The sequence below is a fragment of the Motacilla alba genome, chromosome 6 (genome assembly GCF_015832195.1).
Source record: "Motacilla alba alba isolate MOTALB_02 chromosome 6, Motacilla_alba_V1.0_pri, whole genome shotgun sequence".
NCBI classification, from domain to species: Eukaryota; Metazoa; Chordata; class Aves; order Passeriformes; family Motacillidae; genus Motacilla; species Motacilla alba.
Window position 1 is genome coordinate 13,008,400 of NC_052021.1, and position 216,386 is coordinate 13,224,785.

Consider the following 216,386-nt stretch of genomic DNA (forward strand, 5'->3'; position numbering starts at 1 on the left):
AGATACAAACCTCAGAGAAGAATGCCGCTAGGTAGGCAGCCAGTTACGGGAACAGCTGAGCTGTGAGACTAAAAGGGTACAAAATTATGTTTATCTATCATCCCTGACAAGACTTAATCCCCACACAGTTAAGTCTGGAATGTTCCAGTGCTCCCACTTCACACACAAAGCACAGAAGAATAAAGTGGAAGATATTTTTTTAAGTGCCTCTCTGTTTTAAAGGCATAAGTGCAAATATACTTCTGTAAAAATACATAGAATAGACTATTTCAGTTGGAAGGGAATTACAATTATCATCTTGTCCAATGATCTGACTGACTCAAGGCTGACCTTAAAGCAGATATGAAGGGCACTGTCCTGGGAATTGTAAGGTGGTCCAATGACATCCTGCCAGGTCTGCAGGAGCGCCTCACTTGTCTTCAGCAGGACAGGTTTCACTAAGGAGGCTCCCCTAGGTCTGTCTGTGCAGCACACCACGTTAAAGCTTCTGTAAAAGTATTTTTTAGTCCTACACTGAGGCTTTCACCCAGGTCATCAGACACTTCATACCAACCAAGTATTGCCAGGAGCCAAAACACTGTTGAACCAAAATGAAGTATTCACCTTGCTGAGGGGAGATTTATTTTTTTCAAAAGCACAAGTCAGAGTCACAAAAGGCAATTAACAGATATCAACACAAATGAAGATTTTAATGTTTAATAAAAATGAAAAAAAATATGCATATTGCACCTAGTGTTTAATGACAGATATTTATTTTTCAGCATTTCTTTGACTCTAGACAATTCAATTTCACTGTTTTCTGTGGTTTATGCATGAGTATAGTCCTTCAGTGCTTGTTTTTACAAGCACCATGCAGTTCAATGCTAGGAATAATATATTCTCAGTTTAATTAATTCTTCAAAAACATACAAGTTTAGTATTAGTGTGTGAATAGAAGCAGGATCTCCCAGTCCTAGGTCCTTACATTATTCTTTCCTTTTGTAAAGCCCTGAAATAGGGCCTAAATCAACCTCTTTACAATAACCAGAATTGATCAATTAAAATAAATACTTAAAACATAAAATCTCTCAGTTCTCGTATTTTGCATATTTTCTGATATCATTCTACTTGCCTAAAAAAAAAAAAAAAAAAAAACCAAAAAAAAACCAAAAACAAAAAAACAAAACCCAAAAGCTTAATTTCACCTCTTGTCTGTGGCAGGATCCATCACAGTATGAAGAGAACAGGGAAACAAGCTATGCAAGAACTATTGACCGACATTTTAAGAATTCAACTGTTCCCACTCTTTTAATTTAAAAATATTAAGCTGTTTTTATTGTAATTTTTACATTGACTGTTAAACCAGACCAAAAAAAAACACTGAAAAAGCAAAATGTCAGTCCCAATTTTCTACTTACAGCCAACACTGTGCAGGAGATATGGATCTGAGGTCATCTGTCACAGAAAAGTTTTATTATCAGTGATTGAAACCTGTTATCAAATCAACACAAATGATGCCTGGCTTAACAAACAGGCTAGCAAAAATTGACAGAAAATGATAGCAGGGTAGCAGCTTCAGTACAATCAAATCAGATCATCATGAAAGGCAGCGAAGCATGTTTCTCCTAATGGGGGTCAGTGTGCAGCCTGGCCAGCTTCATTAAATAACAGCTGTATTTTAACCCAATGAACACAAGTACAAACTGTTATCATCCACCCCAGTGAAGCATTGCACTCATCGTTTTTGCTGGTTGTGCAACATCCACTATGTTAAGAGAAGGCACAGGTGCTCTGAATCCTCTGCCCCAGCACATTGCTTGACTTTACCTAAGATCTCTGTGTATGAACAGCAGCCACAGAGAGAAGATGGAGCTTTGTCAGCAGCACTGGCTGCCAATGGCCTGCCCTTGGAAATGACAGTTACCTTCTACCACAGAGGATGTCTTTTAGCCACTTCTGCAGCTCTTTCATTAGCCACAGCCTTTACAGAGAAGAATAAATAAGGAGCAAATTTACGGAATTCGAGATGTGGGCAAAATTTCCCAGGGAATGTTTTCAAGACATAACTAGAATTCAAAAATGTTAGCAACAAACTCAAGTTTCCACTTAATCCCGTTATAATGAAGGTGTCCGAAGACATTAATGTACTTGGATGTGCCTACTCCTGACACTGATTTGTTACTCAAACCTTTCCCTTTTACATCTTAGATGCATTACAACAAATAAGTTCATGGAAATAATTTAATCTTATTGCTATCCTGTTAGAGACATTAATGAACACAAGAAATTTTTGCCACCTTTGGAAAATTTACCTGCTCCAATGAAATTTTACCAGTATTCATAGAAAAAATAATTAACTACTTTTAGATCATCTCTTAGCAGTACCAAAAACCCCATCCAAAAAAAGGTTCACTAGATCTTGTTTTGCTCAAATAGAAGCACATGAGCAGGAAGCATTCACAACAGGTATTTCAAACTTATTATATGAATCTAGTATCACCAACAGCTGTTCCCGGACAACATTCTATTTCCTCTGTGTAAGAAACCAATGACATTAAAACTCTTTTTTTAATAGGAAGTGACTAAAATAATATGAACAAGTTAATTTCTTCTGACTGTTGCAAGCAGATTTGATAGTGACCTACATACTTCAGTCCTTAAATGACACATTTTCTATCAATAGAACTCACATAGCCCAAAGACTGTTGGCTGTTGGTACTGCAGTCTTCTCAAAGCATACTATGCCTCATTTATTTCAAGCCACTGTTGGTCAGCTTCATTTCTTCCCCTCAATAGTTTGCATCAAACTTGTTACTAGCTGTTCCTTAGACAGAACCACCTCATTGCACCCAGGTGGTGCCAAACTTTGCCATCTTTCATCTTTATGAAAACTCTCTTTTTCTGTGCAGCCAGAACAGTAATCTCTGCTTTTACTAGGCCTGCTATACAATTTTGAGTCCTTCCTACAGGAAAACACCAAGATTTTTTGTGTGTGCAACTTCAACAAGCCCTAGCCATTGTAAACAGTGATTAATACAAGTCTTTCCACATATATAAATTTGAGACTGCTCACCACCAGATTAATTCAGAAATTGTTCTCCAAAATTCCTTCATCTTCTAATCCAGATTCCAGACTGTTGTTAAATAGATAAAATTACTGAGATGCTGAAATATGAGAGCCAGGGCAAGCAGGCAACAGTGACAAAGCTACTATCTCTAAATGATGGGATGTGCCAAGTTCAGCAGGAAATAAAAGGGTTCCTTCAGCACACAGTAGGGAAAAAAGTGAAGATTCCAGTTCCACTTAATTGTCTTACCTCCCACAGGAAAGGGGATTAACCTAGAGTGTTCACAGCATGACATGTGCATTAAACCTCTGAATTACAGAAAACATGCTACACCTTGCTTAGACTGGAGTGCAGAGGCAAACACTGGCAGAGCAAACCTACATGAAGATGTGCGTACAAATCCCGACTGCTGAAGCACAAAGATTCCAGTAATATGGCACCAAGCTGTAACTATTTCAATCCATCTGCTTTGCAGTGTTACTGTACTACCCACATAAACAAATCTGTATCAAATAAAATGTAAGACACGACAAAGCTGAAGAAGGAAACCTTCAGTACTCAGATTCCAGAAAGAATTTCTTCTGGAGGCAGACCCCCATGGAACAGTACTGTTTACTACGAAAACACCAATCCTACACAAGGAACTATGCCACATACCTTTATGCAAGCACTTATTTTTAGATCCTTTCTTGATTGCATAGAACTAAAGTTAGGAGGCTTCTGAAAAGAGCAACTAGAATTTGTGCCAGCTTTCAAGTAGTAAACATTTGGAAAACACGAACTCTATGGTCTTCACTGAAACAGATGGTTTCCATTGAATTCAAACCAAGAGTGAAACAAGCATATCACTTCATGTCTCAGCTCCTTCACACAACTATTTTTAATGCAGGTTTTCAAAGAAATTGACCCCTTTGGCAGGGGACAATTCGGCCTCCTTTCAGCCTATTCTATGAAAAATTGCTGTGCATCTTCCTTGTATTTGTATTGCTGTGTTCACACCACCCCCTAGTGATTGTTCAATTACACTAAATAGTGTCACTCTCCTTTCATGCTGAACATTATATATGGGAAAGGTTTACTGCAGCACCACAGCTATGCGAGCTGTACAGCTAACAGCGTGATGCTGCTGAACACAAGCAACCCCACTAGTTCAAGACTTGAACTCAAGGCATTAAGTGCTTCATCTATACTTTGCAGATCTTGTACATCCCCCTTCAAACCCTTTAACAACTCAGCTGTGGTAGTGCTGGTGTTCTCCCTCAAACACTAAAAGCACTTGACCTGTCTTACAATGTGCTGCCCAGTACAAAGGCAGTGCAATTCAAAAATACCACATTTAGGTAAAAAAGTCAGAGTCTTATTCAACACAGTTGCTAGAGGTGCCCAGTCTGTTTCACTCCTATTTCAAGTACAGAATTTCTGCTTTCCATACTCCTCAAAACACCTGCAGCGGGCACCTGCCCACACGTCTATCTTAAATGGCTCCTGTAACACTACCAGATGAAAAACTAGGGGTTATTAGGGGAATTAAGCTGCCACACAGCTTGCAGGCCAGAGACAGACCTAGAGCCTGTCCTGATAACTCAGGAAGACAAGACAAATCCTTCCTAATGCTTTCAATAGCCAAAACTATAACTGTGGAAGTAGAAAGCTCTGAGCGTCTCTGTCTGCATGTTTGGTTCTCTCTTCCTCTATGTTCTAGGGGGCTATATAAAACAGGCAGCCAAACAAAAGGACTTTCTAAACACAGTTTGAACAGGAGCATGCCTACCTCCAACACTGCCTGCCCGGAATTAGCTCCTACTACTACCTGTAGGAAGCTGTGGATCACTTCAGATTGATACTCAAAACAAGACTTGGTTAATTATGAAAAGATTTTAATCCAGTGCAAATAGTACACCTATACTGAATTTCTCAAACTTTACAGAACGGTAGCTTTTCAATCAAAATTAAAAGGCAAACCAGTATTTGATTGACAGAATTTATTTGATGTTAAAGTCAGATGAGCAGCTTCTGCTTTCCAGAGTAATTCATTCTATACTTCTTCATAGAATGATGCTGCCTGTAAAGGAAAAAATAGATCAGTGACACACAATTAAAACAATTTTTACACTTGTGCTTTTATAAAGCCTCAAAAACTGGTTCTCAAACAAGTAAGGTGAACCACACTGCTCTTCTTGTAAGAGCATAAAGCTCAAAATTTCCCAGCACTGCCATGGGAATAAATGAGCCTAAATTATAGCAATTCTGCAGAAGAGATCAACAAGCTACAACTGCTTTGACAGCTTTCTGTTTGAGACATTACACTCCCTATATCAGCTCCTAGACAGACTGTTTAAGTTCCTTCCAACTGAGTCACTCAGACCATTTGTAATAAAACCAGTTTTTTTCTGGAGCAGTTACTGACCACAGCACTTAGGTTCCTGCAGCAAAGATATAAAAATGTAGTCTGACTTGTCTGTAAGAGCATCCTGTAAGTATTTTACTTGAAATGAGTACCTGTAAGAAAATAACATACATCCATTCCAAAAATAGCTATCATGCTACTTAAATCTATTTTAGACAAACTCAAATGTCTATCCTCTTTAGCATACCTACAAATGAAAAATATAAGCCTTGTTCACAGTAAGACTGAACAATCAGCAGCTTTGGTAACAGTAAATCTTAAGTACCTAATGTAATACTATACAAGTATTTCATGCAAGTCAAAGTCACATAAGCTACCAACTCAGTAATAAGTGCAAAAGCAATTTGTAAATATCCTTAGACTTAAACTCTTGCACTGGGTTCTGTGTCTGCGCAGGTACCACAGTCTTTGCTCAAATGAACCTCAGGCTTGTTATTGTAATGCCTGCACTGCTGAATGCCTGCCCTTACAAAGCATTCTCAAGGCATACCTGTTATCTGTTTTCCACCTGAAGAATGTTCATTTACTGAAAAAGAAAAAGCATCAATTAGTAAGAATTTTATCTAAATTCTACTACTGTAGAAAATTGAGCTTTGAGGGTTTTTACTGACACTCGTGTGCTTTTTTCAATTAACCACATTGCAATGTGATAGGAAACCCTCAAAGTTTTGACTACTGCAGAGACTTAGATTTCACTTACTCCCTTAAACCCAACAGCTATTTAGAGCTTAACTAATGCTCAGAATGCAACTGCCTGCTCAATTACACCACACCTACAGGCTACAATGGCTTCCAAGTGCTTATCCATCCACACTTCTGTTTGACAGCCCCACCTGTCACAGGCTGTCACAGCTACAGCTGTGACATTAAAAGGGAGGGAGGGAGGGAGGGGATTTTTTTGCATTTCAGTATCACTATTTTGAATGCAAATACCAGGTGAGGCACATCCACATATTCTTGTTCCAAATTTTAGCAAGCTCAGCAAGCTCTAGAGCCACAGAATATATTAAATAACAGAAAATATTTGAAAATACTTCTCTTGAAACTGCAGGGAAAACAGAATGGGAAAAGTGAAAGGAAGCATCAAAGAAAACTTAACAAGACATCAGCATAGTTCTGTCTTAGTTTTTCATGTCTACGTCATATGTAATTGCCAAAACATTTCTCAGAATCAAGTACTGATACATTTACGAGGTAAAATAATTCTCACAGATTCTGTAGGTGGACTCAAAAATGTGTTCCAGGGCTCCTATTAAAAATTCCTCCACACAGCTGTGATAAGGATGATGAACCATACCACATCATAATCTCTAAACATGCATTTCTGAAGACAAAGCTTAGTGTGTTTCACAAATGTTTTTCTATAATGCAGCACAGAATTTTTCTCAAGTAAGTTGTTCAGGAAGTGCACAAAATAATTTATCTAAAGTGACAACACAAAGATTTAACAAATCTGATAACAAGTCACATCTAACCCATGCATGCTTATCAGCTGAAAGATTATTTTAAAAGACATCAAAGTATCTCCAATCAAAAGCACAGTTTACCTACTACTAAGACTACACATTAGTTTGACAAGCACTTGATACAGAAGTCACATCTCCTATGTAATCAGCACAGGGCATGATCCTTGCCTTTAATTTCTGAACTGCTGATATGCTTTAAGAGCTTCTATGAACTGGACACCATTAATAATTCAAGTGAGTCATTTGATCACTTTTCATTAACACTCAAAACCAGCTACCTTCAGGTGCAAAAGTCTTAAAAGGAAGAAGTTCCTTAATACTACTGGGATTGGTGCAACACGAAATGACTCCTCTGCCACTGACAGAAGTGTGTACATTAGGTGTTACTACTATACCAAATGCTAATTTTGTGCCATAAACCATTGTAGGTCCATGACTAAAACAGCATTAAAGCACAAAGGAAGAAGGCTCCTAATGTTTTCTAGTAGAGTAGTTCCCTGATCTAGGAACTGTCAGTAACACTGGTTCCTTTCCATCCAGGGATAACAAGAACTTCACCTCCACACTAACTACAAAATGTAATTTCACCGAGATTTCCAATTCCACTGTAATTTGTGTCTTAACTTGGGATACTGCAGGGCAATAGTTAAAAACCGTTTAATATTGACAAATGTGCCATTTCCAAGCAGCATCTCAAATGCACCAAGTGTGATGTGACTTAGCTTTCATGTACACCACTACTTTCACACAACAGTCAAGTTACACATGCAGTTGCACTGTACTACTTGGAATCAGATCCTTCGGTGGCTGAACCAATGCCTCGAGTCAACAACATTGGGTTTCTTAGATTTCTTCTCACTGGGAAATATTTTAAAGTTGATTTACTAGTTTCAAAAAGTCTGGTTTGCTACTAGCCAAATTTTACTTCCAAGTGACATGAATAAAATTCATTATGTAATTAAGTGAACCCTCACATGACAGATCTAAGTTTAAATCAAAACATGCATACAAGGCAGTACAGTGCTTCAATTTAAAGGATAGACACATTTCAGTGATGTATAATTCAGGCACCAAATCCATGCTCATTTCCAGTACCTGCAGATACTTCATTTCTGATGGAGAGTTCCAAGAAAGTAGGAAAAAAGCAAAAGTGAAGATTACTAAAGTTCAAGATATCAATGAATTTTCACAGCTACAGAACTAAGCATAAAAACCCATTACCCTCTCTCCCCTTGCTAAAACACCTGAAAAAAACCCCACTTGCCTGAGTAGTTTATTTAATTTTTATCATAAGATGGACCACTGTGCAGGAAAGTGACTGGCTTCCCACCCAACCTAGTTCTCAGCTTTGGTTGTTTCGTGATAGAAGAAATCTGTTTCCCTCTAACCTGCCTGTACCAGGTTGTAGCCACAGCCCAGGAGAGCTCCATCAGTCCAGCCTCACCAGAGGAAGACTTGACTACCTTGGGCATCAGTCCCTCAAACCCCAAGGCTAATTTTTATTATATCTACCTAATTTTTATTTACACACTGTCCTCACTGCCTACGCCACACATCCTTAACAAACTTACCTCGGTAAGGAACACCATACCAACAGTGACTTGGTGCAGTGAGCATTAGGGGTTTAGGCAGCCTGAGTAACAAGTGTTAAGATCATCTAATGCGTGTATTGCGAGACTGAGTTATGTGATTAGAGCAACACTGTTAGATTTATGAAATTTAACGGTGACATAGTAAACAGTAATTTAGGAAGCATTGTTTTATGTCATATCAGCTAGGCTGGCAGCAGTGAGGAGCAAAACTAAGCTACTGAGCTGATGACAAGCTATACAACACACAGTTTACCTTCTGTTATCCAGTAGAACAGGTGAAAAAATGGAAGAAAAAGAATGTTATTCTGTTGAAGAATTCATAATCAACATTTCAAAGGCATATGCTCACTCTAGCTTAAAAGATATTCTCATCCTACCTTCTTGCCAGCACCGACATTTGCCTTGGCTGTGCCCCTGACTTTCTTCATTCTGTTCTTACGCTCTTTGCGCTGCTTCCTGGAAGTCTTTTTCTTTTCATACAAGCCGTGCTATTAAAAACAGTGGAAAATTCTTTTAACATTGTTTCTCTACTAACAACTCTACAAAAAAGTTCTATTATTTCTGAAATGTTCAAATACAGCTTAAATTTGAAATATGAACTAAACAGCAAGATCATTAACGAATGATTCAACACAGAACACTGAAGAGGGACATGGATCTGCCCCATTTCTTATGCTTATTTTAGACCTCTGGTAGTGTTTTGCTAAAAGTTACTGCTAAACACCTCTGGTAATATCAGTTTTGCCTTCCCAATTCCCTAGTAATATAGAATAAAAACACACTTAGCCTATTTTTCAAATGCAGAAGTTAACACGTGCTATTTCAGGAGCTCTCATTCAACTGTACTTGCACAAAACCTGAGTTTTTACACATGCAAATCCTGTTTTCAAGATACCAGAAAACAACATACCCTGGCAAGCCTGTGCTTTGGTTCGTTTTTCTTTGCATAGTCCAGGGAATCATAGATCATGCCAAAGCCAGTTGTCTTGCCACCACCAAAGTGAGTTCTGAAGCCAAAGACGAAAATTACATCAGGGGTTGTCTTGTACATTTTTGCCAGCTTTTCCCTGATTTCTGTTTTGGGGACTGTGGCCTTCCCAGGATGAAGAACATCAATCACCTAAGACAGAATTTAAACAAGCAGGTAAAAGGTCAATATCCAGAACACAGCCTCACCAGCTGCTTCAGTCCCACCATGAGCCCAACACTTAAAAGTAGCCCACCTTAGAAGCACTAACTATTATTCATTTGACACAAAAGCGTTCAGAAGTTTCTGGCTTCAGTGAGTAATTTAGACTGAAAAATACCTTTAAAATCATTAAATCCAATAGTAGATCCAAACCTGTCAAGTGTCTCAATGGCGCTAAGCCGTGTTCTCAAGTGCTACACCTACATGTCTTTAAATACCTCCAGGGAAGATGACTTAGCCCCTTCCCAGGGCAGCCAGCTCCAATGCTTAATAATCCCCTAGGTGTAGAAATTTTCCTCAACATCCAGTCTCAAGCTGGTACAACTTCACCATCAAGATTTACCTTGAGCATATATCAACATACTTCAACCCACATGCTCTTACAATTCCTTAATGGAGAACCCTGGAGATTTTAAGGGCCCCATATTTAGAGCAGGTAAACCTTGTTCCAGCTCAGGACCACCAAACAAACAAAGGCAATTTTCTGTAGTCTTTTACCATCTGCTTGCGCTGCAGAAGTCTGTTGGTCATGAACTTCCTGGTTCTGATGGTCACTGTGTCATTCTGCAAAAGAAAACATTAAATAAAACAAAACAATAGCTACAAATGCAACAGGAACTGAATATGAGCATAAATAATGCATGGTACCACAACGGTCAGGAGTCTGAGACACTGACAGTGAGCTCACAACCCAAGTGGGCTGGCCTTGGGCTACAGAAAACACCTTTAAGAAATACAGTGAGAAACTGACAAAGTCATCCTCAGTTTCCAAACACCACAGCAACATACACGCCTTCACCACCATGAAAAGCTGAAGCAGCTTTTACTAAAAGACACGGATCTCAATCCCAAGTACTCTAACAATACAAGACAAGTTTCCTTCTAAGCCCAAATGTTACTGCTGCTATGGCTTCCCACCCCTAAGGACAAGGGAGCACCCAAGATTCTTGGATGCTCCTGGCTGAAAGGAAAAACAGGTCACTGGGTCCTGAAAAGCTTAGCCAGTTTTTTCAGTAAATGACACACTTAGCATGGCACTTGGTGTGCTAGTACCTGACCTCAGAGTAAGGACTTGGCAGTGGGTGGGGGTAAAGGGCAGGGTGAAAGAGAAGTGAGGATAGAGAACAGAGTGACTGAGCATACATGAGAACAGTAAAGAAGCTCTTCCTGATGTTCAGGTGAAATTTCCTGGGCTCGAGTACCATTGCCTGGCACGACCAAGCAGAGCCTGGCTGCATCCTCTGCTACCCCCCTTCAAACACTGATAGACATTGATAAGGTCGCCATTCTGCCACCTCTTCTTGACCTGAAAACATTCAGCTCTCTCAGCCTTTCCTCATAAGAGAAGTGCTCCAGTCCCCCAACCATCCCCACTGCCCTCCACTGGAACCGCTCCAGGAGCCCCATATCTGTCCTGGACTGAGGAGTCCAACCAAACCTGGACACTGCGCTCCAGATACAGCCTCACCACGGCTGAGAAAAGCGCAGATCAGCTCTCTCGAGCTGCTGGCCACACTCTCCCTAACGCAAAGTTTCTCTGAAAGCCCAGCACGCCACTGCTTCCACAGGGCTTTCAGACAGGAGCAGCCGCGATTAAGGCGGGTATGACCCACGGCAGCCCCCGCAGAGCGGCAGCGGCACACCGCTGTCACACCATCAGAGCGCGGGGCTGCTCTGACCGAGCACGGGCACGGCGCGGCCGAACGCACGGCGCGGCCGAACGCACGGCGCGGCCCTCACCCCGCGGCTCGCTGCTACCAGCGGGCACGGACGCGCGGCGGTCCGGCCGCAGGAGCCCGAGCTCAGTGTCCGCCATTCCTCGGCGGGCGGATGCGGCCGGGCCGGGCCGGCGGGGCACGGCGGTGCGGGGGCGCGGCGGGGCCCGGATGGCGGCGGCGCGGGGCGGATGGCGCGGCTCGGCCCGGGCACTCACCATGGCTGCGACCGCGGCTCCTGCGACCGGAAGAGAAAAGGATCGGCGCCACCCCGCGGCCAATCATAAGGCGGCGCGGGGTCCTTCCGCCAGGGGTGGTGTTGTGCGTGGGGCTGTCTCTTTCAGAGCCGGTTCTAGCAGGAGACAGTAGCGGGCGCGGCTTTGGTGCGCCTGATGAGAGCGGGGGCGGAGGCAGCTCCGTGTCCCGGGCCGGGCGCCGCTCCGTGACCGCCGGGGGCGGCCTCAGCCGAGCTCAGCCCCGCCCTGTGCTCGCTGTGCCGCGGGGCCGTGCGCCCGGGGGGTCTCGCCGCTGGTGACCCCGGGCTGCTGTGGGGACACGCAGAGCCACGGACCGAACGTGGCGGCGCAGCCTGGCTGAGGAGTTGCTTGGGGCTCCGGGAGTTGGGCCTCTTCAGCCTCGGGGCAGACGACTGAGAGGGAGCCTCATTCATGTTCATAGACAAGGAGGGGAGTGAGAGAGCGGAGCCGGGCTCGGCTCCGTGGTGCCGGGTAATAGGCAAAGGGGCGGTGATGCTCGGGAAGCTCCCCCGGAACACGAGGAGCCGTTTCTTCGCTGTGCGCTGAGCGCGGCTGCGGGGGCTCTCTCCGCGGCGCTGTCCCCGCAGCGGCGGTGCCGGCAGGGGGCGCTGCGGGCGGAGGCCGCGCTGAGCGCCCCGGCCCAGGCTCCGCGTGCAGCCGCGCGGGCCGCGCCGCCGCCGCGATGGTGAAGGAGCAGTTCAGGGAGACCGATGTGGCCAAGAAAATGTGAGTGGGGGCCGTGCGCTGCCCGCGGGCTGAGGCGGGGAGCAGCAGAACTGAGGGGGACAGAACCCCTGTAGCCGGAGCCGGGAGAGTGTTGGCGTGGAAGGCCGCGGTGGACGGCTCATGGCACCGCTGCTCCGCTTCTAGGAGCGCTAGCACAGGCTGGGGTCTCCCACGCGCGTGGCTGTGCCTGTGTCCAGCTGTGGGCATGCCCAGGAAGGTCGATAAATCCCTCAGTTAAAAAACACCAACTCACAGTAAAGTAGCTTTATGTTTTATAGTTATCTGCAAAGAGCCTGTTTTAGCAATGTTGTGAATCAACCTAGCCACTTCAGCATTGTTTTCGAGTACTTTGGGGTCCTGAGAAGTGCAGCGAAGCTGCTGAAGGAACACCAGCCCTAGTGGGGGAAGTGTCTGAGGGAGCTGGAGTGTTCAGCTTGGAGGAGAGATAAGGTCTCTGATAAGGTCTCCTTCTCTCTCAGCGGACCTTATCACTTTGCTAAAACTACCTGAAAGGTGGCTGTAGCCAGCTAGGAATTGCTTTCTTCTCCCAGGCAACCAGTGGCTGGATGAGAGGGCACAGCCTTAAGTTGCACTAGGGATCCTTTAGACTGGACATCAGGGAGAACTTCTTCACAGAAGGGGTGGTTAGGCATTGAATGGTCTGCCCAGGGAGGTGATGGAGTCACGGTCCCTGGAGGTGTTTAAGGAAAGCTCCTGAAGTTTAAGGTTGTGGCACTCAATGCTGTGGTCTAATTGCCAAGGTGGTGTTTGGTCATAGGTTGAGTTCAGTGATCTCTGAGGTCTTTTTTAACCTAATTGTTTCTGTGATACTTGCATGTAGGTGTACTTGTCATTATAAGTGGATTTGCATATATATATATATATATGTGTGTGTGTATGTGTATATATATATATATATACACGTATACACACACTACATGTATATATGTATATACATACATCTGAAATTTCCTGTCCTAGAAGCCACATCTGTTTTGGCATGAAATCTCCAGAAGAGATGCGTCAGCAAGCTCACATTCAAGTGGTCAGCAAGAATTTGTATAGTCAAGACAACCATCACTCTCCGCTGCAGTATGGAGTGCTGGACCATCGCATGGTGAGAACCTTTATTTTATTTTCCAAACTCTTTCTGGGGAATTGTTGAAGTGGTTAAAAAAAAGTTGGCGTCATGGAAACCTGCTGTTTATCCACAGTAAGTTCAAAGGAGTCTTTACTTTCACAGACTCTTAGCTGCAATGCCAGCTACTTTTTTCACACTTTCGGTGGGCAGGAATGCATTTTCGCATTTTCTTGAGGCAGTAAGTTACTTTTCTGCCAGACTGCTGGCACACCCAGAGACATGTGTCACCAAAATGCCGCAGCATAGATTAATGGTCTGTAAGTCATTTGCAAGAGCTGCCTGAGTCCAGGTTGTTGGTGTCAGCCGGGGCTGTGTGTAAAAGCCATTTTTCTTAAGGGTCAGAGTGACTGTAATGCTGTTGATGTGCTTCTGGTACTGGGGAAAAAGAGTGGCTCTGCACTAGGGTTCCTGACCAGCTCATAAACTGTTGTGTTCTGTATCTATCCCATCAGTTACAGCTAACTTTTTCTCTGCATGTGTTTTCTCTTTCTCCCAAAGGGAACCAGTGAAAAAGACCGTCCCTGTGAAACCTGTGGGAAAAGTCTGGCTGACTGTTTAGGGCATTATGGGTACATTGACTTAGAACTGCCATGCTTTCACGTTGGGTACTTCAAAGCTGTGATAGGCATCTTACAGGTAAACATGATCATGATTTGTTGTCAGTTTCTCGTCTAAAAAAGGAAATTTTCAGAAAAAAATATGTTTGAAAGTAATTGAAAAGGCCAAAATAAGATTCCATTATTAATCTATCTTTGTATACATTTTCTTTTGTAAAATACATGTATTTGAACAGTCTTAGTTGTGTTCTATGTAATCTCAGACTGAAAAATTCCATCTTCCAGTTTGAATTAAATATATGCAGGATAATTTGCCTCTCAGAACATCCAAGTAAATCAAAGCTCTGTTGAGTTTTTAAGGCCCTGAAGAGCTTAGCTCAAGATTTGCCTCATTGACTGTATTTTTCTCATTTTCTTGTTAATGTATATCCCAATATGTGATTTGGTTTTCCAATCAAGACAGTGGTATCTCTTTCAAATAAAATGCACTGTGTTGGAGAACTTAAGCTGTAGTTCAAGAGGTTGCATCTCTGAATGTGTCTCTCAAACAACTGTGTTTGTACCTTTAAGATGATCTGCAAAACCTGTTGCCGCATCATGCTGTCAGTGGAAGAAAAAAAGCAGTTTTTAGATTACCTAAAACGACCTGGCCTTACATACCTTCAGAAGAGAGGGCTAAAAAAGAAAGTGTCTGAGAAGTGCCGAAAGAAAAACACTTGTCCTTACTGTGGGGCCTTTAATGGTGAGTATTGTCATGAGCAGTTCGGGAGGTTATCTGCTCTGATGGTTTTCACCTTGATGGCTGTGATACGATCCAAATCGTGAATATGCTCATTCATTGCACAGCCACTGGGTGTACTCTCTGTCCTTCATTAAGAAACAGGTAATTGGATTTTTAGGGCCAGACACATGCTTGTTCACCTCTCATTTGTGTGGATACAGACATTTTTCCAGTTGCTTGTATTATTTCATGTTTCATGGTAGTAACCAATATTTGATACTTGAATAATGACCAGAAAAAAACCCTTTTAATGTGTTTTTAAAAATACTTGGAGCTATTGGCAGTGATCAATACTGGCAGTTCACATAGAAGCATGGATAGCATTTGTAATTTTGACTGAGCATCACTGAATTAAATTATCTTTCTTAAGATTATTCCTTCTTCAAGGCAGAGTATTTTTGTAAGAGTTTGTTTGGGGTTTTCGAAATCTGGTCTTGTTTTTTTTCACTTACTCTGGTCACACACTACTGCTGTTTAAGGACTTGGTGTATTACAGATTCATAGTAGATGGTTAATCTGTAATTTAAAACTTCTAAGTCATGAAAATTGTGAGTTCTTTGTTGAAATGTTCAACAACTCAATTAAAGAGAGCTGCTTTATCATACATGCCCTGTCTACACATAGGGGCCATGAACAGTAGGCATTTAGAAAAGTTACGTGATGGGTTAGAATACTTCAGTGAAACAAATTTGGACTTGTCTGTGGAAGTTTTATGAATCATGTTACCTGCATGACATGAAAATATTTGTCAGATTTTTCTGATAATTCACTTCCAAAATCACTTCAGAAGATACTGGTAAGATACATAAATGACACTTCTTAGTCCTGTTTTTAGTGTGGGAACTTCTGCTTTAGAAATATCTGCCATGAATGAGGTGAAGCTGAAGTAAAGGTGTGGGCTAAACCACCTACTTTGAGCCTCAGAGGCTGCACCATCATGTACATACACCAAGCCATCCATATAAAAAGGTATAACTTGATTGTCCTTTTGTTGTTCTGTGAGTTTAGGAAGCTGGTTAATAAAGCTGACGAAGTTTTAATTTGTTCTTGTGTTCACTGAAGGTTTAGCTTGTTTTGGAACTGTAACTTACTTAAGTTTTGGTGGTATTTTGTGTTTTTGTTATTTTGAAATCATATCCCAAGACAAGCCGTATTTAATTCCTTGCAGGAACTGTGAAGAAGTGTGGTTTGTTGAAGATAATACATGAAAAGTACAAGACAAATAAGAAAGTCGTAGATCCAATAGTATCTACTTTTCTCCAGTCCTTTGAAACTGCCATTGAATATAACAAAGAAGTAGAACCCTTACTGGGAAGAGCTCAGGTGAATTTTATTATAACCTACATTTTTTGCTAATTTTTTTGTGCATGAAATAAAACTCCTTAAAGGCTTGCAATGTATCAGCCAAATTCTTGTGATGATACAAGAATTTTGTATATCAAAAGATACATGAAGAAGTTTTGTATCCAGTGCAATAATGTTAACTTTCCTAAAGTGAAAAATTTAGTATATTAGCATGTTCTGGTACACCATTACCTGCCTATAAAGAAAGGGGTGTTCTTAATGTGTTGTGCTTCTATAAACTAGACCAGGAAGAAGAAACACAGCTCCATATAAAGTTTCCATGTATATATAGGTTCACTGTAATACCGGTATTAATTCCAATGGACACATTTTTTTCTTCAGAAGTTCTTAATATTGAGAAAGAAAGAGCAGACTTAATTTGCTAACTTTTTGTTTCATTAGCTTTTCATTGTATGCAGATTAGTTTCCTTTGGCTCTTAGCAAGCTGGAAAAATCTCCAGGTACATACTGGGATAGAAAAAGTAGTGAATGCAGCAGTAGCTTTACTAAGATGAGGGAAATATCTAGGTAGTACTGTAATAATGTGATTTTATACTAATGAAATGAATACAATGTACTGTAAGTTTGTTGTAGGATATTGAGTTGCTTTCTCTATTGACAGTGAAATACTCTCCATTAACTCTTGAGACAAGGGAACAACACACTAGGAAGTAAACATGTGTATATAGGGAAAAAATGGAAGGAGAGAATATATAGCAAGTTAACATTTGAGATGCTAAAAGCATTGGTTCAGAATAAATAAACCAAAACATAGTTTTGTTTGCATGAATAGTTCTGTATTTGCCTTTGAAAAAGGCTATTTCTGAACATGAATAAAATAAGGGGAGGAGGGAAGCATTGAAACTTGGCGTGATGGCTTCTTCTTCCCATTTTCCCAATGGATTTTGTAGGAAAACCTGAATCCTTTGGTAGTATTGAACCTCTTTAAAAGAATCCCAGTGGAAGACATCCCTCTACTTCTAATGAACCCACAAGCAGGTAAACCTTCGGATTTGATTCTCACGCGACTCCTGGTGCCTCCACTGTGTATCAGACCCTCTGTTGTGAGCGATTTGAAGTCTGGCACCAATGAGGATGATTTGACAATGAAACTGACAGAGATCATTTTCCTCAATGATGTGATAAAAAAGGTGAGTCAGCCTTCACCCTCTGAGTTTGTTGCCTTCAGAAAGATTTGTGTGGGATTGAATATAGCAAGTGGGTTTAGTCCTTACAGTCTGGTGCTGTATGTCTATGTCATTGGGCATATTACTGAAAGATAGGAGAAGCTTACTTCAGATGGAACTGGCTGACTGGCTGTTTGCAGTGTAGGATCTGCTGAAGGTCTGCTGGAATTCTTTAGGGAAATGTTTTTTCATTTCAGATCTGGTCTGTTAACTCTTTTTTTTTCTTCTCCCATGACTGTCACACTTTTTGCACAGTTACTTACAAAGAAAATATTACACCTATTGATTTGTGTTGTTTGTTTTTTTTTCTGTAGGCCTTCCTCTTTTCTTACCTCTTTGTGCTTTATTTATTCCACCATATGTTCTTAAGAAATCATGTTTCATTTAGCATAGCCATCAAATTGAGACTAAAAGATGATTTGACATTTTATCATTTGCTTAGAAGAGCACTTATACCAGAATAATTCTTTTCACACTTTTCAAAACTGTTCCTTTGTCAGGCAGACAAAATGAGTTGAGTACTAACTCTTCCATGATTGAAAAACTATTAACTACTGATTTTCCTGTCAGTTAAGTTATATTAGCGTAAGTGGATTGGGGAAAAGGTAATTTAAAGAAACACCTAATTTTGTGAGCATTTGTTCAAAGCCCATATTCAAAAGATTTTTTTTTTTTTTGCTGGGTTCCCTTGTGATATGCCTTATGCTATAGTAATACACATCATCTCACAGTTTTCCCTTTTTCATTCCAATTGATGGAAATTTCATTATATTATTTGTAAAGGAAGAGTTGTACTCATAATAGAAAAATTCTTGGCTAGTTTAATATATGTTGTTATATTTATTTTCTGAATTGAAATACTATTTTGTTTAGCATAGGATATCAGGAGCCAAAACACAGATGATTATGGAAGACTGGGATTTTCTTCAACTGCAGTGTGCCCTGTACATTAATAGTGAGCTCTCTGGCATACCCCTCAACATGGCGCCTAAAAAATGGACCAGAGGTTTTGTTCAGAGACTTAAGGGAAAGCAAGGTTTGTCTAAAAAATTTATTCTAATTACCTTTTTTTGTAATTGAACCACAAATCTTTGCTATTGCTGAGTCTCCTTCTGGTACTGCTGTGTTGCGCTTCAGTGCTGTAGCTTAAAAGTTGTTCTAATGTACTGTCTTTAAACATAAAATTTTAAAAACTATTTTTATCTAAAGAATTTTAACTGTTTTGTTTTGTTAGGTCGGTTTAGAGGCAATCTGTCTGGAAAGAGAGTGGATTTTTCTGGTAGAACAGTCATTTCACCTGATCCTAATTTGAGAATAGATGAGGTAGCAGTGCCTATTCATGTTGCTAAAATATTGACCTTTCCTGAAAAGGTAAGTAGTGTAGGACTCAATAACTTTTTCTATTCCTTTTTTTTTCCCAAGTCAGACCTCAGTGTTGTTTCTTTACTCACTCTAAAAGGGAATGAATGTACTGCGTTATGTTTGAAATGCCATTCATTGATGCTTTGCCAGTTCTCTTACTGCTGGCAAGTAAAGATCTGTAGTATTGGATATAGGCAAGGGCTGGCAAGATGTGGTGTAAGGAGTGACATCTCTAGAACTAAGTGTTTTGCTTCATATTCTTTCAATTCATTCCTAGATTTGTATAAAGGAGTGGTTGGGTACTTTTATTTCTAAGTTTCCCTCCCAGCTTTTTTTATTGAATTTCCCTCTGATATTCTGCTTGAAGATAGGCTGATGTTTCCTTCTATTCCTTCCTGCAAGTTCCCCTCAGCAGCTGGAGGCTGTGTAAGGGGAATGTCGGTTGAGCCTAAAATTTGACAACACAAAAGCCATCAGTAAAAACAAGATCCTGAAACACGTTCTGCTTGTTTCTGATTGAAGTCTTTGTGCAACAGGTGAACAAAGCAAATATTAATTTTATGAGGAAACTTGTCTGTAATGGTCCTGATGTTCATCCTGGAGCCAATTTCATACAGCAAAGGCACACTCAAATGAAAAGGTATCATGATTATCTGTAATGATTCACTTTTTATTTCTCCCCATCAACTTGTTCCTGTTGGTGTGTGAAGGCAATTATATCTGCAGGGATTAAAATTTATTTTTAGAATCTTACGTAAAGGGCAGTAGAAAAAGAATTGTCTTTATATTCTCAGGTTTAGTGTACAACTTTTTAAGTAGTCTCCTGCATTTAAACTAAAGTGCACTTAATAATGGTGTTGAACTGCAGTTAGATTTATATTCTTGTATGACTGACTGTCTTAGTTGAAATGGAGGATGTAGTGCAGACACAAGTGAAAACAGGTGGTTTTGGGCAAGTCATACTAGCTGTTTCATGTGAGAGCTAATCTAAAGTCAGTTTATATGTGGGAAGGAGGGGTAATACATGAGTGAAGCTTCCTATACTCTCATACAATTGAAATAAATTCTGTGTATTTACAAATGGACTTTTTTCTTACTTAATGTTTAATCACTGTGGCTTTGTTGGATAATGTCAAAATACATTCATTGCTTAAAATAGCAGCAACTGAGGTTCAGTCCACACCAGTTTCATCTTCTAGTTATTGTAATACAACTACTCCAGCATTTAATGGAAAAGTTGGCATTATTACACAGAATTAATTTTTAGTTGTCTTTCTGTTTAGTGTCTGTCTATCTTCTGACTGCATTATTATTTCTTCCTATGAAGATTTTTGAAATACGGGAACCGAGAGAAGATGGCCCAGGAGCTGAAGTTCGGTGACATTGTGGAGCGACATCTGATAGATGGTGACATTGTCCTGTTCAACCGGCAGCCCTCTCTGCACAAGCTGAGCATCATGGCTCACATTGTGAGTACACACAGGCTGGCACAGACAGTGCAGCCTGCAATATCAGGCACTTGGCCTTTATGCTGTTTCTGTCTTACACAAGCAAAAATAAACAGCTCCTGCTGAAGCAGTGTGTGGAGCAAGGGTGAATGCAGTGCAGTTGTGCCTGTGCATGGGAATTGATGTGTACCCAGGCAGAATGCTGTATGCACGCATCTTCCGAGAGCCATAACTGACCTCGCTATCTCTTCTTGTGTGAGCATTTCATTTTTGTGGAGTTGATGTGATCTCTACAATGTTATCTTTTGTGCTTTTTATAAATACTTAATAATGAAAATTATTAGCTACATTTCTATAATACAATGTGAATACAATTCCTGTCAGTTCCCGTTGAGTTAAATCTTATAATCAGGAATTTTGATTCATGTTTGTAGTATAAAAAGGAAGCACTTGACTGTGGCTTTTTTTTTAGCCATGCTTGACTGTGTGTGCATAATTTTTTTTCCTTTTCCAGGCTAGAGTAAAACCACATAGGACATTCAGGTTCAATGAATGTGTCTGTACACCATACAATGCAGACTTTGATGGCGATGAGATGAACCTTCACCTTCCTCAGACAGAAGAAGCAAAAGCAGAAGCACTTGTTTTAATGGGGGTGGGTAGATATAATGCTCATGTTGGGATTTTGCTGGTGATGGATGGGCTGAGCCCTTTAGTTCTTAACTTGCATGTGAAATCGGAAATACTATCGAGATGATTTGGTGTGGATAATTTACAACTTTGAAGCTGCCTGAAAACTCTGCAAAAACGACTTCAGAATAAATTAGGCCTGTTACACCCTGGTAATCTAATAGCTGTAGGTTTAACACCTGGGGAAAATGCAGTGTAGGTAGGTGTCATCAGTATGCTTATGCCTGACTGTCCTTAGAGATTGCTACCAGGGTGGCTCTGTTACCAGCAGATCCATCATTTGCTTCTGGTCTGACAGCCTGGGAATTGCAGATGGACCAGCTGGAAATAGTGATACTGGGCTTGTGCTGGAAAATACAGCTTTCCAGAAAAGGCAGGAAGGAGTAAGCTCACAGGGCAGGGTCAAAAAAGGAGGAGGAAGGGAAGATGAATAAGGATCTGATGGTTGCAAGCTTTGATCTGTGGTGTGAGTCAGTAGCACCGAGCCGAGGATTTACCCATCCATTGCTCCTTCAAGGTTACTGAATGCTATTCCTACTTCAGATGTACCCATACCCATAATTGTTGGCTGCAGCCTGTTGGAGCTCACTGAACTGACTTGTGAGCTTAAAAAGAACACTCCCAGTGTGTGATTCAGGTCTATGTGGGAATGGGTTCAGGCAAAACTGCTCCATGGGTGGGGGTGATTAACTGGAGCAGTAGTTTGGGTAAAACATGAGATGATGGGTCTAGAGGTAGCTTGATTGTTACCCATCAGTGGGGATTACACAACTTGCAGTATTCCAGTTGATCCCTGTAAGTGGATCCTGTAAGTGGATGTAACAGTTGATCCTGTAAGTGGATGTAACACCTCTTGACCTTTCCCCTCTTCTCAAAGCTTGCCTTCCCTTCCCTGTCCTACCAAAACACATCAAGTTGTTTGCCACTTCTGCTTTGGAGACAGAATATTTAATTTCCAGTAACTTTTCTCAGACTATTTCTTAGCTGTCAGTAGATGTGCATGGATGGAAGTGAACTGAAACTTCTGACTTCTTTTTTCCATCTTTTTGAAGAAAGCTGTAGTTCGATTTAGAATAAGCTTTGACCATTTCACCATAAAATAAATGTCTTAAATAGTAGGTTCCGTTTTGAATAGTCAAGGGAATATCAGTGTCTTCAAATGCATAGTATCTTTTTGTGTCATGCAGACTAAAGCAAACTTGGTAACACCTAGAAATGGAGAGCCTCTTATTGCTGCTATTCAAGATTTCCTCACAGGTGTGTATGAGCTTATTTCAGAGCTGTGTGATCTAACAGTTGTTCCTTCAGAATCACTTCCCTTTTTCAGATTTTTTTAATATTAATTAAAAATGTTCTCCTTTCACAAGTCAAGTGACATTATTAAATAAGGCCTGTGTTTTCCTGAAATATAATTATGCCTTCAGAGTAATTTCGGATGCTGTCTACCTTTGTAGCTGCAATTATTACTACCTTTGAGTGTATTTTGCTGTGTTTTTCTGCAAATGAGTGTTTGAGATCTTCGTCTGCATTCAGTAGATAATGTATCCTGCTTATGATTATGGTAGAGGAGTTGATTTCACTCAGTAACTCTTAGCTTTAACCTACAGTATGCACCTTCAATGTCTTTAATTATTTGGGAAATGTTCCATGAATATTTTCAATGAACATAAGGAAGAAAGTGTACAAAAATAAATGCCAAGGCCTTATTTCACTTATGAAATAGAGAGAGCAAGTAGGTTATAGAAATAGACTGTTCCTAATTTTCAGATATTTAGTGTGGAGCAATTAAAACAAAATTCTGGAAAGGATTTACAACTGAAGCTGTCTAAACTGTTGTTGTTTTGCATAGTAAGGAGCTGATTAGTATTGGAATGAAATAATTGATGCTGAGCATGCAATGGCTTTTAAATTGAATCTGTCATAATACTTTTTTCATTCCAGGTGCTTATCTTCTTACATTGAAAGATACCTTTTTTGATCGAGCCAAAGCCTGTCAAATTATTGCATCTATCCTGGTTGGCAAGGATGAGAAGATCAAAGTTCGTCTTCCACCCCCAGCAATTCTGAAGGTGTGTCAAACTATTTTTTGCATGTTACTCCGTTGTGTGTTCTTGACCCATAGTGATTTTACATGAATCTTTAAACTCCTAAAGTTTTAAATCAAAGATACTTTATAAAGAAGTAATTATCAATGTTGCAACCTCTTTCAGAGGTTTTCTCTTTCAGAAATGAAATGCCAGCAGCATCTTTGATGTTTTTTGCCTTTTCTAGTCAGAAAGGGGAACATGACAGTAAGAGGGAGCAGTAGTGCACGTTACTCTGAGTGCATGCACATACCCTGTTGTAAAGGATAACCATTCAGCACCCAGGGGGTTCAAATCTATGAAAGAGGATGTTTTTCAAAGGAATGCTACTATGCATTTCTACAAGTATGATTCTCTGTAGACATGTTCCATATATCAAGCAATTTTACAATTAAATTCTTGCTTGCTCTTTTTCTGTAGTTGTAGCATAAACTTGTAATCTTCATTCTTCTGTTTCTCTCAGCCTGTAACACTCTGGACAGGAAAACAGGTTTTCAGCCTCATTCTCAAACCCAGTGATGATTGTCCTGTAAAAGCCAACCTACGAACAAAGGGCAAACAGTATTGTGGCAAAGGGGAGGACCTGTGCTACAATGATTCTTGTGAGTGACACTTCTAAAGCCATGTTTTGGAAGTCTTCAAAGAAATCATGGAAATTAATGAGCTTACTGTGGGCATTGAAGCTGTACTTCACTATACTATAAGTGATACTTTTATATTATACTATACTTCACTATATATATACTTCATATATATATACTATTCTTCACTACACTTTAAGTGTTCTTAAAGTGAAAAATAAAATTTTGCCAGTTTTCTCAAGAGTTGAAGTCTGTTTTCTTAAACTAAAATGTGTTTCGTTTGATGCTCAGCTTGTCATGATGCTAACTTACTGTTTGAAGGTGAGAGAGGCGAAAGCAAAGCTTAGGAAGTGGTTGTTCAGAGGCAAGTGAAAGAATTTAGTCTCTTGATGAGGGGTACTAATGCAGGGATTAGAAGTCAAACACTGTAAAGAGTTAGAATATGCAGGGAAGATAAATCTCTGAGATATCAAACCATCCAGTTAGGGATGTCCTTCCAGTTAGGGATGTCAGTGGCAGATGGAATGCAGAGCACCATGGTTGAAAAGGCTATAGGAGATGAGGAAGACTTTTCACAGAATTTAACATTCATGTGGTGACTATTGGAAAGGAACTTGAGCAGGCAGGCTTAGGCTGGTTCCTTGCTGCTCACAAGTGTGAGTTGAGGAACCATTGATTTACACCAATTCTGTCATGCAGTGTTGCCTCAAGAAAGAATTTCCCAGTTAGCACTCAAGTCCTCTCTACAGATGACTGAGTGGTTTCTGTAGATGAAAGGAAAACTCTGTGCTATGAAGTTCATTGTAAATATGGTGGAACAATTTTTTTAAGCCTGTAAATTTTGTAGGGCAAAAGGCCACAAAGCAATCCTGCTCACATTCCTGTGAACATAAGATATTGTCTTTATTTCACAGTCTATTAATTTTAGAAAACATGGGAAGAGCACGTGATGTTGAAAACTTGTAGATTTCATTGTTGGCTGTGTTCAGTTCATTGAAAAAAATGCATTTCTGCAGACATAGTAAATGTCCTCAGAAAGTTCTGTGCAAATTCTCATAAGTCTCAAGAATACCTGGATCATGTTTTGATTTGATGTAATAAGTGATAGAGCAGTCACTTGTGCTTCAAGAAGATGATACCTAAATTCACATTGAAAATACTGAGCATGGACAGAGCTTTTATTTAAAAATTCTCTCTGTAAGTGATCACTATTAGGTAGTGAATGTTATAGAAAACTGGTGAGTTCTTTTTTTCCTTTTCATTTCTAGATGTCACAATTCAAAACAGTGAGTTAATGAGTGGCAGTATGGACAAAGGAACACTGGGGTCAGGATCCAAGAACAACATCTTCTACATCTTGCTGAGAGACTGGGGCCAGGTAGAAGCTGCAGATGCCATGTCCCGTCTGGCCAGACTTGCTCCAGTCTATCTTTGTAAGTACATTTCCTTGTAAAATACTACTTTAATGCAGAAATAGACAGCAAGCAAGATTTTTGCTTCAAATATGACATGCTGTGCTTTTAAAAAAATAAGCTTGCTTCGAAGGTGGGAGACAGTGAAACCATTATTGTTATTATTGTGGTTATGAAGTGCTTGTGATGGTCACATGAAGGGAGGCAAAATAGGAAGTTGCCAATACTATTTCCTGGGTTTAATTTGTTTTCTCTATATGAGATTGAACTATCAAAATTTATTTTCTTTTTAATAATAGCTAATCGTGGCTTTTCAATTGGAATTGGTGATGTAACCCCTGGACAGGGCCTGCTAAAAGCTAAGTATGAGCTCCTGAATGCTGGCTATAAGAAATGTGACGAGTATATTGAAGCTCTGAACACTGGCAAGCTACAGCAGCAGCCTGGTTGTACTGCGGAAGAGACATTAGAGGTAAAATTTTTAATTGAATTCACTCTCCATTTGGAGTAGAGGCTTCACAAATACATTCTTGTACATGGCAAAGTCTACACTTACCTTCTGAAACCTAAAAATACAAGCAAATACAGTCCCTAGGCATGTAACTGGAGCTGAGTCTGTACAGGCTTCAGATGTTTGTATGCATCTAAAAATGTTAGCTTAATACAGAACAACTGCAATCCTCCAGGGTATATTGGGGTGATACAAGAGAATAAAATTACACAGGTATTTGGAATGGAGTTGATTACATTGATCGATATGTTCGTGGTTATCTTCCATGCAGCACTGTGTGACTTAGAGCTCAGTGCAATGCTCAATTTAGCTGGTGTTTTTTATGCTGATAAGAGGTTGTCATATTCTTGGATAACCCTGGTCTTATGCCAACAAAGACATTTTCCTCAGCAAACTGGAAGTTAGGCAAGTTGAAATTTAAAATTGTTTTACCTGAAGCAACAACTCAGTTTCTTTGTCTTCACTATGTTTTGAATTCCCTTTTACTACTGAAGGTGTTGCTGGGACTGATAGAGTTCTGTTTGTGTAAGTGTTTTTTAGCAAATTCTGAACCTCTGAAATACTGTATTTCAGGCTTTAATCCTTAAAGAACTGTCTGTTATCAGAGATCATGCTGGCAGTGCCTGTCTCAGAGAACTGGACAAGAGCAACAGTCCCCTGATCATGGCTCTCTGTGGTTCTAAAGGTAGGGACAGCTGAACTTGGCATGTAGGTTGCTCACTCCTTCACTTATGTGAAACTTAATTGTTCCATCTTGATAGGTTGTTTTATACTGTCAGTTGTGCAAGTTCATGTCATAGCTATTTCAAGTGGCTCAGTAAGTACAGGTTGGGTATGGTTAGTTAAAATCAAGCAGATGTTCTGATATTCTTGTGTCTTGATTTTTAGTACAAGTTGCAAAACATCTTGTTCTTAAGATTTTAATTAATCTGTAAAAACTTTTCAGTTCTGTTTCTACTTATTTATATCACATAGAAGAATCAATGGTAAATGATGCATTCAGAATTGGAACTAACATTTCGTAGAATCATGGAATTATTTGGGAGGGACTTTAAAGATGATCTAGTTCCAACTGCCCTGCCGTGGGTTGGGACATCTTCTACCTGACCAGGATGGAGCAACCTGTTCTAGTGCCTCACCAACCTCATTATAAAGAGTTTCTTCCTGATGTCTAATCTAAACCTGCCCTCTGACAGTTTAAAGTCATTCCCCCTGTTCTGTCCCTACATGCTCTTGTGTAAGGTTTCTCTCTGTCCTTCTTGGGATACTCTTTAGGTACTGGAAGGTGCTATAAGGTCTCAAATTCTTGTGTGAGTTTTCATCTGTTTCCTTTAAGAATTTGAAGAAGTCACTTTTGCCTTTTTTTTGCTGTCTAATAATTTGTGGAAAGCCTCATACTGATATGTGTTCTAAAGAAATGCTGAAATCTAAGATGAATAATATTTTAAAGTGCATAATTTTTGTGGGGGTGATGGGGAGGCATTGTTTGCAAACATATTCAGCAAATAAAACTTCTGAGTTAACTTAATTCTCTGGGATTTAATTTGTTCTAGGAGTCCTGGTAGACACTGAACCCTTTATGAAAAATACTGAAGTATGCTTATTGAAGAAATTGTGATGCAAAATATGTAGGTTAGGATCATGGGCTGTGTAAAACACGATCTGTAATGCAACCCAGGATAATATAAGGATGGGAGCCAAATAATGGCATCTATGTCTATGACCCAAAGGAAAAAAAAGGAAAAATTGTTGGCTGTATCATAGACTTAAATGCCAGCCTTTGCAGAAATGCTTAAATTAATAGGATGAGTAACAGAAAAGTTCCTCTAACTTTTTGTAGTTCTGTTTTGCTGAGCAGTTATGAGGCTAAATAATTCACCTTCATGGAAGTGAAGGTAGCTCATTAGGGAAGCAGTATATTCCTCATTTGTGAGTGAGGGCCTTTCTTTTCCTTTGTCTTTTCAGGCTCCTTCATTAACATATCCCAGATGATTGCTTGTGTAGGGCAGCAGGCGATCAGTGGGTCCCGTGTTCCTGACGGGTTTGAGAACAGGTCCTTGCCTCACTTTGAGAAGCATTCTAAGGTAATTCTGGGTGTTTACAATGGACTGTGAAGGAAAGTGAAACAAGTTTCCTTAAGCCATTTTGAGGAGAATGCATGATGCAATGCTGAAGGGAAAGGATCATATCTGGTCAATGTCAAGTGTTTTGTGTGATTTGGGAGTTAACAATGGTGTTCTGAATTGCCATAAGATGTCTAGTTAGCTTGACTCTTTACATCTAAACCTTGCTTTGGCCTTTATAATTTAGTAAAATTAAAGTGAGGTGATGGTACATTTTTGGTTCTCTTCAGAGTCCTAAAAATAATTTGTTAAAGTAAAGTTTCCCACTGGTGTTATGTTTGACTGCACTAATACTTCCCAGGAAAACTGCTGAATGTGTGTTGGTGTCTTTATAAACAGGTGAGAACATGCCAGATAAATCATTCTGCTTTTACTCTTTTTCCACCAGGATAGGTACCATGGGTTACTTTGTGTTTCATGTTTCGGTCCTACATGAAGCAATAATGACTCTCATGCACTTGTTAATATATAATCCAGTGAGATTAATTTCTTTTAAAGTGCTGTTTGAAATGTAATGAATGCTAGCAAAGGTTCTAGGTATGAGCCCATAGTCTAGTTTGTGTGTTAGCTAAGTGTTAAATGGTGGCTATGACACTTGCATATGTGATTAAGTGTCCAAATTTCAGCTTCTGAGTTCTGTAACATACTGAATAAGTAGAAAAAGAAACAATAAGTTGTGATTTAGATGGGAAGATAAAATCTAGCTCTAGCTTTTTTCTGACTGAGAAAGCATTAGCTGTTGTTGAATAACCACAAAAAGTGATATTTGACTTGAAGGGATGCCTGTGTAAATTTCATTGGCAAGAACTTTCCTCAGGGGTGAGGACAAACCATTCAAAAAAATTAATTATATCCATATCTCCAGTTGTATTTTTCCTAGCTTCTTTAGTCTTTAGCAAATACTTTTGCACTACTATAGCAAAATGAACATTCTTAATTGCAGTTTCAATTTTTGGAAGTTTAATGGTGTAGCATTGGGAAGGAATAGCTGGACATGTGGCAAGGAGGAAGGAGAAACACTGGTAAATTAGTTCGGAAGAACTAGGCAAGGGTTTCTGAAACCTTTATTCAGATCTAAAATACAAATATGGAACTTGAGCTAAGCAGAGCTGAGTTCATTGTCCTGTGTTGGTGGGGGTATTGGCTAACTTTGAGAAAGCATTTCAATGACATGCACCATGTCTTTCTGTAACATGCAGAACATACATTGCATTTTAACTGTGTTTTTCCCACTCTTCCCTGCAGCTCCCTGCAGCAAAAGGCTTTGTTGCGAACAGCTTCTATTCTGGGTTGACTCCCACTGAATTTTTTTTCCACACAATGGCTGGTCGAGAAGGTCTGGTTGATACAGCTGTAAAAACAGCTGAAACTGGGTATATGCAGGTAACTGTCAGCAGAGTGAGGGTTTTATCAGTCTTGAAAGATGTGGATATTTCTCATGTGCATGTCGAGGTGCTGGATCAGGGAGAAGTGCAAACGTTGTGGGTTTTCAATGTAACAGACTAATTTATAGTGTGAAATACATGGCTTGGTCTGTTCTCTGGGAGGTGTGGGGTTTGTAAATGAGATCTCAGCCTGTGGTACAATAACATGCTTCTGTTAAGCTGTTTGCTCCTGAATATGGGTAAAAGTCCTTGTTCTGTGCAATTCTGAGTAGTGTGTTCTTAAACCTGATGTGAATGATGACAGAAATGCAGCTAAAGCTCCCTTTGAGTGTCTGCTCTCTAGGCAAGAGGGACCTTGCCATGTAGACTTAGACTGGTTCTGTAAGATTTTCATGTCTTTGGCTGTAAATAAATGTCCCTCCAACAAAGCTTCTTGCTGTTATGTGCAGTCTTAAGATTTCTGTTCCAACATTTAAGTAGTATGTGAATTATAGCCCTCTTCCCAGTGTAACAGCAGAAAAGCCAAGATAAATTTGGGCTGGGAGCACATTCCAAGATAGACAACTAACAAAGACAGAAAAAAACCCACCTTTTGGGGTGGGTGACTAATTAGACCATTTGTCTCCAAAACTAATGGAATAATCTTGGCATGTGTGCAAGTATTTACACACTCATGTATATATAAAATATGCAGTCTGCAAAATACTTTTCCTCTTTAATTTTCTTCCTATATCAATGAATTGTAGCACTTGGACTTGGAAATATAAAAAAAAATCTTAACATTTATTTTATCTTACCTTTTTTCTCACCAGTGAGAAAAAAAAAAATAGCAATTCATAGTCTAGTTTAGGTGATCTAATTTGGTTTCATGGAACAGTGAAGTCCATCTTTCAAGTAAAAATATTTTTAACCTAAAATGTTTGATAGCATACTTTCTCTTTAGGAATGCAAAGGAATATGGTAGTTAAGGGATTTCCCAATACAAGGAGTTAATGTAGGAGAAGCAGATAACCCAGACAGAAAAATGGCTTTGGCAGGTGACCTCTTTGTGTTTTCTCAGTGAAAACAATCATTGAGTGGTTCTACTTTCATATACAAAAAGCATTGTAGCCCTTGAGAAATAAATCTTCTTGGAAGAATATGAGTGTTATGTCAAAAAAACCCACCCAAATAAATCTCTCCAACTACAGTAGTTTTTTGCAGCTTAGCCTTAAGTCATTAGCTTTTCTATACAATGGAATTCTAAATGTGGAGTATTGTGTTGTTGCATGAAATTTTATTGACTTTCCTGTTCTGTGGAATGTGCAGAAAGGTCTGAGGGGTAATATATGATTTTAAGTAGGTTTTCATGCCTGCTCATCACTGTGTCAGATTTATTTCCCAAGTCTGGTTTCTATACTTCTTGTATTGTGTATCAACAGCTATTTTTAAAAAGATCCATTTTACTTTCCTTGATTTTTTTTTTTTTCCTTCAGAGACGTCTGGTAAAATCCCTTGAAGATCTTTGCTCACAGTATGATTTAACAGTCAGAAGTTCTACTGGTGACATTATACAGTTTATTTATGGAGGAGATGGCTTGGATCCTGCGGCTATGGAAGGGAAGGATGAACCGCTGGAATTCAAGAGAGTTCTAGACAATATAAGGGTAAGGATTGCTGAAGTCCTTATTGAAAGTGTGAAAATACTGTTAAGCATGGAGAAGAAAGTAGTAAATAATGGGGAAAAATGTTTCACTGGAAGTATTTATTTTCTATCTGCCTTTTTTGAATGGTCCTGGTCAGTCTTTCAGGATGTGTATTCTAAGAGTAATAGATATTTTTTTCCAGTGGAACAGAGCAATTTGTGTACAGAGACCAAACCATGTATAACTGTGAAAAGTAAAATTTCTTTCTGTGCTTGAACATAGTTTTATGGCCTGATATCCAGCTCACTAGATAAATTACTACAGGCTTTTTTGGGTACTGGTTTGGTACAATGCACAGATTAATTCTCTATTAAATCAAGACGTGGATGTTCCTTGAGTTCCACTGGCTGGTGTTTGTTCAATAATATTGTCATGTTTGAAGACTTGTATTGTTCGTTTTTGTGGTTGGTTGGTGTGTCGTGACCCCCTTCCCCCAGGAAAAAGCCTTTTGCTGAAGTAACTGTTTAGATTTCTGTAATATGGGTGTAAAAAATGGGTAGAACTAGAAATGTCTGGGTATATACCTTCAGATTTGCAGAAATAAGTAGGAGTGGATGTGGCCCTTCTTTCCACAGTAGTCTAATATATAGTATAGTAAACCAAACCCAACCGAAAAAAACCCCATTCAACAAACTACAAAAAGACACAACCAGAAATAAAGAATGCTGTTATTCAGTTCTACATTTGTGTTCTGTGTCTTTGCAATGGAGTTTTTGTGCATGTGCTCTCTGTGGATAAGTCATGTTTTTTTCCTGTGAAGGCTGTCTATCCGTGCCGGAGTGAACCAGCCCTTAGCAAAAATGAATTGGTGTTAACGTCCGAGTCCATCATGAAGAAGAATGAATTTCTTTGCTGCCAAGACAGTTTTCTGCAGGTAATTATCTCACTTCCTTATCACAGTGTGATTAACTTTTCCCTGTTATTTAAGGACAGGACTTTAGCCTGTCTGGAGACTACTTAGATGGCTTTTAAGGGTGAGCGAAGGTTCGCAGGACTGCTTGTACTTTGAATTGTAAAATTCAATTCGTTTGAAAGAGCACTGGGCAGTTTTAATATTTACGAGAGCAGCCACTCTCAAGACTTCCTTGAGAATCACTGATCAAAACTGTAGAATTAACCTGCCTATAGACTTAACCTTACATCCATATAAAGCTGTTACCCTGATGAACCTTCTGATTACTGGCAGTGATGAGAACAAGGTTTATTTCATGACCTGTTGTTTGTAGTGTTTCTTCTTAATAGAACAGAGTGTTTCAGAGCACAAGGTAAACCTGAATTGCACTTCCATTGAGAGAGTGGAGCTGAAAAAATAGTTATATCCATATTTGCTGTAAATCTTAACTGCAAGTCTGAAGGAAAGGAAATCAAATTATTTAATATCAGAGTGTGGGGATAAAGCTGTTATTTAAGCATACATGTTTTAAATCATATAATGAAAGTTTAATTGTTATTAATTTCAGAACCACAGATATGGCTACATCACCTTAGTGATAATTAGCTTAAGGTTTTTAAGTTTTAGATAGTCACATTTTCTTCTTTCCTTTTTTTTTCTGTTCCTCCTTGAAGACATTAACTGAGACAGGTTATGAAAAATATAATGAGGTAATCGTAGCATGTGTGTGCACTGTGTGAGCATTAATGTTAGTGCTTTTTAGCTAAAGATGTGTGTATAGTGCTAAAGTAATTGATTAGCATATATATATTACTGCTTGTTAAATTATGATATAGGTGTTCATCACAATTATTTAACTTTCTTAATGTGAAAACTGTGACATGTTAATTAATATTCATTGCTAGATTCAAGGATTTTGAGGAAGCTTTCTTTCAAAACTTGACTTTTCTTCCTAAAAGTCATTTTTTCAGTCTCTAGGGACATGAGCATGTTTTTCTGGTGTTTTCCTTTCCCTTCCTCCACTTTCCCATTCCAGAACAGAGATGCTTCTTAGTGTGGTTGTTTTAGCTAGAGGTTCCTGTAATGGGCTTATCCACTCCAGTCCAGAACACAGGGTGTCTAAATAGCCAAAAAAAAGTCATTTTGCTGTGCTTGTTTGAGATGATGGAATAGGAGTGCTGGGAATGTGGTGCAAGCACAGAAGAAGGTCAGTCCACAGCCACTCAGTGCCGCTATATGCAGAGTTGGCCTACTGGGTCTGCCTCAAGTGGAGCAGATTTTGGCTGCATCTCATGGCATTGCCTGTGCCACTGTGCATTCCAGTGGCTTCTTCGCTGCAAGGACTGCCATGCAAGCAGTGCTTCTGGTGTGTAGATGATGCCACTAACCTGGCTGCTGTGACACCTGATGCAAACCCTGGGAGAGCGTGGTTTGCACCCTGAAATTTTGGCTGAACAGCAGCTCTACAGGAGCTGGCAAGGCCTGTGTTGAGCCACATCTTACTGAGCCCATTTGGTGCCTTTTTGTTAATCTGGTCCAGACTAAGACTTCATGGATTTAGAAGTTATGAAAAAAAAAATCAATGTTTTTTTGAGTCCACTCTGGAAGTTATCTAGCTGTGCTCACAGAGCACAGTGTTGCACTAAAGATTATAAATCCGGAGAGAGAGAGAGAGAGGCTCATAAAGAGTGAGCTACATTTTCATTCTATTTGTAGTAAAAATTAATCCATAGTTTGGATAAAATGCCAACAGATATGTGAAAGCTGAGAAGAATAAGTAATTTCCTCTTTTAGGTCTTCTGCATGAGTAAAAGTTTGACAATGAAAAATAAGTTTTCAGAGATTTATCTTCCACCTTTTTTGACTCTGGTGTATGGAAGTAACATATAATTTGAGTACCTTATTCAGAATTATATATAATAATTGATTTATTGCATTGGGGTTGTTTGTATTTTTTTCAAGTACTCTGGAACTCAGGCACTGTCCAAGAGGAAAAGTCTTGTGCAAGTCCTTCAGCATTGCTTTTTTTATGCATGTGCAATGAAAAGATTAACTTCTCTGATTCCATATTATTGCCGAAACACTTGCAAAAAATTTATAATATATTTGTTAAAGTAAGTATGTTGGGGTCAAAAGCCTTTAAAATGTCCAAGTATATTATTTGTGAATAATGCTACTTACTGCAGGGCAGAAAAAAGGGGCAAAAACATGAGAATACATCCTTTCATCCAAGTGGGGAAGCAACTTCGAAGCATCCATTCCAGCAGCACTTCTGTTGTCTGTTCTTCCTTTTGAACTCGGTTCTGGTACTCACAGAAAATAATGTACTTTCTGGAAATACCTTGAATGCCAGTAAAAATGTTGTTATTTTGAGAGAGAATTCTGTTAGAATGCAATAAAGTGTTTTCATGTTTCTATGAAGTCAGCTGTGAAAAAAAGGCAGTCCCTCAGATACTTAGTCATTTTTGCAAGCAATTGTCAGTGCTCAGCTGACTGTGGTGGTCACAAGGAGTCCAGTACCTAATGCAGAAGAGGTGATGCTGTGTAACCATCACTCTGTTTGTTAGGTAGGACTAATGGGGTAGAAAAGGCTTAAAAGGACTTTAAAAAATTGAAGTATTTGCTTCTCTGTGGGGGCTTTCCTGAATCATGGTTGAAACCGATAGGAAGGATTTCCTCTTGCTTTTTGTTTATATTTAGGTTTTGATAACTTTGTGTTATGGTAATGACTTGCACCAAGTCCACGTTTGTGGAAGAGTTTAATCACGGATCTCATATTTCATGACTTCTAGTGTACACGTGTATGTCCAATATGTAATGACCAAATGATCTTTTCTAGAATAAATGGTGGATGTTTTTCTAATGGTATTGTTTCAGTTTATGTTCCAGTAAAGACTATTAGAACTTGTTTTGGGTAAGCCTGGTAAGAGAGTGAAAGGTCTATGTAGTATGACCTGTTAAATGCAATTATCTTCAAGACCTCTCCACAGCTTAGAGAAGTTACTTGGGTCATATTAGGTAAACACTGACATGTATATAATAGTTTTGAGGTTTTTTCTGACAAATGAAGTGCACATCAAATCTCTGAAATCTCTCCAGCAGATACACTTCATATACTTCCTCTCTTGCCAGAGGCTTTCCATTTTGACTGTTTTGAATATTGAGGATTGAGAGAGAATGTATTTGTGTCAGTATCGCCAAAAAATAAGAGTTTTGAGTTACTGGTTTTTTTTAGTTTTTAAATCACTTTCTACTGAAAGTGATTTAAAGTGGTGGGTAGGAAGAAAGCTGACTTGGGTTGATCCTATCTTCACCTGTCAGTGTGTGCTCAAGAAGGATGCTTTTATTCAGCATGGACCATAGTCCTTATGTACTGCTACTGACTAGTGGCTACACCGAAGTGGATCTCGATTGCTAGACTCTAATGTATGTGTTTGTCTAAATTTTTGTGTTCCTCTCTTTATGTTGTGCATGATTAATTTATTGTAACTATTTGGAGACCACATTTTCACTTACTGTGGTTTTAATGTGATTTCAGGAAATTAAAAAATTCATCAAGGGTGTTTCTGAGAAGATAAAAAAAACTAGGGACAAGTATGGAATTAATGACAACGGCACAACAGAGGTAAATAATTTCAATGGGATAATGATGTAGTTCTTTTCCATCTTCATGAGTTGTTGCTTTTCCAACTATGCCATTCTCTTTTCAGCCAAGAGTTTTGTATCAGTTGGATAGGATTACTCCAACACAACTAGAGAAGTTTCTAGAGACTTGTAGAGACAAGTACATGAGGTGAGTGTTTACCCTGCTGTGTTCTCAGTGCTGCTGCTTTGTTGGTAATGTTGGGGTGTATTTTGCTGTTTTTACTGTATGAATATTGGTTCTGTTGTGAATGCAGTACAAAGAATTAGAAAAAATTGGCTCCAATGACATAAACATTACAAGACCAAGGTAGGATGCAAAAAAAAAAAAAAAAAGCATCACTGTCTACAGGTGGGCTTGTTAAGGCAGTCTTGCACAAAAGTTCTAGAGATCTAACCAGTGAGGTATTTATGTTTGTCTTGAGTCAAAAGCAGATCCTTTCATTAACAAAATTTGGTATCCTTTTACATTGTAAAAAAATGCTTTATGTTTCATTTTGTATTTTTTGAGCATGCAAAGCTATCTGCTTCCGTTTAAGCACCTTACTTCTGAAGTAATAGTAATCATACCAACAAGCAGTTTTAGCATTTAGCTTCTCATTACTTAAACCCACAGACTGTGTTTTGACAGCAGATTCTGGTAAAAGCCAAAAGTGATAGGATTCAGAGTAAGGGAGGACATTGTTTAAACACTTCACATTCTTACACCCACTGCCAGACATGTTTCCTTCCTCCCCCTCTTGTAGGACTTTTTTGGAAACCTTCAATGGCTCCATGCAGAACAAAGTCTAAATAGATGAGTTTCAAATTCATATGAATCTTGATAGCTATTCTTGATCTACACAGTCTGAGGAGTTATATCACACTTTGGTCTAAAATGTTCTTTGATCTCTCATGCATTCATTGGATCCTTTTGTTTGTTATTTTTGGTATTCTACCACGATAGTGCTAGTGTGGATGTTCTAATCTCTCTATCCATTGAGATTTATTTCATTTGCTTAGTTTTGTTCGATTTGGACATTCACATGCAGCCATGGGTGATCTCTCCTTTGTGGCCTACCTGCATCGTTTCCTAGGGTTTTATTCTTCTAGAAAATTAATGTATATGTTATGTTCTTAACTATTTTAAAGCAATTCCCAGTTTTTTTGCTTTCCCTTATTAGGAGTGCTTGTTTACATTTGTCTTAAGTGTTTTTAGATGTGAATTACCACTTTTACTGTAATAAGTAAATGTTAGCATATGGAATTTCCCTGAAGGGAGAATGCTGGATCTAGTGCTTGATGCTTAGGAGGAAGAAGACAATCTGTAATGGAAGTTATACTGAGTCTGTGGAATGCTTGTATGACAGGGCATCTTCTTGCTTTGTATGAGATCAGTCTTAAAGTATTGGTGATGTCTCGACCTCCTTCTTGGTTTTTTTACTAAAATAACATATTAACAAACTTCTCATATATCTACCAGAATAGTTTCTGTTGTTGTTTGCTTAGGGTCTTATACCTTACTCAGTTCCATATCTCTTTCTATATATTTTTTATCAGGGCACAGATGGAGCCTGGTTCTGCAGTAGGAGCTCTTTGTGCACAGAGCATTGGTGAGCCTGGCACACAGATGACTCTGAAAACTTTCCATTTTGCTGGTGTTGCTTCAATGAACATTACTTTGGGTGTGCCAAGAATCAAAGAAATCATTAATGCTTCAAAGGCTATTAGGTACAAGTATTGTTTTGATCTGTTGAGGTTTTTTTCCTTTGCCCAAGGGAAGCCTGATGGGTACATTTGCAACACATGATAGCATTTCCCTGTCTTGAGCAATATACTGGACACCATTCAATGCAAATATTCAAACAACAAAAATCTGGTGTCTGCCCAACTGTGATACTTAAGAGAAAATCAAATAAAGAAAAGTGATTATTTGTTAAGTATAATATTTTCTTAGACTTCTCACCTATTGTGAAGTACTCTGGTGCTTAGCAGTACTTGAAGCATACCTATTTCTAGGTATGCATGAAGCCATGCTTAAATAATCCTAGAATAACATATGCCATGAAAAGTCACTAGTACTTGTGTGTTCGCTTGTTTTTACCAGCCTGAAGTACCTGAACAGTAATGTTTCTTAGATACACCTGAGGAAGCTGAAGATATCTTCATCTTACTAAATACTGCTCTAGATAAGAGATAAATTCCATAAGGCAGGCTGTAATTCAAGTTGCCATCTGTACGTAGCTGAGCAATTTCCTACCTGGGTTTTCATGTGTGTGTGTACGTGTTTTCTTGTAGCACCCCTATTATAACCGCACAGTTGGACAAAGATGATGATCCTGATTTTGCCCGTCTGGTTAAAGGAAGAATTGAGAAAACTTTGTTAGGGGAGGTAAGAAAACTATATTATTGCTAATGCTTTGAATGTATGCATTAGCCAATTTGCAATGGGGCATTTTAGCCATTTATGCATACTAATTGTTATATTCTTGTCTCTTAAAGATTTCTGAATATATTGAGGAAGTGTTTCTTCCAGATGACTGTTTCATCCTAGTGAAGCTGTCTTTAGAGCGCATTAGACTTCTGAGATTAGAGGTGAGTTCAGTTCTTGGCACAGATTATACCTTGTTACAAAGGATATGTTACAAAGGGTCTCTTGATCCTGTGTCAGTAATCATACCAGGGGAAGTTAAAAAAAGGGAAGTGGATGATTGATGTTGTGTGGCTACATTACATCTGGAAGGGTCTATTTTATTTTTTTTCTTGCAAAGTGGATAATTCCCCCTTTATTTGGAAGTGAGAGAACATACATTTGTGTTTTGCTAAACACAGGGATGCCATTTCTGTCCATTGGTTAATGTACAGGCTGGTACCCTCAGCATAGGATACTATTTCATGCAATTTATAAGACAAATTTAGAAGAGAATATTTGGGTTTCTTTTTTCTTACATTTTTCCTTTTTATCATCTGTTGAAAGATAGCTCCATTTATTTGAGCACGTTGATACCTGCTGCGATAACCCTGATGTTTGCTGCTTGCCTTTTGGCACAGGTGAATGCCGAGACTGTGCGCTACTCGATTTGTGTCTCTAAACTCAGAGTGAAGCCTGGGGATGTTGCTGTCCATGGAGAAGCAGTTGTCTGTGTGACCCCTCGTGAAAATAGCAAGAGTTCCATGTATTATGTATTGCAGTCCCTCAAGGAAGAGCTACCAAAGGTAAAAGCCAAGGCTGTCGCATGCTTTTGTGGGAGCTAATCAGTAGTAATAATTTGTTTGATGGTGGCAAGATGAAATAATTCTTGTCGGTATTGACAGTGACGATAGGCTGTGTGAGTAACTCTTAGATGGTGATGGTACTGCCTCACTGTTGAAACTAAGCCATCCTTTACTAATATTTGTCAATAGGATGGAAGCTTTGATATTTCCTTTACAACATTAATTGAAGCATTCCAAGTGCAGCAGTTGTATGAGATAGTTACATCTGCTTTCAGTTGTATCTAAAATTGAACCACATGACAGTATTTGGCATTTTTTCAGCTTTCTGTGAGGAGACTCACTACTCTGGATTTTAAAAACATAGATACGTGAACCTTTATTGTTAGCTGCTTGCCCTTTTATTTGTATGGGTCTGCCACCATTCAGACATCCAAACCAGAGTGTGGGAATATGTGACATAAAATAGAAAATGTAGGTAGTGAGTAAGGTTTATTGTACAGTGTCAGTGTCAGTTTTGCACTAGTGTATTTAAGAGCAAGAAATCTTACTCTTACGTGTTTTGAGTGGGACTTTACTCCATGTACTAGATCTTTTCAATGGGTTTGAATGCTGGTGTTACCCTTTTATACTGTGTTACTGTGTACATCAAAGTTACTAGGGCTTTTGTTTTGTGAAGGTTGTAGTGCAAGGCATACCAGAGGTTTCCCGAGCTGTCATTCATGTTGATGAACAAAGTGGAAAGGAAAAATACAAACTTCTGGTTGAAGGTGATAATCTACGAGCTGTTATGGCTACTCATGGAGTGAAAGGAACAAAAACATCCTCTAACAACACTTATGAGGTAATGTCTAAATGGATGCTGTGGGGTTTTCCCCATAGCATCTTTATTACAAGTGCTTGTTTGTGCTGAGATGCAGCAGTTGATATGGAATGAAGCCTGATTCCACTAATAGGTGTCAGAATGCATTAATACAAGAGAATAATTCACTGGCAGCACTGTTCACCACAAATAAGCTGTTTCTATAAATATTATTCAAATGGAGAAGTTTAAAGGGGTCGTCATAGAAATGGAATATCACTATACTATCAGATGGTATTTATTCCAGGAGTATACTTGCTCCAAGCACTTGCTTCTTCATGCATGTAACATGCAACAATCTCTTGTGTAGGTAGAGAAAACTTTGGGAATTGAAGCTGCTCGGACAACCATTATCAACGAGATTCAATACACGATGGTGAACCATGGCATGAGCATTGACAGGAGACACGTCATGTTATTGTCTGATCTAATGACTTACAAGGTTTGTACTATGGTTTTTCTAAATGTTACATTGGCCTGTTCAAACAAATTAATTTTATCATGTTTGAGAAGGGTGGGTGAGCTCAGGAGATGGAAATTAATTCTGGGCTTAAGGAATTGAAAGTTGTACTGACCTAATACTGTTATTTATATTTTACACAAAATGCTTAATTACTCTAGTTCTAGATCTAATTTGACTGAAAACAAATTGATATTATGAGTAGGGAATGATAATTTCATAATTGAAAATAGGAATCCCCAAAATGATGGTGTGAAAAAAAACTGTTTGGGTAGCCATGCATGCAGTTTAATGCTTGCTGTGCAGAAAACCCCATGGGGAGTGGTTTGTAGCAGCTGCACCATATGTGAGGGGCAAAGGATATATACATTACTCATCAGCTGACATGAGCAGTCTTACACAACGTGTTAGTACAAAATCATCTGCTCTTTACTGACTGATTTTCTTTCTTTCACATCCGGTATGGTTTTTACAGTTGAGTACACTAAGTGAAGTAAGATTTTGCAATTTGCCTGCCAGAGTGCAAGGGTTTAATTTGAGTGAAATGGATGGAGTTCTGATTTGTTCCCAAACTGCAGAGCTTTGTTGCACTGAGCAGCAGCAGTCCCCAGGGCTGTGACCCTGTGAAGCTGCAGCACAGCAGCAGAAAAGGGCATCAGAGTGCTATGTTTTAAACTTGGTGGGCTCCTACCATGCATTCTTTTGCCTGTACTTCTGATTTCGGCTTCTATGTGCAATCTGATATAATCAGGATGTTTCTAAGAAATATTAGCACAAACAAGTCAAGTTAGTTTAAAAATCTATTTACCTTTTTCTTCTAGAGAGTGAAAAAATGAAGATTTAGCATCTTCTGTAGTCTCCTGGCAGCTGAGGTCAGGTTTATTATCTGTAGATAACAGGCATTAGATTCAGTGTAGTGCTCTCACACCCCACTGAATTTTGTAGCTCAGCAGCCAGTTTATAATTGTGGGGTTTTTTTCTCATGGCCATGTTTCTTTCAATTTTTTCAATACTCAAGATCTGTGCAAGAGCTATTAACCATTTATAGCAGCTTATATTGTATATGAAGTATGACTTTTGTTTTATGTAAATATTCATTACTACCAAACTATTAACCTTAAGGATGTTCAACTGTGAATCAGTGTGTTATGACAGTACTATATTGTAGATAGTCTATTTATTTATTTATTTATTTACTCGGGCTTACTCTTTGGGTTTTTCCATCAATCAAGGGTGAAGTTCTGGGCATTACCAGGTTTGGACTGGCAAAAATGAAGGAAAGTGTGTTGATGCTGGCTTCTTTTGAAAAGACTGCAGACCATCTCTTTGATGCTGCCTACTTTGGACAGAAGGATTCTGTTTGTGGTAGGTATTGCAAAGTCTGTTACAGTTTGTGGTCCTTACCCAGCAGCTGTAAAACCTCTTCAAAGCATTGGAGTTTTGTCTTTGTTAAGCTTCCTGTTCAGCTGGTATGTCAAAAACTTCAGGCTAGGTTCAGGCTTGAGGCTAATTAATTCTAGAAGTCCTAGAAGTTTGTTGTGTTTCTCTGCTTCTCATATCAGACTGAGATCTTGAAGTCAGTTGGATATTTGTTGGATGTTTCCTAAAGTAGACTTTGAGTAATTTGGTTTTACTTCTCACCCTAGATCTCAGTGAAATACTAGGAAATTTGTCCCACTCTCAAGAGTTCTGGTTTTTCAATTGTGAAAGTTTATCTTCAACACCTAGAGCTGTTGAATAAATCTAGTACCTCACTCAGTATTTAGGTTTCATTTTCATTTTTGCTGAGAAGTAGGAAGACAGGTAGATGTCAGCCTAGCTGAAGATTACACTCTTACCTGATTGCTTAGGTCATTTAGCACTTGTACCTAGAAATAAGCAGAAAGGCCAAGTTGTTCACATCTTCATTTAGTTCTAATCTAAATAGATGAAAATTGTGGGTCTTTGTTTTTTAATCAGAAGTCTTGTTTATCAGTATTCACTTCATTAACAGCAGACAAGATACTTGTTGTCAGAAATTTGTTTTTAAATGTATCTGTTCCTGAGTTTTAAATTTAAGTACATTAGCAGCCACTTAATCATCTTAGTGAGTTGATGAAAGGATCTGGTAAAATTTGAAAATACATGGCTACATATGCACAAGTGTATGCATGCCCACATATATACAGCAAACAGAAAACCCAGTCAATGAGTTCTGGCATTCTGTTTGTCTCTTTATTTTGTATTTTTGCCATGTGCTCTAATATTTGGAATTGAAATAATTTGGGGGTTTTTGTAATGCCTTTGCCCCTGTTGTTGTCAGATGTTCTTCTCCTTTAAGCTACATGTATTTTGGGACTGAGTTGTTAAAAAATCTGTCTTAATAGGTTGAATGGAGAAAAGAAGTAAAGCAGGTTTCACTCTTTTCAAGAACTGTTTATGCAATACCCTCCTGGAGCTGGAATTGGGAGTTTCTGGGTACTAATGAAATACAGAAATATGCATGTGTTATGCAAAAGTTAACTAGTTACCTAGGTATACTTGTGTGTATGTCTAGGTGGTCCTAGTGTAGCCAGTTTCAAACAGTGCTTTGTGCACAATATTTTCTGAATCTTCATTTGTGTACATTCAAATTGTGAATCAAGTCAGAATTTTAAGCAAATTTATTTCATCCTTCCTGCATTCAAATGTACAGCTATTTATTGTTACCTTATTAAACATTTATGTGAAGGACCATTGAGTTATACTCCTGAGAATGTGCAAAAATGTCATTTAGATCATGACAGCCTGCTGTTATATACACTGTTAGATACACTGGTATCTGAGAGCTTGCTTTGAGTGTGGAACGTTCTGTGGAAAAGTCGTGCACATTGGTAGATCTGGAATATAAATGTGTCAGCACATTGCAGTGGAAATGTTATAACCATCAAAAATCATTGGGACAGACTCAATCTTTCACTTCAAAACAAGCACTTTTTGAGTGGTGAAAATGCCAGGAGCGTTACAGCTCAAGTAGTTCTGTGCCTTTCTCACTGGGAACTTGGGGAGGTTTCAAGGGAACCCTGCCAGGTTTGACTGAAGCCTTAGCACTGAGTCAGAGAAGGAACATGAAGTAAGTTTGCCTTGCATCTTCTGCTATGAGCGCTGCATGGGCCATGTCTTCTCTAAAAACAAACCTTCTGAAGGGCTTTCGTTACTGGGGAAGATGTTTAGGTTAGGTTGAGTTTTTCCTGTAGAATTTAACACTGTTTAAGTAACATACTGGTCTGATGACCATAACATTTAACTTTCTCTAGGGAAGAGGCCTAGGTCTCTCATTGAACATGAGAAGTTCAATGTTTTCTAGGTAACACAAAACAGAATGGACAATTGAAAGTAGTTTTGTAAATCCTTACTGTTCACATATTCACTGTGTTTGTTTGGTTTTTCCTAGGTGTTTCTGAGTGCATCATCATGGGAATTCCAATGAATATTGGAACAGGTCTCTTTAAACTGTTACACAAAGCGGACAAAGAATCAACCCCTCCCAGGCGGCCTCTGATATTTGATCATAATGAATTTCATATTCCCATTGTTACATAGCACTTGGACATAAAACAAGATAGCAAACCAAGAAATAGTAAGCAAACATAATTTAAATTAAGCCAAGTGTATTACTGGTTCTATGTGTCTCAGTAGAAGTGAATTGGTAAGTGAAATTATATCAAAAGAATTGCCCAATTGCTCACCACCTGTGGTTAGTACAGACCCTGAAATGAGAGAGTGCACCAGAGAGTGGAAACAATTTTGAAGTGGATTTCACCTGATAACGTTTTCTTTTTCATTGTCTTTTTCAAGTGTTAGCTTTTTCTATTACCCTTAGTGGGTGCAAACTGTTATTAACTCAGTATTTATTTCACATGTATTCAGATTTTATTAAAAAATAAAAATAAATTGGCAATAGAGTTTTGTGAGCTTTCCCAGAATGCTTTTGGAAATGTTCTGCCAGCAGGAGCTGCAGAGGTCAGTCTACAGCTTTTAAGAACAGGAATTTCAGAAAGCTGAAACTGAGTCTGTGGTTAATTCATCGTGAGTTCAGGAACACCATTCAAAGTATTTGAAATATTTCTCTTTGCTTTTGGTAGCTTTAATGGGTTTTTCTTTATCCCAAATTATTGTCCAGTAAATTATTTTCCTCCCCAGGATTCTGTTTTGGGACCATATCTACAAGAAGCTGTACTTTGTGGTTGCTACTAAATTCTGAGAAGACTGTTGTAAGAATATTGCAAATTATAGATAGCTTTTCATATGACAGCCACTGTCTTGACTGCTGGAATCAGTAACTTAGAGCAGTCCTAGTTTTGGGAAGGTTTCCTAATTGAGCAGAATGTTCTTTGATTTTATTATTATAAAGTAAAAATTGAGGGATGCTGTTTTTATGCATTGCCATGAAATAATTTGAAAGTATATTTGCTGTAGTCCACTGAAGCAGTTATCAGATAGATCTCAATCATTTCAGTTTTCTATGTTTACATTTACAGTGGTGCTATGGAGGGAAAGTATCTTAGTGTTTTCTCAGCAGTGTTTGGATACTCAGTGTGCTCGTGATATGAGTCAAGGCTGGAGAGAAATGAAGTAGAGAAAAAAGCTGAAGTTGTCCCCTCATGAAGAAAAAGCAGGCTGCTGAGTATTCTAGCATTTGAAAATAAACAAGTTTGTGCTGCAGTTTGTCTTTATGTCCACCAAAAGTGTAAGGCTACGTTCAGAGACTGTAAATCTATTGGTTTTAGTCTTCAGGTGCCACTGGGTCTGTCGTTTAATTCATCCTCCTTGCAGACAAGATCTCATATGAAATTCAACGCAGCTATTCTCAGATTATTTTGTGTTTTCGGTGAGATGCTAAGATCTACATTTGCCTACATTTTGGCAGGGTGAAAATGGAGAATGTAGTGCATTTATCATGTGCTCTAAAAGTTACATATATTTCGCTATCTTTGTTTTAGCAATAGAAGTTTCAGAATAAATTAAACTTTTCTTTGTGATCTCAGTGAGATTGCCACTTAGTCATTTGTCTATTTCTTTGTCAAGATGTAAATTTAACATGGGTAAGGGCTTCATGGAGAGAAAGCCCATAAACCTTTCCTGTGATTAAGTACTTTGTTTTATCATGGGAAGTTCTACTGATAGTGCTTGACATTTTTGTGAATAAAGATTATTTTCAAGGTCTAAATGGGTGGAATTTGTACTGGAACAAATAACCGCATCTCTCCTTTTTCTGTTTTTTTGGTTGGTTGGGTTTTTTATTTGGTTGGTTTTGGTTTTTGGGTTTGGTTGGTTGGTTGGGGCCAGGGGGGGTTTGTTTGGTTTGGTTTTGGGTTTTTGTAAATATAGAAAAATGAGCTATTTAAATGCTGGGTTCACCCTCTTGTATGTTTTAAAATTAAGACTAAAGTTATGTCTTTTATCATTGTCTTGAATATGATAATAAAAAAAAGCAGAAGTAAAGAATGTGTGAACCTTGTGTTTATTTATGGGTGAATTATATTTCTGCATAATTTATGGATGAGCTGACCTCCATTTCTTTGTGTAGTTAATAAGACAGTAGAGAATTATTAAGCTTAAATCTCAGGTATTTACAACATAAATGAATAAGTAATATAAAACCTATCTTGCTTAAAGCCACTATGTCTTGTCCTTAGAGCATGCTCTGAGCCTCACAAGTGTTTCAACCAAAAATAGATTGTTTACAAGAGCACTCTGAATTAGTAATTATTGTTTGAGCTCTCTGTACAGTCAGTAAACAAATTAGCTTTTGGATTTTACTTGTAAGCAGCTTTTTTTAAGCATCAGTCAGAACAGTCAAGAAATGAAACGTCGGAATAGTAAAATATGCATTTTGATTAAAATTTGTAGCTTTAGTTTGGGTTTAATTTTTTAAAAATAAATATTATTTTTTCACATATTCCTTTATTTTTCAATTTATATGCTAATTGAAAATAGTTAAGTGGAAATTTTCAAGAAATAAATTTGGTTTTGAATATCCATATCCTGCTTTCTCATCTTCTTCATTTTTCCCATCTGTTTTCAAACAAATTTAAACTTCTTAATAAATGAAGCACTTTCTTGGTGTGTTTATCAGGAAACTACTTCACACATGTCTCTTATCTGCAGAGAGAGAAGAAAACAGCTGCCGTGTGCTAAATAGGTTGTTATGACTATGGAAAGTTGGAAGTAAATCCAGAACTGTGCTGCTTTGGTCCATAACTTGAAGAAATTTGGTATAGAGGGCTATTCCCTTTTTTGCTTATTTATGCTTAAAGAAAAAAAGCAAAGGCAAGCATATGAATGCTGTGTTTTGTAAATTAACTACACGTAGGAAAAAAATTGTCTGTTTCAGGACAGATGATGTCAGAGCATTTGTCACTGTTTCAGTAGAAGTTGCAGGAATCACTGCAACAGGAATTCCTTAATTTTTCTATCACTGTGCCTTTAGACAGGAATGTCTTTAGAAACCCATAGCAAACAGCATACAGATTTTCATAGTATTTGCATATTTGCCTAAATTATTCTGTGCAGGTAACTGTCTTCAAAGTGGTTGGCTAAGCTTTGTATTCAGACCTAGGAAAGTCTTTTGGTAATTCAATATATTCAGAAAAAACCAAAACCAATTGGCTTATTATATTGTCTGAGAACAGAAAAACTAAAAGGGACCAGATTAAAAGATAGGTTAATATTTTAATGCACCAATACTTGGCAGGTTATTTGGATGTGATTATGGTACTGATACAAATGCATAGCAAGTTTATCTTGAAGAATGAATACCAAAGTCTCACAGGTATCACAAAGTCTCACAAACAAGCCCTGCTACTTTTGTGTTCCAGTGCTTGTGAAAATGAATTAAAGTTTCTTGTGACTGATAAAATGAAAATTGTATAACATCCCTGCTAATGGAATTAGATCATACTGTCATCTTCCACTAGAGAGCAGCGTTTTCTTTTGAGGAAAGGGGTAATGGGTAGCTTTGTTAATTTTTTCTATTAAAAACGGGGGTTTTTTGCAATATAAGGACTATGAGAGGGAAAGCTACCTGTTAAAATCATGTATGTTAGGAAGGAGATGAAGGGACTATATTTTCTTAAGAAGGAGAGAGCAGAGTCCACATATGCTTTTTCATTAATTAGTAAAAATTTCACTTTCATATCATTTGTCTATCTGGCTTAAAAAACAAACAACCAAAAAGCAGTACTTCAGTAAAGGCTATAGTCATTCCCGAAAGAGTGTCGTGAGTTGCTCCTGGCAAGTGATAGAACAGCAATCTGCAGTGAGTGGGGACTTGTCTTTTGCAGCAGCATTTTCCATGCAGCCGAGATTGTTCCAGTCTGCATTCAGTCTCTCCAGCAGGCACTGGAGAGCTCCCAGAGTCGCTCTGAAGCGTGAAGTTCTGGCAGCTGCCTCAGGAGTGTCTCACATCCTTCAGCTGCTGCACAACTCCAAGGCAGGGCTGCATTAAAAACATTTGAAGGTGATGCTGATCAGTGCAGGAGACCAATGGTTAGGACTGGAAATAATATGAAACAGGTGGTCTTTGGGTTCAGACAGCTGCAACCAGCAAGATTTATGGAAGATGACTTCCACTTGAATGTCTGAAAGCTGCAAGGGTGCCTGTAGTTTGTTAGTTCCTGTTGGATTTGCGAGAACCTGGCATTGGCTGGCTGTGCTTAGGAGCTCTGTGGGCCTTGAGCTGCTCTGATACTGCATGGCTTTAACCACCACCGTTACTTCTGTGTGCATCAGATGGTAAAAGGTGTTTCTTCATCCAAAGGTCTTCATTCACAGGTCTGTCCTGTGAGTCCAAGCCTTCAGGACCAGGAATAATTGGAAGCAAGGACAGTAGATAGAACTGATTTGTTAAGGAATATGGTGGTTTCTGATGGTGTTGAGGATAGAGGGAAGAAAGCTGAAAAGACAGGAAATACAGAAATAAGCAAGTGTGTATGGAAGCAGAGTAGAAATTCAGGTCTGCTTGGGGAACAAACAGAGATGGCAGCTGGGTAAAGTGACACACAGATACTCATAATGTCTTTAAGGAGTCCTAGTGAAGTAATGGAAATAGCTGGGAAAAGGACAAGTATTCATTCATTCATTCCTGAGAACTAAGATTTTGTCATTTGTCCTGGGGATTGCTCTTAATGGCTGTGACAAATGATAGGTTTAATCATCATTAATTTTGTAGATGGCTGTTAACAATGAGCAGTAACCCTGAATTAATTCCTTCAGGTATTGTATCTGTTTAGTTATAAAGCTCTTTCAACCGACTGTGCATAATACTGCTGCTGAACTACAGTGATTGCTACTATTAAGTGTAAAAACTGCTGTTCCTGATGGGTTCTGGTTCAGCTCATGTGGAAGACTGTAACTATAATAAGCAGGCAAATAGGAATCTTTTAAAATGTGTTAATACGTGCAGTTAGATGAGAAATATTCCTAGAAAATCCTTAGCTGAGGTGTTTTTAATAATATGTAAGTTGTACTGGGACAGGAGACAGAAATTACATCAATTACTTTCAATTACAAGTTACATCAGTTCCTTTCGTGTGTCTCTTCCTAGACGAGAGGTGACAACACCTATGAAGAGCAGACATGTAATTCAAGGAAGTCTGGGAAGGAAAGCTATTCTATGTATGCTGTGTTGCTGTTGATCATAGCCCTGTGGTGGCAGACACTCATTGCAAACTGTCTTAATTTTTATGTTGGTTTCAGAACCAGATAGTGCGGAGGCATCTTAGTCCATGGGTAAAAGAGGACATGCAGGTGCCTTTCTCACTGTGGCTTTCAGGGTCTACAGAAAGCTGGGGTACCCCTCCAGATTTCATACCAACTTCTCTCTCTTCCACGACAGAGGTGTTTTGTCAGGTGGAGACAGTGTTGGCCTGAAATGAAACTGTTGCAAAAGCAGCAAGTATCTGGATTACTAACCACGGGCATATTTTTCTCCTTTCACTTTTGTGAAAGTGTAGGTTGCTTGCCTAATCTTTTGATACATATGACAATTTTCTTAGTGAGCATCCCTTTTATATGTTAAATTGTATAGATTTTTAGAAGCAAAATAAAGAAAATTGATTTCCAAGAAATGCAAAAGCAATAGTGAAATTATGCTGGTAAACTTCATGAGTCCCAGAAAATGCCAGAATTAGTTGTGAGACTTGGAAATTACTTTTCTTGATTTATGATTCCAGGGTTTGTTGGTTTCTGGGAATTAATTAGTGCGCTGTGATTCATCCTGATGTGTCACAGGGAGGGGATTCTTTGGCTCAGGTTGATTGACAGCATCCCCATGGTAAAGTGCTGATGGTGTTAGGAGTGATGAGGATGGCTCTGGCCATGTCATGGTGCAGGCTTGAAGCAGGGACAGTGTGTGACTCATTTCTGTAGGGCACAGTGGGTAGGGGATCTCTTTCACGGGAAGGAAGGACAAACCTCACCCCTTACTCTGCCCTGATCCCTGCACTTTTCCAATTCAGTGATGCTAAAATGTCTGCTGTATGTGTAGGTACCTTGACAAGCCCACACAGTAACTTGCTCCCTTTCCCATATGCCATTCTTCCAGATTTTCTACTCATGCAAATATTTTCCAGTTACGTCGGAGACTTTCTTTAAACTTTTATTTTTCAGGAGATACATAGTTCTTCTGACTTATGCTACTGCTGTGCATTTTCTAGTTCCCTTTGCATTTATTTCTGTCTCCTTGTCCTTGTTTCTCCTACAGATTCCTCCCTTCTGGACCCACAGTGACTGTCACTGCTGGTGACACTGCTTCCCTGCAGCAGTGCTATGTCAACCATACTGTGCCACTGGCTGGATTCAGCTCAGCCATGCAAGGTTACTGTGAACACTTGCCTGGAGGATAATTAAACCACTCAAGGAAGAAACATCTCCTCAGCACATCTGGATGTGGAAATCTACTGCCATCAAAATTACAGCTATGGTCAAATAACTTCTGAAAAAAAGAAAAAGACCTTATTATATAAGGTAATATATTTGTACTTTAAACTGAAATGAAAGGCATCCCTGCTTCATGTGGCTCTTCGTAAGCACTGAAAAGTATATTCAGGCCTTTAGATCTCGACTTACTTTTGTCTTTAGCCTGTTCCTGCTTTCTTCTTCAGCCTTCCTACTTAGCTGGCACAAATATCTTCTGCCTTGCTTGTGTTTGTATGTATTCTGTTGAAAATAAGTGTGGGGAAGAATGAGCAGCACAGCAGCTTGGGAAGTAGCTGGCAAATGTAGAATCAGTGAACTGTTGCTGCCACAGACTTATAAGACCTGGGGAAATCTTTAGACTCTGTACTTTAGATTCAGTCTGTTAAAGACTGTTAAATTAGAATAGTCTCGCCTGAGCAATATGGTTGTGAGAGGAGATTACAGAATCATCAAGGTGAGTGAAGGGACTATGCTTGTGAAATCATACATGTTACAAGGAGTACTTAGTGAATAACACTGACAGGATGTGGGGATTAAAGAATGTGATTAGCATCTGCTGTGTATAGTTCTTCTCATTCTTTCATCTTCCAAAGAAAGTCAAAAAGGCTAATAGTTGGTGCTGTTGAAGTCAGCTGCAAGGCAGACACTGACTTGAGCTGGAAAAGGAGAGGGCAAAGCAGTGAAGCTCTAGGCTGCCATTAATGATCTTGGAAGGGGAGGGTGGCAGCTCTGAAGGTGAGTTAAGGGGAAAAAATTCTAGAAGTACAAATAGCCCATGGTAAAAAGGATAATATTTGGCTTGCCTTGCTGATGAAGTGTATTTATCCTTTATGGAATATCCCTAGCAGATTTGGAGACTTCTTATTTTGGTTATTCTTTTGCATAGTCTTTTTATTACCAAACTGGGGCTTAATCCAAGTCCCCTGGAAACCAATTACAGAACTCAGCAGAACTGGATGAGCTTTGATATATGCATTATATTAAATATTTCTATCCATCAAACTCCCACCAGTAAATCCATCTTTATAAGTTTCAAACAGTTGAACAACACTTCTCTAAATATCATTGCTGCAGACTTGATTCAAAAAGAATAATTTTAACCTAAATTCCTTTTAAGGCTTCTGTGCCACTCAGGACTTTGTCTCAGATGTTCCTCCTTATTCTGGGCTGTGCTGGATATGCTCTTTTCCATTTAGTATGGAGGTGGGGATTTTCTATTTGTTTGGGGAGTTGTTTTTTTGTTGTTCAATTCTGACAAATCTTGGTATTTATAAAAAATTAAGTTCTAAATTATTTTTGTGCTATTTTTCTTTTAAAAATACTAACTTGAACTGTTGAATGTTTAATTTTAAGTTTGTGTTATGTGTGGGAAAAATACAAGATAGGTTGAAGATCTGTAGTTCATTTTAAACTGGACGACCAAACCTTGTGGAAGCTGGTAATGCAGCTGCCACTGTGCCAAGCTGAGACATTATTTCATTCTGGAACTCTCTGATGGCTTTCCCATCCCTCCAAGGCACATAGGCTGAAGCAGAGACTCCAGTACTTTTGCCTTTCAAATGAGAGTGTAATTTAGGAGTTGCTTCATTTCACGTTTCTTACTGCTTTCAGAACTGATTTTGGTTAAGTCCAGTATTTTTTGTCATTGTAACCACCATTCTGTCTTAAGTTTCATCTTGGTCCATGGTCTGCTTGGTCCGAGCAAATTGACTACAGCAAGTTGTACAAGGGTTTCTCTTTGACTTTATTCTCACTGTCATCCCAGTGTTGTGTTTTCTTCCTACAAAAATCATTTCTCTCTCCTGCCAAGGAATATCCTGCAATATTAAAAGTAAAAATTTCTCCTCAAATTAGAAGCATATCGAATTTATGCAGTCTTCCTGTAAGCAGAAATCCATGTATCACTGTCAAGTAGCAGTTCAGGTCTTAGCCATGAGTATGACACACGACTTGCTGCAAGTCCAGCATATTTTTCAATGCTCTCACCATCTACCTTTGTCTGGTTTTCACAAGCATTTGTAAAACTCTGCAAAATTCATGAAAGTACACTAGAAATGCTTCTCCTGTATCATAAACCAGATGAATTCAGAATGTTAGAGCATTTATTATGAAGCAATAGCAATAATAATCCCCTCCAGCTCCCTACAATCCTGTTTATCTTTTTTCATGCATGAGGAAATTTTGCAGTTCAACCACATCTGAGTATTGGTTTGTTCCCAAATGTGGATGTGCTGGGTTCTGGAGTTTTTTTAGGAAATGGGCTGCCACCTCTGTTATCCCCTTGGCTTAAGCACTGCAAAATAGATGAGCTGTGGGATGAGCTCTTCAGGCACGTGTGGAAAGACAGGTGTTGCACAGTATCGAGAGAAACAGAGAGAACCACACTTGCATGCACACCTGTCTCCATTTCCTCAGGGAGCCCTTTGGGCTTGGACTAGACAAACTTGGACTACCCTGGAATTTTGAGGACTATTGACTTTCCTGGAGCCATCATCTTTGAGTTCAGTTGTGCCATCATCAAAGCACAATGCCCCTGGAGTCCCTGGAAAACTTACCTTGTAATTGACATGGAGTCAACTCTTAAACCCTTGTATGTCAGTGAGCAGGGCAACTACTTGCTGTGAATAGTGCATATGTCATTCTTAGCAGAGCTAAGAGATGGAACATAAGGAAATGCTTTTGCTTCTTCAAGGGCCTTTAGATTCAAATCACATTTGAAAATACTCATTGCTGACAAAACCAGTGAAGATGGTGAAAATGTGCTGAGGCATTCTCTGGAATCTCTACTATTATATTTGACTACCTTCTTCAACTGCAGTTTGGGTTTTCTTCCTAAAAGCTCCCAGTTTTTGCATGGCTTGTTTTTAGAAGTTGCCCGTGGACGTTTAGGGCACCCATTTATTTTTATCTCCCTGTTAGTGCTAAAAGAAGTAAAAGCAAATGATTGGTATAAATAATCTTTTGCCTTGACTTGAAAAGTGACCTAGAAACGGAAACAATAACAAACTGCAAGCAACAGCTTTCAAAGGAGCTGTTTAACATCTGCTTGCTTATAGAAGTTAACCACATCACAAGCCAGCCCAGTCTCCCAAAGAAAATTAAATCATGCCCCTGGTCTGTTCTAAGCAGATGGGTACTGGGGATTTGCTTGCAGAGTGTCTTCCCTACAAAAGCTGCAATTCTTACGCCCCTGCAGGACTGCCACCAATGTGCCTCCATAGGCTTTCTGGTTTTCTTTTGCTGCCTGTTTTTGGAAGCAGTTGTCTGAGAAACAGAAGTGATTGTGCGTATTCACAGCTCCAGGAGGAGACCCTTTTCTTCTCCCCCTCCTCACCCCAAACAAACAAACAGCCTTCCTGCCAGCTATTCTGCCCTTGAGGAAGGCCTTGTCTTTCTCTTTTAACATGTTGATTAAGTAAAACAAGTTTTTTTATTTGCTTTTTGAACAGCCCAGGGGGGAATCTAAAACCTTCAGCAAACAAATTTTGCTTTCTGTTGAAGCTTGTTGAAAATGACTGAAGTAACTCTCTCATCTTCATTTTAATTTGCCCAGAGTGGGAAAAGACCATAATAATTTTTATCTAAAAACTGCCTAGTGCAGTGCAAGATTAAGTGACTGGTGGGTTTTATGGCTACAGAAAAAAAACAAAAAAAGGGCAAAAAGTGGCAATATAATCCTCTAGTCTGCCTTCCTTCATATGGTATGTCACAGCAGTTCAGTGAAGAAAGAGCTAAACCATTTCCTGAAGTTCACAGTTACACATTTTTGGGAAGATAAATGATCCTTGTGCTTCCGTGAGTGTCCAACAGCAGCTCCCTCAGTCTGCAGCTGCAGCAGGAGCTCTGAGGATCTCAGAATTTATGGGCATAGCCCATTCCTGGATACGATACTGCCAGGTGAAATATTTTCCCTGGGCACTGCTCAGACTGCTCATATTATGGTTTGGGGTTTTTTAATGGCCAAATGACATCCTTTGATCTGCTGGCACATTAAAACAGCACCTTCCTATCCTGCAAGTGCTAATTAATTGTCTATCAGTTACATTAATATGAAAAAATAATCTGCTGTTGAGAGCTGCTCAGCTGCTAGTGCTTTGTGTTACACTCATGACAAAGTCTCTGTGGTGTTCACGTTGTACCTTAAGAGCTCTAATCTTTACTTGGTGATTTCTTGTATTTTTCATGTGCCTGTCTTGGAGATTGCATAACCTTCCTTCCATTAACTTATGGTAAATCTCTCAATATTTTTCTCTAAATCATGGTTTGAATCATATGATTACATGAGAAGCGTAGCTTTTGTTACAAAGCTGTTTCTAGGACACACGACTGCCACTGGAGCCTGAAGACCTGTTTCCTAAGGGCTCCAATACCAAAAAGCAATAGAAATGTCTCCCATGTATTTAAAATTAATTTTAAAATCCTCTAATCTTAAAGAAAACCCTCTGGATTTGGCCATTAGAATATGTGATTGGTTCAAACTAAGGATTTTGAGGAGGGGATTTACCAGGAAACCTACAGCAGCAGAGCTGCTGCTGCTGCAACTTGGGCAGCAGTAAGCAGGCAGGTGCAGAGGAGGGAATGTTTGAGGAGTGACAACTAATTCTGCACAGAAGACTATTGTCCAATGAAAAGTTCCATTAGAATGAGTATAAGAAGCCTCTTTTAAAGCCCAGATATGTCTAAGGGGTGTCCTATCAGAAAATATCAGCATTCTGGGATACTGTAGTGATCTGAATTTGGGTCACTGTATAAACTTTTGGCATAATAAATTAGCATCCATTTCATAATTTGAGTCTTCAAAGTATACCCACGTCTTATGAAAAATTTCCCTGCACTTGCTAGAGAAGGTCTACACTGAGTGAAGTACAGAGGTAACAGCAAGGTCCCTCTCTTATACAGGCAAGGGTCTGACAGCTGGACCCATGGAAGAGACATTTGTGCAATGAGAAATTTGTCTGAATTGTTCTGAGAGCTAACTTGCCATTTGCAAGACAAATGGAGTGTTAGAGACTCAGATATGACAAAAATGTAGAAACTGCATTTCCAGAAAGAAAGAAAGAAACCTGGTACAACAGAGATTGATCTGCTCCCTGGCACTGTCTGAGAAGGGCAACAGGCAGTGTGGATCTGCAGGCAAAAGGTGGGGCAGGCAAGGCATGATGAGAAGATGAATGTTTTATTTTGAAGAGAAGGCAAAGGACTAAGACACACCTCTGGGAAAGGCAGGAGTAGCAGTACCCAGAGCCACCACTTCCCTCTAGGTTTTGAAATGAGCCTCAAGATAGCCAAGTTATGCCCTGCCTGAATGCTGCCTTTGCTGTGTTACTGCAACCCCTGGTGAAAGGTGCACTTGAGTGCCCAGTCAGGAAGAGGATGGAACTCGAGATTGTCTTTATTATTTCAAGTAGCAGAGAACTGCTGCTTTGACCTAAAGCAGGGCTCTTAACATAATGCCTCATAATGAAATTTGATGGCATGTTTCCTTTCCTTTACAGGAAACTGTTTCGGCACATACACAATAAAATAATATTGTTAAAGGAGATTAGCTGAGATTAGAAAGCCTTTTTAAAAAGGACATATTTGAATAACTTGTGCAATCTTTCTTCAGTCTTCCTGTGCATGTGCCTTCCAAAAGCTTCCCATTGCACGGTGTCCTGTGGCAGGCACAGAGGGCCCGGCAGTGGCACTGGCCAAGGGAGGTCTGCTCCAGTGGGTGACACCAGGCAGCTTTCACTTCCCACCCCTGCTGTGAGGCCAGCAATGAATGCACACTGGTTAGCTAGCACTTGTGGAATCTGCAATTACTGGACCTGCAAAACTGTTCAACTTTAACTAGAGAGAAATAGGCAGATTTTCTGATAAAAGGTCATCTCTCTGCATTTTGTATAGCAAAGAAAGTTGTTGAAAAAACCATGGATGCAAAATTAGAATTAGTCTACAAGAGCATTAAATAAAAATTAATGGACCAAACATAAAAACACTTGTTTCAAAATCACCCCATAGTTTCAAGTATTGTTGTAAATAATGACTTAAGGTTGAGAACAATTCCTAACTCCTCTTATTCTCTGTCTGCCTTTGCCTGAAGTAGAATGCATAGCACAATTGCATGTAACCCAAGATGTTTTCACATGAGAGAAATCATCATCTACTGAGCTACATAAAGTGGCTTGAAACTCAGTTCAGGACCTGAATTCTCCCAATGGGTATGTTAAGAGGAAATTTTAGGGAACAAAGACTTTCCCTTGTACCTCACTAAGTCCAGGTCTCTGGATACTAAATCAACCACGGGGTTGGTTGGACTGGAGACTGTCAGATGATTGCGGCTCCTTCTTGATATAATTGGGTTAGTACCACTACCAGTAAAGCCCTTTCAGTGTAACTGAAACGTATGAAATGTGTATTTAAGATGAGAACTGCTTGTGGTCATTCTGCAGTCTGTTTGTAAATTGAGCTAACGTTTGGTGCAAGTGATGTTGGCAGCCCGTTTACTTTCAGACAGAAAAGTTGTTACTCTCCTATTTCTTTGCTAAACAATTGCATCCCCCTGCTACAGCTGACTACGGACACATCTGTACCCTATCTGTAAATGACCGGGTCTCTGGTCATTCATGAAGAAATTTACAAGGAAGATGAGCCAGCAGCTATTACTAGTGTTTAGATCTCCTATGCAAACTTTTGTTTTTGCAAATTGCAATGGACAAAGCCCGTAAGCAGTCTGTTACTGTTTTGACGTTTAGCTTTTCCCGGTTTAGGACGAAATAAATCTCGATGTCTGAAACTGCCGCCCGGTGCCGACTCCGGCAGCCTCAACAGGCGGCCGCTCCTGCCTTCGGGAGAGGGCAGCGGCACGGCCCGCCCGGCCCGGCCCGTCACCAACGCGGCAGCGCCGCCTTTGTCTCGCCGCCGAGACACCCGGGCTGGGCACCCCGTCCTGGCCCGGCGGAGCCCGGGAGGGAGGAGCGGCGGAACCTCCGGCAGGCCGCGCCGCGGGTCCCTCCCCGGCCCGCCCCGCTCGGCGCCGCACGGGGGCCGGGGGCGCCCCTGACTGACGGCCGGGGGGCGGGCGGCGGCCGGGCCGGGCCAGAGCGGGCCGGGAGAGCGGCGGCCGCTACGGCGGGCGGGCGGCGCGGAGCGGGGCAGGCGATGCGATGCCGCAGCCTCGTCTCGGCGCAGGCGGCAGCTTTGTGTAGCCAATATGGCTGCGTGCGCCCGCCGATGAAAGGAGGCGCCTGGAGCTGAGCCCGTCTCCCCGCACCCCCTCCCGGCCGTGTGGCTGCGGCGAGCGGCGGAGAGAAGTTATCCCGACTGCCCCGCGGGGGTGCGGGGTGCCGGGAAGCGGCGGCGCTCCCCGCGGCTCCTGCTCCCGGCGGTCGCCTCCTGCGGGCAGGCGAGAGGAGGAGGAGGAGAAGTTGTTTCGCCGCCCGGGGGGGCGGAAAGGAGGGGAGCGGGGCGCCAGACGGAGGAGGAAGAGAAGCAGCAGCCCCTGACGGCGGCTCGCCCCGCGCCTGCTGGAGGAGGAGGAAGAGGAGAAGGAAAAGCCGCCCTCGGCCCAGGTCCTGTCCCAGCTCCGCTCCTCCTCTCCGGACGAAGTTTCGCCGGGGGCCGCTGCGGGGGCGCCGGGTGCCGGAGGAGGGCGGCCGGCGGCGCCCGCCCCGCCTCGGCCCGCGCCTCCCCGGGGGCGGCGGTGGCGGAGCGGCGGGGCCGGGGGCGGGCGAAGTTTGGCCGGCGGCGGCCCTGCAGCGGCCATGGAGCCCAAGCACAAGGAGCTGCTCGCCCAGTGCCGGCAGAGCCTGGCGCAGGCCATGACCGAGGTGGACAAGGTGGTGGAGCTGCTGGAGGCCGCCGGCGCCCTCGGCCCCCGCGACCTGCGCGACCTGGAGGCGGCGGGCGGCGGGAAGGCCGAGCTGCTCATCGCCCTGCTGCTGGGCAAGGAACGGGACCACTTCCAGGACCTGCGGGTGGCCCTGGAGAAGACTCAGCCCCACCTGCTCTCCATCCTCTACCTGAACGGCGTGGCGGGGACGCCGGCCGCGGCCGAGACGGCCGGTGAGTGGGGCCGGGGGCGCGGGGCGGGAGCGGGAGGAGGCAGCGGCTGCCCCCGCCCACCCCACCGGGGCAGCGCGGGCCCCTCGGGGCCCCCCGCCCGAAGGTGGGAAGGGAGCGGGCGGGGGTCCTCCTTTTCCGGTGGAGAATGAAACTCTCTCGTGTTTGCTCTTGGGCTCTCGATGCTTGTTTTCTGCTTCCGACCCTTTCGCTTTTTCTCCTGGCGGGAGCGCTGGTACTGTCCCCGAGACGTGCCGCGGATGCTGCGCCTTGCCCATTGGAGAGGCCAGCCTAGCCTGGTTCTTGCGGCTGCTCCCCTTCCACAAAGTCGGCTGTCGTCTGGGGACTCGGGAAAACCGAGCCCGAAGGGGCTTTTTCTCCCCTGAGTACCAGCGCCGGTGGTGTTACACGGGCGCTTCTTGACGGGGCAGCACTGAAACTCCCCCGTGCAGCCGCTCTGGCGGAGTTGGCCGGCAGGCAGGACTCCAGCAGATGTGCCTTTGAGTAAATATTGTAACTCTTTTTCTCTGGACAGCCATGTGTTTGTTCGAGGCTATATTGTTGTAATTCTTCTTGGTGGTTAGAACAGGGAAGAACATTGATTATGACGGATTAGAACATTGAGTTAACTGCAAATCCAGACGAGAAGCTTTTGGGTGTAAAACACCTCCTTAATTAAGATAGGCTTTGATCCACAGGTCTTTTGCCTATTCTCCTCCCTCCAAACCGAGTCACAGCCTACTTTCATGTGTACAAACCAAAGCTTTAAAATTACAGTAGGTGACAGTACATAACGTCTTGCAAGTGCAGCTCTGTTTCTAAATGAACAATTGGAGTAAATGGTAATTCTGTATTAAAGTGATGTGTAGGTATTGTTATCCAGCGTGACTAAGTTGACTGACTTAGAAATGTGGGGTCTCTCTTTGCTGTTGTTACTGGATTCAGGATTTACAGTGTCACTACCTATTTACATAAGGAAATGCTTTGGAAGGGCTTCCTGACTCTTACAAATAATACAATTTCTTTAAGAAAATAAAGCTATTTAAGAGCTGCTTCTGTCTGAAAAATCGTCCTTGCATGTGTGGTTGCACTGTGTGCTCTGCCCTTACTTGAATTATGCTGAGGATGGTAAGAGTTCCGTAAATGCAAATGCTTGGGGGTCTTAGGTTTTGTTTTATTTCAGTGTAGAGTAGTGTATAGCCTTTTCTAATGAATATATGGCAGGACCTCACAAGATGGGGGAGAAATGGACTGAACAATAGACCTCAATACTTGAAACATTATGTGGTCTGACATCAATGGGAGATGAGGGCACTCACTGCCTTCCAGAATGGTACCCATGATGGCTTTGTATGGTCAGAGTACAGCTCATTCTTGTCTTGTTGAGAAGATGGATTGATGGAACTGTGTTACCAGCACTCCCCAGGCTTCAAATTAAAGGTGTAAAATATGAAAAGTAGAAAAAAAAATAAAGTATATGTTAGATGTAGTAATAGTCTTCATTTTTAAAATGAAAATTGGAATTGAAGAATGTCTCACAGCACTGAGTTCTTAAGGGATAAGTAGTTTGATTGTCAAAGTGAGCTGTATCCTGTTTGACTGTGTTCAGGAGGCTTAATCTGAGTTAAACGAACATGTGTGGGACAAGGGTGTTTCTCTGATGTGATGAGTTTTAAAATGCTATTACTTTCAATTATCAGTGGTAATAAAAGGTAACTTTGAGAGTTATGGATTTGTTTTCCTTGTAATAAACATGTTTAAAAAATACTTCACAGGAGATTGCTGACAGCGAGCTTAATTAATAATAAACCATAGAAAGGTGGTGGACCTGAGCCTTCTAATATTGGTGTATATATTCCAGCACCCCTCTGAAGAGGTTTTATGGTAATTAGTCATGAGACTGCTTGTGTGTCCACTGAAAGTCTCTGGTAATTCCTGGTCTTTTTGCGAGTTTGTCCTGGATGTGTTTGACAAAGAGTTAATGTTTGAGGGTAACTGTGATAGAAAGGTTCTTGTTGAACATGTAATCAGTTTTATTCCAATATCTCCCTGTAGGAAGTTTGACCACCCCTCTGCTCTTCTCGTGCCATTTGGGAGTTTTGCTCCTTTTCACTGGAGATATTGTAGGTGGATGAGTCAAGTCACTTTTTGTTTCTTGGCAAGAAGTAAGATGTACATGTGGCTGTGAGAAGTGTTGGATTTTGTATTTAAAATACCAAAGTAAAACAGTCCAAGTCACCTAAAATGCCTTTATTCTTAAAAGTAAGAAATATATATCTCAAACATCCCTTTGATTAAACCTTTGAGTTTGAGTTGGATAAGTTTTTTACATACATTAGTGTATGTAAAAATGATAGCTTACAGTGGTACACATAATTTTGTTACTGTTTTGAAGAGGAGGCTAATAAAGTGCATATCACCTGAATGCTTGCTGGAGATGAAAACTATTTGTAATCAATAATGTCTTGTAGTGGTGTTTGCTAATTTCTTTTTTCCAGTATGCTGCTATTGTGAGGAAAGTGAGAAGGTAATTTAGCAGCATAATTTTGTTCCAAGTATCAGAAATCAGCATACACACCACTCACTACAGTAGGATCAGTGTTTCTTCATCTGTTTTGATTTGTGCCATGCTTGCCATTACTTTGTGTTTTCTTCCTTCTCAGTTCAAATATTGCCTCTTTTTGTACTTTAAAGGTGATGTGTGAACTCTGATGGGAACTCTGGTTGCTATTTACACCGGCAGTTCTTGTGACTGGCTGGACAATGTAGAGCTGACACTTTTATAAGTATTTATCTGTGCCACACAGAGGGAGGTAAACAGCTGGGCAGACTGCTCATGGGAAATAACTGGGGTTCTGGTAGCTGCTGCAAGATTTTTTCACTCTCTCTCTACTTTACAAAGAGCTTTTTTATCTTTATAGAGTTTCCCCCTGTTCAGTCACCATTTAAAGACATTTGTCTTCTATGGGGACTTCTAATTGCTGATATTAAACCTTAAACTGTATAGTTTCTCCAATAAAATGTATGTTTTTTAAGTTTTCTCAAATTTGAAATAAAGCACAATATGCCCAACAGTGTTAGATAAGAGTGCAAAATCAAACAGGAAATTACCTTCTGTAAAGCAGAAGCTACAACCAAGTGGGATTTTCTGTTTCATTTAATCATGTTTGGAGACTTCAGTTCTTCCTTGAGTAAAAACTTTGATTACTACATTGCACTTCTTTGTAAACATGAGAGAAATTGGCTCTGCCCATGCGAGAGTGGTTGCTTGGCTGATGTAAAATCTAGTATTTTACACATGGATGAATTCTTTAAGTAGTGTGCTAAGTTCTTTGTTTATTTATTTGGGAGTGAACTTATAGATTACCATTAAATACTTGATTTGGCAAATGACCTTCATCATGCATCTGGGAAATCCTTATCCTGATAGAAGTACGTATCCTTTCTAATATGAAAATAAATGATTTCTGAGCATTCAGTTGTCTCTTAGATATGTTGCTTACCAGAAAATGTTTCATTCTTACTATTGCTATAGGTGAATTTTGTGTCATATAAAGAGTCCATGACAATAATGCAATGGAAGATACTTCATTGTGACAAGTGCTGTGAAGATGTGTTTTCTTTACATGTAATTAAATGACCAGAATGCAAATCTAAGGAGCCCGTGTAATCTTCGAATTGCTTCAGATAACATAGAGCTTTGTACTTACATTTTTGTGATACTACAAAGACTGGAATAGGCAGGTTTGGTTGTTGAGCTTGCATTTGTTTTCAAGATGAACATGTGGGGCTACAGAGACACACTTTGTCTTGAAACTGAGTAGATTGATGAACTCAAAAGCTTCATTATGGCTTGCACAGTTAATAAAATTTTAGGTTCACATTTTTCTTTTGTATTAGCAGTTGGTCTTCTGTATTCCTCCAGCTGCAGTCAGTGAGCATGTGTTAGGCTTTAAAGGTGTTTTCTTTAACAGTTTCAAGATGAGAATTTAAGTTTTAGAACTCAAAATTGATTGCATATTTTAAAAGATCTTTAAAGGGGCAAGAAAGAAAGAAAGAAGATGGTTGTAGATTGAATTTGAATATGTTTCTTCTATTATTTATTAATACTTATTTTTCTAATTGTGTTTGGTCAGACATAAAGTGTTAATTCCCAGTCAGAAAGTAAATGTGGACATGTTTAAGAGTAGTGAAAAAAGGAGGAATAATTTCAATTTTCTCTGTCTGCTTTATATATAAAAAAAAGAACTAAGTAGTTTTGGACAATATGGGATTTGAAATCACAAAGTTTTAAATATTTCAAAGTCTTTCAGCATATATAAAACCCAACACAAAAGGCAAGCTCTTTAAGTATAAATTTAGGAGATAAGCAGCTGGAACCCACTTCTCTAACAGCGTCATAGAAGACCCACAGGAAATGCAGTAATTTCAGGGTTGACCTTGAAGAACTGGAATCATTACTACTTGGACCTGGTGCTGGGACATCCACATTTTGTTTCTTCTTTCCCACCTCTCGCAAAGTCTTGAGTGATCCCCACAAAGCATTGGCTGGTGACTGGCTAAAGGAGCAGGATTGAGAATTTATGGTAGTGAGGAGCTGAGATACTCTGGAGGAAGAGTGTGAGATGGGGAGGCAGGATGTGCTCTCCGTGTGGGCACACAGTTTGTGGTAATTGGGGTGGGGCTGTGGCCATCCCCAGTGGGCACAGCTGTGAGCAGCAGGTGAGCAGCACTGACAGCAATGAGCCATGGAGTGCCCAGGGACACTGACCAACCACCAAAGGGAACAGAGGGCACACAGGGGCAGTGCATCAACATGAGGGGGATAAAAGGTTGGGCTGAAGAACAAGAAGGGCAGAAGCTTAAAGCCTTCTGAAGTGGTCTGGTGATACTTGGTGTGTTGTGGCTGTCTTGACTGTGGCATGTGCTGTGACATATGCTGTGACATTCCTGTAGGAGGAAGGTGGAAGAAAGGGGAGAAGACAGCCTTCTCCAGGAGATGAGAATTAGTGCTGTAAGTGTGCATTCCCAGAGAGAGGGGAGAATGAGGAGAAAATTTAAAAACATGATTTACTGACTCAAGGACTGAACTGACAATTTTGTAATTAAGTACAATTTATACTCCCTTCTGTCACTGAAAATTGGAGAGTGGGAGAAGTAGAGCAGTATGTTTGGGTTTTTCCAGACCTGTTATTAGTTCCCAGGGTAGCTATGCAAGCCTTGTTGCAGGATTTCTTAAATCGTGTTGATGAAAAAGCAGGCAGCATTCAGAAGTCACCTTTGGAGGAGTACAGCTCCTCAGCAGCACTGAGCAGTAATTACCCACGATAAAATACCTGGCAGTAGTTTACCAGTACCTGTGTGTCTTCTGATGATCTCAGAATTTTGGTATCTCGTGGAATTGCCAGGCCGAAAAAAATGCGGGGAGATTCTGGCAAGTGTCCGGATGGGTATTCCCAATGAACGTCTAATAGTAGTAAGTTCATGGAAGTAGGCTTTCAATTCCAAAGAAGGAAATGCATGTTTTAGTAGTTCATAAATCCCAAGGGTGGTAGTTCTCAATTACATTTTTGCTGTGCTCAGGGAGGGAATGGAAAGAGAGCTGCCCACAGTAAACTCCCAGGGACATTGTTTTCAGCAGAGTAAAGGGAATAAGAACCATTTTTGTGGTGTTGGTGCATCCAACTATCAAGTTGCTTTGGACACATACAGGACTTGGTGTCTTACAAAATCAGACATGATCACTAAGGAAAGCCAACATGTTTCTCTATCTTGCTCCTTACTTACTTGTTAAAGCTTAGAGATTGCCTGTTTCAGATCTTTAGCTTGTTTTAACTACCGTACCCAGTCTTACTGTTCTCTTGCAGCTGTAACAAGTCCTAGTTTTTTTGGACCAGATTTTTTTGGACCCCTTGTCTAGCTAGTGAAAACCAATCTACCACATGGATATTGACTTTGCACTTTCCAGTTCTCTCAGCGGTCTCTAATATGAACTAAGTATTTTTTCTCCCATTCACTACTTGCTTTTGCTCTTTTCTTTTTTTTAACCTTAATTTCTTTATTTTTGCTTCTTAGTTTTCCTAGCTATTAATTGCTACCTTAATTATTATTTTCTAGCATTAAAATTCCTTATTCAAAACTCCAGTTGTTAGAAAGATATCAATAGGTGTTGATAAATTGCTGTAAGGATTCCTTACTCAGTAAAATCCCAAGGACAGAGGCATCTTTCAGAGCCGTTCCGTGCTGTCCTGGTTTTGGCTGGGGTTAAACTGTGTTAAAGCACCAGCGCATATTGGGTGTTGGTGTAAAGCAATTAGCTCCTGTTGTGGATTCTTTTCATAAGAAGAATTGTAAAATGCTGTAGGTATAGTAATGCTAAAATATTTCTTTGTGTAAACTGGTCTTTGTGTTGATGGAGACAGAAAAACATGTTGTTAGTGGATGTAACTTTTTGTGAAAAGAGCTGTAGTTAGGTAGGTGAGACATCTAGGTTATGGAACTATATTGAGTAGTTCCTGGTGAGGCATTATTTGTGACCTTCAAGATGCAAGTCGTTGGCTGCTTTTTTGTGAACAGTGGCAATTTAGAACTGAGTCATTCTGATGGAGGAGCTGGCAAGTTTGCAGTGGCTGAGCTTTGGCTTGAGGCTAACAATGTTTTACTAATAGAAGCAGACAAGAAGGATGCTGTCCTCTGAAGAGACCGGTGTTGTTAGTCTGTCTCAAGTGTGGGATCCTGGCTCTTCCATAAGGGCTGTTTTTCTGAGTTCTCACTGATACTCTGGTATATTAATTCTTGTCAATGGGAGACAGAGTAACTAAAATATTGAAGGAGGTCCATAGTGCTATTCCTTAGGAACTAATTCAAAATAGCCAGTGCGCAGTGTGATGTGCAACCCTGTCATGGATTGTGGTGCACTGGTAGGTGTTTTGATGCTGATGGGGTAATACCAGCATCCACTCCTGTTGTAGCTAACAAAGAAGAAACTCTGGGAACTCCTGTTGCCAGCTGTTGTGCAAGGGTGTGATCTCCATGGGACACCCTTTCCAGGCTTCAGAAGCTGGTGATAGCGAGAACTGATGGTCCTTGAAGCTGATGGAAGTACTTGGCCACTTGGGGTGAACACTGAATGATATTTTTCTAGACGGTCTATGATTACTGTGTATACAGAATAACATACTAGAACTGGAAAGCCCTTCTTACCCAAACTGGTGTCAGAGGAAGTTAAAGGCAGCCTATTTTGTATATATAACACGACCTTCTTCTTCCTCACAGCTTCCAAAACCTCTAATTTCACAGTTCATGGGTTGAGCTGCTCAGCAGTTTGCTTGTTCACAGCATTAATATGTGTGTTCTGGAGAGCTGCTCTTTGTGTTTTTGAAAATTATAAATTTTTTTCTAGCTGACGGATGGAGGCATTTTATTTAAATAGCCTGTATCACCCTGATTAAGATTTGCTGACCTGCAGCTGGAGACGAGAAGCAAGTGCGAATGTAAAACCATTAGGTGTTTGAACTGGAGAGTTGAGAGGTTGGTTTTTTGCAGACTTTTTATGTAATTGACAATTTATTATGTATCAGATGATAAACCAAAAAACTTCTTCCCCACCTCAAAACCCTCAAAGCCAATGTTCTTTAAACTTTTTTCAAAATTAGTTTTCCTGAAAATCTCCTTTCGCTCCAGATTTTATTCTACCTGCACATAATTGCTGATTCACAAATATGTTTATTATTCATGTACTTACCTTCCAGCATGTGAGTCATCCCCATTTATATGTATCAGGTTGGGCATGTGCAAATGTTGGCAGAATCCAGGCCTTGCATACTAAACTCTCTGGATGGAACAATGTCATCAGTAAAGTACCTCTTGTACCTCAGAAAGTGAGGCTGATGGTTGTTTGCTGCTCAGTCGTGCTCAAAATGGAGTTTGTGTGGGAAGAGATGGCTGTGGTGTAGGTAGGAAGGTATTTTCCTTGAGGATGGATGTAAAATGTAGTGGGAATTGTGAACTCGCTTCTGGTATAAGTGAGCTGTGATCTTTTCATGTTGGTGCACCAAAATCCCTTTTCAACTCTGTTCTCTTTTTCTGAGACTGACCAGCTGACAGGTAGAAGTATGGTTGTCTGTAGAAGAATCAGAATTTTAGGGTTGGGGAAATCAAGCTGGTGTAAACAATTACCAGTCTGTCTGAATTATTACATAGATGTTCATGGGGTTTTTTAATAAGCACAAAACTATATTTATCATCTTTATTGTTTATTTTTCTTGTTTGTGTTTGGTTTTCTTGTGGCTAGCTTTGCTCTGTGGCATGCTTTTGTGGAAAAATCACCGTATGGGGAAATTGTGAGACTTGGGTAACCATGTGATCTAGCTCTTTTTGGAGCACTTATATAACCTGAGTTTGCCTTCCACAGTTATGATCCTCTTGCAGAGAGTGGTTGATTGAGTTGTTGGGAGTTCTTCAACTAGAAAGTGACAGAAGATTGACAGATGTTGTTTTAATAACTTCTTTCAGGGAATCTTGATACTTAGCTTTGAAGTTCTCTTAAATACTTCATGCATAATCTTGTGCACAGTTGCAGTGATTTTTAAGAAGGTCTAATTCACACTCAGGTCATGATGATGTGTTTTTCAGATGGTGAGCAAGTGCGTGTGTTTATTGGTGGTGAAATGAGGTTATCTCAAGGCTTTATTTGAGGCTAAATGCATCAGCACAACAAAAATACCCAGTTAGTAACTTCACTTCTCTACATTTAAAGTAGTTCATGAATTTCCAGTCTGGTTTTTCTTTCTGAACACTTTGATGAGAGAGTAATATTATTTGAGAGCTTGCTTAGCTTTAATTGAATGTAGCATGTGTTATTACTCTTTCAGTTTAAAGGCCATTTGACTTAAGTAGGTGTGGTTAAAAATAATATGAAATGCTGAGGTCTTAAAGAAAAACAAAACAAACAAAAAACTCCCCAACAAACAAAAAGTCATAACAGTAGGGTTTCCTTTGATTAACTGGTTTGTTCTTGTTATCAGTTGTTCCATCATGTACTTCTGATGGAAGGCTGGACTCTGAAGAAACTCTGTAAGTGTACCTGACTTTTAGTAATACTGAAAGCACAAGAAGCAGTGCTAAACCCTCTCAAGATCACAAAAGAGGTATTCTCAAGAGGGCATTCACTTTCAATTATATTATTTTCACCTTGAGGTATTGGTGTTTTTCCCTTCTTTTAGTGAAGGATGTACTGGGAATCTGACTTGTTCAATCCCTTTTCTGCTTTCTGTGGCAATCAACCTTAGGATGCTCAGGCTGCCTATTTTCCCCTCTCTATTTAGATATGCTGCCACAGCTTTCTTTTGCTGCTCTGACAGTGCACAAGCAATCCTTGTTTTTTTTTGATGGGGAAATTTGAAGTTGTGAGGCTTCTAGTTACCTTCAGGGCATATTGGGAAGGGACACTTTCTGTAAGGTGCATGGACTATTTTTGGTTAAGGGTCTGATTAGTTTGCCTCAAGGGGCTAACCCTGCTTCCCTCCCTACTGAATAACCCAAGGCTGACTTAGGTATAGACTGCAGACATGAACTTTAGAGACATGTAGTGAGATGTTTTTCTAAACTGCTGCCCTTGAAAATGTGTAGGCCAGCACTTTTACAGATGTTATATTCCAGATATATTCATTTGTTATTCTGGTTCATGAACCTTTCCTATTTTTCTGGCACCTTTGAGGTAATCAGGAATATTTCAGGGGCTGCACTGCTACAAGTGTCAGAGCAGTGTTTTGGCTGGGCAGAATGTTCCTTGATAACACAGAGTAGTGGTTTCAGATCCTAAGTTCAGAGATATTTTCTGCCTCAGTTTTAGGACCTGGTAGGATGTCAGGAGCATGGGTATTAATATGAAAATCAGTAAAAACATACAAGAAAAACTTGTCTGTCAAGGCTGGTGGCAATCCTGTTCTGTACAACAATGGCTGTGTGAAACCTGTGTGTAGTGTGTGCTGGGCTGGAAGAAAACATAGTGTAAATGCTGAGCTGGTTTTCTATCCCTGGCTGAGTTGATCTTCAGTGATATGCTGTGCATACATGACTTGCATAAAATTTCGTTTGTCAGGGAGTACCTCATTATATTGTCTAGAATGTCAAATCTCAATTTAATTTTAGAGCAAATCATAGCAAATTTCTTCAGTGCTGCAAAATGCCAGGTTGTTAGTGTGGTTTTGATACTGAGCTTGTCTTTTGAGGCCCGTGATTTCCTCTATACCAGTGATAAGCAGAAGGTGAAGGCAGACTGGTGGAACTGGAAGGATTGCAGTGGCTATTGCCTGGCTACAATAATGAGCACTTTGTTGTACTGTGCTCTCTTGTAAGGAGTTTCAGGGTGCTACTCTGAAAAGTTCTTCTTCTGCAGCTCTGCATTGCAACAATACAGTGTGGAATTGATTTGTTTTGCTCTGTGTCTGTTTAGCTTTCTTGTGGGCATGTGAGCCAGATCCTTTCTGAGGGTTGTAGAAGCTGATGGAGGAAATCCACATAAAAAGTTCTATGCATTCATCTCATCAATTGCATTGTATGTGTACATTTGTGCATGGAAATTTTTAATACATGCTTCTTCTTTAATGAGAAATACTTTAAAAAAATATGTATTGAAAGTAGATAAAATTTTTGAAGACTAGTTTTCCCCTATCAAAATATGTTGACTTGTTCCTACAGCACGTCTCTAAATTAAGGCTTTGCTGAAGTGTGGTTGCATACATTTTTGTTACTGTGCAAGACGCAAATGCACAGCAATAGCAAAAACCATTTTATTGCACATTGTGGTGAAATAATAGCTTTTGAGAGATAATAAATGTTCAGAATAATTCCTTGGTCTTATGACAGTAAGAGGAGGTGAATTTGGATCACTGAGGTTGTAGGGTTTTTGACCTTATGGATTAGATTGTGAGGCCTGGGCCTTGATTTAATTGGAAGTAGTGCCTAATGTAGAAAGTATCTGCATTTTATGTGATCTGTTTCAGAAAATAACTGAAAGTGTGCTTCATTTGCTTAATTTCAACAGAACATTGTTAGCTTATGGAGTGGAATCTCATTTGGCCGGCTCTTCTCTGTTCTCTGTTTTCTGCTGTCCTCATGTGTTTTTCAGTTCACATGTGGTGTGTTAGAAGACAGGCTTCTCGGTTTTCCCACTGAGTACTCACTGTCTGTTCATGATGGTTGTGGTAGAGGACCTGTTTTCTCTGTTACCTATATGCTTTGTGGAAGATAAACATATAAGAAAGAGCCAAATAGGACAAAAAAGTCTTAAGAGAGCTCCTTATGTTAAGTATACCTTCTTCAGTGACACTCAGAAGTTATAATTACCTAAACCACAAATTTCTGATGTTCGTGTTACAAAGTCATTTTGGTTAACAAAGTTGTTCTGAACATTTATAAATAAAGCTAATACATGGTGTGGCATGTTGGAAAGGGGAAACAAATCTTCTGTGTCTGATGACTGGATTGCAGGGTACACCAGGGGCTAGGCACTTCCTGAAAGGTTTTTTAATAAATAAATAAAATTTCTCTTGAGTTCTCTTATCAGAGTACAGAAGTGAATTATGGAAGTTGGTCTTTCTGCTCCAACAGTTCTTTCATGTTGTGTGGGTGTTTTAATAAGTGCATCTTAAATATGTATATCTGCAGCATTCTGAATGTAAAATTTGGGTTTGCCAAACTGTTTATTCCTATCACAGATCTTGCTGAACTTACAGGGCTTTTTTCCTTCTTTTTTAAAACACTTCAAAGAAAAGGTTTTGTGGTGCTTTTTTTGTCTTAATTTTATGTCAGCTTTGAGAAATTTACAGACTTCTTTCTAAACAGGAATTACCCGAAGGCTAGTTTTCAATAAGCATAGACTAGTTATCATAATGAAAACAATGAAATATATATAATTCTCCCTGTCATTTTTTTTCATATCAAGATTAGGATTTAAATAAAGTAACATGGAGTCTTAAAAAGTTTCATTCTGTACATACTACAAGATAAAGTATGTATCTGCATTTTTGTCTGGAAGTGGCATCATGGGGCAACGATGCCCTTCTGAGTCTTCCACACAGGTCTAGGGCTGTGTTCATTAAGAGTGAACCTGCCAATGCTTAAGCTAAAAATGCTCATTTTATCTCAGTGTAAAAACCAATTTCAACTTCAAGTAATGCTCTTTAAAAATGTCACTTCAGAGAGAAGCTTTCTTTGCCAGCTGCCTTCTGATGGTTTTTTCAGCCATTTTCTGGATGTCTAAGTTGAACATCCAGCATTACTGATTGTAATTGCTCTGCGTTAGTTTCCTAGTGCAAAACTAAGGAATGAACAGCATGGCGGTAAGTGTGAGAATGTTGTTCATGGAATGATCATCTCTGAAGGACTTCCCTGCTGTGGAGAAGAGGGAAAGGATGTGTATTCAGAGCAGGATGTGAATAATGCATTGTTAATGAAGGATGAGGCAACTGATGAAGGACTGCTTTAATGATGAAAATCTGGTGGAGTTCTCTAAAGGGGAAAAAAAAAAAATATAGTGGGAAATTATATGTGCTTGCTTAAGCCCTGAATTTGTTGGCAGACCTAAGTGACCTTTGATGGGCTCAGGCTGGGGTGGGATTTAAGTGCTTTCAACTTGCCTTGCAAGTCACATGTTCTGTGAGCTTGGGGTCAGAGGAGAGCACACCAGCCAGCCTGGGCTCGGGGTCTCTCAGCTTTGTGGCATGGGTGGAGTGATAATGATTTTTCTACGGATTCTGGGCTGAGATGTGGAGAAGGTGGCTGAGAGAAGTGAGAGCAAACTTGTTGAACTTCCTCTGCCATGGTGGCTGTAAGCTTTTCCTGGGTGCTTTGTTACGAAGTAAGTTGAAATAGCTGAGTTTGTCCTCACTAAAGGTTAGAGTTAGCACAAAGAATTCCTTGCCACACAATACATGTTTAGAAGAGCTTTTTACTCACCGCTACTGTTACAGTTGCCACTCTAGTGAAGTACATCTGGTTTTGACATATCATTTTGAACATAAAGGTCAGGATATTTGTTGTCCAGGTCTTTGGCATGGTCAGATACTCAGTGATCCATAATTAAAAATGTGCATGAATACCCTTAATTCTTCTGTTCTTAAAGTTGTCACTTCATGACCCTAGAGTTAAGAGTTTGAGTCTGAACGTTTTACCATTCCATCCGTCTATTTTGTGATTCCTTTCTCAATTCCTGTGTAAAACTCCTAAAGAAAGCCTTTTGCAGTGCATGGGAGGTATAGCTGATTTCCCCAGCTTGGATGGGATAGCTGGTAAAATGGTTAGTGCAAATTTGAACTTTGCTGCTGCTTTCAGATAAGCAAATGGTTGATGTATTATGGTGGGATGTGAATTCTCTGCATTATGTGAAGATAAAATATTCTTTTTTTGCTATGCTTAAATGCTACTTGCACATCTTAAAGGGAAACTTATTAACATTTAAAATGTGCAATCTTAGTACTGTTTTCAGACACTGAGCAGAAACTGTTTCTAGGTTTGTGGTTAGTGGAAAATGCCAAACTACATGTTTTACACCTTGGTATTGGATATTCCTCTTCAATAGTCTTGATATAAGAAACTATAGAATGATAATTGAGTTCTAGTTGCTATAACGTGTTTAGATGTAGGATTACAAAATTCATGTGAAAAGTTGATTAGATGATTGTTAGGCGGATCATGATACTGCTGACTCTTATCTCAAAGTTGACAACAGTTGTGAATTTCTATGAATGCATGGGTTTAGTGGCATTCATGAGTTCAAGACTTGTGGAGAGGTTTCCATCATTTGGAGGAAACTAAGATGTGCATGCAAACATCCTGGCAGAGCAGAACAAGTACCTTGGCACATAATTTCTGGTTTTGTAATACAACTTCAACTTTTTTTTTTTTTTAAGAATTTATGTTCAAAATCATGTTTTTTTTCTATAATTAATCTCACTTTACAGGTTCAAAATAGTGGCAAAATAGAGTTTTACAATTAGAGAGGTTTGAAGCAGAGAAGGAAGGAGTTGTTCCTGAAGGATAGAAATGAAGCTGGGCATGCAATGTCTACTCCAGTGCTCTGTGAGACAGTGCAGCCTGCAGAAATGAGAGTGCAGTTGCAATTTTTTTTCAAAATTACTGTCTTAAAGTATGCGCTGCAAGCCCAAGCTAATATAAAACTACTTCGAGTATATCACAGTAGCTGTGTTTTCCTGGCATATTTTGATAAAAATAGCTTACCAAATACAAAGTAGAAATACAGGAAAGCCTGCAACCTCCCCCAGTGGCTTACTTCTGATGGACTTTGTAATTACATCTGTCTATCTCCATCTGTACCCTGCTTGCTAGAGGCTGGATTTAAGGTTAATTGTATGATGGAGAATCCTGGCTTAAAGCTATATCTTAATTAGAATTCACAATCCTCTTTACATAAAAATATCTGAAAACTCTTTTAGAAAAAAAAACCACTGATTATAGGGCAAATGAAAAGATTTTGATATTTCTTTTTTTTTTTCATAATTTGTGAATAACTTAACTATATATAAATGTATTCCAATGCCATCTGGTTTATTTCTCTCTTCATCTTACTCTTGGCTTCTGTCATCTTGCTTATTGCTCTTTGGCTTTTTAATTAAAGGAAAAAGCAGTAGAAATTACTTTTGTGATCACAGTAACATTTCAAAGGTTATTAAATACTATGAAAAATAGTGCTGTTCTGTGTTTTGAGATTTACTGCTATTGAACATAGCTTTGACACGAACATACTAAATCCCTTTGACTTGGGTATATAATATTCTAATTAGTGTAATTAATCAAATTTTATTCTGTAAAATAAAATGTTTTTCAGAAATATATGGTTCAGTTCTTGAACTACCATACGGAGATTGAGCTATCCTTGCTAAGATTGTTACATTTAACTCTTATGTTCTGATGGTGTCCTGACTGAAATAGATCTGTTCCTAAAAGTTGGGGTTTGGAAGTATTTAATTAAATCTTTAGGAATTTACAATTACAACATTCTGAGAGACCTCAGTGAGGAATTTGGTGAAAACAGAAAATTTTGTCAGTTTCCATGAGTTGTGTAAGGAGAGGAAAATACACACTTGTGTTTCATTTTGATTAATTTCATGTCAAGTGCTACAATGTAACTTTGGTGTTGGATATTTTTGTTTTGTTTGCTTCTTTGTTTTCAACTTGTAAAAACAGTAGTTTGGTCCGTAGAGGTTTTTCTGCAGCTGAAGTGAGTTTCCAAAAGCTAACCTCTTAGGTCTTAAAAACAAAACAAAAAAAAAGAGGCGGAAGAAAAAAAAAAGGAGCAAGTCCTAAAGACCTTCCTTAACCAGCATCATTTGAAAAATTCAGTTCAGTTTAACGAGGTGCATAAGCATATGCTCCTCTTTAGCATGAGAAAGCTTTGTCTCTTGGGTTGTATTCAGATATTGCTGCTTGCATGAGTTAAGATGATTAAGTATGACCCTAATGTTGTTAAACCAGTGCCTGAGTTCCTGATATGATAATTTGCAGACAAAATTTGCTTTCTCATAGTGTCAGTTGCATTCCAGTTTGGCAGCATTTGGAAGTTAAATGCCCTCACTTGGTGATTCCTTGCTGCTGTTGGATATCCTACAGGAGAATCGTCTTAAATGGGAAAGGAGATGCTGGACTGAAGGAAAAGCATGAAGATATTTTTTCAAACCTCAGGATTTCACTGTTTTTATTTCAAACTGTTTGAGTACCTGAATCATGAGATAATAATTTTTAAGATCCTTTAAAAATTGGGAAAATGAAGTTGATTTTTACCCCAGACATAGTGTATTTTGAAAATACAAAAATATGCAGATTTGTATGCTGATTGTTGTCACTGTGAATCCCCAAGTACAGGATTGCATGAAGGTCTGCCACAAGGCTGCGTAACTGCTCAGACTACCTGACTCGAACTCACCTCTGATTAGCAAGTGATCTTTTTTAGCCGTACTGCTGGAGCCATACTAAGAGTGAAGAATGAAAAAATCTGTTCTGCTGTTTTTATTATTGCATTGTCTAGGAACTTTTCATCTTTATGTGATGTTTCATGATTAAATGACTGGCATGGTGTAGAGGTGTTATGATCTTCTCCCGGTATTTCTTACTTCGGGTCTGTCTTCACTAGTTTGGCATGCACATTTGGAACTGGTGGTTAAATGAGGAGAGTTGTGTCTTGGGGGGCAGCAGAACTGAGAGGAGGAATAGTCCTGTGACAGCACCTTGGGATTGAGGTGGTGAAGGGCAGTGCAGTGTGGTGGCATAGATGGTGTTAATGCTGGTGGTGTCTTCAACAGAGGACAAAGCACAGCTGGGTTTCTTTGTAAGGAGGTATCTCTTGAGTTTATGTTTGTACCATATGTACAGAACTGACAAGCCTTAGTTTGTGCTGGAGAGTTGTACCTTACTGCTGTGGCCTGAGTGTCTGGCAATGGGGTGTGATTGTTGTCCTTGCTAATTACCCTGCAGCTGTTCCCTCCTTCCCTCCTCAGTGTCTTGGTTAACTTGGTTCCATGGTTCTTTAAGAGAAGGTAACACAGTATAATTGCAAGCTAAAATTGTTACACATGTTCAAGTTTCTTTGCTCATCGCAGGATTTGCACTTTAATTTTGCAGTAAACTTTATACAGAAAAAAAAAATAAAGCAGTGTTGCAGTGACTTGGCTAGATCTGGGGTCAGCCCGAAGGCTGGTTGCGCAAAGCCAGTAATACTGCTTTATAAAGGGGTTGTACTGCCGCGCTAAAATTCATCCGTGAGTGACCTCTTGGAACTCTGTAACTCTACACCCACACATCCTAATTGTCTGCTTAGGTCACAGCCAGCCTTTTGATGTCCCGCAGACCACGGTAGGGTACTGGGCCAACTGGTTCAGCTGCCGCCCGCTGCAGCCGTGGAACAACAGCCCTTTGTTGTGCCCGGGCCGCGGCGCTCTCGGGGGCCGCGGTGCCCTGCGCGGCGCTGAGCCGCGCTCCGCCGCGCCTGGCCAGCGCCAGCGCCAAGCCCAGCGATATTTGCGGGGTGGGCTGTTTGGTTTGGGCTGGGAGCGTGTCTGCTCCGTGCTCTGTGCATGGCTTGTGGTGCCTGAAATATGGCAGTAGTTTCTTGGAGTTTAGCAGACTTCTCAGTTCGTGTTATTGCAGGACATCTGCTTATGCTTTAGTTTATACCAGTGGAGTTTCTTGTAAAAGCTTACTAGAAAGTGGTTTGGGGTTTCTTTGGTTGGTTAGTTGGGGTGGGGCTTTTGTTGTTTCTTTCTTTCTTTGGAAGGTTTTGTGGAGTATTTTTGTTGTTGTTGTTGTTGTTTTCTTACTGCTTCTCTTCAGCCACTCTTGGACAAAGGCTTCTACTCACTTTTAGTTAAAACTAATGCTGGAATGTCTTCTCCAGACCTGTGTTGGTAAATGATCTGTTATCAAGAATAAAATTTTAAACAGAAAAATGTTGATATATGCACCCTGTCTCATGATTCCAAGTATTTGGAAAAGCAAAAATCTGGGTGGTTACAGAGATGTTGCTTTAAAAGAATATTTCCATGTCAGGATGCTCATGAAGTATTATGAATCTGTTTCTAAACTGATTGGCATGCAAGATATGAATTTATGTTTCGTTTATTCAGATACTGCTCATAGGATTGTTAGTGCTGATTTTATAGGTTCTTGCCACTTTATATAAATACATTCTGCAGCTTGACTAGCAGTGTTCCAGTAATTCTTGGTTGTTGAGCATACAGAACTATAATTTCTTTAGCCCACCCCCACCCCAGCATTAACTTATATTTTTAAATCACAGGGACTGAGCTCAAATTTTTGATCATAGTCATAGAATATATATTAGTATATATACAGTGCTTGGCAAAAGTAATATGCTTGCTTGTAATAATGCTTCCTGTGTGCTTTTTTTTCATAGTTTCTTATTCCAACTTTTTGTTTTCCAGCTTGCATTAACTTAAGCTTAAGGCTTATTTCATGTTATGAGCTTGCTTGCTGATCTCATTCATCCCAAAAGCAATGCTGAAGAGGACAACAAATAAAATTATAGCTATAACATAGTAGAAATAAGGAAAATGAAGTGTTATGCAGGCAGCACCTGAAACCAGGTGATAATGACTATGGTTATTAAGCAAACTTGTCTGTCTTTAATCAGAGACCTGTTTGTGGAACATGGACTTGATGAGGAAGACAATAACAACGTGATAATGACAAAGCTTAGCTGGGTTGGGAGGATTTGGGAGCAGCATATATGAGATACTGTCTGTACAATCAACCTGTAATCTTTGGAGTTGAGAAGGAAGATGAGTTGGAAGAGAGCAGAAGCAGAAATGCATTACTGTAAAGCTTCACTGAAAGGTATGGGAAAGTTGAGTGGTTGCATTGGTGTTGAGTATTTTTATGGGCTCTTTGTTAATCTTCCTCCGGCTTTCTGCTTGGTTTTGGAAAGGAAATGATTAAAGGTTGTGAAAAATTTGGAGTAATGTTTCTTTTCTCCTTTTATAATTTCTTTATGTTACTCTTCTCTTTTCTGAAGCATTTTATTTTTCATAGCGTTGATCTGTGGTTGGATGAACAGTGAATACATTTATTTCAGCCGTTCTTTTGAGTAAGTTGGCTGTAAAATACAGCAAATGGCTGCTTACAAGCAGAAACCAATGGAAATAAATTGCCAAAATTCCTTTAAAGAAGGAAAAACATTTTGACTGAGAAATCAAAGTTTATTATTCAATACAGCTTTTACTTTATAAGGTTCATGCTGAGAATTGTGCAGCATGAAGAAGTGAAACATTCTGTGGCCAAAATTAGCTTTTTAGTGGTTTGATTGTGGTAGTGTCAAAACCTACTTCCCTCTTTCAGTGTTCAGCAGCATGGGACGCTCTTCAGCTGAAGTCCCAACAACCTTGGCTTCCTGTGTTTGTGGGGAGACTGATTAAAAGCAAAATGTGGGGGAAGAGAGTTATGTTTTTTTCTTCCAAGACAAGTATTTGTGTCTTTGTTGCGTCCATCCCAACACAGGATATATGTTCTATAGCCAGCCATATATGTGCTGTGAAGTAATTTCTCCTTGAACCACATTACCTTCTTAGTTTTGTATGGAACCTGGAGCAGTTGGATAGCTTTACAGGTCTTATGTGGGTTCCCAGGCAGTCAGCTTTTCTAGAGACAAACCAAGTGATTTCTGGTAACATGTTGCCAGTAGCTAAAACGGCATGTCAAAAAAATTTCAAGCATGTAATCGGTCTGCATGTGTCGTATAGAATTTGATAGAAGGGTCCTTGTAAGTGTGACGTTCAAGTCATGAGTGTGCAAGTGTGATGTATCAATTTATACCTTCCTCCATTTATAATCATGTACAGAGGATATAGTCTCACCAGCAGGTGAGGCTGGAAAATGAAAGCATTGCAAACCTGGCTTTCACATCAGGATTTTCTGCAAGTGACTTGTATGTGAACAGAGGTTTTGGGAGTCACTGTACTCAGGCATGGTGTTTTCATTTCTGTATCATCATTCCCACACCCTCCATTATTTTATTCCTTGTCTTAAAATCCTGTGGAACTTTTCCTGGGAATCCCATGGGAGAGTTTGTGTTGGCAGCGTATGTAATGAAGTCTTGATCTGGCAGCTGCAGAGTCAGGTGGAAGTTGCTGTGTTTTGGACATTTTGCAGCCTATATTTTGGCTGAAGTGAGTGCCGTAGTTTTTGCTGTGGAAGTTAATTTATTGGCAGAGTATTGGTTCTGCACAGTGGCTGTCAGATGGAGCATGGCTGAAATCATCAATTCTGAAGCTTTCCAGGTTCTTCTAGAAGACTTGGTGTACTGAAGGCGTAAGTGGGGCTGCAGTTCAAAGCTGTTGTTTTTTTATGAAACTGTCATTCATAATTGAACTTTTGTCAAAAAAATACATTTAGTTAGAAAAATTAGATGTGTAGTTGATGTTGAAACATTTCCCAGAGTTTTTGTACCTATATATACACACACAGGTTCCTAGATGCATCTGTAATGTACACCACTGCAAGACATTCTGACAAAGGACGTTATGCTTTTAGTGGATGCATGAAGCTGAAATATTACCTCAGTTCTTTAACTGGTGCAATAATTACTGTAGTATTTCAATATTGAGAACAGATTTCAAAATGAGAAAATTGCAATAAAGTAACAAGGTTCAAAGTTTTGGAAACATGAGTAGCATTTCATCCTGCATATTAGCTTCTTATCCCACACCAAAACAAAAGTCACTAAGGATGAAAATAAGCATTAGATGGTGCGCAGCAGTTGTCTTCTGCTGGTGCTGTGTCGAGGCTCAGCTTCTGAGGAGCCTGTCTCCTGCAAGTTATAAAGAGGTCTTCTGTCTGTTTTCGTGACAAGTAAACAGAATGGGGATCTCTGTCTCCTTGGTGTGAAGACTAAGATTTGAGGTCAGCACCTTTTCCAGTCTGCAGGGAAATGCAGGGACAGAGATAATGTGCCTTTACTGTTTGTTTCACTGACATAGAACTTAATTTATGTGAGATATACAATTTATGTGGGAAGTAATTTTTTTCTTTTGCTGTGTTTCACATTAGAGCATTTGTTGTTTGAGCAGAAACAGGAATATCCAGACAAATGAGCATTGGCTCCAGCTGTAGATCAGGTTTCTCCAGGTTCTCAATTTCATCCCTTTGTCCAGCAATTAAAAAACACTCTTCAGCATCCCCCTCAGAAAATTTTTGCAACATTCCTCTTTAGTATTTTTATTCAGACAATAATCAGAATTTTATTGGCCTGCCTTTTTAACAGCCACAATACTGCTGTACTGCAGCTTCTGTCTTGGTAACAAGAGTGGGTTTTATCATTCTAGTTTTCTTTGTATGTGCAAGCCATGGTGACAGATATTCTGCTGTTCACAACTAAACACAGAAGCAACAGGACTTCTTAAAACAAAGTTGTGGTTTGTTGTTTAGGGCTTCTGGGTTATGAATCTTATTCCTCCTAAAACACACTGTTAGAGCTTTGATATTGCTTGACTAGACCCATAGAGAACATGTACCTGCTACATTGCAACTGTAGGCAGTTCTGTCCAGGATATTCTTTTGCTTTGAGTTTGCTGAAAGTTTTTTAGTAGAAAAAAGCCAATGTGCTAGCATTAATTTTTGGTTTTCAAATTGGTCTTTTATTGTCTAGGTGTTAATATAATTTAGTTTAATACCAACCTACATGGAAAAGTTGTCAATTGTTTCAAGATTTATCATACTTTACATGACTGTGATTTGGTTTCTGGATTTTGCTTATTCTATACCTGCTTCTTGTTGTAGGTGTATGTAGTTGGGAGCTGTGTTTCAGGCTGAGCTGTCACAATGAGATCACAGTGGCAGGAGAGCTTGTATGCCACAACACAGTTCAGAGTGCAGTTGAGAAAACTTCCCTACTTATCCCTCCTGCCCTTGTTCTTTGCGTTTTTTTCACTTCATGCCATCTGTGCTTAGACCTTCTATTCACGGGGACACAGGAGGTGTCAAGTGCCCTGGAAGTTTGGCATAGGAAGCAGAACACTAAAGAATGTGTTAACATTGGTATTACTCCTTGATAGGTGAACATTTCCTTTCACACCACAACATTTTGTCCAGACATATTCCTGCTGTTAATTAGTGTGTAGTATTGTGAATATCCTATTCCCCATTCTTTTTAATCCTCTTTTTCTATGCCTGTGCCACTCACTAAAATGCAGTGGTTTATGCATAGCCACTAGAGAACAGACTGAGCTACTACGAGTGGTTCTGTTTCTCAGAAAGCTTTCTGCTTCCTATTAATTGTAGGAAAAATCAAGAGTAATTTAACAGTTGTTAAGGTTGATTTCTGTTTTTTTCATTTTGAGTATGGCTGGCTAAAACTTCTGACTGTTGAAACCCCATCTGTTATCTTTGTTCCTTACTTTCATTGTCGTGTGGGAAGAACAATACATGTATAGTGTATAGACATGGTGTGTTTTAACGAATTTTAATCTGAAATTTTAAAACCAGTAATACTGCTTTCAGTCATCACTAGATCCATTTTTGTGCTCTTATAAATGTAGGCTACAGCACTTAGGGTAAGATACTGTTGATCAGGTATAGAGGTTGGACTTTTTTTTTTTTTTAACAGATCATAGTTTTAGGAAGGTAAGCCTAAACATAATCTCGCTTCTGTTTATCAGCAGTGACATTCTTAATTATTTTTTAAATTTAGTTTTAAAGGAATTAATCAAGCCACCTTATTGTTCTGTGCCAAGGCTTGCAACAGAAAATTGTTGTCATTTGTTCCAAGTGACATCTGTTTGTTTAACTCATGACACAGAAAACCCGCTATGGTAAATTGAATTAAATATGCAATCCACCTGTCTTTGTGCTACCTCTTGTTGCCGATTAAGACTTCAGTTTTTTCCCGCTTAGTGAACATATATCCTCCAGATACAGTATTCTGTATTAAAAAAAACCAAACCAAATGTATGCAAGTGTTTTCCTTACCTCATTTCTTGAAAAGTAGAAGATATAGGCATGATTTCTGGGTTTAAAAATAGAGTGCTAGATTTCTGGGGAGGAAACAGGGGTATTGATGAGGTGGTGGGTGTTTTGTAAGACTGTCATGGGTAAGTTGGTCTGTTTGCTTTCAGAAAGCAGCTTTCCATTCTCTTCTCCAAAAATACAAATCATAAGAGCTCCTTCTTCCCACAATAATGAAACTTCTTACCTTTTTCATGCTAAGATAAACAAAAAATTAAAAGTAGGAAAATTATAGAGATTGGCTTCAGTAAGAAGATCAAGAGTGTTTCAGAAAGCCTTGAAAGATGATGATGAAAAGCTTGGAGAGATCTGTTTAATACAAGGGTCAGCAGGTTCCTTAGGGCTTTGGCTTCTACTTCTAGGGGGAACGTCTTGTGTGTTTGTTGCTTTAATTGTCCTAATGGACCAAGAATAATTTTGCTGGAGCAGTGTGGATTTCCTTATCCTGTTTCTACTGGTTCTAGTAGTTTGTTTCTTCCCCATCCAGTAGAAGGGGAATGCTTTGGAAGATCCACTGTACTTCTGAAAACACAAAGCAAATCCTAGTACCTCGCTAGATGTGCCAGTGAAATATAATGGCTGTTTTGTGTATAGTCTTTCAGTTTGAATGTTTATCTCCACAATTTCTTTGAATCATTTTGTGTCTTATGTTCTGTTTAGCTGTCCATTATCACTGCTATTTTTTTTATTTGCTGGATATTACTTTTATTTGTATCTGCTGTTAGTCTGTGTAGGTGATAAATGTGCAGTTGTGTTTCAGTGTGTGACAAAGCATCCCAATTCCCAATCTGCCAGCACTTTGTTTCTGATGAACTCTGCCCAGAGAGCACTACTTGCCATGCAGGCATGAATCAGTGAATGATCATTTAATCTGTGCAAATACTTGTCCTTTTTTGCTCGAGCTGAGGAACTGGGGAGGTGACATTTTAAAAACACTTAAGTTGTGACTAGAATCCTCCTTCCTTGAAAACTAGATGATGCTGGTCTACTGTGCCTAAATGTCAAGTGATTAATAATCGTGGTTAGTATTTGCACTTCTAGGGATGATTACAGGGGTTCAGCCTAAAAGTAGCAGCAGGGAGGTAAGTTCTGTAACCAGGCAGGGCTTGTTCTGTCTTGTTCAAAACAACATACTTCCCTGATACAGATTTTTACTAAAGTGGTGTTGCTCATCTCCTCAAAGGGCCATAGTAGCTCAGATGTTTAGGGTTTAGTTTTTCAAAACTTTGCTGATGGCTTCTCTTCATGTGTGATAATTGCTGTCTGATGGCGTCATCAAAGAGCACTCAAAGTTGTGCTTTTTGATGGGCAAACTTCTTAATGTAGAATGAACAGGCTCTAGATGTTCTTTTATACAAACTGAGCTCAGTTTTAAATTGTAAAGCTCTTTGTATTCCTGGGAGGGTGTTTCTGCATAGTGTGTCTTGGATAGTTGCAAATATTGATCACCTCCTTGGTTTTATGTTCTGTGTTTTGTTTTTTTTTTTTTTTCTATTAGCTTATCTGAAGGTAACAACTTTGTTGTATTGCTTATTATATTATTATATTATATTGCTTATATATATTATATATTATGTCCTCTGATGCTTGGACTTGTTATTAGTGCAGGGGACTGAGACAGGAGCTCTGTTTGAGCGGGTGAAGAGGGCTTGTGTCGGGTTTTATTTGTTTGTTTTCTCAAACAATGTACATTTGTGCATTGAGACTCTTCCCTCTGATAATCTGTCTAGAGAATGAAGAGAAGCATGCTTTATGAAGCTCAAAGATAAAGAAATATGACCAACCTCAAGCTCTCACCTGTCAGGATACGTAACTGGAGACATAGAGAGAACATACCAAAAAAGTGAGAGTGTTAATGGGATTAAATCTTTCTGGTTCATCCCATTGTCCTCATACTGAAGACAGTAGCATGTAGGTCATCTGACTTTGCTCTTGATCAAAAAAGTCTGAGCTTCTGTGAAAGTCTGTGAAGTCGTAAATGTTTCCTCTGGCTGGAAACAAGTTGTTGGGTGTTTGGCTTTTTTTGTTTGGTTGGTTTATGTTACTTTCAGGACCCCTCCAGTGGCTTGGGTTTCTTTCCCCTCACTTATTTCTATTATCTTAATTCTGTGCATTTTTTTTTTAGTACTGATTTATTAAGTATTTTTGGAGGATCTCTGCATTTTAAATAAAACAGAATCAGCACAAGCATCTTTAATTAAAAAGCAAATTTAGCCCTTAAGTGAAAATTTGCAGGATTTATTTTCCCATCAGGGTAAAGGGTAGCAAGGAAGGGAAAGCAATGATTTGGAGAGCTACATGCTATCAATCCTCTTCTCAGCTGAAGAATTTAAATTTTCTTTGAAGTTTTCCTGTGATGTTATTTATGAAAGAAAAGAGGTAGTTATATGCTTTTGTACAAATTAAAAAGCCTTTGGGGATTTGTTGCATTGTGGATTTTGAAATGTGAAGTACTTTCTAATGGATCCAAACTAATATTCATAGTAGTTTTTGACATATCTTCTAATGTACTCGAAGTGTCGATTTTTGGAAGATATTATCCAAGCAGAGAGAAGATGTACAGCTGAAGATTCCCATGAGGAATTTGTGGTTTATAGCACTCTGGGGAAAGATGAAACTGTTGAGCTGAACTCCAGTCGTCTGTTTGCTTTTACATACTTCTGTTTACACATTAGGACTTCCTTTTTTTTTTTTTTTTTTTTTACTATTTTGTATTCTTAACAGTAAAATCATGCAGCAACATAAGGTGGATTTGGAAAAATTGTGATTGAATGTAACCCACTTGTTTGTAATTTAAATGTCTTGAATATTTTTTTACTTATCTAATGGCAATGTAGAATAAGAGTATCTTTGTAACAGCAGCAGTACTGTGAGAGAAGAAAGAAAGAAGTGGTAAAAAAGAAAAAAGTCTCGTAGAGAAGAGTTGCTGTAACAAAGGTGGCTGTAGTTCACAATAGAAGATTTTAATCCTGTGTTAAACAGTGATCCTTCTCCACCTGTGTCTTCTTGTCATTTCCTGAGCAGTTAAGCAGTTTCTTATGTTACAGAGTAGTTGAATTTGGGCTTCATTGTCAAGTCTTTCAAATATTTGGTGGCTGTGGGTGCAGTAGCACTGTAATTCATCCCACTTCAGCCTTTGGGAGGGTTTTTGTAGGGGATGCCTTTTCTTAGTTAATAGGACTTGGTTTTGATTATAGTTTAGTTAGTGTTTAACTGTATGTCAGTGTTTCATGCTGGAAACTGTGTGTGTGAGGGAAATAATGGATACAATGAATGTTTACTTTTTTTTTCCTTAAAGCCACTACCGTTCTCCTCATGTTTTTTCTGTCCTCTGCGCACCCTTAACATCACTATTCTCATAGCTATTGTTGAAATGGGAAGCACAATGGAACACTCGATCCTGATGGCAGCTAGTTTTATTGACACCATCTCCTTTAGGAAAATTCCCAATATCTGCAAAACTTGTTTAAGGAAAAAGATGTAAGAAAAGCCAGTATTCTGAAGAGAAGAGGTGGCAAAGCCAACCGTGAAGCCTGCACAGCAAAGTCTGCTAAAGGCTGCCTTTGGAGACACAATATTTACTGCCTCTTTTGTTGCTGATGTGGAAGCAATGAAATGGAGGTGTTTATTTGGTTAAATGAAGAGGTTGCAAAGTGTTACAGTCTGCTATGCCCAACCACCTGGCATGTTTATTGAGGGCGTGTTTGTGCCGCCTTCAATGGGTGAACCTGTATGTTAAAACTGTCCCCACTCAGTCTTCATGCCTGACAAGTGGTGCTGATGGGGAGGCAGCCTCTTCATTTGCTCCTCCGCTCCAAAATGAAAATGAGAGATGGTTAAGGAGAAACCAGACCTTTATTTCAGGCAAGTGACTTCCCGGTCACTACAAGCCTTGACTTGTTTATTGTCTTAGTCACCTCTTTTGGGTAAGAGGGCACTCTTTTTCCTCTCAACAGCTCTGATTTCTGCTGTCCAATATGCCATGTCCTACTTCTTCTGTCTTGTAGTCTTGTTTTCTTTCTTCTCTTCTGTCACTGTCGTAGTGGACTAGGGCATTGTATTTGCATTTGGAGTAGCATGCTGGACATCAAGTGCATTTGCTGAATTTTTAGTCTGTGTCTCTTCCACAGACTCCAAGGAAGTCAGCTGCACTCCATATAGCTTAGTGAGTGTTGTCGAGTAATGCTAATGCTACTGTTTCTTGTCAGAGTGTGATTTCAGGCTTTTATCAGTACACTGTCAATGCATTAAGCTTTAGAGCTTTTTCCAGAATTGATAGAGCCAACAGCATTTGGCTGCCTGTATTGCAGGCATTGCCACCCCTTTTCCCCCTGTGCCCTTACCATTGCTCTCACAGTGAAAATTTGGGTGCTAAAAATCCTCCCCTTAATAAGATCTTCCTGCCTCTCACTAGGACCTCAAGTTCCCACCTATTGCCTGTACACACACAGCGACTGATTGCTTGGTAACCCAGACCTGTTGATTTAAAAGGTCCTAAGTAAATCATTAGGCACTAGGTGACTTGCTACCCTTGGAGCAGTTACATTTCTCCCCAAATAATAACTATAAAAAAGCTAAAAGGCCAATTTAGCATATTGATACCCTTGCTATGTAGGAAAAATCATCTCCAGACACTCAAATGGGTTTACTCTCCTAAGAGAGTCTTCTTGTTAAGAAGCTGGGAGAAGCCACTAGGAATATCTATGTCTAAGCAAGGAAACTCCTTTGACGTTGAAAAGCACTGTGTGGTTGTCTCCCCGTTCTGTCAAGCCACAGCAGAGGCTGAGAACAGTGTCTCCTGCTTGTCCTGCCATGACTGAGAGAGAAGGAAAAGTAGCAGCCCTCGTGTCCTGCAGAGAAGGGGCAAAAACCAGGAGTTGGAGCTATAATTGCTTCCAGATGAGTTCCTTTTTTCCCAGCAGTCTCAGCTCTTAGCTCCCAGGCAGAGTGAGCATTTGTATGCATGAGCACTCAGGTACTTGGGGAAAGATGGCTTTTTGTTCTATTTAGGTACATGTGTTACTTTTGCCTTTAGGAAGCTTAAGCAATATTTTTGTGTATTCCCTGTGTGTGTCAGGGAGAGATCTGCTCACACAAAACCTGCTGGTGCCTGTGCCAGTGGACAAGGTTATTGGGCTGTTACTGCCCCATCACAGCCGAAGGTTACCTCCTGTGAGGGACAAGAAGTTCTTGTGGGTGGTGCAGCTGTAACCAGAAGAGGCATGAAGTTCATGCCTGGGGATTTCTGCCACAAACTATTTTTATAAATAGTTCATAGGTAAGAGACTCCTGTAATAATCACTCAGTACAGCAGAGCAATTAAGGACATAATTCGTTGTGTTGTTTGAATGAGAGTGTAGGTGTGGTTTCATTTTTATATCTGTGTCTTTGTCTTTGGAAAAAATACAGTCTGTGGATCAAATATATTCTTAATTGATATTGTTACTTTCTCTGCCCCTTCTTCTGAGGTCATAGCAGTGCTTGGAACTTGTCTGGTTAAGCTGTTAGCTTTGTGAAAACTGATAGATTTCTGGGAAGATCCTGTGTAGATGCACACAGAATGATTGCTCTGATCTGTCTGGGTTTAGAGAAGGGTCTCGGTCACTTGGCCATGGATTTGACATTTCCTTTGTCTGGGGTACTTGGTGTGTTCAAGTAACATTCGTACAGTTCTGATGACCTTCCTGTAATTGCAGATGTCCTGAAAAGGACTTGAAGTCTGTAGGTGACAAGGACTGACATCTCTTTTATTGAGCAGAGTCTTGTACTCTGTGCCTACAGAATAAATCTATATGTATTTAATATGGAATTACAGCTGGCCGTAGGATTTCCTGATCTAGGAGGGGAAAAAGCTGTGGGTTTTGTTCTTCCTTACTTTTGGTGTCTTAAATGAAGCTGAGTGTCAAGAAATAAAATTAACTTGCCAAGGCAACAAGAAGATTTAAATTTAATTGTTTAGCTTAGATATATCTTTTTTCTTAGCATTTTAAGTAGCCACTGCTGTAAACAGAGACAGAAGAAGCTTGGATGTAAGTGCTCTTCTGTATGAAAGTGTGTATAGTTTTTTCCATTGTAACAACGCAGCAAAGCTGTGTTAAAAACCCTTTTGTAACATAGCTTAATGGAACCATCTTGGGACAATTTTTTCCCCTTGTGTTTTTCTGAGTAAAGATTGAATATTTAAGGATGCTATGAAGAGCTATATAGGGAGAGTTTGTTTTTTTTTTTTTTAGGGCTTAGCTGGGGAGTATGTGTCGCCTTTTGAGGCTGCAAGGAAGTTTCTTGAGCATTATGCCAGATTTCACACCAAGTTACATGAACCACTCTTTTGAGAGATGCATGAGTTGGAAAAGTCAAATCTCCCAAGGTGACTCTTAATTTCAAAGTAGGCACATTTAGTAGTGACTCTCACAAAGTCCAAATTTGACTGGTGTTGATACATCTCTTGCAGTCCTAAGAGTAGTAGATGTGAACTGATTTGTAACTTGTAGCAAAATGAGGATTCCAGACTAGAAACATCAGGCTCCTATGAGGAGGTATTGTGTAAGTAACTTCCTCAGTCAGTTGCTGGTTTCAACTTCAGTAGTAATGGGCTGCTTTCTGAGAAGAGCATTCCAACTACTTTGTTCTGGTTCTTGTTAGAAAAATAAGTTTGGCCCATGTCAGTGTGCTGGGGTTATAGAAATGAGCATATGCAGAGGAGATAGATAGCTTTATAAGATTTAATTGTACTCAGGTGAGTTTAGAGAAGGTAGACAGTGTCAGGAGAGGGTAAAAAAAGCCTTTTTTATTATGTTTTATCATTTTTTCTTTAGTTTTTATCTTGGATTTATCATACATAATCCAGCAAACAACTGAAATGTTCCTGATAGCTAGAAGGATGAAAAATTAGATACCTTTGCCTTTTTTACCAGTGAAGTGGAATGGATTCCTCAGAACATGTTAATGGGAATTGTTAAAACATCAGTGTTAAAAATAAAAAATGAAATAATTAAAAAAAAAAAATCTGTAGTTGTTTGATAAGATAGTCAGCTGTAATGCCATATCATGTTTTAGAACACAAGACAGCACTGCTGCATTGATAACAATCCACAATCCACTCATGTGCAATCCACATGAGCTGAAATATAGGATAATTTGCTTTACCTACCTGCACTGCATTTTCACTAAAGCTTGATTTTAAATGCAAATTTTTCCCATCTGTACTAAATACTGAGGTTGAAGAATTCATTATCAGTTACTCTTTTCTCTGTCTTTTGTGCATAAGCCTATAAAAATAAATATTTCTCTTGTTCTGATGTTGCTAAGAAAATAGGAGTTTTATGGGTATTTGTCTAGCATTGTTATTAATAGCTGATGATCTGATGCTGTACTGATTGACAACTAGGAACTCAATTCAGGGCATCTTTATGGATGTCTCTGGCTTCTGGCAGGTTACTTAATTTTTTGAATCTAGGCCTTAACATAAATTGTCATATTAAATCATGATTATCACTTAAATCTGACTTTAGGTTCATTTTTACTAAATGCTTCAGAGAAAGGTGCCCCAGTCCTTTTTCATGTGTGGAGTGTTCTGTCCTTACACGAATGTATTTTTAATCACTTATAATTCAAGATTGACTTAAACAATAAAACATCTATATTTTTCCAAATGGTTCTTTTAATATTAATATCTAAATATCTCATTAATACCTTGTTATAAAAAGTTTTTTTCTATTGAAAAGGAAAATAAACTTTTTGACTCTCACCATTTCTGGAAAACTGTTCTAGACTGACCTTTTTGGGAAATAAAAAAAATATGGGTTTTTAGCGGCTTAATTATTTAAAAAGCCATTTCATGTTAATTTAGTTTTCATGGTGTCCTAAAAATAGATGTACAGAATAAATAACAAAGCTGTGCTTGAAAGTAGATGGGGAAGAAATAGCAAACTTTTGGTGAGATGGCATCTACTTTTATTTGACCTTTACTGCTAAGTTTGTACCTTTGTTCTTGGAGTTGCTCATATCCTTCAGGGTAAATGACTGTGAAACATCTGAAATAAGTGTGACACAGATGGAAGCAAATACTCAAATGAAGGTTTTGTATGAGATCAGAATTTAGTGTCTGAATTTTACACAGCTTGCAAGCAGTGACCATGTCCTGTGGTTTGTGACAAACCTGGCTGCATGGGCTGCCAAGGAGAGAATGGCTTCAGAGAGAGAGCATGGCAGATCTATGTGGTCTTGAGCTCCTTGGGCAGTCTTGTTTTTGTAAAGGCAAAGAAAACTGGGTCATTTCCAGTTGTAATCAAGCAACTGCTCCCCCCAGCCACGTGGGAGTCCTGCCAGTGTCGGTTTGGTTTGGTGCATGGAGATGTGGATAAAGCAATGTTTGTTGTGCTGCCCTCTCATCCAGTGCATTGGATTTCTGTCAGGAAAATCATTTGCTGACAATAAGTTGAATCAGCTGGCAGTCACTGCACTGCAAAGGGAGGTGGGAGGAGGAGCAGAATTCAATTAACAATGGAAATTTGCAGCTGAGGAGCACGGAGGGTTGTTTAACATTATCCTTAAACACAGAGAAGTAGCAAAAGAAATTTGTACAGGCCAAGCTCCTTCCAGTCTTGGTCCTACAATAAGTGAAGTGTTCCTAGTTAGGAGTCATGCCTAATTTAGGGGTCAACCGTACTGCAGATCTAAATGCCATCCCTAAAGATGGATGACCTACCAAGAGCTGTGCAGCCAAGATATGAGCACTCCCCATCATGTGGGACAAAACACTTCACACCCCTTGAATAAACCCCCATGTTCATCACACAATGAAGCAGGTTCAGTATGCTTGTCTCTTTGGCCCTGTGCTGAGGGTGTTCATCTAAGAGAGCAACTATTGCAACACAGCTGAGTTCATATAATGAAGCTTGGAAGATGAAATAGACTTCTTTGAGTCAAATTATAGATAAGGGGGGGCAATAATTAGAGGATGGAAAGCATATCTGCCATAAATTTTGCAAAGGTGTATCCCTAGCCCTTCTTTGGCCACTCTAGTCCCCTTGGATATGCTACGCTTTGGAGCTGTGAGCCGAGCCTGCGTGTTAGTATGGAGGAGGATGAGAAATTTCCATGTAGTACTGGCAGTTGACTGCTTATTTCTCTTAATCTGAACACCATATTTTTTCTTGCAAGTCTTTCAGTAATATCCCAGAAGATATCATACTTGATCCTTTCTTATACTTTCTTACAGAAGGTGCCAAGTGCAAGCTTGTTTTGGAGACATTATTTGGAGATAGCTGACTTTGGCTTTTTTAGTTTCTCCTTTAAGAACAGGTGATGTCCAATGTTATGTGGCGTTTCACAATTTAGAAGTTAGAAGAGAGAAATGTTCTGTTTTCATTTTGTGTGACTAGTTTAATTCCACCAGTCTTGATTTGATACTGCTGATGAGGATATTGCTGGTTTAGACAATTGCAGTCTTCTCAGGATGTGTAACTTTTCTGGTTTTTTTTCCCTTTGGTTTTTTTCCTATTTTCACCATCATTGTCTTTCTTAGCAAGGAAAATGCATATCAGTCTTTCTGTGTGGCTGTTGTCTGAAAGATGAAGGCAAACTGGAACACAGTTCTTTGTTGTCCCTGGAGGTGGCTTCCACACTTAAGCAACAAAGTCCTTTCCTGAATTTTCAAGTTCTCAAGTGGCCTTCCTGTAATCTGATTATTAAAGACAGTAATAACTTAAAGAAATTTGACTTGCTCTAGTTGTTGAAAATAGAAGGAAATGAGATTCTTAAGGTTCTCAAGTATATAGTGTAGCAGTTTCTAAATCCCTGTGCTCTGCCAAAGCTGTTTAATACAGCCAGGAACTGATCCAAAGCTTATGTCTGGATAAGTAAAAGAGAAAGCAAGTCTGCCATGTCAAGACGGGATGGTCATGTATTTTCCCTTGCTGTATGAAAGCGTATCTATAGAAGATATGTTTGGTTTTTGGTTTGCTTGCGCTTTTTGGGGTTTTCTTTTTGATGTAGTTGCTGGATTCGGGGTTTTTTCTTATTTCTACTTTTAAGCAGGTATAAGTTCTACTGTGTTTCTCAGAATCCTGTCATTGCAAGGTGTAATTTTGAACTTTAGGAACATATCAGCAATTATTAGAAATCAGTGTATTGAAATTGAATGTAGCAAGTTTTACCACTGGGGGATTTCAGTACGCAAGGTAAATACTAGCAGAAAAATATTAAAGTGAACTGTTTGGAAATTGTGGTGAAAGGCATGTGAACTAGGTGTCAAGCACTTTCAACCTTTATCTAAGTATTCATGACTTCTTATTGGGTTTAGTGTTCAGATCTTATTTTCTTTTGGTGCAGTTTGACGAGATGGACAGTCAGAAAACATTAAGAATAGGAAATAAAGTGGAAAATTCATTTGAGGGAAGGTGAGTTTTCAACAAGTTAATTAGAATACCGTGGTTGTGCAGCTTACAAATAAATGGGGTATTCTAGTGCCTTTGGTTGTAGAAACTGACCTATACCATTTTCTTTTCTTTTTTTTTTTTTTTTTTTTTTAACCTGTAAATAAATTGCTGTTGGGATGATTTTGAGTGTTTTCATTTATGTGAGGAGGTGTCCTAATGAGTGGGAAAATATTTCTTGAAGCATTGGCAGGTACCAATAATATATTGCTAGTTTGATCAAGCAAAATATGCCAAGCACAATGCCACTTTAGCCTGGATTTAATACAAGGATGTGTGTCAGTACAGTACCTTAAGATGAATTTTAATATTGTGACAGCTGTGTAGAGAGATATCTGGTTGTTGTTTCTGGTGCTTACTAATACTGCTTCTGATGACAAAAGTGGCACTTGTTACAGATAATGAACTTGTACCCTGTGTAATTTAAAAACAAAACAAAACCAGACAATGTGACTAGATTGTTGTTATTGTGAGGAATTATGAAAGGGTCAGATAATTCCTTCCTTCTTCACAATTGTAGGTTTTCTTGATAGCATGCCATACATACCAGATCTTGTGTCTACAAACATGAGCTCATGTTTTAAGGGCATTGCTTTGGAGAGTCACATTTCTCCATTGATGAGTCAACTTCACAAAACCTTTCTGTCCATCCCAGAGAGCAGGATTTAACTCATTTCAAGTCCTGTCTCTAGCTTGTAATGCAGGACAAGAAGACAGAGAGGGATCAGTGTCTTGAAGATAAATAAAATGAAGACCAGTTAGGATGATGAGATTTTTGAGTCTTTTGTTTCTTCACTCTTAAAAGCAAAAGCAGCTAACAATCACTACAAGCTTCTTTAGGTGTGGAACTCATGTGTAATCTTTTAGAGGACTGGGGATTTTGCCTTCAATTGCTGAGCATAATTAAGTGTTACTTCCTGGCACAAGATTTTGTTGTGCATGAGTCCCACACAGTTTTCATGCAATCTCAGTATATTGGTCTATCATAAGATGTCCTACTCTGTTTAATATATTGATTTGTTTTTTCAACTTGAGATTCTAGTCAGTCTAGGTCCAGATGGCAAGAAATAATGCAAGTCGTATGAGTTTAGAATATGCAAGGAGGTTAAGTATAACTAATGTGGAAATTATTTAGCTTTTAATAAGCTTTAATTAAATAGGAATACAGCTTAAATTACTGTTATTTGAAAATGTCTAAAATAGAAGCAAAAATGTGCAGCATATTTTTTCTGAAGCCAGACAGTGTGTCAGTGACGTACTTGTATTTTGTTTAAAAATTTGAACAAAACAAAAAATTATGTCCTCTACAATTGAATAGAATTATTTGTAACCAATAGTTTTAATTTTTTTCATAGAGATTTGTCAGATTCAACAGTCTACTTCAAGATGCAATTCTTCTTGATTCTTTTAATTTTTTCTTTTTTTAATTGGTTTTTCTATTATTACTTGTGTTAGTAAAATTATTTTATCAAATCTTGCCTTTCATTCATCTAACACCATAGTAGTTACAGATGTCATGCTTTTCTCTAGTAAGAAGCAGAGGACATGAACAAAAACTAATTTTTTTTTATTTTCTAGCCTATCCTTCCTTCAGTCTATTCCATGCAGTTATTCTTGCTGCTTCTCAGCTTTTGTTTCTTAATTTCAAAGAAACTAGAAGAGAGACATATTGGACTATAAGAAGGAGGGACTCTAGGAAAGCAAGCTCCTGAAGGTATTGGAATGGCCTTAGGGCTTGGCTGTTGTGAGCACAGCTCTGGCATCCTGGCAAGTGCTGAAAATAGCCTAGATTTAATGGCTTTTGTACATAATCATTGCCTGTCTTTCTACTAGGGTGTGTTTATTCTGTCTGTGAGGGATGGTGGAGCTGTTTAGTTAATATTTTGAAGTAGGACCTGTCCTTCTAGTTCTTCTGGTAAATAAAATCTAGCATACTTCTAAAATAGCTGAAACGAAAGGCTTCACTGTCTCTTGATCTATTAATACATGAGAAAACTTGCTGCTCTGTGGGTCCTTGCTTTTAAAACCAGATACTGAAAGTTGCAAATGGATGTAAGCAAATTTTATTTGCAAATTAAATGAAATTTTTAAGTGTGAATGAAGTTTGAGAAGAAGAATTAGAATTAGTTACACAATGAATTAGAAGCTAGTCTGTGTAAAGACATGAGAAACCAAAATAGATTGCCACTGTTGTCACAAGTATCACTCCTGATCTTCTATTATAGACTTGAAACGCTGTGTTTTCAGTCTGTCTGAAATAACTCATGTACTTAATATTTTGCTAAACTCATCTTTGCCACGTTATCCAAAATGGTTTTCTACCAAAAAAAGTGCACAGTGAAGTGTTCGTTTACAAGTTATACTTTGCCTGTTAGATTTTTATGTTTCAGTGAGGTGTGTTCTCTCTAATTGAGTAATTTGAATAATTTTAGTAATTTCAGTTAATTTATTTGGCATCTACAGCATCAAGGAGATGAATCATATCTTGGTTTGCAAAGAGGAAGAGGGGGAGAAAAAGTAATACTGTTTCTATTTTCCTGATTCTAGGGTCTACTTACAGTGTGCTGTCCATAATGCCTTCTGACTCTGAAAGCAGCAGTTCCCTGAGCAGCATTGGTGAGTGAAGTATTAATATAAGAACTTGATGAGTGTGTCTTTTGGGAACTGGGAGAACAGCTTTTTAACGATGCCTCTGGGAAGGGTAGGGAGATCCTGGTTGTAAAATCAAAGAAGTTGAACTATAAGATGTAACCATCTTCACCAGGAATAAGTGTACTTTTGTGCGGTGCAAGCTAAGCCTTTTCATGGCTGGCTGCAGTTTTTGCATGTAGAATCTGTTATGTTTGGATATATTAGATGATGTAACTATGCTTTGTGTTACTTAGTAAAATGGTGTAAAAATGGCAACATTGTGTTTACACAAGCCTGGGCATATGAGAATATATTTAAGCATGTGTGTATGTAGAAGTGAAAATTGTGGTCAGAGTCAAAATCATCATAGAAGTTATAAATAATGTTAGCCAAGGCCATAGCCTTCTAAACCTTTGACAGTGGCCACAAGCTTTAGCATTTTTTCCCCTGTGTTCAATTAATTGCTTCATTTTCTCTGTGCTTAAAATCATTGGGAAAGACAAAATACTCAGGAAAAAAAAATAAATGGAGGTATAAGAAACATTATTAGAGGTGTTTTGTCCACAAGATGCTCTTGGATCAGCTCTATTAACTGTCAGGTTTTCCTCATCTTTAGTTTTACAAATACCTGCTGTTGTGAAATCTGTGTAGAAGTCATTTGCCCTGGATAGGGAATGCAGGCTCTTGCATATTTCAAGTTCCAATGTTGTGTCAGGCATCTGTAGACTTCCCTGACAGCACCAGGCAAGTCAGTTGTCTTTTTAAGGATGTGGGTAGACATCTGTTGCAGTCACTGAGTTGAACTTTTAACTCCAGCAAGCAGGAACAAGATTTTAGGCCTGAATGAACTATTTACTGAAAATACTGGAAGCTGTGACATGTTAGTTTGATTTTAATCAAGACCACACTTGTATGCTACTGCCTGAAGGAAGGGTAGATTTAATTTGCTGTAAGTAAACTGGGGACTGGAAATAGAAAGAAAGAAGTTCATAAATTTTTAGAGCAATCAGAAAGGCACTTTCCAAAGAAGGTGGTTATTCTAAAATGAAATCCAGTAAGTTTGTGGGATAATTGGACGAAGTGATGGCTGAGATAGGAGAAGTGTAGGTGGTAGTCTAGTTCCATGTTCTTAATTTTAAAAAGGAGTGGCACATTTAAACCTTAATTTTATTTTTTTATATGTTACTTCCCACAAACTATGTTTTGTTCATATTATAAGGTCCTGAAGTTGACACTGAATTTGGATCTGTGCATTTGACATAAGAGGCTGTCCTCAGAATTAATTTATGTCTGTGGAGTTTGCAGTGATCGAAGTTGTTTTATGACCTGAAAATTAAATGCCCTGCTATTAAATGAATATTGTGATCTACTGTTGTCCATAATTTTGTTTGTTTCAAATTATTAATGAGTGCTTGGTATTTAATATTGAAGAGATTAACAGTCAGGAGAATTCTTTGTTTGAAACTGGCATGTTTATTTTATGGTGTGATTATAGACTTTTTATTAATGAGTCTGATTTTTGCTCCAACCGTTTTCTCACCCTCATGTCTTGTTCTACAAGAGACAGTATTTTTTGTGATCCAATATCAGTAGAAAAATTGCTTAATAACTGACATATACTAATAGACATCTTTGCAAGTCACTTCAAAGATTATTTTAATACTGATGGATTTATTGAATGACGAACCGTCATAACTAAATCTGCCTGCAAGCCAGCTCCCCTAAGGCTTCATATGACTAGTTTGAATGGAATCCTAGCAAATACTGAGGTGCTGTAACATTTGAGCAATTTCACATGCATCTTCTCCCCACTCTGTCCCATCTCACTGAAATAATTTTTACAAGGGTAATTCTGTGCAGTAGAACTAGTAAATTTAACTTATGAATTGAATGCATCAGTGAGATGAGGTAAATGTCATGGTTTGGAGACAGTGCAAGCTTTTAATAGGTTCAGTTTGACATTGGTAGTTACATGTGCACACACATGTTTGTAAAGGAGTATTTTTAGTTCCCCGCTCACATAGACCTTCCTCAGGGGAAAGATAAGGGATCTATTTTATTATAGCTGTGTTCAAAACACTGGTTTAAAATTAATATTTGGGTTCTGTTTGTTGAGTAGCTCAGAAACAGATTGGCACATTTGACTTTTTAGGGGAAATGCAAAAGATTTTGGGGCCACTAAGTACACTCAGATACATCTTCAGCTAATTAAGCTTAGCATCATCTAATTAGGAGAGATAACACCATCTTTACATATGTTGTCTTTAGACTCCGTAGTTCATAAATGTATCTAAAGACTCATGTCCATGTGCCTCATCTTTTCTTCTCAAACCTTAATTACCCTAGCTATTGTTAGAGATGGTTCTGCTGCCAGCATTTTTAATTAAATGATCTTTTTCTGAAATACTTCCAAGTAAGTCAGGAAGTTGTGAAATGGAGATGCTGCTATACATTTTACAGCTATCCTGGGTTTGAGTTAATTTATGAAGCTATGGTATATAACAATGGGCTTATTTTCCAGAAAAAAAGACTGATCTAAGAACTAATCTTAAATAGGTCTAAGATTGTTGTTAGAAGATAGTTCTGAGAACATGGGCTCGGGCTCAGTCTCAGTCCAATAAATAAAGCATAGTGTTAAGTGTTTTGAAAGAAGGAGAGAAAGATAAGACAACGTGATTTGATCATTTTATAAACCCATGGTGTACCCAAGTCTTGGGTGTATTTGCAGTTCTGATTCTCTCATTGAAAGCCAAGAGTGCAATCAGCAGCACAGATAAATGAACAGTTATCCAGCAGCTTCTGTATGGGGAACAAATGGATATTCTGGGTTCTCTCAGTCTTCTGTAACGTCAATATAAAAGCAGAGCAGGGAGTGATGCAATTTGCATAATGTGACTCAGAGATGAGCTTAGGGCTAGTCTATTCTGAGTGCTGTGTTGTCATCCGAGCTTTTTTTCTTTTTTCCTGCCTCTGTGGGGCTTGCAGAGCATGGGAGGTGCAAGAATGAACTTCCATCCTCATGCGCATGTGATAGCATAAGCAGTTGAGTGGAAACCGGTTTCCCCCCTGTGTAACAGCAGGTTAGCAGTCTTGAAGAAGAAACTCTGCCTTTTTATTCATTTGTATCTGTATGTAAATAAAAATGCAGAGTTTTTCTTGTGTGTTTTCTTCATTGTTCAAAATTAATTTAGATGGCAATATATTTTTTTCCTCTTTTGCTTTCCTCCATTTCTTTCTGATGTATTAATAAAATTCATGCTGTGCATGTAAAACAGGTGGTTTTGGTGGTATGGTGAGCAAATATTCACAGTTTATTTTCAAAAGAGGTACCACATAAACTGCTGTAATGGTGTAATACCACCACTGGCTGTTAGCCCCAGCTTTGTCCCCTCAAAGGAACAAATCCTCATTAAATTGTCATGGTCTTTCTCTGTATATCCTTTCTCATTGTTCTTGGTCAATGACAAAGCTTTTTGTGTGTAAATAAAAGCATCCTTCATCTGCCCACTCCCTGTGACCAGCACACTCTGAACAGAGCTATAGTCCTGTGTCTCTGATATCGGAACAATCATTTATGGCAATTCAGTGCCTGTTGTGCCAAGCACGGAACAACAGTGTCACTTAGGAATTGGATAGAAACCAATAACACAGCTCTATGTGACAGTCCCTGGCAAGTCTCCACTTGACCAGTCATGACAACAGAGAGGTATAGAAGAATCAAGACCCCTTTTAAAAAAATGAATTAAAAAAGTATCAGTTTGTATAGTGCGCTTAATAATTTGACATTTGATGCAGTGATAGGATTATGGTTTCTACAATCAAGCCATTTTTCACCTATCCCAGTACCATAATGAAGCTTCAGAGTTTTTCTTTAGTGCTTTAAAAATGTTTTTTTCCTCCCGTCCCCAATGCACAGATGTTTGGGTTTTGTTCTGGTTTGGTTTTAGGAAATGTTTTTTAAGGGAACACAGCAGCTTGCATGCAGGCGACAGTCTGTGGCTGGGAAAGAGCCTCCATAGTAGTTTTTGTTGTTAAAATAGTTTTTAACAGAGAGGCATTGCATACTCTTCCATTCTTTTAAAGTATACTGAGTTCCTAATTAGATGAATTTTGGAATGGAAAAGACCTTCCATCTCTTCACATATATAAAATTCTTCTTTCCACAGCCAGACCTCTTTGCATTGTTTTGATTACAGCTGTCAATCTTGTAGCCTCTTCATTCCACATTCCATGGTAGCACCTTTCTCTTTTAACAGACTATGACTTTTCCAGCTGTTCAGTTCTTTGCAAATGGTATCTTATCTTTTTCATCAAAAGTGTTTCTTCTCACTCTTCTCAGTTCATATCATTGTGCTACATTTTGCTGTGGGAGCTTACATAGAATTGGAGAATGCTTTGGGTTGGAGGGACATTAAAGATCATCTAGTTTGAAGCCCCATGCCATGGACAGCAATCTGTAATGAGCACTACTGGCTTTACAGTTTTATGCCTTTCCTTGCAGCCATCAGGTGGTCATAGGTCTGTCCCCACCAAGTTGTCCACCTTTGACTTCAACGGACAGTATTTCCTTGCTTAACACTTTGTTAGCTTATCAGCCTGACAGGCTATTTACAGATCGGTTTTCACTAATTGCATTTCAAGTTGCTTAGTCTGAGAGCCTCAATTCTTACTCCAAAGCAAACATTCCTACCCTCCCATCAGATTCCTTCCGAACAGTGGTAGTGTTTCACTCCTCATTTTCATGTTGGCCATTTTGACAAGTGTCCTTTCATGTTGTTGTGATTTCAGTTTATTGCTTCATACTTTCTACAGCTGGATGTAACAAAGTAATTGTTTTCACTATTCACAGGAACGATTCAGTTGCAGGTGTGGCTTATAATGCTCTTTTAGTCTAAAATAAACACTCTATCCTTGTCTCAAAGAGTTATTTATTGTCCCTGACAGCCTAGGGTAGTCTCTCATTGTATTTCTCGCCTCCTTTTTTTTTTTTTTTTAACTGACACAAAGTTCATATTTGCTCAAGACACCTCCACAGTTAACACCAAGGAAAAAGTGACAGTATTACACTTGCTAAAAGGCCATGAATGAGTAAGGAGAGGTTCTAGGGACACTACCAGGACACCACATTGTACTCCTTTTCTGTACTGCAGTAATTACCTTTGATGTTCTGCCTCCTCACCCATCACTCTTTCTATTCAGAAGTCATTTTCCTGTAATATTTGGTCTCAGTGATTGAATTAAAACTCTTCATCTAGATTTATTTCCTTTGTAGTAAACTACCCATTTAGTTTGCTGGAAACAAGACTTTCAACTGGGAAATAAACACTTCCACACAAAGTAAACTGCACTCTCTGGTTTTACTATTTGCAAATCATGTAACTGTCTCTAGGATTGACTCAATCTCTAGGTGATTTTTAGTGTGCTTATTAATAAACATCTCCTTTTAAGTAATAAGCATTGTGAATAGCTTTAGTGTGTTATTGCTTTGTTCTTTGGTGTCCATTTTCAGGCAGCTGCAGTCTGATATTAGTCATGTGCAGGGTTCTCTCAAGTTCTTTCTCCTCAAAGGTACTTGAGTGCACTCCATGGACATTGTGCCCTGTTTCTAAAAAAAGCAACATAACAATAAAAAGGTTGACTTTACTCATTTATGCTAATGCAGTCTTGAAGAAGGGACAGTGGGGTTTTTGTGGTGAGAGAACCACTAATAACAGAGCTGACCACTTCATGGTATTTGGCTTCTTGTAGTGTCTTAACATTTGGCAGCTCCATGTAGGAATTTTTGAAGACTTGGTTGGTCTGCAATGATTTGGATGGAAATAGTGCATGTGAATACCCATCTCCTACACTCCAGACAGCACCTCTGGGGCATGGAAACTTCCACTGCTCCTTGAAATCCTTTATCAGTCTGTGCATTTAGGAAATCCTTTTGGTGACAGTGGTTTTCTTTTGGAGCTGTGAAGTTGATGTGGTGAGTCAGTGCTCACAGCTCCTACAGGAGAAGATGTGAAGGATGGAGTGCTGGAGGTGTCTCATCCCCCTGGTTGGTGTGCAACTGGTGACCATTATCACTGTCCCCTTTGGGTTCAGTGTGGGCACTTCAATGTGGGTTATATTTTCAGTACAGTTTTAAGCCTGACAAAGGTGGGATTTGAGCCAGGGAACTCCTGTAAATTCAAACCCAGAAACGCCAGCTGTACATGCCTTGGTCATGGTAACAGATTTTACTCTCAGTTGTATTTCAGCTCAGCAAAATTCTGTAAGGACTTCTCAAACTGATGCTTTGCCTTTCCCCCACTGCCCCCCATCCCTTCTGCTATTTTTTAGTATTAGGTTGTAGATTTTTTTTCATGTTGTCCTTTCTAGAACCATTGTTCGGTTCTTTCTATAGTCTTAAACTTATTGAAGCTGAAAGTTTATTTTAGATGCTGCTGGCTTTGTTTAGGTTTTTATATTCTGGGTTAAAACAATATACTGAAATGCTACTCATCCTTTTGTCCTTGCATGTTACATGATTGTCACTGCTTTCATAGTCTATTAGGTTTTCTGTCTGTCAGATGAAACTGTTTCTACAGTTCATTACTCTGCCTTTCATTTTTCTTTCCTCAGTGTACTGCTGCTTGTTTTTTCTGAAGTTTTATTTACCTGCATGCAATTCTGTTCTGTGCTCTCTGCTGTTCCATGATCACTTCAAAAGGTACATCTGAAGAAATGTATTTAAATGATAACGAGAATGTAATTTAGATTGTAACCCTCTTCTAGTGCTTATAAATTATTGAAAGAAAGTAAATATTTTAGAATGCAATTTTCCTACATCAGTCATAAGTCTTTACTCTTGACACCTTCCCTAGCTTGGGGAGAAACCCCCTTTGCAATACATCTTGCAAGTATTTTTTAGCATTTTCTGTCATGGTTTATGAGACCATGAAGTAATAATATCCTGAATATCTCTGTTCATTTTCTTTTTTATGAAATAAAACAATGGAAAAAGCTTAACTGTACAATGAGTAGTCTCCTGTTTGCTTTCAAGCAGGAAGGAGCACAAATTTTATGAGTTTAAGAAAAATCATTGTAAAATTAAGGCATTCTGTTAGCTTGTGACTGATTGCCTTCTGAATTAGTTGAATCTGTCATATAAGTTGATTTCTCAAAGTCCAAGGAGTTTATTATAACTCCAAATATGTTAATGATATTTCTTAAAATTAACTGTTTATACATTGGTACCGTTTTCTTATGTCAAAATAGTCATTTGGCATTATGGTACACTTTGGTCAGGTTAAGTTTTTCAGCCCTGTTTCTATTAAAATGTTCTCTTATTCTTCAAAAAATGTTACCCCTTCCCCACATATGAAGTTAACGTCTTAAGCAGTAGTTTCTGCGTGGACATATTATCTCTTCAGTCATTGTTGTTTAGAATAATCATCGAGAGTTATATTCAGTGTGTGCTACAGTAATGGATCTTTTTCGTTTCTGTGAAATCCAGCATTTGGGCTATAGTAGGGAAGATATAATTGCTCTAGCTTGTGTTTTTAAGGCTTTTCTTTTGTACAACCTGTGATGGAAATCCTGCAAAATGTCACTTTGGATGAAGTCAGTGCATGCTCAGGACTTACTGACGGTGGGGCATAGTGGGTAAAGTGCGTTGTCTCCGCACCACACATCCTTGCTGTCGGCTGCTCCAGGACTTGGTGACTGCTGCTCACTTGGAGACTGGCCAGGGAGTGACTTCCAGGCAGTTGTGTCCACAGAACCCAAGTGAACTCGTGTCAGGAATGAGTTGTGAGGCTTATGGAAGCAGATGAATGAGTTACACTTGGCAGGACATGCAGCAAATGCCTTTTCAGAAATCCAGGTTGTCTGAGGAAGGAGGTGAGTTACTGAAAGGTGGCATAATTTGTATAATGGAGATTTAGCCTTCAGGCTTGTGCATTTTAAGATCCATGTGACGGGTTGAAGTACAAAAAGGAAGTACTTTTGTGTAAAATATGCAGTCAGATGGAAAAAGAATATGAAGCTGGAAGCACAGGTCACTTTCCTTCTGCTGCATCAAGATGTCAGATGCAATAAAAGGATTTTAGCGTTCAGCTCTAAAAGCTCCTTTAAAAGAAACCAAGACCGGAATTTTTCTGGTGAAAAAGGATTTTACTGAATGTGTGTGCTTATTTTTTAAGCATTCAGAAGTCTAATTTAAGCTTTGTAAGACCTTTTGTACAAATATTGAAAATGGAAACCTGTCAGGGAATGAAGCAGAGGTAAATTTTGAGTCTTCTTCTGAGGACAGCAGTGGGAAGAACTGCATTATATTGATCTGTGTTTTTACAGCGCTTAAGAGGTGTACATCTTGTGGCTGATATTTTGTGTCAAAAATATCATTGCATTAGAGATGAAAGTATCTGTTGATGTACTTGTAAAAATTGACAAGTTAATGAAAGATAACCCCTTTTGGTACTAAGACAAATGGTTTCACAATTGTGAAAAAAACTTCTTTCCCAAGGCTAATTAGCCTGTCTTTATTTAAAGCAGACTTTTCTTTCTTGGCACAGTTTTGGGACTGTGCACAAATGTTCATGCCTGAAGAAGACTGTCACTTGGATGCTGTTAAAGCTGTCAGGGGAGGCTGAGGAGCAGAGGTAAATCTCTGGCCTGCTTATATTGTGCTTAAAGATCCCCAGGGCAGCCGTTGGGTGCCTGTCTAGGTCTTGTGTAGCAGACATTGTCCATGGGACTGCTGCTGGGTTAGCACTGATAGTAGTGATGGACATTGTTCCTCCGGTGCCCTTTCCTCCCGGGAAAGCACAGCAGCCTTCCTGATTCATTTCCTCCTTCCTCTTGACCTCTTGCATCCTGTTCATCTGTTTTGCTTGCAGACAGCCCCAGGATGACATAAGCTTTTGAGCCTTTCGGTAAGGATGAGAAGGGGATTTTTTTCCATGTTACACATCCTCTGATGTGTCAGCTCAAGTGAGATGATGTGCAGGTTGACGCTGAATTTATCAAAGACCATGCAGTTTCTAAGTACCTGAATTTTATTTGTCTGCCTTTACCTTTTAGTTTGTTTATGAAATTGCTTTTTCACTGATGTGTCCAAACTCTTTCAAATGAATAGATGTTCTGACTTTTTGTAACTACTTAGTTATTTCCTTCTTTTATTCTCTATATCCCCTGTATCATGTGTATTATTACTGGTTTCTTGCCATAAAAATATGTAGAATATGTCTCATCTAAAAAAAAGAATAACTCCATTTTTGGAAGTGTGAAATCCTTAGTCCTTATGTATGAAGGAGCTTTGTCTGGATGCAGGAGTGAAACAAAGTAGTAAGAAAAGCAGCCTGCATTGAGAATTCTTCAGTGATGTGAGTTTGTCTATTTCCAGAATGCACGTTCTTCCTGCTATTTTTTATTTCTTCTGTTTGCTATTAGAGCGTTTGCATATATCATTAGGCAATAGTTAGATTAAAAAGAACAGCCTATGCTCATAAATTCTCATTACAGTAGCGGCTGGAAGGTATAAAAACAGGTATCCTATTAATGTAGATGCTGTACATATGATAGTCCTGACAGTGCTATTATTTTGGTGTGGGAACTTCAAAGCACAGGTAGTTTTGCTGAAAAGTTGGAGGGGATTTTTACATACTGCAATACCTTAATGAACTGGGTTTATGGATAAAAAGCAAGTCCTTGCAATTCATTAGCATTTGATCCAGTGAAATAATTTTGAGTTACTTTCTTTGAAAAGGCAATGAGTGGAGAGCATTGTTTTTCTATTCTGTTGTTGCTTAATTAACTAAAAAAAGGCCTAATAAAGGTACGTCTTCACAAGTTAATACATATATCAGCAACTTGTTTCAGTAGTATAATTTTGCTAACTATTTCTAAAATTTCTCTTTTGGGTAGAAAATAATCGCCTGTATATGTTTAAGCGTTTTACGAGTCTGCTCTCGTGTGTCTGAGAGAAACATGAGCAAAACTATATTTACAACTTAATTTTAAACGAGCAGAACTAAAATTAGAGTTGAATTACTTGTCAGCAGTTGTTAGGAAGTGATATACCAGACTCTGTTCTTTTGGGAAGGAGACATGGTTGTGCTCTCACAGTTGTCCAAGAGGACAGTAGCCATCATTGTTCAGCTCTGGTATTAGGAAAGCTGAGAATTAAAAAGTCCCACAAAACACTTTAAAGTATGACTGCCCCTTAGAGGACATTTGATGTGTAGTCCAGTTGCAGTCATTGTAATGTGCTTGTGTTAGCCAGTGTTGTTAAAAATGAAGCCCAATTTTCATTATTTGTTGTTAAGTGAAATCCTTAACTTCAGATACTAGACTGAGAAATTGTGAACTGTGAAAGCATAGAATTGCATTAAAAGTAAATGTTTTCTCTAGCCCATGGCAGAAGGGTATTTCTGTGCTGCTAGAAGAAGAAAGAGGAGAAGAGCCCCTGTACTGTAGCAGTTTCTTTGCTATCTCTGGAATAAGTTGATGTGGGTGAATTTTACTGGTTTTGGGTTTTTTTTTTTTTTTAAGCATGGGGATTGTTCTTTATTTCAAATAACTTGACTTCTGTCAGTATGTCAGTTTCTGAGGTCTTTGCAATTGTTACTGCTGATTTGCCTTGCCTTTTAAGCTGCTTGTAAGCTCCTGAGTAAGCAAGGAAGCCATACAAACTGAACTCTCAACAAAGTGCCTTTCTGCTAACATGGGATCTGACTGGAGTTATTCTTCTTTCAACTCACCGATGAGAACTTATATGACTTGCTTTGTTTTTGAACAGGATTCTGCAGACAGAAATACAGGATTTTTTAACATTAGTGTTCACTTCTTTAGTGAAGTTGTATTGTTCTCTTGAGGCGCTTGCTCACTGCCAAGTATTTCTTTGTTCCTCAGGTACGACTGGTAAAGCATCATCTCCACCACCCGTGATAGACACGAGACAAATGAGTGAGAAGCTGGAGACTATTTTATATCAGCTCCGTCAGGTGACTCGAGAGAGGGACGAGCTGCGCAAGCAACTGGCACTTTCATCTCCTGGGTCAACCTTTGATGACTGCAGGTAAACAGAAAGGAAATGTAGCATTTTCATTTAGTCTTCAGTAGTGTTTTCAAGTGCCTTGACACCTGCTTGCCTGGAAAGCATTAAGAAGCTTGCAATGTGTACATGTTGCTTATAACCTACTTGCATCCTGGTGAAGTGGCTACATCCATGTTTCAGAGCTTCCTGTTGAGTGTCTATCCCACTTTGTCCAGCAATTTTTCTGGGGGACTGAGGGGAGAAGGTTTCATTTCTGTGTTGAGGAAAAAAAAGCAAAGAAGTTGTTTAGGCTTCATGGGCTTTGTTGTAGGTAGAGGAAGAGGACAGTGAATGAAGTATTTGGTGTTTTGAAAACAAGAGTGAAGAAAGGGAAATAGCTCAGAATACTTGGCTGGAGATCAGAAATGAGGAGAGGAAAAAAATCTCAACTATTCCTATGCTTCTGCAAAGAGAGAGGTTTGGATTTCTGCTGAGTGGAGTAAGTGTTTTTTAGAAGATCAGCTTTCTGGTATACATATGGTGGGGAACTTGTAGCAGAAATATGTTAAGAATAAGGATTTCTCCTCCATTGAACATGCTTTTTAAGTCATTTAACAGTCAGCAGGCTTGTCAAGCTCTTTCTGATTTGCGGCCTGACATGTTATGAGGAAGACAGTAGTCCAAGTATGAGTTAATTATAAATAAAGGTTTTATTGTGTAGGCAGTAGAATTAGTTTATTTTTAAGGGTTAAGGATCTGCTAAGGTTTAAATGTGTCTGGGTACACTGAGCACTTTTTGCCTGTACATGTATAGAACCTTGGAAAAAAATTCAGTGTCACTGAATCTGAAATAAGAGCAAAGAACAGATTTGCTGGGAGGTGTTGCCATCATGTGTAACTTTTCTGAACTTTTATGTTGTTGTTGCTTGTTAGTTAATCAGCTGTGTCTGTATGCGGTCAGGTGGTTAATTAAATTTCTTGTCTGTATGAGAAGGTTAAGATCTGAACCAGTGAGCTGGCATTGAGAGAATCTGGAGGTTTTATAAACTCAGTAGCTTCTCATCTTAATGCCCCCTTTCTCCCTCCTTGAGTTCTGAGGGCTCCTTTAAGAGCATCATGTTCTTTGTAATCATCTCAAAGCACTGTGAGGATGGGAAAGGAAAAGATTGTGAAATTTTGACGTCTTCTGCTCAGCTTCCAGTTAGTTAAATAGAAGGCTGGTTTTTTTTTTTTGAGTTACTAGGGCTTAGGCATAGAGGATTTTATAGCTCACAATAATCTTCTGCATAATCCAGGATGCTATTAATAAAGTTCTGATGAGCTGTCCTCTAGCCTGCCCTAGTTTTCTCTTTCTCAAATCAATCCTTTATTTTCAGTGTAGGATTTGTGTACTGTATGAAACATGAATGTTTACAGCTTCCAGAACAACCCGTCATAGTAAACCTTGTATTTGGGCAGTCCCTGGACAGTATGTATTAGATGGAGAATGCTGGCTTCCAAACAATCAAATATTTCAAGAGTGGGAAATGAATGAAGATTATTATTGACATTCTTTTCCTTCAGTGTAAAAGCAACTGCTGCTCCCATCTGCATACATATTTATGTTTTTAGTAATCCTACTGGTGTTTGTTTTACTTCTTGAATTCTTTCCTCTTATAAAACCAATCTTCATCCCTCCAGGAGTCAAATCCCAGACTTGGTAAACTGTTAATACTGGAGTGTGAAAGCTGAGAGATGATCATGTGGGTGGTGACTTTTACTACCCTGGCTTTATTTTCCTGGCTGTGTGTGCTGCTGTAACTATGGCTGTACCAAACACAGGTGGTGCAGAGGCAGACCTTGGCACATCACCTTGGATGCTTCACAATAGCTCACAGCACATTTGCAGTCTGGACTGTGCTGGTTGAGGAGGTTGCAAAACAGAGAGCTGTTTTCCAAAGCAAATGTTGACTAAGTCTAGAGCAGTGGCAGAGGTGCCACAGCAGTGGATTGTGATGTGCTGAATCAGATCAGCATGTGCCATCCTGCTGGACAGGAGTAGGATTGCTCATGCTGTGCCTGTGGATTGACAGTGACTGTATGTGTGCATGTGTGCTGGAGATCAGGTGAAGTTTTGACCAAGTGATTTAGCATGCTCAAGTTGCACTTTATGGACTTAAACCTGCTGTTATTACTCTCATAACAGTAACAGTACAAGAGAACCACAACACAAATAAACTCCCTGAAAATTGTCTTTCCTAAGAGACTGTTTTGTGTGTAATCTGTAATTGTTGTTGCAGTTACATTAGTAAATGATGACTCTTTAGAAGGTGTGAGGTAGGATTGCCCACAAAATTGGACCTGTGGTTGGCATTACCTTTTATGTGAGCATCAGATACATGTAAATATCAGTCTTTCTGTGGCCTTATTTTATGGCCAGGATAATTCCACTATAGCATGAAGGATTTTTGAAGTGCTTGTACAAATATCAGAAAAAACAGTTGGGCCTTTGACACTAGCATTTTAAATTTTGTTAGTGTTTGAACAAGTGCTTCCAAGTGGTAACTGATACTTCTCCTTTATTGAAATTGTAACTTTTAGTATTTTCTGGGGCATTTTAGCATAAAACTCTGGTGGTCTTGCTTAAACAAGAGTCAGCCACTTCATGCAGTTGAATGGACTTGTCTTGCAACAGTTTAGATTTTTGACTCCTCACCAATATTCCTTCTTCTCTTATTCCTATTTTTCTTGCTGAGACATAATTTGGAACAGCAGTGTGGAACATATGGCCTAGGGATATCCATGTGGTTTTTATTTCATGTATATATGAGGTAGAATGCAGAATGTTGTTGGTGGCATTGTTGGTCCTTCCTCACTGTGTAGGTTGGCTAGCTTGTGTAGTTACCTACATGGTCTCCATATGTTTATAGGTGGTTTGCTGGATCTTTTTAATGTTGGCTTGGGTATTGGTTGGTTGGTTTTGGTTGTGGATTGTTGGTTGGTTAGTTGGTTTTTTTTTTTTTTAGAATAATGTCAGTGTTACTTCAGCAACATATGAAACACACATGATGGATGTTAGATTTGTAGAACAGGTTTCACCATAGCTTTCAGACTGGCCTAATAGTTTAATATGAAGATCTGTTAATAGGTTGCAGTAAGCTTAATATCACAGCTGAGAGTTAAACTGTACTCCAATTAATGCTGTCATTTAAAACTGTGGTGGACAGATGGTATCTACTTTCAATAATTTCACCCTGAGGTCTAATTTAAATCAATAACTTGGGTTTTAGTGATTCTGTCAAGGGTGTAAACATTTCAAATCAAGTTTAACTTGCGCTATCTATGTCTGTATTTTAAAAGAATAACCTTCACTAGTTGCAGTGATATCTGTATTACTGTGTGAGTAACATTCTGCTTTTGATACTCATCAAGAAATAATTTAAAAATACCATAAGAGACACCCCTGTAGGCAAGACTTGAACATTTGGTTGCTTTATGTGATTTTGGATTTTAATTGTTGGTAAAGTGTATAAATCAAGGAAGGAGTTTTTGTTTTGTTTTTCCCAGAAGCACTTCTCTAGAGAAAGGAGAAAATGAGGAATTACAATTGAAGGCCTCAGCAACCCATATGCAACTGAGTTGCCAAAAAGTGCCTTATATCACACACACACACCCCCAGAAAATCTGTGAACCAGATGTGGCTGGCATTTCATTTTTTAGGTTTCGGTTTTTTATTATTAATATTTTTCTAGCAACTGTTACCACTTCAGTAGTGCAAAACCGTTTTAATTTTGATTCAATTGCCAGCTGCATTTCAGTTCCAGAATCCATGTTGCTGTTTTTTGTATGAAGCAAAGAAAATTCTGATTGCTTTTCAGGCTGTGCTTACAGGGAAGCCATTTGGAGGAGTTTGAGTTTTAAGGGAGGAAGAGTGATCTGTGCAGCAATGGAGCAAATCTGATATGTGAACAAGCAGAGTTGAATTAGAAAGCAATTGTTTTCATTTGGAGGCATTAGTTTCCTTTTTTGATGGTTTGCTTGGTATTTTTTCTCATTGCCTGTGGGGCTATAAGAGACTCAGGAGATGATACAGGGACAGATGTCAGAAGCTTCATTTTGAAACTAGAAAATTCAATGGTGCGAAAAATCCTGTGACTGTACAGAGGAGGAGCAATTCAATTCAGAATCTCTTAGAAGCTTAGTGCTACAAAGCAAGAAGATCTAATCCTGCTAATTTAGTTTCTAGCATGATATACAAATCTAATTAATTCTAATCTGCAAAAAAGTATTGTGTGCAAGTACCATACATTCTAGACATAATTTATGCTGTCAATTGCTTGACCATGTAGATTGTTTTAGAAGATTGCTCTCCCAATAATCCAAAAGAAATTTGAGTAAAAAAAAAATTATTTTGATGGATTTTGGCTTTTATTTTGCTCTGTTTACTGAAAAATGCTTGTTGGGGATTATATTGTGTTGCAGATTGCTAATAACTCAAGTTGTGTTCAAATAATTATCTTATAGAAATGTGAGGTAGACTCTGACATGTTTTGCCATTATGTATAGTAGCTTAAAATAATATGGTAGCACAAACAGGTGTGTAATTCAGCACAATGACTTGGTCAAACAGGTCAAACTCTGCCGGCACAGATGTGTGTGTGTTTGATATTCTATTGGAAGTCTTTGTCTCAAGTCTAACTGTCCTTTCTAGGGAGTTAAAGACAAGGTCCTCTAGATGCTGCCTTTGAGAAGCTTTGTTTAGCCCAGCTGACTTTGGCAGCCTCTTGCAGCCCTGCCCTCACTGCAGGTCTGGGCTTTGTCACTGCCAGTTGAATGTGGTGGCCCAGGAAAGCCAAGTGTGCTGTGATGGACTCGTTCTTGTATCAGTGGAAGTTCTGCTCTGTGCTAGTGTTGCTGCTCAGAAGAGAGGGACATGCAGGTTCAGTATTTTTGGCCATGTTAGTGATAATTAGACAGAATCATCCCATTATGAGATGTTACATTGCAATGTAAAATTATTATAAGTTCAAGTCAGTGAGTTTTTATGAATGGCTGCATCTTAAAGGAAACTGGTCACTATTGAAATTAATGCATATTATAACCTAACTATCAACAGTTGTGTGATAGCACTTTTATTGAATAATAATTTTCTAGGCTTTCCATTCACTTTAGTACCTGATGTTTGACCCCATATTCTTTTTCTATGGTAGGCCTAGTCCAAAACCAAATCATGATTATGAAAGGCTGAAGATTCAGTGTATGAAGGCCATGTCAGACCTACAGTCTCTGCAGAACCAGCACACCAAGACACTGAAAAGGTGTGAAGAAGCAGCAAAAGAGGCAGATTTTTATCAGTAAGTATTAGTAAAGCTGTACAAGGTAAGAGCTTATCAGTCTGTGCTAGATCAAATAGTATTAGAACGTGGAAATGAAGTAATTTTTGAATGCTGTTCCTCCACTTAAATTGCAAGGTGGATGTTTGCATCAGATAAAACATTTCTGGCCCATTTCAAATTATCAAGTATGGACTGCCTGTTTTACTTCTAGGAATTTGAGATACAAATCCCCAATGTGTTCATGGGATCAAAAAAGAAAGCCTGGTTACTGATTTGGAGTCTAACAGTTTTGCTGTCAGGCTAGAGAGCAGAATATAATCCAAGAGAATGGAATTTTTTACTCTCTTTTACTAGATTGTGATAGCTCTTGTGATGATCTGTGTAAGTTTTAACACAGGTTTAATTCAAATGTCGTTTTCTCCTGCAGTAGTTGCTAAAACCCTGTTTTAAAAGGGTTTTAACAACTTTTTAAAAAAAAGTTTTTAAACTAAAAACTTTTTAAAAAAAAGTTTGCCTTCCAAAGACTTTGTCATTTGCACTGAAATCTGAATGACAGCAGATTAGTAACCTGCATGTGAAGATTATATATTGTTGATTGTGGGAATATAATTTATGAAAATGCCTTTTTTTTAACAGGTTGTTCTAATTGTAAGGAAACTTTTTTAATGCTTTGGTCATTCTGTGCAGAGGACGTTAGTATTTCACTTCATAAGGAAGAAATGGATCTATCTTAGAACACAGATTTTTGTATATAAGTACATACTTAAATATTTATCAGCAAGTATGAGAGTTTAAGTAGAATAGTTCTGTTTCAACAATAGAAATACTTGTCAGTATCCAAAACTTAATTTTGGATCTGTAGTAGTAAAATACATTCAGCTGACTTACTCGCTCTTTTTCAGCATTGGTTTAATCTAATTTTAGGTTTGTAGTTTGAATTTTAATCTGAATGATAGCCTCCTCATGTGGCCCTCGGTTGTTTAAGTGAGAGTGTATTTCTTTCAATAATTATAGCTGGCATAATGAACTTGGGAGGAAATTTTTATCTTGAGTGTAGTTGAAACATACATAGTGTGGTTTTCTTGGTTGTGGAGGTTTTTTGGTAGTTAGGTGGGTTTTTTGTTTTTAAAACAGTAGCACACAAAGAGGTGTTTGTCATTTTCGTCTGTGTTTTGTTTAGCTGCTGCTCAGCTGAGGAGCTCAAGAGAAAGTGGAAATGATTGGTGGGATAATGGCTATTATCTCAAGAATCATTATATTATGCTATTTGTGTTTGTTTGCCTGCTTTTAATGGCTATGAAATGGCATTGACAGGTGGCGTAAATCCATCATCTCTTCTGGTGAGGTTTAAGGGTGCTGTGTACATCTGTGTATTTTCACACTTAAGCCCCTGTTGGTTTCTGGTTTTGTTTTTTTCCTGGTGCTTGGAATACACAAATATGCAGAATTGAGTGAGTTTGACCTGCTTTCTTGGTAGGAAACTCATGCTTGAAATGAATTACTCCAGGACTTTGTCCTTGCACGTTGGCCTCTAAGGGTGTTTTTTGTGTGCCCTGACAGCACGTTGCACAGTCGGCTGCTGAGTGACCAGTCCCAGCTGAAGGAGGACATGGATACCCTGAAGAGGAAGAACACACAGCTGGTGAGGGAGCACAACCACCTGCAGCAGTCCTGTGAGGAGATGAAGAGGCTCCACGATGAGGATCAGAAGGAGATAACAGACCTGCGCAGCCAGCAGCAGCAGGTGAGCCACAGCCTGAAGCGTGTGTGCTGGAAGAGATCCTGCCTTCCCTTCATCGAGAAATGGCCATGTGTAGCATTGCTGCCTTTAGTGTCTTACTGGGTCCCAAACAGCCTCCTTGCCTGGGACAGTATTGGGGAGACAATGACATCTTGATTACTAATTGATTTTCTTTGTCTAGCTGTTAAAAAAAGGAGTATTTAAATGCAGAGATGAAAAGGTGTACATGAAGATGGTATTTGCATGATATTTTTTTTTAAATGAGTAGTAAGGCATCAGAAATCTAACTTAAAGTTGCGAAGTGATTAAAAAGAGGACTGTTTTCCTAGGGTATTGTATGGGACAGGATTTACCTTAAACTTGCATGCAATGTTTGCTGTTGGTTTTTTTGGAAGAGTCACAAAAGGTTGATTAATGTTTTTGAACTTAAAACAAAAAGAGACCAAATTTTCAGGACTGGAAGAGTTAGACATTTCAGAACTTTGTATCACAGGCTGTCTCCAGGTCAGTGGTGTTCACATAACCTGAAAATTTAGAAAAGAGTAATGCTAAGGAGCGACTGGTTGTATCAAGTCTGTTCCTTTAGTTAGAATTGTTACAGTAGCATGTAGAATGGTTAAACAGAGTATCTGGGTTCAGTGTGTGTAGGCTGATTCACAGGGCAAACTTGCAAGTCAAACATTAGGCTTCAGAAGCAAAATCTATGCAAGCCAAAATAATTATTTGCTAGGGCAGGAGGGGCAAAGGTCAAATCAAGCTGGATGTGCTGAATGGTACTTTAGGAGGTGCTTGAAGATTGGTTCTTCCTTTTTTATCCATTTTTCTAACATTGTCTTGTGAGTTCTGGTGTGAAACTGTTTAGTGGCTCAGATCAGAAGATAGCAGAAATGATTTACTGTGTCAGCCTGGGCAAATAGCATAATTGGTCTGTGCCTCAGTTTCCCAGTCTGCAAAGCAGGGATGCAAAACCTCTGCAAGAAGGCTATTCTATTTTGCCATTCTGTCCTGAAGCTTGGAATTATCTGGAAGCACAGAAGGAGGCTGATGTGTCATTGTCAGGATTGATTTAAAGAAATCCAGTCTTATGTCAACATCATGATTAAACCTTTAAAGAAAATGATGTATGTGACTCTTAGTGGGAAAATCGTCTAACTCCATTTCTCAGCTTGTCAGAGTGATTCATGGTGTCTTGAAGGAGTGCCAAAAGTCTTATCTTGTCCCTGTAATTTCTCATATGAATTAGTCTAACTCTCTGTTGATCCCTCTGACGTGTTGTTTCGTTGTCAGGCCATTACAAAATACATCTTGGTGGCCTCAGAGAGCAAAAGCTTTTGATCAAATTACTCTTTGTGTGGGATTGTCATGGATTTGCTGTGTAGCAGCTGACCAGCTTAAGTTTCTGCTGCTCACATAGGGAGTTTCATGTTGCCATGGCTGTTTTCCTTGGGCCAGCTAGGACTATTTACTTTCTTTCACTGGAATTTTGAATGGGTGATGTTTATTGCACTGGTGTGTCCATCTTCCTTTGGCAGGTCTGTGTTAGCAAGTTTATGCTGAACTCCATCAAATTTCTTGTGTATGAATTCTTCTTTAATTATTTAGTGCTTTTTCAACATAAATGCATTCCATATATGCTGTAGACAGTGAGAAGTGGTTTGTTTGAATTCCTAAATAATTTGTTGTCAAAGCTGTTCTTAAACTCATTTGGGAAGTAGTCTTCAGGAAAATGGCTTTCTTGAGTGGATTTAAATCTGTGTTTGCATTTTACATATGCCTACAGTTTACCACGTGTTCAGCTTATCTGAAATGGTTCACTGAAGCATGCTGGCTAATCATGTGTCCAGCTCTGTGCGGGTTGTGCTGCTGAATCCATTGAGGATTTGGATATGTGTGGAAATAGCTCAAGTGCAGTCTTGTTCCAGGGCCACTTTTATATATCCTGGTTAGTTAAAGGAGACCAGTGTCAGGCTGCAGAACTTTTGTCTCTATTCTGTTATCTTGCCTGTGTAGCAAAGTGGTTTATGGACAGTGACAGTTGTTAGCCTGTACCTCTGGGCCGTGCAGAGTGGGCAGCCTCTTGCTCTCCCCTTCCCTTCTGGTCTGCAGGCATCCAGGTTCCTCCATGCTCAGGAACTGGTCCTTATTCGAATATGAGACACAAAAGATGAGGAGCCACATTGTGCAGGATAGCTGCTGCATGCTGGGTTTCAAATTTTTACCGTGCTGATATTTTCTTCTGTCTTCCTTCTAGTTCTTTAATACTTTATTTTCAGATAGTTAAGGACTTACCTCTGCAGGCTAATGTTTGTATTATATAATTCCTGGCACCTCTCTATATAGAGCATTCCTGTTTCTTCCCACTGCTCCATCAGGGCCAGATTTCAATTTAAAAGACAAAACCAGAAAAAAAGGAACACAGAACAAAAAAACCCAAAAAAACCCCAAAAAAACCCCCCAAAAACCCAAAAAAGGCTTACTGCTTTATTTCAGGCATATTTTTTGCCTTTTGAGAATGAACAAGGACTAGATTTGCTGACACTCATTAGGACTTGCTTATGCTGTTGTTGGTCATGTATCATCAATGTTGCAATTTACAGCAAGATTCCTATGTTGATGTAAATTAATTTAAAACTAAGATTCAGGTCAGGCTTTATTCATGTTTAAATGGATTTTTCTCTTCCTGTTCATCTTTTATGTATGCTTCTTGAAACACAAACCTCTGTGGGAAGTTCTCCGATGAAATATTATATGAATATTAAAATAATATGCCCGAGTGTATAACACATTTTGAGTAGGTTTAATTTTCATTACACTTTTAATTATTTAATTCATTCAGAGGGTACAGGCAACCTATCGTGAATGCCACCTCGTGGGCATCTCCTAAATTACCACTACCATCTTGGTGATCAAGTAGTGATTCCCTCTTGTTAAAACTACAAGTACCTAAAAAGTAACATGGGTTTAATAGGTGTTCCTGACAATTGCCATAAGAGAGAGATTTTCATACACTTGTGCCCTTGTGGTAAAGCAGACTTTTAACTCAACAGAAAGCAGATGTAATAATGCTTAGAGTAACAGTGGCCCTTAAAACAAGTTCAGTCTTTCCTTAGTCATTAAAAAGAGTGATTACTGAAATTGGTCTATATGTTTTTGTTCTAATTTTGGTTCTTATGTATATATTTTAAATCAAATTTCTTGAGCTGATTAACAGTGAAGGCTATTGATAGAGTTTCTGGCATTTTTTAAGGTTATGAAGCAAAATGGATCATCAGAGATCCTAAATAAACTTTACGATACGGCCATGGACAAGCTGGAGGGAGTGAAGAAGGACTACGATGCCCTGAGGAAACGGTACAACGAGAAGATCGCGAGCCACAACACTGATCTGAGCCGCCTGGAACAGGCTGAGGAGGAGAACAGACGTCTTCAGAAACAGATTGACATGCTCATGAAGCAAAGGGACACAGCAATTCATTTCCAGCAGCAATATTCATCCTCTCTTAGGAGGTATAACTGAATTTTCATGCCTTTGACTTATCAATGCTAATGTAGCATCTTACTTGCGTTGTAGTAGAATCACAAATACCTTTCTAATCTTTTTCTAAAATTTTCCTCTAGTGTATGTAATCTTGCTGTGATGAGTAAGCATGTGTATTTATATAAAATTTTCTGGAAGGTTCTAGAATGTGTGATGGGGATGCTAATTTGGAGAAATGGTGCATTTTCTTAAGAAAAGGGTTTCCCATTTACAGCTTTGGAATTGTATGAGGAATTTTAACCATTGTTTAGCTTGTGTGAGAAAGGTTGAAAAGTAGAGTATCCCTATGTTTGTTTTTAGTTGTAGATACAGGAGTCAAATATAACCAGAATTTTGTTAAACCTCTGACTTTGTTCCAAACAAATTCTTTAACTCATGGCAAGCCTGTATGTATATCTCCTTATTTAAATACTAAAAGCAAATCAATAAGGGAATATAATTTCCAAAGGTGTTTTGCAAATGAGGATCATCTCAAGCCTAAGTTAACTTTTCATGGTGTTAGAATTGCCGACTGTGGGGGACTGTGAGACAGGGCTTTGGGGAGGCAGCAGAGTTCTCTGGCTGCAGGTGTTTGGGAGCCTTGCTTCACTGAGGTGGTGCTGCTATGAGCAGCACACATGTTAAAATAGAAGGGCACAGACACTCGTAGCACACTTAGCCCCTCTCTGCTCCTTGTTACCAAGCCTACACAGTTAACTGTGTGGGGTAGGAAGGATCAGCGCACACAAGGACTGCAGAGAGCATCCATGGGTGTGTTAAGAATGTTTTCATTGATTGTTAGGTGTGATGCACAAATCCCACAGACCAAAGTCATAAATGGTTTTATCCACGCTCATAAATGATTGCTTATAATTGTTATGGTTCTGTCCTTAAAGATGCTCTGTAATATTCCTTAAGGTTCACTAACATTCCTAAAGCAGTGGTTATTTTGCAGCACAGAGAATACATTTTCTAACAAGTCCTCTGTGGTTATGTTTTACGCATGGATATGTTTGGTTACCCAGCCAAATCCTTAATGTATGAAAATGAGTAACAAGTGTCTTACTGGTGTTTCTGCCTGTCTTTAGGTTTGAATCAGTACAGCAGGAACTAAGCAACGCCACAGCACAGAACAAAGAGTTGCAGAGAGAGATGGAGCGATTACAGTCAGAGGTGACAAGGTTCAAAACAATGCAGCTGAAAGCAGCCAAGGATGCAGAAAAATACAAGGACGAGAGGGATTCTGTTTTCAATGAGTACCGCCTCATAATGAGTGAGAGAGATCAAGTAATCAAAGAGGTAGATAAGCTTCAAACAGAACTGGAGCTTGCCGAGTCCAAGCTGAAGAACACTTCTTCTGAGAAGCGAGTGGCCAGTGAAGAGATGGAAGCTTTAAGACAGGTACTAAGTTATTGTTTTAGTGCAGTAGGGAAATGAGTATATGTTGTTGATGCTGGAATCAGGAATGTGTAACTCATTAATGGGAGACAGGAATCCAGTGCAAAGAGGAAATAGTGTTCTGATGTTTTGCTATACCAGTCCTTTTTACTGTCAATTTCCATGTTCGAAGAGAGTACCTGCCAGTTGAAATTTGCTATACATTTAATTCTGTCCTGCATATTATAAATCCTTTCCTTTGCTGTGTTAATCTTTCATATCTTCCTAAGTAATACTTTCTATAGTAATATAGCTCTAAATAGTCATGATTTAAAACTTTTAACCTCTACAGGAACCACTGGATACTATCTGCTGTGACTTAAGACGGTACATGATCAAGTTATATCAAATACTTCCGCAAAGTCTGTGCTGACATGCATGTTCTTACTCGTTTGCCCTTCTACTGCTTATAAGTTAAAGGGGATATTTTCAAGATTTTTTTCTTTAGAATTTAGGCATGCCTTAAACCATGTAAAACCAGAACTTTCCAATATGTTCTTGAAATGCTTATATCACGGCCATGTCAGAATGAAGCTGTTATGATTTGCAGAACACAGTGTGCTGCTCAGTTTCATTTCTGCTGACATGCATTCACTTTACTATTTGGTTTACAAATACTTAATTCAGCATGAAATAGATACAAGCAAATGTATTCCATTGCCTATAAATCTTATTTTACTCTTTTCACAGCATTACATCTGAACAAAATATTCTTAAAAAAATTAAAGGTGGAGCTTTCTTTTAAATAAATAACACGATTTTTTGAGGAACATAAGTGAACTGTGACATGTGGCATCAGAGCTTCTAAGTATGACTAAATTCAGATTTAAGAAGTCTTTTTTTCCAGCCCTGTGTATTTGTCAGCTCAGTAATTCACCTCTACAGTGAGTGAGGTTTTACTATATTTCATACCTCTTCTACTTTCATCAAAGCATTTAAACTAATCAAAATATCTATTGATTTCAGTGGGATCAGGGTACGTTAGGAATACTCATGGAAATAGCCACAATTAGTCATTCTGCTTCAATTTGTTATATCTGTCATTGTGGCCCTATGAGTAATTTGCCAAAGTGCCTTAAGGGATAGGGAATTAAATTCTTAAATGCATGGGTATTGACTTAAAGGGATGTTTGAACAAGAATCAGCAAGAGCCTAGGACTGGAGAGCGTGGTGCTGGCAAGGCAGAGACACGTGCTTTTCTTCACTCCTAGAACTGGCCCTTCAGAAATCAGAAATCACTACTGCTGTAATATTCTGGAAGGTGTAAAATAGCCATACTTGAGTTGTTTTTTGTTCCCGTTTTTCTTTCCTGTAGCTATGATTCTTCTTAGGAAAATGTTTGAAATATTAATAGATGCATTGATTGATACATTTTTTTTAACTCGAAATAATATCCTGAAATATGTCCCCTGTAAGTGGGATTGCCCTCTCAGTGCATAGTTGTTCTGGTGCTCTTTGAAAAGGTAAATTAGTGGTTTTCACTTTTCTTGTGCTACATGGCACCTCTAAGTGCTCTATAAGGTAGTGCTCATTGATTGTGTAAAACAGCACAGGAACTCAAATGTAGTTTCTTCCCTGAAGCTTGTGTTTTCTAGTGCATCTTTGGCATCCTAGAGAAATTGTAAAGCAACTGAAATGGAGAACAGGTTGATTTTTTAAAAAGCATTATATCTGAGCAGCTGCTGCTGAGGTCACACAGTTAATTTCCAAGTTAAAAATGTAAGCTTTTATTAGTCACACATGCCCAAACTTATTGGTTTAATAGACATCTAAAATGTACTAATTTGGTATTCATAAATGATAGACGAAATCTCATTATTTTTCCACTAATGGATAATTTTGGGTTAAGGTCTCACGAACTCACCCAATCCAAGCCAGGGGTTGGATGTTAGAGATTTCCCCCTCTCCTTTCTCCAATGGTGTTTTTTTGTTTGGCATAATCTTTTACTCTGGCAAATACTTAGCATGTTATGTTTCATTTCAGTGATAGTCAGTTTTCCCCTCAGTTTGACAGATCTATTATGGTTTGTCCTTATGTTATATTCACATGTGAGAACTTCCTTAAAACATAAAAATAATTCACAAATTCAGAATCATTCAACTCAAACTGCTCTACTGTTATCAAACAGAAGCTGTTCTAGTCAGTGCCAAATGGTGCTTTCCCCTGTGCTGTGTGGTTGTGCAATTTTGTGCAAATGTCCTAGGAAAAAGACAGTGGTGAAATTTTTTCACTGATCACCAGAGGCTGCTCCTATTCAGATGGTTATATTGAGCATGCTGAATTAAACTGTGGTAGTGTGTATTTTTTCCAAACACTTGAAAGGACTGTAAATTTTTGTTTAGTGAAAGTCTTAGTGAGAGCTTTCGCTTGGCCTTGGTGACTTTCATCTCAGCTGCTTGTGGGAAAAGACGTGATACTATTGTGTAAGTTGTATACACCCATTTGAATGCACATTTTATACAATCTGTAGTTAAACTGTGCATAATGCTGGTTTCAGTACTAAAACTAGCCCACAACAACAGACAGTTCAGGGATTTTTCTCTCTTCAGAGTTACTGAGCAAGGAAAGTCTTACTGGTGTTGAAAGCACTTGAGCGTTATGGTAATGGAATTCACCTACAGAGCGAGTCATTAATTCAGTGCTCATCTGCTGTTCTACAGCAAAAATGGCACTCTTAATGTCATTGTTAAAAGTCTGACTAGCCTTACTTAGATGCACATCTCAATAACAATTCTCTTAGTGCAGCAAAATGCAATTGTCAACTGTGCTTTAAATATTCAGTTTGATTCTTTGAAAACTGTAGAAGTAAATAAAATGGAAATCAGTTTATGACATGATGTCTGTCTATCCTTCAGTACTTTAACTGTTTCTTTTGCTTTTGAGATGCCAGCTGTCTCTGGTGAGGTTTTAGCAATCAAAACACTGGTAGTTTCCAGCTAGGAATGCCTATGTGTAGGAGGACTTCTTAGTGGCCACTGATTCAATGCTTCTAGATACCTGATCCATCTGAAAATGTAGTGGCATGAAATTGGATTGTTTTGATGACCCATTCTTCTAATGGGAAGTCTAATTTAAATAATTTTAGAAGAGCAGATGTTATTTTAGAACACTTCTTCATTTGCCTTATATTTTTTATTACAATGCAGTTGAATTCCACACTTCAGATGTACTGTCATTCCGCTTTATAGAATATTGTAGTTTTATCTTCAACATTCTGTAGCACATTGCTATCTTAATGGCATATAACTTTAATGTTCCTTTAAAACTTATGGAGAAGCTGTAAGATGCTTATGTAGCTAAGTTGTCTAAATTATTTTGGTCCTATAAAACCGTTTAAAATATTTGTGATATATTCTTACCCTTTGATGTATTTAACAACATTTTTTTTTAAAACACAAAGTCTGTCTGATTAATAACCTTTTCTCATTTAAGTTCCTTAAACCTATCAGTGCTCCCAGAATCTTGCTTACTTTTGACAGAGCACTGTGCTCATGTGATGGTGTGATATTTTTAATACCACATTTAATATTCTTTGCTAGTACTTACTTGTATGTAATGTGATCTGCCTCCATTTTTCAGAACATTTCTGGTAAGCTCTCTAGGCTTTTAAGATGTCATGACATGTATTCAATTGGAAAGATGAACTATTTCCTTCTGAACTTAACCTACTACAAACAATGGATCTTGTTTTAGGAGCTAAACTCTGCTCTAGTGGAAAGAGATCGAGCGATTTGTGAGAGGAATGAGTTACTGGAAAAATACTGTCATGAAGTGAAGGACAAAGCTGAGGCCCAGAAGGAACTTGATCAAGCTTGCAAGGATATAGAGACAGTGAAGGAAGAAAGAGATGTTGCCAGGAAAGAGAGAACGGAAGCTATCATCCAGAGAGACCATCTGCTAAGGGAATATTATCAAGCCCGTCAGGTATTGCAAATGATGCCTTTAATGATGCCTTTCTCTTTCTTAGCTTAGTTAGGTCAGTAACTTGCAAGACATTAAAAGTCTGGGCACATTAGGAGTCCATCCTCTTTTCCTCAAGTCACTCTAAAATACAAACGTGTGCATGTGTGTTCTTCAAGAGGTACTGACAGAAATTCTTGTTTGGAAGAAATGCAGTTGTGCTTCGTGTGAAGATTGTTTGTAAATATGAATAGGAAAAATTTACATTTTAACCAAATTGTAAGTCAATAAGTCTAATTCATTAGTTTCATTTACGTTCTTGAAATTAACCACACGCAGTTGTTGGCAAGCCCACAGCTTCTCGTGGGCTGTACTGTTGTAGTTGGCTTGTGTTACTGTGCTGCAAGCTTGGAGTTTTCTTTGTGTATTTGTCATACTGTTGTCACCATCTCTCTTTTTCAAAATAGGGAATTTAAGAGGGACAAGTTAATTTAAGAATCAAGTAATTCTTATCTAAAACAAGAAGCATTAAATAAAAACTTTCTTTCAATTCCATTGCTCTTCAGTTTTATTGCTTTGGAATTAAGGGACCTGTATGAATCCCAAGTCTTGGGATTGTTGTTTCAGGGTAAATAATAGGTGTTAATGTGGGAAATGTGTGTTGTCTATCCATACTATATATATATACACTATATGCAGTTGCATATGGTAGTGTATCTTGATTTCTAAGTATGCTTGAAGGTTTTTCCTGTCTGCTAAGCAGATCAAGATTGAAGCACAGAATGTCATCTCTGAAATACGACACATTCACTGATGTTATTTTCAAGTGAGCATTCTTGTTCACGTACTTGTACAAATTTGTATGCTGCTGGATGAAATGCATTACAGCAGGTTTTATCTTTCCTCCCAACCATCCCAAAGTTGCAGCTGAAATAAATTAATACTTTTCATGAAATCTTAAAAAATTTAATCCATCAGGCAACATACAGATAGGAAAAGCTGTTTGTGCATATGTATCTAAAAATTGTGCCTAAAATACTTATCTGTGTTTCTTAATTCCTAGATACAAGATTCTGCTACCCTAGACATAGAAAGAGCAAACAAAGAAATTGAAATGCTTCGGAAGCAATATGAGGCAATGTCACAAGAACTAAAGGAAGCTGTCCAGGAAGCAGAAGTAGCCAAGTGTAGGAGGGATTGGGCCTTTCAAGAGCGGGATAAGATTGTTGCAGAAAGGGAAAGCATACGGTAAACAACTGCTAGATGATACCTGAGTGATCTCTGTAACAACCTGGTGCACAGTTCATGCAGTTCTAGGATAGCTGGATTTTGCCAGCACTTGGTCTGCATTAGCGGTCCTGTGGTGATTTTTTAAAAAATGTTGAGGGCATCTTACAAGATCTTTGTTTTCTGTGCTTTCATAACCAAAATGTCTCTAGTAAATACCCTTAAGTCTAACAGCACTGCTGTGTAGGAACAGCCAATCGTGCAATCTTTTAGGCATGCAATACTAATAATCCTGCTGTAGCTCTAGTCCTGCACATAATTCTTTGCCTGTGGGGACATGCACAAAAAGTATCCAACATATTTGCTACTGAATATATCTAAGGAACTAAGAAAAATACTTAAAGGGGTTTTTCTGCTAGTTTAAAGAAGATAAGGAGAAATAAGATTCTGAAAGGGATGAAGAATTAAGATCTAGCATATGTCATTTTTTTCTTCCTTTTACTTTTTTTATTTTGCAGATAGAAACCTTTTGAAACTGCTCTTTGAAATTTTGCATTAACTATACAATGTGGTAAAACTAGTTTACTTTAATAGGGTTTTAAGTAACTAGATTGAAACCTTTGTCTTTTGAAGGACTTTGTGTGACAACTTAAGGAGGGAGAGAGACCGAGCTGTGAGTGACTTGGCTGAAGCTCTTCGTAACCTGGATGATATGAGAAAGCAGAAAAATGATGCTGTTCGTGAGCTGAAGGAACTGAAGTATGTTAGAGAAACGACCAAACTGCATTAAAGTTTGTGATGAAAATTTTGTTTTGTTAGCTGTGTTCTTAAGAGAGCCATATGTTGTTGCAGCTGTAGGCAGCAGGCGTTCATGTTATTGTGTATGGAAGCATTGCCTATATTTTTAGTTATCATAGAAATTATTATGCTGGACAGTATCTGTTTTATCTTTTTAATGAGACTCATAGTGTAAGCTTTGTGCTATGGAGATACATTTAAGTAATAGTGGTATCCTTTTACTGAAGTCATATTAACTGCAGCTTAGTTCCTCTCAGCTGTTTACTCACTGGTTTATGGGAGAGGTTTTGCCATTGGTATTTCTCGTGCCCTACATAGTGATGAAGCTCATCTGAGGGTAAATTAAATGCTTTCTGGAAAATGTGAGAAACCTAGCTGTGTACTAGTCATGTAAAAATATTGCAAAAAATATAAGACTATGTTAAGACAGTATATAGAAATAGAAAGTCAATTTGATAGCAGACCAAGAATATAGAAAAGACAGAAGCTGAGTGAAATTTTTGAGAGCATGGATTTTTAATTTAGAAAACCAAATATAATATCCATCAAAATCTTAACATTATTTTTCAATTTATTTTAAAGGAGGTTCTCTGTGTCTGCAAGTAATAATTTTCTTTGCCTAGGGAAAAGATGGAAAATCAATTGGAAAAGGAGGCCAGATTTCGTCAACTGATGGCCCATAGTTCCCATGACTCAGCCATAGATACAGATTCTCTGGAATGGGAAACAGAAGTGGTAGAATTTGAAAAAGACAGAGTAAGTAAAATCATATACTGCATTGTCTTGTGTATTGCATAGCTCTGAAGCCAATTATAATCTTTAAATACAAGACAAGATTAAAAATATGGTTTTGGTCGTTTTAGTTCTTTATTGTTTGACAAAAAACTGTGTAGGTGCACATAGAGGCAGCAAGTGCAGTTACAGCTACATGAAAGTAGTTGATAAAACCAAGCTGTTATATACAAGCTTTATAATTTTCTTCATATGCAGTATAAATAAAAGTAGTTCCTACATCTAATGTTGCAGGGTACCCAGGTCCATGTAGTATAGTAGTCTTTAAGTTTGTGATTCACTGCAGATATGGCATCGCTAACGCAGCCAAAACTTGAAATGTGAAGGAAACAGTGATATTAGAGGCCAGTCTTTTACTGGCAACAGCCCTTAAAATCTATGCATAAAATAGTTAATGTTTTACGCTAAGCTATTTCTCCTACTTGTGCACAGATCTGCTGGTTAGAAATTTTAAAGTATTAAAAGTACTTGTTCATGGTGAACATGTATTTTAGGGCAACATTACTGTTCAGTTTGAAAATCGGGGATGAAAGGAGATGCTAATCTCTTGCTTGTCTGTAAAGGAAATTAAATCTCTTTTCTCTTTTGGCGTATTAAGGAAGGTTCTTAAGTTTAGCAATCCAGATAACCTCTACTTATTATCCTAGTAGTATTTTTCTCCATATAATTTAACTTTTTTTCATTGTAGTCTAAAATTTTTTTATTTGCTGCAACAGATGTAATGCTTGTATGCTCTTCTATGTGACATGTTTGGTTGGTACATCCAACCAAAAGTTAATGGTAACTTTTTTGAACACATAAAATACACAGGTAGTCTTCCAGTTTGTGATTCATTTATAAAATCTTGTGTATATACCAGAATTTCTTTGTCATTCCTGAATCACAAACTTTAGTAATTAAATTCTGTCAAATTAAATCCCCTTTATTCTACTGCAGTATTCAGGGGTCATCTTTTTTTATCCTCTTCCCATCTGTCTGTGTTCTGACAGTGCATCCCTACAAAATCACTAATATGTTCCTTTTTGACACAAAAATATCATTAGTATTATTATATTTTGAAATACCTATTGAAAAGATAGAATGAACTAAGTACCAGTGTTGATCCATCAGAACCACCATCTGTGAATTCCTTCTGGAATAATAATTCCCCTTTGACCAAGCTGTTTGAGCACTTCTCATCAGCTCCATCCGTTTTGCTCCTTGCCATCTCCTCTGTTTTAACTGATAACTAATAATTTTGCTTTTCCATTGTCTATTAAATTAGTAAGTCTAGCATGTGATGTGCCTGTGCTAAACAACATTGCAGCATGATGAATTTTCCATTCATGGGCAGTTATTTAGTTTTTCTTTATGTCAAAAATTGCTCTACATGTTTGCATCACTGAGATCAGATACACACACTTTGTCATTTGAATATGTTTCCCTTTTTTAAACATGGGGATTACACTTGCAGCTATCAAATTATAGTAATAATACTGTGCCAACCTTGGTCAAATATAGGGAAAAATCTTTGCTGACCTATCAGCATTTGAATTCCAGGGTCAAGACTATAGAGTTTAATACATTCAAGTTGTTTTATTTTTGCCTAAACTTCACCTGTCTGATTAAACTTGTGTTATATGTAATCACTCAGCTCAAAACTGCGAGAAATAATACTCACTTTTCAGCTCTGATGCTGTGTAATGACACTGTGATCTCTACTTTATCCTTATTTTATGGCAGCCTCATGCTCTTCTCTATGAAATTTTTTTGTCTTATGTAGGAAATTTGCAAGAATCATAAGGATTTTAACTTTTTTTTTCAGCTTTAGCTCAGTTTATTTTCTGGTAAATCTTGATATTTTTGCATGCTTTATCTTCAGCTTTTATTAGGCACCTTTTGTACTCCCTGAAGACATTGTGCTCTTCTGATTTTGAGGGGTTAACTTGAACCATACTTACACATCTGCTTTAGACTCTACTTATTTTTTTCATGTTAGATTTTAAACTTAAAGTACCATCACCCTTCATTACGCTAAGATGGTTGATCCAGTAGACAGCTTCAAGTAGAGTTCTCTAATTTTTAGAAGTGTATTATTTAATGGTGAAAATAGCAATAATAATTCAGTTTGTGGTCAATTGATACCAATTTACTGTTTCTTTGGGTCAGTTTTTTCCTTACAGGGACCTTATTATTTACCAAAGCAAGTACTCCATTAAAATTTCCCTATTTTGTTCAATGACCGATCTCTTAAAGATTTTTGTCGTTTTTTACATCAAGAATGATCTAGTTTGGGTCAGGCTTGGTAGAATATCAACTCTAAGTATATATTTAAAAATGGTCCCCCATAATGTTAGAGCTGTTTTTCCTGTTTATTTCTGGTCTCTCCACAGCAGAGGTCTGCCTGGGTTCGCCACTAACACACAATGCTGCTTCCTTACCTTGGCAATTGTTTTTTCCCCCCTTCTTGAGAAACATGTCCTTGTTTTCTTTCTACACAACCACTATTACACCTTACATCAGATTATATGAGTCTGAATGGGCTTTTTCGCATGTTCAGCTGCTTTTCTGTACCTCTTTGATGAAGTTCCCCATTTGTATTATTTAGGCCTTAATCTGAGAGAGAAGGATCATTCTAATGCCAGAAGACTGATTGATAGAAATGGGAGTTTATATATTTACATATGAAAAAATAAAACCTTACCTGATGCAGGAACACTGTAAATAGAAGTACTGCGAACATGCAGTAATGCCTCTTGGTCACAGACACTGTTTGCCAGTGCAGTAAAATCACTTGTTATTAATATTTACTAGGATGATATGGACTTGAAAGCACTTGGTTTTGATGTGGCAGAAGGTGTGAACGAGCCGTACCTCCCCGGAGACTGTGGGATCTTCGTTACCAAAGTAGACAAAGGAAGTATTGCTGATGGTCGGTTAAGGTAGGCTCTGACTTTGGAAGATACTTGTTGGTTTTTTGATCATAATAAACTAAATCCAAGCATATTGGAAATTGTCATCATTATTTTCATTTTTTGAAGTTCTTTTTTCTTTATCATTTGCCATGTGTATATTATTAATGTTGGTTGGGAAATCACACCGAGAAGACCGATGCCTTAAAAGCATTACAGAAATTAAACACTGTTTGACTCAGCACTCAAAACTCAAAAGAATTTGAAACGTTCTTTTGTTGCACTGTGCCCTGTTTACTCCATTATTATAATCTCCTCTAACCGATATCTGTTAATTTAAATTTTGGGAAAGACAGGAGAGTAAGTTATTTTAGGGAGGGCAAGAGAAAAAGGGAGTAAGCAAGGGACTGTTTGGAACCATCTGCTATTCTTGGTTTTGTTAGAAGCTTTTTAGTAACTCTCTCAGTACAAAGCATTGCTTTTAAACAAGAAGTAGTCATTAGTGATTTAAAGATACGCTTTTCCTGGTGAAGTGCAGACTAGCAGTCCTGGTTTTCATTTAGCTGCCATTTAATGCTTTTTCAGGAATGGATAACTCCAGGTAATGAAGGATGATTTTATTGAGATCAGCTCTGTCGCATGCCTTTTCATGGTACTTTATTCATGTGCTGTGTCCAGCAAAGTGGGCTTATAACTGACCTACCTCATTCTGTGTATCTACCAGAGTGAATGATTGGCTGCTGAAGATAAATGATGTGGATCTTACCAATAAGGATAAAAAGCAAGTTATAAAAGCTGTTCTAAATGGAGGAGGTGTTATTAATATGGTGGTTCGAAGAAGGAAGTCTTTAGGTGGGCGAGTGATAACACCTCTTCACATCAATGTTTCTGGACATAAAGGTAATGAATAAAAAGGAGGGATGTAAATGGCACATGTTTGTTCAGCCAAATAAGGCATGACATAAAGGTACATGTTCTCTGAGCCTTTGCTTAAATCACATTTACATGTTAATGGCCTCCTAGAGGGGAGTTTTCATTAATTTTTAAGCAAACCAAGAATGCTGTTATTCATAATAGCTTCATCTTGTAAGTACAGGTTTTCTTTTTGTTTTTGGGTGGGTTTTAGTTGATTCGTTTTTTAAAGACTTGTCTCTAGCTGGCTGCCTGTTTGGAGTAATCGTGGGAGTGTAAACAAGTCTGTTAAACCCAGCTACCCCATGTTTGTGTGATTATATTAATTTTTGGGATATTCAAAATCCTTGTTTTCCCTGTCTTATTTCTTTGAAGGGGTTTTCAGACATTGAAATTCAGCTAGATTGTTAGTCATATTTCTTTCTTGTGTAGGTAGGTCAGACATGCCATCTGAGCAATATGTTTGAATTGCAGAATCAATTTCTTCTTTATCTATTTCAGATAGTGGGGTCAGTCTAGAAAATGGAGTTTTTGTTGCTGCTGTTGTGCCCGGAAGCCCGGCTGCCAAAGAGGGTTCCCTAACTGTGGGAGATAGAATAATTGCTGTAAGTCTTAAAAATCCATTTGCCTTATTAAATTTTTATTTATTTTGAAGTGTTATCATTGATGCTACTTTTAAGATGCCAAACATTCCAATTAATTTTTACTTTTGCAATATTAAATACTTTTTGTAAATGCACTGGATATTTATTCTAAATTAATGTTTTTGTACGCTGAGTGATGAATATAGTGTGCAGCTTATTTCCCAAGCCCATATGAGAATTTTTGTCGGAAGCATTAGCTTATTCTTCACACTTGGCTTATATATATGTATATATGCACACACAAACACACGCCACACACACGCACACACACACACACATATATATATATAACACACAGACACACACACACACATATATATATATATATATACACACACACACAGATATCTGTCATTCTTATACTGACTAGGAAAGGTCAGTTCCAAAAAGGCATCCCTTCATTGAATGAGAGGTTCTTTGTCTTATAAATGTTGGTACCACAGCTGTCATCTGTTCTGGGGAGGGATTCTGTCCCTGCTGCCATTGCAGCCTTACAGGATGGGTGTGGTTTGTGCACTGTTAGAGCGGAGGTGGTTGCTGTTGGTACAACTGCACAGAGGGTGTAGTGATCTGGTGGTGTCACCCTGTGCCCTGCAGGAGTAGCAGATTGGATTTAGTTGTCCGTTTTCCACTCGTGAAAATGCACAACATCAACCAGATTTCAGTCACATATACATGTGTAGCCTAGTGTTTTCCCTGTTTCAAAGATACTATATCTTAAATCCTCCCTATCTATTACCTTTGATTTACAGATATCTGTTGTGGTTTCTTTTGTCTGCAGATCAATGGCATTGCACTAGATAATAAGTCACTTACTGAATGTGAAGCTCTGCTACGAAACTGTAGGGATTCCCTTACTCTGTCACTTGTGAAGGTGAGTAGCAGAAGCTAAATTTGTAGAATTCTCTTCAACTTATGCTGAAAGATTGTAGTTGTAGAAGGAAGAGTATATGCAAGAAAATGAGTATATCAAAATGGGAAAAAGACAACCATCTGGATGCATTTCTCTGGTGGTATACTTCCTCAACAGTTATTTCCAAAGTAAGGCTCTTGTGCCATCTAGTAGGAAAGGAGACTAACTTATTGTCTTCTTTCCCCTTTGTTTGCTGGTTACATGAAATGAGTGCTACCACAATTTCTTACTGCTTCTTGTGTTTCGCTTCAGAGCTGCAGCACTTTTGTACATGAAAGATAAACTGCCTGCTGACTAAAGAAAGTGAGCTTTTAGTCAGGAAGGGAGACGTGCAGAAAACTGAACTCTTGCTATCATAAAGATTAAGTACAAGGCTTTAATTTTCAGGCTTATTTCAATAAAATAGTTATTCTGTTTTGCTTTTTGAGTTTAGAATCCTGTTACTCTGGGCCTGTTACATGGATTTTGAGTCGTAATTCCAGATCTAGAGAGCCTGAGGTTTTAAGAAGATAAGATGAAATGTTTGAGGGGAAGTGGGCAATGAAAGTTACCTTATTGGCATCACTTATCAGAAGCAGAATGCAGGGCCCTTCACTTTGGAGTTGAGTACTTTTGCCACCATGTGGAGTTGCCCTTTTGGAATTGTTCTGAAAACGTTACAAAATTTTTTCTAACTTCATTTCATCTCCTCTTCTGGGCTTTGAATTGTAAGATATTACTAAGTGCATATTCAGGTATGCATAAATCAAATAGGCTAGGATGTGACTCATACTAAACAGAAATCAGCTACAATAATAAGGTGATCACATGTGGTTTTTGTTTTAGGTTTTTCCTCAGAGTTCATCTTGGAGTGGTCAAAATATATTTGAGAATTTGAAGGATTCAGAAAAAATGTCCAACTGTAGAGTTCATGCATCAGAGATACAGGCACAAAATAAAAGAAATCTGAAACTCAACAGCTCAACCCAGACTGACATTTTCAATCCAGACATCATGGATGGCAAGAAGGAGCAGAGCGATCAGGGCAGCACTTCATTTTGCGATCACAAACCTTTCCCTAGTAACACATTACGAGTTGACTCTCGTAGGAACACAGTGCACAGTTGCCATAGTAATTCAGAACACAGTCTCAGCTCCTTCAGCCCAGAGACATATGGGGACCAAGGCTACGGAGCTGTTGACTTGGACAACAGGAGGCTGCCTTACGAACCAACAGGAGCTGACTGTGTGATGGTTGAGACAGCGTTTGACAAAGGACATGGAACTAAGCATAGTGGAGGTACCTGGCCAAAAGTCATGGTTAATATCTCAGCAACAGAAACAGAAAAGTTCTCTGTGTATAAAAAGCCAAAACAAAGGAAATCTATCTTTGACCCTGATACTTTCAAAAGGCCACCAACTCCTCCCAAACTGGACTACCTTTCCCCTAACCAGGTGACAGGCCATTCACCTCAGCCATCAAAAGCTGAAGTGGCTTCAACTCCTCCAACTCCTCCTAAGAGAAGTGACTCCATCAAATTTAAACATAAACAGCAGGCAAGCTCTGCATCAGAGTCTACAGTAACAACAGGATCACCACCCACCAGCCCAGCCACTGCCCAAGCTCCAGTTTCCTTGGCACTTAAACAGGACTCTGCTACTCTCAAGGGGCGCAGCAGGAGTGCGGGGCATTATTATCGGGAGGAGGGAATTGACTGCACTCACCTATCTTCAAGGAAATCCTGTGAAGATGACATTGGCTTTCAGAGAGTTGAAGAGCCAGAGATCAAAAGACCACGGCCAAAATCAGCTCCTGCTCTGAGGCATAAAATGACCCCTGTGCCCATTCCTAATCCTGCACTTCAGGTAGAACTGTGGAATATTGAAGCACAGAACTAGAAACTTTGAAGTGTATTAGCAGTGTGGTTTTAGGTGCCCAATTATGTACCAGAGCAGGAGAAGGGTAGCCCATCCTCAGAATTCAGGTCCTCTGAACTTAGGCTCAGTTGGCCCTTGGCAGTATCACAAAATACAAAACCAGTGTGTGGAGTTCCAGTATTTAACAGGCAGTGGTGGCCACCAAACAGAACAACAGTGTTCTGCTTGGCTGCCATACCTGGGCTTTTAATGCTGCTTGTTGGAACATCTGGGCTCTGGTATGTTTTTGACAACATGAAAAGACATAAATAAAACCACAAAGCATCAGCTTTAGAAAAACTGAAAATAGGGTTTCTGAAGTTTTACTAAGTCAGATTGGTTGTCCAGATCACTGTACAATGTAATGGACGATGGTGTACCACCCATAATGTTGGGGTTTTTTTAAGTCCTTTGATGTATCAAAATAATTTTGTACATCTTATCTGAAATTCTAAGGGCGTTAGCCCCATTACACTATAAAGATGAACTGTTTATTAGAATATGATGCATGTTCAAAATCAGCACATATTTTGTTAGAATAAACAACCCTGCTGAGAAAATGGTGGGCCATGTCTTGATAGAGTGGATGGAAGAAAAACTTTTTGTGCTCTGGGAAGGACCTATTTAAATGAGTGCATTCTATAAAGTGACATAATCAATAATGCTATTTCAGGTCCTCTGCCTCATATTTGCTCAGCTGGCAGACAGATATTTTTTTTTAATTTTCCAACTGGAAACAGAAGTTTATAGAAATGTTATTTTCTTAATGTAATTACATCATAATGACTTGGAATTTCATATTCTTTTCCCTTGCTTGTTTATGCCTGGGTAATCCCACCCTGTTCACAGAGTTTTAGAAGCAATACTGATGGCAGAGCTGAATTAGAAGTAGTGCAGGATTAGAGCCATATCCTGCAAAAATATTATGTAGGAGAACACCTGGCAGGTTTCTATGCCTTCTTTTTTGTCTGCTTTAATTTTGTTTTGTCTACTTCCATTCCTTATGCATTCTGAAACATTTTTAGGGAAAAGTAGTTATGGAGAGCTTTAGGTCTCTGTGTAAGCACTGCTCAGCAAAAAATGAAAACATAACTCTATTACCAGCACAATCAAAAAAACCATAGTCCATAGTAGCTACTATTAAGAACATTAACTCTGTCCGAGCCAAAACCAGCACAACAAATGATTGAAAAGCATGAGTTGAATTTTGTAGCTGTAATCAGCAGATCTGGTCTGAAGAGCATTATGGCTTGGAGAAAGGTCACAAGAACTGCGCTGCACATAGTGAAGGAGGGCATGGTCTCATATTTTAGCATGTGTGTAGCAACAAAACAAGATCAAGATACTGAACACATTTGAGTAGGGGGTGTTTGCTTTATGTAGAATATCAGGCTGGTCCATTAGCACTGATAGTCCCATTCTTCATTGTAGCGCATTGTCATGGGCATATACACCACCCTGGTTATAATTGTAATATTTGCATAGTGAGTAAAGAGTTGCCAATTGTGACAAGGACGCATGTAGGTGGGGACTTATGCCCATGAGATTTGTTAGCTGGAACAGAGAGGGTGGTTTTGGCACTCACTGTTGAAGAGACCAAAGGGTATATGGGGACATATTGTGCTTGCTTCAATGTGCTGCCCAAGCTGTGTTACAGGTGGCAAGGTAGGTGTTGGTTTGAGGTAAAGAAGAAAATTGAATAATAGAATTACAAATACTTTTTGGTTTGTTTTGTTTTTTCTAAGGTTACTTTATGTGTTTTGTTAATTTTTGGTTTTAGGATTAAGTTAAAACTAGATTATATGATTCCTTTTGATATTTCTTCTCTTTCCCCTATCCACCCAGAAAATAGGCAGAGCTTTGTAACTCTAAAGTTGTTGGCTGGAGGGCACAAGTGATACTGTGCTTCAAAATGTGGGCATCAGTCACTCTGAAATTTTTTTTTGTGGTGGAATTGTCCTTGTCGTTGCAACTACATCACACTGTTTGTTACAGTGGTGCCCAGTCAGCATGCATTCACTCCTGAAGTAGTATTTGTAATAGCAAAATACAGTGTAATTTGAATTTGTAGCCATATATGGGTGTTGTAATTTTGCTTAGATGTGTATATATACAGTTAATTTTCTGTACTTTCATAAGTTGATAAATTTAGGTGTGCTTTAATTCCTGAATAGTAGGTGGAACAATTACTAGTGCAGACATGAAAATGATCAAGTACTGGTTCTAAGAAGGCACCTCTGCCTTTTTGAGTTTTTGTGCTCTCAGTAATTCTTCATTTAATTAAAAAACTGTTATCATAAAAACTTTAAGTACATTTTCAATAATTATTTTTCACTTTTTTCATGCATCAGTCACATATTTTGTGTTGTACATGTCAAATGTGTGAACACCATGTGCTGAGCCCTGCATTTGCAGCTCTCCTGCATCACTGTTAATGTCTGAGCTATTCTCATATGTTCTTAACTCACCAGTGTCTACTTGTTATGTATAGAACAGAAGTTGTGAGGTTGTAAAACCTGAATTGCTTGTTGAAGAGAGATTGCTCCACATGTATCTGGAAATGCAGACTTAATGCTTTCTGGCTTTTTAACCAGATTTTCTGTAGCAAACACTTGTGACAATAGCAGCTGAAATATCCTGTGAAAGCAGAGAAATGTAACTGTATGCTGGATGTTTCATTGATGCAAAAGGTATCGGTTTAATTGCAAATATTGGCCTAAGAAGATTACAAAATAATAAAAAATAGTAACAAAGTAGGATGGAGGAAAAACGGATAGAAGGACATCATTGAAAGACAAATGTCTAAGAAGCACTGTGATGGCACATTCGGGAACAGATACTTGAAGGCTTGATGTTGCTTATTGTTCTACAGTTTGGCTGTTTTACTCTTTTCAATCTCCAACTTCCTGTAATCAAATTTCCATGTTCTTCTAGGTGCAGAAATATGCTCCAGCTAGTGAGGAGCATCTGTCTCCAGAGCTACAGGAATGGGCACCATATTCCCCCAAACGTTCTGCTAGGCACAGCGATGGCTTTGTGCCTGCTGCCTTATACCCTGGCAACATGTCAGCAGGTGAGTGGCAGAGCTCCAGACTGCTTTCTAGGAAGGCCCCAAGGCACTTGTCCACATTGGACAATATTGGGGATTAGTCGTGTTAAGTATGGAAGAAACACGACTCACCAAACCTGTTTCCATGGTCTGTTGTAGTCTGAACATGGTGTGCTCAGCTTTTGGACTGTAAAGAAGTGAAGCCTGATTAAGAATCACTAAGGAAGCTGAGCAACTTGTGGCTGAAGGATTTGTGTTTCATCAGTTTCTGTGCAGAGGAGTTCTCAATACATTAGTGCAGAACAAGGTGTAGCCTGACCTTTAGGAGGAAAAGTAAGATTTTCAGTATTTTTGAAAGTAAATCAAGGTATCCCAGGCTTTAGCTGCTTTATTTCTGAAATTCTTCCAAGGAAAAAAATCTAATATTCAGGAAGTGAAACATGTTCAGTTCTACCTGTTGGAAACATGTGAGGTATCTGATGTTGAGTGCCCAAACTGTGATCTTAATGGAAGTGAAAGATTAAACGTGAGTGTGTTTGAGATATTAAGATACTGAAAAGGGGACTCACAAGAAGTTCAGTATATATCAGTATAATCAGGTGGAACAGAAAACAGCATTTTGTCTCAGTTGATAGAACAGTTTTTGGTATTGAAGTTCGTGTTAGCAGGTTTTGAATTGGCACTGACTAAATTGAGTGTTTAAGGAGGTAATTAGGATGTTGTATGCTAGTTAATTTGTAATAGTCAAGATCCATTTGGTAAATGTGTTTTTAGAGAAATTGCTCAGTCTTTAGTGTCTAGTTTTAGGTTTCAGTTTTCAGCAGTTGTATATTAAATTTCCAGTCAGGTGATACTGATTTTTGAGTTTATCCTCTCTTTTTGTAAAGCCCCAAACTCCTGTAAGTTCTAGAAGTTATGGAAGATTTTATTCTTACTGGAGAGCATGAAGGTAATAATCTGTCTATCTGGAAGAAGGGACAGCTTCAAGCAATGGTGCCCCAATCTGTTGAGAAGACATGCTCAAGAGTAGCTCAGACCAAGAAGCTTTTGCTCTTCTTTGATTTCTTTTACTCTTCTCTTACTTTCTCTCCAAATTGCAGTAGAAATAGTATTAAAAGTATTGTTTCTAACTTTGTAGTTAACTTTTATCTTAGCATGATACTTTTGCACAATAACTAAGTAAAGTCAAACCTACTTTAGACAATATTAGACAATATGAGTCTATGTCTTGAAATGTTTGCTGCTGTGTTCTGTGCTACCAACTCATTTAAGAGGAAATTTTAAGTTAGATTTCGGTTTAGTACTGAAGGATGAATATACTTAAAAAAGCAGCTTGAGTAATTAATTTCAGAAATAAATATTAGAATTTAAAGTCACGATAGAAGTGCCTCTTTGAGGCAACAAAAGAGAGGAACCAGAGTAATATAGCTGCAGTCAGTTCAAGTGCCAAATGAAATCTTGCATGCTGTTTGGATGACTGAATTCTGAAATTCTATTCCTGGTTAAAAAATTTCTGTACTTGAAAACAGAAAATCTTTTATTTACTAGCACATATTAAAATCATATGCTGTGAATGGCTTCATTTTTGGTAATATAATCCACTTTATTACTGACTCATTACAGAATTATAAAGATTTTAAACATGCATGTATTATCAAAAAGGTGTCATATGGTGCTTAATAAAGTATTTGTATACTAATATTTTAGTTTATCATTCATGTAAATAGTAAAATATGTCATTATAAAATATTAGGGTAGATTTTTCATCTGGACTTTATATGCTAATAATGTTGATAAGAGTATGCTTCTATCATTGAAGCAGGGACAGTACCAAGAAGCTTAGCACCGTGTCCTGCAGTGACTGCTGTCATGAGAAATCCCATCTATACTGCCTGGAGCCATAGAGTTCACACCAGCAATTGCCCATCAGTTGCCAGCCAAATATGTCATCAGCATCTGCATCCCAGGTGTTTTTAAATTAATGTCTCCCTAAAATTTTGTTTTCGTTAGGGTAAAATTGCTTCTAGTAGTTTGGTAGAGTGCAGAGGGAAAAGTGCTGCTGTTGTGTGTTATTTTGATCTAGTGGTCTCAAAACCATTATGGCATATAAATTATGTGCCAGTTGCTTTCATGTCTTTCAGTAACTGATGGATCAGGTTTTCCTCTGCCCCACTGACTGACAAAGACAGTAATTTTTTTAATTACTAATTTCTAATTTTTTTTCTTGTCACCGCCAAAACAAACAAAACTTTCTTCTGTTTTATAGTACTTCAAGGCTATTTTTCTTCTGGCTTCTGATAATTCTTAAAATGATGGGACAATGTGAAAGTGGAAATGAGAGAAGTATTCATTTTGTTCAGCACATGGGCTAACCAAAATTTTTTGTTGGCTAGTTTCTGTTTGCTGAGGTTCTTTGCCCAGTTCTAACTGTTGTCCTATTCTGCTTTTCTTTTGCTGTAGTTCCCAGCATCAAGGTCGCCTGAGTTTGGACCTAAGTCATAAACACTCCAATGACTACTCTGAAAATTCACGTACAAGAGCATCTCATGGCTCAAATTCATTGCCATCTAGTGCCAGACTTGGTAACCAGCTTTTCTGATTTATTTTCTGTGGGATTCCTGTATACTGGAGAAAATTATAAATGGAAAACTCCTCAAGTACCCACATTATGGGAGTGTCATGGTTTGCAAAGCCTAAAGGCTTCCAGTGTTCCTTTGCTTCATTTCTTGTGGGTTTATGACTGAAGGTGTCCCTGGAAGTTGCTGTGTTTAATTTGTTCTTTACAGTCTCTTTGAAATGGTCTCTGTGTGTGAGGGATTATCCTTTCCATGCCTGTTACTCTTTAAAAGTATCCATAGAGAGATGGGACACAGGGCCAAAGGCTGAGGTTGAATGAGCTGGTGAGAAGAAAGGAAAGGAGAGAGCCCCTTGAACAAAAAGTCAAGGATGACTAATGGCCAAATGTAAATTGTATTCTTGGAAAACAAAGTATACTTATGTTTAGTTGATTGACATGTAAATATTTTGTTATGCCTAGCCTAATGATACCAAAGCAAATGTATGCTTTAAAGCAGTGACGTATGTTTTAACATTTTAGATTTATTTAAATTTTTAATTATAGTAATAACTAGGGGTTTTATATATGTTTGTGTTCTTGTGTGCCATCAAAGATTGCGTAGAGCACGGTAGCTTTATAAGCACAGCAAAAAGGGGTGTAATAATTTGCAACCAGCATCAGTAATGCTGTATTCATCCAAGCAGAATGTAATCAAAATATTTTAAATGCTCTTTGCTAAGTCCCAAAGGATTCTTAGCAAACAGACATGTTGGATTCTTGCTTGGAGTTGGACTAAAGTTTCATTTCATAGGAAAATACTAAAAATTTTTTCGTACAAGGATGTACAGTGCATATATACTGTGTGGCTGCATTGTGTTGCGTTTATACTGACTGTATAATCAAGATAATTTGCTATAATTTTGATATTCACATTTATTTTCACATCAAAGCTTTTGCCTTGATCATTTAGAGGCCACTTTAATGTTCAGTGAAGAAGTACAATCTAAATGTACTTTTTTGTTAATTGTAGTTGCTTTTACTTTTGTCTTTTTAATTTTTCCCTGTTTTAAAAATAGGTTCTTCGAGTAACTTGCAGTACAGAACAGAACGAATTAAGATCCCTTTAACACCAAGATATCCAAGGTCCATGATGGGCTCTGACAGAGGTGAATTATTTAATACATAATTTTAGTCACACTGTTTTCAGCATAACCAAAAGGAAGCCCTCGCAGTTGTTAAATCAGGTTGTGCCACAGTCCAAGTAGGACAATTTATTAAGGTTAGAAAAATTTGCATTTTGCCAGAGAAATGTTAAAAAAGAAAAGAAGCTTTCACTTAAAGTTTTTTCTTGTAGTTGACTCAAGTACTGGCACACTGAGTAAAAGTGCAGGTGGAAGTAAGAATAAGCCTTGCTCAATGTTTTGTAGTAATTGTTTCTTCTAGAATGATGCCTTGAAAATTTTAACAGTGAGCTGACATGCTTTTTTTTTGTTTGTTTCTTTAAGTCTATTACTTACTTACTGTTGTATCTCTGATTGTAAATTACACTTTGAAATGCAGTTAAAGTATTTCAGTACTTTGCTCAAAATTGCTTAGTGGAAGATGTTTAAAGACAGGCAGTAGTTGAAGTGCTGTAGAATCAGGAGTTGGCTGACAGCAATCAGCAACTCTTTGCTGCCATCATTGCTCAAATGTTCTGCAGCCTTAATGTATTGTGTGCAGTGCTTTTCCTAGCTGGGCCAATACAGTTCTGAAAAATAGCTTTGATTTGTGATAACTAATTTGAGGTTTATTTTCTGTGGCTTTTCGAAGAGAGCAAACTGTCAGGGCACTTGCTCTGTAGGTTACTTAGGAAGGGTACAACCAGGATAAAGAAGCAATCTAAGTCATGTCAAGCTTGTTAGAAATTTCAGAGCTTTCCTGTCTCTGTAGGATGCATGCTTGACTTGTGTTGTCTTTTTCAGGTGTCACATAATGTACCTCCTATGTAAAGAGAAGGGCTGCACATAAATATTTCATTTGAAAACAAACCTACAAATTAGACTTTTATTTTGCTTCTTTCCTGTCTTTTATTGTTTTTTAACATGCTTTTCAGACATTCTCATGGTTTAGCTTGTCTGTAACCTTATCTCCTGTTGAAAATGGCAGTAATTGTTTGCACTTGGAGAGGGCAGGTTTAACACAGAGTCATAAAGGGCAGTAAGTTTGCACTGTCTGAAATGAGTTACCTGGTCTTCCTAAGCCCCTTACATTACTAATAGATAGTGAGTAGTCACTCCTCTTGTCTCAGATGTGTGTGGTGTCTTCCACTGTGTCTGGGTAGATCTGCCAACTATGACAGATGCAGGACACTAAAACTCAACTGTTGCCTCTTCCTAGGCTCCTTGTCACACTCAGAATGTAGCAGTCCCAGCTTGATAACTCCTCCCCAGTCACCTCTTAACTTGGAAACATCCTCCTTCACCAGCAGCCAGTCTCAGAACTCCCTTTCTACGTTACCTAGGATTTCCATTAGCCCTGTATCTGTCGGAGAACGTAGAAAAGATAGGTAAGGTTCCCACATTTTTTGTTCATAATACCAATGTGTCTGAGGAATTTTGTGTGTTTGTTTATTAGTCTGAAGGAATGTGAACATTTAATTTAAATGAAAAATATGGAGATGCAGAGGTGTATCTCAGGTCCTGTTGTTGAATGTTTTTTTCTTTAGAAAGTGTGTAAGAGATCTTTTTGTGGATTTTAAGAGTAGATGATTTCATAAAGGTTTTGTTTCTTCGATGTTAGACTAATGATAACACCAAGTAAGAGCAGTTTCAATTGGAATATACCCTTTCAGTTCAGCTACCTCACATGCTTATTTATGATAGCCTTGTTCTGTACTCTAGAAATCTAAACAAAATTAAGACCTAGTAACATGTAATAGTCAAATATCAGGTGCCTTAGCATTGCAGAATATGTGCTCCAATCACTCTGCCTCGTTTCCATATAACCAGATAACATTAAAAATTGAGCACATAACTGTGGAAGAAAAGCACAGATGCAGTTTTACTGCGAACAGTACAGAACATGTACAGATTTAATCCACTGCTCTGACTGATCCCTTTGGCTGTACCTGCACCACTGCTAGTAATAGCATTCAGTCTATGTGTAGGTGCTTGCAGAATTGGAATATAAAGTGATAGCTTTCTTAAAAACCTGTGCTTTGTGTTTAATGACCTTATATTTCACGATGAATATTTCCAAGATACAGTGCTTATAGTATCAGCCTTGGACATCTGTTTTCATTTTATCATGATCTGGCTAGACTGAATATATGAAAAGGTTTATGCAAATTCAGAGCATAGAACAGTAAGACACAAATGTGAATCAGACTTTTATTTCCAACAAGGCAGCTAAATGCCATTCTGGCAGTGTAAAGGAGCTCTGGTGTTTTGAAATAGATTGGATCTATGTCAACTTCAAGACCCCTTTGTATGCTTAATTTATGTAAAAACACTGACCATAAAAATGTGAATGATAAAATTATGAGGATGTTCTGTATTTTAACTTTTCTGGTGGTAATAAAAAGTTGTTCATAAAATGTTACATGAAACTTTTGTCTTGTTTGAAGAATTGGTGACTAAGTTATTGTAGCAATTATAGAATGTCTTGTATACATAGAACAGTGTTATTTTAGAAGGAAACATAAGGAGGTTTTTGTGAACTTACATTCTTTCTTCAGTGTGACACTTGTACTACATGTATTCAACTTGTGTTCTTGTATAAATGTTTCTCTGGTTGTCACCTGCAAATTCCGAGTGTCTTTTCTCTTTCTCATGACTAATGATGTGAGTGTTCAGCTGAACAAGCTGAGGTTTTGGCAGTCTGTATCTCTGTGTCTTTGAGCACAAGATACCTGTTCTGATCTCTGGGAAATAACAATTTTTGTTAATGTTGATCGTATTATTGAAGTACATCCAGGTTCCAGCCCCATCACTCTTGCTGTGTGCTTCTGTATAAACCATAATCTGAATTGACTTTCTAAAAAGAGGATAATTCTAAGGTTTGGTGGTGGGTTTTCAAAACAAACTATTAAACTGTTCTCAGTTTAGGAAAGTAGCTAATTAAATCTATCCGAAGAAATGTTTAAATTTTGGGGGGTTTTGTAAGCTTTCTGTTTCCCACAAAATACAAATAATTCACGTGGCCTTTCCCCAGATAAAATTAATAATTATATAGATTAAAAAAATTCAATGTTTGTTTGTTCTGTTGATTTTAATTTAACTGAGAATTAAAAGATGTCATGAATAATGACTTTTTTTCTCTACTTCATGTCGAGTGATTCTGGCACGCAGTCTGAATACTATAGAGAAGTGTTTCACTTGATTTTGATAAAACTGCTTATCAAATAAAACACCTTTTTAATATTATCCTTTTTTCTTTTACTTTATTAGTGCTTTGCTGTACAGGCATAGTTATCTGTCATTCTGTTCTTACTAGAATTCTTAGATACGTCTGTATAGGTTTGATTTCTTCTTACTCCAATTCAAATTAAAAATGGGTGTGATAGATGATAAAAGCAGAAAGGTACAATAAAAAAAGCTCCGAAAGATGCAGTTTTAAATGTGGAAATAGACCTTGGTGAATTTTGTGACCAGAAAAAACTTCATGTAATATTGCTTACATGTTCATAAGTGAGTGAAAAAATAATCAGTTTTCTGCAAGTTATCAGAATTTAGTTAATCTAGGTTACATGCAAAAAATGTGAGCATCAGAATAAGTTCACTATGTGGGTAAGCAATTGCTGAGGGCATTACTTAATGGTGATGTAAGATGGCTGAGTTCCAGACTTGCATTCATGTCAGCAGCCAACAGTTTTTATCTCATATGCATTAATAAGCTGGTAAACTATTATGCCTCTGCTGCAGAAGGCTACTAAAACGATCTCTTCAAAGACTGGCAGTATGCATAGTTATGAAACAATGTCCCCTTCCTTCTGTCCCTAGCCCCAAATCCTGCTTTTCCCAAAAATACTGTTCCTCAGCCTCACTCTAGTGATAATGCATGAAGTCCAATTAACTCTTCTGGTTTCTGAAAAGCACAATAAAATAATTTAAGCAGTTGGCACAATTTAGAGAACATCTATATGGCATAATGAAATGCTAGGAAAGAAAACATTCAAATTAATGCATGTCAAATGCAGTATAGTAGTATTAAAATAAAAAAAACCCACCACACCTGGTCCCTATGCTGTTTCATTCATGAGCTCAGCTATTAATGCCTGGTGATGCCTTTTGCTGTGTAGACATTTTTAAGTTTATACAAGTGAAAACCAGAACTTTTTAGAAGTCTAGTGTTGGTTTATGCACATCAAAGATGGACCAGCCTCATTTTTACAGGTGGATACATCCCAAATATGGGGGTAGCAAAGGGGAATGTATCAGGGTATTCTCTTGAATAAGCCTTTTTCTTGTTACACTGACTAGTGTCTTACTACTGTTTGTCTTGTTCTAAGTGTTCTTGTCTTCTCAAATCTTCTGCATCTTTCAGATATCTGTTCCGTAATAGGTCTTTTCTGAGAATCCCTGTGGCTCCTAGGCCTAGGTTCTCATCACTAAGGAGTTTGAGGTTGGCTTGATCTAAGGTTGTCCTTCTCGAGCAGTATTGCGCACTTTGTGCTTTTTTTATGTTTGGATAATTGCCCTGAGGAGAATTTGCATGGTAATTGTAATGCTGCCATGCAAACTGCTGTCTTAATGGCTTGAGTTTGCAACTGCTTAATTATCATTACTAATTTGTGTTTCCCAGCATACAAATATGAAATATTATATTTGTGCTTTGTTGTCCTTTGGTTTACCACCTTACTATTCATTATGTTTATTTTCACTGGCAATGAAGATTCCCAGCATTTGTATTTGTAACATACCCTTCTGGAATATGGTTTGACAATGACATATTATATACAGTGGTTCAATTACTTTCATATAATATGCATCTGGACGCTTCTTTTCTATAAACTTCATGACCATTCTATTTATAAATCATATTTACCATCATTTTTGGAGCAGTCATGTACCTGATGTACACTTACTTCTGCCACTGTACATTGCATGGTATTAAAGGAATGCATTTAAGATCATTGACAATTAGTGGGGCTTTCTAAATAACTGTTCAAAGCTGTTTTATTATTACAGTTCAGACAGGCATAAATATTGCATGTAACTTTAGTATTGTGGTGGTTCAAGTGTAATTTTTTCCAACTCCATTTTAAATTTCTCTTTAAAAGGCCCTACATGGAAGAGCCACGCCATGTTAAAGTGCAGAAGGGCTCTGAGCCACTCGGGATTTCCATTGTGAGCGGAGAAAATGGTGGAATATTTGTTTCTAAAGTAACAGGTGGGAGCATTGCCCATCAAGCTGGCCTTGAATATGGTGATCAGTTACTGGAGGTAATTGTTTGCTTCCTATTGCTAAGGTTTAGTAAATCAGTTTGTATGACTGCAGCCATAACTGCCTTCTCCAAAACAGCTATATTGTGAAACCTTGTGCACTCTGAGATGTAGCAAAGGGTACACTCTATTGTGGTAGTCCATAATTGTGATTGTTGTGACATTTTCAGGCTTTATCATAAAAATAATGTCTTTTGATAGTATATATCTGCATCTTGTCTTATATAGATGGAATTAAATTCTAAGCTAGTTAGTTTCAGTACTTAAAACAAAATAGTCCCAGTCCTGTACTCTGCCTGGTAAGCAGCTGGCTTCTACCAAGTTTCATGCTGTTGTTGCTGTGCCATATTCTTAGCTAAGATACCTGGTTAAAAAATTACTTATGTAGGCTCAATGATGCTTCTGCCTACTGTGTTAAACACATGGAGTAGCGTTTTGTGAAGTACAGAACTGCTTTGCAAATGTAACATCATGTTAAAGCACCTTCTGTTGCACAGTGTGTTTCTGATACTAAAATAGACCTGAATAGATCTGAATTTATCCTTAAATTCTCAATTTACTCATATTGGTGATCTGAACCAACTTGTATTTAATCAGTGGTATCAAATCATAGCACAGTTCAGGATATGTATGTCTTTTAACAGTGAAAGTATTGTTGAACTCGTTGTCAGGTTACAAAATACTTGAAAATTATGATGATTGCTTCCAAGGAGTAAACCCTAGGAGTCACTGTATAGCAATATTTTCATTCTTCTGTTTTCTCCTGCGGGAATAAATGAGCATTTAGACATTACACTAATTAGGACACTAAAAGGATAAACTTTCTGGTTTCCATTTGAAAACTTGACATTCTGGTTTGTGCAATTTTTCCTTAGTTTAATGGAATAAATTTGAGAAACGCTACAGAGCAACAGGCTCGACTAATCATTGGGCAGCAGTGTGACACCATCACTATTCTGGCTCAGTATAACCCACACATGTATCAGCTTGGCAATCACTCACGGTCAAGGTAAGGCTGGCTAGACCTGGAAAAAGACAGCTCTCCTGTCCACATGATTATTTAGCTAGTAGCCGACCTCTGTACACTTAATACGTTTGCAAACATGAGCACGTGTGCTGCTAAGTGTGATTGCTTTGTGAAATAATGTGTGAATATTATGTTTGTCAAAAGATGAATACTTGATGCATCTAAATATACTTTCTCTTCTATTTGGGCATAATCCCTAAATATACTAACATAAAATTCAAGATGACTTCTTCCTAGGATTATGAAATTTTAATACTTCAAGTATTTTTTACTTTTTTTTTCTAAAATCACAATTCCCAATATTAATTAGAGAAGGCAAATGACCTGGTGAAGTTACCCATCCTGTTTTGATGCATGATCCCACTTCAAAACAGAGCTTTGTCTTTCTCATAGACTTATGGTGAACATATGTTTTTTTGCATGCCCATTTGTGTTATAGGGTTTGGGTTTTATCTCCCTTACTCTAAAATTGACTTACAGCCAAATTAAAAATTTTGAGTGGAAAATATTTGGCATTAACCCACCAGTCTTTTCTTCTTTTTTTTTTTTCCCTGTCATAGTTCCCGCTTAGAACCTGTGAGTAATCATTCCACCCCTCAAGGCAGCGGAGCTGCAACGCCTGACAATCATTCCGTAATCGACACTGTGAGTGAGCAGGACGAAGGGACAATGACACCCCCATCCAAACAAACCACTCCAACTACAAGTCCCCGGAATTCCTTAAGGTAGAGAGTGAAACTTGTGTCTTGAAGGAAAATAAATGGTCAGGGTGGATATGAAGGGTATTAAATCAGGAAGTGTACCTCTGTGAATGCTGTGTCTGGTTGAAATAAGTCAGCAGACAAGTTAAGTGGACCCCAGGATAGAAATGTACATGTTTTCAGACTGCCTCTGAAACATGAGGCCTGCAAGGAGTGAAGAAAGCTTTCTGCAAGATTGGTTTAGTTGGAAAGGTGATGTTTGTTGTTTAAGACTCTGCCTGTAGGTGACCTATTCTGAGTAATATTTATATAAAAATATATTCAGGTGGCAAGTTGATTTTATGCATGGCAAATTTTTCAATTCTAGTATGTGTGTTATTTCTTTCTGTCAAAAGGGGCCCTGTGGACACAAACAAAAGGACCCCTGAACCTAGAATTGTTGTTGTTAAAAAATCCCAAGTTGATCTTGGGATCCAGATATGTGGTGGAAATATGTATGGAATATTTGTCTCAGATGTAGATGATGACAGCCCAGCAAAAGGACCTGATGGACTAGTCTTGGGTGACATGATACTTGAGGTAAGCACTTCAGAAATGTCTGCAGTGTACTGACTAATGGCTGAGGTGGCATAAAGAGGGAGGTGCCAAGTGCCGTGCTGTCCCACAATGTGGAATGTTCTGTAAGTGTGGAGTTCCTGCCACAAAACCCTAGTAAGAATGGTCAGAAAGCAAACTTGAATTTTGGCTGCAGCACGTGAGGAGCTGGATGATGTGAGCCTGGAGAACTATCACTGTTGATAGCACAAGAGGCCCTGAACTTGGAAGGACTCTCATATAATTAGGAAGGACTCACCTGTAATTACTAATGCCTGCTCCCTTCATCTAAATGGGAAGCTTTGAATCCAATTGCTATATGTAGGAGAAAGGCAAGGATATGAAAGACACTGTGAAACAGAGAACAATATTTATCTTACCACTATGAAATTCTAAAGAGAGTTTAGGGAAAACCATGTATTGTGTCTTTGACTCTGCTTTCTGTATCTGAAGTGAGAATATTTATCTGCTTGTCAGGATGATAAACACACATCTTTATGAGCTTTTCAGATACATCTGAGCACTGAGACTCTCCCTGTGAACTTCTAGTATCCAGATTTTGCTGTGTAATCATGTTTCACTTCCTCCAGATCACTTGCTATCCATATAAATACTGATTTTTTTCAGAGTGAATTTTATGATTCTCAGCTTAAACTTGAAAAATGTTTCCAAGAAGTGCTCTCCCACAGTACCTGTCTGCTGTTTGCACTTGACTTTTTTGTTTTCCACTGTAATGTCTCAGTCTCTTGCTAGACATCTTAAGTCGCAAACTGTACTTGAGTTTCAAGTGACAAGACATGTATAGAACCTGCAAGTGAGAAAAACAAACTAATTTTGCATGTTTTACAAGCTCACCTACTTCTATGGCTTGCTAAAATAAAATTTCACATCTAAGGTTTATTTTTGTGTTTTGCAGTATGGGTCCATTGACATGCGAAATAAAACAGCTGAGGAAGCTTATCTTGAAATGTTGAAGCCTGGAGAAAACATCAAAATAAAGACTCAGTACAGAATAGAAGAGTTTAATAAGATAAAAGAGCTTCCTGGAGATGGATTCTACATCAGGTATTTGAGCATGACTGGTAATGACAGCATAAGGCTGTCAGGATAATATGCTGACCGTCATATGAGAGAGGGGGGGGGCATAAATTTTGCTATGTTTTTTTAAAATTTGAAATTTACTGGTTTATTCAGCTATTCCCTCACAGCAAGTACACAGTCCAGTGTAACAAGTCTTCTCACTTGTGTGTTCCTGAGATGTAGAGAATGCCACAAATCTGTTAACTTTTTTCAGAAAAGGTGTGTTCTTCCCTTGAGTTGATGGAGACCAGTTGCAGAGCCTGTTTGTCTTCCTTTCCAGAGCACTTTATGACCGTGTGGCAGAGATGGAGCAGGATTTAAGCTTTAAGAAAGATGACATTTTATATGTGGATGACACTCTGCCGCAGGGAAATTTTGGTTGTTGGATGGCTTGGCAGCTAGATGAGAATGCTCAGAAGCTGGAAAGAGGACAGATTCCCAGTAAATATATGTAAGTGACCTCAGTTATAGGATTCATCTTTAAAAAGTATTTATCTTTACAAGTCTGACTGGTGAGATGTGGTATAAAAGACTTGTTTGCTTCTGTTCTTTGTGGAAGATTGTAATTCTTAGAAATGTCATTTTAAGGATGGCATATTTTAATATACATTGAATTAAATATATTGCTGTATCAAGTTGGTTTTAATGCTGCTAAATAGTAAACTAGAAATGACAATGTCCTGGGGCACATCAGGCACAGCATCACCAGCTGTGATACTGTCAAAAGTATTAAAAATATAACTTTAAATACCAGCCATTTTGTCTGTTTTATTCTAGGATGGATCAGGAATTCTACAGGAGACACAGCATGTCCGAGGCTAAAGATGAAAACAGTTCATCTAAGACATTGTCAGCAGCAGCAAGGAGGTCGTTCTTCAGAAGAAAGCATAAACATAAGCGAAGTGGTTCCAAAGATGGAAAAGATTTATTGGCTCTAGATACAATCAGTACAGACTCGATTCCTTTCTTGGATGGCAAGTACCTTTGTTATAGTTGGGAGGGTTTTGCCTTCTCTTTCATTTTTGATCAGGTGCAGCACAGCACAACAAATAATGTTACTTTTTAATTGCTCTGAATACAAATGGTGATCATTATCTTTAATAAGATTTTTTTTGGTATTAAATTACAAGCCAGTGTGTTTCAAAATATTTTCATAATTTCTTCCTGGACCTATTAGCATTACTCTTTCATTTGGAGAGGGAGATTGTTTTTGATGCATGGTTTTGATCTTCCTTTCAACTAATTAATTTCAGTCCAGGTTGCTTAGTCTAGACAGAAATCCTGTGCACCACTCATATCTTCACTTTTATTTCTTCACGCCTTTAGAAAAATCATGTTGCTTACAATGCTTACTACCTTGTAAGAACTCAACAAATCAAGTCAGAGATATCAAGTACTGTGTATTGTGTTTACACTTGTAGGGATGATTGGGGTAGGTGAGGAGTTGAGTTTTTTTAATTGAACAATGGGTTCAATCAGAAAAATGTCTAGTTTCAGCAGTCAAGTGGAAAAAATTCAATTAAGACTGACCATATTTTGTATTTGTAAAGGGCCCTTTGCCCTCCCTTGCAGAGGAGTTCTTCTCATAATTCCAATAAGGATGCTTCTGCTTGTTTGAGGAATGCCTGGAAATGTACGCTTTTACAGCTAAATATTTTCTGTGTATGTAGATTCTGCAAGTTTGGCTTATCAGCGTGTCCAGAAAGTGGACTGTACCTCCCCTAGGCCTGTGCTTATTCTAGGACCTTTACTTGATGCTGTGAAAGACATGCTGGTCAAAGAATCCCCTGGAAAATTTTGCAGATGTCCTCTTGGTAAGTATGCAAATACAGCTAATTGACTCATGCTTAGAATACACGGTAGTAACATCTGTATAAATCAACAAAATGACAACACGAAGATGGGTAACACCCCAAGAATCTGAATTTGCAGACATTGTCTTAGCCTTGTTCTGTGCCTAAGGAACAGTAATGAAAGGGGATCTCTTGTATGCAACAGAGGTTATGAAAGCTTCCCAGCAAGCCATTGAGCGAGGTGTGAAGGATTGTCTGTTCATCGATTACAAACGGAGGAGTGGACATTTTGATGTGACAACTGTAGCTTCAATAAGAGAGATAACAGAAAAGGTGAGTCAATTTTAGTGCTGTAGTTCTTTGTACAATTTACATACTTATGTTGGGGGGTGGAAATTGTGTTAGCAGAGTTATCCTTTAAGACATTCAGAGAACTGTTCCCCAGGCTGCTCAATAAAATAAAACTTACCTTACTTTTGCATGTGACTAATTAAAATGAGCTCACCATTATAGAATATAAAAATGTTTGTATTCTTTTACAGAATTACTAAATAAAATCAGAAATAATTTTCTTAAAGTCCATCCTCTGTCCCCTCCAAAAAGGATTTAATTTTTTTACCTATTCCATTTAATGCAATCATATAGAATGTAAACATCATTATAATCATGGAGACAGATGTTACCTGAAGTGTGTTAATGGCTTGCAGTTTTTAATCAAATGACATGGAAAGTCCTATTAACGCTTGTGTTTGCTCATGATTTCTGAAAAAGGAAATTAATAGGGATCTTTAAACTTTGCAAAAGTGTAATGCCTATATTTGATCTGAGTTTTCATTTCATAAGTTCTTCAAGTACATTTTTTTTCTATCAGTGCATGCTTTTGGTACTATGAATGCAATTTCTTGCAGTTTTTCATCTTTTATCTTTTGTTATAAATCATTTGGGTACAAATTGCTCAGTAGTCTGAAAATGCTATAGGTATGGCAAAATTCTGTTGGGTTGCTATGATTTAAGTAGGGGAAGAAATGGGGGATTTGCATGTGTGCTTGTGCTCTTTAACTGAATGAGTGTTTTGCATTTACATTTGATCTTAGGATTGTCATTGTCTGCTTGACATCGCTCCTCATGCCATCGAACGGCTCCACAGTGTTCATATCTACCCTATTGTAATTTTTATTCGCTACAAAAATGCTAAACAAATCAAGTAAGTCTGTGAGGGGTATAGCTCAGGGATGTTTATTCTACCATAAAATAAGTCCAAGTTTACCTTTATTGTTTATTTCATCCTAGTCATCTTAAATCTCTCAGGACAGCCACTGAGATTGGCTCTGTTGGTTAGGGCCTGGTGCTAATAACACCAAGGTGTGGGCTCTCTCCCTTTATGGGCCACTCACTGAAGAGCTGGACTCCATGATCCTTCTGGGTCCCTTCCAAGTCAGAACGTTCTGTGATTCTGTAAAATGGGGATAATAGTCCTTATAAAACCCACTGTGAGGTATATGGTCTTTACTTCATTTGGGTTGCATGACAATGAAGTGAATCTATCAAAGAAACCCATGGAGACCAAGCTGAATGTCCTCTAGGAGGATCCTTCCTGCTAACTCTTGTGGTACATTATAAGACTAATATGGGTGAGATCCATTGACGTGTTGACCATGACAAAGAGCTATTCTTCATCTTCTTAGAAGGGCCAAGAGTATGGATGCAGTTGATTCATAACCTTAGCTTTCCCACCATCATTCTCCTGTAAATGAAGGGAAGTCCCCTTTTGCCACGTAGTGCATATACTGTGGTCTTCTCAGGCTGTGTTCTTCAGTAATTGTGAAATTCCTGTTTGAATATAGCCAGGAACAGAGCACAGGACATGCAAATGCCAGTCCCTCCTCTGATGTTTGAAAAAGCCTTCAGAAATTTCGATAGATTGATTTGGCAAGAAGGGAAATAATATTCCAACATGAATATTGAGGAACCCTTTGCTAAGAGATTTTATACTTCTGCTGTCTTTGTATCTAAAGTTTAAGATTTCTTATATTCTTGATCTGTAGGTAAATTTGACTACTATCTATTTAATAAAGAAGATAAGATCACTGTTTTAAAGTAGAAACAGGACATAGAGCAATGAGGTGTGTTTCATTACCACTATAGGATTGCGTGCTTAAAGATAAATGGAACTGTCATGTCTTGACCCCCTTTGGAAGTGAAATTGTGGCCATTACAGCTGTTTCCATTATTTGGAGAGGGATAATGGTCAAACTAGTCAAGCAAGGACTTCTGGCAGTCATCAGTATAATTTGCAGTGGCACATTTTGTCTGCCTGTTGTGTGCACCAAAAGTTTGTCCAAGCACCCTTTTTGATACAGCACAACCTCTATCGGCATTCTCTGAAATGCACCACAGCAACGGTAGATTATTTTAGTAATTATGTTTTTAAATAATTATTTTGGCATTTGTATTTCTCAGGTTTTTTAATATTTTATTTTCAAGAGCTCATATAATAGAAAGAAATGCCTCAAAAATGTGTCATGGTTATGATAACATGGAAATACTGTATTTACTTGGTGCTCTTAAAAGAGTGATACTTGTGCCCAGCTTTGTATAAGGAGTACTGGCATGTTTATGAGATAATGATCCAATTCATATGAACTGGAATAAATTATATTCTTTCCTCATCCACTGCCTCCCAGTCTCTGAAACTTTAAAGAAATACCATCTTGGTTTGAGGGCAAATAAATTTGTTAGCACTGAAATGATCCTGAGGACTGCTGATACTGCTGAAACACAGTAGATGGCACTCTGGGCCTAGGAGTCTGCTTGCATGTGAATTAGCCTTTCGTATTCACCCAACTAGAGGCACTCTTTTCAAGTCCATAAAAAATTACTCTTATACAAGATGTTTCTTTTTATTTTTCTCTTTTTTTTGTGGTTTTTTTTTTTTTTCAGAGAGCAAAAAGACCCAATCTTCCTGAGGGACAAAGTTACACAAAAGCATTCCAAAGAACAATTTGAGACAGCTCAAAAAATAGAACAGGAATATAGCAAGTACTTTACAGGTTAGTATTTAATCAAACTTTGAGTAGAAACACAGTGGTAATTTAATCCATTTGCATTTTAATTCAAAAGATCAATGTCCTTTGAATGAGCACCTTGGTTTTTTTCATTCTGCCTTCCATTTTGACTGACTCATGTCCTGTTATTTTATTTTACCAGAAGAAGAAATGTCAAGATTGAGAACAAAGGACATTTCTATGTTATAATCTTATGATCTAAAGAGGTTCGGAAAAGGTTTTATTACTAGCTAGTAGTATAGAAAATAAGGTCAAGATTTGATGATTTGACATAGTGTTGTCAGCGTTATAACATGTAAGGAGTATAGAAGGGTTTTCTAAATTGCAAAAATCAAACAAAACAACAGAAACCCCCGGTAGCTGAAACTAACAAATCATGATTGCCAAAGGTCTCTTCCAACCTCAACCCTTCTGTAATTGTGTGGTTTTGATTTGTGAGACATACTTCAAATGTTTCAACAATGGGGAAAAAAAGTTTCCAAGGTTTCTTGAGCATGCATTGTGATTTGGAATAATTAAATGCAACTTTAGAAGCCTTTTTAACTTGATAAAATTATGAAATCGATCTTGGACTATAGTATTTTTACTAGAGAAAAAAAACCCCAAACTGTGTTTGGAGATTGTCTCTGTTCATTTTATAGTATATTTCCATGTGGTTCCACGTACCTAGAATTTTATCCCCACTCTTTTGAATGTATCTATAGAAGAACAAACACCCTAACTAGCCAAAACCTAACTTTTCGTACCCTGAACAATGGGATTCTTAGAGAAATATTTTGAGGCGTAACTGCCAAGTGCAGAGACAAAAGTTTAGTGTTTAGTTTAGAGCGCTATCAGTGCATCCTGAGAGAAGCCATGTGTTCTCAGCAAAACGTTATACTATAGCCATACAAATGTTTTTTACATGGTGCATACTAAACCTACAGAGAACTGGACATGCACATGGCCAAATTGCATCGCCACATGTTATCTTCTGCTTCTCATTTAGTCATTTGTGACATTTTAGTTTGATCCTGACAGTGGAAGGGGCACTCAGTCCGAGAGAGTCTTATGTGTGTCTTCTCACATGGCCTGTGGGAAGAGCCTCCTTCTGTTGCTGCCACTGTGTAGTGGGCGCCAGCTGTCACCAACACTTCCAGATGCTTGTAGTCAGAGAGGGTTGGTTGGTGTTCAAATTGGACTGACGTTGAAGCTTGTTGAAGTTATAATACTGTACATGAAATAAGCCTGTAGGTAGCACGTAGATAGAAATAAGCATGTTGTATCTGTTAGGTTAGTCATGGAGCTATAGGTCATATTCTCTAACTACTAAGAGCTCTTTAACTACGTCATGGAGTTCAACTTTTGACTTATGACTTTGAAGTTGGCTTTGTTTCCTCTACCAAGTTGTAAACGCAGTGTGTAATCTGAATTACTTCTTGCCTGTCATTTGTCACTTTTCATAGACCTTTTCAATTACTGTGTTCTGTATCCAAAGTCACCTGACATCATTAACTGTGGTATATATTGCAGAGCCAAATATTATATATTTATGTGACATCATGTTTTCTCTTCTCAAAAAGAAAGATTATGCCTTAAGTGCTGTGTAAGACTTTGCATACTTTTTCAGCATTAGTGATAGCTGTAGCCAGAGGCTTTGCTGGCTGACGTATTTCTCAAGTCATGAAGTTCCTCCATATTCAAGTATTGAAGACAGTATGTTCTCCTCTCATATGTCAGTGGTGGCATTTTACTTTTTGTGTTTAACAAGGGTAGAATAAAAGGTATTCATTTATCTTGGGAATTGATTTTCAAGGAGTTGCTTGCTGTTGGCATTTTGTTCCTTGAATCTGGTTGACAATAAGAATTGGAGTAGCAACCACTGCTGTTTTATTTAGCTCAGCGATCTGTGAGCTGCTCATAATTTACTTCTAATATTTGTAAATAGTGTCTAGTTGCTACAGCTATAGTCTCTATGTATATTACCCTGTAAATATAAAACTCTTAACACCACATGTTGAACAGAGAAGGTTTATTATAACAGGTTCTGACCATCTTTAGACTTAAACTTTGCCACCTGATGCCTCTGAAAATAGTACATGGAGGCCACTTACAAAACAGTTGTCTTAGCTGATTATAGCCATCAGTTCCTTGACTTCCCTGGATTGTTTTAGGAGCTAGCAGAAGAAACCATGTATTGAATGCTTGACCTCTTTGCTCTGTTTATTTTTTTTTAAATAGAGACATGCATCTATCAGGTACTGAGTTGAGTTGCTTAATTCTGATGTGTTGATAAACACTTTGCAGATAAATGCAGAAGACTGTTCTTGTTAATTACTCAGAACTGTTTGTTCCCATCTCATTTGTATGTGGGGTTTCTCCTTCTCCAGGCATTGTCCAGGGAGGAGCCCTTTCAAACATTTGCACTCAGATTATGACAACTGTCGACCAAGAACAAAACAAGGTCCTGTGGATCCCAGCTGGCCCACTGTAGATTTATTTTGCTGTGAAACTACTTTCCAGATGTAAATAACCAACTAACTTTCTACCCAATGGACTCAGTTCCTTTCTGTCTTATAAAGATATCCATAAGTGATTTCTGTTTCGTGAAGGGGAATGATAACACTGAACACATGAGGACCTGACAAGGCATGTGGAAGGGGTAGATCATCACTTCACCAAGCTTGTCTCTCACATTGTACATGTACACATGACAGGTTGTCACAAAGGTTGTGACCTGTGTGTACTTGTCCATGAGTAATGAATTTAACAATGCTGCAAAACCCAGTAGAATGACACGTTTACAAAAACCTTTTCCAAGTATTTGGTTCTTGCTGTTTACTTGAATGTCTTTTTGTGTTGTTCTTTTTTTTAACTCTGTGTCCTTTCACTTAATGGGACAACTCTCCAAAATGGAGTGAAATTTCTGAGAATGAGCGGACAGTTTATGCGCAATGTGACTCTTAGTTACAATTTTGACCATTTCTAAGCACATTGTTGACTTGACAACCAGGTAGTCATGTGGGATTGAATCGGTACGTCTTGGGAGTAAGCTCAAAAGGAGATACGCTCCTACACAGGGCAGACCACTGTTTGTATCCTGTCAATGCTTGTCTGTCAAAGGTATCGTTTCTTGTTTTATGCATGAAGCTAGTATTTAAACTTCATAATGTATCTAAGCAAGCCAAGTTTAACATGTGTTGAAAAATAATAATTTTTGGTTGTTGGGCCTGGATTAAGTACAGGTGGGGTAGAGTTATAAACTAGGCCTAGCATGCTGTGTTCTGTCACTTTTAGATACTGTAAATACGGAGAGCTTATGTTGGTGCAATTTTGCAGGGTAATTCTTAAGCTTTGTACTTCAGTGTGTAGCATTCACATAGACTGTTTTTATTTAAGAGCAGACACAGTTTTAGGGCTTTGATTAAAAGCCTTTAGAAAGGTACTAAATTGTTAGTGTTTTCACTGTCAAAAAATAAGTGATCGTTTAGTTTTGGTTGCAATACTTATTTACCTGTTGTACCAAACTCTATTATATCGGTTCCCTTTTTGTTTTTTTGCACTTCTGACTCTGTGTTCCTAACACAGGTTCTGTACCTGTTTCTTCTGTCTCTTGTGCCATGTTTCCTGAGTACTGTATTTTAATTGTTTTTAAAATATTATTTGAGTAGACCTGCTTCTCAGTCACCGTTTCTAACATTTCATTATGTAGGATTTCTAATTTTACACTACAGGCTGTAATTTTGCTTCTGTTTGCAGCTTTTATAATTAAAAAAGGGATTCTTCTTGCACAGTTCTTCAAGAAAGATCTGGTCCTAAATTTAAATTCTGTTTTACAATTGCTATTTTATAGTTCAAAATACTTTTTATAGTATTTATGTAGTTATACACTATATACAGTATTCTGAACTATAAAAACATCTAAAAATATATATAGTATTTTATGTAGTATTTTATGATACTATTACAATACTGTATATATAAACTAATGAATATGAAATCGAATGGATGAATTAGTAGTTGAAGTACTTCTCATGGTGAGGGACAGAAGTTGTTTTTTGTTTATCTCAATTATTTGTTTTGTTTGTTTTTTAAAGTTTGAGATCAGAGTAGACTCCAGTGGTACAACTGAAACAGACAGGTACTGTTCTGACATGGATTTTTCTGTACTAAATGAAAATGTCACTTTGTATCAAAAAAAAAAGTTAAAGAAACTGATTACTAAATAAAGGTCAATTTCTGTAACTTCACTTGTGTGTAATGGTTGCATAGAGCTCATGCTCTTCTTAACTCTGTTTAGTTGAGTCCTCATATAAGGTTTGAATTTCTGACTAAAATTGGCATATCCACCTGATCGTTTCAAATACCCACCTTGAGAAGAACAAGTTTGTTTTGTGCTCTTACCTATCCTTGGATTCATAAATACCAGAGATGTTGACAAACTGTAGGACACAAGAAGTTAGATGTTGATTTGTGTTAACATTTTTAATGTTCTGGCCCATTGGTATCAAGGATTTCAAATGGAAATGGAGTTGATTGGATGGAGGCTTTAACTGAAGAGTGAGTCTATCACTGATATTTTCAAGGGAGTGTCACTGGGGAAAAGTGAGAATGTTAGCTCAAAGGCACATTGTAGAATGCTCTCAGTTTTTACCCTTCTGACAGTCCAGTCTCTTTTGTTCACTGAGTTATCCAAAAGCCTGGGGAAGATAATTATTATGTACCAACTTTTCTGCTTTATCAGTTTCTTTATTCTGAGATGCCAGATAGTCAGCTTCAGCATGAACCCAGTTTGTGGATGGAAAAGTCTTGTAATCTGCATAACTAGTAATACCCTTTAGTCGTAAGGACTTGCACCTTACCTGTTCTTGAAAAAGCCACACCATGGTAACAGCATCTAATAGGGGATGAAGAAAATGAGAATAGGCAGGTTCTGGCAGGTAGGTAACAGGCTTACATTGCATATCTTCTGATCACAACCAAGTAGAAGTCATGGGTGAACACCAGGAGGAGATGCCTTTAGCTCAGGTCAAGAGTTTCCTGATATACCAGTTTCTTTTATAATATTACATGCCAGGCATAGATTTATCCGTCGTTCTGGAAAGAGTAATTCTGCCCAGGTGTGTAAATAAAGAATGTAGTTATGTGGATATTTTAAAACAAGTTTCAAAATAGCAACGTTGGAAACAAAAAGTCTGAAAATTTCACTCTTGTGCTTACAAGCCACAGTTGAGCATGTGTGGCTGCAGGTAGAGTTAACTAGAAATAAAAATCTTTGAACTTTATTTTTCCACAGCTAAACTGACATAAAATGGCTGAAGATACTGCAGCCCATGTATATCATTTGTTGTTGACAAACATCTACTTGCTTTCAAACCTTTACATTCTGTTCACATTGACCTGAATTGCAGAGCAAGTGTTTGCCTGATCCAAAATGACCCTGTGACAGCTGCCAACCTTTCTGCCTCGGACAGGGGTTCCTTTTCAGTGCCTGATAAAGTTGGAGGCCATATCCTCATCCTCTGTTGTGAATGCAAACATTGCCTTAAGCAGTCTTGAACAGCTCTCTTAGTTCTGTCTCTGATGGATGTATTCGTGGTTGAAATACAATCTTGTAATCTTTTCTAGACTTATGTTTAAGGCTTTGTGTAATTTCTACAATTCTGTGCCTACACTTGACATGGACAGCTTCTGTTAAAATAGACTGACACTGGAGAAATATGCACTGGCTTAGAAACTAAAGAGAATACTATGAAAAATGCAGATACCCAATAGAGCAGACTTTGGTCTTGTGCAACAGCTAGTGAAGGCTCCAGAACTGCAGCAGAAGCTGAACAGCAAAAAAAGGTGCTTGGCCTCTTGTAAATTTTCGCATGCTGCTGTGCCCGTGAGTGTGAGAGTTTCTTACTCATTTGATGGGTTTTTTTCCCAATGTGAACGCATGTGTCATTTTGCTTAGAAAATGGCTGAAAAAGTACATTTTTGATAACATCTGGTAGTAAACTTTTTAGTTATTCAATTTGTCATTTCTCTTTGGATACAAAGAGATGCTTTTGCTAACACAACACAAATGATGTGAGCATTAATCCAAAAATCCAGTTGAACAGGGGATCCTATTACTTAAGTCTGAAAGTACCAGCTTAATCTGGGATTGCTCAGCTCTGTTTTAACAAACAATTCTTTACAAGTTTCTGTAAGAGTAGTTGTTTTTTACAGTATCTATAATTGTAGATGAGGACTGGAACTTTATATTTAGGCAACTTCATCAGTTGTCTGTCTACATGGATCCTTTTCTTGAGGCAAATTGTGGATAAACTGTAGTTAACTGTGGAAGCAGACTGACTAAAGAAATTTAAAACGTCTTCCGTTCTGTGGTTATCTTGTAGACTTCCAGTGTGGAAGATGTTTTGGATTATTTAATTTTTAAAAAATATTTATTTAATCTTATTACTTAACTCACTTGAAAAACAGTGAGAAGAGGTGTATTAAAGTTTTTGCAGATTTCCTTAGATCTCGTTCAATTAAGCAATTTTAATTAATTTTCCTCTACAAATTGCACCTGTTAAAGATGAAGAGGTTTTATCCTCCTGTGTGAAGTGTGAATTTCTAGGTGATTTTTTTTTTAACACAGATGTACATGCAGGTTTTTAAAACATGAATCTTTCTTCTAAAAATGTAGGAGGGAAAATGGAAGAGATATAAGAACTGTTTCAAGAATCAAATCATAAAAATGTCAGTTCTATATAGCCTAGTTACTTCATATTATGGTAAGTCATGGATATGTTTTATTAACCGTACATTATATGCTGAATGTGTGTGTTCACTGAGCTATTTTCTGTGTCTACCATATTGGAGAAAATAACACCAAAGGCTGAGGAAGCTTTTAAAGATACAGTATTTTCATTTATGACCCTTTTCCTTCACTGGCTCACACTATAAAATGTCCAACAGTGCTGCTGCTGCTAGTTAAGAAAAACAAACCACCCAATCCTGAAACAACAATGCCTCCCCTGCTCTGCCAAACCCAATGCACAAAACAAAACAACTCCTTTCCCATCAAACCCCACTTCCAAAGTGTCCAGTTTGGCTTTTTTTATGACATCATGTCCTTCCTGTCTTCCTGAAGATACGTGAAAATTTCATTTAAAAAGAAAGACAGCAGTTTACTCTTAATTCACAAACATACTTGATATTTCTCCAGAATTAGAAACAAGTCTGTCAAAATGTTAAATTGTTTCAACAACTTGAAAAAAAATCTGTTTCTTGATAAAATCACACTTATATTTGCAATAGTGGGTTTTTTTCATTTTAAAGTTTTTTTCAGTGCAAATGTTAATGGCATTCCTTATGTAGTATTCCCTACGCCCTTTCTCTGAAGGCACGGAATGATCAGCTTTCTGAAGATGATGACTTTGATCTTCAGAGTAAGTGACCCTTTTTTTTGCAACTTTTGCACCTTATTTGCTGCAGATTAATCTTATCTTGTTAGCAATAACAGCGATCAATTAAAATTATCTTTATTCCTTTATTTGACAAATCTGTTTGGTCCACAAATGCTTACCATTTGAGCTCAGCAGTTAGCTCAATCATCAGATTTTTTAACCAGGTTGAGATGATATTTGTAGCCCACTGTGATAAACTTAAGGTATTAGGTTTCAAGCTTGTCTTTTTGGCTGGTGTAAGAAATAAAAGGCTAAAAATGCTGCTTTGTTTTTTTTTATCTAAATACGTGCAATGAGTTTAAATGTGACTGTAAGTTTTATAGTTTTGTGATGAAAATAACTGTTAGTTACAACGTTTTGAGAAGATAATTCCAGCAAAGTCAGCCAAAAGAACCTAAGGTAAGAGAGAAAATTGTCTTCTGCTGTGAAAATAGGATTTAAGAGTGCCAGCAATTGCTCGTATCATTATAGTAACAAGTAGGTTTGTGATGCAAAGATGAGTAAGTGCAATTGCTGAAGAAACCAAACACATGGAGCTGAATTCTAGAAAGGTGATGAAAACTGCATGTCCCCAGCAACTGCCAGGGCTGGTCCCTTGGTGGCAAATGTGTATCACTTTTATCTGGGGTTGGCTAAACTGTATGGCCTTGGAGAGCTGGCTGAAAATATATTTCTAGCATTCAGATGAGTTCTCATACTTTTATGTATGACTTGAGCTGTATTAAAAAAATGTATTGTTAATAGCTGCAATTATAATGTGATCTGTTGAAACCTGCTCGGACTGATTTTCCGTTCAATTATTTAGTACTCATTTGTCAGGGTGGTACCACATATTTCGTGCCAGAGTGACTGTTTTACAGCTGCAAAATAATTCAAGTGAAGTTGTAAAAATCAATTGGACCTTCTCCCCTCCTCCTCCTCCTGGTCTTTACATGGCAAGTTCCCTCAGAGATGCAAGACTAGAACTGCCATGAGTTCACTTGAATTCCTGTCTAACGTTGACACTGTTCTACTGTCCTGCACAGGATGTGATCAGAGCTGTTCCCTGACAGTGTGGGGTGGGGAAGCATTGAGTCTTTGCCTGGGTTAAATCTAGCAAAATGCTTCCAGTTCTGGCTCCATAGGGCAGTTCTGTGCCTTCCGGAGCCAAATGGAATTTCTGATGGGCATTTGCTGCTTTTTCCTTTCACAAGTCCCTTTTCTGCTAAGTAACCATACACAGACATAGAGTTTTGTCAAGTGAAATTGTTCTGAGATTACGAGTGAGGTTGTAGTTTGTGAGAGCTCTATTATGGATACATCACAAGCTTTCCCCTTCTTTTACTGTTGTATGTGGCTTTAGTTTCCCTTTGTTTTATAGTCTTGCTATCACTAGTTGATAAATCTTCTTTCAAGGTGTGTCCCTTATCCAGTGCAGCCTTTCCTGTTTGCCCCGTTCCTTGCTTTACGCTTCACTTACACATCTAGACTCTCAAAGATATTTTTTCCATTGCTGATGTAACCTAATCCCTCCCTTCCTCACCCTGTTATCTAATGCTAAAGTATTTTGGGACATTATGTAAAGTCTGTTTGTTTCACAAAGCATACTATGTGGTTGTGTATTAATCACTGCTTTGATTTTAAACACTTCTTGTCCTCACTGTTGATGATCTCTTGAGCAGCAGTGGCTGATCCACTGCAGCATTCAGCAGCCAGCAGTTTCAGGTAATGTTTTAGCAAGGGCTGTGTGCCTGCAGTTTCTGAAAGTGATGCCTTGCTATGTTTCCAGCAGTGTCAGCAGTACATTTGTAGCAGGACATACTTGGTAAGCAACAGAAGACAACTTGAGAAAGTCCACCAACCTGCCTTAAGTTTTTGTGACCTCTGCTGACTTACAGAGGCTTCAATCTTTGGATTGATTTGGATTTCCCTCTGCACTATTCAGATTCTGTGATAAGCCAGCACTAACTGGTAAGGTATGCAGAGGTATAGCTGAATTGATTTGCTGCACATTATTGAGATCCACAAATGGTGCCTGACCTTCACTAGAAATGAGCTAATATTAGTCTAATTTTAACCTGTTTTGCTATCACATAGAATATTACTGGAGTTACAAGAGGACAGTTTATAAAGAGTTATGAAATACTGAAATTTGCCAGAAGTGGCCATTTTTATCTTGTTTCTTTTCTACCCTACTCTTGCCCTAAAGCCCAATTTTTAGTTAACTCACTCTGTAATTTCAGCCATTTCAAGATGCAAGTAGTCTATAATACACAATGTGGTGGAAAGAACAAGAACTGCAACAAACCACTGTTTAATATTGTGAGTCATGGGCCCTTAAAATCCTTTTTCAGTTCTCTTGGTTGTAGAAGGAGCCACTCAGAAAGAGAAATCCTTTCTTGAAACAGTTAAGACAGAGTTTTGGAAGTTATTTTCTTTCTTGTACTCCATGCTCTGATAATGAGACTTTGGATATCTGGCTCCCTTATTTTTAAAAATCTTATGTCCAAACCAAAAGCATCTGTGGCACCTTAATGCTTGTTCCTGTGAAAATACTATCTTAACTTCTCTGCCTCAGGGTATGTACTTCATTATGTAGACTATTTTCAGCTTCTGTTTTATTAGATGTAAGCCTCATCTATTTCAATGATTTTGAATGTATGACTTTTTGTTACCCCCCTGCTATTTATGGGATGTGGTTTTTTGTTTAAATAAAGGGTTTTTTCCATCATAACCCATCATCCAGGTTAATGGTGTGAATTCGTGGTTGTACAGTCACTCTAAACTGAAGCGTCCTGTTTCTCAGGGGGGAAAAAAGTTAGGCCGATTAACTATCCAAAGTGGGACTGCCCATTTAAAGTATATATGTCCCTGTGTTTTGTGAGTGGAGTATTTTTCTTTTTCTTTTTTTTTTTTTTTTTTTTTTTTTTTTTTTTTTTTTTTTTTTTTTGTAAGTTTTAAAAATTTAACTCTGCAGATACCAGACAGACCAGGAAGGTGTCTTGAAAATCAGTGGGGCTATGGATAAGTAATTGACCAATATATGGTTTGTTAGTCATTGTCAAAGGGAATATGGCAAAATAGTTTGGAGTGAAGCTGATGAGTCACATCAAATCCACAAACCCCTGATGGTCTGTTTTCAATTATTTAGTCTTGTGTTTCATTTTAATATACCTGCCTTAAAAGGGTGTTATTAGCCTGGAAGTTACATTTGGAAAATAAAAGCTTTGGAATGGGATACTTCATTAAATAAGCTTTGAAACGAGACATTCCTCAAAAAGAAAACTATTCTAGTTCATCTAGGTATTTACTGTTTTCCTGAAAAATGATCAGTAATTTCTGAAAAAGAAAGTACCCTTTAAAAGATGCCTCAAGCAAGCTACTGAAAACAGGACTTATACTACATAATTGCTTATCATTCAAAGTCGTGCTTGTGGATTTTTTTCTATGTGTAGTACAGAATGTAAAGAGATTAAGAAAAAATTATTTATGGGATGTGAGAGAGAATAAATGTTTATTTTCACAGTGTGCTAATACAGCAGTACAGAAACTACAACAGAAAAAAAAGCACTAAAAACTATTTCTTCAGCAACATGTGGAATATGACTTGCATTTATCAAATTATTCTTTTAAAATCTGAGAACCTGTCCTTTGATGCAAACTCACACATCGAACACCTCTGACACTATTAATTTTTAGAGTTACAACATCTCATTTACAGTCAATTCATGCATGCTGTATGTAGCACTGATTGTTCTTCCTGCAAGATTAAGAGCAGAGTTTTCAACTGTCTTCCTCAAGGTCACAAGCCTGGCAGTAAATCCTTCTCTTGGTTGTTTTTTTTTTGGTTTGTTTTTTTTTTTTTTTTTTTTTTTTTTTGTAAGTCATGAAATACTTCAGTAACAAACAAAAAAGCCTTCAAATCTAAATAAAAAATAGCACACAAACATGCTTAGGTTTATGAAAATCAAGTTATATGTATTCTAAGACAATTTATTCTAGAAGACAGAAAGTATCAGCAAAATCAATGGTGAGAACTTGCAGCCCTAGTGATGACTCTAAATCAGCAGCTGCCAAGCATGGCATGGAAAAACAAAGTAACTGAATCTTAAAATAATGTGTGTGGCAGTCTATAATGCAAAATGAATGGGATTTCAAATATTGGTGATTCTGAGGGGATTGAAAAGTATTGCATATTGCTTATCTGTAGATCCAAGACTTCTAGTGTGTTAAGTTCAGACACCCCTTATGGGCTATTTTATGACAATCACTCTAAATTGATGAAGGCATACTAAGCCTTGTATGGCCACGGACCTTTAGTTGAGACCAGACAATAATAATCTAGTCTCTCAAGTATGCAAAAAGCATGAGAGAGCATCAGGCTCACTGGCTTAGTGTCAAGTCCTTCTTATAAAAGGTATGACTTAAAATGGAAAGCCTTTGTGACAGTTTATGCAGACTAACTTAATGTGTATAGCCTGTGCAGACAGTTATTTTCCACCAATTCGTGAATACACAAGCTAGAATATTTGGCTTTAAACACAGAGGGGTGCAGAGAGTTCTTTTGTTTAGTCAAATAAATACTTTCCAATATTTAACCAGTTTTAATTTATGGGGAACAGATGGTTTTTCTTCATTAGTAATTGTTTTTCCAGAAGATAAGCCTGTATTAAAATTTGTGAGGATTCATGAACTCTTATTTTAAGTAAAGCTCCTTGTTGAAACCACTCAATTTTTAAAAAAATAAAAGAACCAGGAGATTTTTTTCTAGCTTCCAAAGCCTGTTAGTTTATTGTATTCTGTTTTTTTCTTAGAGGCTTAGGCTTTCAAACATGTTGTTGCACTTTTCCTTGGAAGGAAAATCCATAAGTGTTCCTAGGATGCAGGCACAACAGAAGCTCACTAAAGCTGCCTCTGCTTTTAACTCAGGTAAGATATAATGGCATCAAAGAAGATTTCAGATGCAAGTCCTGAAAACTCTTTTGACTCCACCTGTGACTTTAAAATTAAGTGTTCACAATTTCATGACAATGAAAATGTTTTGGTTCTGTTTTAGTGAATTGTTGGATTTTTCTGTCTGCATCCTTGACCCACTAAAACAGACACCTTTCTCCCTGCTATAGGAGCAAGAACAGGAGCTGAAGCCCATCACATTTCAAATACCCCTGTCAGAAGAATATAACTGAATTCTATTTAAAGTATATTCAGTATTTTGAATGGGAGTAATAGCAGACAATTTTAACCCTCGTAACTGATTTGCTGGCTTGACAAGGTTTTCACAGCAGAAGTCACTGTTGTATAAGCCTTCATGATACAGTGCTTTTCTCATTATGGAAACATGTACAGCTTGAGTAGCATTTTCCTTTTATGACATATGCAGAGCTCTCTGCAGTCCTTTACAGTATATTCATACAAATTTGTAGAGGAAGCCCTCTAAGACACAAGTTTATGGCATACCAGTGTCTAGTTATTTTCGCCTTGAGCTTTTAATTTTAGAGGTCCAAAATTAATGATAACATCGTATTTCCCACTGACAAGATTTACACTTTTAGGTACCAGCTTCCAAAGTTAGACTTACAGAATTTCCTTGTACTTGATAAAACTACAGAGTTGCATCTTCTTTTGTTTAGCCACCAGAGTAAGTAATACAGTCATTAAGTTGTCAACAAGCTCCTCTGCCATGTGTTGCTGTCTTGTACACAGCGTATGCAAATCGTCCCAGTGCCTCACGAGAAGTCTCTACGTGTCTTTCCTTCTGCGAGCCGTGCTGGGCCGTGACCTTTTGCTTCTGAGTTTCTTTATTCAGGTTACAGACGGCACCTCCGTGTGCAGGTTTTGAGGCGCTGTGTGCCTGTTGCCAGTGCTAACCTCTCCCATCAAAGGGCACAAGGAGCAGGCTCGCTCTGGCACGAGGAGGAGTGTGGCTGAGCTCCAGCTCTGCCTGCTGTGCTTGCTCTGTACGTTTTGGGCTGCTGTTTTTGAAGGGACTGAGACACTGGCTGTGTTTCTTGCTTCTCTCGTCGCCCTGCTGGGGCCCCAGAGCCCCAGTTTGCTACACTTTACTTTTTAATTTGCTTTGATCCAATGGATGTGCTGTACAGGGGTCTTACCTGTCTGTATTAGTTCAAAATCTCGCGTTAGTGAGAGGCAATGAGGTCAATGAGTGGTTAGCTGTTCCTTCAAACAGGAAAATAATAAAAATAAGCTCTTTAACAGTGAAATTCTCTGTGAAGGGCAGAGCATCACATTCCCAGATGTGATTGGAGGGGAAGGGGTGGGGTTTTTTTTGTAGTGTGTCTGGTTCTTGAAAGAGCTTGTGTTTGTCCCAGAAGATTATAGAATCCTTTTTATGCAGCTTAATGTTTTTTAACAGATATCATACAGATAGGAAGTTGCATCCTATTTTAGAGACAGAAAGTTGCAAGGCAAAGAAAGACAAGGATTATCAAAGAAATCGTGTGATATTTTTAAAATATGGCTAATAAAATGTTCTAAATGATGCCATCAAGAGGAGAGGCATGTTAGAGCTCTAAGTATGGAGTTTCTCCAGAGAGCTGTGCTACACAAAGCTGTGTGAAGTGTCAAACTACCTTAAGTGTAGCTGATTTCTGGGCACTCACTGAGGCAAATAATTACTCCAGGAAATAACATTTCAGTATCTCGCAATCAGCATTTCTCTGAGTTTACTCCTCGCATCATTCTGCTCCTCTTCTGGTCTTTCAGAACAGAGTTTGAGCTCTCGCCCGAGTGCCACTGAAGGCAAGAGCATTTATTTTGCAGCTCAAAGGCAAATCTTGTTGCTGCTTCTTGTTGTTTTTCAGCAGCCCAGCAATTCTGACCTGTGAGGAATGCAGGGGTAGGAGACACAAACATTATTTTTTTTTTTTTTTTTTAATGTGGAGAGACTGATGAAAGATAAATATGTTGCTCTTTTGTTTGTCGGGAGTCGGTTTCTTCCTTTTTTCTTTCTCTTTTTGGGTTTGTTGGGGGTGTTTGGGGTTTGTGGGACTTTTTTTAAAAGTAAAATCGAGTTTGTTCAAGTATAAAGCTGGGCAGTCTCACATAATTGATGTTGCCATGGCCTCCAGCCATGGAGGAGTCATCTGTTAGTTTGAGCCTGGAGAAGAGCAGTGAGGGACACAACTCCCTCTGTCCCACAAGATGGAAGTATTTGGTTTTTTCTTTTTGTGAAACATGTAAAACAAAGGGAGCAATTTGAAGGAGAAAGGTCTGGAACATGTTTGTTCTTAGCTTGTTAATGCAGTTCGTTCTGCTGTACCACCACTTGGTCCTAGAAGATCAGTATTTGTTATGCAGCTGCTTGGTAGCTCCTGTTTTATGTACAGGACATCTGAAAGGCAGTTGAGTTACAGCCTTGATCCCCAGCAGGCTCTGTATACCAGCATCCCATCCCTTTCTTTGCTGACAGAAGGGAGTCCATGACCCAGACTGCATGAAGCTGTGCAGGTCAGCTCTCCAGTGCCCTCCTCACTGTGCTTGCAAATGGGGTGTGCACCTGCCTACCTTCTGTGGTCCATCCTTTCTGCCCAGAATGACAAGCGCTGCCTGTGCAGCTGCTGGGCTGCAGCAGCTTCAAACACAGACTCGACCTGTGGCACTTGTGACAATATGAAGGACGTTAGACTGCCTGTGTTTGCCTTTCCCAACAAAGTCATTTCCCCCTAATACAAAGGTGTTAATTACAGGTAGAGAGAAACATGGTGACTCCAAGGTCAAGAGATGAGAGCATGCAATCTGGAATTTCCATCACAACTGATTATGATTATGCTCTAGCTATTAAAAGTTACAAGGTTGCATTTGTTATGTGGATGCTTGCTTCTAATTAAAGAAAATGCCTATCCTTTAAGAGCTCAAGAATAAATAGATTCCAATTTTTACCTTCAGCTTAGTTTTTCAATAGCCTTTTCATATGAATGCTAGTTTATTCATTTTCTGTGCTAGTGTGGTTTGTGAATTTGTTGGATGAATTAAGGACTGCATTTGTGCCCACCTGACACCTTTGCCTGCCGCTTGAGATAAAAAGAGATTTGTAGCCCTGTCTTATTCTTTTCTTTGTCTATGGTGCATCTCTTTTCCTTATTTACTGTCTGTCTGTGTGGAGGTGCTTCAGACAGTTAATCTAGTCAGGTGAATTTAACATTGATTACGCAAACCAAAATGGACTGTGTGGATATACTCATTCAAGAACAGAGGCTTTTTGAAGTAAGTCACACTGCAGAAATAAAAGCTCTTTGAATTCTGATTCACATTGCAATGTGAGATGTGCAAGTCTTGACTTACAAATAAATTCAAATTACTTTTTCCCAAGTAACTCTTTGCAAACACAAATGACTTGGTTCCCTGTACTCCAACACCTTGATACAGGAATGAATCCATGTGTTTTACTCCTCACCCCAGTACTGATGTCTGTTGTAGCAGAAAGATATGCACAATTTCCTATATAGAAAATATCCTGTTTTCACCAGTAACCTTGCTGCTTTATTTGTGTTTCAGTGGTCACATTTGTACTCTCTGCCTGCCTTCCTTATTGCTTTCCTATTTATGTTTTCATTATTTATTATGGTTTGCTTATAGTGTAGATGGAGTACTATTTCTTGATGTAAGTCCTTTATGATGTTTATTGTTGAGACATTTGTGAGAACAGCCTCATTGTACCCTGTTAGCATTTGTGTTTCGTGTTCATGGGCAGCCTTTCAGAGCCTTTCTGTAAAATGCATAAATGAGACTCCCAGCTGAGAGCAGTTCACATTTCCCTTTGGCATAGTAGCTGCCTTTCTATTTTAACTGAGAATCAGTGCGTGTACTGAGTCTTGGATGAATATGTGTATCTGAAGCTACAATAGTTTAGATGAAGATTGCAAGGGATTTGCCACGTGCACTTCCAAAGAGAAGCTCACTTATAGCTGTACGTATATATCATATTTATATTATGGGGCAGTTTTCTCTCAGCCACATAGCTTTGAAAATTACTTCAGTTACTTTTTTTCCATCCTTTTCAAAACCCTTGATGTGTATCTTGACTAGAAAAAGGTGGGATAGGAGCTTACAGACTCCTGTATAGAGCTGTTCTGTCTCTAAACAATAGATTGGGTTATTTTCTAGAGCCCAAGTTGCGTTCTGTATACTGGAAGTGGTGTTGAAAGATGCACAAATAAGGAAGGAAGATATGATAAGGTACTAGGTGAGGATTCAGAAAATTGTCTCCCATTTCTGGGAAATGATGTCTTTTATTATCCTAGGCAAGTTGGTCTGGTTTGACACTAGGTATTCTGTGAAAATCTCAGAGCTGAAAGGAAAGGAAAAATATTACAGTCATAATAACTTTGAACTGGAATAAATCTACCTCAAATTCAGAAACTTTGCCCCAGGTTGTCTGTATCTTCTGTAGTGTGTTTTCTTCATGGGCCACTTAGACTAAGGAGATGCACCCAAAGAAGTGTCATCCTCTGTCTCACTTGGGTGAAGAATAACACCACTTTTCTTTCCTTCACAGTTTCTTTGACTTCAGGCTTTAGCTTCTGATCAGTAAATTTGTATAAAACGTTGTAGAAAGAGGTTAGGATCTCATTTGTGACCCCTGAGCAGCCCTGATAGGAAAATTTTCAGAACTGTTATACATGGAAGAAAGCATTAATGTTACAGCTTTTAGACAGCGTGTCTGTTTGGTGAAAGGAGGGGGCTGGAGCTGCCACTGAGACTCAAAACACAGAGTGCTGTTTGTTGGTCACAGAACATTCGGTGCTTTACAGCGCCCAGCTGAGTCTCCACAGCCAAGTGACATGAGTGAAGTGCTGATTCTCCCTGCTCTCCTTCCCCCATGCCTTTCTGGTTTGAGCTCTTTGGGAGTCCACAGAAATGGTCAAATGCATTTTCATTGCACTACCAGTCTGCATCCGTCATGAAATTTCAGCAAACAAAACCACAGCATTTGGCAAACAGACTTTAAAAGCAGAGAAAAAACCAAAGGGAACAAGTGCCACAATGCAGTTTCTGATTTATAGATAATAAAGCTTTGCATTTTACAGGAACACCTAACAATTAATACATAAACTGCAGAAAACTGACTAATGGAATGTATATAAATGAATTTAATGCAAATTTTCAAGCATTTTGGGCAATTAATTGTGTGCCCGTCTACCCAAAGTTTTAACTGCACAGATAAATGCATTGATTGCAGAGCAAATGTGTCCCCCTTCGTTGTTTCCCAGTAATGAAAATAGCATTTAGTGACGTGGGAGTTGGATTTGCGAGTACCCAAGCAGTGAAGGCTGAGGTCAGACCTGCAGTGACAAGCTTTGCTGCCAACTGCTGTCGAGTGGCAATATTGCCAGCTTGTGGCATCACTGGAATACCCATCTTGTGGCTGTTCCTGCCAGCATCTGTGAACTTCTCACAAAGATGTTTTATATCTGCAGCAATTGTAGGCACAGACTGGGAAAGAACCCAGGGCTTTCACCTGTTGCCATTGCTGTTGTGCTGGCTAAAATCAAAAAGCTGGGGTGTTCAGGGAAGAAATCCAAGTTGTAGAAAAGGGAGCACTGCTGCTTGAGTGAGGGAGAACCTATGCTGAAAGAAGAGCATCCACGTTCCAAGCGCTTTTTAAGGCAAATGAGTGCAACTACACTATATGCCTTGGGCATTTTGAGGGTAATTTTGGACAGCAGGTGTTTATTTCAAGGAATGCTTCCTCACCAGGAAACCTAGGGCACTGCAGGAAGGAGCCCTGAAATTGTTGTGCACAGGTCATGCCTGAGCTCGGCCTCCAGGCTGGCCATGGGTACAGATGTCTTTTTCTTTGGAGGGCTCCTATTGCTTATTTACTTTCATTACTGACAGCTGCTCTCTTTTGCAAGTATGATATCCTGGTCTGATATTCTGGCCAAATTCTAACTATAATCCTTACCGCCTGCTTGACTCAAAATAGCCCATACATTAAAATATGTCATTTCTCTTCTAACTGAATGTGATGTTTTTAAACAATTTCCATTTTTCACCCCAAATATGGCTCTTTCAGCTTTGGATGTTTCTCTATTTCTAGCTTGTTAAAGTACTTGGAAGGCATTATGCATTGCATGCATAAAGACAAGCTATTATAAATATTTAGCTAGCTAAAGCATTTGTGATATTTTAACTTCGGAGTTAGAAGTAAATGGGATATTTGTAATGACTCTTGGATTTTTTTACAGAAAGTTATTTAAGTAAATCTTTCACAATGGCTTGGTACTTTTCATGGTGTGCCAAAATATATCCTACCTCAATACAACTGGAATTCAGGAATTAGACAAAGTGTCGAGAGGCTAAAACAAAGACTCATGCCTGGAATATTCCTAAAAGAATCTGACAAGCATCAATGCTCTGTGACTGACTGGTGCTGTTTGGGGAGGGTCATTTGGTAATTTAGTTTTCCTTTTTATTCAGGAAAGGAAAGGTATTCCAGTGGAGTGCCTGTTTATGTTTTCCTTTTTCTCAAAGGCTCTGGGCAATCTTTACAAGGTTGTTCAGCCTCTCTAGGCCTTGCTCTTAGGCTATAAAATAGGAGCATTTGTACATCCTTTCCACATAGAAACATTTTCTGGATAAGACTGTGAGGTACTTAGTTCTGGCTTCTGCAAAATAACGGCATAAATGTTTCTTAATTGTTTGATTAATATCTTGTTAGCACAGTCCAACAAATAAGTGAAAGTACATTTTGTCTCTGTTTTAAGAAAATGGAGAATTTTATCTGTGAGCAGTATTCTCATCTTAGCAGTATTTTAGCAAGGAAGTTTAAAGAAATCATGGCAAAGAATGTTTGTGAAACAGCTAATCTTAGACAAATAGAAGTATTTAAAGAAGGCAAATGTTGAACTCTAGGACAACTATTTGTAAAAGCAGCCTGGTTTCACTCTAATGGAAACAGCTCACATGAGCTATTTATCAAGGGGTTTGCAAGACTAGGCTTTAAAAAAATTAAATTTTTTAGTCTTTAGCTTGAAAACATATTGCAGAAATCACTTAGAGAATATTAGTAAATGAGAGAATCGGAAAAAGTTCAATAGCAATTCACAACCAAAATATTTTTTTTGGTGCATTAATCTCCTGGACCAGTAGTTGTGTCTAGATGTGACTTTGACCTTGCAGTCAGGCACTAAGAATGAAACTCTAAAAAGGAAGGTGTTCATAATTGTTTTAAGATTATTGAGAAGTTCAGCTATAAAATTCCTTCCAGCTTTTCAGACCAGGTTTAGATCATAAGAAATATACACAGGATGGCACAAGCACTGCTCAGTCTCAAAGCCATCCTTGTCTGCCCCTTTGTGCTAAAGGCATCACAAGCCTGCAGAAAAGCAGGCTTTTCTGCAGAAAGCATGATACATTTTCATCATGTGTTTTTATTTTACTTGGACTGGACTTAAGCTATGTCCAGATGCTCTTTCAAGATGCTGTGGCTTTCATATTTTTCACTGAAACTGACCAGAAGTGATAATTTATATCTTGTAGAGCTGATGACTTAGCACTTTCCAAGTTAGATCTGGAGCCAAGCGCTGCAGTAATTATTCTGCAGCTGATTTCTAACAGACCTTTGAAAGCTCAGTGTGGGGATGGGTGAGGCATAGAGGTAGTGCTGCAGAGCCTCTGACACTACAGCAAAGGGGGTCACTAGCAGTTCATGCAAACTCCAAATCTCATCATTGCCCTTCTTTTTCAAAAGAAGCTTCCAGTCTGTGATGGGAGAGACTGGTCTTCCTCTGTAGAAAGCAGATAAAAAGTATAACACATGTATAGTTTGCTGAAAAGATGCATCACATCACACACAAAAACTGAAGGTCCATAATCACATTATTCTACAGCCCAAGGATCTCTAAATCTGCTTTTCACTTACAATTTTCACTTCTTGAATATTCTTTTAAGCTCAAAAGACAATATGAGTTGAAATGTATTTCAGAAAGAAACCAAGGTGGAAAGCACAAGGGAGTCAAGATACTGCTCAAACTCCAGAGGTATAAGGACACTGCCTGCTAGGTATGATGTTTATCTCTGTATAAATTTTACCTAGCCCTTTTGTGCTTGAGAGAAGATGAAAACAAGGGAGAAGCAGTTTCTAGCCATACTTGTGTATAGGAAATAGTTGCCTGCCTTTCTACCTCTGCTGTTTGCACCATATTTATTCCACAGTAGTTCTGCCAGCCTAATTTGTCCCGTAGAGCTCTTTAGTAATTTCTTGGGAATGTTATTTCTTTTATAATCTGACAGCTTTTAAAGTAGGAGTTAAAATAAAACTTTAATCAGGCAGAGTGTAAGCCACTTCCTTCCCCCCTCTTCCCTCCATGCCCCGCTGGCCTGTGAGCCTGCGAGTACAGAGTCACTTGTAGGAACAGCACTTTCCAATAATTGGGTATGTTCTGCCCAGCATGTCATCATGACTCAGAGTTCTTCAAATCTCCTCCAAAGATTCACTCCTTCCAGGACTTTTTGAACCTCACCAAGGTCACTTACCACAGTGCCGTGGTAGGAAACCAGGTGTGGACATGAGATCAAAACTTGCAACAGCACTTACAAAACCAATTGAGATACACATTAATAGAATAAAAGCTACTGAGAAGGCTTAGAGGAACATCTCCACATATACTCAAAGCAGTAGATGTGTGTGCATTTTCTGTTTGCTTTGCAGCCCCTTGGTGCTCCCATCTGTCCACTGGGAATTGAGCTGCATGAAGTGCTTTGAGAAGCCAATAGTGCCTCTTACTTTTGAAACAGATCTTTCAGGATGTCAGATGCAATTTCATGCATTTCAGGATAATGCAGGGTCTGGAAATCAAACTGTGATTGAAAAGGTCTTGAACTGTCTCCATGGAACTCTGTATTAAAGTAGTCCTACTCTAAAAATAAGGAAAGAAAAAGAAAGAAATCTATGTAGTCATTTCCAAGTCATCTCAGGTGAATATCCCTTTTCTGATGCAGAATTATCTCAGCCAGAATTGAGAAATGAAAGTTGCCGACACAAAACCAGCTCTTTTTGGCATATCTAGAGGAGTACTCTTCACTGCCCTCTCACCAATGCATTACCTCACTTACCCTGCTTCCAGTACCTGAACACTGCCTATAAAGGCTGGCTTCTAGTGATATGCATAGATTGAGTGGCATGCTTGGGCCTTGTTGTAAAACTTCTGAAATAATACAGTTTATCCAAAGTCTCTCTGTTGGATTTAATGCTGATTTTCATTGCTGCTTTGTTTTCTTCCACTGGTATAAGCATTTTAGGATTTTTTGAATTTTGTTTGTTTTCAAGTCCATCCTCCCACCTGGAGTATTTACTTCTGTTTTTCCAGTATCTGAGAAATGCACTGCCTCATTTTGTCTGCTATAGTTGGCCCTTATTTCCATCCCTCCGTGCCAAACACTGGTTTAATTTCTCTTTTCTTGACCCCTCTTGTCTTTACCCTGGGAAGATCTGGTGACTTGTTAATCTTCACTTCTTGTCTTGTCTTGTCTGAGCAGTCAGGTACAGGAGGGGGTAAATCTTGTTCCCCCTTCATAAAGGGTCTTGGTAGATATTGCATATACCCAAAGACTGGGTAAAGAGGGTATCCTTTAGTCCTATTCACTCTAGAAGCGTTACATTTTGATTCCACTTTTGGCAGATATTCCCTGGATACACTTTTGCAGAAGAAGACATGCCTATTTGGCCACTTGGCTAACGGAATCAAGTTGTCCTCTCATTTGGGTTTATTCAGTTGAAGCTACCATGAGCATCCTTATGTCAGTCATCTTTGACTGCCCCAATGTAGGCAGACCAAAAGACATCAGAGTTGATTCATTTTGCAAGTTGAGATGATGGTATATTCTGTCTCAGGTCTCTTTCTTACAAATTCTTGAGTAGCTCATTTCCAAAATCATCTCTCTTGCTGACAGGACAGGAAGAACAAATCTGTTTTCTTGATTCAAGGCCCACCATGCCTTTTTTTTTTTTTTTCTGACCCTCATGTTGCAGACCATTTCCTTGTTTCTTTTCTTGGCAGTCTCCTTCCTTGTGGTCTAGCTCCTACAGCTTCTGCTGGCCAGTGCCTCTGAAATCTCCCTGGCACTGAGGCAGTGTCTGTCTGGCTACTGCCTCTGTCTCCCACAGTGGAATGTGAGTGCAGACCACTCTTTAACTCTTAGGCTGCTGCTTCCCATGGACACAGACAGTAAATCCTACCATCTCCTGGTTAGCAAGGCAGCCCCTGAGCTCTCTGCAGAGACAGATTGCTGTTTTCAGTGCTCAGCTGGACTTCCACACCTGTTCTCTGACCAACACAGAAGTGTGCTTATATTTACTAGTGACCTACCCATTATAGCTCTTTACATCCTTTATTATGGTACTTTAATGACTTCCATCTATCAAAATATAGTTGAGAATTCCTTCTCTTCCATATGTGCTTAGGCTGGACAGGAGGGGGAATATCACGCGCAGGCAATAAGCCTGCCTTGCTTAGTGAGCTGAATAATTAGTAATTTACAAATTCAGTAAACAGTAAATGTGCTCTTGACCTTCCACTTGCACCAGCTGCCTGATGAGGCACCCAGCTGACATGTCCAGCTGCCTAATGCCTTTTCCCTTTGCAAAGCCCCCTCCGAAGCTCCTACTTGCTCTGTGCTGGTGTTTCAGAAGGCAGCATGGTACTGCCTACGCTGCATTGTGCTTTCTGATTCATACTAATCCCCTCATCTTCCTATGGAACATTAAACATAATCACGATATTGAAAATGAAGGCGTTGCAGATTTAAAAGTGGGATCTGCTTAACTAAAAATAGCATTAAAGCAAACCCTGTCCTTCTGTACTGAAGGACTGGCTGGTATTTACAGTGCTGTAGAGTCATCAGACTCGAGCATAGGAATAGGAAAGAATGCCAACCAAGAGGGACTAGGAATTATAGGCTTGTTCTGGTTTATTCCGAGATCTGCTCCTCCTTGACTGTGTGACCTTGAGCTTGTCATGTGGTGTGCCCCAACCACCATTTATTCTCCTGTAACGTAGCTATAAGGCTGGTTTTGCAACGCCTGTGTGTGAATGAAGGAATTTGTATTTCCAGAGTGCTTCAGGAGCCTCAGAGCTGTCCTGGTGATCAGCAGGCAACCATGGATATAGTCACTTTTTATTTCTTTGAGTTCTAAAAGAAAAAAGTTTTTATAATAGAAAACTTGAAGTCATTTTTTGGGAAGATCTCTACAGTGCAATTTCCAATTTTCATCTCCAACTACAGTGATTTCAAGATTCATTTTGGACAGGACTATGCAGTTTGAAGCTAGCCTTTAAATACTGCATGCCAAGGCAGCTGCAATGGAAGGAAAAGACTGTATTTTCTTATCTTATTCTCATTTAGTCCTCTGTGCTCCAAAACTTTGCTGGTTCCTTTGATACTTCCATGTGATTCTGTCAAAGTAGTATTGATATTCAAAACAAGTAGTACTGACATTCAAAACAAAACAAGACTATTTATGTTAAGAACATTTTACTTCTCAATAGATAAGTTGTATAAATGGGGCAGCTCCTGAATGTTTTTTCCCCTTTCTAAAGGATTCACTGTTTTCACTAATGTATAATTTCTTAGAGACTGTTAAAAATTTAATGTTGAAATGACCTGGTCAAGAGCTAAAAGTATTCTAATATTAAATTAAATCAATCTCTTTCTTTAGTCCCTTAATTCTAAAAGCTGAAGCTCTAAGGAAAGCACCAAGTGTCACCGGTCTTGCCAATCTGCTTATGCATCTCACATTATCAGTTTTCTTTCCTTTCACTCTCCCTATTCTCTGCAGTTGACTCAGGCATTTTTTTCTAGGTCTTAAAAACCTATTTAAAACTCTACAGCTTGCCTCCCACACTGTCCTCTCTATAGTAACAAGCAGCTACAGTCTGTGTTCACATGTCCTGTGGTCTGCTTAGGGCCAGGGTCTACAAGCTCGTCTGGGCATGGTACCTGCATTCAATATGGCAGGATAATCTAAATACCCAACCTTTTACATCTAATCCAGTGAGAAATTGAGCAAAATAATTACTGCAGGTCTCATTAGCATTGGTGAGCCAGTTAAAGCCCTATTCCATTAGATCTCATTCCTCTTTTCATTATGTGAAGCAACTAAAAGAGCTCATGAAGAAGTTGTCTTTCCCTTTTATCAGAAGTAAGCAGTGTTTGCTAAACATTCCTGCTTCTAGGGCTTTTAGAATATTTGATATTGGCCCTGGGCTGAGCTTAGGTAGGTCTCATGCTTGATTGTGTTACCTTAAATCACCAAGGTGCCTCTTGCACACTCACCTCTCAGCTTCCAACAAGACTTGAGCCAAGGAAAAGCTGAAATGTTAGGATATTTCTGCCTTTGGAAATGCAGTGAACAGAATGAAACTTGGGGCAGTCAAAACAGTGTGAAAGATAACAATTGTGGTAACTGTGCTGTCATGGACAACCCTGCGTTGTGAAGGAATAAAATTGCTGTACTTAACTTTTACCCTATGTAGAGCCAAAAGGAGTTATGGTCCAGGCAATGCTTTTTGTTGTGACTTGTTGGCTATTATTTTTGGAATGGCTGCCTGAACCTCAAGAAGACAGTATTGTAAACAAGGCTGTGCTTTTCTCATTCTTCTTGTCCACATTTAGACATGGAGATATGTCTATGGTGATAATGTGTGTTTGGTTTCTTTGTGTCTATGAAGTTGTCATTTTCAATAAGGTGCTATTGTATTTTTGCTGTCATAAAATTACAAATTTTGAGAGGTCACATTTCATTTTGGGTTTTCTACTGAGGTTTATTCTGGCTTAGGTATTTCTCAGACATCTATTACTGCTGTCATGGCTATAAAATACAGACAAGGATAAGCAGGCTACAGGAGATATTTTTTGAACTCAATGGAATTAATATTTTTTCTCCTATCAGGCTGGATCTGCTCTCTTGGTAACATACCCATAGTAATAAATCTGGTTCTATATATAGCTGTAGACAGCAGCAGCTAACTAAATTGCATATAGACAGCACAGGCACCAGAATCCAGGATCCACTGTCTGAAAAGCTGCAGGTCTCCACCACTGTTGTTCAAGAAGAGCAGATGATGCTCTTTTAGTGACTTGCAGTCTGTCCTCCAGTTCAGGGGACACTGTGACAGCCACAGGGAGAGGCACACGTTCTGGCTGAGCTGGTGCCACCAAGCAGATGCGTACATAAGCAGACATTTACATAACAGAAGGTGGCGGAACTTATGTAAACTTGATGTTTTATCTCCAATGCGCTCAAACATACTCTTGGATGCTGCTAGCCGAAATTCAGATTTTCTGCTTCTAATTAAAAGAGCATCTGTTTTGAATATCCTAGAAAAATGATTCCAGTCTACAAGACATATCTAGAAAATAGCTGCTCCTCTAATTAGGACACTGAATGCTTTTCTGTTTTTCTTCTTCCTTGTATTAAGTGGTTTCATTGAAATTGGTGTTCACTTCTATTGCAAGCTATCCAATAAATCAGAAAGGAGATGTCAAACATGTACCACATTTTAAAAAATGGTTTATGTATTAAAAATAAAACAATGCACTGTTTCATGGCATATAATGACATTTACATAAATGGCATGATGAGCATAATGTGGGATATGGCATTCCATACTGTGCTGTGACTTGCCATTTTAGTGTTCAAGACCTAGCAGATATATTCAATAAAGAACCACGTTTATTTTAAGGAGAAATGTTGAAAATAACCCGTTGCAGTAGAATTTTATTTAATTTTAGTGACTTTCAAAGGTCAACATGATTCCACAGCCATGTAAAGGAAGTAATTTAAGAAATTTTTAAAAATTCCAACACTCAGTCTTTCCAAGTAGAGATTGTTTCCATGCAGGCAACAATGAATATTGCTCATTAAAGCTAAAACTGGAGTATTCTATTAGAGATAAGAAAACTTATCTAAAAATCTGGTTTTATCACATCAGAACTTAGGAAGGTTTTGAGAGGGTTGTTTGGAGCAGACTGTTGATCCAGGATATAAAAGGAGCAGACAGGGAAGATAAAAGGTATTGCTGAAAAGCCAAATATATTGGCTGCATCACTTATTCGGGGAAAAGGTGATCGAAGAAATTCTTTCAGCTGTACTATTTTTAAACTAGGCATTAATTGGAGAAATATTGAAATTACCATGAAAGAGGTGTTATTTACAGAAATCTTCTACTCTCTTTACTAAGAGTGCCAGGATTTAAGATTATTTACCTTCACATTTAAAAATATGGTAAAATAAAATGGTTCATGTAGCAACATGGTATGTTACCTATTCCTCAAAATGTTTCCAGAGGCAGAGCCTGGGATGTCTCCACCTTGTGTCCAGGCTGCAGGTTGAGTGCAAGTCTGATTTGTGTGCTAGGCAAATTAGTAGAACTGTAATAAAGAATTAGTAGACATAGGTAGCTGTAATATACTGGAGAAGGGGTGAGACAACCTTTGTAAAAGGGATGGCACAACCTCATACCTCTGTGTTTATTAACAGAGTCGAAGGCTTCATGAGGTCTGAATGCAAAATGATTAGGATTTTGTGAAAGCAGCAAAGGAGATTCTTCATGAGGTCTGTAAGGGCAGTTTAGTAACCCTGGCATGAGAGGAATAGTTCAGTTCTGAATTTAGAACAAAATAAAAGAAAGGGGACAACTAAGTGCTTAGTTTTCCATCAGAAGGAGGTTGCCTGTCGCTTATTTCTATGTTATCAGTAAAAGAGAGAAAAAGTGACTTGACCAAAGTTCCTTCGAGGTGATCAGCTGAAAAGCCAACTACAGGGAGTTGTAAGATGGCAAATGCAAAGAAATTTACTAAAAGAAAAGAAACACGTTTGTGTGTAGCTGACGTGATTCATAGCTAACCACTGAACTCTGCATGTGTATTCCATACATCTACGTGTTGGTGTCACATCACTGCCATCCCTGCAGACCCAGGAAACTCCACAAGTGGCCTTCCTGTATCATGGATCTCCAAGGCTTCTTGCTCTTGTTTCAATGAGGCAGCAGGTGACTGAGAATAGGTGTTTCTGCAGGGCCTAGAAAACTGATGGAAGAAAGCAAGGCAGGTAAATGTGAATTTGTACAGAATATATCCTGTATTGGTGAGCCCAGCCCTTTGCAAAGTGAATCCAGCCAGCTTATATGCTGCTGTGCATAGTTAATAATGTCTATGAAAATCCAACATGGGCAGCAGAAGAGCAGAGCAGCTGTCATGCTTAAATACCCTGTGTGAGAAACATAGCCATCAATGTACAAAAATAATTGTCTGCATACTTTATGTCAGCAGCCTTGTCAATTTGATAATGGCTTCAATTCTTTATCTGGTTACAACGTAAAAAAAATAATTTTTTTTTTTTGCATTGTCATTATGGACTGCAGTGGTAATGCTGTCTTTGTGATGATAGATTCTTTCCAAGGTAGCTGAAGTTTGGCCATAGCATTTGTTCTGGCTCGGCTCATTGAAAACGTGTTTTACTAAAGGAGACTGAAAAATAATAACAGCAAATGTATCTTGCTGATTGTTCTGCAGTTTTGTTGCATTTTCCCTATCTTTGGTTAATGGTACCTTTGGCATCTCCAGTTGGCATCATTATAAAAGATGCTCCATAGCTGTGAATGGCCTGTGCTGAAGAACTGTACATTTTACCACTTCATTGTAATAACAAACTTACTGTCATCTTCAGAGAAATAAAAGAAGCTGAATTTCCAGGAAAAAAAAAAAAGCTAAAATATTTCACTCAGGATAACAATGAGAAATGTACAGAAACTATAGCACAGAACTGGAGAACATAACTAGCATGAAGACAGGAGAAGTTTGCCATAATCAGTGCCTTTCTCTAACTAAGGGCTAAGTGAGAAATAATTCATGGCCAAGAGTTTGTCAGAGCCGGGAAAATAATTCACATTATAGTCATTTTTTTCTTCACAAGTTCCCATACATGTAGATAGCTCCTTGCATCTTGCTGGGTGCAGACCCCTATCTGAAACAGGGTGTGTTTACATCTACAGCCATCAGATGGGAGTTTGGATGAGATCTCAAATGGCAGTTTCCCTGTGAGCTTGTGTAAATCTTTATTGCATGTTTTTTTTAAAGGCTTTGCGTTTCAGGAACCCCTTGTGGGGACTGATTTTTAAGAATATTTTAATGTTTTTTCACTCCAGGATCTACTACAAATTTTAAAAATACATGCTATTTTGTGTATAGCTGCTTTTGGTTACATGAACTGTAATATTTTGGGTGTTTTTCCAGAGTGAGTGACTATGAAAAGGGGGGGAAATTGTACTCTTGGAAAGCAACTGATGCTGGTAGCTAGGAAGTTTTGAAATCCAGGATCTTCATGTGAACAAACTCAAAATCCCATTTTTCATGCTCATAGAAAACAAAAATAATGAGCTAAAATTTAAGCATCTTTACTTAAACCATATGACAAATGGCTAACAACATGCATTTTTTAATATACTTGTAGTAAAGAGCCATTTGCTTCCCTTCCATACATGATGCCTAATCAAAATAGATTGAAATCAAATTAACAGAAAACATGTTCTAAAACACTGTCAAGGACTAACTGGTGACTATGTTATTACTTAGCCTTTCAGTAATTAATCTTGATTTAGCTAAAATAGGCTCGTCACTGGCCTTTACTAAATTGATTTACTATCCCAAAAATGAGTGTATGCAGAGATTTACACTCAAATAATCATGTTCTGCACATCGTTCACTTGATTGGTATAAATGCTTGCTGAGATTAGTTATTAGATGGGCGGGAAATGAGGATTCAAGCAGCAGAATGTGTGCATTTCAGATGTGACCCCGTGGAGCAAGCTGGCTGGGGACATCAGCAGAGACTCAGGCACTTGAATAAAGGCTGAGCACTTGCTAGCAGCTGTTGACGTGGCAATGGAAAATACTGAGGGTTCCAGAGATTACAGAGGTATAATTTGGCCTGCAGTGAAAGTAAGCAGAAATGCTCTCTTAAAAGAACTCCTGTTGTAATCAATGAGGTTTTGCCATTAGCTATAATGAGAAAAGCTAATGGGTATTTTTCTCTGTGTACATTTTTGCTCAGTAAGTATTTTAACAAGAGATTTTTATGCATAGTAGTGTATGGGGTTTTTTTATCAAGATGGAATCATATCTGGTAAGCAACACTTCCAGATGTAGTTATAGCTTCATTGTATTTAAAATGCATCAGAATATAGTATCTATTAGAAACACAAAGAATAAACGTTCCATAGTTTACAGTATATTTCAAATCTATTAGAATTTTAGAATTCTGCTAGGATTTTAAAATGCTGGTTTTTATTTTGATTTTACTTCACACTCACAGATGCTATTGTTTTAGGGACCATTAACAAGCCCTCTAATTAATTTCATGCTATGTAATACATAGTATAACTAGCAGAAAAACATTGTTCCCAGAAGGTGTGATCCTGCATTCTTTTGAAATCAAGAGAGGACATTTTGTTGTGGCATTAGATCCTACTACTGAAGCATCCAGAACAGTGGTAGTTAAGGTTTATAAACTTTTCATATTATGAATTAGGAAATTTCATATTATCAATTATTAAGCTCTCTGCCAGGACTGCTGTATGAGCACTAACTCCATGAACTTCATAGAGTAAGACTAATTCTGATTGGGTTTGGGGGGAAGGAGGGAGGAAGGAGGAGATGGGTGTTCTACCATCAAATATAATTTTTATGGATTTTTTTCATGACTGTCTTTGCAGCCAAAATTTACTTAGGGTAAAAAGTTAGATTCTTCCCATCCCTTGTTAATTAGCCACACAGAGAAATAAAATCTTTAAAAGGTTTGGAGAACTCAGTTTGATGTGGCTCGAACAGAACACTTCTTACAATCCCCTCTCGCAGAAATGTGTAGCAGACCTGTAACAGGACAGCCTATGCTAACTAAATATTTGGCAGACGGGGAAACGAGGTTTCTTGTTCAATTTATCATGTGTTCTTGCTTTACTCATTCTATATATTCTCCCCAGGAGTCAGTCCTCCTTTGGCCCTTTTGAATAAAATTTCAGTGCGACTTCCCTATGCCCAGAAGTTTCTGAATGGTGTGGATTTTCAGAATAAAGAGAAGCATGCATTCTGGGCTCTTAGTGTTTGTCTTAAGGCAGATCAGCCAACAGACCTATCCAAAATCAGTTTATCATAGAAATTGCTTATTTCATGGTGACCTTTCCCAACAGACAAGCAGTAATGAAAAATTATTTAGGATTTATTTTTTCCTTATAAGATTTACTGCATCTTTACTGATGGCAAAATAGCAACATATCCCCTACCCTCACAATCTTTTCTCATCTTTATAATATCTCAACTATGTGTAATATTAATTTTCATTACTGCTGTCACTATGAGATAAAATGAATGCTATGATTCCTAACTTACAGATGAAGAGCTGAGAAAAGCAGTTATTTATTCTAAAGCTGTTCCCTGGTTCTGACAATCTATTTTCATACACACAGGAATAAGATTTTTTTCAGAACACCTAGTGTTGTGTAGCATTTCATGGGTTAACAAGATAAGTAAATTTACATCACAATATGTTGAATTCTAGATGAAAATAGCCCATATTTTTGAAGCAGTCACTTGGACAGAAGGTCAATCAGCAGATGTAAAGGATTAAAAAAGTCACTTAATATGCCTACGCTTGGAAATGCTCTAAGTGAGGTTTACAGAATTCCTAAGATCTAAGGGGGAAGAGTTTTATAGAGAAAAATCAGAAAAAGAAACAATGGAGAAATCATTTAATTGCCTATTTCCCCAGCTGGAGTGTAGCATCTTACTTTTACATTTTCATTCAGGATTATAACTGTCACACCACATTATGCTTTGCTAATGCCTTCAAGAATAATTGCCACTTTGTAAAAGCACAAAACATTTAGAAAACACTACTTTAATCACAAAACCTTGCAAAAGCACAAAAAATGTTGAAAACACTAATCACAAAACTATTTTTCTTCCACAAACCCCAAACAGTAACTGATTTAGTCTTTGTTCTGGTTCTGACAATAAGAAGCATTATGAAAACAGCCCTTCCAATGACACTTTTCACTGTGACGTCCAAGTCGTTATATCCTCTCTTACAGCGTGATGTTTAAATGAGTTTTGAGAGAAATAAAAAAAAAAAAGTATTAATGATGATAATTAAGGTTTCTGAGGGATAATCATTGGAAAGAGACTCCAGCCAGTCAAAGAGAGTGTTTCCTTCGTTTTATAGTAGCTATTTTCTTCTTCTACCTCCTCTTGCTAGATATTTTCCTGCTGGCTGATGCTTAGCTCGCAAACTTAATGCCACTATAGGATTTGGTCTCCTATGCCTGCAGCTGTTTTGATGCTCCAGAATGCATACACGTTCTGCCCACCCTTTTAACAGCTAAAGTTTGGAGTAAAGGAAGTTAAAAGTCTTTTGATAGTTACCATATTTTCCCATGCCTGGTAATTCCTCCAACAAGCTTGCACTGGATTCCATTAGTGAAGCAGAAGTCTCTCTTGACAATCACAAAATATAGTGAACAACATCACTTATTTTTTTCCTTAAAACTACCAGCTCTGAGTCTCCAGCTAGAGGTTCTGCACCAGAAATATAATGATTTCACCTGCGGTGGCATCAGCAGCAAGCATCAAATGAAAAGAGATTGAAACAGAGAGCGAGTGCTTCTATTTCTCATTCTCTCCTGTGCTTGTCATCATGCTGCCATTTCAGATATTGAGATCACTCAACCTTGGCATGAGCAAAACTTGTCTCTGAGGACAAGATAGCAAGTGAAAGAGCAGCTTTTAGACTGGAGTCTCTTAAAAACACATCCTTGCAGGCAACTGTGAAAATTCAACATTTGCCTTCCCCAACTTAAACATTTCCTTCTTACTTCCATCATGTAAGTATACATTCTTCCACCTTGGAAATGAGAAAGAAAACCAAATTTTGCAGCTTTTTGTGAGAACATTTGAATGATCCAGCCATCACAGTAGCTATGGTACTCAAGCCGGTGAAAACACCTGTTTCAAACACAGTCTGATTTGTTTTAACATAACCAAACTTTGCTGGCACTGAAAACTATCCCCATACAAATAAGGAGATATATTCTTGTGCATCAGCAAGCTCTAAATGTATCTTAGGTTTTATTTCTCCTGCACCTTAACTGTTTCTATCAAGAATCACTCACAGACCATTAACTGGCATAGCAAAAAAAGAGGAAAGAGAGATAAAGCATTAAATGGAGTGAGGTTTCACATGTCAGATGAAAATTTGGGAAAGTGGAGCTCTTTTCTTCAGTCTGACAGCTTTCCTGGAATCATAGGTACAATCTTAAACATCTCAGCTCTGTTACCCATCAATAAAAAGGGGGAAATTGTACTTTATCTTTGTTTCACTGTGATGCATTGAAGACAAGTACATCTCCAATTTAAAGTTTCATAGATACTTCAGTAATGGGCAACATGGAAGAATGAAAGATAGCAACTTCCTCAAGAAAGATGAAATTTAATGAGTTTAGCCAAGGCAAACTCTTAAGCAGTGAGTAGACAGCAGCATTGAGCTGCACTGGGGGATGATCTCAAAGTGTACACGTTTCCTAAATAATACTTTCAGGCAATACTTTCCTTCCTTAAAGAGCTTCAGTAGGTGCCCTTATGTCCTTTGAATCTACACTCTGACTGTTCTGCCGAGGAGGTCGTGCTCCGGAGCAGTTTTCTCTTTGCACATCAGGACTGTGTGATGTGTAGCACCAGCAAAAACTCAAAACATTTCCTGTAGCTGCTGCTACCGTCCCTCCCTACATCTGAGATGAAGACAAGAGCAAGTTTCAGGATCACAGGTGTACATTGCATGTCTGCCTTACTGCATAGAGATGATTTATTATGTCTTGGGTTAACAGGTGGTAAAGGAGAAAGATAATAAAGGAAAGTGCAGGGAGACACAAAGGTTTTTTTGGGTTTTTTTTTACCTCTACAGAAATAAATTGAGATCTTCTGAAGATCAGAAGGTTTTGAACATTTCTTTGAGGCAGAATAGAAAAGTCCTACTGAGACACTGAGTGATTTCTATCCAGACACGCTGCTTCTGTGTTAAGTTTCATCTATCAAGGTCCTTGACAGTGTTTTGAGACCATTAGCTATAATGAGATGAGTTTAGGAGATCAAGGAAGGACAAAAGTTCTGAAAAAAACTTCAACTGAAATTTTTGAAATTCTGAGTTAGAATAACTTTAGCCATTGACTACCTCTTTTTATTCCTATTAGATCACAGTTGAGTTTTAAGTGGAACAGACAGTAGGATCACATAAATGGCATTTTTCCTGTCAAATTGGTTTGATTTCTTTTTGGTGTCATGTGAGCTTTAGTTGATTGTTTCCTTTATCCTTTTACTAGTGATTGCTGACTGAAGAAGGAACTGTATTTGTCCTTGTTAGGCTGGTACCAAGCTAGAAATATACTACTGCTGCTGTCCAGAAAGTTGGACAAGAAATAAAATCTTTGTAAGACATGGCAGGGGTCTTGGGAAAACACAGTCAAAATTTTCTTGACATGTGTATCCAGGCTGAAATCACTGGTTGGTGAATTTGTCTTTCATCTATTTCAGTACCTTCTGTCTCCTGTTGAAATCAGGTTTGCATGCTGTGTAGATAAAATGTTTCACCTACCTCTTTGAAATTTCATAATATATTTTTGTTGTGATATTGGACAAAAACTACTGGTGGGAGTCGGGAGTTGGGGCAGCTCTTAAAGGCTCAGCTCCCTCAGGGTCACACGTATTTCTGCTCTCGTTTTCACTTGCTGCAAGATGAAACTTGTAGTTAAAATAACAGGAAAAGAAAGGTCTCAAGACTTTAATTCCCAGTTTGAAGTTCATGATTCTCAATAAAAGTAAATATGAAGGCAATGATAGCAGCAGCAGCAACTTCTCGAGGACAGGCTGTGTGCCTGCTCAGGTGGAGCTGTGTCCTGTTTTCTGTTACTCAGATGGCAGCACGATAAACAGCCTGCTTCATGCCAGGCTCACTCGGTGTAGAAGAGGAGGGGATTGCTGGTTTTCCAGTAAAAAAAATGTGATGGGATGGAATGTTTTACACCTTGGGAGACCTTGGAAGCAATTTATGACTGCACATGGACAAATAATCAAAATATCTTGTTTAGTGTCTACTTAAAAAATATTAATGATTAAGAGATTTTCTAGATAAATTCTTAATACATCTAAAGACATTAATTAACAACATACAATTTCACCTCATTTCAGCTGAATATTTTAGTCTTTCCCTGCATTGCTTCTCAAGGCTGGGATCCTGATGGCCATGTGGAACTGTTCTTTTTATAACCATTATAACTGTTTTATAACCATTCTTTTTATAACAACATTTAGGTTCTGAAAAATCACAACCATGAGTTTCTTCAGTCTCCTGCATTGTACTCTGAATTCCTTCTGACTTTTTTAAGGGTCCTCTTCCTCTAAGCTTATTATCCTGTTAGCTGTTTTAATGTGTGCTCACTGCAGCTTGTTACAGCTTTCTCTGTGCATTGCTCCTGTTTGAGATTTTACCTCAGTCAAGGCTTCATCAGCACAAAACAAGGTGGAATAGTTTAACATGTAATGGATCTGGTCATTTCATGCATTTAAGATTATAAAATTCTGTTCACCTACTTGCCTTATTTTTCTCCTGTTTTATTTCAGAGTTTGAAAACGAACCTTTGTAAGCTCTGATTTATAGTTCTACAGAGCTCATGTTGCCAAGACAACTATTGTAAATGTTCTCTTCTGGAAAAACCCTTGTAGACATAAGAAGCTTTCCCAGAGATATCATTCAAGCTGAAATGTTGTAAAATGAATAGTGAATTCACTAACATTTTTCCTTACACTGTCCATTTAATTGACATGGCGTTATTCCCCATGGGGTTATTCCCCAATGGGGTTATTCCCCATTCTGTATTTGCAGTTTGTTATTCTTCATCCTCATTTGAGTAGCCTGAAGGAAAAAAAAAAAAATTATCTTGATGTTTCTTGAGTTAAAAAGGACCGGGAAGTGTTTCTGGTCAAATATTTTAGGTACTAGGAATGCATGTTCTCTGTGTTGCTCTGACATCAATTATCAGTATCTTCATAGGGAAAAGCGGGGGAGGCTTAATTTCTGGCAGAAATATGTTAGCTGCTAAAGCAACTAAAGAAATTAGCAAGATTGTTGTTGGGGTTTTTTATCGATTTCTGGATTTTTTTTCATGATTTCATATTTCACTTTCTCAGCGCCACATAATGTGAGGTGTCTAGGGGCAACAGTACTGACTCTGGACTGATCATGCAAATTTGGAAGCTGTAGAAAAGAGAGGTATAAGCTATTGCCTTAATTTTACCAATGGAATTAATTAGACCTGTACTTCAGTTCATTAACATTGTCATTGGTCTTTAGTGTTCATACTTGTTTACGAAAGAACCAAAATCACATCACATGAGTACATGGTTACATATCACAGCATCCATACTGAATAATTTAAGACTGCATCTCAACTGTTATATGAACAATCATCAATTTACATTGTGGGTATTAAGGAAAACCATGGGAAATAATCCATATAATATTGTGAATGAAAACAGCTTTGTTTCCATGTTGAGATAGAGTAGTGTGGTTATTGTACAGCTGGTTTTGGATAAATTAAATCTGTACATGCACAGCACGATCTCCTCTTGAGAGGAAGCCTTGGACATTGCATGGACATGTAGTGAGGAGTCACAGCTCACAGGGGAGGAAAGAATTTGAAGAGCACTGCAGGCAGCATGAAACACTAGAGCAAAGCTTTAGAAAGAAATGTTAATTAATAATAAAAGGTAATGCATTCTCATACAGACTCAAACCAGCCTGCATAAACTCAGCATTCTTGAAAAAAATTGTGTGTGACTGGCAATTTAGCATCTTCTGAGCGAAGTTGCTTGAACTGAAATATTTTGGCCATTACTCTATTTTCAATCAAGGTAGGGAACAGGAGCTATCTACATAAGCAGATTCCAAAGCATTCTATTTTTGCAAATGGATTAAGGTGCAACTGATAAATGCACAAAGGGCTTTAGTTCTCCATTTATTGTTTCTTTTTCATAACAGCTAGTTTCAGAAAGCCACCAAAGAGCTTTCAGAAGTAGAATGAGTAGCTAGTGGGAGCAGCCATGAACACATGCAATCCCTTCCTCCCACCAGCCCTCCAGAGGATACAGAGTACTGAGAAGCTCATTTCAAAAAACTATCATTAGCTATGACTTTTCAGAAAGGCACAAGTTTTTACAGATATAGCTGTTCTTGTTCTAAACATGTTTCAGTCTTTAGAATACGGAAGATAAAGAGACATCTGAAAAGCTGTGCACATAATGGCTGATTAAAGACGCTGCATCCCCAAGAGCATGTGAACACAGCTAGGACAGAATTTTCTTTCTTTTGTGAAAACACACACCAGTTCAGCATTTATATAAAGTAATGCTTTAAGGTGGATAAAAAGAGGTTCTTGGCAACAGAGAGGTCTTTGTGGAGGAATATGTTACTTTCTGTGGAGTTCCATCAACATATTCAAATTTACTTCCAAGAATCTTCCAAGAATTAGCATATTTTTTTATAACTCCTTCTCAGATACACTGTGTCACTTGCTCTCACAGTTCCCATTTATAACTGATATCACATGAGCGTCGTTAAGACACGGAGCAGAGCCTGAGTTGTTATGACACAGAATCACATATATGGGCACAAACTTTCTTTGGCAAGTAGTTTAAAGATTTTTTTATTATTATTTTTAAGATAGTGTATCTATGCTAAATATAACTGCAGTCAAAACTGAAATAAATGGGGGTCCTGGGTCTCATCAAGGTTTAGCTCCATTCCAGATCATCTTGGCAGAGAGCAATTTCCCAGAAAATTGTCAAACACTTTCAGCTGCAGGAACTATGAAGCCTGACATCAAACTCAAATTTCTTTCGCAGTACTCTCATTTGAAGGTAAGAACCCACTCTTTATTTCAAGCAATTTTCTTCAGTCATGGTGGGGAGAGCCCAGAACAGTCTGTGAAGCTTTGTGGTAGGTTTCCACATCCATCTCTGCACAATCACTAACTAGGGTCATTTACAAGTTTTATTTCTTGAGCTCTAGGTGTGATTTCTCTTGACCCCCTCCTGTTTCCTCCCCGAGGCACATTATGCTGAAGATATTCTTACTGTGGTGCTGACCTGTGACCTGTGCCATAGGTAAGGAACAAATGTTGTGTGACTCTCCTGAAGTAGATATCTCCTGCATGATTATCTGAAACTGGGAGTGCTGGTGGGGTCACACACTGCCTGCCTTCCTGTCCTGTTCTTCTGTCTCCTGAGAACATTACCAGCACTGCCATCCCTGCCTCTCACACACAGAAGAAGCAGCCAGCTTTAAACTCCACAAATGAAGTACAGCTATCAACAGAGCTGTGGCAGACTGGAACTCAGTGTGGGCTCACTGCCTGAATATTTATTTAGTTCCTGGGCAAGTTTTCCAGCTGAATCTGTCTGCCGCAGCTGCATGGCTAGAACGTAGCTGGGTGAATGTGTGCATTAACCTGCAGAACAAGCTTAATGCTTGAAAATGAGCTGCAGGGAATGCAGAAGATGATTGGCATGAGCACAAGAGTATTGGGTGCTTTTAGCTAACCCCTCCCTTAAGGTCTTCTCCAGTGATTGTGTGCTAGACTTACAAGTTAAAAGTTAAAGTATAACTTCCAACCAAAGTTAAGGGACTAAAGCAATATGATAGACTGGGGAATGATGCAACTTTGGATCTTCTCTGATGGTTCAATGGCTCAGCAAATCTGTATTTCTGTCATGTACAGGGTAAGATTCACAGTTTATATCCCCAACAAAATGTTGGGAACATGAATCATAGTGAATCTTGCAACTTCAGGCAAAGAGAGAACTCCCAAAGCAGCCATATTCTAAGAAGAAATAAAGAAATATATAGCTACCTACTACTATCACAAGTATTAAAATATATCATCTCTAATGAAAAAAAAGCCCAGTGCATCCAAATAAAAAGGGATAATCAACTTGTAGATGGTGGCAGAATCCATAAATCTTATGACTCCATAAATCTATGGCAGAAGTACAGTGCTGGGTGGCTATTAAATATACCCTGTTACAAATTACAGAATGCAAGGCCTGATCCATGCAGCTATTTGGATACTAATGTCAAGGGGAGGGGACAAGCTGCCCTTAGGGCGATTAGGATCTCCCAACGGGCTGCTAATGCAGTTGGAATCTTCCTCTTTCCTCCTCTGTGCTCTTATTTCTTCTCATTTCTTCAAGCTCAGGTAACTAAAAAGTTCATGTAAGATGAGAGAGATTCCTTAGATCTACCATGCAATGCATAACAGAGTTAGGGATAACAAAGTTCTGTATGGCTCTGAGGTATTACTGTCTTGTTGGAGGTTTTTTTCCCAACAGCAAATGTTTGCACAGTGCAAGAGATCAGAATAATAAAATAAATAAACATTGTCCAACTGAATCTGGAAAATCTCAGCTGCTTTGCTAATGTGTGCATGTGTATATATGTCAATATACACACACATCCATCAACAGGAAGAATGTGAAATGGAAGCCAGGGAGGTCAGTGTAACACCAGCTGTACTGCTGGTTCTTTAGCTGACTTCACTGAGTAAACTGCCTCTCTACAACCTTAGTAATTTGCCATGGTCTCCTTCTTGCTCAATTAGAATTTTGTGAGGTGCTTTTGGTCCATGTAAACCTGTACCTGTTTGAATTTATCACCTTGTGTTCCCTATAAGCAATCTGTGAATTTTTGAAGACTGAAACAGGATGCAAAATGCTGCCCAGAAAACTGAAAACCAGCATGTCTACACAGTGAATATGGATTCCAAGGGGCTTCAGGGAGTACTAGGTTATGTATTGGGACTGCAGGGCAAAGGGAGAGTTTTGGAACAGCATGTACATCTAGATGTCTTCTTATCAGCTCTGCAGAGACCCAAGAGCTCTATGTATTGCACTAAGGGCATGGTTGAAAGCCTTGTTAGGAGATGGCAGTGTGTGAAGAGCTGTAGTGTGGTCTCCTTAGCTGGCATAGCTACAGAATCTATTAGCAGGAACATTTGTCATACAGATTTTGTCCCAGTATAGAAAATGGAAACTTTTATTTTAGTCTGAATAAGTATTATTTTTACAGTAAAGAACTGGAGTTGAAGAGTGTGTGTCCTTTGGCAAAGAATGATTCCCTAGTCTAAAGAGGCTAGGAAAAAAGATATTTCTAAAGAAAAAAGAAAAATATAAAAATACATTTTGTTCACTAATAAATTTTGCATTTTCTTTTTCATCTGCACAGAAGTTTATGAAGCACTAAAATATTTGTTACACAGAAGTGCTATCCAGATTTTGCAGGGCATTGCTGCTTTCCTGCCTGCCTTGGCCTCAGTATGAAAGGACAAGAAGAGGAACCTGGTAACCAGGAACTCCTCCTCTCAAGGTGGAGATTTTGAATCTGGATACCCTTGAGTCCAGTCATGGCTCCCATACCTTGCTGCATTCAGAGCTGTGAAAGGGTAAGCTCAGAGCTCTACCATTGTTTCTTCTTCTGTTTCACTCTTATGTCAGTCTTGGCTTCATCTCCAAACTACCCTCAGCTGCAGTGGTTGTGTGAAAGGGAAAGCTTTGCTAGACTTATGCCAGGCAGCAAGGAGCCCTCAAAGACAAAGAGAGAACTTCAACTTCTCTGTGTTTGATCCGGAGAAGCTGATGCAGCACAATCTGTGGGCAGGTCTCCAGAGCTTTCCCAGCAGAGTGTGCAGAGTGGAGCTCAGGCCAGAGCAAGGCTAACAGCCAGCAGTACAGGGAGCTGTTTGGGTTGCTGCCTTACTTGTGTCTGCCTCAGAACCAGCTTTCAGCCCTGCTACATGTTCAGTTATACATGGATGACCGGAACATACTGGTGTGACCGGGAAGGAAGTGGCAGAAGAAAGTTTGTCTAATTTTTCAGACTTCCAGCAGTGCTGAGGACTAATTATCCATCAATCTCCTATGAATTACCTAGGTTTGTACTACCTGGGGTTAGAATGCACCAGTAGACAGCTCATTTCACATGCTAATAGGCTTTAATATTCTTCTGTCATGTTTCACAATCCAATTATTCATTTATTTAGCAAATAAAACTGGAAGGGAGAGGAAAAGTGTTATATTATAGAGAATCTTAGCCACAGAAGTGGCCTTTATTTTAGAAACTGCCCCTTTCTTTTTTTCTTCATTGACAGCTGGTGACACAACTGGCACAGAGCTTAGGAGAGAAGGGTCTTACTCCAGCTTGGCATGCTGCCATGAATTCCTGTCACCTGGCTGTTCTACTCAACCAGGTCCTTCCATAGGCTCTATTTGTAGGCTCCCTTCTCTATTTCACCATGCAGGCAACATTTGTGCAGGCATTTAAGCACTTTATTTCCTTAAGTCAGATTTGATTAAAGTGACACATCAGAGACACTTCCTGCTGTAGTCCTGTCCTATATATCCACCTGTTTTAGGGCATTCTATCCTTTAGCTGGTCTTTTGTTATATGCACGAGGTCCCAAGAGTGAGTTTCTTATTACCAGTGGAGTAGACCTCATTACCTTTCAGTTCATGTCTCCCTCTTAAAGTACTCTATAGCTTTTTTTTATTCAGCTTCACTGCCCTGATGTGTAAGCTTGGTCCTCTTTGATAACTGTTCCAGAATAAATCAGCATCTTTTCCTCTCTCTGTGAGAAGGGAAGGGGAGAAAATTGAAGAAAATTTTCTAGATAGGTAAAAAGCATAGCAGCTAAAACTTGAGGAACACCTTACAATGAAAACCTTAAGAAAAAATCAAGGCAATCCTGTTATTTCCTTAAGGTGCAGCCTGCAAGCAAAAGGCCAGAGAAATATGTGCTGGCCTCAAAGTAAATAAAATCCCTTTTCTTCTCCCTATTTTGTCTTATTTTTTTCAATATAGATGAAAAACACTAAATCAGAAAATGTATTTCTTTGCTGTGTAATGATGCATGTGAAAAAAAAAAAGGGAGTAGAATGCAGAGAATAGGAAATAAAATATGAATGTTAGCTTTATAGGACTGAAGGAGAAAAACCCTGCAGGCATTTCCAAAGCTTCTTGCTAATTACTGTTATTTCTAGCAGTTACTGAATGCATCCAGAGTATGACCATTGCTTGAATTCTGCTTTTGAATTATTCATCACTTTTACTTTCATGTAAAATAACTATTTGCAGTCTTTAAGCCTTTTTTTTTTTTCCATTCCAACATGGAAATTTAGGGAGGATCTTGAGATTTACAGAGATGTAACTGTTAAAAACCTTGCCTAATCAGAAGGGAGTACGAGAGAGAGCAAATAGGAGTATGTCTGTAACTGAAGCATCACGATACTTCACAGCCAAAATGGTCAAGGTTAAGGTGATACAGAGCCAAAAAAAAGTCCTGTTTGCTGAAGATCTTGTACAGGACAATGTCAAGGCCAGGAAGAGAACACAAGCCTATGGCCCTTTTAGCTCCATCCCTTACATGTGTGTCCTCCTTGCTTCTGACCACTGGATGGATGTTAAACAATACAATTACTTTTTTCCCCATGTATTCAATTTAAAGCTGCTGCTGGCAAGATGGAATGTCAGAACAATGTCAAGTCTTGGTATGTATTTCAGAAAATGTTGCATTAGCCTTCAAACTTTTCTTTCTGCCTTTTCATTTCCAAGCTCCCCATGGAAGCGATTGTTGGTGTCTCACAGCATTCTGCTGTGCAGAAAATGGGCTGCCATTCTCTGTTCACCTAGTTTTTCATAGTCTGTTTTCCTAAAGAAAGGCAACTTGCTCTGCTGTCCTTGTCTGTTTCCTGCAATTGCTGTCTCTCTCAAATCACTTTTAAACAATTGTCTGATTTCATCCTCATCTGGAGAAATCAAAAAATCTGTAGGAAAACAAGATTTCTAGAAATCAAGGAAAATATACTGGCTTAGAAAGAGAGGGGAGATTCTGCTAGTGCTCTGGCTGAAGGAGGGACTGCAGGATAAAGCCGTCCTGTTCCTGGTACCCGAGGAACTCCTCTCCTATCTTCGCCCTCCTCCTGTTATTCCCATTGACTACATTTGGATGGCTTACTAGGGAGAAAGAAAACATAAATGGTGGAAGCGCTTTTCACATGAGCAGTCATCATAAGCACTAGAAAACATTGCTGGATTCCACATAAATAGAAGTACAGAGGGGACAAAATTTTTTCTCAAACCTTGATTTTTTTGTTTTCATTAAACTGTTTTCAGTCATTGAGAACTGAAGCATTTTTGGCAGTTTTAAAGCCATTTCATTTCTTTTTATTCATGCTTCTTTCCTATGAGAGGAAAGATTTAAATAAATAAGGTGAAAAGAAACAGGAAAAACTCCAAAGTTAAGGTCATAGTTTCTGCCATTTCCGTTGAAACATTCCCTTCAAAAAGTGTTCCAGTCACTGACAGGAGAACCTGTAGTCACATTATGGTCTGTTTCCACTCATGGTTAAATCCATTTAATTTCAGGAGACTTGTTTGGTCAACCAGCTTCTTCCTGAAAAATTACTATTATTAGGAAAGGCTAAAATTTTTACTTTTCTTCCAAGAAATGAATTGGCAAACTCTCAGATGATCTGTCTTGACTATATTGGTTTGTACTTCCAGTTTTTGGTTAAAACAACTGTCTTGTTTCAAATGGGATATATGGTAAAAGTCATGATATTTTATTTTCTGCTCTGTGGCTAATGATGAAGCATCCCTAACATCTGATTTTTTTCTAGCAGAAATGAAATCTAAATCTGTCAGTTTAAATAGCTCTCTCAGGGATTTGAGGATTCTCAATCCCTTTACACTGTCTTCCCTCATATTATTTTGTTCTCTTCTCTTGGCAGGTGTTCTGAGGCTGGGATTTCACTTTTAAGGTACTGTGAATAGTGTCTGTAGAATCTGAATTACTTCACTTTTCTCATCTAAAAGCAAAGCTACAGGCAGGGAGGCATCCTGCTGTATTTGTTTACTATGACAGATATGTTTTTTAAGATGGATGTGACAGGGTGTCCATTAGGGCTACCCCTTTTTAGCCTCCTTTATGGAATGAAAATGCCTAATGATGTTAACTGCTGTTTCTGACAGGGGCCTAGAAATCAAACATTACATCTTGGACTACTTGCAGAACCCTTTTCAAACACGTAAAATGAATAATCAAATGTGCTCTGGAAAGAGAGAATAATTTACTTCCATTTTCTAGAGGAGGAATGCACTCATACATCCTTGTAAAGATAAAAGGAGAAACTTGTGGTTTTAAATTAGATCCATTACTTGAGGAACAGATATCTCTGAGTTTGAAATTGCATTGTGCAGAGAGCCCAAACACACCACACAGAATACAACCCAAATGTACAAAATGACTGAAGATAATATTTGCAGCTCTGTTTTTTATGACACAAGAAATCCTGTGAGAGAAAGTTCTTGTTTTTCCTTAGGGAGAGTATGTAGGCTCAGGGGAGGAGGAGATTGCCAATCACAACTAACACTGTAGTGACTCTTGGCAGAAAGTAGCTGGCTCCACAGGATGGCAAGATTACAGTCTTTCCTTCTGGAAGAGCAGGCAATGCACCAGAGCTGAACTGCCCTCTGCAAGTATGCAGTAAAAGCTCAAGCCTGGGCACAACCATGGCACTCAGTTCCTGCTGCTGCAGCTGGACAGGCAGCTTTACTGTCTCATCACCTGCTAGGTGGAAATGAGGTCTTGTAGCTTTTCCAGCAAAGTGCAGTGCTGGCTGTTAGATCCATCATCAGTTTTTCCCTTTCCTTTTGGACAAGAGAAAGAGTGAGGCCTGTGAGTGAGCAGGCTTTTTCTCCGGCAGCAGATGGTTCAGGATGTAAGCTCACATCCCTGTCCTGAAGGGATTTGGTGATGGGATGTAGACATTGTCACTCTCAGTCATTGCCTCAACTCAGATCTAACTGTTATTTCTGAAGATTTGACATCACTGTTTAAAGCCTGAGGTCCTCTCAGGGATGGTGCAGTGTTTAAAGTTTATTTCCTAAAGAAAGGAAAAACCAAAACCCAGCCAACCAACAAACCAAGAACCAACCAACAAAAAACACCAAACCAACACAAAAAATAAAACACAAAAAAAAAAAGACCTTTGTTGTCTATCTCAAATAAGACTGGGTGAAGGGGCCTTAGAAGAAGACTCTTGCTTTTATGGGGAGTAGCCCACCAGTACTGCATATTTTGAGTAGTTACATAAAAGAGCTTAAGTACTACAAATATCAAAAAGTATATTCAGACTTTTTGCAAGCCACTTGACAAACTTGCTTGAAAACCTCATTTCAGAAGGTTTTTTCTATACTGCAGTAATATTTAAAATAATAAGGAAGGCAGAAATCAAGATATTTATACCAGTAATACTAGTAACTTCCACATTTTTCTTTAAAAAATCTGTGTGGCTGGACAACATTACAGCTATTGACATCATTATAAGAATTTATGATATATTAGATTGCTTCAAGCTTGCAAGTTTGGGGTTTTGGTCAGTTAATAGAAAGTGTCCATCTGACTCCATGCACATTTTGCTTTGGTAACAACTGGTCCCTGATTGAAAATCTTATAATAGAATGGAGTTAACTGAGTCAGCCAAAATGCTCCAGACTACCTATAGCCCATGGATTCTCTGTTCAACTCAATACTATACTTCATCCTTTGCTGGTATATTTTATGCTTGGTATGTCAAGTAATGGGAACCGCACAGGCCAGACGTCACCGCATTACTGAGATGGTTCAAGCATGAAACTGTTGACATGTCTTTTGAGGAACAGGGCCCTTTGAAAAGCAGTACCTTCTATCTGCTATCTGGTCATATTGTGTCTTCTAGATTCAGTAATGTTTTCCTTACATCACCAGCTGAGAACATCTTTTTCGGGACTATCAGTCAAGAAAATAAAGGAAACTAATACCATTTGTCTGCTTTGGATGCTGACATCAATTACAGAGGAAATGGAAGTAAGAGAGAATCAATTCACAAATTCCTTTGAAGAAGGAGGGAAATATTTATATTTCCAATGGGGAACCATTCTTCCTAGGCAGCAATTAAGATAAATCCTCTAATATAGTTTACATAGGCTGTCAGATAAAGTCCTCAGGAACATATATTGAACAATTGCTCTAAGAGGAGCATTTGTCATCAACCTGAGATGCGCTCTCTGGTTGGTGTGGCTTGTGTTGCAAACTGAAGACTGAGCCTCAACTGGGGACATAAATTTTCTGACTCTCTCCTGTTTTGAAAATAACGTGGTCGATAGCTGGGAGAAAGCCATGTGGCTGAAAGCCGTAATTGCCTGCCTGGCACAGAAATATCATCTCTCCTTTGGTTAGGGAGGGGGAGGCAGACTGCAAAGAGTCAGAGATAAAGTAGCCAGGGGCAAGATCTTTGCCTGAGAGCTTGGGGTGACTCTGGCCAGCTGGGACTGCCTTTTCTTTATCTCATGTGGTTGTACATACACCGGTGCTACAGCTACATTTTTTTCCTAAAGGTGGCAGCTGAAGAGAGATTAAAAATGCCAGTGTGAGGAGCTCTGCTGTTCTCACCCAGAGCCTTGCTTATGAGGCAGAGTGCTGAAAAAGTGGCCTGGGAAAGTCTGAGAGTCTCTCTTTTGAACAGACCTGTCACAGCCACTTATGCCTCATGTTAACAGCTCATCGACCACCTACTGCTTAACACAAAAGGATTATCAGGGAAATCCTGACACCTGCATGGATTAAGGTTATACACCAAGAATAATTAATAAAAAGCTTGTTTTCTCTTGACTGTGAAACTGCATGTGCTGGGTAAACAATGAAGCCCACCTTGTAGCAAGAAGTGGAGTGTTAGGCTCACAAAATTTGAAAGCCAGAAGAAGAATTCAGGATGGGATTTCCACTGCTATTAACTAATTAAACTAATCAATGTTTAAAGGACATGAAATCAATCGATCAAGGTCTGTCTAAAATAAGCAAAGGCATGTTTACCTGTAGGCTGGAAAGACTGCCTTTATGCTTATTTTTACAAAATATAATTCAGTATGGCTGAAGCAGAGAGAGGATCTTGCCTAGAGGGAAGATGCTGATGGTCTAGTGCCTCAGTTGGATATTCTTTCTAGTAGAAATGTGTTGATCATTCTTTACTTGAATAGAAAATGCACAAATCAGTAATGAAAAAAGTCCAGAAATTTAGCAATGAACAGTCAATTTGGCTCCTTCTTATTCTGGGCATCTAGTATGAGACTCCTTGAACTGATTTCAGAGGAGTTCACAGGAGTTGTCTCTGACAGTGTCACAGGTTTTGCATCCTGAAGTGAAGGCACTCTGGGAAACCTTATGCTAATCATTAATGTTAAATCTGTAGAGTCTCTGTCTCCATCTCAGAGGGTACCCAAACACAGCATGTTATTTACCTTCAGAATTCAATATTATTTGGTGGCACATCTTACCTTCACTAAAAACATGGGTTGTGTAGGCTTTCCATCCAAGAAGCCATGCTCCTCCAGCTGACTTAGCGTGCCCTGTGTGCCAAATGCAGACCTGGAGATATCATAGGAGCCCCACCCCTGCAGCCATGCTGTAATGCAAACCTCTTGGCATTTCTAAAAGAGCAGTTCCACATATCAAAGCATGCTTGTCTCAATTTGTGTTCAGATTTTCTCATCTGCTGTAACAGCTGTCCCTTAAGTAGCACAGAATAGACTCTGCAGACAAATCCCACCATGGGAATTCTCCTCCAAGGGAAATCTTGCACTGTGGTAATTAACAGCTCACATGTTCAGAGTGATGCATGCCAGGCATATCAAGCTGGGGAGATGTTAAAGGAGCCCTGAGGGAAAGCTGACTGGCTTCAGATTCGGGTGAAGCACATGTGTAACTCTTCTACATAACTCTTCTACATATGCCAATGCACAGGAGCTACACAGGAAGATGCACAAATGGGGTGTTTGAATGGAACTGAGAATTGGTATTCTTAACTGCTTGGCTTCGACTGGTTCTGTTCCTTTGTGTAGCTTACCTGGCTGTCTCATTATTTTCCAGCTGTGAGTGAGAGAATATTTCTCATACTTTTACTTTTCTGCAGATGTTGTGGGTCACAGCGAGGCTCGGATTCATGAAATCTCAGTTAGAGCTTTACTGAAAGCTGTAGGGCAGGGGGTCTAATTTCAGGATGACCTCAACTCCTGTGTCATACTTTTCTTCTGATAAGCAAGTGGTGAGTTTTTTTTTCTTTCCTATTTTTTACTCTGTTCAGAAGCCATTGTCATAGCAACTTCCCCTTGAGTCATATTTAGGTGGTTACTATTCAACCTCAGGACTATCTATGTAACTGCTTTGATTTTACCTGAAAAATTAAATGATTCTTAGCTTTAAGGAATAAACAAATATCATCTAAAAAAACGTGTTTTTATGCTCACACACTGCAAAAGACACTACTGCTCCCTACTGTGATATGATAAATAACCAAGTAGGACAGTTTCATTTAGAAATACTTAACAGTACAGAGTTAATAATTTTCATTTTTGAATTTTAGCTTTTCAAAAAAGGGACCGTAATTGAAATTAAGTTGTATCTCAATATAATATAATGAATAATACAAAAATCTAATACAGGCCAAAATCTGAGCAGCTCTCAAAATGGAACAAGCACGATCACCCTAAAACAGTGCAAAGCCTCAGAGAACTTAAAACAGCTTGTAAAATTTAAGGGCTCTCCTCCTGTCTCCTCATCTATTGCCACTGCAGCTGCAGCTGTTCCTGCAAAAGTTTCCTTCTGCAGAAGTTAGTTTTAATATCAGTTGGAAAAGGAGACTAAAATATTTTTGCTATGATCAGTCCAGATGAATTTCACACCTCTCTAACAGAACCAGCTAGGCCAACAGCAGTGAAGTCACACTTAATCCTTGTTTAGAGGGTTTAAGGGAAACATAAACCCTGTGCTGGTTCTCGGCTGAAGAATAAACGCAGGACAAAACCTGCCCCTTTCTTTAGCTGCTGGCGAGTCCTGCATTTAACAGGAGGTAGCAAAAGGGAATGCAGCACACAGCACGTTGCAGATGCCCGAGGCTGACCCAGCAGGGGCTCTCTGTGTTACCAGCGAGAGCTGCCGGTGCTGTGTGCTGAGCCCCCCGGACACGAGGGGTGTCCCGGTCACTGTCACCGCTCCGCTGCTGCGCCCAGGAGGTGACAGGGACCCGCAGCACCCGCAGCTCCCGGAGCCGCTCAGTCCTGGGCTCGCACACTTCAGCTGGGCTTGCTGCAAGGACTCCGGCGTGCCTGTTTAGGCTAATTGGCTTGACAGCTAATTAGAGCTCACGAGCCCGAAGCACAAAATAAACATGACATCTACGCTCTGCCTTTTATAACTGCGGCATTTCGCTCATTTTGGTGAAGCCTATTCATGTCACATAGATTGAAATACCTCGTTGATCTTGTTACCCATATGATTGCCCTGAGCACATGGTAATGCCTCTTCTAATGCCAGGAAGCATATGAATTACACAATTTAAGTCACTGCGGTGTTAACACGGGTCATCCCAATGGGAGCTCTCCCATTTATTCAGAGATGTGGTTGAAGGATTGAACTAAAACTATTATTATTATTAAGTGAAAGGACACACATATGGAAGATTGTTTGCTGAGCAACTGTTCCAGTGAAGTTTTGAATTGGATATAATAAGTACTGAAAAGGGAATAGCTGCTAAAAATGATGACTGAAATGATGATATTTTAATTCATAGGAAAATGAAAACATGAGTGGCTGATTCATGAGTTGTGGAAAGAATAACCTTAATACAACTGAGCTGATTCTGCTGCACATTATGAAAAGAGCTGCCAATTTATACTATATACCACTGAAAGATAACCATTGTCTTCACTGTTATTAGAAAATATAATTACCAAAATTGAAATAAAAAACCAAACCAAAACAAAATAACCCCTCCCCCCCAAAAAAAAAAAACCCAACTAAAAAACAACCCAAAACAAAACAAAACAAAAAAAAAAAAACAACCAAAATATCCATCAATTTCTTCATAATCGAGCTGTACTTTTCCAGGTCTAAAGAGGATGCCTGAAAAGGAAAAGGCTGACCTGAGGTGTCCACATCCAGTTTTTAATGCCAAAACACAGAAGATGCATTGCAGTGCTACAATACATATTTGTTAGTTTGAATTGAGTGCCAGAAAGATTTTTTCAGACATGTAACATCATCTATTGTGCTGAGTCTGGGCAGTAAGTATGATTATTCTTTCTTATTAAATTAATTGTTTAGAAGAGTAGATGAAGCAAAACTACCTTTTTAGCTGTAATTTTATTTCCACAAGTGAAAACGCCACCATATCAGGTTCAATTTAATCTTACAGTTGGTATGTAAATGATCAGAAAAACTGCAGCCTGTACCTTAGCTGTTTATGAAAGATTCACATACCACAGTGAGAAACATCACAGAAAACATTACAGTTAGAAACCCATAGAACTTTACCTATGGGTAGAGAAAAAATACTATAAAGCATTGTTTTTAAAGTATCCAATTTCTTTAGTAAGCTTGTGGGGAAAAAAAAAAGGAGATGAAAAATAGAGCTTTTTGCATGAATGGTAGTTACAAAGCACTTCAGTATCTGGTCTAATGAGATTGATTCTCATTGCACCACCCAAGTCGCATTGTAGTACAAACAGATAACACACCTAGATATACTTTATATGTAGGTATGTTTAATGCAGCATTCCAATCAGGATTCTAGGAAGAAATACTTACAAAAATCCTTATTTATCAGGGATGTAAAAACTCAGGCAATAAGGGAAGAATCAAAGATTTTTATGGAAAAAGAAAACCCCGAACTTCATGTTTCAAAGGCAATTACTGCAATTAAGTATGAAACAGCACCTTTCATGCCAGCAATTCACTCTGCCTGAGTTCACTTGGCCAGAAAAGTGCAGTTTGTTCTTAAAACTAGAGCTGGAAGAATGCAATGTTCAATCTGGGAAGATTTCAGCTATGTGTTGATAGGGTAAAGAGTTGCTAAGGTTAATAGGAAGGAAAGGCTCCTCTTGGAACCCATTCCTAAGGTTGAGAGAAAGGGAAAAGTGCCATTTTCTTGGTTAATTGTTTCATTCACAAAAACAGAGATAAGAAGCATGTGTAAGAGCCCATTTGTAAGAGCATGGGGATGAAGGATGGGTTAGTTGTGATCCAGAAAGCATTTTAAGTCTTTTATAAGGGAAAAATTACCCTAACTTTCCTTGAATTAGTAGGCAGGGGTTCCCGTGAGCTTGGTTTCAGTTCACAGTCATAGAATCATCACAGAGACTATTTGCCTCACATCCTTTAATACAGGATTCCATTGTTTCTTATGACATACCAGCTGTTATGCATTTAACCAGTTCCTAAGGAAATGAAGCATGTTTAGTGTGTCCAGTTCTCATGTAATACATTATATTACTGATTTTTACCTACTAAACCAAAACCACAATGTCTTGGGATTGCATATGTAAAGAATGAGCAGGCCTGAAATGAAATGAGATTTTTAGTGAGCATCCCTTACTAAAAGTAGTAGATGCCTATCTCAATATTTTACATGGCATTCTTTAACTATATTAGTTTTTAGACTACTTTTCACACTCTGTATGATTTCCCCATTATAATTTTGTTCTTGTGGAAAATGGTAAAATGCTTATGATACAGACTCCTTTGAGCCTTTTATTAAGTGGCTTTGTCTCCAATTGAGGGAAAAGAAAAATATGATTCATATATACAAGAGGATTCTGGGGATCCATTTCAGGACCTGTCATCAACCTGGCAGATGTAACAACAACAACAACAACAACAACAACTACTACTATTATTATTATTATTATTATTATTATTATTATTATTATTATTATTATTATTATATTCATCCACTGATTCTGCAGTGCTCAATTCATAAGCAAAAACCTCAAAACTTCATGCCAGAGATATTAAAGGAAGCAATTTCTACGCCTACCTCATTAGAAGGAGTTGCTCAGGAACATGTTGTCCTTCCATACAGATTGCCCCTGTAAGGCTGCCAATGTCAGCAAGACCTTGGGTGCATCTGTCATGCTTGTGACTTTAGACTTGATACATGTTCTTCTGTGCATTTGCTCATGAGTACAAAAAAATTCTTACTTTTTTTGGTGAGTTTGCTCCCTTTGCTTCTTGCATTACATGAAAACAAGCAGCTGGAATCAGAAGACAGTCTCTTTTCTCTTATCTGCAGAATTCTTTTCTGATAATTGAGTTAATATTGAAAGTCTTCTTTTTTTTTTTTTTTTTTTCCCCTGGGAATTCAGGTCCTGAATGTATTGGATAAATCAACAAATAAATTCCTTTAAATATATTATCTAAACAAAATAAGGATTTTGTGACAGTACTTTATGGATTTTCCAGACCTGTTATTTTACTATCTCAGTGTACAAATGTCTTTCAGATATTTTTCTTGAAAGGTTTCTTCAGGATAAGAGTGCCTGTGGTACTGGTGGCTGCTTGCACTGAATTATTTCCTAGTTCACAAGGTGGTCAGTGACAGATTTCTTCTCACTGCTGCTCTGAATATCACTGCAGAAGGCTCAAATGCTCAATTTTGTGCAAGAGTGATTCCCTATTAAGAATGTTGTTTCTGTCCAACAGATCTTGTGATCCTTCCTTTAATGGCTGCTATTGTCTTTCACCACCTCCTATTTGTTTTTAATCTGTTTAATGTATGCCTTATCCTGCAGTGCTCCCAAAGCTAATAGTTTATAGGACATCTCAATGTAGTAGGGCTACATGACTTGCATAAATCTACTAAATGGTGACCTATTGCATATTGCCTTCAAAATCTAATAAGCATTCAACTTTGTTTCTCAGCCAGCTGGCAGACCTTTGTGATATCATTCTGATTTCATGATGAAACACTGATGCAAAGCAATGAAACAGATGCAAAGCAATGATAACTAAAGTCAGCTAAACTGAGATAACAAGACTGAACCTAAGAGTCAAAGGTAAAGCAAAGGTTCATATAGTGTGGCCCAAAAACATAAAGAAAATGAGTGTGATGGCAGCCATGGCAATGCCACCTTGGGGTCCCAGCCTATTCTGCTGCCTTTGTGCTCACATTTGTTCTGATCACACACCAGAAAAGGACTGAGCATTGACACTGTTTAATGTCAGTGTCCATGGGGGTATCTGGAGTTTGCACAAAAGTGTTTCTGTGGTCAAGACACAGAAGTTGAAATTATGAACCCTGACTCCAAGGCCTCTGTTGGAGCTCTAGAAGTAATCCTCCAAATGGAACCCATTCCTCCCGCAGAGGAGGGAACCAATCAAAGCATGCATCAGCTGCAAAGCTTACATTGTAAAATGTGTGAATGGGAGAACAACTAGTTGACAAAACAGATATTTTCCCTTCTGGCTTTTTGATTTAATGAGAAAATGATAAATAATCTTTCCCAGCAGTCCTATTTTTCAAAGAGACATGCTATTGCAGGAAAGAAGCAGAGATTCTCTTCAAAAATAGAGAAGATGAGAGCTTTGTGACCAATGATATTCAGTAGGCAATGCCTGGAATATTAAGTCCTCTTTTTTCAAAAGGTAAGGAAGAAAGCAAAATGATAAATGAAAAAAAAAAAAAAAAAAGCCATGCCTTGCTTAAAAATGTTAATTTGTCCAAAGAGGGTATTTCAAACGTGAGCCCCCAGGAGAGCAGGCACACGTACAGGGAGGAAACACACTGTAATTTTGAATTTAGATTTTCCGAGTTGTCTAAGTCATCAAACAACTATTATTGGGATAAATAACAGCCATTGTATGTCTTTTCACCACAAAAGGGAAATTGATGTAATTCATGTCAGACAGTGAGATTGTGCTTTGCTGTGTAATGGGAAGGTGATTTTGGATTTGAGATTTGGTGAATGCAGCCTAAGTTTATCAGATGGTTTACCAAATTGACAGATTTGCCATTGTTTTTAACATTGATCTGTAAACTAATGTGGTCTAGAGTTGGGAAAAAGGAATTGCAATGATATTAAGGCAATAACAACTCTTAATAAAATTTAGTTCATCCCTCTCACAAGATAACTTTCCTAAAAACTCCTGGCAGCCAGATATATTCAAGGACAAGTAAATTTGTTTTAATGCACATGGAGTAGAGAAGAAACTAGTATCTCTTGTGGGAAGGAGTGAGCTAGCTGAGAAAAAGTGATGTAATTAATTTCCAAATCCCCCTACAAGACTGAAGTGTTATACACCTGCTGAATTTTGTGCACCTCTCAGACTTAGCACTTTTCCTTTCCTTTTCCCCCCTCACTCCATCTGTTCGTATAGCACCTGTACTTCTATGCCTCACTGACTCTCCATCTGTTTCTAGAATTTGTATCTTTCTCCTCTGCTCATGGCCCTTGAAATTTATAATAGAAGTAAGGAGACATTAGGAATGAATGCCTCAACATGTTCATCTGACAAAGTCTTTACACTAATACTTTCAGTTCCTGCCTGCTGCAGGAACTCAAGCCTGTTCCTGCCACTCCAGGGCAGCTTTAGACAATTTCTAATAGCCCACCATCTGGTTCCTATAAGAAGTTAAGCCTCATTTTCACCCAGCTGCTGCTGCTGCTGCTGCAGTTCGTACCTTTGTCCATGTTCATTCTTCATTAGAGAGTATGATCCAGCAGCAGGATCGCTGTAGACCACTGTGACCTGGTTTCTTGCTGCCAATGACTGACTGGCTTAGCTCATGCTATACTGACAAAGTAGGTTTCACTCCCAGCTGGATGTTACTAGCCTGGAGAAAAAAAGTATTTCTCTTTCTATGTTGGTATTGGCCATTTACCAAGTTTAGTCTCACCCCTCACTTTCTTTCACAACAGACAAATTAAAAAAGAATTAAAAAGCTGCCATTCAGTGTGAAATATAAGGCTAGAAATTGATCCTCTAGTATATTAAAACTACAACAAATTAAGTGAAGATATATTTGCATTAATGTCTTTAGTTACAAAACTCAAAACATACACACATATAGGCATGTTACTGCCAATGCCATTAAAGCAACCCACACACTCATGTTTTATATTACAATACTTCAGCAGGAAAGAGAAGCTGTATAAATGAATGGTATTAAGCCCTTCAGAACCTCAGAACTCCAACCATGTTGGAGTTTTAATACATATGATCTTAAACAAAGTCCAGCAATGGTTAATTATAGGGTGGCACTGTAAGTTCACCAGCCATATGAGAGTTTGTGCTCCTCTATCATGTATGGTCTGGTATGATGAGGGTTTGGTTACAGCTGTTGAGCTACTGCTGGAAAATTGAGGGTTTGGCACTTTTAACACCATTGTTGTTGGGTGAAACCAAGTTGGACCACAAAACAGCTGTTTTCCAAACTAAAAGTCATAGCCATTTCTCATTGTACCTTCTGTCAATCAACTGATTATCAAAATGGAAAATCTTCAAGAGTTATTATTCCAAAGGTCTGAGCCTCTCTGCCATTTTTAGTTTATCATAATGCAATTCAATCTGTCAGTGAATGTCACTTTGCTCATGTACTCTTTGCTTGTAATGCTTTCAGTGTAACAAAATATAGTCACTCCCACCATTTCTTAATCTTCTGCTGGTATTCGGGCCATTTTAAGAAGGTGACCTAGTATCATTCTCTCAGGCATTTAGTTAATCTGGTGCAAAAGAACTTTAAATAAGTAGCTGCTCTAGTCTGTTTTATTGGAGAAGACATGCAGCTTTGCACAAATCCCCATGCTGGATGCCTGAGACATAACCTGGAAAGATATGTGCTTATATATTATTAATAAGTCATACTTTGAGCTTTTAAAGGACCTTTCACCTAATGCTCTAAAAGTGCTGTACAGATATTTACCCCCCACAGTACCCCTTGTACAGAAGTAAACACAGGACCCATGGAGTACAAGTAGCTTGCTCAAGGTCACAGAGCAAAGGCTGCATGTGCATCTTGGCCTAGTGATTCTGCTCTAATAACTAAGCTACAATCCAAAACACTCCAAAAGCAAACAAAAAAGACTCCAAAACATAATAATTTTCTGTGGTCTGGTAGGACTGGCTGGAAGTGAGGTGTACTTCGGACAATTGCAAAATAACCTCACTCAGGTGGGTAAGTTTAAAACCCAATTTAATTTTATATGGAATTATAACAGTAATGAAATGAGATTGAACTCAAATGAATAATGAGTTCTAAATTGAGCAATGGTGTGATAATGCTTTCCATGGTTCAATTAGTCAGCCATCTGTAGTACTTTCTACTAATAGTTACATTGCCTGGTTTAGAAGAGATTTAAACGCCTCTGTCTAGTTTTCAAGCACACGTACCCATTATACAAGAGATATTAGGCATCATGGGGAAAATATAACAAGAAATGGTATGTACATTGACCCACATCCAATGGATCTAAGTTTAATATGAAGACAGTCTGAATATTTAAAATACTGGAAAATAACTGGAAAAAAATCTGACTGCAGCTGAAATGACCATGCATTTCCTCTGTAACCAGCTACTTCAAAACCCTATCTCAGACTTGAATATCTTTTTGCCTTCAGTGGCCATTTTTATCATGAAGCCCCTGTCCCCACCAGGATGTTGCCTGGTATGTTCCCACTCAGAGCTAAAGGTAGGGCTGTCATCTATCACACTGCAGAAGCATTTGAAAGCACTGATTCCTCACATTCAGCTTTATCCTCATTAAGGGATATCTTTTCCTTTGTATCTTGAGTTCATAAGGATCTCATTCTTCATCAAGAAGAGTTTAAAAAGCTGCAGAATTGGGATATTTTTATTATTCTTGACTGGGATGACAAGACAAGATGTTTCTGTCCTGCAGAACTATTGGTCCAAGGTGAGAGCTAGTTAACATGGTAGTTTTGAAGAAGCTGGACCAAGCTGAAGAAGGTAAGCAAATCTGTTCTGATTGTCCAAAGAAGAAATAACTCTGCCTCTAGTATTTCCTGGAACCTAATATTATTCCAGAGAACATTGAAGAGATTACACTCCCTCTTTAAAAATGGTTAATACTGAATTTATTCATCGGGAATGCAGGGTGTTTTCTCAAAAGAGAAGTTAAGACATGGAGGAAGGTTGGCTGTATGTTTTAGTTTGTGTTAGAAAGCACTTGTTGTACCATCCAGGAGAAAAGGCAGTACAAGCCCTCTTTTTTAAGAAGAAAAGTTGACATAATCTATGTCTTTACTGCTAGTGAGAAAGCCTGGGTAAATCTTTTACTTTGTGATTCATGCAATGCATACAGAAGTGTGTTGCATTGACACATCAATCAGGATTTAAACTCATCTTAATTAGTTGCCAGTGCCTGTTACTGAAAGGGCACTAACCTGATTCAGAATGAATGAAGTATATTGCCTAAATATTGTCTATGAAAATAGTATTTATTTACATTAATGTTAACCTGCCCTTGGCAAACTTTTGTCGTCCTATGGCACTGTTGCTGTTAGTTAATAATTTACTCACAATTACTTGCCTATAAGAAGCTGAATCTTTCATGAAACAAAAGATAAAGCATTTCATGAATGCTTTTTGCTATAAGCAGAGTGCATTTCCTTCTAGGAAATCAATGTAATAGTAAGCTGGTTTTGTCCATGGGACAAAAGTACCCCTGAAATTCTAATTTGTTTTTTTTGTTTTAACATGGCATGAATACTGTACGGCTAGAGCTTCTCCAGAGCCACACTTATATCACTGAAGTACTGGTTATTCTATGTAATATAATGTTAATATGGCTGTAGTGTTCTCTAGCACTTAAAACAATGGGGGTTTTTTAATTGTAGGAGATAAACGCATTACATGGCTTTGCATTTCACCTGCCTTCATCCCAAGAGACTTAGAATGATTATAGAGCTTCATCTCTTCACAGACCTTGAAAAGTTCTAGGCTACCCATTTCTTGACACAAAAAGAAAACACTAGAAATTTGACACTGTGGAAATTCAGAGAAAAAAGTTTTGATGATAAATTTAGTAAAGTTGATAATTCCAAGTAACGCTTTATAATACACATTTATACATATAATACACATTATATATACATTTAATAATAGGTATAATTTATTAAAAACAGATCAAGTTCAAGGTCCATGAACCTGTGTAAACAATAGAAATATTCTAACCATTGCAGTTGTCAATAGACTGCGTAGATCAGTTTCTAACATACTGAGGGTAGGTGAGCAATAATGTATTCTCACATGTATAGCAGTGAACTTCCTTTTAGTAGAGGAGACACTAGGAAAACCTGTTGTGTGAGATAAAGTCATAAAATACACAGGAGTGTATTATCAGAGACTTTGCATGGGGCTTGACTGAGATGGTGAATAGGTGGAAGGTTTGTGATCAATGCATCTCACAGTTAAATACATTTCAGTATTCCATTGCCTAAACCTTCATATTAATTAATAATTAAAAATTATCTGCAGAATATCCACCTGTGAACATTTATGAAAATACTTTATAATGCTTTTCTCTGAAGATATTGCTCCACTGATTACAAATTACCCTGTGTATAACTATTGTTAGATATGCACATGTGAATTATTATTAGATATCCACATGTCCTTCATTGATGCAGCTACAGACTGCATCAATGAAAATGTATTCAAAGGCAAAGCTGCACCCACCCTGTATTCAAAGGCAAAGCTGCACCCACTGCATAAGACACAAACAACCTGTGCATCTTCCCAAATAACTTATCTAAATTTTGACCATAGGTTGAATTACAATTAGCTTATGAGAGGAATCAGAAATTAACATCTGCCCATAGATTGGATTAAATTAAAGCCATGAACATGAGTTCAGCATATGAAACTATTCAGTCAATAAAGCTTCATTCTACCATTATTATATTGCCCAGAGTCTTCTACCGAAGGTCAAAACTGCACTTCCTTTATGCCAGTTGCTATTAGGTTTCCCAACATTACACTGAATTTAGCACAGGAAAAAGAAATATTTTTGGTGCTGGAAAATACTTCATTTTTAAGGCAGCTTTCATTTTGGCCTTGAACTCAACTGTTTTGAATTCAGCCTGAGGTTATTTTATTTGATAGCTTGCTTCAGACTTAGTACAGCATGTAAGACTGCTGCATTAGCAGAGCTCTGACATTTGACACTTATCTGTGACTAATGATACATATTTGATCCTTAGCAGCACCATTGACTTGTGAGGGGACATATTTGAATCTATCCATGAGAAAACGGAAAATTATGTCCTTAGAATACTATTTCAGAGATTCATCTTTTATCAGAAGTACAAAAAATAATGTCAGTTAATCACCGAGCCTTCAAAAATTTTAACTAAGCTGGGTATTATTTTTTCATTATTTTGTTAATCGAAGAACAAATAGTTCCAAACAGCAAAGAAAATGCAAAAGCTATATTAATTCTGGAATTAAAGGTCACCTTTTGCATGCTAGCAAATACAGCCCCAGTAAGATATAGATGCTGATGAAGTCAGCAAGCAATTAAGGACATGACTCCTACACAACCTCTTCAGCTTACTAGTCACTTAATCATACAAGGTGTCGAGCCTTGTCACCCTGGACCCAAAACACATGCTTAATTTTAAACATGTGACTCGGTTACAGGATTCTGTGAGATTACTTGTGCATAACATTAGACACCTGTTTAAATGCTTTGCTGGATCAAAGCAGGAATGCTCAGCATTTTGCAGGATTGCGTGTTAAATGCGTTTTATCTCATCCTCCTATTGGAAAAACTCTTTGGTCTATATATGCTTATGTAGTGGGAAGAGAAAAAGTGTCTTAGTGTCTTCTGATTATGGTGAGATTCAGCTTTTCAAACCAAACTGTATGGGCTGATGTTTGATAATAAAAGATATATTTTGTTCCAATTTATTTTCAGTTGCAAATTGCCAGTTCTCACTATTTGCCTCCAGACAAGTGTGAGAGACAAGAAAGCAATGCAGGTCATTGCAAACACTGCTCTTCCTGAATTATGTTGAGGCCATTGTCAAAAATAAACTCCACATTCCTAAATGTGAATATATCCTGGGGAGAGCAAAGTAAGTGCCATAATGAGTTGCAAAAAAATGGCGTGGCTGCTTGTAAACATATGGTCTCCCCTTTATGGTTTTAGTATGGTATCTGATGTCTGATTTTTCAGTGTTAAGCAGATTTACACCCTGTGGACTTCAAATTAGTGCTCAGAGTTGTTCCTCTCAGAGGCTGGTTTCAGAACACACACGCGCACACACACACACACACTCTCAGACACATATCTTCACATTTTTCGTGGTTTTTACATTTAGCTGACTTCTATGAAAATTTCCCTTGGCCTAATTGGAGCAGAGCATCAGTACTGTCCTGCTCTTGCTTTGCTCCCCAAACCACTTCAATTGTACACAACAGATTTTGGAGCTCTGCAGCACGTTAAGGCTGGCGGCTGCTTTCGGGAATGACTGGCAGAGCTTCCATTGTAGGGGCTCTGACTCTGACAGCAATGACTCACTGTGAGTGCCACGTGGCAAAGTTGGCTGATGGACTTAAAAAAGAATCGTCCAATGCAAACAGGCATCTGCGGGTTTATATTTTACAATGATAATTTTTTTCTCTCCATAGCCTTTTAGTTGTGCTTTAGAAGGATCTAGAGTCAAAGCCAGATGGTTCCTAGAAGCAAGCAAATAAAGCTACCTGGCCTACACAAGTCCAGTATGCAAGATACCAAGTAAAAAGAATGGAAAATAAAAGATGAGGCAATAAATATTTAGTTCTCCAAATTAAATCCATTAGAAAAAAACTACTATTTGTCTTTGTGATCACTATGGCAATATCTGAGCAGTTCTGGAATGCTGTGCTTGTAGATAGTAGCTATGGCCACAGCATGAACACTGCTGTTGGAAACCGGGGGACACTGACTGTTTTGTGTTGTTATAGCTACGTCACACACAGGAGATAGATACAGATATATACACACACACATATATATTTGCTGCACTGCTATACAGTTCCTGTATTGCTCCATTAGAAAATTCTGGAATGACCAATGGGTGTCAATATTTATACAAAGAACTGGAGAGCTTCCACAAAACCAAAATTGTACAGAAAGAAGTCCTGGCATTGCCCTGATACGTTTGCAGAGGGATATAGCTGTCCTAATTTGATACAACTGAAAAAACCCAACACAAACCATGGAGAAATTTTACCCTCCTTCTTCTTACTGCTCCCCTGCAGTGGTTCTTTGCACACTACTGCACTTCTCTGTCGCTCTGCCATCATCGTTTGGTAGAGGGTAAAGGGTTTGCTTCTTCTCTCTGGTTTGGTCATCAGGCCCCACTCAGAAGAAGGGGAACAAATGGCTTAAAAGAGATATTTTAAAGGTCTTTTTATGTATGTGATTTATTTTCCATTTTGCTGACTGCTATTTTTGTAGCTCCTTTGTTAGTCTGTATTTTAAGAGTGATTGCTACTATTCTGTCTTCAGAATATCCTGATATCTTCCTACTCTCTTCTGGCTGGAAGGAAATCTCATTAGTACAAACAGTAATAAACAGGCTCTGGTTTGCGGTAGTCAGGAGTGCTTGCAAGTGTGTGGATTCATATTTATTAAATGTACTTACAGACCTCAGGCCGTCCAACATGGCTTAATTAATACTGCTTCTGAGGTCATCATTTTGCTGTCACATTTTTTCAGATTCTAGCTATGTGTTAATATTCGGTTAATGAATAAACCATACTAAATTTCCAATAAGAAGTGATCCTATTGGCAAGAAATATCACATCTAATCAAAAGTTATGTGATTTGGGAAACTTGGTAAGAATGAGGAAGTATGTATGTGTCTAACTTTTAAGCAAAATACAAGGATATGAAGAATTGCTTTATTAAAGTGATAAAAAAAAGCCTAGAGAAAATAGTCTATGTTTGCAATATTAATTTGTATTAAATTTCTATTCATACCAAATGGATTAGCGTGAACAAGGGAATTTCTTTAATATTTTACTTGGCTGGATTGAGAGCAAGGGTTCCAATACTCTGGAGATGATCACTCTGAATGACTGGGTGACCCATTAAAGCATTCTGCTGAGGTATGTCTTTGTCCTGCCAGCTGGAGGATTTTGCCAGGGTTAAGTGCCAAAATAGATCTCAATACAAAAGTTTTAACTAATTCAAGGAAATCGTTACATAACCTCATTGCCAAGAATAGTGTTCACGTATACAGTTACGGAGAGATGTGATGAGGTTGAATATATTCCTGTTTGCAAAGTACTTTGATAAGAAGCTGTTACAGTGTGCAATATTTTATCATGCTAAATATGTACTTCAGTCTTTGAACAGGGATTGGGCAGATAGAAAGTAAACTAAACAGAATTTTCAATTAATATATGCTGAAATAGGTTGTCTAAATTCTATGAAAAAAGCAAATGCTGAAGATAATAATTTGCTATGTACAAATATATAGTTATGTGCATATTAGTATAATCTCCTGTTAAAATTTCCTCATTTGAGTTTTTAATACAAGGACAGTAGATCCAACCTTATGTGCTTTACATCAGCATCTCAGACAGCAAACATTTTGCATTGCAACAAAAATCCCAGAATTATTTCATGATATGATTTTGTTCCAGTATCCATCTAATCACTACAAATGTATTATTTTTCACTTTGTTCTCAAGAAAAAGTAGGAATAGTAAGCAATAGTATTAAAGTGAGGCTCAGAATTAATTATGCAAGACATCTGTGCAAGACATCTGAAGTCTGATTGATACTGGGTCTCCAGCACTTGAAGTCAAGACCAAGTGCCCCACTGACCTCAGAAACACAAACCTAGCCTCTTGACTGGAAGTACTTTTTATTATTATTTTATGCTATTTCTGTGTGTAAATGCTTGCCCTGCCACAGCTACTGATGTTACATCAAACCCAGTGGTGTATTCTACAGGGACAACAAAAAACGTGAAAGAAGCTGTTGGACACAAAAGATTGGAACTCTGGGTTTTTTTAACCTTGGAAAGTATATACCTTTACTGACCCTTAAGCTGCTCCTTTAACATTTACTCTGTACCTTTAATCAAAGTTTTGGAAGGTTTTATATATAACCATTTAATAAACACAGTGTGCTAAACAACTTTAGGGTATATAAAAAGACTTTTAGCCCTTTTAAATATAATATTTCCCTCAAGATAATAACATGCAAATGTTTTCTATCATTTCCCTGGATTCAGTTAGACCATATATGCCTTTAGGAAAAACTGTGAAGTACACATTTATTCTCTCACATTACTCTTCTTAAGAAAAAAATTATTCTTTGTATAATGTAGTCATCATTTAGAGAACACATAAATCTTCACACTGTTACTCCATTCATGGTTTTGTTTTTTTTTTTTTTTTTTTCCTCTAACTGCCATGCCAAATTAATCCCTGGTGCAATACTGTGTCACCAGTGAAGCTGTGCCACTTGCCTGGACTCTAGTTTTAATTGAAAGATTTATCATTCCAGAGTTTCTTTGTCTTCTGTACTTAGGACATGGATCCTTGGAAACCCTGACTGCTTTGCTATTACTGTCTCTTTTCTTTATATAGTGTATCTTTTTATTGTTTTTAAATCATGGTTTCTCTTAATGGAATGTGTGGAAAGTTTTCTCATATAAGCAAAATAAAAAGTCCCACTGTGATTTGCATTTGACTCATATAGGTACAGTTATGCAACTTTATTTAGTTTGTTATGTTTGTTGCACTTTATTAAATAATTTGTTACTGATAATGTGGAATTGGAAAAGTTGTATTATGATTAAATGCAATAGCTTGTTCTTCCTCACATATTTAATTGCTAAAACCAAGAATGATAAAGGGTTTGGAGAATTGATGAACAGAGTTGGGGATTTTAATTGCAAAGATCCAGGATTGATGAATATTTTAAATACTTCTGTGATACTCTACGCAGAATATCCACAAGAGGGAACTGTTTTACATAAAGAAAAATCATTCCCTTGCTGCTAAAACACTGCTTTCTGGAACCAAATCCTCCAGAATTACATTGAGTAGGCGTGATTGTGTCCTGGACTATGCTACATGGTAAGAACAGGAAAAACACAGGTCAGCACAGTGTTTGTTATGTTCTGTAAATAGTACTGTTAACCAAATAAATTTTGAGCTCTTGTGTTGAAATATTAAATAGAAAACAGATCTGAAAACGAATCCATTGAAGTTTTCTGTTTGGAATAGATCTCTCCAGGATGCAGAGCTTGATAATCTTGTTTAGTCTGAAGGCAACATGAAATGGAGTTGTTGCCTCAGTAAATGAAGCATACAGCACCAGGGGGCTTTCTCAAACTCTGCTTTATAGAGCCTGCACTGGAAAGCTGGCCTTTCTTTATTCATAAAGGAGTAAGCTCAAGTGCAACTTAATGGAAGGGATATTCATTTAAGGATCATTTTTACCTCTGTCAATGAATAGGTGAACAAAATACAAAGTTACCTACTTTGTTTTGTCTTTTGCAGATATTTCCTAGTAAGGAAATTTTCAACTGGTAAGGTAAGACTCACCAATTGATATCAATATTTACTTTTCAGTGTGAGTTTCATAGTAAATATTTGTAGAGCTGAGCCATATTTATGTAAATAAAGGTTTTGTTTACATGGATAAAACAAAATGTTTTCCCCTGGATATATAGTGTGAAATTTATATACTAGGACTCCTACTGTACGTGTTGGTTGGATTATAAACAGTTTTTGAGCACCAGAACTTAAAAGCAGCATGTAACAAGTGATCACAATAAATCTCCTATCCTTGTCCAAATCTACATGTAAACTCTGTGTGAACATGTTTGAATCAAATTATTAGAACATACAGACTACATTTGTGGTGCACTTGCTTTGCTTTAGTCAGAGTTTTTCTTTAGGACCATCTTTGGTAAGTGTGGGTACAGTATTTAGGGGATGATATTTTAGAGGTGCCTAACAATCCTGTTTGCATCTGGAGTGCTCGTGAAAAAAGTGTCTGCACTGCTCAGCTGCAGCAGTATTGAGTCCAATAAATACTTTTTAACTTGTACCTTCTGAATGTAAAAAGCAAGAAAATGTATTTTCAGACTGCAGCCTCTCTGTCAAATCTTCTGGGCCCTCTCAGAGAGAGGATGTATGTCACAGCCATGGCTTCAGAGACTCAGTTCTTGTAATCTGCCAGACCAGAATATGGAAGAAATTCCACTATGCAAAAGCCTTCCCTGGGATATGCTGTGCAGCTGCTCTTGATTGTCCTCATCTTTCAAGGTACACAGGGCTTGTAGTTTCTATTAGCTGTAAGAGTGCCTGTAAGTACCTGGCCCTTGTGAAGATCAGACATCAAGTGCCTGTGTATCGATGCTCCTGCCCTTGTTCCACTTCTGGTGTTTGCTGATGGATAAAAGGATCCCTAGGTATGTGTGCAGCTGTGAAAAGAGTATTCCTCACAAGAATGCCAAGCAAATGACCATGAGGACCAGGTTCTGAGCCCAGGACCCAAGGTTGTGTGATCCTGTCAGGGCAACACTTTGCAGTCCAGGTGGCTCTCTAGCTGTGGGGAGGGTTGGTAATGAAAAGGCATGGGAGGGGGCAGCAGCTGTGGCAGTGCAGTCTGGGCTTGCGTGTAGCAGCTGTGACAGGCAGTTTCTTTTCAATCTGAGTAGTTTTCTGCATCTAGAAATCCTCAACCAAATTCCATTACAACAGTCTCCTGGAATGGCCTGCTTCAGGTCTGCTACGTAACTGACCGTTTTTCTCTGGGAAAAAGTAATGTAGCATTTTTCTTACCTGAATACACTTCCATATCATTATCTAATGCCTTCTCTACTCAGAGGCCCCTATCAAACCCTTCTGGAAAAAGGAAGCCTTGGAGAGGCAGACTGGAAAGAGTCCTGATGATCAACTCACAGTCAGACAAACATTGGAGTTAGTGCATGAAAAAAGTGCGGGTGAAAGGGTTAGAGAGCCCCATAAAAAGCTCTGGGAATTAATAAAATCTCATTACCTTCACTTAAGTAGAAAACAAAAACAAACAAGCCCCTGGCAGATGCAGAAACAGAAACTATTACTACTAAAGGTTAAGAGATTACTATTTCATAATGGTGGTTCTCTGCTGGTATAGCAACTAGATAAGATGGGGGAATGTCACGCACACAAAGGCTGCTGTATTTTACCCTTGGAAAGATGTCAAGAGGATCTGCATAATACTTTGCACAGACAACCCAGTGAGCAGACCATGTGCCAAACGGAGATTTTGATTTATGTATAAATGAATACACATATAGACATATAAATTTATCTGCTTTTCAATGTGAATCCGAAAAAAAAGTAGGAGATGGCTATCCAGATTTTCTTGCTGGCTTCCCCTTTCACCCC

At 38.5% G+C, this 216,386-nt stretch overlaps 3 protein-coding genes and 2 long non-coding RNA genes across 13 annotated transcripts; 4 read left to right on the forward strand and 1 right to left on the reverse strand.

Annotated features, from left to right (window-relative positions):
• Positions 1-4,996: 4,996 nt before the first annotated feature.
• On the reverse strand, positions 4,997-11,728 carry RPS24 (ribosomal protein S24). 4 transcript variants are annotated; one of them, XM_038140660.1, is made up of 8 exons: positions 11,635-11,727; positions 10,200-10,265; positions 9,423-9,632; positions 8,890-9,000; positions 8,766-8,768; positions 8,016-8,032; positions 5,945-5,980; positions 4,997-5,109 (listed from the first exon to the last, which is right to left on the reverse strand). In XM_038140660.1, exons 1-6 carry the CDS (start codon positions 11,635-11,637, stop codon positions 8,027-8,029), a joined length of 399 nt encoding a protein of 132 aa, XP_037996588.1. In that variant the 5' UTR covers positions 11,638-11,727; the 3' UTR covers positions 4,997-5,109; positions 5,945-5,980; positions 8,016-8,026. The 4 variants fall into 4 exon arrangements, with proteins under 4 accessions (XP_037996588.1, XP_037996590.1, XP_037996591.1 ...); XM_038140662.1 differs by lacking the exon at positions 8,766-8,768 and having other exon boundaries at positions 11,635-11,728; XM_038140661.1 differs by lacking the exon at positions 8,016-8,032 and having other exon boundaries at positions 5,012-5,109.
• A 538-nt stretch (positions 11,729-12,266) lies between these two features.
• POLR3A (RNA polymerase III subunit A) lies at positions 12,267-43,318 on the forward strand. 2 transcript variants are annotated; one of them, XM_038140658.1, is made up of 32 exons: positions 12,267-12,399; positions 13,381-13,516; positions 14,039-14,176; positions 14,668-14,839; positions 16,047-16,201; positions 17,134-17,373; positions 18,283-18,445; positions 18,644-18,780; positions 19,308-19,411; positions 20,099-20,240; positions 20,734-20,874; positions 22,097-22,166; positions 22,851-22,978; positions 23,457-23,595; positions 24,843-25,007; positions 25,286-25,458; positions 26,071-26,182; positions 27,463-27,581; positions 28,866-29,003; positions 30,481-30,651; positions 31,451-31,564; positions 32,257-32,292; positions 35,121-35,207; positions 35,293-35,375; positions 36,764-36,934; positions 37,502-37,595; positions 37,706-37,798; positions 38,255-38,419; positions 39,096-39,260; positions 39,589-39,720; positions 40,971-41,103; positions 43,151-43,318. In XM_038140658.1, exons 1-32 carry the CDS (start codon positions 12,356-12,358, stop codon positions 43,297-43,299), a joined length of 4,209 nt encoding a protein of 1,402 aa, XP_037996586.1. In that variant the 5' UTR covers positions 12,267-12,355; the 3' UTR covers positions 43,300-43,318. The 2 variants fall into 2 exon arrangements, with proteins under 2 accessions (XP_037996586.1, XP_037996587.1); XM_038140659.1 differs by lacking the exon at positions 32,257-32,292.
• Positions 43,319-56,773: 13,455 nt separating this feature from the next.
• On the forward strand, positions 56,774-154,826 carry DLG5 (discs large MAGUK scaffold protein 5). Of its 5 annotated transcripts, none has more exons than XM_038140192.1 (34): positions 56,774-57,723; positions 93,234-93,302; positions 104,199-104,364; positions 109,512-109,655; positions 111,198-111,381; positions 114,626-114,885; positions 115,984-116,296; positions 120,027-120,257; positions 121,297-121,481; positions 122,094-122,219; positions 122,882-123,014; positions 125,844-125,971; positions 126,666-126,841; positions 127,355-127,458; positions 128,279-128,371; positions 129,236-130,255; positions 133,241-133,379; positions 135,175-135,322; positions 135,816-135,937; positions 136,989-137,078; positions 138,292-138,460; positions 141,439-141,516; positions 142,175-142,337; positions 143,213-143,346; positions 143,925-144,089; positions 144,461-144,644; positions 145,576-145,724; positions 146,020-146,190; positions 146,517-146,713; positions 147,410-147,553; positions 147,738-147,865; positions 148,627-148,736; positions 150,473-150,582; positions 152,967-154,826. In XM_038140192.1, exons 1-34 carry the CDS (start codon positions 57,423-57,425, stop codon positions 153,068-153,070), a joined length of 6,138 nt encoding a protein of 2,045 aa, XP_037996120.1. In that variant the 5' UTR covers positions 56,774-57,422; the 3' UTR covers positions 153,071-154,826. The 5 variants fall into 5 exon arrangements, with proteins under 5 accessions (XP_037996120.1, XP_037996121.1, XP_037996122.1 ...); XM_038140193.1 differs by having other exon boundaries at positions 135,178-135,322; XM_038140197.1 differs by lacking the exon at positions 56,774-57,723 and adding an exon at positions 69,731-76,089.
• Positions 154,827-180,750: 25,924 nt separating this feature from the next.
• LOC119702882 lies at positions 180,751-196,094 on the forward strand. Its single transcript, XR_005257478.1, has 3 exons — positions 180,751-190,555; positions 193,899-193,928; positions 195,917-196,094. It is a non-coding gene; the product is annotated as an uncharacterized LOC119702882 (long non-coding RNA).
• A 2,020-nt stretch (positions 196,095-198,114) lies between these two features.
• Positions 198,115-203,869, forward strand: LOC119702553. The gene is made up of 3 exons (XR_005257376.1): positions 198,115-198,248; positions 200,090-200,265; positions 202,901-203,869. It is a non-coding gene; the product is annotated as an uncharacterized LOC119702553 (long non-coding RNA).
• The last annotated feature ends 12,517 nt before the right edge of the window (positions 203,870-216,386 follow it).

Bases quoted from the DNA above. Each gene is read 5' to 3' on its own strand.
- RPS24 (XM_038140660.1), bottom strand. The intron at 9,633-10,199 runs GTAAAAGACTAC...ATTCTGTCTTAG, and splicing joins TTCTGCAGCGCAAGCAGATG to GTGATTGATGTTCTTCATCC. The intron at 9,001-9,422 runs GTATGTTGTTTT...TGTTTTTAATAG, and splicing joins CAAAGCACAGGCTTGCCAGG to CACGGCTTGTATGAAAAGAA.
- POLR3A (XM_038140658.1), top strand. From the start codon at position 12,356: ATGGTGAAGGAGCAGTTCAGGGAGACCGATGTGGCCAAGAAAAT. The intron at 29,004-30,480 runs GTAACTGTCAGC...TTTTTCCTTCAG, and splicing joins CTGAAACTGGGTATATGCAG to AGACGTCTGGTAAAATCCCT. The intron at 37,799-38,254 runs GTGAGTTCAGTT...CTTTTGGCACAG, and splicing joins TTAGACTTCTGAGATTAGAG to GTGAATGCCGAGACTGTGCG.
- DLG5 (XM_038140192.1), top strand. From the start codon at position 57,423: ATGGAGCCCAAGCACAAGGAGCTGCTCGCCCAGTGCCGGCAGAGCCTG. The intron at 133,380-135,174 runs GTGAGTGGCAGA...CTATCATTGAAG, and splicing joins CCCTGGCAACATGTCAGCAG to CAGGGACAGTACCAAGAAGC. The intron at 138,461-141,438 runs GTAAGGTTCCCA...TGCATCTTTCAG, and splicing joins GGAGAACGTAGAAAAGATAG to ATATCTGTTCCGTAATAGGT.